Source organism: Cheilinus undulatus, linkage group 9, assembly GCF_018320785.1.
Source record: "Cheilinus undulatus linkage group 9, ASM1832078v1, whole genome shotgun sequence".
Classification (NCBI taxonomy): domain Eukaryota; kingdom Metazoa; phylum Chordata; class Actinopteri; order Labriformes; family Labridae; genus Cheilinus; species Cheilinus undulatus.
The window spans coordinates 10884936-11118866 of NC_054873.1; the positions used below are offsets into that span (position 1 = coordinate 10884936).

A 233931-nucleotide genomic window follows, 5' to 3' on the forward strand; every position below is an offset into this window, starting at 1 on the left:
GCCCGCATACATGGGGAGCACCTTTAGCCACTAGGCCACCTGCTCCCCACCTATTCTGTATTTTTACTTTGATTTCCTCTTTTGACAGTTTTCATCAATAGTACATTGTACTTAAATAGCATCACTCATCTTTTAATTTTTTAACTTGCTGTGTTCTGTCACTGATATCGGCAGGTGAGTTGCATATGTGAAGACTTATTGAAACGTCAAAGCACCGCATCATTTTTAACATGAACCATTACCCCTCAATTGGTGCATTTATGGGAGGAATGTCTTTGCAAAATTTACTACTCAAATTTTACAAAAAGGTAAAAATCCTCAGCATATACATTTGACTAATCTTAATTAAACTTGGTGGCCTACACAGGTAATGTGTGGTAAAGTACTGCAGCTATAGATGCTTCCTTGATGTGCTGGCAAAGCATCAGTAACAGCAGGAAGATAGGGTCACTGATGCTTTACAGCTGAATTAATTATAGACTAATGCTAAATGTCTGAAGTTATTATTAAGTGTTATTAAGCATTTTGTAGATTAATGAAATATTAGAAAAAAAATCTTAATCTAGTTTTAGTAAGCCTCCTGTAAGTAATGATCTGACGACTGAACAGATGTGATTTCTGCAGCTCTGTGCAGGAGTTGAAGTTTAAGCAAGTGCTCCACCTAGTGGTCAAACTTATGTACGGCGGCTTCAGAATAGAGATGTGGGATTAAAATGTTTATTTCTAACATGTAAAAAAGAATAGGGATGAGTATCGAAATCCTGTACCGACACAACCCATACCTACCGGACTGAATTACAACACAGATATCTATTCTTAACTTCAATACGCCAAATGAATGGTACGCTCACCAATTTTCTTTTCCCATATTCTGACATCTTTTAAAGATACTACTGCAAATCATTTCTGGTACTACACTGCTTTCCTCATTATTAAGAAAATGACATTTTTCTCTTATTTTCCTAAATATTAATGCAAATGGCAGAGTATTTTTCAAGTCATCAGCCATTAGAGCATAATTCAAATGTTTTTGAACAAACGTCATAATGATAACCATTTTTTTTTCTTTAAATAAAAACCTCAAAATGCACTGTTTCACATATTTCACATTATTTAGCAGGCCACAGGTTTCAATCAATATAGAAAAGAAAAAGGATCTCTCTGCTTCTGAAAATTTTCAAATAGTGTAATGCCTTGGACAAGGTATGAAAACATTAGATATTTTATAAAAAATTAATCATGATCATCATACTATGAAGAAATTTGTGGCTGATTCAGAGCACAGACGGGTACCTGCAGATAAAGGCATAATGACAAAGGTTTCTGATGGACAAATTCATGAGATTAAGAAAGCAGATGCTAAAATGCCATTACAAAGCAGCAAACAAGTATTTGAAGCTGCTGGTGCCTCTGGAGTCCCATCAACCTCAAGGTGTAGGATCCTTCAGAGGCTTGCAGTCGTGCATAAATCTACTATTCGGCCGCCTGATCCAATGCTCACAAGCAGAAACTGTTGCAGTGGGCCCAGAAACACATGAGGACTCATTTTCAAACAGTCTTGTTGACTGATGAGTGAGATGGCAGCAAGGAGGGGCGGAGTCACGTTTTGGGCCAGATTCATGAGGAGAGAGTTGGTAGGCCCCTTTAGTGTCCCTGAAGGTGTGAAAATGACCTCGGCAAAGTATATAGACATTCTGACTGACCACTTTCTTCCATGGTACAAAAAGAGAATCGTGCCTTCTGTAGCAAAATTTTCTTCATGCATGACAATGCACCATCTCATGCTGCAAAGAATACCTCTGTGTCATTGGCTGCTATGGGCATAAAAAGAGAGAAACTCATGGTGTGGCCCCCATCCTCCCCTGACCTTAACCTTATTAAGAACCTTTGGAGCATCCTTAAGCTAAAGATCTATGAGGGTGGGAGGCAGTTCACATCAAAACTGCAGCTCTGGGAGGATATTCTGACATCCTACAAAGAAATTCAAGCAGAAACTCTCCAAAAACTCACAAGTTCAATGGATGCAAGAATAGTGAAGGTGATATCAAAGAAGGGCTCCTATGTTAACATGTAACTTGTCCTGTTAAGATGTTTTTTGATTGAAATAGCTTTGATTTCAGTAAATATGACCTCCTAATGCTGCAAATTCAACAAATAACCATTTTCAGTTCTTTACAACCAATAAAATGTTTTTAAAAAATAATAATGGTTATCATTATGAAGTTTGTTCAAAAACATTTGAATTATGCTCTAATGGCTAATGACTTGAAAAATACTCTGTCATTTGCATTAATATTTAGGAAAATAAGAGAAAAATGTCATTTGCTTAATAATGTGGAAAGCGGTGTATGACAGCTTTCATTCACCCATCAACCTGCAACACATTTTTTTCTCTCGAGGTATTGATTCAGGCATCGACATCATATAAAAATATAAATTTAGCAACAATATCAGAAAAAAAATGAAAGCAGACCTTTGACATCTTTTATGCACCAATCACCTTAGCAGTCGTTGATTCCACGCTGTGATTTTATGTGATCTTCTGCTTTATGGCTGATCTGCTGTTGTTGCTAAACTTTTCCACTTTCTAATCACATCACTGACAATTGACTGAAATATTCAGCAGGGATGAAATTTCACAAACCATCTTATAGCAAAGGTGGAATCCGTCACAGTACCACACTCACTGAGCCCTTCAGAATGACCCATTTTGTCCTTGTAATAGTTTATTTTTAGGCTTCCTTATTAATATAAAAATGTAATTTTTATACAAATATTTTACAAATTACTTAAGTCTTACAACAATGTTTCGGGCTTTCTAGTAGTAAATGATGTTCGTATCAGAAATTCAACAGTCCACTGCAGTCATTCATATTTCTTTATTACATGTCATCATCGGTCCACAAGTTGTGCAACTTTAAACACATCAAACTTTGCTTTTTACAATCCTCTGATAAACACACACAGCAGGTAGGTGGTTAACGAGGAATAGACCTCATCCATAACAGGCAAAAGTCCATAATATTCACTTTTCCAGGAATTAAGTCTCATAAATTCAGAAACTGGAGGAAATGCTGAGTCCATGATCCTTTTCTTGAACACTGTGCTGTTTGAAAAGCAGTTTACAAAAGAAGGAAAACTCACTGAGATGAGTTCCTGGCAGTACTGGTTTATAAATATGGCTGCATATGAGTTTTTCCAACTGTATTTCATGGCTGTAACAACAGTAGCCTGCACCTTTCACTCATTCAATTACCAGTGAAACCTGAAGGCAACTTTGGAGTATCTGCTGGTGTGAAGCTTCTGCTGCATGAATCTGCCACAATGCGTTTCTGCTGACATAACAGCAGAACAGTGGTGTCGTTAATGTCCATGCCCTTGAATCAGAATATCAAAAGCAGTAGAAACGCATGCAGAAAACAGGATTTCTACAACTTTGCTATGATTTTAGAGGTGAAAATTGCACTACTTATGCTGCAGTGCTTTTCTTGTATGAAGATCCAGGTTTGTTTTTTGCAGTCCACTTACATACAAGATGCTAAAACAAGCAGAAACACCTGCCTGATTGGCCCACTCAACTCATCTTTATGCAGATTTCATCATTACACCTACAGACTGATCACAAACGTAGCTACTTACATAACGGGACTTCCTCAGATTTACAAAACCCCATTGGCTAAATAGAGTATTTCTTTTCCTTTAAGTACAGACATTGAACAAATTTTAAGTATAATTTTGTAATCTAGCTTCATTATCACACATCAAATATACACTTGTGACTTTTTACCAGCTTAACTGCATTGTCTTAATTCAATAAATCATGTTTTTTGTTGATTGAAGCCTACAGTAAGGCAAAAATGATCGGCAGTTATTTGACACCTCTGCATGAAATTAGGTTTTCACTGGAATGCACAGAGATTTCAAGCTTTTCTGCTCTTAATGTGCTCAAAAGGACAAACAAGGCATTTGTGTCTTTAGATTCTGGCACATTGAAATCTCCTAAAAATGATACACAAACTTGGACTTCTTTTATGCAGTTAAAGTATGACCAACTATAAAACAACAACCCTGAAGTTCCCAAATTCAGGTATGAAATTACACTGGAAACATCATTCCATGTTATACAGCACAGGAGGCAGTCATTTAAAAAAGGGCTTCATTTATCAATATTCCTAGAGAAGACGCTGCTTTCTTTGTCATCAGTCAAGCTTAAGATTATGTTTCACATTAACCCATCTGCAATAAAAGGCCGGGGCAAAAGAGGTGAGGTTGTAGCTGCTAAGTGCACCAAAAGACAAACATCAACACTTGAACTCTGCTGCACTACACCTGCATTTAATGGATCTAAAGACGTGCAGAAGCAGCTACGTGGCTGAGCAGTTACCCTGAGACTGGACTCAGATCTGGGCTCAGTTGAGGTGAATTCTGGCTCTCTTCTAGGTCTTTGTTTTACCAGTGTCTGGACTCTATCAGCTCAGCACGCAGGCTCAGTCTCTTCAGGGTCTCGTATCCCACTACGATGAGCACCGACGTGGGTGTGGAGGAAATGATGCGGGCCGAGAGTCCCTTGGTCATCCCCCAGACGCCCTCTTCTGCCAGGAGCTGCTTGAATGTCTCAATAACAGACGATCGTCCCTCCACCTAAAATGGCGAAAGGCAGTTAAATCCTGGGTCTCAGAAAAATTTTAAATTCCATGAATAGCTGACCATAAAGTTATGGCATAAAAACAATCTACCTTGAGAGAAAATGTTGACTATTTTGCACAACCTTTTTGTGTCCAGCGCTTTAAGGTGAATTTTATTTCAGTGAAGCAATGTTCTGCAGTAACTATTAAGAATAAATGACATGACCGCAAGATTTAGGGATCAAACTCCCCAAAACAGCTCAAACCAGCAGAATCTACAGAAATATTATCTCAACAAACAGGTCAATTGCCAAATCAGGCTGATGTTGCACTGCAACCACTAGCAGGTTGAGAAACTATCATGCACTGAAAGAGGAAGTGTAAGTGCGGAGGACAGAAGCTGACTTCAGCTGTATTTGGTGTTTTCAGATTGCTGCATCAAATAGAAAATCTAAAACAAGTGCCAATGCTGTTCTTCAAATCTTGAGTGGCAACATTAATTTAATGAGCTTTTATAAGCACTACTAGAACCAACTGACAATTTGTGCTGCATTACTGTGATATCTTAACATGAGTGTTAAACCCTTATTTGAAAAGTCCTGCATTTATTCTTTCTCATCAAGCCTCTTTATGGTTTACTGAAAGGATAGGTACTAAGAGAAGAAACCCCTAAACGCAATTATACCCTTCATTTAGGACCCCGCAAGACAACCATCCTGACTGAAGGGCAGCAAAAAGTGCGTGACTATACTGTCTATACCAAGTCCACCAATAGTTTCCTTATAAGTTGTGGGTTGCCTCAAAATTCCTACCCACACTAGTCTTCTTTAACCTGGCACACCAGACGGATTTGTTTCACTCATCCATCTGCAATACCTCTCATAGACAGTGTTTGGGAAAGGGCAGAGCCTTTGAAAAAGAACTCGTAGGGTGATTGGATGAACGCTCTGTCTGTCACATCTTTACGGCCAATCAGAGCAACAAAACGTGATGCCGTAGCCTCAAACCGAGGTGCGCCGTTACTGACGAATAAACTCCATAAAGAGCGGCATAAGGCAAACCATGGTGACTGTAGACATCTAAGTAAACGACTTTGTCGTTTTTTAAAGAAAAAACTCACTGCTGTTCTTCGTTCTTCTTTTAAAGAAGAAATGCCGTCAAGTTCTGATAAAACTGGCACTTTGGCAGCATCCACGCTAATGTCTTCTGTCATAATTGCACCGGCCTCTTGTTGCTGCTTGCATACATCACAACTCTACCGTGCCCAAAAGTACTGCCCCTCAACGCTGAGTGGTCCTGTCACTTTCTAACCGGACCCAAATGGTTCAGACGGGAGCTTTGCAAGATAGATTTGCCAGTAAGATACACGGAAACAGGCGAATCCAACTGCTTTGCAAGATTAAGTCTTCGTAGCACCTTTCAGAGTAATTTCTTCTTTTTTGTGTTGCAAAACGGTGACATTCAGTTTTTTTTTACCTGTACTCTTGCTCGAACAACATCCATGGGGTTGGTGATAGTGGAGGCGGTTGCTGCTGCCATTGGTCCTGCCAAAGCCTGCAGAATCAGATGTGGGCACTCACTGGGTGCCAACAAAGACAGCTGCTCTAGGAAGACAAAAAATACACAAACATGTTAAAACAACATCACTACTAGCTTAGAGCGTTTTTTTGCTCAAACTTAAATTGTTCAGATTTCTCTCACATGCAGCTAAAAGCTTCTACAAAGTAAAGGTGAGTTGACTTACCTGCATAAAAGTGATAAAAAGGCCACCACAGTGCACTGTTGGGGATGTATGTGAGCAGTGATGCCACATAGCCTCTGTAAAACCCTTTAAAGCCATCTGCTGCAAATATCTGCACTGTAATATCCCGGGTTTGCCCAAAGGTTGGTCTGCGTTTACTTGCTGCAAGCATCATTTTAGGTTTTGCCTTGAAGCGAGTCAAATGCTCGCCCTGTCCTTGCATCATCAAGTGCTGTGAAACCACGTCTATGGGCACAGTGATGGTCTGTGCCACCAGTGACGCAGCCCCTCCTGCCACCACTGACTTCACCGTGTTGCTGGGTGAGTACTGGGACACGTACTTGCGCACCAGCTCATAAGTGGTGATATAAGCCTGTCCTGAGACCAGTGTGAATGTGTTGACCATGAATCCACGGTACAGTCCTCGCACGCCCTCCGCTCGCAGGATCTTGCAGAAAGCATCAAAGGTGCCGGAGTAGAGGGCCTTACCCTTCTGCACCTGGAGCCTGGTGCGGATGAGGCTGGCCGGGTAGACGGTGGCTCTGGTGGTCAGGGTCATGAACACACCGAGGGAGTAAAACTTCCTCTTGTCCAAGTCCTCCCATTCTATGATCTGGATCGCACCTTTCTGCTGCATGGTGCTGGCAAGGCCAGCGCTGCACCCCTAAAGCCTCGTACCAGCAGTTATTGAGCCTTCCACTGCCATCTCTCCTGTCAATAAGAAAATTCAGCATTAGTCAAGCACTGAAATCAATAAAAAAAAAAACAGCTCATCATACCAAAATTTTTAAAGTCTTGTATGATATTAGTACATGAGATATAATATTGATGTGTTTCAATACCCTGGAAAAAATTAGAAATCATGGATGCTCAAAACTAGGGAATTTCTTGTTTTCAGTGGTCAAAATTGCATGTTAACTTCTGTACGTTGTATAAATTGCACAAAGGTACCAACATGATGCCAATGTATTTGTGCAACTTGGAAAGTGTGTAAAAGTTAACTTGCATGACCTGAATTTATAGGTCTTGAAAATCAGCCTTTCAGCGTGGTGGAATATACCGGCTTGTGATGCATTTAAAGCCCCTCTACGTTATACCTAGCAGGCGCTTATAGCCTTACCTGAACTGAAAAACTTAGTTTCCAGTCACGTAGAGAAGCTCCTCGTTAAAGCTAAACATATCAGCTTCACCACGGATATATAGACATCATCACGTTTAGCCTCCCTGCCTCCGTGGATAAATGAGGATTTTACTCTTAAAAAGTCTGTCCTGCACTCACAGGAGTGCTCACTCAGCAGCCGCAGTCGCAGCCGCTTTTCATAACATGTTTAGATAGAGATAAAAAGAACGTGCATGTCATCCTACGTGACATGCACGAAACATGGCAAAAGCAATGACGGACTTCTGGGTGCCGTCTCCTGTGCACACTCGAAGGTGCACGAAGGTGTGTCCAGCATTGGAGATGTGGGTGTCACTGTGTTGTTACAGCGCTGTTTACAGTGAAATGCCCATTAAACTTGGTTGCTTAGTTAGTTTGTGCTGTTCAAAGCAGAATCAGGAGAGCTACTTTAGTTGAAGTTTTATTTCTGTTCATCTTGAGTCTCAGAAATTTAGAATTATAATTAAGCTCTGAACTATAGCTAGTTTTTTTTGTTTGTTTGTTTGTTTTTTTGCATTTAAGAATCTGTGTTGTTGTTTTTTAAAGCCTTTTGTCAGGAGTATCTCAGGGAGCCATCCTGCAAACTTGCTGAGTAATAAGGAGAATCAGTCTAAATGTATAAGCTATTTCTTTTTTGCACTGTGGAGCTCAGAGTAAGCAGGTTATTTTTCTGCTGCTTATTGCCCTCAAAAATGCAGATGACTTTGGCTGTACTGTTAAAAATACATGTAAGCATGTAATACACATGTAAACCAAAGACATTACTGTAGGTTTGTCATTAGTGTATGGCTGTATTTGAAAAAAAAAACAACAAAAAAAAACAATATATCCTTCAGTTCTGATAAAAATCAAATGTTTTGTCAGTTTGTACAAAAATACACTACCAATATTTAAAAAAAAATGTAGTCCATGATAAAATTGGTGTTTATAACAGTGGAGAAAAATGTGATTAAATATCGGTATTGGCCAAAATTTGTTTCAAAATATCGGCATATTGGATATTGGCAAAAGTCCAATATCGTGCATCCCTAAATAATACCTTATGATATAATATGATATTAGGTCAAATAATTAAACACAAAGGAAAATAAGTTTGATCTCACAAAATACAGCTGACTTTTGACTTGTTCACAGAGCTGTCTGGTATTTTTTGAACTGAAACAAGGCAAAAAATGTTCTGTAATTTCATGGACATTTTGGAGATATGTTTGTATAATATAGAGTTTTATAAGAAGCTTAGGGGGACATTTTATTTGAAGTTTTCAGGCACTTTTATGTAAATCTGGAACGTGTTTGTAATTTTTGAGAATTTGATCTGTATTTTGGGGGAGGAAACCTTCTTTGAAAATTTTTCATATCTTATGAAAATTTGGGAAATGTTTTTGTATTTTTTGGAAGTAAGATGAGAAGGGGGGTGTCCTTTGAAATCTCAATGGACTTTCATGGAAATTTCAGAGTATGTGCTTTTATGTTTAGGGAATTTTCCATCATTTTCATTGAAGTTGAGGAAATGCATTTGTAGAATGAGCTTTTATTGTCACTATTCACAAGTACAATGAATTTCTGTGCGGCTTTCTCTTCGATTTAAAAAGAGGTAGACAAGAATAAATACAATGAAATAAAACGTGCAAAATATAAACATTAAAGCTAAGTAAGTTAAAATAGCTAAAAGCAGCACCTTTTGCATGCATGTTTAGAGCAACATTGTCAAGCAGATAAAGTGACTGAAGTGGAAATAAAGTGACTGAGGCATATGAACATATATTTAACAAAAACATACAATTTGGGGAATTTGATAAGAACTTTTAGGTGGAATTTGCTTTGAAATTTGGGGGGATTTGTTTGAAATTTTCAGTAATTTACATTGAAATTTTAGGTCTTAGCTTATGATGAAGTTTTTGAAATATTTAAGGATAATTTAAAGACATTTAGGGGTACTTTCATAGTTGGATAGTTTAAGAATATGTTTAAGAATTTTCCCAGAAATTTTAAGCAATTTCTTTTACTTTTCAGGGAATTTGTGTGGATTTTGGAAGTAAAACATTTCAAAGAAATCCTGGACTTTTAGTTGAAATTTTGTTCATATTTGGCCTTAACAAGTCTTTGTGGTCTATAATCAACAAGAAAAATGGCTCCACCATACCTCTCTGAATGACTGAAACTGTTTGATACTGACTGAAGACCCTCAACACAGCCAAAACATCCGCTCTTAAACTGATTCAGTGCTGTATTTTCTGCAGAAACAGGACCTTCATGATATTATATTTTTCTTTTTTTCTTAAACTATGTCCTGTTCAAACACAAGGCTGATGTTTTAACTTATCAGATCCTACTTATTCTAAATAAGTGTGATAAATGCTTTCTAAACATGAGCTCAGGTCTCAGGAGGTTAACACAGAGAACTTGTCAGATATTTCCTTCACACACATTGGATTTGGTAAAGTACTAGTATGTTTATTCAGAAATAGCTTTAGTGACACTGAGTCTTTAATCTCTGCAGCATTTAATGTACAAGTCACAACCTGACAGACCTGACAGACATGCCACAACAGAGGACTGGCTCTCTGACCTGCGTTATCAGCAAATCCTATCACACATCCAGAGGAGAATGCAGGGGTTTATGCAACTACCAGTATCAACACGGAAACAGCATGCTACAATACAATCAAACCTGTAATGAAAGGTAGTACAAAGAGAGGAAGCTGGACTAAAAGGACTAGCAGGCCAACTAGAACGAAATGTTCCCTTCTGTGGCCACTTCTGTGCAGCTGGTGTATAAATATCAAACTCTGATTAGTACTTGTCCCAATCTTTAGGTGCACATTAAAAACACGAGGCATGGATCCATGACACAGCCACGTAAATGCCCAATAAAATAATGTGACGTTTTTATTGTTTTGCAGCAGCTGGAGTATCAAAGAGGAAGCACGTGCAATGTCACTGTGTGTACTACGGGGTGTGTGCTAGCAAGCTAGCCTAGCTAACGAGAGGAATTACACAGATACACATCATTTATTTTGTGCATAAGTAAACTCACCTGTTAGGGGGTCATGTAGCACGCTAAGCACCTTCACCTCCACAGTCGCAGTTATGAAACTGACCTGTTTTGTTAAACTCATGCGGCCTGTTCTGTTGGAAGGTGGGTCATAGCTTCCGTCCATTACTGCTGGGAGCAAACATTGTCAAAGGTGAAAGGTCTCCGCTTATATTTTCATTGATCCAGCTGTCACTGCAACCCAGAATTTCACCTGAACAAAGTCATGCGGTCTGTAAACAGTGTTAATCCTCAAATGTTGTCTTTGTAACGGTTATGTTTACTTTAACCAGCGGTTTGTTCAATTTAACTAAGATGGTGCATTCAGGAACCCGAGTCTGATGTAGGAAATTCCAATCAAGCACAGTCACCAATGGTATATGGTGACTTGTATGAATACATGTTTAAAAAACAGAACTTTCATTTATTTTTTTCTAACCCTATACCAAGATGAAGAGCCATCACGAGAATATAAACTTAATCACAGCTCCATTAACAACACTGCAATGATGCTTTAAAACATGACGATAATCCGACTCTTGATCTATTTGTGTTTAAAAATGCTTTTGCTGACATCTTCACATGATTTTTTTGTCTTAGTGCCTGATAACTCAATTTTTCAAGATATCAGCTATAAAGACAGACAAATCTCAAATTTGAAATTATAGCAATAAATAAGCTTGTTAAATTTTACTGTTAAATTGCATTATTCATTTTTTTTATTTTCAAATTATATTTAGATTTATGAGTAACTTTAGTAAGTTGCAATACTGTTAAGATATTTAACCTTAAAAGTCACGGACACTGGGAGCACAGATGGTTGAGTGGTTTAAGGCGCAACCCATGTATGTTGGTTCAAATCCAGCTTGTGGCCCTTTGCCCACTCTCTTCTCCTTTTCCAAATCTATCCACTGTCCTTCCTCTATCAAATAAAGATATGAAAGGCCCAAAAATAAATAAAAAAAAAAAATTCCCAGACACATTTATGGCCGATGCCCATTTTTCTTTAATGTAGTGATATGTAAAGTGCATCTGGGTCATCGTACCAAAATTTAAACATCTCATATGACTCATTTATTAATTTACCATGGTAAGGACATTTCTGTTTGGTGGGTTATATTTGTGTTGTAACAATGCTTTCTGGTTATAAATTAAATTCTTATACTGTTGGAAAGCCTTTGTTTCCTTTTAATTTGTCAGGAACATGCATCTGTGGGATGAGCAGCAGAGCTGAGTATGCCAAATATTTTCTGCCAATGCCAAACATCTTATTCTGCTATTGACTTGTGTTTGGTGTCGTTTTGTGGATCTGATAATTGAGGTAGACATGTCAAAGCACTATGTAACCCTGTTTTTAAGATATATAGAATATAGATGCTAGGGATGGAAAGTATAGCTGTTTTGGGATGTGATGAGGAATCTGGTGGGAAAACAGAAGTGTTGAAATCTCCAAACACATGTCACTTTAATTACTACTAACTGCAAAGAATGTTAAGTGTACATACCTCCTGTCCTTTTGTATCTAAATTTTATTTAGCTTTTATTTATGCTGCTTATTCATATTCAAATACTTTGTATTGTACCACCTTTCTTCTTGGTTGTGTTGCTGCAATGTCAGAATTTCCCCTCTGGGGATCAATAAAGTACTGTCTTATCTTTAACATTTTGAAGTTGATTTTTACTCCTGAAGTGAAATTTAAACTCAATTCTGAATAAAATGGTCTTCAGTGTTGGAATTATTTGACAGAGAGAATTACTTCAGCTCTCTGGCATATTGTTAAATTTTTAATACTTTATAAGGTGTTGGTTAACTATATGTAGTGTGGACCAATAGCAACAATTTTAAGGTGTTTGATTTAGTGTTGTGTGAGTTTAACTAACACCATCAATCTTGCCGTGTATTTTACTATATTATAGAGCTGTGATTTTACCTGAACAACCTGGTTGGGGATCTATTCTCTTGTTGTTCTTGGCCATGAGGGAAGATTATGTTTCACTGAACTCATTAGTAGCTACTCAGTACATAAAGTAAATTTCAGACTAAACAGTGTTTACTTTTACTAGAGGAGATTTACAGATCTGTACTTTTACTTAAGTAAATTTTAACCAGAGTAACTATACTTTTACTTGAGTACCATGGTCGTATACTTTTCCCATCTCTGATAGGTGCTATTAGTTTGTGCTGCATTGAAACAAGCACAAATTGTCCATGTCTATGTGTTATTTTGTTACGCTCATGATTGTTATGCTGAAAAAATCAATTGCTTTTGAAAGTTGTTTAAAGTCAGAGGGGCCCTGAAGGCAGCGCGGGTATTTCGTCACATGGGACGTCGTATGACTGCACCTTAAAGGTCCCAGACCGTCATGTTCACAAATATATTCATAGAAAATTATTAACATTACTTTTTATGTGGAAAAAAAACATTTAAAAACATATTACACTTGCCCAAAAGAAGTCCAGTCATACTTCTTTATAAAAACTGCTAGAACATGTATTTATTCATTTCCTAGAATCTCTATATAACTTTGTTTTTACTTGTCAGTGTACCTTTGCTTTTCTTTCTTTTTCATTTTTAATTTCCTGCTGATAAGCTTTTTGAAGCTCAGCTTTACGTTGCGTGCTTTTCTGCAAATCCCTCTTGTTTGCTGAAGACTAAAAATGCAGGTGAATGGAAATGGGCACAGTGTGAGAAACAAAACTTCTTAAGACAAAACTATGTGAATAAAGATCCATATCATCCAATTTATATGAATACTACACAATAAGGTAAGAAAAGAGTTAGTACGGAATTTTGAGAGATGGGATTTTAATTCAGTTTTAAACGGATTTAGCTACTGAAGCGTATTTTTTGGAGTGTTTTCATTATAATTTGTGATGAATTTATGAATGGGCGTGTCTTCAGATCTCTGTGCTCTGATTGGTTGACTCAGCGCTGCCAGTGCAGTGGTGAGAACGGGTCGTGTTGATTTCAGGAGTCATCATGGCGCTCACTTCTCCAGTCAAAGGTAAAGAGGTGTCTTCAGCTAACCTTACCTAGCAAGCCACCATCCGACCAGCCCTGTTATCCTGCCAGACAGGGATCGATTTAAACAAACACCCTCACACTAGAAATGACTGTCGTTGGCTTTTTGTCAGTGTTACGTAAATGTACCGGCGTTCAACTGTTGGAGACATAAAAGCTAACAGAAGCTAGCTTTGTAGTGTTTGCTTTACAACTAACCAAGAGCTGTTGATTTAGCTAGAACCTAGCTAGCTTGTAGTGTCTTCGCTCTGTCTTTAAATGTCACGTCTTTGTTCTTTATATTTCAACGTAAATTGTATGCAAAAATACGTTGCTATTTGTTATCTCCCCGCGACGTACAGCCAGTAGCACGATAAGTAGTTAGTTAGCCAGAGTGGGCTTTACGATAAGGACCAGTGTTAGCAACAGAGCTAGCTTTGTAGCTGTCAACGGGACACATGCTGAGGGACATTTGGATATTGTCTGCTTGGCATAACAGCGTGAGGGCTTATCAGTTGTATTGATCTGCATTTATGGTACAATAAAAAAAGCATTAGTCATTCGGTCATGTTCTAACTGAGCTGTTGAAAGTGGGATTAGCATGACAATTACATTTTGTAGGTTCAGATACATTTACAGGTTCCAGTGGGAGTTAATCTTTGTATGATCTCACTCACTGTGATCAGCCCATGTTTTGTTGTTTTTTCAGGCAGTGAATATGGTTCACTGTGGTGCATTCTGTCTGATATCATCTTATAAAATGCTTGGGTCATGCATTATGCTTTAAACATAATGCCCGACCCATTAGAGAGCTGATCTAGAATTAGATAGGGGTCTAGAAACAAATCAAATGATACTGATACCTTTTTTGATACCATGTTAATGAAGTTAGAAGTCTTAGAAATCATTTTTTTTTGGTAATTTTTTTCTTTTAATTTTCCCAAAAAGGCTGACAAAGTCCTTCACACTTAAGACAGTGATCTCTTTATTTTACGTTAAAGGAGCTTTAAGCTAAAATCATGAACAAAAGATTTTAATTTTTTTTTTTTTTTTTTTTTTTTTTTTTGGTGTGGTGCTTTTTGATACTATTGATCACTAAAATAAGAGGAGGGAAATGTTGCTTTAAGATATAATTTGGGTCTTTTTATGCTGTTATTTATAGAGGAGGATAGTGGATAGTCAGAAACAGGGATGAGAGAGTGGGAAAGAGACATAGGGGAAAGGAGCCCCAGGCTGGACTTGAATTTTGGCCTCCTGCGTACATGGGGTGCAACCCAATGCTGATATTTCCAAATTAATTTTAGCCCATTCCGAGACCGATACCCCAGACCCATGACTTAAATCCACAGGAAAACATACTTTATAACTTAAGGAATGAGGATTAAAAAGGCTATAGCTGATGTAGGTCTGTTGGCCCTGCTGAAAACTCAACAAACGTATTTATACAAAGCTGATATTTTTACAGCTGATATATTGGCTGTCAGTATTGTCAGAAAGGTTCATATCTGCAGTTATGGATAATAACAGTTTGAAGCTGTCTGGTGACGATAGCAGTATCATGCCGATCATATTGTGCATCCTTATTTTGAGCATGCCGTATAAAAAAGTATTTAAGTATCCAAAGCAGTAATTGATTTTGTTGTGTCTTGATCATGTTGTGTATATTAAATAATGTTTTCCAGTCTGTCCAATTTCTGTTAAGGATTTTGCCCACAGTTATTTAAAAGTACTTGCTGCCAACAGCATCTGAATGATGAAGGAAAATTTATGTAGGAATGATCTGCAGACTGCTTTAATTTCTTTTGGCATGAGGAACCAGATTCCATTTAAGATCTGTGATATATAATTTTACATTTTTGAATGCAAAATGAATATTGCAGTACCTTCATTTGGTTTCTAATTTCTTGAAACATCTCTGCTCCTTAATTTGATACAGTAATGTACACAGCACAAATACTGATCTCACATCAGGACATTATCTGATGTTTAAACTTGATTTCAATCAGTGTATTACAGATCGTGGAAACTGAACTGACACAGTACCAAGTTACTATGGTAACAGGTTTTTAAACTCCTTCATAATAAAAAATCTTCTGGATCTTAAAGCCTCTTTTTGATGCCACTGCATCAAATTTAGAAGTCTTAGGCACACTTTGTAGAGATTTCTTGTTTTACTAATCAAAAAATACAGGCAAACCACTTCGACCGTTGAAACAATTAAGATTGGTTTTTATAAGGGTATTTATCTTTTAATCATTATGAACACATGATTCTTGCTGCAGTGCCTCACACTAGTGAGCATATTCAGAGGAAGTGCAGCAGATGTGAATTATCTAAAACACCCCTGTGATGTCAGTGTTTACATCTTTGCCCAAGTATCAGTGAGAGCCTTGACATTTTTTCTTTATGCTCTTATGATCGAGTTAAGGGTTAAGTGTTTGATCTTGAGGGTAATTCTCCTTTTTCTTCTTAAAAATGTCATACCGGTGTAAGGGAAACTAAATGATATCTTTAAAAAAAGAGTTCACAACGATTTAAATCTAGTGTGGTCTTTGCTGTTTCACTTTGATAATAATCAGAAGTGATGCTTGAAAAAGCAGTAACCTGAGAGCTAAAGTTACCACATGATGTCCTGTTGTGAGGCCAGTGAATTGTGCTGTGCCAAGATTACTCTGTTCATAGGGGCTCCACAACCGTAAGCTGTGTGTTATAGGTCATAGAGGAAATGTCATCAATGTTAAGAAGCTACAGCCTAAATTTACCAACCTACCTCCGTACGATTCAGCACTATTATAAATGTTATCAATAGAGACGACATTGTTATGTTATTTTATTTTGCAGGAGTGAAGCTATTTTGATTTAAAACCTTCTTGATGGACTAACTACATCCTTTCTCATGGGCTCACTACTATACAGTATGAAGAATTTCATGAGACTTTCCTGTAGATAATGTTTCAGTGTTACACCTGAAAAATCCATTTATGCTCAGTAAACAGACTAATCTAAACTTTTGCAATCATAGCTGTAACAGCCTAGCTTCTTATAACCACTAATACAACATGGTATGTAATAAGCCAACTGTAAGAGGGAGGTATGTGCACATACTGTACAGAAAAAAAGGAGGCCTCATGCCTGTTTCCCACACATTGGCTTCTTCCTTTTCAAGCACTTCCTGCTGAGCAAATGTTAAAGTAAGGTCAAGGCTAATAAACCAGATCAACCTGCAAGAACACATGCAAAAGAATGAAAACACTTTTGAGTTTATCACATCTTGAAGATTCCTGTACTTGAAGCAGCTATGTTGTCCTGCTTTACTGTACATTTTAACTAATACATGTTTGTTTTTCTCTGCAGAACATCCATATAGCCATCTAATTGACACATTGCAAGATGGTAGAACTAAATTCTACAATCCACTTAAATTAAATGATCCAAGATATGGTGAGTAAATTATTTTTTTTATATATAATTTTGAACACTTCAGTTTTGCTTAACAGACTGTTTGAGGGAAGTATTTATAAGGCATTCTTGGTATTTGTTTTAGATAAACTGATTAAAAATTAGAACTGATGAGATATATTTAAACAATTTAGCAACTGCCAATAGTTGTGATTTTTTTAATGACTTCTTTTGACGCAAGACTCCCACAGTGCCAAGATTTTCTCTCATCTGTTGGCCAAGAATAAGGACCAGTCTGTCCTAGTGTCGACTTCTGCTGCCTAATAAAATTTCTTCTTTTATAAGCACTAAGGGGAGCTAGATTCCAGTGTTAGATTGATTTGACACAACAGATAAAACTGGTTACGGATATCTGATAATGCCACATTATTTGCTGTCAGCTGCAGTTTGTCAACAGGGCTGAGATCTGCTGATACTAATGTCAAACCCATATATCAACACATCCTTAGTGCTTTTTGTAATACAGGGCTTATAATAAGGCTGTTTACCATCGCAAGGCCATCCTTAGATAGCAGTCTAAATATGTATGCATTTGAACATGTGTTTCCTGATAGCAGCCTTAAAAATTTGTTGATATACCTTTAGATGAAAGTTATTTTGTTCCCTTCTGTGCAGACAAACTGCCTTTGTCCATCCGTGTCTTACTGGAGGCAGCAATTCGTAACTGCGATGGCTTTTACACAAAAGAAGAAGACATCCAGAACATCCTGGACTGGCAGCAGCAGCAGACTAAAGCCGAGGTGCCGTTCTCTCCAGCACGAGTCCTCCTCCAGGACTTCACGTAAGTGTCACAAAGATTTAGGTTGACCACAAACACACGAGGAGGGGTTAGTATGTTAGAACTCATGTCATCATGCTCTAACTTTTTGCTGCTTGGCATTAAGATGTTCCCATATAGCTTTTAAAGAAAGGTAAGGTGTAATAATTCTTCCTTTCCTGGTTTTTCTTCATTTAGTGGTATTCCTGCCATGGTGGACCTCGCAGCCATGAGGGACGCTGTGGCCAAACATGGTGTAGACCCCAGCCTGGTCAACCCCAAATGCCCTACAGACCTCATTGTAGACCACTCTTTACAGATTGATTATAGCAAATGGTACGTTTACATTTATATTTGAGTCACTAACAGTCATATATTTGGTCTGTATGTAGTCTGTCTTTATAATGTTGTCATTTAACTTGATGACATTCTTCAACAGTGCCATACAAAATGCTCCAAACCCAGGGGGAGGAGACAGCCAAAACCAGGGTCCTTCTCGTTCCACGTCCTCTAGGCCTCCGTCCAGAGGAGGAGCACAGTGTGGGGGCCAGCGGGGCTCCTGTAGTAAAGCTGCCTGCAGTGACCCACCAGCCTCCCCGGGTCGACCTCCAGTGTCTGTCCAGCAGATTGAGAACACACCTCTCCTCTGCCCTTTCCACCTGAAGCCTGTTTCTGAGTAAGTGTGGTTACTATCCAGCGATGAATGACATTTACTATAGATAGAGCTGATACATATGCAAATATCAGAGCATTTTCACCTTCTCCCTCCCTGGTCTGCTTTCACATTTGTAACATCATTGGTGCCCTCGATGTTTGGAGGTGGTATGCAAATAGTGGGTTTGCAAATCCACCTCGAAGAAGATACAATGGCAACCACTCATGTTGACATTTGTGGCAATGCTGAAGGCCATACACATGAACAGTGCTCGAGACCACCTCTTCAAGGGCCTGGGTCCCTAGTGTGAAACCACCTTAGTTTACAATGTAGCTAGATCCTTTTTAAAGGCTGACCGAATATTTAGAAGACTGTCATTTTTTACCTACTGGAATAATGAGGATCACCCTGTCTGAGGATAACAGAAGCAAAAAAAAATCTAGTACAACCTACAACAATGGCACATGTCAAAGTGCTGAATCTCCAAACTCTTACTATCAGATAAATCAAAGGAAAGTCCACGCATGACACATCATGACCCTGGGTCGCTTCTTTTAAAAGACATCATGCAGAGGTCAAATGAGCAAACATGTTTTCACTGACTGACACACAGAGTTCCTCTTTGGTAGTATTTGTTGTTATTTCTCTGCAGAACTGACACAGCTCTGAAGAACCAGGAAATGGAACTCATTAGAAACAAAGAAAGGCTTCAGTTCTTCAAGGTAATAAAGGAGGAAATTATATTTTTTTATAAATATGAGACTATTTATACCAAGTGCTGCAGGGATCATGTGTTTTTGCCACATTACCTGGAAGTTATTGTCGTCCTGGTTATGTAAATAAAAAACAAAAACAGAGGATTTTTCCTTTACTTACCCTTAGATTGTTGCAAAAATAAGCTGCTCTGTTGAAGACTGTCTTTACAAATGTGTTTGTAAATGCTATCATAAAGAGCAAAGTGCGGATTTCAGGCTATAGATGGACTACATCCCAGTTCAATCCAAGATTGCTGTCCCTGGTCACCTTCTTTGTTTTTAAGCCCTCTTTTGTTAATAAAGGCATTTAAGACATAATAGGCTTTATTTTAGACTTTTCACTAACACTTGCTAAAAATAACTTACTGACTTTGGCACAAAAAACAAAAGAGCAGAAATTCTTTCTCTTATCAGGGTTTAAGGACTGATCCCTGCAGCGCTCTTAAAGGGAAATGATTTACAGAATAAATAGCACAAACTAGTATCTGTTACTGAACCTTAAGGTAACTGTTCATCTTTCTGTGTACCCTTCTCTCCACCAAACAGTGGTGTTCAAAAGCCTTTAAGAATGTAAATGTTGTTCCTCCGGACGTCGGCGCGGTCCACCAGGTGAATCTAGAGTATCTGTCCAGAGTGGTCCAGGTCAGCAATGGATTCGTCTTCCCAGATAGTGTGGTGGGAACCGACTCGCACACCACCATGATCAATGGGTTGGGCATCCTAGGCTGGGGTGAGACACTAATTTCTCACATTGTTTGACACATTCATCTTTTTTAACAATGCACAAGTTAGACCTGATTTTGCTGGATAATCTGAGTATTTTTTTGCTGAAGAGTGGCAGGGGAAAATGTAAATAGTTGCTGTGCAAATAGAAAGTTTTTATTGTGCTCCACTTTACTATGTGCTCTTTCCTTTTCAAACTTGTCTGTAAGATGTAAATATTTTTTCCACCTTCCAGGTGTTGGAGGAATTGAGTCAGAAGCTGTGATGCTGGGACAGCCAGTTTCTCTGAAGCTTCCTGAGGTGGTGGGCTGTAAACTAGTGGGGTCCATTAATCCCCTAACCACATCCATAGACGTCGTCCTAGGTATTACAAAGGTAAGCTTTCCTGAATGCATTATTCAAGACAGACTTATTACTGCAAGAGCTATGGATGCATGTGTATCATATACAGGTACACCTGAAAAAAAATAGAATATCATGTAAGTTATTTTTATCTGTGTTTAACTTCAAATAAATTGAAAAATTCCAATACCTTTTTGTTTTAGTCTTGATGATTACAGAACCACAAAAATCAGCGATCCCAAAATATTAAAGGATTGTGGAAATGTCCAATTTGCAAAGGTTTCATAAGCCTTTATTCTCTCATTCTACTGACTTGACTGTTGTACAGAGGACAGTCACTGACACCCTCCACAAGGAGGGTAAGCCACAGAAGGTCACTGCTGAAAGAGCATACTCTTCTCAGATGCTGTATCAAAGCATATTCATGCAAAGTTGTCTGGAAGGGAAAAGTGTGCCCAAGCAACAGGGATGAGCTCAGCCTTCAGAGGATTGTCAAACAAAGTAGATTCAAGAATTTGGGGAAGCTTCACAAGGAGTGGACTGAGGCTGGAGTCTGTATGTCACAAGCTACTACACACAGACAGGTCCAGGAAATGGACTACAAGTGTTGTGTTCTTGGTGGCGAGCCACTCCTGAACCACAGAGGTTATAACTGACCTGGACTGTTGCTCAGTGGTTCAAAGTCCTATTTTTAGATGAAACTTAATTCAGAATCTCATTTGGAAATCAAGGTCCCAGAGTCTGGAGGAAGATCAGAGAGGCACAGAATCTAAGGCACTTGAAGTCCAGTGTTTTCACTTTCCACAGTCAGTGATGGTTTGGGTGCCATGCCATCTGCTACTGTTGGTCCTCTGTGTTTTATCAAGTCCAGAGTCAATGCTGTCATCCACCTACCATGAGATTTTAGAGCATTTCATACTTCCATCTGCTGAAAAGCTTTAAAGAGATACTGATTTCCTTTTCCAGCAGGACTTTGCACCTGACCACAGTGAAGCCAAAACTACTAGAAACTGGTTTTCTGACCATGATATTACTGTGTTTGATTGGCCAGCCAACTGGTCTGAAATGAACCTCATGGAGAATCTCTGGGGAAATGTCTTAAGGAAGATGAGAGACTCAACAATACAGATGAGCTGAAGGCTGCTATCAGAGCAACCTGGGCTTTATAACACTGCAGCAGTGCCACACACTGATTGGCTCCATGCCATGTTGCATTGATGCTAAAATTTGTGTAAAAGGAGCCCTGACCAACCTGAAGTTTCATGTCTTGAATTAAATCACAGGAAACAATGAGCTTATTATGAATTTTTTAGATTAACCTGTATAAATTTGAATCCAGTTCTACATTTCCAAATCAGAGTTTGAAGATGTAATTGATCACAAAATGTTTGCTGACCCCCTCTCCCCCAAGTCTCCTGTATTTCTGTGTGCGCTAATGTATCATTTGCACTGGTTTTCTAGCACTTAAGGCAAGCTGGGATCGCTGGAAAGTTTGTAGAGTTTTTTGGACCTGGTGTCTCCCAGCTGTCGGCTCCAGATCGAACCACCATTGCCAACATGTGCCCAGAGTATTCTGCTACTGTGAGCTTCTTTCCCGTTGACCAAGTCACACTAAAGCACTTTAAAAAGACGAGTGAGTCACCCTTGTGATGCTTTTTATTTTAACTATATAGGTGTTGTATCTGTGCCTTGATTGACTATACTTACACTTGAATATTTACTCATTTTAAAATCATTTAACAGGATCATTACTGTTGATCTGGATCAAGAGTAGCTGTATTTTATTAACTCCTTTAAGGTTGTTCACTTACATGTTACTTTTTACCTCCCAGACTTTACCCAGGAAAAACTTGAATTGCTGGAGTCTTACGTGAAGGCTGTAAAACTTTTCAGAAGCTATGAAGACCCCTCAGAGGACCCACAGTATTCTGAGGTAATGTGTCAAAACTAATGGATGAAATACATGCAAGAAACTTATGTTTATTCTGTTTCTCTTTTCCCCTTTTATAAAGGAGAGAAGGATTTTTTTACACGCCTGAGTGTACCGAGGCTTCAGGAATTGAGGAATTTAATTTTCACTTAAGTTAAGAAACAAATTGATGTTCCTGCAGGTGATAGAGATAAATCTGAGCTCCATGGTGCCCTATGTGAGTGGACCGAAGCGGCCTCAGGACAGGGTGGCCGTTAGCAGCATGAAAAAAGACTTCCAGAGCTGTCTTGATGAGAAGGTAAAACAAAAGAATTTCAGTGAAGCTTTCATGAGATGTTTTCACATATGCACTCCTGCAAATTTCTAGAGAATTTCGAGTGAATTGCAACTGATATCCTCCTGATCTAGCTGTTCACTTGTGCAACTCACAGTCGGAGACTATCTCTGTTGGATGGGAGAGGATTGGGAATTCTTTGGAGGCAAGACATGATAGAAAAAGAACAATGCAAAGTGGCAGTCTGCATTGCAAAGCTATATTAATGCTTCGTGTAGTTCAACAAAATCACACTATCAACAAAATAGAGGAGAAGATTGTATTCGTAAACAGAAAACATAATGCAGCAGCATAATTACATGCACAGAGATTGCACTGGCCACGTGCATACAGTCTGTGGTTGCACATCAATTTGCAGGATAGAGACATCATCATTCCCTCTGCTGCTATTTCCTGCTGTGTTCAAACATTCCTCTTACCTCGACTTCACAAGGAAAAAACAAGTAGGCTGGCTGAAAATTCAGGGTGAAAAATGTGTCTGTTTTCAGAAATGTAGCTCACCTCAGGAACTTCAGGAGTTTTATGCAAGTGTGAAAGCACTAATTTTCACTGCTTTGCCCACAGTAATTCATGTAGACGTTGGCGATGCATTGTTGACATTTTTGTGGCCTGATAGCTGCGTGTAATCTCACAAGTTCTGTAAATTGTTTCCCTGCAGGTTGGCTTCAAAGGCTTCCACATCTCTAAGGAGAAGCAGAGCATGCAGGTTCCTTTCTTGCACTGCGGTCAGGAGTATCAGCTAGCTCACGGCTCTGTGGTCATCGCTGCCGTCATTAGCTGCACCAACAACTGCAACCCGTCTGTCATGCTGACTGCAGGTACAGAGCTGACACAGCCTGCTTATTCTAACCATGCTAGACATACTTAATGCTGATTTTCAGATGTTTTCCAATTTTTCACCGTCTCTTTCTGTTGCAAAATTTAAGTTCTTAGGTTGGCCACACACTATAGGATATAAAGCCCAATTAGAGGTCAGATTTGCCTCCCTGCACAACCATGAGGGCATATCCTGAGTAGATGCTCATTGCAGACTATTATTTTTCTTAATAATCTCCAAGTGTGTAGGTCAACATGATTGTTTTCCTGCTCCAAATCACATCCTAGCATGCCAGACCCCAAATCATAAATATCAAACAAATTTGATAAACTTGGAAATAATGGATATTGAAAAAATATTAGACTATGGATTAAGTTTCTTTATTAGTACCGTAAAAGGATTTTTTTGTGCAGACAAGAGTTTCTGCATGACAAGATAAAAACAACACTGATTTACAGTTCAGGACACAATCAGACAAAATGCATTAAAAACTTACATTTAAAGTAATGATTGAAACCAAGTCATGACTAAGTGTTTTTGAAGATTTCCATCCTAAACTATATATTCCATTAACCCTCTGAGACCAACATTATCATATACAACAAGCAGAGATATGTGTTATTCAAAGTTAAATAACTTCTGAACCATAAGGTGTAGCCACTTGAATTTTCCTCTCAAAGCCATTCATTGTGCCGGTCTAATGATGCTACCACACTTTTCATAGCTCTTTGCATAGCAAGCTTGGGACTTTGCTGACTTTCTGTGGTCTTAAAAGATTAAATCCACACCAGTAACTCAGATATAAGTCGTCTTTTTATCCATTTATAATCCATTTTTAACCCGCTTGTTTCTGCAGCTAGCAGGTTAGCCTGTTGCCATATTGTCTGTTTGTATCCTAGAATGCACTGCGACTGGGCTGTGACATCCAATGGCAGGCGGTTTTGTCCCATGCCATGCTTTTCCACACAACAAATAAGTACAGACTTTGAAACTGTGGAAGAGAGCCTGAATGACTTTTGATTTAGAGAAAAAGAGTTAGAGGAGCTGTGATGTGGCCCTCATAGTCACTGCAGACAGGAACTGCTTTAAATAATGACTCAAATTCCCAAAGCGGAAGGATTTTTTTGTCCAAAATTGAATATTTGGAAGTCTTTGTAACAGAATTAATATTTTTTAATTATTCTGTCCCAAAGAGATGGAAGAACAATTTTCTGCAGGAAAGCCCTTTGTCATTGATTTTTACTGTGATTAATACATAGAAATCTTTGAACTTTAATTTCCGATTTCTTTTTTTGCCTTTGTAGCCCCATAGCTTTTAAAAAAATTCAAGTGATAAAACTGCAACACACATATTCTTAAAATTAGGTTGTCCTGAAGAAAAGGATGTTTATATTTTTATATTTACCACAGCGTTGACGTTTTACAAGCTTTTTATGATAAAAAGTCCAGGCAAGACACAATGGTTTAAACAATAGCTTAGGGCCTCAGAGGGTCAAAGTTAAAGTGCATTTTCTTGTGCTAATTTTGTTCAGAAGTACAATACCTGCGGGTGCCGAAGTGGCCTTGTAGCTTTTTGTTCTCCCTTTAGGAGTAGCAAAGCGACGACCAGTGTAAAGAAGTTGAAAACTCTGAATTCAAAGGTTGAGAACAGTCATGGAGAACAGGATTGAGACTTGGTTAGGAACATTTTTGTTTTTAAAGGACAGGTGACCAAACCATGAAACAAGGAGAAAAACAGGAAAGATTCATTTAAAGCTTAATAAAATATAGTTATCACAGTTTTATCGATGTGAAAACAAGCAAGGTTCCTAAGTCAAAATAGACGTTGGTGTAACTTTTTACAGACTACCTCTCAATTCCTCTCAAAGGTCAGAAGTAATTAAAACTTGTAACAACCAGACTTCTAACTGCATGAAGCAACTTCATAACACAGTGCTGTTTTTGTCTGACAGGTCTACTGGCGAAAAAGGCTGTGGAGGCGGGACTTGTTGTAAAGCCTTATATTAGGACCAGCCTGGCTCCTGGAAGTGGCATGGTCACTCACTACCTCAATACCAGTGGAGTCCTGCCTTACTTTAGCCAGCTTGGGTAAGCATCTTGACACAGTGACAACACCCATGTTCACATTCAAAATAAACCACCAGGGATGAAGTCTCATGTGCTATTTCACTGCATCCTCCATCTGAATAAAGTCATCTGTGGGTCTGATGGTTTTTAAAAGGTAACACTCAGTTATTTGGTAAACCATGCTAAGTTACATGTAAATATATGGCCAGATCCAACCAGGTGGTAATATGCGGGTGCACTATAAGTTCGAGGCTAGAGGTACAGACTGACCTCTACCAGCTGTGTAGACTGTAAAGATAATTCTGATTGAACATGTTCTTGTTAATCCCTGAGATAATTGTGAAGAATTCCTAACATGTAATGTTCTTTCATCTCACAGGTTTGAGGTGATCGGTTACGGCTGTGCCACATGTGTAGGGAACACAGCTCCGCTACCTGAATCCGTCGTAGATGCAATCAGACAGGTAAAATTATGACATGACAATATGCCATGTCTTAAAATCTGTCCAAAAATGATATCTCACAGTAATAAACCTTTAATGATCTGCTGTGTTTCAGGGGGACTTGGTAGCCTGTGGTGTTTTATCTGGTAACAGGCACTTTGAAGGACGTCTGTGTGACTGCGTACGTGCCAACTACCTGGCCTCCCCACCGCTGGTGGTGGCATATGCTCTCGCTGGAACTGTGGGAATCGACTTTGAGAAAGAGCCTCTGGGTAAGGAAGAAGCTCTCTTTATCTGCTCCTTGAGAGCTTCAAACTGTGAGGAGAAAAGAAGGAAGTCGGTAGATTTTAGTCAGTTAGAATTTACTGAATGGTCCGGTTATTAGCAAGCACAGTGACATGGTGCCATTTTTTTTTTTTTTTTTTTTTAAGATTTATTTTTGGCCTTTTTGCCTTTATTGGATAGGACAGTGGATAGAGTCGGAAACAGGGAAGAGAGTGGGGAGAGACATGCAGGAAATAGTGCCCAGGCCAGATTTGAACCTGGGTCGCCTGCGTATATGGCACACCACTCGACTACTGGCACGCCCCAAATGTAGTGCCATTTAAACTCACCTAGGATCAGCCCTGTGTAACTTAGCTTCTGCTTGAAGCATCATACAGGTGCAGTGACAGCAGCAGCATCACCTGTTGCCTGATGTAAGGAGGAGACTCAGACTGCCCTACACAGAGCTCACTTCCTTGACTTCTGATGAGGAATTCAGGCAGACTTTAATGCACATTTGCTGCAGAAACGAGAGAACTTGCAATTTTGGCTAAAATCCAAATATACAGAGGGGGCAGTGTGACTTGCACCATGTCTATGAGATGTGACTGTTACGCATGCAAACATCCCCATTACGATAGAAATATATCCTTCAGTCCTGATATGCAGACAAAGAAGGTGTTTTGTAGTCAAAGGTGTAAAGCAGCCTATCTCAAACAGGTTGCTTTCTGGTATCAGAGGTGGCTTCAGAATTCTTTAAATTCAAGAATTACCTTGAAGATCAACCTAAAGGGAGATTGAAGGAACAAATCCCTCAGCAGTCATAGGGATGTATAATGTTTTGGAGTTTTTTTTGCCTGTGCATTTTGAAAGGGTTGAGGTTGGGAAACACTGGTATAAAGTACAGTCATTGGAAAGCCCATTGAAGCTCCCGTTGTTACCCTATCTCCACAAAGCCAGTTCCAGTGCTGGTGCTGGACTATAACTAGAGACGGTCTACAGGTGGTTCAATCTAAGGAAGCATCAGAGAACTGGTTTGCTTAACCATAGCGGTCCAGAGAGTCACATCATTGCATCGATGTAAATGTCAGTGTGACTCTGTTTCACCAGCAACGCTATAGCTTTCATAGCTCCCTCTAGCTTTCTTTGTACCTCATCCAGGACCAGCAGACAGCCCGTCTCCTCCTGGGACAGGTTTTGCTTTACTTTACATGTGTGTTTGTTTTGCACCGTTGTCTTGCTGTCTCATTTAAAGCTTTTTTTCTTTACAAACGGTGCTCTTCCTGGTTATTTGTACATTCCAATCCCGCCCCCAGGCACAGACGTAAGCATGCAGCCCCCTGACGTCAGCACTTAGGCCCTGTTGTAAACCAGTTGTTTCCCCTGAATCATAGCAAAGCTGGGTACCAGGCTGGAACAACTTTTTTTTTCAGCCCACAGCCAGTTCTTGGCTGTAAAAATTAAAGACCTGGTGCTAGATTAAGTACCATCTCTGAACCAGCCCTGAAGCTGGCTTGGTAGAAAATAGGTATTGGTTTATGTGTATTTTGGCGCCTCCCTGTGGACAACAAGCTACTTCTCATTCACTGATTTTATTCCTGTCAGCATGTGAGTGGTAATCTTTCTTTAACTATGAAATCTATCACTCATGAAGAGTCTTTGCTGTGGAAAACAAGAAAATAATTTGTCTGACACCTATCCCATAGCAGCATTTAAACTTAAAAATAACTGTATAGTTCTTACCAGTCTTAATCCTGCTGATCTGGTATTCTTTTGTGGGTCATGTAAGGGCATCACTGTTTTTTTTTTTTTTCTTTTTTCCATGACTAGCCAAAATATTCCTCATGTCTTAAGCAAATTTGCTTTTAAGATAGAAGAGCTGTTCTATTATTTAGTCTCTTTTCATTGTGTAACACTGATGATTGTGTTTTTGTGCAGGTGTGACCACAGAGGGAAAGGAAGTGTATCTTCGTGACATCTGGCCGTCCAGGGAGGAGGTCCAGCAGACCGAAGAGGACACGGTCATCTCCTCAATCTTTAAGGATCTCAGGGGAAGGATGAAGGTTAGGAAACTCTCTTCCTGTCTGTCTTTCTTGTATGTTCAGGTGCATCTAAAGAAATATTCTAATATTTTGAGACAGTGGATTTTTTGTGTCTGTCAGCTTTAAGCCGTAATCATCAAGATTGAAACAAAGAAAGTCTTGAAATGCAAAACTTTGTATGTTGAATCTTGAATAAATGGAAATCTAACTTTCTGAAGTAAATCACAGGGGAAAAAAATGAACTTTTACTTGATGTTCTATTTTTTTAGGGATGCAAGATATCGGCCTCATGTCAACATTTCTGCTAATATTTACATCTGATATTTTGGCTGTGAATATCAGCATATATTGACTGTAAATTTTGGCCATATGTAATAATAAATTAGGGAGTTTTAGGCAGAACCAACAGACCTATGTCCTTTGAGGTCCTTCCATTCCTTCATTTAAAGTGCATTTCAAGGACTGAAGTTTTAGGTTGGAAAAACATATTTAAATATCGTATTGATATCGGTATCAGCTTGAATGAATCAGTAAATATCAGCACAAATCCAGTATCGTGCATCCCTAGTATTTGTTTGATGCACCTGTATGTCAAATGATGAATCAGTGATGGTGTAACTGTTTTTCTGCACTCTATCCAGCAAGGGAACACATTTTGGAACAACATCGACTGTCCAGATTCGGTGGTTTTCCCCTGGGATCACAAGTCCACGTATATCCGTTCACCATCTTTCTTCAGCAAGTTGGTGAGTATTTTGCCATTTCCAGTGTTTCCAAATGCCAGATAATGAAGCAAGTACACAAATAAAACCTGCAGAAGTTCAGAAAATGAGCTCCTCCTCTTTCTCTGCTTTGTTTTCTGTCTCAGAGTAAAGAGGTGCCAACCCCTCAGTCGATAGAGAGCGCTCATGTCTTACTGTTCCTCGGCGACAAAGTCACCACAGATCACATCTCACCGGCGGGCAGCATCGCCCGGGTCAGCGCCGCTGCAAAGTACCTGCTGAGCAAACGGTGAGTTTGAAACAAACACTCACAATATTTTATTACCACAAATTGTGCCTTTTTTCATTTATTATGACAGCAGACCTAAATACCTACAAACAAAACATTGTACAGCTTGCTGTCAAGGCAAAGAATGTCACTTCTGCCACTGTTTTGTTTTTAACTGCTGAATTTAAATGCACTCACTACTCACTAAAATATTCTCCTCAGTTTGACGCCGCGGGAGTTTAACTCGTACGGAGCTCGCAGAGGGAACGACGCTGTGATGACCAGAGGCACGTTCGCCAGCATCAAGCTCCAAAATCGATTCATTGGCAAACCAGGCCCTAAGACTTTGCACATTCCTTCAGGCCAGACAGTAAGTGTTCAGAAGATCAGCGATCCCAAGGTGGATTGACCTGTTTACTTCTTTATGGTTTAACTTTTAAGATGCCAAACCAGCTGCCCAAGATTTTATAACATCTACAGGTGCATCTCAATAAATTAGAATATCATCAAAAAGTTGATTTATTTCAGTAATTCAGTTCAAAAAATGAAACTCCTATATTATTTAGATTTATTACACACAGTGTGATAGATTTAAAGTGTTTATTTCTTTAAATTTTGATGATTATGGCTTACAGCTAATGAAAACACAAAATTCAGTATCTCAGAAAATTAAATTAGAATATTACTTTAAACCAGTAAGAGAAATTATTTTTCCGACTTTCAAGCTTTGTGCCATTGTGTGTGTTTAGTTATTTCAGTCCAGGACTGCTGCTTTGTACTAATAATGCTAAATGAACACCCTCTCCCTGTTTGTTTGATCAGCTGGACGTCTTCGAAGCAGCTGATCGCTACCAGAGAGACGGCATTCCTCTCATCATCCTGGCAGGCAAAGACTACGGCTCTGGAAACTCCAGGGACTGGGTCGCCAAAGGACCATACCTGCTGGTAAACTGCAGATCCTACATAACAGGACGAAGGTGGTAGATTTACTTTTTCATTTCCAAATAAAACTCCTCTTCTCTGTGGTCAACAGGGCGTACGTGCTGTCATCGCTGAGAGTTTTGAGAAGCTGCATAAGAATCAGCTTGTAGGGATGGGCATCATGCCACTCGAGTTTCTGCCCGGTGAGAACGCAGACTCACTGGAGCTCAGTGGGAAGGAGAGGTTCACTATCACTCTGCCAGAGAGTCTGAGTCCAAAGCAGCAGCTCACTGTTAAGGTAGGGGAAAAGATATGAAGAGCAAATACTAGGGTTGGAAAAGTTATTCCTTTTTTTGTCAAATATTTGACACCTTTTCTGATTTCTCTACATTCACTTCTTTGGCATATTTGAGCAGCATGATACCTTTTAGCTGTTAAATGTTTAATCCAGATTAGGTAAGATTTTAATTCCTTTGATCTTTTTCCTTGCAGACAAGTCAAGGAAAGTCTTTCCTTGTCACTGCACTCTTCGACACAGAGTTGGACGTTATATTTTTCCGACATGGAGGGCTCCTAAGATACGTCGCTCGGACTTTGCTCTGAAACAGCCTGAATGTGCCCTAAAAAGAACAACAGCACTCATCATTTCACCCCTTTGTCTTCAGTGTGATCAAAAAATAAAAGAAAAAAACAGCTTGCTGGAGCAACATGAAAGGCTGATGATTTGTCTGAAACGTCTCCGGACTTTTGGAGTCATGAGGCATCAGTTTTTGGACCCGTGCAGCTTCTCCATCACTCAATACACATGGCTGGTTCTGGATTTTTCCGCACAGGATGGACTAAACAAGCCTAGGAGGAAGTGGAGACATTCAATCTAAAAGACTGAACTTTGGCTGATTATTGGACAGTGTTTTAATGTGAATGAGAAACAGATTCTGCACTTGATGGAGACATTTTCTTTACAGCGGATTGGATTCTGTTCCTGCTTCTGTGGTCATTTAACTAAAAATCATTTTTTGCCAAGTAAGGCTAACATGGTGCTAGGTACTACAGCATGGATACGTTGTTTTTGGGGTGCAGTAAAGCCTGTTTTTTTCCCAGCATCAAATTAAAGGTTCATTTTTGTGTATTTCAAACATTTGCAGAGGTGATGTCAACTTATTGTGGCCAAACAATCATATGTAAATTATGTTCTTTTTTGTTAATATATCTTTAATCAAATGGCCTTCTGCAGAGTACAGCTGTCTGTCAATACACTCTTTTTTTAAATGTGCAAATGTGAAATCCATTTTTTCCTGTTTCTTGTATCACTGCATTAAGGTGTCTTCTGCTTTAACAGCCAGTCTTCTGCATCACATTAAAGCAACATTAAAAAAGTTTGAAGAATCACTCTACAAAGCAGCATCTTCCAACAGTTTTGATTAATATAACTCCGTCAAAAACGTGATCAAGTGCAATATGTGCACAAAGTAGTCAGACCCCCTTCACTTTTTTCAGTTTTGCTGTTGCAGCCTGATGCTGGACTCATTATTTTCTCTCATGAATCTACACTCAGAACCCCATAATGACAAGGTGAAAACAGAATTTTAGACATTTATGCAAATGTATTAAAAATAAAAAACTGAAATATCACATTAAAATTTAGCTCAGGTTCCTCCCATTTCTCTTGATGGTTACTGAGATGTTTCAACACCTTGACTGGAGTCCACCTGTGGTAAATTTAATTGATCAGACATGATTTGGAAATGCACACACCTCTCTATAAAAGGCCTCACGGCTGACAATGTATATCAGAGCAAAAACCAAGCCATGAGGTCAAAGGAACTGCCTCCAGAGCTCAGAGACAGGATTGTAAAAAAGCCCAAATTTGGGGATGGCCAAAACACCATTTTGGTCTCAGACCAAACAGGTTTCTTCAACTTGACCATGGAGTCTCCCACATGCCTTCCCACGTGTCGAGATTTAACCTCAGTTTTCTTCAACAGTGGCTTTATCTTTGCCACTCCCCCATGACGATTTGGCTGGTGAAGAACCCAGGAAATAGTTGTCGTATGTAGTCTCTCCCATCTCAGCTGCTGAAGCTTGAAACTCCTTCAGAGTAGTCATAGGTGTCTTGGTGGCCTCTTTCTCTCATCTCCTTGCACGGCCACTCAGTCTGTAAGGACGGCCTGATCTAGGCAGATTAAAATGTGTAATATTCCTTTAATTTTTTTGATGATGGATTTAACAGAACTCTGGAGGATGTTCAGTGCCTTGGATCTTTTCTTTTTTTTGTGCCATCCTCTGACTCTGAGTTGCTTGGAGTTTTCTTTTGTCTTCATTGTGTAATGGTAGCCAGGAATACTGATAACCAGTGACTCAACTGTCCAGACACAGGTGTCTTTGTACACATTCACTACTCAGGTGATCCCCCTTTCACTAATTGACTACTAGCACCATTGGCTGGACCACTGCTGAATTAAGTCAGTCACTTTAAAGAGGGTGAATATTTATGCAGTCACTTATTTTACATTACAGATTGTTTCAATTGACATTACTGTGTAGAAATCAGTTTTCATTTTGATATTTAAGAGGTCTTTAAGAGGCCAAATTATCTTGACCATTTTTGATTTATAATATCAATGAAAGTGTAAAACATAAAAGGGGATGAATACTTTTTACAGCACTGTATAGTAAATAAAACCAAATATGAGTGAAAGAAATCAACAAAAGTGGAGAAATAAGAGACCAAAGTCTGACATTCTTACTGAAATTTCCAAGTGTAAACAGTGCAACTTTTATTGATTTGTTTTTAAGAAGTTTCTGACACAGTGCACATTTCTGACATTGCTCTGCACGTTGACGAGAGATGATGACAAACAGTACGAGCCGCACAAACAACCACATAAGAGTGTTTGACAACAGCTGAGAACAGGCAAGCATCTTATCAAAAAAATTAAACAAATTAAAAAAGGTGCGCAGACATTACTGAGCGTTCTGTAATGACGACAGATGACACGGTGCAGCTCTTCTCTACAATTTACGTGTGTGCAAATGTGAAATTAAAGCTGTAATCAGAAGATGGCAGCCCTGTCTCAAAGAAATAAACTGATAATTTTTTTTCTTTTTTTTACTGTGATGATAAAAATCAAACTGAAACTGAGGCGTCATGGAAGAATACGATTTGTAATGACATCAGTACTGCTAGGTTTTTATTTGAATCTCCTGCTTGCAAAGTGGCATCCACAGCCCAGCCCTGCTACTGATTTCAAGGACTTTTTTTAGTGTTTTTTTTTTTCTTTTTTTGCATGTTGTCGCCCATTTACTACAAATCTAAACTACAGTGTAGTTTATAGCAAATCAGAGCATTAGTAATAACCAATTATCTTCTTTAAGAGTAAATGATTCATGCAAAAAGTGCTTTTGAGTCACTGATTCGACATTCTTCTGTGTGAAAATTTGCTTCTTTTCTTTATGGTTAACGGAAGCCACCAGTTGATTTCTAATGTTATAAACACAGTTATGCATCATTTTATAAGGTGGCCTTGTATTTGTGCACCCCTCGCTCAAGGGCGTTGGCCTGGTGGCTCCTTTCCCATGTCATTCCCCACTTTCTCTCCCTTGTTTACAGCTGTAATGACTCTAATGAAGGCATAAAAGCACCCTTAAAAAAATGACCTAATTTGGTATTTAACAGGCTCCTTTTCTATAAAACATTTGCAAGGGGGCATTTGGGGTTCAGGAATTCATAATCTACAGTTTAATCCCTGTTTTTCCAACAGCAATTTTTTTCTTTATTGACAATTATCTGCACTAAAAGGCATGCGATTGCAATCAGCTGCAAGCGATATATTAAGAGCATCAGCCTTGGAGAAACTGAAAAATGTGGGTCAAAACTTTACATCACAGACCAGAATAACTATGTGGTACCTTTAAAACTTACAGTTTATTAATTGCAGATAAATCTCAAAGCAGGATGCAGAATCCCACCATCCAGGCAGCTTCTGGTTTTGCAACATTTCGCTACGACTCCACAGTTAGCAATGAAATCTACAAGTGGAGACTTGAAAATTACATGACAAAGCTGATTCAAACATTGCATGTGTCAGCATTTCCTGTATCTCACTCAAAATGTGTCATTGTTGCTTGGTAATGCAGAAGAAAGCCTCAGTTGATGCTCTACTGTAATGTTTTACCGAAAAACGAAGATGCAATTTTCAGAAGGTTCGATTCAGAAATGTTTATTTTTAAGGACTGCCTTTCTGGGGGGAGAAGTATGAAGAAAGAGGGAAAATAAGTGCTTTATTTGTAGTAAATGGGCTGCAACATGTAAACACCAGTGTTTTTCTACAGTTTCAGCTTTGACAATCATTTTATCATAATGGCTGCTGCACTGCCCACCACTTTCTCCCAATCTGGATTATACCAAAAACATCATTCTGACTGAAAAGGCACAGACATGTGAAGTTATAAGAGTAAAGTTTGCACAATAATTGAAATCATAACCTAAAACATTGAACTCATAAGCTTGACCTACAATGCAACCCTTGACCACAGCTGTAGACCCTGCTAATCTAATGCCTCTCATTGCCCTGCACCCCCTCCCCTTCAGCATCGACATGATTTAAATCTCAAAGAAAAAAAAAGGCTGGTAATTACGAGCTCGATCAACCAGGTGGAAGTGCTCATTCTAATTCATTATATGGTTAGTCTTATCCCTTTGACTCATTTAAAAAAAATAAACAAAATGAGACTTTAGGCTGCTTCTACATCTGGGTCCCCAGAAAGATTTGATGAGAGAGCAGCCGATCTGTAAACAATTAACCACTGCTGATGTGAAGGAGATCCTGATCACTCGAGGGAGAAAATCCTGAGAACCGACTCGGTTTATTTCCCTTCTCTGGTGGAAATTTACGGAATAATTCGTCTCTAAGCTTTTCTCTTTTTCAGCGTGTCCATATCTTTGTATATGCAAACTCTTTTTATCTAATAAGAAAATAGTTGTGAAAGGTTAAATGAAAATATACAATTATTAATACAATAGAATACAGAGCTATATGTTAAAGGTGATTAAAAACTGGCTGATTGTATCTCCCTTTACAATGCATTATCCTTGGTTTAAAGGCAAGAGGTAAAGTGTATAAGAAAAAAGGCAGCCTGTTCAGCGTCCAGAAGGCTGGTGCTTGATGATTAAGCGATTGCTTTTGCTTCTGGTAAGAAAGCCTCCCAGTATTTTATCAGCTGGAAGAAAAAAGAGAAAACAACGTGAGGAACATTTATAAAAGACAGACAGGAAGCAGCGAGGATCTACAATGAATGTAAGGGCAATTTTTCTTCAGACCAAAGATGCTCAACAAAAATAGATTTTAAAAAACAGCTGTGTGAGCTGAGCTGTTGCAGCTTGAATCAGGTAGTGTTGCCTGTGCTGTTGAGTCACCAGCAGCTGCTTCTACAATAAGTCATGTAAGCACAACTAGATCTCAGAATGTGGTAACTTAAACCCTTGATTTGATTTATTTGATTCATATGCCCAAAAAAACTACAAGAATCCAACAAAACAAGACCAGGACATCCCAGATAAGCTTCCAAAAGCTTGTGCTGTCTTAAGGGTTAAAAGGTGTCCTGTAAGGATGATTAACAACAGTAAAATCCACCAAAATGATCTTTACTTATTTTGAAATTTATGACTTTTCTTAAATTGTCCCTACAAGAGAACAAGTGAAATGTTATCTTGACTAGTCTGGTGATACACTTTAAATTTCAAATAAGTTGCAGCTTCCAAGTGCACAACAGTTTGGAAAGCATTCTGGACTAAGCTCTTCAAAATAAGTTGTAAATTTCAACTCATCTTTTTGCAAATCCTTAATCTGAACTGGGTGTTAGTCCTGAATAATTTTACAGATTAAAAAGAAATCCTGATAACACATTCAGCCAAATGACTTGAAGTCAAAACTTATAAAACTGAATAAGAAAAGCTGCAAAGGAAAGGATTTATAACATTTCTTTAGAAATAAGAACTACTATGTAATGTGAGATAGTCAGAAAGCCATAATGCACAAGGCTTCTCAGTGACCTAATTGTCAACACCAACTGGTTTGACAGGACTCTTTGATGGTGTAGATATGAAACTTTCACGTTCGACTATAGAGAGACACTCACCTGTTGCTGAGACTGAAGCAGACACTCCATGTATTTAATTATCTGTCTTTTGAAATTCTTGGCTTTTTCTTTCTGTAATGATTAAATCAAAATTAACTCTTATATAATAAAACGATCGAAATCAAAGTTGCCCAGTATTTTCATGCATTTAGGATAAACATGAGTACCTCAAAGCGGCCGACTTCTTTGCGCACTGTAGCAGAAACTCTCTCAAAGTCTCTCTCGTACTGTGTCACTTTGGCCTCCCACTGTTCATAAAACCAAATGTAAAACAGAAAGCAATTAGTGTCAGTATTTATACATGTATACAGCAAGTTTAAATGTTGCTTTAAATTCAAAGTACAAAACATTCATGCATCCACTGTAACAGGTAACAAACCAGTAACATTGCCACACCACACAAAACGATTGACTTCAACCAAGAAGATATTAGACTGTTACAAATAAAGTTTATGTCCTGCAGAAAAGGAGCCCGATTATGCCATGACTGAAAACATTCATGTGAGCTTCTCAGTTAAAATAACTGAATTACATTCAGCCTTAAATAGTTAAAACGTCTGAATACCTTTTATTGTAATGTGAAACATAAATCTGGTTGGATTTTAAAAATCTAGCTCAAAATTTGGACTTTTTGATTGACAAAATTTACTTTCAGAAGTTACCAATTCACTCACACAGTACATCCCTAACTTTAAGGTCATTATAGGGCTAGACTTAACATTTTTTTTAAATTTGCCCTGGATGTTCATGACACAGTGTCCTGTCATACAATGAAACTAAAATACAGATTTTTTTTTTTTTATCACTAAACGTGGGACTTTAAGTATATTATCAAACCAGAGTCAAATTACTTTGAATTGATATCATATGTGATAATACATGTTATCAACTCAATTTCCTGATGACGTATTTACAGAAAATGTATTACATTTTTATTACAACCAGTTGTGTTAAAAGTACTTTTCAGGAAAATAGGACCAAACCCAGACATAAGCACACAATAGTTTGTAATTTCTCGAATCTAATTTTAAATGAGGGGAGCTGGAAGGCATGCAGCAGTCCTGCTACTAATAAAACACAGACAAAAGTTTTAACCTTTTTAACATTTCTTTTGCCTGATCTTCAGAACCATTGTCACTGTAAATAATTCTACTGCGCTACTCACTTTCAAATAATAATTTGTCAGTGCCTTCAGGGGAATTAACATTACTAGCAAAGAGTTTGTGGAGTCACACAATTTAAAGAGATTAATATTAGAAAAAAGAAAATATGGGTGACTTTGCAGATATGCCTGATGAAAACAAAATCAGCAGCAGTGGCTTTTGTTTGTGACTCCACAAATGCTTTCTATATAATGTCTCTTAAAACTACTCTAAGTTTTGATTGCTCATTGATGAGTTCATAAACAGAGTCTTGTTTTATGGTTGTATGAGGGTTTTGGTGGGTCACATAAGATTTTCAGGTTTCAATTTCAAGATACTAATTTAGGAAAGGCTGCCTTAAGCTGAAGTACAAGTATGCAAGTAGATAAAATTCCCAAGTAATAATTCATAACAGGACAGTTTACAGCAAATTTTAAGTAGTAATTTAAGGAGCAAGGCTCCAAGTTTAAAGTCAGTTACCATGACGATGTAGCCAGATTAAAAAGAGAGCCAGCTTTGTGATGTAATCTATCTGACTTAAGGCTAAACATATCAGGCTTACCCTATAACCTCATAGCATTGTACATCCCCCAGGTTTCCCAGCCTTGTATTGAGTAATTTTCACTGTTGTTTGTGTCGTACCTCAGCGATCTCCTCCTTAACCAGCTGCAGTTTGTCTGGTTTGTTTGCCCACAGCAGTTTAGCCTCGGTCTCCCTCTTCTTCTGCAGTGCCGCCTGAGCATCCTGCCAGCGCTGCCACGACTTCATCCGGTGATCAAACGACCCCTGCAGGACAGGACAGCATTATGTTTACATCTGGGAGTCTCAAATTTGAACAGCTAGCCAGGGCTACTGTCACTAATGGCTTAACTTTAAAAGTTAATCAAACAGGTTTCATCAGTACCCTAACGGCTCCGAGCAGGCGGATGTAATCCGCAATAACTTCAGCGAAGTTAAAGGTGTCGTTTGCGGCCTGGTCCTGGTGCAGCTGCTCCATCTTGTCCTCCACCTCAGCCAGCTGAGAGAGAGCTCGGGACAGAGCCGTGTTGTCCTCTGCGCTGCCCAGCATGGCCACACTTTTGGCGAAGCTGGCAGTATTTAACGACAGCTCTGGAGGACAAACATCGGTTTAAATTTTTCATCGATGAAGCTTAAGAGAAAGTTGGTTTCATTTTTTCACGCACACAAAGTAAGAGAGTTACATCCAAGGCTTCTGATGGAGAAAGAGATGGAAAATCTCCTATCATAAGGAATATAAAAATGTTCCCATACTGGTGTAGTTTCTGCAACCAGCTAATGCTGATCTCATATCTGTAAAAATTTGCAATTTGTCTGAAATCACCCTTAACTCCCTCAATGAAGTATGTATGATATCATCACAGGATATTGGTAGATATTAGCTTAAGAAGTTAAATATTTGTATCGGCAGATATGAAAATTTTGGCAGATATTTATGAACCATATTTTGGCTGAAATCTGCCTATATCAGCTGTAAATATTGGCCGTATGAACAAATAAGTTAGTGAAGTTTTAGGCTGGAAAAAAAGACCTACATCAGCTGAAAGCTTTTTCTTTAGAATGAACTAGTTTTTTAATTAGTTCATCCACAAAACTTTAAACTGTGTGTTATAAGGACTCAGGTTTTAGGCCTGAACTACATTTAAATATCTGTCTTGAGTAAAATCAATTTGTAAATATGGGCATATTAGGGAAAAATCCAATACCATGCAGTCCTACCCTCAAAACATTTCTCTTGCAGCTACCCAGTACAAGCCCATAACAGAAAGCATTTGTTTGACTGAGACAACTAACCTTTTCTGTGGACAACCAGAGATTCAACTAGTGCATGCAGCTTCCTGAACTGTTGGTCTGCAGACTCCACTTCCTGTAGTTTCTCCTCAAACCACTGGAATTGAAAAAAAAAAACATAATGAGTGAAACTCCAACCTCAAGTCTTCTTAGTGCTCTTTGGGTTTCAACTCTGCATGTTTCTTTGACTTGATTAAAGTAATTTTTCAATGATTATGATATTCATCTGTGGCTTTTAGGAGAAATCACACAACTACATAATGTTCAAAAGCATGCCAAGTCATACAATCATACTTTTTATTTAACTTTAAAAACTTTTTTAAACTTCCTAAACTTAAACAACAACCCAGAGCCTGCATTTAGTAGTAGTTGTATCAGGTTTTAGTGAGTGTGGGTGTGTCAGCAACTAAGCATGAGTGCTTGTGAATCTCGTGCCATCTGTTTGCATCTCTGCTAGTTAAACAATCCACTTCAAAACACACCCTGAGATGCCACTATTATGCAGTTATAGGATTTATTGTTAAAGTGAAATGGATAACAAACGTAAGAATGAGAAAGCAGCAGAATCTCAGTATAAAAATAGCCAATGTGAGTGTTGCCCTTGTTACTGTGCCGTCCTTCAATGTGGGCCAAATGCTAACACAATGCCAAATGAATGTGGGAAAGGGCATCCCAGGCCACCTCTAAATATGGTCTGAGTTAGCAGATTTAAATACGCCATCAAAGCATCTGGGGTGTTTACACGTGCTGTGTGGCTGTCCTCTTGTGACCTTATCATTGAACTCATGGTAATGCCAAGAGTAAACAAGATTTTCAGCTCTATTAGTTCACCAGAAACAGTCTAAAGATCTTTTGCATTCCATCACCTGAAATAGACACTTGTTTGATTATTTAAATAAGCTCACTATTTGCATGTTATTGGCCCTTGGAGCTAAGTGAAGAGGCATTTAGTATCAAAGTTCACTTTTTATGATACCAAATAGGGATGCAAATTACGTTTTTTAAACCAAAAGCTGAGTCTTGTTAACCTAACATTGCATTACAAAACATAGCAACTGTTTGAAATAAAATCAGCCTGTATAAAGCAGTTTATGTATTCCTTTACCATTTAGTTATGCTGTATTCTCCACTCTTTTCGATTTCCACATTCACAAATGACTTTATCGCGTTCATGCTGCTCCTGTAAAGTTACCACTCTCAAACACAATAATCTCCATTTCTCCTCTCATAACATAGAGCACTTGGACCTCTATCTTTCTGTTTCCTCCTCTCTCTGGAGGAGAGTTGCCCAAATACTTTGCCCAGTACTTTCCTACCAAATTTTCACCTGGGGTTCTGGTTTCACAACAGCAGGTGTATGGAGCTTGTTGTTAATACTTAGGTGTTTCAAAACCATCCAAAACCAACATGGTATTGAGTAAAATCATCACCAACCAGATAAACTTAAAATCTTTTTAAATAGTGATGTGAAAGCTCAACAAACATGAGCAGCATTTAATCAATACATTTAGTGTCTTTCCATCTCAAAGTATGTCAGGAAGAGTGTGAGGGCAGATGGAAAGATGGTCGACTAGTCAACTGACTGCGGATTAAGAATTTTTAGATGAATATTTTGGGGCTTTTTATGCCTTTATTCAGAGAGGAGGACGGTGAATAGAATCAGAAATGGGGATGAGAGAGTGGGGAAGAGATGTGCAGTAAAGGAGCCACAGGCAAGACTTGAACTCGGACCGCCCACATACATCCCTATTTATTGGAACTGAGAAAACTGTAATCAGTGGAAGTGAACTCACCACGTCTGACTCGTTCATCTTGATGGTCATTTTACTGACAGCATCTGTTGCTTTGTTGATCATCTTCAGGAAGCCTGCACCGCTCAGGGCCTGGGTGCTCACCGCTCTCGGCAACTGAAGACAAACAATGCAGCTGAATAAAAACAATGCAGCGGAATAAACGCTAGAAAATCAAGATGGACAAAGTTAACGACGGAGGACTTCTGCATGCCTTGGACAGCATTTCCTCAATTTTACCATAAAATGTATAGATGAATTATCGTTTAATCAGCATAAATTATGTGTGAGTGTGTGTGCCAGGCTGTTTTAAGCAGTGCCAAAAGTCTCAGGTGCTTCCAGCTCAATTTCAGCTTACCTCTTCTCTTTCCAGGAACTCTCTGACATCAGGATCTTGGAGAAGAGAAGGGTGATTAACTACTCTCTGGAGATACCTGTTCAATGAGAGCAAAGTAAATGACAGTGTGTAATGATTAGTTTCCCTCGACAATAAAAACTTGATGCAACTGAAACGTCATGATAAATCTTTGCTCTCTTCCCCTCTCTTACCTCTCCAATGCTCCTCTTCTTCTCTCAACAAAGTCTGCTGATGAGGAATCTTCTTTTCCCACCTTCACCTTTGTCATACCTGCACAAGAAAACATGCCTTCTTGTAACTGCTGGAGAAACTTACAGATTCAGAGAAAAAGGATGAAACTCAAAAGCCTACCCAGAATGCTTTTCTCTGGCGGAGGAGGCACGATGAAGCCATTCGGTCCATGTTTCTCAGAAAGTTTCTCATAGAGGCCGAGGAAGTCGCTGAAACGCCGCCGAACTGTGAATGTCTTATTGCGGAACATTGGCAGTGTGGTCTGAAACAGAACACATAATTTAATTGATTTTGAGTATTGGATTTCATGCATGTGAACTTTGGTTGGACAAAAACAAACAATCAAATAAATAAAAATCTAATATATCACTAAAATTTACTCTAATCTTTGTTTTCCTGGACAGTTTCTGAGTATTTCTTCTTTAATGCACCATCATGCTTTCCTTTTCAGTCCACTGTTATATTATATCTACTGAATAACTTAATTTATTTAAACCAAAGCTGAATGACATGGGGTTTGTTAAAGTTAGGAAAATGAAGATTCTACCTGTGTGGTTACTTTGTAGGCCATATAAGCATTCATCCCATCCCCTGCAGAGAAAGGTATTATTGAGTGAGATGAAGCAATTAAAAATGAGACAATAAACCTCCAAAACATTGTCTCTCTTTATTATTTCCTTCTTGGTCCTCTGTTTTATGCATGTTTCTAATGGTTAAATCAATGGCTCAAGCACCTTGGAGGAACGTTGGGAGGCTTTGGATATACAGTGCATGAATATATTTAGTAATACACTGGAAAAATCCTCATTAATTTTTCATTTACAGCATAAAAAATATAAACCTCACCTATTTTCTCAGGGTCTTTCACAGAGACAAAGATTTCAAATTTATCCTCCTGTTCTTCCTCTTCCATTTCTTCCAACTGAAAAAAACATTAAAAAGAAAACCAAACATTAGTAGCGACAATGCTCTGTTATAACCGCACACTTCTGAAAAATAAACTTATTCCAAAACGGGGACAGAAGAAAAATACACACTGCTGCAAATCCTTGAATTTGAACATTTCTAACATTACTCTGTTGCAGTTACATTGGGAATTTAATTCTGGCGTGGAATATGTGCATACCTCCTCCAGGGAAGCAGACTGTGGCTTGGCCATGCTGGCAGCAGCTGCTGACAGTGAGGGGGCGGACACAGACGGTTTGGCTGTCACATCCTTCTTTCTCTCGTCTTGAGGACTGTCAAGGGAAAGCTCAACTGTGGCTTCTGTTTAAGAGAAGATACAAACAAACAAACAAAAAAACAGACTGAGGTCATAATACACTGGATACAAACAAACAGAGAGTGAAATCCTTGTCTTGGGGCTGCTCAATTATGGCAAAAATCTTATACAATCTTACACAAGTATCTTATTCTTATTTGATGATATAATCACAATTTATGAACACTGGTTAAACATTGATTTTACAACTGCATCAGATGCTTTTATTCAACTTAAACACATGTCAAACTTTAACAGCCTGAACATGAAAGAGCAAGAAAAAAAATCAATGTAAATGACTGGAAATATAAGGGCATTAATGCATTAATCGAGATGGGATTAAAGTCCATAAATAGTGCATTTGTTTCCCTAATTGTATGTTGTATTGTCCCACTTAGGCTAAGCCTCTACAATGTCTCCATGCAGCCAGAGTGATGCATAATGATGACCCCACTGCAGCTTAACATCCGAATTCACTTAAAAATTCAATGACAGCTCAAGTCAAAATTCGTTGACACGTCTTGGTATCTAACATTTCACTTTTTACTGTTCCCTTATTTCCTATTTAACATACAAGAAATTCCTTTTTCCATGGTTATGTCATAATCCTCGAACTTAAGTACCTTATTTTCTTTCAAAATAAAAGCAGGACTACAACCATTCAGGAAGTCAATTACCCTTAGATTAAGACAGTTCAAAAGTCCAAAGAAAACAAAACTGGCTTTAAAAGCAAAACAGTGGAGAAAAAAGGAGATAATTACAATTTACTGTAGGAATTCTGAGATTATTTGCCTTTAAATATTTTAATGCTTATTTGAAAGCATTGGAAAAAATATAAACAAAAATAAAAATAATGTACAATGATAATAGATAATAGGGCTGAACGATTTGGGAAAATAATCTAATTGCAATCTTTTTTCGCAATATTGCAAATGCGATTTAATACGAATAATAGATTAAACTAGGGCTAAACAATTTTGAAAAAATATCTGATGGTGATGGATTTGCCTCATTTGGCAAATTAAATATGAACTGTTGTATTAAAGAGAATGATAATTCTATATAATTCTCATATTTCTCAAGAAACACACACAAAAATGAAGAAAATAGGATGTTTTTGTGTACTATTCTAAAAAATATGCCACTAGAATAATTGCATGATATGTAATGCACAATGTCCCTGCTGCGAAAAAAGTTTTAAACTGGTATTTTGACACAATAGCAGGTAAAAGAAATATTGCACCCTCTGCGATTTGAAAATGGTTGCAGTCCATATCGCAATTTAATCTAATTTACGAATAATTGCCAAGCCCTGATAGATGAATATTGAAAAATAACTGTTTTTGAGGTAGTGGTGATGTACTCTTGTGGTCTCAATATCACAACACTAAAATCAACACTAAAAACAACGAGCAAAAAACTATGCAGCACAGGAGTTGTTTTTACTAATTTTACTGATGTGGCAGAAAATGATCAGGTTCTTGATGCAAAAAAATGTTCAGATGTGGACAAAGAAACAAAATACAGACAAAACCAATTATGGATTCTCTATTTACTGTAATCAAATTGTCCTCTATTTTTTAAAGGTAAATATCAAACTTTGTTGTTTTTAAAATACACATTTTCACAGGCAGTACTCTGAGCTTAAGTGTCTCAGTTAGTGACATCTTTATTTGTACAGCAGGAGGCATAGCTCAAACAACATGAGCCTGATGAAAGGCTGCCATGCTGCACCCTCTGAGCTTCAGGTGCTCTGAGCTTTAGCTTTGGACTCCTGTACACTGCAACAACCGTTTTGTACCATCAATAAAAGTTGAAGTGAATGTGTGTATTTAGGATTTAACTTGTTTTACAGTATTGTGTATCAGATTACATATAACCATGTGTCTTTTAGTTCTGTGTGTGGTAATCAGCACAGAAGATAAAATGTTTCTGTCAGGAAGGGACAATTAATCTCATGACATTGACCTTCCACTTAATATACAAGTGCATGCATGTAGAGACTCTGCGTATCTGTTGTTTTTTTCTGCTTCCTACTCATCTAAAACTACATAGAACTAAGTTGTATGAGTGCCAGTGCTTGCAAATTGAAGTCAGCACTCCTTCTTTAATTGGGCCCAGCCCGTCTGTTATTTACAGTAAATAAAATGGGAACAACCACATTTTTAAACATCAAATGCTGTTTAAAAAATAAATAAAAATTGCATAAAGCCTTTTGTAGCTGCAGAATGAGCAGCATCAAAAGAGATAAATGCCTTAAGTAATATCACATGTGTCAAAGTTGGTAAAGTAGGCAGGTTTAAAAATTATGTCCCCTCTCCTCCTCAGAATTAGCAGCCCAAGGCTACAGAGTACTAGGGTTTACATCCAAATGTACTGCAAAATTCAAACATATTTTGAGAAACCTGGTGCAAGAAAATGTTCATTTATACATGTTTCCATCCATTACTGTTATGCAAGTAGAAGGAGTCAACATATTGAGCAGTAGCTGGAAAAGAAAATCCCTTCAGAAGGAGCAGGTTCAGAGCAGCACTGTATTAGGGATGACAGCTGCCTTCACCTGGAAGAGGAGGATTATCACTGCTGAAATGGAGAGGTTTGAAAAACTTTTTCTAAACCTACGTTCACTTGAAAGAGTTGTCTTATTACAGCATTTTACAGACGTTATCATCCATTTACTAAATGTGTTCCCACTTCAAAATGTTGCATTTTCCTTTTACTGATACACTAACTTTTCCAAGAAAGTGTAAAAATGTTTTATTTTGCCATATTTTGAGCTTTTTTCATCGAATTGTTAGGTTTGTTTATGTACAAACTAAAAATGTAAATAAAAACTGGGGAACTGAAACCTTACTATAATCCACCACGATAGTAGACTAGCCCTTCCATATATCTAACAGCACTGCTAGCGATACAGCAACATTTTGGCTACTGTACTGCATTAATTTGACGAATAAAAGTGTAACATAAAAACCTCTCTGCCTCTACCTCAACAACCAATCTTGAAGGGGACACAGATATCAGATTACAAAGCTGTAGTTCATAAGGGGATTCTGCTACAAAGAAGATCAAATAGAGCCATGTGGGTTTAAGATATTGACAATAAAACGACTCCCTGTTCGAGCCTGTCAGTAAACATTTGTTTCCCATCATCCTTGGTATAACTCTCTTCATTTCCTGTTCCCTTCAAACCATCCAGCCTCTTACAAAAGGCAAATGTTCGTACAAAAAAATAAACACAGAAGAAGAGAACAGATATGCCCTGATATAACCATGTGGTTTTTGAAAATGTAGTTGCTCCTAGTTATGCGTTTGCTTTCTTGCTGACTAAACACTAGCCACACTTTCATCTGGAAGTTCAGTTATTTGAATGAAAAGATTCTCACACACTGAAAATAACTAAAATAAGAGGATAAACACCTCAAGGTCTGAATAGACGTATCTACATGTGCTTTAACTGAACGTGCCCTTTGTTTCCACTGGTCTTAGAACACAAAATCCCAAAAAATCCTGATGATTTCTTTAGGGATATGCAAAATCACTCAGCCAAATGATTAGATTCAGATCCCTTTGTGAATGGCACCAGAATTACTGGTCAGATAAACTAATAATTAGTTAATTTAGGCCCACAAGCCCATGCAAATGCTCTGCTTAAACTTAAATGGAGTGGCCTGTCAATAGTGGTTTTGGTTAATGGCAACCCTCATGCTGAAGCATCAGTTATGGTAACATTTATTTTGATTTATATTGAGATCATGATTATTAAAAATGATTAATCCTCGAGTTTATATCTGCAGCACACGCATTAAAACACTTTGAGTTCTGAAAAAAGTAATAAATAAATAAAAAACGGAAAAGTTAGCCACACTTGGCAAACAATGCCACGTTTACTAAGGATGCATGATGTTATCAGCATGATATTGGTATAGGTTTTTTACAGTGTGTGAACACTGAGAACACTAGACTGCACTGGCTTTGTACCGAAAATAAGCTCTGCCAGTGTGAAAAGTGCCAGCTGTGGACGCAGGTTTTCTATTTAAACTGTTTTCAAGATGTTTTCTTAACTCTACATTTCAATTTTTTGTTCAGTAAGATCTGACATGAGCCACCCAGGAACATCCCCAAATTTAACATAAGGAAGTAAAAGTTAGTCCCACCTGCAAAAATATCCGGCTCCTCCTCAGAGTGGACTCCATTCGTCTTGGAGTTGGCAGCGCTGGTGGCTGTGATGCTGGGCACAGTGGTGACGGCTTCCTCAATGAAAATATCAGCAGGTTCTGGAGGACTGCTGTCCAGCAGGGGTACACCTATGTTGCTGCTATCTCCAGCAGCTTTGGTTGTGACAGATTCCTCCTTCTGCTCTTTGATGACAGTTTTCTTTGAGGTGGCACCCAGTGGTTCACTGAACAGATCGTCATCAGTTTCACCAAAGAGGCTTTTCTGTGGCTGTTTGGCAGCTTTAGTCTGTCGTGGGTCTGAGAATAAGTCGCTTCCCTCATCTTCAAACAGATCAATAGTTGCTGGGGCGGGTTTTTTAACTTCAGCAGCAGGTGGAGCATCACTAAGCAGGTCAACCAAAGGATCAACAAATGTGTTGCTGCTTGGTGCCTGCTCTGGGACAGTTTCCTGTTGTGTGTCAGTGGCCAACAAATCTGCACTGAGGTCAATAACTGGGGCAGCGGGAGTTTCTTCTGCTTCCTTCTCTGCATCACTCTCTATGTCTTCCTCTTCAGGTGGTTCTGTAACACCGCTGGTCAGGTCACTTTTTCCCATTGCTGTTTCTACTGCTTCCATATCTGCTGCCACAGCTTCCTCTTGCAGGGCTTCAGTTTCACTTCCAAATATGTCGACAAATTCTTCTGAGGGTTCATCCAAAGGGATTTCAGTTGAGTCTTTTGCTGCGTCTGCAACGACACTCTCAGCAGCGACTGAGTCATCAGGCGAGTCGGTTATGTTGTTCGTAAGGTCGACAAAATCATCAGAGGGTTCGCTAACAACTTCGCTTTTTTTCTCTTCCGTTGGGCTGCTGATGGGCTCAATTATAGGGTCATCCATGATGTCAGTGGGAGAGTCCATTAATGCATCAATGGACTGACTGGTGGGTAGCAGTGTGGGGTCCATTTCGACCAAAGGAGGGTCACTCTGGAGAGGAGAGCAAAAGGGGAAAAATAATTCATTTGAAAAAGGCTGTCATTTAAATTCACATGGCTGTTACTTTTTGTATTAATTTAAAGATGATAAGATCAAATAAAAAAGAGGCATATTTTGTACATTCTTTCAATATCAAACAATTTATGTCCCTAAAGGCTAAAAAGTATGCAACACAAAGCCAGAGGTCCCTTTGAAAGTTCAATTCCTTTTAATGACAGAAAAGCAATGTCATGCTGAATCATTCATCAGACTAAAGCTCAAAAAGAAAACAATGATTACAGTTTATTACGTACACCCAAATAAACCTTAAGCTCTCTAAATATTCCTCAATTAGTCCTTGCTTTGATGAAGGTTGTTAAGTTTTGTGTTTTGTAAAGAATTGTGTAACTTGCAATAATAATTATGTGATCCTCTCACCCAGACCTCCACCGATTTTAATCTATGCTCCACCAGATTGCTAACTCGTCAGATTAAAAGTGTTTAATCTAAGCTATTCAGTTTTTTTTTTCTAAACTTAAGGATACCAGAATAAAGAAACAAAAGACCCAATTGAAATTCTGGTTTATCAAAACTCCAATTAAAATCTCAACAACAAATGAAAAATAACATATTCATAATACCACAATTCCCAAGCAACAGACTGGTCATTAAAAACAGTAACTCTGTGCTATCTCTAAATTAACTGGGGGCAGAGTTGTGTATATTGTGGTGTTGAGTCTCTTGTAGAATGGGAGAGCAGGTCTGTTGGCTGTTTTGATCGTTCGTCTACTAAACCCTATGATTAAAAAACCGACCGGCACCTGACAACCTGGGCTGTGCACGGGGATCTCTGTTTACGGTTAGAAACAATTGAAATGTTTAAATCTTAAACATATCGATGCATTTTTGAAAGCTACAAGTAATGGAATTAGGTTTTGACATGATCAAAGCTCCAACTTTTAGTTTGAACTGATTCTGGCACCCCTGTAGACAAAAAGTGTGTCTTTGCTATTGTTTATCCTTTGTGTGGATCAAGTTTTTATTGCTGTTGATTGAGAAAAGCTGTCAGGTTTTTAGCCTGATAAAAAGAAAGTTAATGGTAGAACCACTAACAGTAATACACTTTTAGGCAAGACAATCTATTTAAAATATACATGGACAATTTTCATTTTACTTTATTTAAGGAATACATTTTTTCATAAAGGGAAGGTTTCATTTTTTTTATGACATTTTAATGTACATATCAATGTTAAGCAAATAAGTGTTAATAAATGTGCCTGAGTGACATTTCGTATTCATCCATGTGAATGTGACCTAGAACTAACCTTGTTTTAGTTCTCTTTATAGAAAAAAAGAAAATGCACTGTCTATCACCATTCAGCTAAAAAAAAACACACACACACAAAACAAGAGCTATGAATTGCTTCCCATATTGCCCCGCCCTTGGTATTATTAGCAATTTCAGTGTGTTTTATAGGCAGACATAAACTTGTGACAGGATCTTTAACTGTAATGATAAATGATGAAAAATTCAGCTTCACTCCATGTGATTGTTGTAGTATTGTAGAACAAATGACACTTTACATTAAAAAAGGCAGTGCTCCTGAAATTAACAAACTGTCAGGAGGATTGGGGCTCCCAAATTTAAGGTATTGCTTCCAGGCTGCACAATTGAGACCTCTGATTTCATTGATAAAGGATTAGGCATATACTCGATGGATCAATATTGAAAATAAGCTTCTGCTAGTGAACTAATACTATACTAATAATAACTTCAGATCCGTCTTTAAAGAAGACCCAAGTGGGTGAAAGTATAAAAACAACTTTAAAAGCCTTGAGAACTATACAGTCATTTTTTAATCTACAGGAAAAAAACATAAGCTATGAACTATGATATTGGTTGTCTTGGAGGTTTTGCACCACTTCACAAAGTTATATAATGTTCAAAAGGTGGTCTCAATATGGACTAAGACATTTGCATCAGTAGCTTCACATTGGTGAACTTCAATCCTTCGAACAAATGAGACATGATTCAAACTCCTGCAAACTGATTTGTTTTAATGTTTGCAATTGAGCCACTTTCTGGTGCTACATCAATATTTTTTAAAAAGTAAAACTCCTTCTCAAATGAACCTCTTTTTTCAAGAGGTACAATCCAGCCATAATATTAAGATAGTGATCTCAAAGTGTATATTACATTCTATTTGGATTCAAATAACAATATATAAAGAATAACTGGAAGACTGAAATTGGCACAAGCATTACGCTTGAAACCTGGGAACAGGCATGGGATGAAGCACATTTGAGGCCGGCTTCAATATTTTGAGGGAGTTTAGGTAGAAAATTCTAACTAGATAGTTTAAAACACCACAAGTCACAGTTATCTGACCCTTTTTGGTTCCATTTAAGTGCCAGAGAAAATGTGGACAGCACTTAGGCAATCATACTCATATTCTGTGGTCATATCCAACACTAAGTGGATACTGGAAGGACATATTTGATGCTCGCAAAGATGTTTGTTTTCACCACGAGATACCCTCAAAAAACAGTTAACAGAAATAAAGCATATTAACTGAAATCACATTATTAGCAGCCAAAAGCTATCACAACTAGGTGGTTAAACCTGGAAACCCCATCATATAATGGCTGGATCCAGAAGGTACTGGAGTCATATTAAAAGGGACCAAAAAAATCAGATATCCCTTACGGCTTCATAGGTCAAAATGTTTAAAGAGATCAGCACCTGTAACACCTTTGCTACTGCAAATATATGGCAAAGAATTTACCTTATGTAATATAAACAAGGCAACTTACACCCTTATAATTGATTGGAAATTGTTGCAGCTGGGTGGTTCAAAAAGGAACGTGTCAAAAGGATGGCATGTCATATTTATGTTGTATTTGTTATGTAAATAAAAAACAAGTAAAAAATATTGCAAAAGAATCTTCTAAATCAGTAGCCTTTTCTTAAAGGTTGAGCAAATATGTAAAGTCATCAAACAGGGCTGTGGCTGCACCTAAGGCAAAACAGGTAAGGAATCACTGAGAGTCAGTTAAAGTAAGTTATATTGTAAAAACTACTGTGCAACTAAAGTCCATACTAAAGCACTTTTTATTGCATAAGGCTACTCTAAATCTTCAAATGACCACCGCCTAGTCAGTCCCCAAATATGACTTCAGCTTAAGGCTCTGTTCTTCGTAACATCTATAAACTGCTGAATAAGGATTTTTGTGCAGCAGTTCAGTCCAGCGCAAGGGGGGAAAAAAAATCAAAAGACAGCAACTTTCCAATCTGTCCTCTGAACTTTGACTGTAAGAAAACATCCGGGTTCTGACCATGTGAACACTGCTCACTCACATGACAGGAGGCTGCTTGAGCCAGCTTTTTACTACCCATTCAAATATGAGACTGTGAAGTTTACACCACCACTCCATAAAGGGTTAGATAATGTCATCTGTTTCAATAAAACCAAAAACAATACACGGCTGTTTGCTAATCTTGCTCTGGTGTTCTTGCTTCGTTTGTTCCGTTTTTAACCATGAACACAGATGGAAAAAGTCTATAGAGAGGATATTTCACGTTTTAGTGCAAGTAAACCTGGGAGACAGATGGCACAGATATTCAGTGGTCAAATAGGAACTATAATGGATGCATTTTGTGTCATCCGGTTTCCAAATCGACCTGTTAAGTCAGAGCGACACAGTTCTCCATTTGCAACTTTTTCAGGAAGAAATCGATACATCCATGGGCGTTTGCAATGGTGTCAAGGATCACAGCAAGCCTTTAAAAAGCCCAAAACTGTCGGAAGATAGCACAGGTTCGCTACGTTTAAACTTCATTGCTCTTTTTGTAATTTAAGTTAACTAACATGCTGTGAGTAACTTCAGTATAATAACGCTATCTGGCGTTCTTGTACCGTTTGTAAACATTGTTTTCTGACTTTTACTTCATGGCTAATAATCGCTTTATGTTACCTTGTCAAACTTTTGCTAAAAGCGCCCCATTAGCTTTCTTCGCTGGCGCTAGCTAAGCTTCCTACCTTCACTGACAGTTAATGTCAGTTAGCCAAATCACAGGCGGCTTACGCTAGCTGGAATTAAACCTCCTCCAGTCACATACCGAGCTCATAAAGAGGTCTTCTCCGTCGTCCTCATCACTGTCTCGGCCTCCGACTTCTTCAGAGTCCAGCACATCTTGGTCCTCGGAGTCGGGGAACGGAGGAGGACTGCGCTCCGAGCTGGTCGCCATCTTCAATCTCTTTTTTTTTAACACAAGGGGAGGCAACGTCAACGGCTCCCCTTTTGCTCACACCCAAACGTACTCAGTCCACTTAGCCTGCTAGCTGCTAACTCCGGGCAAAGCAGTGCAGCTCACAGTGTTGGTAGTTGGGTTCAGGATTGACTACAAACAGACCGACTGGCCGACCGGAGGAGACGCTCGAGACGTGTAAACCAACCGCCGCGCGCTGCCTCTTTACTTCCTGGTCCTCCTTCTTTTCAGGTTAGCTTCAGCCGTTAGTTAGCTAACCCTAAGGATTGGGAGTCATGAGACACATTCAGCGGCGGAGATAGTGACAACAACCGGGACCAGGGGTGAAAGATAGACAGTCTTCTAAAATCTCATTCAGTGCCCATATTCGAAACATCCGGACTTTGGGAATGTCTGTGCACGTGCAATACAGGGATGCTGAAGCGCGAGAGCCTCTTCTCAGTCGTTGCTCAGATGAGCTGCAGGAAGAAGACTCGGATGAAGGTAAAGTTGTGCCACTGTATTAGTCCAATTCTACTTTTTTATACTTAATAGTAACTGAGGGTGAGACCATAAACTTCAAAGATCATTAGCCAACGTTGACCCAAATTATCTACAAGATACCTTCAGTTATTTTCGGTTAAAGCCACCAAAACAGTCGTGTTTATGTTGTAGGTATGTAGCATATTTCATCAAGGCAACCATATTTAAAGGTCTTATTTTCAGCCTTTTAACACGAACATCCTAAGATTCAAAAGTACTGCGTTAAGGTACAATTACAAGGAGCTGTCTTATTTCCTTTTGTGCAACCTTTTCCCTCTGCCATGGTTGCATTTTACTCTACGGCTATGTGGCAGCTGTTAAATGGCAAAATAAACAAAACAGCTTATAATTTTTGTCACACAATGCAGTGTTTTTTAATCACAAATAATACGGTTAAATCAAACTCAACGTGCTAAAACAGTGAAATGCTGCTTACAGACTCACAGCCATACAGTGTAACTACTTACACAGTAATCTACAGAAAATTTGGACCTTTACCCTATTTTTATTCACTATATTTTGCAGAAAATTTCCTGTACCATAACTTCAATAGGTTTACAAATGGTTGGCATTGCATTATTACTACAGTCTACAGGCTCTGAAGTTTCCAGATTGACAGGCCATCCATTAGCCTTTATGATAACAACATTTTTATTTTTTAATCAGAATTGAAAAGTAGTATAAGTATAATAATACTTGAGTATAAATGGGCAGTTATACTTTGTATTTTTATGTTTATAACCTAAATGTATGCAGTTTTACTTCTTAGTTAAAACTGCAGTGCAAAACCTGTAAATAGTTACTTCTAGATTGCTACCTTATGGTATCAGGAATTATTTCTCATAGTCCAGTCTAACAGTTCTCCAAGAAGCCTGATTTGGATAAGAAATACAACCTCAATTTTCCTTTCTTTGTTGACACATTTTTGTCTTACTATCAGCACAAAACCTATGCATAACTTTGTTGTCATTGTAATGGGTTAAAACTAAAGATGTGATGGCCTTAAAATGTATGAAAAGGGTCTTGAAATACTTTTGAAAAGTATTAAATTTAATGTCAAATTTTCTGCATATACCCTGAACAAATTTACACATGTACTGTTAGACTGGCTGGCCTTTGGTTATCTGTATTATGGTAACTTTTTGGTCATTTTGAGAAAAAAATATAGAGATTTACTGATTTTGCACCAATTTTGAGGAACTTCACTTTTCCTCTTTCTATTTTGTGCAACCTTTCACCTGTGTCACAGGTTGTTTTTCATTTTTTTACATTAGCACCACAATTTTATCTGAAAATCAATCATTTCTGGATTATGTCACTAGGCCCTGAAAATTCCACAAGATTGCATAACAGTGCGGGACCAAGTGTTTATTGTTGTTGTGCTAAGTCCCAGAAAATTAGCTTGTGATTAAACAGCCAAAAAAAGATCTAACACACTCTAAATCTATAAAACAGAGATAAACACTAAGTTTGGGTTTTGATGTGTAAAACATCAAAAACCCCTGAAGCTTTAATTGCATCCTGAATTCTCTGTATCTGGATTATCTGTTCAACTTTACCTGTTTTTGAGTTTTCTTCCTGTTTTTCAGGTGTAATAATTTTTGAAAGGAGCGCTACAAGTTCCAAAACTGTGAGCGGACAGAAGAAATTAAAATATGAGGAAGCAGTGGAGCAAGCAGGTAGTATGCAGCTGATGGTGTTGAGGTTCCTTTGGGTCCTATTTCTGTTCAATGTCTTATTACCACACAATACTATGAAACACATTTCTGTAGAATTTAAAATGCAATATGAAAGTCAACACATTTTGCTTGGTATAGATGATAGGAAAATACTTTTTTAAGTATATTAATATCTGAGATTACCAATGCATAAAACATAAAATTACAAAAAATACATAAAATTTCCAACTAAATTTCTCGATTAATTCTGGGCTCGCTTGTAGCATTAACCAGGAAGGCCACTTTTAACAGCTTTTCTCCCTTATGTGAAATTCATCCATGAAATGAAAATAGTGGTTTACTGTGTAGTGCATACAGTTTATAGAGTGCAGTTTTAATTGAATAGTCTTCAATTCAACAAAATATGATTTTGTTATTGTTTTGATTGAACCTGGAAGCCGATTTCATACACACTGTGTTAAAGCTAAAGAAATTGAATGCTTCTTTATAGTACAGCTAAAAACACGATGTCCACAGGCAACAAAACAATGTTCACCAAAACCTCCATCAATTGATTTATGAAAACCTAAAGCTTAATTAGAACACACCAGTGTTTTCCTGTATGGGAAATTGGGAAGATAGGGAGCATGAAACCTTATTCAACTTATAATTAAACATAGTGTATAAAAATGCAGCTTAGTCTCCTCTCACTGTATTATGGATATTAAGATAACAGTTCACCACTGCATACTTCACTGCAAATATGTCCAAAACAAGCCCACAAAGATGTGAGCATATCCTTTAACTGTTTGTTTCTGTCATTGTTTCTTTGTTCTGTTACTCTCAGGTTTTGGTATCTTCCACTATGCATTGTTGGTGGTTTGTGGCTGGGCTAATGCCAGCGACGCTGTGGAGATTCTCTGTGTTTCTTTTCTGCTGCCGACGGCACGCTGCGATCTGAGGCTGAACTCTTCAGACATGGGCCTTCTGACTGCCAGCATTTTTCTAGGTGAATGATAAATAATAAGTTGAAAAAGTGCTACAGTAGAAAATATCTGCAACTATCTTTAGCCAAAGAGACATAAACTGTCATTTTGGCTTCTTATTCTATTTTCAACTTCCTGTTTACCAGGAATGATGTTTGGCGGCTACATCTGGGGTTACTTGGCTGACAAGAAGGGACGCCGCAGGATTTTGGTTCTGTCCCTCACCATCAATGGGATATTTGGAGGTCTGTCCAGTATAGCTCCGTGGTTCTCCATGTTCTTGGTGCTGCGATTCATCAGTGGCATCGGGTGAGCATGCATGTTTTTACACAGAAGGGTTGTCACACTACCAAAGTTTTAGACTTTTATAGGATTTTGAAAATGGGTTAAAACATACCTGTTTTAAACACTGCAAGAGAAAGGAAGTCCTCGACACCCAACAGTTGGTAATATCTTGTTTTTGATTGCTTTAAATTTCAAACAAACTCATGCAAACTACCTCGATCAGTTCTTCTTCACACTTGTGCTCTGAAATAGATTAAGTTTTCTGAACCTGTGTGGTATCAAAATGTCAGAGTATCGGAAATTCTGTATGTATCATTGCTTGGAGGGAACATAACCTTAAAACAAATCTTCAGAAGTTCTTACCTCCACTGCACCTAAAGGTTGTTTCATGAAAAAAAGTTTGTAAAATAAAATCACATGATTATAAAAAATCACATTTTACTCATATTGCTCAAATCAAATGATAAGATATACCTTTTATGGTCAAAATATGCTTTTGGACAGATTTGATTTTTCTCCTGAGTGAATTAGAGTACAGCTCAAGCTCTTTCTTCCCTTCTGCAGGGTCGGTGGTTCGATACCTGTTATTTTCTCATACTTCTCAGAGTTCATGCCCAGAATGAAGCGAGGCACGATGATCAGCGCTCTAGCCACCTTCTGGATGGCAGGAAACATTGTGGCTGCAGGTAAGAATGTATATTACTCCCATTAATCAAACCAAAGTCAGCATTTCATCAGCAGGAACTTTAAATTTAAAAAAAATCCTGGAATTCTGCATTGATAAAACAAGGTCCCTGGGTTCAAGTGTCTGTGTGTTTGCAGGTCTGGCCTGGTTGGTGATTCCAAGAAACTGGGCAGATTTTTTAGGAACCATAGACTTTCAAGGCTGGAGACTGTTTGTGATGCTGTGCTCCGTTCCCAGCCTCACCTCAGCACTCTTCTTCCTGCTGCTTCTGCCTGAGAGCCCCAAGTTCCTCATGGAGGTATTTAAAGTCCAGGCTGGTGTTTCATGTGTGTTCCTGGGTACTTCTTAGATCTAAGCTGACTGAAAATTTGTATGTTGTTTCCTCCAGGCTGGACGAGAGAAAGAGGCGCTCCATGTCTTCAAAAAGATGTTTGAGATGAACATGTGGGGGAAAGAAAAGAATTTTACGGTAAAATCTTAGTAGAAAGCATCTAAGATCAAGAGTGGTTTCGCATTAGGCCTGGATCTGAGTGTACTTGATGCCCAAAACCAGTTCAGCTGTATGTTTTGAGATTTTGAAGTAGTAAGTTGGTCTTCCTGGCAACTCAAATAATCAGACATCAGAATAGCGGGATGAAGTCCATGGTCTGCATGGAGTATAAACATATGTTAATGTCAGTGGTTTCTAGGGGAGCTTCCTCTTTCTTCTTATTGGTGGATTTGCAAACCAACTACATGCATATTACCACCTAATGTGCTTTGACATAGAACGTTTTTACTAAGGGCCAACTTGCTCCGTACCATGCTCAGACACAATTGTCCCCCCTCCCCGGTCCTCCAGTGGCCTGCCTTTCCTTTGCTCCAAGCCCAGACGTGCTTCATCACAGGAGAACAACACAGAAAACATGACTGATACTGCTAAACTGACTTTGTGGCTTATTTTTGAGTTTTGGTCAGATTTGCCCCCCAACTCTTCCATTTCTTTATTATGGAAGTCATGGATTCACTTCAGTTTTATGTCATGCCCATGCTGTGCACCAATGTGTATGCTTGTGCATAAGTACAGTGCCAAAGTCCTTCTACTTCATTCTTGTCAGAGCCAAGGAAGTGTACTTTTCCTGAGTGCAGGCCAGTGTTCTCACACTGAGCAAACAAACAGGACTTTGGGGGTCAAATATGTTGGGGCATGGTAGATTTATCAAGTATAGGTGCCCTAATGTGAAAGCAGTCCAGTAGGGGAGAGGGGAGCAATCAAGCTGCTCAGACACAGAACAAAGAATCAAGCCTAATGTGAAAATGCCCTTATAATCATTGATTAGTGTACATATTTATGTTTTAGTTTTATCAGGTTGTAAAAAAGCACAGGTGTGTGAAAATGACCAGTTTTGACTTTCAACAGGAACGCAAATGACACAGAAAGAGAAAAAGAAGTGATGCGCTCCCATCCAAAATTGTTGAAACCATGAGATCAATTCCTTTATTTTTGCTGTAGACTGAAAACGATAAGTTAACAAAAGATAAGATGAGTTATTCCTTATTAGTCCTTCAAGGGGGATTCCAAAATTTACAGCAGCAAAAGATGAATATGAGACAAAGGATCAACATTTCAACTTTTATTTCCAGGTATTTACATCTAGATCTGATACACAACTTAGAAAATATTATTATTTGTAACAGAAACCAATTTTTTAGTACACCAGCGGTTTCTTAGCCTTGCAAAGCATACAGATACGCCCGTTCCGTGTTTCTCACTGGCGAATCCATCTTGCAAAGCTCCCATCTGAACCGGCTGGGCCAGGTTAGAAAGTGACTGACCAATCAGTGATGAGGGGCAGTACTTTTGGGCACGGCGGAGTTGTGACATAAGCAAGTGGCAACAAGAGGCCGGTGTAAATATGGTTGAAGACATTAGCGTGGATGCTGCTAAAGTGCCAGTTTTACCAGAACTTGATGACGTTTCTTTGTTAAAAGAAGAATGAAGAACAGCAGTGAGTTGTTTTCTTTTCAAAAACAACAAAAGCGTACTGACATTTCTACAGTCGCCATGGTTCGCGTTATGCAGTTCTGTCTCATGGAGTTTACTCTTTCGCTAGAGGCGCAGCTCAGCAGCAGCTCCGTTATGTGTTTTGTTGCTCTGATTGGCCTGTAAAGTTGTGACAGACAGAACTTTCATCCAGTCACCCTCTGAGTTTTTTCCAAAGGCTCTGCCCTTTCCCAAACACTGTCTATGAGTGGTTTACCAGATGGATGTGTGAAACACATCCATCTGGCGTGCCAGGTTAGCATTTTCGTTCTTCTTCAGCACATTCCAAATGGTTATACCAGCTATGGCCAATGTTTGTAAATTGGCTCTGATGGATTTGTCATCTTCTCTCAGCTTCACAGTTGCTTGTTTTTCACCCATTGACATCTCTTTGGTTTTCATGTTGGTTACTCCTCTAACTATGAATACAGTCTGCACAGACAAAACCCAAATCTGAAACTGAGCAGCACTATTTATTGTTTGAATAATCAATGTAATAGGACACACTTGGGCAACAAAACACACCTGCCAGTCACATGTTCCAATACTTTTGCTCACATGAAAAATGGGTGCGTTCAAGTTAAGGGTGCTAACTTCTAAGTTGTGTATCAGATCCAGATGTAAATACCTGGAAATAAACGTTGAAATGTTGATCCTTTGTCTCATATTCATCTTTTGATGTCAAACCCACATTTTTTCAGTCTACAGCAGAAATAAATGAGTTGGCCTCACAGTTCCAATAATTTTGGGATTAATTAATTGTAACAAGTTTATTCAAGTGGTTTTACTATTGTGATGCCATTGCAGTGGAATGAGTCACATTATAAACTCTTTTAAAGGTCCTTGGTTTGTGTACTGGCCCCAAGCAACATCCAGAAGACACCGAATTTTGGAGCAAAGGAGGATGGTCTACGGCTTTCAAAAAGGTAATATCACAACACCTGAGTTAGAAATGTGTTATTGCAAATGACAGTACTTCCTGTGCTAAATCGAACATCATACAATTCAAAGTTCTCCATCGGGCTCATTTCTCCAAAGAAAAACCTGCTAAAATTTATCCCCAATTAAATGCTAGCTGTGACAGATGTAACAATGCCCCTGCCAATCTGACCCACATGTTCTGGTCATGCCCTGCCCTGGTAACTTTTTGGACAGGGATTTTTAAGATGCTATCAGGAACTCATTCGGAACTAACCTCCAACCTAATGCAGCTGCAGCTTTATTTGGTGTCACAGACAAACAACATTCTGCTCTAAGGAAAAGACACAAAAACATTATTGCCTTCACAACATTGCTTGCGCGCAGAAGAATATTATTACACTGGAAATCAACAAATCCACCCAAACTATCCACGTGGCTAAGTGACTTGTTGAATTTCATTCAGTTTGAAAAGATAAAATATTCATTGAGAGGGAATAAGAATAAATTTCACTCAATATGGGACCCAAGTTTAACATATGTGGGGGGACTGGGTGTCTTGCCTGACAGTATTTAGTTGGCTTCTCCTTTTAGGGTTATCTGCCCTCCACAAATTCCAGTCTAGCTCGGCATCCCATCTTTAATTATTTTCTCCCTTCTCTTTAATTTCAGTACTATTTCCTACATATTTAGTGTACTATTTTTTTGCCCTTACCTGTATTTTCCTGTGTTAGTCTGTTTCTAAATTTGGGCTGTGGTCTGGCCTGTTTTCCTTCACACCCCGACCAATTTGCTAAAACTGCCTTTGCATGTATGCCTTCTGTGTTATGACTTGTTCTTTTAATATTTATTTATTTATTTATTTGGCACACTTTACACTTAAAACTTACATGTAATTAACATATGTCAAAACTAGGTACAATGTATCTTCACCTAAAAAAGGTTTTGTTTTTAATTTTTTAATTTTATGGTAAACCTTATACATGGAGCTATGTGTCCTTGTTCCGTTGTTGGGGGTGGGGGGTGGGGTGGTGGTGTTCTCTTTTGTTAAATTTAAAAGAAAAACTGGAAATGTGTATTGTAAGCATATTGAAACTCTGTGCTTGTATATTTCCAAATAAAAATTATTCTACAAAAAAAAAAAAAAAAAAAGAAAGAAAGAAATGTGTTATTGCACATTATGGTAATTTAGCAGTAAACTGAAGTGAGATGCTGATAGACCTATCCGCTTAGACTCAAAAAGGCCGTCACTGTGTGAAATAATATACTTCAATTATCAAGGATGGATTAACCTGTTGTGGAGCCAAATAGCAAGACTTTAATGCTAAGCTCTTATTAAGCTTCTGTCACTCCCCCTCACTAATGACTGTGCACAGTTTCTCAATGCTGTAATATCTACCAGGGTTCAGACTTAAAACCCAGACTGTTATTCACAATTACCAATAAACAAGTCACTAAGGAATAAAATGAAACATGACCATAGGGGTATCAGTTTCATCATGTGCCATCTTAACAGCCCAAAACAAAAATGAAAATATATTTTAGACTACCAGATTATAAAGAAGAGAAAGCAGCAAACAAATCACATTTTTGGAAGGTTGTATTCATTATTTAAGCTTAAAATGTGATAAAAACAAGTAATGGTCAGTCAAAATAACTAGTGATTTTTATCACTGTTTGATTGGATTCATTAACCAAGGTATAATCATGTTCTTTATGCTTCCAGTGAGATTTTTATGTTTTTTTGTGATTGTTTTATAGATTATGCAAAATATGAGCACAAAAAGAAATTGCTGAAGCTCTTAAAAGGTAGACATTAAAATAAAATGAACTTGTTTGTATAAATCAAGAAGCAGCACCCACTAAACCAACCATTTACCATCCACTTCATAAGGTACACCTGTTTAATTGATCAGTTACACAAATCGCTAATCAGCCAATCACATGGCAGTCCCCAATTGTATTTAAGCATGTAGACATCGTCGAGACTTAAGCTTAAATCAAGTGTTGGACTGGTGAAGAAAGGTCATTTATGTGACTTTGAACGTGCCATGGTTGTTGGTGGTCTGGCAGGTTTTCATATTTACACCAAATCCTGACCCTACTATTCAAAAGTCACAGCAGAAATCAAGACTCATCAGACCAGAAAATATTTTTCCAATCTTCTCATGTCTTGGTGAGCTTGTGTGTCTTACAGCCTCAGTTTCCTGTTTTTAGTTGACAGGAGTGGCACATCATCTGGTCTGTTGATGCCGTAGCCCACCTGTTTCAGGGTTTGGATGTGCCGTTGTGCTTTCAGAGATTCTTTCCTGCCAGTATGGTCATTCTTCCCTGACCGCTTTCCTTAAAAAGGCATTTTGACCCAGAAAACTGCTGCTCACTAAATATTTTCTCCTTTTTTGGACCATTCTTTGGAGAGTTTTGTGCCTGAAAATCCCTACAGACTAGTCAGTTTGATACCAATAACCACAGCATGTTGACAATCACTTAAATTTCCTTTTTATTCCCTGTTCTGATGCTTGGTTTGAAGTGCAGCAGATCATCCTGACCATGCCTGCATGCAAAGATGCACTGGTTACTGCCATAGGCATTTGAACAGCTATACCTAATGAAGTGGTCAGTAAGCGTATTGTCAGTTATCATAAATAATCTCTGTATATTGCCAGACATTTTTGCAGTAAAATTTGAACAAACCAATCGACGTTGTTATTGCTGTTGTATGCTTTTTGAGCATCAGTTCTTTTATTTTCAAATGTAATCAGAAACAACGTCTTTGTGTTCTTGTAGGTCTTAAATCCCATTGAGCAGATGTTTCAGGGATCACTCAAAGTCAGAAGTTTTGTTCTGCTCATCATTTTCTACTGCATCTCCTTCGGGTAAGAAATGTAATCATCTTTCTTATACACTTTATTTTCTTTCTGTCTGGGTTTTGTAATAGTTGTCTTATATTGTTATGTGCATTTATGTCTGCTGATCTGACAAGCAAGCAGCTTTGCAGCCCTTACTGGCTGTGAGAGATAACCATTGGAAATATTTTATCTTCAACAACCAGGAATCATGTTACATCCCCCAAAAAAAACCCCTCAGAAAAATATAAAACATTAAAATGTACATCATACCAAACCACTGCAGTCTCAGTGTAGTGCTTATATACAACCCCAATTCCAAAAAGTTGGGGCACTGTTTAAAATGTAAATAAAAACAGAATGCAATGATTTGTACATCTCATAAACCAGTACTTTATTTCATTCACAATAGAACATAATATCAGATGTTGAAACTGAGACATTTTACCATTTTATTTAAAAAAAAAATGCAAATTTTGAATTTGATGGCAGCAACACATCTTAAAGGCCATGTTTACCATTGTGTAGCATCCTATCTTTTTGAACAGCAGCTTGTAAATATCTTGGAAGTAAGGAAGTAAGTTGCTAGAATTTTGGGCTTCTAGCGGCTCAACAGTCCTGGGTTGTCTTTGCTTCCTCTTATGATGTGCCAGATGTTTTCTATTGGTGAATGATCTGGACTACACGCCAGCAGTTCAGCACTCGGACTCTTCTACTGTGAAGCCATGCTGTTGTGATGGATTCGGTATCTGGTGTAGCATTTTCTTGCTGAAATATGCAAGGCCTTCCCTTAGAGAGACGTCTGGATTGGAGCATATGTTGCTCTAAAACCTCTGTACACTGTAAAGCATTGATATTGCCTTTTCGGATGTGTAAGCTGCCGACGCTATAATCGCTAATTCATCCCCAGCCCCTCAGAGTTGCAGACTTTTGCTAACAACTCCATGGCCCCTCTCCTCTTTAGGAGAGGATGTCAAATTTTGATTCATCTGACCACAGAACAGTTTTCTATTTTTGCCTCAGTCAATTGTAAATGAGCTTTGGCATATAGAAGACAGCAGCGTTTCTGGATCGTGTTCATATATGGCTTCTTCTTTGCATGATTCAGCTTTACCTTACACTTGTACATGGCACGAGGAAATTATTTCTGTTCCTCAGCTGATGCAGCGATTTTCAGTATAGAATCATACCTGTTTTTGATGCAGTGCCACCTGAGGGCCTGATGATTACAAGCATCCAACACAGAGATTTCTCCAGATCCTCTGAATCTCTTGATAGTATTATGGACTGTGGATGATAGAATATTTATGTCTATAAAAGTCTTTGCAGTTTTACACTTAGGAAAAATTTCCTGAAATTGATACTTCTGAGAGACTCTGCCTCTCTAAAATGCTCCTTTTATACCTTGTTATGTCACCGTCCTGCTGCCAATTAACCCAGTTAGTTGCAAAGGGCTTCCCCAGCTTTTTTTCATCAGTACCATTTAATTTTCCAGCCTTTTTGCTACCCCCCAGTACTTTTTTTGAGATATGTTGTTGCCATCAAAATTAAAATAAAACAAATATTTTTCATGAAATGTCCCAGTTTCAATATCTGATATGTTGTTTATGCCCTATAAGCTTCCCCACTGTAGCCCTGTAATCCTGAATCTCCTCTAATGCTGTTCTGTGGGTTTGTAGTTACTACGGGCTGTGGATGTGGTTCCCAGAGCTGTTTGCAAGACTTGAGAGTGGTGGCTCACCCTGCAGGAACATGACACTCTTACGTCCACTGCAGAACCAAAGCTGCTACCCAGTGAAGACAGCAGGTTTGTTTCTATGGAGGGGAAATGTTGATGTTTAGAACAATAGTGACTACAAGACAAATCAAAATAAACCATGATGATTAATTGACCATAGTAACATTATTTTTGGATGTGGTCATTGAAATAAAAGGCAAAAGAAGTTTAAAAAGTTATCCTTAAATCATTGTGATCAATTTCATTTTGCCTGCTCTGAGCCTGTGCCGAGGTTGTATTGTCCATACCATAGTAAATACTGCATACTGCTCATTTAAATTAAAAGCATGCAGTGCTCTGTGTAGGTGTGAATTTGCTGAGTCATGTTGTGTGAGCTTGTTGTAAGTTTTAATTTAGTACTCTATTATCTTCTTTTTCCAAAGACTGGGTTGTGTCCTGGAAATAGTTATACAACTTTGATTTTAAAGGAATAGTATGGTACTTTTTAAGTAGTGCTGTATGAGATTCCTTTCCGTTTTGAACATTGTTAACTTAGGTAACAAGTTGAAATATGGATGTTTGTGTCCATAGACATTATATGCATTTAAACATTTATAATATCCATGTTTGCATTCTACTGATTATTTTCAAATTATCTTTAAAGATATCTTATGTCCAACAGATAATGAAAAGTGTTCATTTGCAATTAAATGTTCAGTTGCAATATTAAACGCATACCAAATACAAGTCATGCACAGAGGAAACTTTGCACTCTTCCTCCGTATAAATAAAACACATTTATGTTGTTCTTTCCAGAAGAATTAAGCTTTAACAATTGTGTCCTACTGCAGTGCAGGCTGGAATATGTACAATCTTGTCTGCAACCCAGAAAAAAATTAACTGCTGTAGAAAATGTATGAATGTTTTTTTTTTGTTTGTTCCTGATCTAAAGTAATCTTTATGTGCATGTCTCTATACTAAAAGTTTACATGGAGGGCTTCATCATCGCTGCATCAAACTTACCAGGAAACCTCTTCACCATCCTGATGATGGACAGCACGGGAGGAAAGGTTCTGCTCTGTGAGTCTGACTGTTTTATCAAATAATATCAATATTAAGCTTCCTCATCATCAGTATATGCTGTGAAAGAACTTAATCAGATTTATTTAAATACATCAACATTTTAGCACTTTTCCAAACTGAGTACTTAAAGGTTTTTATGGATTATTGCTGGTCCAACAATCATTTGATGGGTCTACTGTAGATCTTTCAGGTTGATTTTGCTTTTTTTCATTGGTTAATAGAATTTTTATTGACTGTAAAATCTGATGCATAAGCAACACTTTTTAAAACCTATTTTCATCTAAAAGTTGGCTATAGCTCATATACTGGGACAGCTTATATACCAGTATAAAATGCTAAGACCCATGATATTACCACAAGTGCATGCAGCTGCCACTGTCACACGCTGCAGGAGACCTAATGCAATTGCACCCCTTTAATTGGGTATTGCAAATGGCCCCTTATTGCAGAGGAAGTGCTTGAAACATAACCACAGTGACCACACCAGCAGGGTTTGGTGCCACGTTTTAACCACTTGTCATAGATTGCCAATACCATTTCCAATACCAGAGCATTGGGTATGGGCTGGTACTGAGTACTGATCTGACATCGGCTGTGCTGTGGAAAACTGGCAGATTTTTTTAGCCCTACAGTGAACTCAGAACATGCCTCAACAAATAGAATAGTAATGCCTATTCAGGCCGTCTCCATAATGAGCTGCGTGTTTAAGCATGCAAAGTTTGACACAGCATGGGGTGAAAACAGAACAGCCTACCATTGGTTGACAGCTCCTCATAAAGGCAAAACCATATGGTCATTAGCTTTTTAGCTAGCGGCAATAAATGATCAAAAATGGATAAGAAATGTCTGTCCAAGCCATTCTTGTGAATGTAATATCTAAAGTTTTCATGCATTTTCCTTAAACTTTGCACTCATGTCCACCCTGACTTGAAAGATCAACTGTTCAGATCTTGGAGGTCAGGATCATTGGGCCTAATGCTCTTCCCTTGTTACCTACAGATCTTTCCGAGATGTTAGTCCATACCTGCACATTTAATAAACCAACGTGCGACTCTGAATCTCTTCCCTTCTTTGTTGTGTCTCCAGCCAGCAGCCTGCTGGTTTCCAGTCTAAGCGTCTTCCTCATCTATGTGGTCCAGACCAAGTACCAGAGTCTGATTCTGTCCTGTGTCTTCAGTGGTGTGTCGGTGGTCGCCTGGAACGCTTTGGACGTGGTGGGAACAGAGCTCTATCCTACACAGCTCAGGTACCTTTTTCTTAAACTTTGAGTTCAACAGAGCCTGTAAGAACGGCTTCAACATGGAGGTTAAGACTTCGATTCCATTTTAGTTGAAATATTACAAAATTTTTATTGTCTTCCTCCAAATTTTGCTGATTTCTCTGCCTCCAAAGACATCTCTTGCAAACAAAAACCCTTAAACAGGACAGGATCAACTAAGGCTGAGAATGCACTACAAATTAAAGTTATTTTTGACTGGACCAACTCATTTTGGTGTGGGTCCACACTAAGTTGAAAATGTGCATACACAAGCTGAGACCTAGCATGGGATGAGCGAGAAGTATGTCATTTAAATACACTGCTGTGTTGAGAGAAAGAGCTGCGATTGGCTGTGGGAACTGGGGGGGGGGTAATTGGGATCAGCTGATCATGGGCGTGTGACTACCGTGTCCTGCATGAACTAAGCTTCATAGCACAAGTTATAGGGAATATTAGATTTTGTTTATGCTGATAAATAAATCAGTGTTGTATAAATATATCCTGATTAAGGGGAAAAAGTCGTTATTCACATATTCTCATGTTCCTTTTAGGTCTTCTGCTCTCGGCTTCTTCACAGGTGTGGGCCGGGTGGCGGCAATCATGGGTAACGTAGTCTTTGGAAAGCTAGTGGATACAAACTGTTCAGTGCCGATCCTGCTTGTAGCAACGTTCCTGCTGACTGGAGGACTCATGGCTCTTCTGCTTCCAAAAACTAAACAGACTGAGCTCACCTGATCACTCCGACTCTAACTCAGAACAATCAAGCTGGATATATCATAAGCTGTCATCGTCTTAATGTCCTGATGGAACAGACTGGAGGATTGCTGCCTTCATTACTCTTGCTTCTGCTCACAGCTGTGCCTTCTTTACTCGCTCCATGCATTTTGACAGTGCCTTATTATAAAAGCCAACAGTAAGTGAAGTTGTCAAAAGGCAGCTAGCATTCTCTTCAACTTCAACTTATAAGTCAGGAGAGGGTGGAGAAAAGGAAATGCAGTTGCAGTACTGTATTACATGTTGAGCGCAAGGTTTAAAAACATGAGCTGAAGCAGCTTGTCAAAGCTTCAAGATTTAAGGACACCTCTTAAACTCCACAACAATCTGATTTTTAAGAGTACAAGTGCAATTGAAAACTATTTTTATTGTATATTTATTATATATAAAGTGCTTGTAAAAGGGTCCAGTATGGGGGGTGGTGTCTTAAATAAGAGACCAGTGTGGACCCTAGTTTCAAATGCAAAAATCATTCCAGAACTTTCTTGTAATTTTTCTTTCTCTTCATAATTTATTATTTAAACTGGGGCAATATGTGAGGATTACTTCATAATCTGTTTAGCTGCTGTTTATTTTCACAATCAGTTCATTGTTTCATCAAAAATGTCCAACAACTGAGAAAACTTCGCATTACTACTTTAATCTCCATGAAACCTTGAAAGTACTTCTTTCTTGTAATTAAAAGTCAAAAACCCAAAGATTTGTGATCATATGTGTCAAATTTTAAACCAGTATGTTATGGAGCTGTTAACTGCAGTTGTTTACATTTTGCTTAAAAATGACTGAAACAATTCTTCAATAATCAAAAAGGCTGATTATTAATTTTGTTTGGATTCATTTTTCAACATAAATTACTGCTTCAATGTTAGCCACATTTTAAAACTACATTTTCTTTTTTTGATTTAAATAAATCTCTTGTTCATGTCTAAATTTTTGCAACTCACTATCGTTTGGTCTCACATTTGTGTAATTCTTTACTCGAGCTTCTATTTTCCTCCACATACCACCTCACTTCATCATTCCATCACATTACTGATCTGTTTATTGATGTATATGATGAAAAAAAAAACTTGAACACTAGCCTAAAAGGCTCCTATTCTTGTGGATTGTATGAAGGTGCTGTCTACAGGTGCATCTTGAAATACGCTGTGACTAATAAAGATTTTTTTTTTTTGAATAAACACTACTTTTATTCATATTAGCCATGGTTGTGTGTTTTGTAATGTCAGGCTTTAGCTGATATCATTGGTTAGAAAGATATGTCCTTTGCAGATGACATCATGCTGAGAGCTGAGTACTCCAGATCAGGGGCAGGAAGTGAGTTTTGCATAGAGAAGCACTGCAAAAATGCTTTTTTTTTTTTTTTAATTATAGGACCGTTCAAACTGCCACCAAGTATATATGATACATCATATTTGATGATAAAATGATATCCACACTCTCTTTTTCCTCATCTTCTTGTATTGCCTTACATAGCAGACCTGTCTGGCAATACTGCAGTGACATCATTCAGAGTCACATATGTCTATACTGATGCAAATTTCAGTCTGTTGACCAATTCATTTCCCCCCAGTTCATCCCCCTACGCCCATGGGTGAGGCATGCCTTCAGCAGGGTACTCTTGGATATGACAGGTGATATGTTCCCACAGACTTCAAGCCAGTGATTGCTCTGTGACAACAGAAGCTGTAGTCCTCCTACCTGCTAAGAGATCCATCCACTATTTTCTTCATCACAATTTAATAGTTAAGATCTAACTCATGTAATACGGTAAAAGTACACTAAAAGGGTATGTGATGCCTGCTTCTGACATCTCCGGCCACAAGATGGGGTTGTTTGTACAGTTTGATGTAAAGTCTCACCAGACACTTGTGATAGCTATTTGTTTTATAATGCTGGAATGCCAATTCCTGTTAGGAAAAGTAATTATCTTTATAAGTGACTAACCACTGGCAGGACCAGCATCATTTGGGCAAAGTACCACTTATTGAGTGATTGATGATGTACAGAATCATCACTAAGAGAGAGAGAAAGCTTAGATAGACGACACGTGACAGCAGTGTTTCTGTATTTTTTATTTGTATAATAAATAAACTTATAATACTTCAGGAGCACGATTCACAACCACACACAGAGTATGATCAACCATACTTTGGATATTTGAAAGCAGATTTAGATAAAAACAAGTTTCCAGGTGTGAATGTAGAATTACTTACCCATTTTTAACATTAAAGTTCTTACTTTACATTCTTTGACAATGTGCTGCAGGTGTGAATGGTAAACGATATAACAGGTAAAAAAAAAGGCCAAAAATAAAACTGTCCACTGATGCTGCTGCTCAGTTTTCTATGTAGTTTGACTATAGTATAATCCCTTTGGTCAACAAAGCTGTAACATTGTCCAACAGTAAAGAAATAAATACAATAAATACACAGATAGGAATCATGCAGCCACTGGACACGTAACAAAAAAGAAGAAGCCACATGGCAGGAAATTAATATATAAGAAAGGCAAGAACATATTGACTGTTGAAATAACATGAAGGCAAATCTTAATTTAAACATGATTGTAAGCACTCTTTCAATTCTGACCTATTATTGTTATAAATATTCCAATAAACTAAACCCTATTTCAGAGCTGCAGGGAAATCATTTACCATGAAATTTAAGGTCATGAGAATGTTTACAGTGGACGTTTAGCAGGGAGGGCTGCATTTTCATTCTAAATAGATAGAAAAATAGTTTAGAAATGTGCACTGTTGCTTTCTGCTGACAAGTAGAGAAGACTGATGCCGCTTGTGCCTGTGTGGTTAAGCAAGTTAGCTTAAAACAGAACTGAAACTGGCCTGAATCTGTCCAACAACAGAAAACATAATCAAAACAATAACAAAAGATGGTGAGTAGAATAGAGGACCCGTCAGTAAAACTGCTCTCAGTAAGGTGTATTTACTTAACTATAAACCACCGCTTTGGTTTCATGGGTGAAAAGCGGAAAAAAGTGGTCTTTCTGATTCATGCTGTGAGCTACTAGCAAAGCATTCCTGGATCATTCAGCGTTAACTAGGAAAGCCACTGCTAACCAGTTACTTCCCTCAATGTGTGAGATTTATTCATGACACGATAATGATGGTTTACTGTTTGGTAAATACACCTTATGGAGTGCAGTAATCCACTAAGCCAGAGGTGGGTGGAGCCAAGCAGCCTGTCTATACTTGGCATGGAAATGTCTAGTGAAGCCACAGCTTTATAGGCACCAGGGGCTGGAGGGAATGGAGTCGTATGAAATAGAAGGAGGTTGGGCGATAGAACACACAGCCAATCCCGGAAAATAACCGTGGGCAAGGACAAGTAATCAGCAGAAAACATGAAAGAAATACAGCAACAGCAGCTTTCAGCAGCCTTTGAAATAATATTCAAGGTGTCCACTGGAATGATAAATAAGCACCGCAGTTCCTTAGGCTGTGCTTACTTTCCACATTCACCCTAAAGGTAGGCTTTATTTTTTCAACAGATTATTTTCCCATGCCCCTGATAATATGCAAGGACATCCAGAGCTCAAACATGCCTAAAAGTTATGCACAGTACTGTAAGTACTTCTAGAGATATAACATAGGAGTACTCATTTTTAATTATTGTAGATGTTTAAGTGCGAAAACATGTACCTTTGACAGCATTTCAGGCTAATTGTTCTGAGCAAAGCTTATCAACTCTTTTGGTCTACTTTCAGCAAGGAAGCAAATTTATTCCCTAAAATGTCAAATCATAAATATAAAATCAGTCCTGGGAGTTAAAAAGGTAAAATTCCCCATTGTTTGGTGGTTTAAAAAATATGCCAAATAACAGAAAACATTTCTGCAGCTGTTAACGGATAGTGACAGCATCAATGTTTAAGTGGATTTAAGATGGGCTGATTAATGATGAACCTTTTTAGCTTTTAGCAGTCACCACAGACTAATAACTCCTCACATATTGTCTGATATACTGATGGTTATAATGTACTTTATGATGATAGCAAGTCAAAACTGATCGTCAATGTTCGCCATGTTGATTTCAGCGTCATCATGCCCACACACAGACACACACACTCACACACACCACACCGTACTTATAGGAGTACTGTATCACATGGTGCAATACATACAGTAACATTTATACATCTTCACTTTTGTGTTTTTAAAAATGCCCCACTTATTAGAATGAACTAGTGCACTATGAGAGCTAGATCGTCGAAGTTTTAAAATTTGAAACATCACTCCCTGTACTGAGCATGAACATTTACTGTGCTGAGATGGAATGACTGAGATATACGTAGGTAGTTGTTTTCTCCGTTGAGCCTTCATGCTACATTCAGGTACCTTAATGACTCCTAACAGCGGAATGAGAGTTGATTATACTGATCTTTAAGTCTGTATTTGTTGTGTTGATGTTGCTTTTTCAGGGGAAATTTGTGCCTAAAGTCTGCAATCTATGTTTTCTAATTTTACACATTAAAATAGTCTAAGAGCTTAAAATTAAAGAGAGATTCATGCATCCATTTGTCAAGGAAACTAACATCCTATTAGGGCACCTTATATCTAAGGCAAATAAGCAAAATATTTAGTGAAATATGGGTTAGAATAAGAACGTTCTGTTCTTAAAAACTGCATCTCATGGCCTTCATCAGCAGTTTGAGATAGACCCTGTTCATACCTTGCATTAACATCTATACTGGGCATGAGCTCAGACCAGGTACAGAGGTGGTCAGATCGCCTTCATCCACACTCATTCGGTAGTGTTTACACAATTACATTTGTACATGGGCAAGATTTTAAACTAAACTGAATAAATATTTTGGTCTCATTAGCATATTATTTTATTAGTATTTATATTTCCTTCAATTTTCAGACATTAACAATGACACAAGGCCCTACTGCCTATACTTCAGCCAATTAGGCTCCATGTTTTTGAGGTTTTATGTTGTCTGTTACTGGGTTTGACACTGCTATGCTGTGTCCTGATATGTGAGAAACATGTTCAGGAGAGAAGTCTTTTCTTTTAAAGGTCACATATTATGTAAAATACACTTTTTCAGGCCTTTTTAACAAAAATATGTGCCCCTGGCCTGCCCACAATCCTTCCAAGAATCAGAACCTCCCCTACTCTCTTTCTCCACCTTTCAGAAAATGTGTGCTAAAACAAACTGTTCTCAGATTTTCTCCTCATGATGTCATGTGGGGAGTTAGCCCCGCCCCCAGGTTCGGTTAGCCCTCCCTGCTTGGAAGGAAGTTCTGCCCTCCTCTCCTGATCTTCCTCTCAGCTGCCAGACATGAAAAAATCTAATACTGGAGTGTTTTTTCAGCAGCAAACTTCACAGGCATGTTTTGGAGACCTCTGAGACCAATATAAACTTTCCTTAAATGGGTAAAATATGTGACCTTTAAATCTCAGGCAGGAAAAACTACACTCTCCAAGAGCCTGAAGAAAAGTTGACACAAAAAATGCATATTTTATCAAGTCTTGAATGATGAGTATGTGTTTATCTTGTAACACATTTAGTTTAGGCAGGGATTTCTGCAAAAATTGGTTAAACGTATGTCATTCCTAAAAAAAAACGGTTTCACTATTGATTGTTTTTGGGTTTAATGTAATAGCTTCAGGGAGAAAAAGACAAAAGATGCCTTAAAAACATAATTTCTGAATTAATAGTATTTTGAGGGTTGGCTGGGAAGTTTGATAGGGTTGAAATGGCCCCCGGGGCTGCCAGTTGATGCTCCCTGCCCACAGCATCCTGGTCACCAGTAAAGTCCATCCCTGAAATGGCAGAACAATGCTGCCTCCTGCTGGGTGTAAACAGTGATGCATTTTGTCTATGCAAACTGTAAGGCATGTGACTTGTGCATGTGACGTCAGCGCCATTCCTTTGTACTATCTGTTTATTATCACATCAACCAGGATGGATGTCAGTATGAAGTACAAGCAGCTTGCAGATATTTTGTTTCTTTTTACTGCTGTGTTTCTTCTTTACTGTGAGTTGTTTTTTAAATTTTCATATTTCCATATTCAATTCGGGTGTAAAAATTAACAACATACTCTGGGTCTTCATGCCTTTTGGAGCTGGACTACTTTAAGATGTGCCACATACTGTAGATAAACCTTCCCATCTTCAGTTACTCATTAGGCAGTGAAAGGCCATGAAATGCAGTCAAGTGCATAAAAATGCAGACCTTGTGAGGGGAAAAACTATGAATGCACAAATCTCTGTTCTTATCCACCCATAGATCTGGACTTAATTAAGTCAAATTAAAGAAAGTAAAAGTGTTTTTTGGACAACTAAATCTTTGAAAATTTAAAGAAAGGAGGGGGATTTCATGTCAGGTCCAATATCAGTCATCTCTGATTGTCAAGAACATCACATACAGGTGTGGCTTTCTGTGAATATCAGTAATTCCTAAAAGTCAAAGGCTCTTGAACACTTAGTGGACTCAAACATTCTGGAAATTTCCCTAACTGGGTAGAGGAGCTTAGAGGAGGTGCTACAGATGTGACGGACTAATGTGGGCGGCGTGTTTGGGCGAGGGGGCAGGAAGGTGAAAAGGTCACTGCGTCAGAGCCAGCAGGATGTCCTTCACCAGCATGGTGCCGATCACCATCTTCTCACAGTTCACCGTCAGCTGGGCGGCTCCTTCCTCTAGGCTCGCAACGGTGACCAACACCAAGCTGCTGCTGGTCACCGTCCTGCCTGCAAACCTGTGGACAGGATGATCAGGAGGAGGAACAGGAGGACTGAAGTTTAAAGCAGCAAAGATCAGAAATAAAGATGAAGCCACAGAAATAAAGGAGGGGGTTAACTGTCAATACAAAAAAACAGCAAAGAAAATTCTGACAAATGTATTAATTCACCGGTACTATAATTATGAAACAATGATTTTATCATCTACGTACATGTTCTTATCTTCTAACAAGGCTACCAATAAGGTGAAAGAAAGGGGAAACTTTCTGGGGCCCATCCCAACAGAGGGGCAACAGAGATCGGCAAAACATGGTTCATCCTTCTTTTTAGCAATGATATTGAAATTTAATCTTTAACCTTAATACTCAAAATTTACTAAAGCAGAAAAAAATGTTTCAACAAAAATGTTCCACAATGTAAAACCCACTCTCCTCAAAATGGTATGAGCCAGGGGCGGAGCCAGAGTTGTTAAATATCCAGGGCTAAACCAAAACAAACAACAGTCCTGGGGGCTGCTTCCGAAGAATTTTTTGCTCATCAGGCAGTTGTATGCACTGTTTTTTTCACACAATTTTAAGCACATCTTTAGATGTGTAATGACAGCAAGTTAATGCATACTTTGGGCAAAAATAATGCAGGTCAACCTTAAAAAAATACTTTTTTAAAAATGTAATCCTAAAGTGTCATTATCATCCTAAAATCATGATAAACCTTGTTTGAGATCAATATTTTTCACTTTTGCCACCTAAAAATGTCTGTTTATTTGTAAGTCATGTTGCATAAGTTGGGTAGGAATTTGGTGTGAAAGCTTACAACTGAAACCATTTTTTTTCAAACACCATAAAATGGAAAATATTGGGTAACAGATAATGATTACTTTACAAAAAATGTTGAAAATTTTATTTTCAGAACATTTTCAAAAGTATTTTTATACTACAGTGAGTGCACAAGTTCTTAATGGTAAAAAAAGAAGTTTTTTTAATTAAGTTTGGCTTTAAGAATTAAATTTCCATGTTGTGATCAGCAAGGTCCAACTGTTTATTGCTTATTTTCCTGCATTTATCTGTGATAACGCCCATATGTAACATACTTCTAGCCAACCGAAACAATCTGGGGCTTTTAAGAAAAAATTTGGGGCTAAGCCCCCTAAGCCACCCCATCACTCCGCCTACAGAACCTTTTTTTGTAAATTTAACATGGTGGGCTTTACCATCGAAATTCATTGTGCTGCATGCAGCTGCTGCACATGTCCGCTCTGGCACGCACCATCATGGCCTTCATACCAGGTGCATGTGTGCTGCTTGTTATTCTCCCTGCTGTTATACTTCAATAAATCTTCCTACAAGTGTCCTGAATCAGTGCGTAGCTGAACTGTGCTGGGAAAATTCAGAATAAAAGCATCCTGTACAAACAAATGGAGTTCCTCTAAAGAAATGCTTTGCTTGGTTTTACTTTGAAAACAGCAGACCGTGAGTGTACTTTTACTGTGTTTATCTTGCCTGTGATCTTGTCTGGATCATGGAGAAACATATCCTACTTATGTGGACATTCTTACCTTCTAAAACAAGGTAAATTTGGCTCTCTATCATTGTCTATTTTGCCAAAAGAGATGGCTCATGGAAAAAATAGGCAAGCTCTCTATTCTCTAGATTCTCTGCGTGAGAGACACAGGCACTCTGAAAACTCTGACTTGTTAACATGCAAATGAAATGAAAATCAAGCTGTGTCACAGCGATGTTGGCTGCCCAGTCTGAAAAGAGCTTTAGACTGAACACTGTAGTCATGGACCCCATGGAAACTGTGGGTTAAAATCCCTATAAAAACATTACCCAGATGGGTAACAAAAACATTTAAACTCTGTTTTGGTGTCACAATCAACACATGAATATTTTTTCAAATCTTCCCTAAAATATACAAAATATGTGCAATAACTTTAGCATAGGAAAATTCATTTAAATGTTTTTTTTTCTTACTTTTTTTAGAGGAAAGAATTGGTAACTAACAGAATATATCCAAAAAAACAACCCAACACTGTTATGAAAGCTGACTCACTTGAAGAAAAAAATTTGTAAATTTACAGTATGTTGGTTTAGTTTTACTAAATGTTTTAGAGTTTGGACACTATAGTCAATTACTTTACGTAAGGTAAGCTAGCTGATTTGTCCTCAATCTTCTACAGTATCAGCGAGGAAAGGGGATGTTGTTACCTGCACTCTTTGTCTGAACCACAGGGCACTCTGCTGAGGTTGGCGGCAGCGGTCACCCTCTGGACGATGGCGTGTTCGTTCCGACACTTTGTGTCCAGGGTTAGCTTCTCTGTGATCTCATTCATACCCATCAGCTGACCTGCAGGTGAGCGAACAGAGCACTGGTCAAACTGGAGGGCTCTAAAGATCACTACTTTTTCCCTCTACATTTAACATAAAACTCAAAGGCTTTAAAAAAAAAATTAGACATTAGGGTGCTGCTTGAACAGTATCAGTGTGGGGACAGTGTTATTTGTTGTCTGTTAAATTTAGGATATCAACTACAGGCATGTACAGTGTTATTTAAAGCTACTGTATTTATGGCTAACAACACTGATATTCACGCACAAGCCGTTTCTAAAATTGTCCAAAGGCTGGACCAGAATACATGATTTTTGTTGGTCTTTTAAGATGGCACCCAGTGAGACTACGCAACAAAAATATCGCCCTGCCTTGGCCGATAGATTAGTGACACTACAATGTGATCTTGACCAATCATCTTATCTGCTTTCTTATGAATGTGTGCATGTTCATAGATCGTTGGTGAGGCAGGGTAGGGGAATGCCAATAATGGGTAAAACAGAAGTGCTGTTCGTGATGCTAAAATACCTTTAAAAGTATTCACCCCCTTGGATGTTATAGCCTTTTATTGATAAATCAATCATGGCCAGTATAATTTGGCTTTCTTGACAAAAATCCCTCTTTAATGTCAAAGTTAAAACAGATTTCTACAAAGTAATTTCAATTAAATAAAAATATGTAAAGTTAAATAAATGACTGCACAAACATGCAACCCCTTAAAAGTGTGATGGAATTTCTGCATGCTTTGTATTTTAACCTGATATTTGATTTAGTTAGTCTGTAGTCTTAGCTGTGCATCTGTTTGACTGGTCAAAGAATGACCTGGTGAACCCTTCCGTTCTAACCCCACTGTAAATCACTCTCTGAGCACAGAGGAGATGATAGGAAGATATATTGATCACCACAGGACAGTGTACCTAGTTGTAAATTCCTGAGACGGGTCACCATCTGTTTTATTGTACCCCAGTTGATTTACTCTTCTGCTAAGGAAGTTCTGTGAAGTTGATTAAAGGCTCAGAGGCGTTAGATGGTATAAGAAGGGGCTGAAGCATTTGTTAAGTGGGCCAACCTCTGAACTGCTAACTGCCGTGTGGTTCTGTGTGTTGCTCTCTCTGTACAGAGAATGGAACACTTGGTGCATGATACCTTACCAGTCTTGTTTTTAGACTCTCTGTAGGCAGATCGAGAAATTTCCACAACAAAAGAAAGGCACTGTTGCAGAAACCTCTCAACTAGAGTTCACCTAAAGGCATGTGAGAGACTCCATGGTCAAGTGGAAAAAAGGTATTTGGTCTGATGAGACCAAAACTGGGGCTTTTTTTTGGCCATCAGACACGACAAACACTACACATCATTACATACCCACCATCCCCACTGTCAAGCACAGTGGTGGCAGCATCATGCTGTGGGGATGTTCCTCAGCAGCCAGCCCTAGAGGGCTTATAAAGGTAGAGGGTAAAATGAATGCAGCAGAATATAGGAAATTCCTGGAGGATAAACTTATTCAGTCTGCAGCTTGGGAGAAGATTTATTTTCCAGCAAGACAATGACCTGGAGCATACAGCCAAAGCCACAAAGTAATAGTCTAAAGACATCAAGGTGAATGTTCTGGAGTGGCTGAGTCAAAGCTCAGACCTCAACCAAACAGAGAATTTGGGCTTGACTTGCAAAGGATTGTTCCAACTAGTCCCTGTGCAACCTGACAGAGTTGAGCAGTTTTGCGAAGAAAAATTGCTGTGTCCAGATGTGCAAGCCTGATTGAGATCTATGCACACAGACTCAGTGCTGTGATTTCAGCCAAAGGTGCATAAATAATGACTTGAACAGTGCGACTTATATGCAGTCCCTTATTTCATATTACATATCTTTTTAATTGACATTGCTTTATAGAAATCTTTGTTCACTTTGACATTACAGAGGATTTTTGTACTTTTTTTGTCAAAAAGCCAAGTTATAGTGACCATGACTGATTCATAAAATCAATAAAAGGCTAAAACAACCAAGGGGGTGAATCCTTTTTGTAGACACTAACTTTTAACAACGGGTGGGATCTTACTTGGTTCAAATTCTGGCTAAATCTGTGTAGTCTGATCCAGCCTTGAAAGACTGACTTAAATGTCAAGTGCTACTGAAACCTGAATAGGAATGAACTGATGCTTCCCACTGAACACAGCAGAGGAGTGACTCAGCTCTCTGAATCAATTTCATAATAGTTAGGAGGCACATTTGTGCGAGCTGTGTTTTATGAGCAATGATGAATATACATTATTGATTGAATATAAGAAGTGTAACACTAAAGCAATATCCTCTTTAATAACTACTACTTTTATTTTGGGGGGGATTTGCAGGTCAAAACACATCAAGAAGTCTTTTTTGCAAACCAAACAGAAGTCACCATAGGACAGAACTAAAGGGTCAGTTTCAGCAGATACAGTTGACTGGTTTTAGCCCTTAATTATGCAAAACTTCAAGCCCTCATATTACAGTAAATCCTGGATCATAGGTCACAACATTCAATAAAATGCAGTCGATTCCAGATTCTTCCTGGAGGGAAAAGGTTCAAACTATCCTCCTGCAAAATTATTTTTATAGCAAAGTTCATAATGAACAGTTTCTGTGCAGCCCTGTAGCTCTTTTAGAATCATCTGTTTTTTTTCCATCAAGAGTTTTGGCTCCTTCAAGCTGTAAATACGATAGTTGGGCTCACAGCCTGCAGTGGCGAGGTGCTCTGCCTCCAATGATCACTAGTTATCTTCAATAAAGGAGTCTTCTCAATCAGACCAGCGCTCCACAGGCCTTATTTACTCATCAATATACCCCTGTGTTTAACCCTTAAAAGATCATTTTAGCCATTAAGTTTTTGGCAGAGGATACTAATTTCTAAAATTTTCAGAATGGTCCTCTTAGTTCATTAAATTAGCCTAAGATGGCTAAGCTACACAAAAACTGACACAAAATGTCCCACTGGAAACCACTGAAAATGCCATTTTTGATCCCACATCTATCTTAACATAATCTAATGCATTCCTTTTTGTTAAGATTTAATTTTGGACAACTAGCTTTCAATTGTTAATTTCTATATTTGTCCACCAGATGATGCCACTTTTTCTCACTCAAAGCATGCTGCACAATTTCACACATCTTATGGGTTTTTGCAAAGGTGCTTTGCTACTGAAATGATAAGTGTGTGTCGCTACTGATGTTGGATAATGGCGTGTGTCTTTAAAAAGTGTATGTGTGTGCATGTGTGTATTTTATTTGAGTTTTTGTGATTTCGTTATATCAAAAAGAGTGGAGTTGTATAAACACACTGGCCTTTAAAGGGTTAAAAATCCCTAAAATATAATTAACATTTGATATGTATATTTAAGGCTGAGTAGTTTTAAAAGACTGTTTCACTTAAAGAGGAATAAATCAATATACAATATTTTTAGAGCTGATTTTAGGAAGCTGGTAATTTTGTCATTAGGATTATAAGTGTGAGTTTTCTTTTTAAATCTGGCATTACAAAAAAAAAAAAACTATTCATCAAAAATGGCAGCTTCCTAAAAATCAAATGTAAAAATATTGTATATCAATTTTTTCCTCTTTAAATTCATCAGTTTTTTAAAACCACTTCAGCCTGAAATGTATATTTAAAATTTTTATTATATTTTAACCCTACAAAGGCCCTGTATGTTTACAGAACCCTTCTGTTTTTTATTGGGAAAAAACAAACAAAAATCATTTCTAAAAAATACATATCAAGGAGTATTTAATTATTATCATTATTAGGTCCTGAGATGGGTTCTATAAGAATACTGACTTTTAAATGACTTTTTATATATATATATATATATATATATATATATATATATATATATATATATATAAAATTTTATCTATATCAGCTGACTTTTTTGTACTTAGGGACAAATGCATTAGGATTTAAAGGAACTCCTAAGGGTTTTTAAATGCAGGATTATGTCCTAATGTGTCAAAAAGTGGCATCAACCTCTGCTGGTCTGAATATTCCCTTGCATTGGTTGATGTGCCATAAGTGATGGTTGCAGCTGCTGTAAAGGTCATGTAATCCATTGTTGCAATTGTGCGTTTTATGTCACAGGAGTTGCCATGAGCAACTCATGATGCTTTTTGACCTGCAAATAAGGTTTTCATTGTTTTTTTTTTTGTTTTTTTTTACAAGTTGAAATGCAGAACAAAAAACAGACAAATAAAAATGCAATGTGACATCACAGCATATCAGATTCCCAACATGGTCAGTGATTATCAGCAGTTTAAAAGCTCAGAGAACTGAAATATGAGCGATGGTGCACATGAAAGGGTGCTGTTCAATGTCTTATACTGATGCTTTTTGTTCATGTGGTGCTCAATGAGTGAATCATGATCAGTGGATGAGCATTTCCAGTCATTCCTGCCACAGCAGAGTGCGAGCGGCCTTTATAAATTGCACATTAGTACAGGTGAGACTGTTCAGTGATAACCAAGGCAGGACAGGGAGGAAAGCTGGGACGGCAGGAGGCGTTAAAGGAGGGAGGGAGTGAGGGGGTCTGTGTGAGGTTAAGGTTTGCTGAAAGGCAGGTGAAAAGACAAATCTATCAAAGCCAACTTACCTAGATTCTGTAATAGCTTCTCTATGGGGGATAGTACAAAGAGGGAGGAACCGTGGATATGACACGTTTAAAGAGTCACTATGGGTTTGTTAGAGCTCAAAAACTCGCTCAGGGTTAGTCAGGATGGGAAATGAACACCAAACAACAGAAACATGCTTCAAATGTTGTCTGTAGCTGCTCTAACAAACCAGTTTTGATAATTTTTAATGCTTTCAATGTTGGAGATAAAGGATCCATCCCAACACCAGCGCTCTAAAACCACAATTGTAGAACATTTTTCCACATTGTGGTGAATTATCAGAAGAAAGTTTATTAAAAACTCACATCTGAACTCATTATGGAGTGCGTTTGTTTACTTCTGATTTACCTCTTGGTCACTATGTACTATGTTTGTGTTGTTGTCTTGTAATATCTGTGGATATCATTTGCTGTTACACCAGAGATTACCTTTAGCTTTCAGATTACCCTGATACAATATATTTAATGGTAGCACCTATGTTTGATGTTGTACATGATCCCTGTTCTACAACGCCCCAAGCAGACATGCATCCATACATTTATCTACCCTGTTTCCCTTTTTAGTGACTCATTTCTGGTTATTTCCTCCAGGTCTTGACTTGCTTATCTCATTATCGAGATAACTAAACTGGTTTTCTCATAATAATTCGTTTACTGTTTATCCCTGCATAACAAATTTTGTTTTCCATTAGTACTGGATCATTTTGAATTGATTTAGAAAAAACAGGAGGCTGGTCGCTGTGATAGGCCAGACAATGACATGACATGGTACCACTGCCGCATTAGGTCAATTAAGCCTGTTTCTATGACTGTTTTCTGCTTTTGCAGCTCTTGGAATAAGGCAGTAGGTTTAATCTCAAAAATAAAACTAGAAATTACTAAACATTAGAGCTCTTTGTATTTTCAAAGGTGGGCTAAAGGATCTACATCACTCCTCTCAGCTGCAGATTTTTTTACTAGCATCTCAGTGTAACTGCAAGTCAGGAGCTGTGATTTCTTACCACTTCTGTTTTAAAATAAAGCTTTAAATTACTTCTTTTATTCATTAATGTGATGTCTTTGGGCTTAAGAGTAATCAAAACAATTTTGGTGGCTATGTACAATGATAAACAGTGTTTTGGGCTTGTAATGTCACACCATGTGCCAGTTTCTCTTGTTTATCGTCATTTTCTGTGTATGTGTAGGTAAGAGGAAACAGAACAAAATCTGAGATATCATGGCCGCAGATGCGTCCCAAAATTTGACTAAAAACATTTATGACAATGAATTTGACACTAAGAGGGCTCTCATGGCATCTCAGCAAAGATCAAGAGAAATGGGAGGAACCTGAGATAAATTTCAAGATTTGACGACATGTCAGTGTGATCATTCAGGAAGTTTTAAATTAATTTTCAAAAAGAAAGAAAAAAAAAGTTTTCACTTTGTCAACTGAAAGATAGATGACCGAGAAGCACACTCAGAAACGTCATGACTCCGGACCTGTCACAAGACAGGTGCCAATCCATGCCCACAAACCTGAGTTAAAATTTTTATAACATGTCATGGCAGCAGACCTAGTTTCATCAAAAAATCCATAACAGGGGACCTGACTCAAAGTGTAATGTTATAGACGGATAGGGGTAGATTTCCCATCAAAACTCGGGCATAGCCCAAGGGTAGGTGGTTATTTTTGAAAATGGAGGATTTTCTGGCCTTCTGGTCTTTTTAAAAAACACATAAATGTTTTAGATAACTAATAATTCACCTTTTAGTAAACTTCTTACAGGGCAAAGACTTTTAGAAACTCTGTTTACATTCTCATTTTCATTTCCATGGCAGCAGTGTTGATTTTAATGACTAAAACCATGACTAAAAATGTCAGTTGACTACCTTTTCTCCATGAGGAAGCTAGGACTGAAACAGGCTAGCTAGAGTAGATCTTTGGTGATAAAAAATCTTACGTTTAGTTTTCATCAAGGAGACAAAAATATAATGTTAGTGCTGGACTGTTGGACATTCAAAATCTAGGGATGTGTGCGGTTAAACAGTTTAAGTGTTAAAGTCATTTAGCAAACTAGCTCAAGATTCACGAGTCAGTTAAACAAATTACCTACATTTTTTATAGACATGGGCTTAAAATCCTAGTCTATAAAGCTCTTTTATATGGTAATGAACATCCCGCAACTAGAGGCTGCTGTAGCTTCAGTTAATGGCTGCTGCCTTCCTATCTGAGCTCTGTGGACGTAAATATGAGAAGCCAAGCAATTAGCATGTAGTAGGAACAGTGCGGTGTCGAGAGTTGAAGTCACATATAACTACTCAACCAAAGGGAAAAGGGGCCACATATCAAAGTAAGATATTACCTACAAAGAGGAAGGCTGGTGGAGCTAGATGCTAATGTTAGCCACCCTGAACAGAGTTTATCAGGCTCACATCATAACTGCTAACACAATGATTTCTACATATTTTATTCTCTTTAGATTAGTCGGTTGAACGCCCTGGATTGGTGTTGAGATGGACCCTCAAATTTGATGTAACTGCTGTGCCTCAACAGTTTGATAGCAGATCAGGGTTTACCAGAGAAGTAAAGAAAAACCATGCAAGACTGTGAATATTCATGTGACTGTACAGTAAAAGGTAAAGACTGTCTCTTAATGGACGATGAGAAAAGAATGTAAATAATAAAATGTGACAAAATGTTCATTTTAAGGCAAATGGACACTCCATGGAGAGTTTCAGAAATAAATACACTTGTCTAAATACAAGTGAATTTATTAATATTTAAGTGTGTCCAGCTGATACCAACCTTAAAATAAACGTTTATGATGAGAAATAATGCTAATTTGTTCTTTGATACTTAAAAGCATATTTCAAGAAGTTTCAAAACAGTTTTCTTAAAAACTGACTATATTTGAATTATTTTTACCAGTGAACCTGAATATATTCAGTTAGTATATGCACACCTTGTAGCAGCTTTCCTCAACACACGTGCAGACTCATTTTTCTTTTTGTGCAGTGATCTAAAGCTCACAAATATCTAAAACAAAACACAACACTGCAATGCATGTTAAAAGCATTTTCAGAACAGCACAATCCTCTTTCTTCTCGTATTTTCTCTTATTACTCACCTTGCTCCTTTTTGAACTCGTTCTCTGTCAGGAAGACGGGCCTCATCAGCTCCCCGACAGGCGGCTGAATCGACACGAAGAATTTCCTGGTGTGAGTGCTGAAAATGGCAATGAGACATGAAGAAAACAGGGACTCTTCCTTCTTTTTCTCACAGGACAGGTGATATCAGAATTAATCATATTGTTCCTCTCATTGCAGCACACATGCAGAGCACAAAGCCTCCATCAAAGATCACAACACTCACCACAGCTGGAAGTTTGCCGCTTGCGTTGAGTCGCAGAAATCGATGCCCATCACAGCTGTGGCCGTCTCGCCTGCTGGCAGCAGCTCTGTCAACACAGCAACAAAAAGACAACAGTGCTGAAACTGTATCACAAACCTTCAGTCAGCTCAGCAGCTTTGATCTGAGATAAAACAACTGTCCTTCACTGCAGACGGGGGTTGTTATGTGTGGGTCAATGAGAAGTCAAGCTGGTTCTGATTATGTGCTGGAATTGAGAGGTAACAAAACATAATATAAAAGTCTAACTGGATACATGAAAATACCAAATTAAGTCTTGAGATCATGTGTTCAACTAAAAGCCAGAGTTTAATTACATGTTTGAATACAAATACAGCTGATTCATCTCAGTAATGTTTTTCTTTTTTCTGATTCTAGGGGGGAATTTCAGAACGCTCTTCACAATAAAAGTCTCTGCCTCTGCTACTGCTGAGGTGTGTGAGCTTTGAAAAGAATATAACAGGAAATGGACTGTTTAAGCAGCAACAACCGATAAATTCAGACGAACCCGTAAAAAAAAAAAAAAATAAGAGCAGAAGAATTCAGTCTAGTTAACCAGTCTACCCAAAAGCCTCATCACTGAGAAAAAAAAACAACAGAAGAAAGATAGATTTAAAAAAATTAAAGACTAATAATTTGTTTGCAAGTTCTAAGTTTTACTGTTGATGTGAACTTTTATTTGCTTTGATCACATTTTTTTGTTCTCAAATGCTTATTTTGTTTGAAACCTAAGAAGTTTTGTTCCAGTCTTTGGACATTAAATTAATTCCATAGTGATTACTATGATGTCACTCACTACAGAGAAGAGCAATAACTAGGCTGCCATGTAATATAGCCAACAACATTTTTGTGGTGTATTTTAGAGCCACAGGAGTAACATAAAGGAGGAAAATACAATTATCCTACTAAATACAAATGTCAAGGACTCTGTCGAAAGAGGTGATTCACTCAGAGGTCACAGAAAAACTCATGATGACTGTTCTCTGTACACTGACAGTGGTCTTATAGAATAAGGCCTAAATGCTTACGTATCTGGCCACGTGAATACTATGTTAATTTTGACAGCTATTTTTAATTTCAGTCTCAGTCTTAGTCTTTAGATTAAATACCTTTTAGTTATAATCACATTTTAGTAATTTCTACCCTTTATAGTTTAGTCCATGAAAAGTCCTCTCATTTTAGTCTTTACTTGTAGTCCAAGCATTCATTCTCTTGCCCGAATCTTGTACCAAATCGGTAGTGTGTTCTATGCATCCTTCCAAACCTTGGGCCCCTGCTTTCTACAGCTGAGAGGCAGAATATCTACAGATGTGTTGTATTTTGACAGATTTACTCACAGTAGAGAAATATCATGGATCTTGAATGTCCAACAAAAACTAAATTACATTTTGGTCTATTTTTTTGTCATCTTCAGAAAACTAAACTTACTCTTAGTCAGTTTTATTCATCAAAGATCTATTTTTGACTGGTCTTAATCTAGTCTTTGTCATGGAAAAAAGGCTGTCTAGAACATTATTAGTCATAGTTTAAGTCAACGAAACTGCAGGCAGTTCCTTTGACGTCACAGCTTGGTTTTGCTCTGATATGCATTGTCAGCTGAGAGGCCTTCTATAAAAAGGTCTGTTGCTTTCCAGATCATGTCCAATCAATTTAATTTACCACAGGTGGACTCCAATAAAGGTGTAGAAACATCTCGGCAATGCCCCAGAGAAATGGAAAAAACCTGAGCTAAATTTCAAGGATTTATGCAAATAGTCTGAATACTTATGTCAATGTGATATTTCACTTTTTTATTCTTCATAAACTTGAAAAGATTTCTAGAAATTCAGTTATGTTTCACATTATCATAATGGGATACCAAGTGTAGATTAATAAAGGGGGTGAGAATACTTTCTGAAAGCACTGTAGGTCTGTTGGCCCTGCCTTAAACTCTGATGAATGAAGACAAAAGGAGCAGCAGATATGGCAGCCAGTAGCAGCATGACTCACACTCAGTTGCTTCATTATCTGCTCTGTCTCAAGGTCTGATTTATAAAGCATATATATATCTTCAAGCACCAAAACTCCTGTAAAGTTTGCCAACTTCATGCAGTTATGTTTTACTTTGTGTATGAATGTGGAGGAGAATCGTCAGAGCCTCCCCTCTCTGTTGCACAAAGCGTCATTCTCATCCTGATCATGAGTAGATCCAGTGGTAGACTGGGCCCTCCTGAAATCTGATCAACCATCCCAGAATTCTTAACAATGATTGCCCATTTATTTTGCTAGCCATTAATGGAAAGCTGTGAAATATGTGTTTTTAAGTATGTTCAATCACTAAGCATATCTTAACCTACACTGGACTGGTTTTTACAAACTTTAATTCACTAAAAGTGAGCTGTACCAAGTCATCCAAAAACAACATAATTTTTTTTTGTATGTGACCTTCAGTGAAAAAAGTTTTTACACCTCTGCATTAGCATTAGCCCGTTTAGTGGTTCTGTTAGAAATGAAATAATGTCAAACTTCTTGAAATGATTTGCAGGTATCTACAAGTAACATTTTAAGTTTTCCAGGCTTTCCTTGTGCAAAATGTGCACTACACAGATTACCAAAGGGGATTTGTGGACCTTCATCACTGGCATCCAGTAAGGGGCATGACAAGCATTGTTTCATATGGAAAAGGGAACTAGGAGAATATATATCCACCCAAACCCTCCAATCTTTAGCCTTAATATGTGTTGTCTTAAAGACTTTAATTTGCTCTGAATATTTCACTCTGAACAGTTTGATGTTTTGAAATATTTTTGTCAGATGTGATTTCTCTGCCAGTTACTGGTGATTTTCTCTGGATTTTGCATCCACACAGTATTATCAAATTATTCTTAATGGTCTTGAGGATCTACTAGCCTACTGTTTAAACTACTTGGCATATTATTAACTTAAAAACAAGATACATAAAGCAAAAAATCCCTATGTTTCCTGTGATCCTAGGCCTTTAGTGAAATTTTCTCAGAGATCCCCCAACTGTGTCTCTATGAACCGAAGGATGTCGTCAGCATATAATTGTTACATGAAATACTTATGCCATTATGAGCTTAAAGAGCATTATTTAAGGACAACAAAAGAAACACAGCACGTTCTGGTGTTCTTGTTAGGATTACACTGCATTAAAAACATCCTGGCCTTTAATAACATTTTGTCACTCACCAATCTCTGGAAACTCTTTGACCCTCATCCCAGACTGGAGCTTCACGTCCTCTATGTGCAGGTTCTTGGTCTCCGAGGTGGCATTGTTTGTGAACTGCATCTGCACTGCCACCATGTTTGCATCGGGGCTGAACGGCTGTCGGCTGAAACAGTACTCCACTGACAGTCCCTCCCCTGTGATCCGGTGCAGCAGCTCATAGTTTTTCAGTGCACTGGAGGGAGCGATGGTCTGTGGGCGGAGGAGAAGAAAAAGATGGATAATTAACAATCTTGAAACACATTTTAGGATACATTTTTGATCTGACAGTGAGTTTGTTTGGAATTGTAGAAGCTTGACTAGATGTTTTCAGTTTAAAACATTTTATACTGTCTACTGAGAGACAGTGAAATTTCTGAAGACAGTGCAGCAGCAATGGTTGTTTCAGAATGAATGAGCAATGATGTTTCAGGAAAACTCTCATGGAATTACAAGTGTCTTAAACTGTTTATGCAATAATTACAAAAAGAGACAAATCCTTGAATTCCTGCAGGCTTAATTCTTGTTCTCTTACAGTGCTTACAAAAAGTATTACCCCCTTGGATGTTTTATCCATTTATTGATTTTATAAATCACTTATAGTCAATAAAATTTGTTTTTTTGACAAATAAAATGTACATTAAAAACCTCTTTAATGTCAAAGTGAAAACGGATTTCTACAAAGTAATGTCAGTTAAAAATATCTAATGTTTAATAAGTGACAGCATAAATATTCACCCCTTTCATGTCAGTATTTAGTAGCTGCACCTTTGGCTGCAATCACAGCACTGAATCTGTGTGGATAGGTCTCAATCAGGCTTGCACATCTGGACACTGCAATTTTACTCTGTTCTTCATTGCAAAACTGCTCAAGCTCTGTCAGGTTGCATGAACAGCCCTTTGCAAGTCCAGCCACAAATTCTTTATTGGATTGAGGTCTGGGCTTTGACTCTGCCACTCCAGAACATTTATCTTGTTGTCTTTAAGCCATTTCTGTGTAGTTTTTGCTGTGTGCTTTGGGTCATTGTCTCTCTAGAAAATAAATCTTCTCCCAAGCCGTAGTTCTCTTGCAGACTGAATAAGGTTGTCCTCCAGGATTTTCCTATATTTTGCTGCATTCATTTTACCCTCTACCTTTACAGGCCTTCCATGGCTGGCTGATGAGAAGCATCGCCACAGCATGATGCTGCCACCACTGTGCTTGGTGTCCACCAAAAATAACATCTTGTCTGATGACAAAAGGCTCCGTTTTGGTCTTTCTCCCACTTGACCATGGAGGTTCCCACATGCCTTTGGTTAACTCTTATTGAGATTTAATCTGAGTTTTCTTCAACAGCGGCTCTCTCTTTGTCACATTCCCATAAAGCTTTTACTGGTGAAGAACCCCGGCAACAGATGTTGTATGCAGAGTCTCTCTCATCTCAGCTGCTGAAGCTTGTAACTCCTTCAGAGTAGTCATAGGTGTCTTGGTGGTCTCTCTCACTAGTCTCTTTCTTGCACAGACACTCAGTTGTGAGGACTGCCTGATCTAGGCAGATTTACATGTGTGCCATATTCCTTCCATTTCTTGAGGACGGATATAACTGAACTCCGGGGGATGTTTAATGCCTTAGATTTTTTTTTTGTATCCATCCGCTGACTTATCATTAACCTTTTCTCTGAGTTGCCTGGAGTGTTCTTTTGTCTTCATGGTGTAATGGTAGTCATGAACACTGATTAACCAGTGACTGGACCTTCCAGACACAAGGTGTCTTTATACTACAATGACCTGAGACACATTCACTGCACTCAGGTGAGTGCTGGACCTCTATTGAACTAGGTCAGTCACTTTAAGGGGGTGAATATTTATGCAATCTCTAATTCCACATTACATATTTTTATGTAATTGACATTACTTTGTAGAAACCTGTTTTCACTTTGCCATTAAATATTTGTGTTGTACTTTTTGTCAATAAAGCCAAATCACATCGACCATGATTGATTTGTAAAATCAATAAAAAGTAGAGCTTCCAAGGGGTGAATTCTTTTTATAGGCACTGCAGTCTTCATTGCCTCTAGCCAGGTAACAACTTCTCTGCATCTTTTAATAAGTGTGATAGTGTGAAGATACTAACAGGGAGGATGATTCACTTACTGCCGGGGAGAGAACAGTGTCAGACAACGATAATCCCTCCAGGTCGGTCACAAGGCTATTTGAGAGGAAGGTGTTGACGGGTGTGACTTGTGGAGACGGAGCGGGTTCAACTAGGAAAACAGACAAGCAGATTTCACTTCCATCATCTTGTCACACAAAAACAGGTATAGTTTTTCCTCAATCCTTCATTGTGAAAAGAGTTTTTAACCATGATTTAAAAAAATAATCTCTTTGTTTTCAGTGTCCTTGCTCACTGACTTTGCCTAACTGAGGTAACATTAAAACACTTTCAGTAAGAGCACAGACTTTACAGGGATGAAAAACTCACAATCGTCAAGGTCGAGCAGAGACATCTCTTTCTTCTCCTTCTTGCTTTCTTTCTTGACAGCCTTGGAAGGAGGTTTGGACTCGGCTGCCTGGGAGGTCGATGAAAGAAATCCGACATGAAAAAGTTGCAGATTTTTATGTCACTATATGCAGTCTGAACCAAGCAGTCCAGACAAAAATACAGTTACAGATTTCTTTTCAATGTCTTCCTTAACCATAACGTAGCATTTCTCTGTTGTTTTTTTTGAATAAGGAAACATTTTGATACCTTTTTCTTCTTTTTGACTTCTGTCTCAGACTCAGACTCTTCAGACTCAGACTGACTGCTCTCAGACTCGCTGTCCTCCTCTTCATCAGATTCAGACTCTGTGTCACTCTTGCGCTGTTTTAACTTCCTCTGATGCTTCCTCTCTTCTTCACTGCTTTGCTCGCTGGAGAGGAAGGGAAAAACGACCCCAGAGGAATGATTATAAGGAATGAGTAGGGATTTTAATGAGTGGAAGATCTAGGTAACAATCAAACTTTAGCAGAGATCACAATTAATCACAAATTGGGCTTCAACTTCAAATTTATTTGCCCAAGTAGATGAAAATAAAACTTTTATAATCACATCTTTAATGAATTAGCATACACCAAATGTTCACAAAGATCAGAGTCAGTTTTCTAATACAACAGTTAATGTTTGTGATGAAACACTGCTAAAAGAAATATTGCCTACCTTTCACTTTCTTGCACTGGCTTCTTCGATTCCTTCTTTTTCTTTTTCTTGTCCTTTTCATCCTCATCCTCCTCCTCTTCCTCAGACTCAGAGCCCTCTTCGCTTTCTTCGCTCTCTGATCCCGACCCACTCTCCTCACTGCCGCTGCCGCTCTCTGAGCCGCTGGCAGAGTCCGACTCTGACAGGGAAAAAAGGTCAGAATCAGGTGTACAGATCAGTGATTTTCTGCACAAAACAAGGACATAAAGGCCTCTGTGTCTGCAAACACTGTTTCTTGACAACGGAATCCCGATGAAACTCACTTGAATAGAAGAATCTAATTTAAAGTAACTCCATAACTTGTCAAATCCGTCTTTATTCCTTGACATTTATTGACAAAGAATATCACATTTTGATTATCTCTTGTATGAATGATGCCCCAGACAATATACAATAAAATGCATGAGGCAGCACTGCTGACATTCATAGATTTTATGTCTCCTTGGTTGTGCCTTAGGCACTAACAAAAAACCCCACACAAAGCAAGGACAACACAAGACTGACTGGTAAAACAATACTGTGTCACAGCTATCCCCATGATGGATGATTTTTCATAATACTTAAATGTTGCTTTGAATAAGTTGGTGTTAGTGGTGGATGGCTGATTTAACACTGAAAATCAATCTTGTTTATCTCCAAAAAGACAACTTGTCAGATGGAGGAATGGCATCAAATAATTATTTTCCAGTTGAGAAAAACATCTAAATTGTGCAGTCCATCTATGTTATATATTTCCAGGCTTACTAGTCATGTTTACTGATGCAGGCATGTTTTTTTCCCTTAAGAACATGCAACGCGAACACCAAAAACATCCAACTCATGTGTCTATTCTGTTGGAAACTTGCTCTGAGATGGCTGCACTGAAATATTGCTCTGTACACAGGAGTGTATGAAGAAGTTGCATTACTGACGAGCAGTGTTAATGTTGGTGATTAAAACTATGACTAAAAAATGTTTGTCGAAAGCCTTTTCTCCATGACAAAAACTAGACTAAGACTAACAAAAATAGGTTTGTGATGAATAAAACTGACAGAAAATGAAGCTTAGCGTAAGTTCAGTCAGGAAGACCATATTCTCCATGCGGTTTTAGTAGTTCATGCCTGCATTATTTCATGCTCTCCCTCCTTCTGCTCTGTCACATCATAATCATCTGTGCACATCACCTGGTCACACCTATCCAATTGCACTGCTCCACTTCTTCACTGTTGGCCTATCAAATCTCTGCTGCCACTTTTAAATCTGGCTTTCTCCTCCATCAGTTTATTCATGGCATGGTTCCGAGCGACCCTCCACCTCCCCATCACCACTAAGTCTACAAGTCCATCAACGTTCATATGGACTGAGATGACTTCTTCAGCCATCACCACCACCAGTGTCTGGACTCCACAGGAGGATAAGTTTAGTTTTCATCAAGATGACTAAAACTAGGCTAAGATGTAATGTAGTTTTCATCGGACATTCAGAATCCATGATATTTCTCCACTTTGGGTAAATCTGCCAAAAAACAATGCAGCTGTAGCTATTCTGCCTCTCAGCTGTATAAAGCAGGGACCCCAGGTTTGGCAGAGTGCAGAGAACACACTACCATGATCTGGTACCAGATGTAGGCAAGAAAACAAATGCTTGGACTACAAGTAAAGACTAAAATGTGAGGACTTTTCATGGACTAAACTAGACTAAAATGAGTTCGAGTTTTTGTCAAATAAAACTAGACTAAACCTTAAAAGGACAGAAATGACTAAATGTGACTAAAACTAAAATGCATTTCATTTAAAGACTAAAACTAAGACTAAGATTAAAAATAGCTGCCAAAATTAACACTGCCGACAAGCCAATTAGCACTCCTGTTACTGTGGATGAATGTTCTGTAAAAATAGTGCAATGCTAATGACAGCAGTTTTAATTTGCTTTGGCTAATATTGTTTTTTTTTCTTGAATGTGAATTTGGATTTAACAACCATAGAGAGATCTTTTCAAATTAAGAAAGGAAATTAATCACTGCAATACAGAAAAAGCTACTCTAAAGTTCTGTATTTTTAAAAACATCTGTTTCTCAGTCTTCCAAGCAATGATCATTTCATTTGTAAAGGGAAAAAGCCGTCCAAACCTACCTGGCCCTATGTGAAAAAGTAATTGACCCCTTAACCTAATAACTGGTTGTTCTACTCTGCAAGCAAGTGTTTGTGATAACCTGCAAGGAGTCCTTCACATCACTGTGGAGGAGTTTCTGCCCACTTTTCTTTGGAGAATTGTTTTAATTTAGCCACGTTAGATGATTTTTGAGTATAAACAGTCTGTTTAAGGTAATGCCACAACACCTCAATCAGATTTAAGTCCAAAATTTGACTCAGCACCTTCAAAACCTTTTTTATAACCATTCAGAGGTGGTGTGTGTGCTTTGGTTAGTTGTCCTGCTGCATAAGCAAAGAGCGCTGGACTGCCATGAACTGATGGCTGGACATTGTCTTTCAGGATTTCTGGTAGAGTAGAATTCATGATTCCATCAATTATGGAACGTGGTCCAGGTCCTGAAGCAGCAAAGCTGCAGACCATCACACTGCCACCACCATGTTTGACTGTTGGTTTGATGTTCTTTTGGTGAAATTCTGGGTTAGTTTAATGCCAGATGTAACAGTTCAAATTTGTCTCGTCAGTCCACAGAACATTTCCCCCGATGTCTTTGGGATAATCAAGATGTTTTCTGGCAAATGTGTGACAAGTCTTTCTTTTTGGTCAGCAGTGGTTTTCGCCTTGCAACTGTCCCATGATGCCATTTTTGTCCAGTCACTTTCTTATTGTTGAATCCTGAACACTGACCTTAACTGAGTCAGGTGAGCCTTGCAGCTCTTTAGATGTTCTGGGTTCTTTTGTGACCTCCTGGATGAGTCATTGATGCGCTCTTGGAGTTGTTTTGGTCGGCTGAGCACTCCAAGGGAGGTTCACCACTGTTTCAAGTTTTCTCCATTTGTGGATAATGGCTCTCACTCTTGTTCTCTGGGGTCCCAAAGCCTTAGAAATTGTGTTGTAACTCTCTCCTCTCTGAAAGATGTCGGTGACTTTGTTTCTCATCTGTTCGTGGCTTACTTTAGATGGCGCCATGATGTTCTGCTTTTTAAGATCTTTGGATCTACTTGCCTTTTTCAAAAAGGTTCTGTTTAAGAGACTGCAGAAATCAGACCTGGGTGTGACCAGTAAAATTGAACTCAGCTTTCCAAAAAAAGAGGTTAATCACAGTTAATTTATGATTTAGCAAGGGGCAATTACTTTTTCACATAGGGCCAAGTAGGTTTGAATGGCTTTTTCCTTTCAAAAATTGCATAATCATTTCTAAAACTGAATTTTGTACTTACTCATGTTATCTTTGTCTAATACTTAAATGTGTTTGATGATCTGAAATATTTAAGAGTGACAAGTATGCAAAAAAAGGAGAAATCAGGAAGGGGGCCAACAGGGGTGATTCAAGGAAATAACCCTGGAGATCACTGATTAAAGGCAATTATGTCTCAAAACACAACCAAAAAAAAAAAATCTTTGGAGAAAGAAAAAGATGTGAATGCACAAACACAACAGGCAGCCCTCCAAAAGTTACCACTGTCAGCGGACTCTGTAGGTCCAGACTCTCCCTCCGAGTCTGAATAGAACGGCTTCTCCACCTTCTTCTCCTTCCTCTTCTCTCGGCTGCTGCATTTGGTCCATTCAGGCACCTGGCAGGTGAAGCAGAGTTCAAATAGTAAGCCGCCAGCTCTGCCTCTGTCGAAAAAACCCTCAGACAGCAGCAGAGACGTGGGCAGATTACAGTAGCATGGCCATGAATGCCTCTGCCTGGGCGTGATGCAGCCAAATAAAGCCAGCGGTCAGATCTGCTTTTAGATCTGACAGACAACAGATTCAGTGCAGACAGTAACACTTGCATTTCTTTCTTTTTTTTTAACAGATAAATGTCAGCACCAGGGGATGCCTTCATGACCAGTTGCAGAAATGGCTTTTCTTTTAATACAGGGAGCAGTTCCATTAAGAGAAGTGATGTCTTCCAGGAGCGTGACCATCCTCCCACACTGTAAAAACAGGCCATCTGTCTCACTCTTTCTGTGACCAAACTCATTAGCTAAAGCCATCGGCTAATGAGTGTGGACATCTCCAAACCCAGTTAAAAACCCACAAGGCCGCTAATGCATCTGGACGTGTCGGGGGAGCTCACATCCTGCTAAAAGAATCACTTCTTTAATGGTAGAGACCGAGGAAGAGGGTGCTGTGTTTCAGGTAGCTTTGGCTGAGCTTAGCACAGAACAGCGACTACGTTAGGCGGGGTGTCAAAAAGCACTCGGGTTTTTGCCGTTACATGGGTGTTGAGGCTAAAGGAGTTGGGCTCTTTGCCGCTAACTGACTCACACTCGTTAATGTTGTGACTCTTTCAAGCAGCGTAAAAACCTGGCAGATGTAGAAAAGAAAAGATTGGGATGGAGGTGAGAAAAGGAAAAAAGAAGGGAAGATTTTAGAAAAAACTTCAGGAAAGCAAGAGAAACAGGCACAGGAAGGTTTCTGGGTCTAAAAAGAAGACGTGTGAGAACAGTTACGGATAACACAGAGACAAAATAAACCCCAAATGTAATCACAGTATACTCTTTAACATAACAACTAACAGCTAAATAGCTACAGAAATAATCAGAATATTTTCGATCAATACACTCCAATATAACTTAAATATATACTTAAATATATACTTAAATAAATCATAAATAAAAAAGTAAAAACTGACATTCACTGCTTACTAAAACGTCAACATAATACACAACAATGCATTAAGTATAAATGTCTTCATCAGTGGAAAGCAGGATGTCGTATCAGCATGGACTGAAATGAGTTAGATGGGGTGAAACAGGAGAGGGGAGAAAGCGGCAATGGAGTAAGAAATCACATCACTCTGCATCACACAACAGCATTTGTGACACTTTCACACACTGTGTCACAAATTTCATGTGAGACCATTGAGGTGCAAAGGAAATGTTTTTCATAATTGACCATAAAATCTCTACTTTAGGTCAGATAACTTGTTTGTTCTGGAGCTTTCTGCACAGCGTAAATGGCTGCATGGAGAAGATGATTTTAATCAAAGTCCAAACTGTTTGGATTCAAATTTTAAGTTACTTGCAACTTACACTGGACATTTCCTTCATTAGCTTCATATGAGTGAGATTGTTTGTATAAATTTCAGTTTTTCCAGTTGAAGAAGGAATCTTTCCTCTTGTCTGTTTTCATTGTAGTGTCAGGACAGGGGACTCAGGATGAGATGAAACAGAGCTTAAATGTCTAAGACCAATTACAGCTAGGAAAGCATCAGCTGTTTATGAAAATCATAACCACGGCTGGAACTAAGGTTGTCCAAATTTTGGATACAGTACAACAACTTATATTGTAAAAGAATACAATGGCCAGTATTTTATGATAATTTGAATCTAAACGTATCAAAAAGTTCGAAAAACCACATTATTTTTTTAGCCAGAACTGCAGCAAACAAAACCGAGAGAGATGCTGTGGTCGATTCAAACTCACAAAATACCAACAACGAATGTTTCTCAAGTCTGTTTGCAGAAGTGGAAAGTAACTGATGACGATTACTCAGATTACTATAATCAAGTAGCTTTTTTGTGTACTTGTACTTTTTAAATACATTTTGAAATTAGAAATTTTACTTTTACTTAAGTTGGTTTTAACCAGAGTAATGTTTACTTGAGCACATGATAACAGTATTAGCAGATATAAGCTTGAAAGTTAATTATTGGTACTGGCAGATTTCAAAATTTCTGTAATTTGCAACTGATATTTTGTCTTTATAAATCTGGCTATATCAGCTGTGTTAGCTGCACAGCATAATTGTGCATAAACGAATAAAACTGAATGCAAGAAGGTAAAATCCAAGAGCCATCATGACTTAGAGCATCAGGTTTGGAACTCCCATGTTTAAGGCTTCAGGTTTAGTTCTTTGGACATTTCTATCTTGTTTTACTAGAGCCCAAATTCACCATATCTAGACAAGATGGTGCTTAGCTATTTCTCTATCTTGAAACAACAGTAAGGGTTGGAACAATTTGACAAGAACTCAAAGGTTCTGTGCAAAATCACATGCTCATTCCCCACAATCTCTTTCCTTGCAAATAGAGGACTACTCTATATATAAACTCAGATTCAGAATCAGAACATGCACAGTAGCAAAGGTAGCAGTAACTGTCATGTGATTTTGATGATGCATGAATGTCCGTTGGTGGTCAGAAAATAAGGGAAAGCCATAAATAATGAAATCTACAAACACTGAGAATGACTCCTACACTTAACAAAACACTCTTTTGTCGTAAAGTTTAACAGATTTACCTAGCGTGAAAGCAATCAATATCACAATTTACTCAGTCCTGCAGACCTCCTGGCATCATCTAGCCAGACGAAGGGAGACAAGAGCTTAGAGGAGTCTTGCACTGAGCTAATTGTAAAGGTGATGCACTGTTAACCGAATAAAGCTTGTGGGGTAAGACAGAGTAATGAAGTGCCATTCATAAACAAGCCTGTGCTACGAAAAGGCTCTTTAATGTGAGCCACAGTAGCTAGCTCCTGTTTGAGTGCCAGTTTCCTTTCCTCCATTTTTTGGTGTTTTTTAATCCACATTCAAAAAGCCAAACTGGTACCAAATCAAAAGCCGGGAGCTCAGTGGAGCAAAACAACTAGCTCCACTAAGCTGAGCCAAAGATCTGTATCTTTTTAAAAAGATGAACTTTCCTGTCATAATGAGCAAGACTGGATGGACATCAACTAAAGAAACACAGGCAAGACCAGGGCTAAATTTGCTAAACCATGGTAAAACAGTACTGAACCCAAACAGGCTGTGACACTGGTCATCCAGACTTAAGATGGAGGTGGTTTTTTTTTCATTGTTTTTTTTTCTGCCTGAATATTTCACTACTCTTGGGACACAAGCTGCTTAAGAATAAAGGTGTTATTTTACCTTTTCACATTAAACGCTTGACTTTGTCTTGAACAGCTCAAAACACAGCATTTTAGGTAAAATTTCTCTGTGTAGAAATCACCTTTTGCCTCCCAAGGGGAATTCTCCACTACTGCATGACAAGATCAGCAAAGATTCATTATAGACTTATGGCAAAGCAAAGTAACAATGTCAGACATTTCTACAAAATCTGCTTTGTATATTAGTCCATGATTCGAAAGCTCCAAGACAGGCAAGTCTGTGAACCCTAATCTCTGATAACAGACTTCTGTTTTGAAAGGAAGAATTAACTGTCAAGCTATGTTTTATAATGCTTGATATAATAATTCTGATCAGATTTCCTTTAAGTTGTAGAATAGGTCTTGTTTATGACTTCTATTCTACATTTTTATCTCTTTAAGGAGAATTAAGATATACAAAGTGGATAAAGAATAATCTCCTCTACTTGGGAGAAAAAAACAGCAGCTGTATTAATCCTCTGCTTATCTGCAAAGAGTCAGATCTCATTAATCTTATCTTGTCAGCTTGATCACCATCACTTACTGCATGATGACAACCAGAAAAAGACTCTAAGAGGAAAGAGACAGCAGTCACAACAAACACCACTGCACTCTCAAACTGAGGAGGGTTTAATAGGGCACCTCTCGCCAGTCTCCTAGCAAGCCAATTCGCCCCTCGCTGGTGTCTATGGCTTCCTCTATCTGTGTAATGAACAGAGGACAGCCTGTTAGAGAGGTGTGGGCTTCAGAGGAGCCACTGATCCTCCCAGAATCTGTAGCCACATCATCAGTGGATGTGAGGGAACTCTCATTTCAGTTATCGAGGCTTCGGAGCATCTAAACAAAGGACCATAGCAGATGTTTCTGCTTAGTTTTGTTTCTAAACTATAAATCAGATATACTATACATCATCTTTGACTATTCTCGAAGCATTTTATGTTTTTTCCCTTGCTTACAAGCCAGGGTTTCCGCACACTTTTATCTAATCAAACCAAAAAAAGTTTAAAGACCTTTTTAAGAATCATTTAAAGTAAATGTAACTGAATTTGCCATTCTCTTTTATGGGATTTCTGAACAAAAATATGCTGCCTCAAATGTTTCGTAAAGATCACAAGCAAATTCACAAAATAAATTCTTCTGATGTTAACAAGTCAGTGCAGATTTGATAAACTATTCATGTCTCAATCAGAATGACATCTAATAACAACAAAAAGACATTTAAAGACGTCTTAAGTCTTTGTCATTATTAAATTGACTTGTGTAAGAGCTTTAGTATGATTTTGATGTCAGTTAACACTATCATGTCTGCCTGAGTTATTCTAAATGAGTCTTAACTTTTAAAACTTCCTTTATTTCCTGATCTTTGCCTCTGCTTATGAATTATGATCTGTCCTTTTAGCTGCCTTCTAGCACTTGTGCTTTGAAAATGTTCTGCAAAATAAGGTTATAATGGTTTTCAACTTTAAAGACTCTGTAAAGTGAAAGTATATCTGTATTTAGATTTGTTGGTAGGTCACTGTGTTATGAACCCCCAGGTCAAATTTCAGTCAACTAAAACATCTCTAAGTTTATAAAATTAAGCCTCAAAATCACGAAAAATGAGGCAATAAAGTCTGCTCCAGGATGGTGTGGGCATGTCTGCTGAATGAGATGAAGTCATGCCGACTCAGGCGTTATATGATCTACTCATATTAAAAAAATTCTACAATCTGTATTGAGGAAGCACTCACGCCATTAGCAAGTCTCTTGACCTTTTGTTGACCTTAGAAGAAGAGAGAAGAGTCTGTTTCTAGCTCAAAACTCTATCATGATACTTTAATGATCCATAGACCACTGTGGCTGAAAGATTTGACAAATTTACCACGCAATGACCAAAAAACAGCATTTAACTGACCGTAACTTTCAAGAAAGGCAGTGACATCAGCTAAAAACAGACTGTACTGAGATGAACTGCTCTGTGATTTTATAGTGTAGTGTTAGAGGGGCAGGGTCATTCAAACTGTGGGCTCATGACATCATGAGCTCACATGTTTGCCCCGTCCAAATTAAACCCAAACCAGGATAGAGGTGAAAGACTTTCTAACAGCCTGAATCCAGAATTCAGTCACATGTAGATCTCAGTGTTTTCACATGTTTACAGCAACCATATTTTAAAACATCTAGTGTGTTAAGGCACAGACTTTGGATTTCACTTTACAGGGTCTTTAAGAACTAATCTCTTTTGATTTGCTTTAAGTAAATTTGTTTGTGCAATAACACCTGATTTAGCAAAAGCTTAACATAAAATTAATCCAAAATTGATCCTTATTCATATCTATATTTTAAGGTTTTTATCTTGAATGCTGTAGTTTCTACTTTGGGTTGCAGCAATTGACTCAGGCGTGTCAGCTGAAACACCTGAGTCAATTGCTCGTACGAAGCTTGTTGAATAAAACTGTATTTTAGAGGGGCTGGCTTTGAACCAATTAAAGTGATATTATTACAATTTTCTTTTACCCATTGAAAACTAAAAGCAAAGGGTAAACTACAGTAAACTTCTTTATAAGGTCAGGAAATGAGTCATCCTCCAAGCATCATATGTTATACCTAAAAGGCTAATGTTATTAGATTCTGGCCTATGAAAAGTCAAACCGGAGCATGTCATTGCAAACCTTATTGCAGTAAGAGGCAGGCTGTTGGGAAATCAATGAAATGTCAGAGGGTCTTTGAAAGCAACAACAGAGCTCAACAAAGTGTCTTCAGACAGCAGCATTATCTCAAGTTATTTCTGATAAAAAAATACAACAATAAAATAGTCTATTGTGGTGGGCTATCTCTGATAGACATCACTTCTGTGCAAAATGAACCAAATGTCTTCCAGGAAGGTAGGAGATTAAATCAGATGCAAATTAAATGCTCTGAAAAACAGAAGACTCTAATTAAAGTTAACTTATTTAGCCAGCAGAAGCCCCCGGTATGGTCCTCTATGAGCTTCTCTACCTCTAGAAAAATCAATATAACAGTCAGAGTTTATGCAGAAATGCACCTGTGGCCTCATCCTGAAATCTGCTTCACAATAAAACAATAAGTTAACATTTATCATGAAACATCAAGCTGTGGGTTTAAAAAATCTAAACTAGAATTACAATAATAAACAAATAAGACAACAAAATCAAGTCTTAAGGTCACTCTTAGAATCTAAAATCAAGTTGATTTGTAAGGTAAGTCTTGATTTTTACATAGAAGGGAGTGACTCAAGTTTTGATTTCATGTCTTCATTCAGATCACATTGTTAGTTATGAACCGATGGCACATGGAGGAAATGGCATGGAGAAGATGAAAGGGGATGATGCTTGAAAAAAGTAAGCACTATGAACACACTTGGCTCAAATTTAAATGTCTTGTTCTGGAGATAACGTGTTTCCACTTAGATGTGTGGAAAAACACAAAAATAATATCATCTAATGGCATCCTATGAAAATGTTGTTTTAGATGTAAATCCCAAGCAGGAATGACAGGAGATCTATGTGTTGCTGCTAACAGAATTGAAGAGAAAACTTGGGCTCTAGCTCCTGAGTGTGTTCCCTTCTGTTTCACATGTGCTATGGGCTCAAACGCTGGTGAGAAATCACCTGGATGGGGCGAGTAAGTTGCTGCCAAACAGAAGCAGGTGCAGCAGAGAGGTTCAGGAGTTCACTACAAGTTTTCACATTGAATCAGATGCTTTTAAATCAAGGCTCTATTCCTCTCTTTTATTTCTTTTGTAACTCATCTCCTCTTTAGAGGGGGGAGTTATTGACAAGCAGCATCCATTTAGAGACTGATGGAGGCCAAAGGATGCATGTTAGCGATGAGCTGTTAATGCCAATGAGATAAAAATGAATGAAAGATGGCCAATGGAAGAGGAATAAATGTTATATTGGAGTTAATGTTATATTGGATGTGAAGCTTTGGTGACTCTGGCCGGCCCCTCTGAGGCACTGCTCTGGGGCAGGAGCAAACGTCGCTCCCCTCCACCTTTCGGGGCCCCTGGAGACCCCAGAGGGCCCCTGTGTCTCTGTATGTTACTGTTCCCACTGCACGCACAGACTCCTTCACCTCCACGTTGCGCACGGAGGGGTCTGGGGCGGCTTCAGGCCAGTCGGGCAACTCCTGGTAGCCGCCAGCCTTGGCATTCAGCAAGTGGGACAATGAACCCAGCTGGAAGTGGTCTCGATCTGCAACAACACAAGAAAAAAGGATCAAGAAAGCAAATCTAGACAAATAGAGGTAAAATAAATCCATTTAGTTGTTTAAATATTGAAAATTAATGTCCTATAATTTTAAGGGCTTTAAGTAATGCAAACAAAAAGTGCAAGCTGACAGCTTTTAATTTATTGATTTAAGCAAATTAGCCATGTTAAAAGTATGCAGAATTAGCTTTCAGTGGTTTCTTTTCTGCAGAGTGCTTGTGAATATGAGCAAAGAGAGTTAATTTATGCAGCACCATTCTCGCAAAAAGCAATTAAAAGTGTTTATCATAATTAAAAACAGAACATGATTTAGTAAAAATAAGACACTAAAATACAGAATATTTACAAATGGATAAACGGACTGATAAATTAGCATCATAGGTTCCAAATGAGAAGATTATGCATGACCTGAGGGGCCAACCAGGAGAGTTTTAAGATTAAAAGAAACAAAAAAAAAAGGAAGTTCTAAAGTGTTTGTCTTTTCTTCTAAAATGATTTTTGTACCTTTAAATGGAGACTCAAGCACTGGTGCAGGTTTGAGGGCAAGGAAGAGTTTCTTAGCGTACTTGCTGAGCGCCCCGCTCTTCTCTGTGGGAACAATGAGCTGGCGAATGAAGCGAGCTCGATCTCTGATGTCGTAGTTCTGGTCATACTTGGCCAAGTTGAGAACATACTGTGTCAGCAGTTTTGTCTGTGAAAAGATGGAATTTGATCAACATCTCGGAGGAGAAAAATATAAACCAGAATACCTGCCATCTGTGGTTTGTGGAAGGACGATGAGCTGAAATCAAACCACATTTTAACAACTAATATGATGGGCCTAACATCAGAGAAAGTCAGTGAACACTACTTGGTTCATCAGCTGACTAATTACATATCATTAGGCAGTTTTAAGTGCTACCCAGCTTCTCCAGCAGTTGGTAAGGTGTGGCTAAGTAGCTTCAAAGACAGATTAGAGAATTGCCATGGTGTCCTGCATAGTTACTGGGGAATTTCTACGTATTTAGTTTAAATTCATGGGTTGCTAGGTAGATTTAATCATGCACTAAGTAGCTGATAGAATGCTGCTTTTCTGAATATTTGATGCTTATTCTCAGATTTTCTTCCCTCTATGACTACAACACTAAACCTAAAACTTCTTCATGCTAACCAGTAGTTGTAAATTCTGGTTGTTTTACCAAAGTGATAGATTTGAGTACTTCTCAGTGAGTGGTAAAGCTGTAGTATCAGTATGAGCTGCAATAAGCACAGAAGTGGGAGTTCTGAGGTATATGTTTTTACAAATGTGCCTTTAAGCTAGTTCAGGCAGACAACCTGAGCTCTGCTGATTTCACACTTGACATGTATCATTATCCAAACCTCTGACAAACATCCTCCCAATTGGCTGTCTGTTTAAGCTGCAAAATTTCCAGTCTCTCCCTCTGCCATCTCATTGACAGCTCTGTCTGCATCAATACAGCGCTTGTACTTTCAACCACCCCTGCATCCACCTAAAGGCTCCAGTGAGGAGTTTAAGATACTTTCTCTTAACTCCTCAAATTCTCTAAAGGTCAGGGACAAGACACCAGACAAACTATGTTCTGGTGCTGCATTTAAATCATTACAATTACATCTTTAGGTATTTCCCAAGTGCTATTAAACAGAGACAATATTTTTAACACAGCTTTTCCAAACATCCTACTTTTATTTTGGATGCTTACAATTTTACTTTCGACACAGGAACAAAATTATTTCACAACAACCAATAACTACCAGGGTCTAAATTTTGCAGAAGTGGACTTTTACTTAGTCCATTCCTGTGCAGGGGACTAGTGATGGTCTTCTTTGAGACTACAATTCCTGACTTGGCTAAATCATTCACTAGTGTCTTCTCTGTTTTTCTGAGGTCTTTGGACTTTGTTTCTCTTCCTACCTCTGCCAGGCTTGTTTTGGACTGTGTGGCTCTCTTTGAATTTCTTGATTATACTTCTCACTCCAGTTCTTGACTCTGGGAAACACTGACAACTGTGTATCTCCTTCTCCTGCTTTGTAAGCATGAACAACTATTATTCTCAAGTCTAAACTGATTTGTTTGTTTTCTTGTCAGGATGTTTTCTCCAGTGACAGCTCAAACGCTGACCGAGGTTTATCTACTGTGTGTAAAGGCTAAGATAATCCTCAGTTTACCTTGATTTTTCAAGCTTTAAACAATACAAAGTTAAAGAAGGTCATTGCACAACAGTGTTTTGTGCTATGGAGAAACAAAAAAGTCAGTTCCAAAAAGAGCTACTTATTTTGGCCCTTGCAGTTCTTGTGAAATATTTTTTCTGTGTGCAAAGAAAAATAATGTAAGCATCCAAATTAAAACTATGTTTGGAAAAGCTGTGTTAAGAATTCCTTGCTCTGTTTAACAGCACTTGGAAATACTTTAAAAATTATGTTCTGATAGGGGGACTAAGAATTTCATCCTCATACGTATTTTTAATGTCAAAATAGTTCTGAATAAGGCAGTAATTTGGGATTTCTAAAAAAAAATCAGACCAAATGAAAAATCTGAGCAAACTTCTCTTAAAACCTAAGATAATTACTTTATGTTTTTCTCATAAATCTGACAGTACTGGATCCTTGTAACGTGGCACACACTAACTGACCCGTTACTTTGTTTAAGTCATTTTGTAAAAGACGAAAAAAGAAAAAGTATGCCGTCAGACCTGTTTTGAGTTGGTTAGATAGAGCTTGGCTGCCAAGTTGATGATCTGCAGCTTGACTATGTCCTCTTCATTAGTGAACGATTTGGCCATCTTCCTCAGGACATCAGGAGCAATCTTTGGTACGTGTTCACAATATTCTCCAATTAGCCAAAGGATACTAGCCCGAGCCATCGGCACCTGAAAAAGATTCAATCAAATCAAGTCAAATCAATTCAAAAGAGTGTGTTCATCTTCATCTATTCCACTTGTACTGGGCAGAGATGAGACTCCTGATATAAACGGACAGGTTAAAACTTTAAAGCACAGCTCTTCCCATTGACTTTGTAAATGATCTTCTCACCTGGATGTTGTCTGTTAGTTTTGCCATGTGTTTTATGATGTCGCTGTGCTTCTCTGGCTGCATCTGCAGCAGCTTCTTAATGACCACCACAGACTCAGCTACAACCAACTCTGCATGAAAAAAAGATGAAAAAGCACTTCATAAATGAACACTTAATGCTTTATCTTCATCCTCAAATAAACCGTGAAAATGAAACTCCCTTTTCTTACATTATCCTCTGAAAGTTCTGATCTTTTGTTTCTATTTTTGTACCATGTTAAATTCTTCTGTAATGGTGCATTTCTACCAAGCAGTCAGCAGTCTGGTTCAGTACATTAGATTCTGATCTTGCTTATGTTTCCACAGCCAACCGGACCCTGACTTGTTTGGCAGGGTTGAAAGTCAGCAGCGAGTCTAGCTCCAGACTTTAGGGTCTGATACGTATGCTTTGTACAACAACATAAGGGTGCCAAAAAGTAGGGCAGAATGGATCAGTTATTTTCTTAACGTTTGACAGTGTAAACACAAATACATGCCATACTAAACCAAAATTAACCAGACTGAATGGAAGAAATGCACTATACTATATTATACAAATAAAAAGAAGTTAGCTTTAATATATGGTCTTTTCCATGCAAAACAGAAGTTATTCCTTCTTTTTATTGTGAATACTGAATATTTATCTCTTTAAGAATATAACAATTTACCATCTCGGTTGGACAGCAGCTGCACCAGACCATTCAGACATGTGTCCCTGACCTCTCCAATATTGGTTGCACAGCGGCCAATTGCTTGGATTGTTGCAGCCACAAAGTCTTTATCCATGCTCTTTATGTACGTCTGCAGGAAAGAAATGTTCAGTGAATACGATGAAACATTTAGGAAAGTGAATCCCTCAGTACTGAGGCAGAGATTTGCACAGTTTTCATCTTGCTACTGTGGTAATAGACAGAATTCACTCTTCAGAAAATTGTCCAATGTTCTGCACATACCTGGAATTCTCTGAGAATTGTTGAAATGTTTGTCTCATTGGCTAGATTGGTGAGGACTTCCAGCTGCAAGACAATAAAATGTGTTAAAAGCAGTGTAATCATTTTTGTATCATAATTTTTCTTTGGCATTTTTTACTTGCGAGAACTGTGGTTTCAGTTTTTAATCTAACTTTTACAGACTAATGTCTACCTTCTTAAGTCTTAATCATTGACAGTGGTTTAGCATGGCAGGTTAAATAAATCCTTTAAGCATTTAAATTTTTGTTTGTGCTTTAACAAAAAGTTTGACATGACATTAGAGTTGTTTTTGGTAGAAACATCTTCAGTGTGCTTCACTGCTGCACAGTTTCAGGCAGAAAGCTCAGTGTACAGTGATTGAGGCTGAAAAATAAGCTGGAACAACACCGTGCCTTAGAAAAAAAATTCCTTGTTCACTGAGTCAGAGCTTAGATAACAGAGAAAATGATTTTAGCACAATAAAGAGAATAAAAATAACCTTGAGGACTTTAATCTGTGTCGGGTCTGTTGAGCGAATGTAGAAACTCTTCAGGTATGGCTCAAACATCCCCTATGAAACATAAAAGAAAACCTCGGTTAACGTCCACCAGTCAATTTCATGTTTCATAAAACATCCATAAAATGATGCTTGTAGCTCACCCGTCTCTTAATCGTCATTGTGGCCACATTCTGGAGAACAACATACTGGACTTCACTGTAGAAAAGACAGAAACAGTGGAGATTAATGTAGAAAAGAGTATGATGGAATTAATATTAATAAACAACAGTGGTAATCAAGTGACAATCAATGAATCTTTTTATTTCTTATCTGCTTTGCTTAAAACAATTATCAGCTCTAAACAACACTGTGGGATGAACCAGTGAGGTATTTTACTAGATTTTAATATGTTTAGAGTTATTCAGTTAAATGAACCAAACATAAACGTCAGTAGGACCACAAGAATAATAATGTAAGATAAGTATAAGTATTCAGACCCCCTTCACTTTTTCAATTTTGTTATGTTGCAGCCTGATGCTGCATAAAAAAAAAAAAAAAACATTTTTATCCGCATTAATCTAACGTCAGGACCCTATCAAGACAAGGTGAAAATAGAAATATATTTTAAAAATGCCTGGCCGAACTGAGCAATCAGAGGGAAATGGCCTTAGTAAGAGAGTTGACCAAGAACCCAATGGTCACTGACACCAGAGATCCTGTGTGGGTATAGGACAAAGTTCTGGGAGGACAATCTGAACTGCAGCCAGCCAGCTGGTTGTGACAAACCTCTCCCATTTCAGAATTGTGCATTGTCAGCGGTGAGGCCTTCTACCAAGAGGTGTGTGCCTTTCCAAATCATGTCCAATCAATTTAATACTGAGTGCATATCAACAAGAATAATATGCAATTAAAATATTTTTTTGACTGAAGCATCAGGCTGCAATATGATAAAATTGAAAAAAGTGAAGAGGGTCTGAATACTTTGTGAATGCACTGAATATAAAATAGCTTTGGATTTTTGAATGTTGGTAAGGGCTAATCATTTATCTCAGTGCATCAATACACGATACACTGCATCACATGGCGACATTTAAGTTTGTTATTGTACATACTCCCATTACAAATAAATCAAATTAATAAACGTGTCCTTTTAAGGCTTCAGATAAAGGTCCAGTGTTTACAGCTGTCTGATGCTTTGCTTCAGTATGAAAGCCACGGTGGCCTATAAAGGCAATGACTGGACGAAGTGATCTCACCTCTCTGCCAGTATCAGCAGTGATAACAGGGGCATTAAAGGGATGACAGGGGATTGATGAAGCCAGTGGGTGGCAGCAGCGCCGTGTGTTCATGTGTAACTCTGAGTGCGTATATCGAGCTCTCTGTGTGTTTACATGCCATGCTACCTTGTGATTCTACAACGCTTTAATGCACTGCAGAATCACAGACTGGAACACTGATATTACACCACCGCAAAATCAATATGAAAGTGCAAAGGCTTACTGATGGCAGAGCTTTGTTACAGCACTGTTGGAGAATCGCAGTGTTCAGGCAGGATGCATTCATAAGATAATTGTGCTGGTTTTGGAGTAGATTTCCACCCTCTAACCAAAATTAACAAAGGCCTGACTATCAGATGGTTCTTAAGACTTTCCAGATTTTCCTGTGGTGTGAGGGGTTTAAGAGTGAACCTTCCCTCAGGGTCAGGGTGAAACGTGTAAACATGTTCAATATTTATGATCTGAAATCCTGTTGTATGAAGGGAACACTAGGGAACGCCAACCACATGCAGTTGATTATTATGTAGAACAGACTGATAGCCATCAGGAAGCACAAAAAACACAGCCGTTAAAGTAAACCTGAAGCATGACGTTTATGTGCATCACAAATTGAGGACCAACTTGTTGAAATGTGGCAACAATATGCTTGTACCATGTGTCCAGTAAAATGCACCACAATCCAGCTGACAGGGAGAGGAGCAGGACCAAAACTGCTACTTTAGTGAATGTAGAAGATAGCAAACAACCAGCCACACTTAACTTGTTTACTTAACGTTAAACTGCATGAAATTTCTAGTTTTGAGAGTGGAGACTGGTCATTAGTGAATGATCTGTTAGTGTGTGGTGTCCAAACTATAAGAACTAACTGCTAGGTCTGTCTTTTTTATTAGAAAGACTTCAAAATCAGTTATGGTTTCAAAAATCTTTTAGTGTGTGCCAGGCTTTAGCTGCAAATTTGTGGAACTTTATATCTGCATCCCTATTCAGGAATTTGTTTGTAAATGGTCGATAACTGCACAACACCAGTAAGTGGTTTCAAACACTGAGGATTTTGTTTTTCATACATTTTGTTGCAAAGCCACAGCTGAGCCACCGCTGACTCCATACCAATAATTAGGCCTGATGAAACATATCACACAGTACAATAGGTTTGTGACAAACCCCCACAGAGGGATGCTGCTGTTTGGTTGCTGCTGAATGATGATCCCATTACAAACACACCCAGAGCCACTGGAGCACTTGTTCAATAAGAGGCTGACAGTTTTCAGGACTAATAGCCACGAGGCCACTGATGTGTCACCATCACTCCTCATGGTTTATGCCTTCATGTTTACCTCAGTCTCACTCAGCTCCCCGTTTAATTTCACTCTCTGCTTCAGGGCAGGGGAGATTTATTTTACTACCCTCACTTGCCCCCCCATACTGTTTTCCACTTTGCTGAGTTTCATGGTTTTAATAGCTTTCTCTTATCACACACAGCTTCTCCTTTTTGCACTTTGAGTTGTTTTGAGCATTTTTTTTACATGACACACATAATTTTCACCCTTAGCACTGTTCTCAGCTACATTTACAATTTAAAATGGCTCATACTCTAAGCTTGAGTATACAGGGATTAATTCCAGAATAACCTACTTTGGTACTTATACATGCTTCAACATAGAGAAACTTCTGCTCACCTGTGGCTCCTCAGAAGACGGACCAAGGCCTTTGCAATCACCCCAACTTCTGCTTTCGGGGCAAGATGAAAATACAGCTGAGCCACAGCCATCACCACCTGGAATGAGACATCGAAAGCAGCGAGGGAGATGGATTATCACCATTGCATCATTCTAAATTCAGTTCAAAATAAAGCTAAAAGCCTCATCGAAAATATAATAATTAACCAAGAAAATCCATTAAAAATGCATCCCTGCGTTCTGTTTGGTTGCAGATTTGGATTGTGTCCATTTATTTTTCTTGTGAGCTGAATATGCATGAAAGCACCAAACAAATAATCTGTCTGTGATTTATTCAAAAGAAGGTTCTGTTTCTTTTCAGGTTTTTTAAGTAGTCGATCAGCATTTTGCAGCATTTAAACCATTTTTTGCTTGCACATCAAGTCTGGAACACAGTATGTATTACCATATAAATATCTTATTGTGGACAAAAACAGCAGCACTCGCTTCAACTTGGAGTCTTTTTTCTTTCCGGCCAATATTTAATCATCTTATCTCTCTTTTGGCCACTACTTACTTCAGGGAAATAGCTTGCCTTTCAGCTGATAACTGCTCCACAATGTTCAGCAGCTAGTTGCTAATCTAAAAGCTAATTTTGTCTGTTTGTTGTTTGATGTTTGCTTGTTGGCAACAAGTCGAACGAGCACAAAAAATTCCCCCATCCTCTGCCCCGACTGATTCAGCTGCAGAAGATTTCATCTCCGCTGATGCCTCCTCTCTTTTCTTCTTTGTGATGATTGCAGTATAATCAACTGCTTCTCAATATTTATCAGCTTCAACTCCAGAATATTATGTTTAGGTTTAGTCTCCATGGTTTCCTGTGGCAGAACCAGAAAACAGTGGTACACACTTACCACCACTTTATTAGGTTTACCTGCTTTATAATGCAAATACAGTGCCTACACAAGCATTCACCCCCTTGGATGTTAACCCTTTTTCTGTTATAAATCAATCATGGTCATTACCAAATTTGGCTTTTTGACAAAAATATATTAATAATATAAAATATATTAATAATATAAAATATAAAATAAGCGATATTTTCACCCCATCCAAGTCAGTATTTGATAGATGCAGGTTTGACTTAGCCACTCCAGAACATTCACCTTGTTGTCTTTAAACCATTTCTGTGTAGCTTTCACCATAGACCTCGGGTCATTGTCATGCTGAAAAATAAATCTTCTCCTAAGCAGTAGTTCTCTTGCAGACTGAACAGGATTGTCCCCCAGGAGATTTTAATATTTTGCTGCATTCATTTTACCCTCTACCTTTAAAAGCCTTCAAGGACCGGCTGCCAAGAGGCATCCCAACAGCATGATGCTGCTGCCACTTTGCTTCACAGTAAAAATGATGTGTTTGTGGTGATGTGCAAGATTTACACACGTGGCATTTTCCTTCCATGACTTATACTTTTCAATGACCTTTCCTCTGAGTTGCTTAGAGTGTTGTTTTGTCTTCATGGTGTAGTGGCAGCCAGGAATACTGATTAACCAGTGATTGGACCTTCCAGACACAGATATCTTTATACTGCAATCACTTGAGTCACATTCACTGCAATCAGGTGATCTCCATTTCACCAATTGTAAGGCTACTAGCACCAATTAGTTAGACCTTTGTTGAATTAGGTCAGCCACTTTATCACTTTAATTTTGCAAGTTCTCTCTTGCACACAGCTGATGGAAATATACAGACAAAAAAGGAAAAGGTTGACATTTAAAACCTACAGTATATGTGTGGGAAACAAACTGATTGATGTGACTTGCAAAGGATCATTTTTAAAGCTTTTTTCAAGTTTTCAGAGGGATCTTTTTTCGAAGTCTGACTTAAAGAGCTTTATGTGACTGAAAAGCCATGCGTTGACTACTGTTATAGTCACATACAGGATATAAGTTTAAGATGGATTTACAGTCAGGAAAGCCATTAATGTATCTGATTTATTGTTGTGGCTTTGCTATTTTTCTCACTTTCATATCCCTCTTCTTTGTTTCTCCATTTCTCCTTGGCTGTTCAGCGTCAGTCTGGTTATGCTCCAGTCTTCTCTGAAAAAGGGATCTTTCCTGCCCCTGTGTCTTTACTAAAGACCTGCCCTTTTGTAAAGCGTTTTGAGATAACTTCGGATATGAACTGGTGCTACACAAATAAAGACTGATTGGTTGATGGAAACTATGTAGCTACAGCATAGATTCAACACATAAAAATAAGATGCTCTAGTTATTTAGTTCTGTTTTTCCATCTTTTGTCTGTTTTTTTCTTTATTCTTTAAATTATCTCTGATGTGGTGCCATAATCTCATTATCTTTTAAAGGCCTCGAATTGTTTTAGCTGTATTTATTCTTGTTGACCTTTTACATTTGTTTTCAATTCTTTTCTCTCATCTTGGCCTGACAGTTGATGTTTATTTTATTACCCTACATTTTTCTTCCTTTGCTCTGTCTGTCAAAACACTCTGTGAACATCTGTTTATAGAAGTTCTGAATAAATAAACTCAATATTGTCTCTCAAGCCTGCTGCTGCTGCAAATAAACAATTACTACAGTGGGTTCATCATGAGCTGATCACCATCACCACAAGTTCACCAAAGAGAATCACTCAAAGATCTTAGGGATTGTTGCTTTTCTTAAATGGATTTAGGAGCTGATCTTTTGCTTCTGTTTGAGAGCGAGCAGATTAAGAATCTTGTTGACGATCAAATTAGCTCCACAAAAACTCAGAAAACAAAACTAATTTTTACTTTAGGACAGTAGGAATACCAGCCTGATGGTTAATGTGGAATAATACTTGAATAAGACTTGCATAATCTCTGCCATGGCAACTGTCTCAAGACTGCGCTGTGTTGTACTGATGCAATGCAAGGTGTGTCTATTATTTAATGGTGCAGTGCACTCACAGCAGCGTTGCGGCTCTGCAGAAGCGGCTTGGTGTTCCTAAGCAGCAGCCGGTGGTCTGGATCCATCACGTACGGCTTTCTCTTGGCCATGGCATTGGCCTCTGCCTTCTTTTCTTTCTCCTCCTCATCCTCGTCCTCATCTTCTTCTGAGCCATAGAAGGTCTTATCTCCTGCACCGCCACTGCCCTCCTCCAGCAGAGACTCCTGAAGAGAGAGCGAGAGACTGAGACAGTGTTTTTGGGGAAAAACTTCCCATTGCAAGAAAATTTGTTTTGTTGCATCTTACTATAAAACTCGCCAGATGGTGATTTATTCCTGAAACAACAACAATACGCATGTTGGGCATTATCATAACACCTCCTGCTGAGCAAAATTGTTGTGCCAATTTATCACAACAAGAACTGGGTAGCTTTACAAAATAATATTCAACACAGCATGAAAAATTGCTCAGTTTACTTTCTTGTAGCTTGTAAGAAGTCAACAGGTGACTCTCACAGGGTTAAAAAAAAAAAAAGAGAGAAAAGAAATCACTGAGTTGGACACTGTAAAGAGAAAAATAATGACAGGACAACTTCAATTTGTGCCTCCCTGTGGTCACAATAGCAGGACGGGAGAAAAATAATTAATCCAAATAAATCCAAAACCTCATCCTGCAACAAATTCACCTGTAAACTATTGTTGTTTGTAATCTCACAAATCCCATTCTTATGCAAATGAGCTGTTGTAACATAAAAACAAGTCATTTAGAATTAAAGAGTATTTTCTTTTGTGGGATGCAGCCTGTATAAAAACAGCACATTTAGTCTAACGTGGAGGATAAAAGTTGCTGATAATGGGTGCAATCGACCTTTTGTTGGCTCTATGATTGGTCCAACAACCCACCAATCAGAGAGCTCCTTCTCACAGCAAATGATAGCTACTTCCAAGAAGACAAACTTTTGTCAAAGCCAAACCTTTCCAGTGCATCTAGGTAAAATTGTGACCTCAGTTTGGATACTTCATCATGGTTAAAACCTTAGTTAGATTATCTCAAAATATCCTTATCATATCCTTACATAAACCAGTGGATAATACATAAAATCACAAAGAATACTTACACAGTCAAACACATAAGTTTTAGGCATCTAGAGTGCTAAGGAAACATCACAGGGCCCGATGTGCCAAAATACTGGGCTTGAAGCAGGGAGGCAGCTAGAGTTAAGCTCGATACATGTCAATTGACAGCCAAGGTCAAGCTCAAAGGCATCTCTTTTATCCAGGCCTTTTTATGCCTGGAGACTACCAGCAGTTTTCAGGTCCTTGTCACATCCACAGCACAACCAGGGGCTCATGGCAACCTTACCACGCACCAGGACGGTACCCTAGGCCATGAATATTTTCTTGTGAATTCTCTATACTGTACCAGTTATACTTTTAAGCCTAAAAATCGATTTACAAACCATGCTCTTTAAAAAAGTGAATTAGGAACTTTTAAATTTAGATTGGCTTCATTCTAGACATTAACCCAAAAATATAAACAGATCTCCTTTTTAAAACTTTTTGAGTTTTATGTACAGTAAATTTAAAACAGCAAACAAATCTCTGGTTCTCCTGATTTGAAAAGAATTTATGTACAGAGTCCAGGAGTGTCTTTTATTTTACTCCAAACATTTTTGCATTATTTGTAATAAAACCAGTAATCAAACCTTATAATATGTGAATTTAGACATACCTATTCTGTATGTGTTAACTTTGAATGCAAACTTACAACTTTAGGTTAATCTAGTAAAACAGATCAGAATGTATAATCTGTTTTTGCAAAACAAGCACTTAGTTATTGTGCGGCACAAGGACAGCTAGTGTTTGTTAACATTATTAGCATAAGGCATTTATATTATTTTGTAAGTTTTTAAATAACTGTCATATCTAAAAAATATCTTTGCCTTAATTCTTTCACTGAGGCCAAGTTTGGAGAAGCATTAAATAAGTTAAATATAAATACAAGTCACTCAATTTGCAGGGTTATTTTAATTTTTTAAATGGGAAGTAGCAGATGAGCACTACATAGTTTGGGCTCAATAAAGGGACAGTTAAAGGACTCCACATTTACACACTGTTGACAAAGGCTGCTATACAGAGTGTCATTCTGTATGAACTAATTGCATTCATACACATTCACACGCTACTACCGCAGCAGTGGGAGCAACTTGGGGTTAAGTGTCTTGTCCAAGGACACATCAACATTTAACTGCAGAAGATGGGGACTGAACTTCTGCCCTTAGTATCAAACAAGAGGAAGTCATGTTTTACTGAATATCAGAACAGCTGTGATTTGGCCATAGACACAAGATAGCAAAAGAAAAACAAGCTAATATGATTGATCCAGGGAGCTGAAGTTTGCTCCTTAGACAAAGACTGTTTATCATACTCACATTAATGTTCGGGTTTAAGAACTGAGTCCTGGCGTAACGCGTCAGCATGTTGATAATGACAACCTGACCCCACTCCTCCACGTCGATCAGCAAGTTACATAGCTTCCTGTAGTTCTTGTGGATCAGGTCAATGCGCTCTGGACAAACCTCCTCAAAAGCCATGACAACGCTTCCCGCCACCAACTGCAGCACAAACACACAACAGGTGGAGGTGTTGGGATAAATTTCTGAAATTTCAGGAGAGTATGTGATGCTGCTAAGGATTACTGGAGCACAAACACTGCTCATGCAATTATATCCTGAGCTGAATAAGAAACTTGAATGAACACAAAAACCTGAAATGTGAACCAGGGGAAGAAGGCTGGTTAAACAACTGATAAGGCTTAAAACAACTGAGGCACAGAATTCAATTAGGTGCTGTGAATAGAGACTGGCATTTTGCATTCTCTGAAGGTTTTTCAAACTTTTATTTGAATTACTTGGAAGGAAAAAGCCCTGTGGAGAAATATTTGATCAGTATTGTGAATACCCACCGTGGTTTTGTCAGCGAGGAGCTTCTCTATGACTTCAATCAGCTGGTCTTTCTGTTCTGGATCCAAACTGAAAGCAGAGAGAAGAAATCTTGTATATGCATGAAACAATATTGGAGAAAGTTAGACTATGCAATCAGTTACTCTTAGAAGGATTAGGGTTTCAAGTTTGAGGGTTTTTCCCAGCCAGGGCAGAGGAGGATTTCTGACAGATGGATCCTCTAATGTCAAAAAAGTGCTGAAATTTCATGACAGCATAAAGTCATAATATCTGATGTTGGCCAAGGGGTTCTTAAGCTTGAGATGAGAACTTGCTATTTTAAATGTTTACATTATTGTTGCTACTTTTATCATTGTTATAAAAGGTTCAGTACGAGTGGATATATCACTAAGGGGAAGGCTATTTTCACTGACACCCAAAATTATATTTCTAACCCTTATTCCACTGGCTAAATTTACTCTTGTCATTACTCTACACACAAAATATATCATCACTTGATGTCCAAGTGAACAGGTCTTTCTTTACACCAATACTCTGTGCAGTTCTCTCTAAACAGGGTAGTATAGTCATGATTTTATAACTAAGAAAGTCTTGGTGGGTTACCTGTAGAGTTTAGGGATGGCATGAGCCGCTGTCTTCCTGACGTATGGAGACATGTCAGACGCCGCCTCTTTGATGGCCAACATCATTATGGGGACGATGATTGTGACTCTGATGCTGGAAAGAACTCGCAAAGCGCTGGCTCTGATCAGCTGGTTTGGATCCTGCAAAGAACAAGAACTTCATGAGCGTATGTCAGCCAGGATTATCCAAAAAAGTGAATGAAACAACAGCTATGGTAATACACTCTTAAAGGGGAGAAATCAGGTGTTACAAGCATGAGAAATCCAAATGATCAGGAAGGAAATATTTGAAAGGTCTTTATCATGCTTCCATATTTTTACATTTACATGTTTTAAACTTTTCCAGTTTTTAAAGAGCACCTGGCATTCCTTTAAGTTGTTACATGTACTTTGATCTCATTTGGCTACCAGTCATCAGTCTTTTTTCTTCATTTAAATTTCTTTTATTGTTATTATTATTTACATTTCATTGTTTTTGCTCTGCTTGTTTGTGTCTATCCACCTCTTTCTTTCTGTCTCTCCCCAAACACTTCCTCAGCAGATGGCCATTCAACATGAGTCTGGCTCACTTTGAGGTTACTGGTACTCAAATTTGATTATGATGCTTTATCTCATTAGTAAACATTTTCCTGATGAGTTTATTTCCTCAATTGCCAATTTCAAAAAAACAAGATAACTGTCAAAGCACCAAACTCCAGGCCCCAAAACAGTATGTCACAAACCCACTGGAAGACATCAAGCTGTATATATCCCCATTTATACAGTCTAAAAGTGTGACTCAGTTCTGATTTTTACCAATAATCCTCGATTTTCAGTGCCCCTTACCTCTTGAAACAGGGTTGCAAGGGGTAGTGGTGGAATATTCCATGACAAGATGGGTCGACCCTTCAAATTTCTGATACATCATCAGTAGTTGTCAACAGATTTTAAGGAAACAGATGTGACAATGCGACAACACTAGGCATTTTTACTAAAAGTACCTTTTTTAAATGCTTGTTATAAAATCAATAGGGCCATAGTGCATTGAAAAAACACTCAACTATTATGTAAGATTGTTCCAAAAAACTTAAAATATTGCCAGTGATTCACAAAGCAAACAGGGAGATTTCCCTTAACACTCAACTCGGAGTGTGCAAAATCTCTGCTTGAAGGGACATGTAGCATTTCACCCTAACCCTCCACTCCAACAAGAATCAGGACATCCTACCCCGAGATGCTAACATGCAAAGTGTAGGGAGTAGAGCTAAGTGGTTGACATAAGGGGTGTATTAATTTGGGAATGAACCTCTAAGTGTGTCTCAGTTTGAAGGCTACAGCCTTCAAAGAAGAAATATGATCTCATGTAGTGTTAATCATATTTGCACAGTGACTCCAAAACCTTAAGTCTGTCATTACTTTTTTTGTATAGACTCAATTTTTTGCATTTCTTCTTATTCATCAAAGTTATTTAAATGGACTGTAAAGCAGCTGCAGCTCACTGTCTCTCTCTCTCCTTCACACTGAAACTGGATTAAGTAGATATCAACCATATTGCCTAATAAATAAAGCCAAAAACTTGTACTCATGGCCATATAATATAGAGACTAAATTGAAAAGTTGAACTCTCTCTTCAGCTTAGCATAGCACTCTGATGCACAAGCTCATGCAAACCTAAAGATGTCAAGGGCTCTGTTAGAAGTCGAGAAACCCAGTGTTTTTTCCTTATTCAAGGGCTGAAATAGCCCCAAAAGAACTGACACTGCTTTTTTCTATGCAACGCAAAGACCATTTTGCCCCCTTCTGTAAACCCTTAATTTGAAGGGGTATGCATAAGACAGACATGACATTGTTATAATCATGACATGATACCTATTGTTCACATGTCCGAGGCTTTAGGAATGATTATGAAAGTTGTCATTCAGTGTTATTCAGCCAATTATGTTACTTTTAATGCAAAAATTAAGAGCATCCCCACTTCTAATCACACCCCCACACCATTAGACATCCCAAATCAAGAATGGAAGTTTTCAGTGTACCTTGCACTCTGTCTGGTTGCCCTGCAGTTCTTTTTTTCCTTTCCTGGAGAGCAAAATAAGTAAAAAACTGCATCCTACCTCATTCTCTCCTACTATTTCCAGTCTTTAAGCAAGGCTAAGACAGCTGGCTACGGCCTTACCTTTCTGTACAAAGAGGCAGAAAGAGATCAAACTATTTCAACTTTGCAGTAGAGGTAACAGAACTGACCGAATGACACTTAATGACAACATCCATATATGTTCACAAAGCCTCCGTCATGTGAATAACAGGTGTCATTTCAGTCTTTTGAGTAACCTTTAAAGTGTTAGTGAAAAAGATTTGGATTACAAATCCAAAAAAATGCATCCAAAAATAACTAAAGTTATATATCCTTAGTTCCCTAAGCACTGCGCCTGTTGCTTTACAACCTTAGCAGCTGCAGCATAACGATCTGATTTGAAATACCCAAGCAATCAACCCTAATGTAGATTTATAAAGAGCAGACTACAGTTTGTAATCTTCATAACAGATCTAACAAACTGAGAGAACACAAAGTCTGCTCAAAGTAGACAAGTTCTTGTGATTTACAAAGCTATAGACAAATATCTTAATCCCTGATGTGACTTTTGATCTTTTGGTCTCTATTTATTAACTTTTACCTCTGTCTTGATGTGTTTTGTTTATTAACACATGTTTAGTCTGTGCTTATGCTTGCTGTATGTCAATCTGTAATTATAATGTCAGACTGTGCTTGGAAATACAATTTTGCAAACATAAAAGTGGCATTGAACCTTGGGATATGTTGGGCCATGGTGGATTCCCTGAGTAAGAAGGCTGCATTTCTCTGCCACATTTGAAGGAGCCTTTGAAACGGGGCAGCCTTTGACGCTTTGCTGTGACGTAATTGGACTCCAAATGCACACTCCACTAGCTGCAGCCTCTAAAATTTGTCATAATCTTTTGTTTGGGAACCATGAATGTGTGAACAACATTTGACAGCAGCCTACTTAACAGCTGTAGAAATATTTCAATCCAAATCTAATTAGTGAGTTCTACATTTGTATTCATAGAGACAGATTGCTAGTATCACAAAAAAATACTGTTGATTTTTATCTACTTTTGACCTTGTATTAGTAAACAGAGTTGATATCTGGCATAATTATTGTGTATGAAGACTGCTGTACCTTTAACCCTCGCTGAAATGTAGAAATGGAGAGCAGAGCCAGATCCTGCTGCTCCTCAGCATAGCGCACCAGGTAGACATAAACCAGCTTCTTCACCTGTCGGGGGAAGCAGCAGGACGAAAAATAACGCATCTTCTTAAAACAGATTTTATTCAAATTAGGTAGAGTAGCACAATTATTTTCACTGAAATCTGAACAGAAGAGATGAAGGGATGTGATTAAAAACTCAAAATGAAGAGAGGAAAATTGCAATTTTTCTCAGGTGAGATAAAGCCAAACCCCTCTGGGCTTTTTAAAGCATGATAAGATTATGCATAAATTACAAGCAAGCAAAATAAAAAATAAAACATTCAAAAGCTCCAACCCAGAAGGAAACTATTTTCTGCATAAAAGTATGCTAGCTGAGGGAAGGGAGCAAATTATACATGAAGCAACATGAAGCTGGAGTTCATCACAAACCTCAATGTTTTTACACGCCACATTTTTCACCACAGCGGGGAAGAGATCTGATGCATTTTTACCCCGGGCGATCATCTGCATTGAACACACATGCACAAAAAAAGAAAAAGAAAAAAACACAGACAAGGATTCAACAAGGTGACATTTTTATAAGAGTTTGCATCATTTGTAACAGACGGGGAAAGTTTTTTTAATCTTCTATTCTCTCTTTTCATGCCTTTCCATCCCTTTTATCTCTTCTGTCCTGCAGGGAAGATGAATGAGGAGTTGGGTGTGGAGCTTCAGAAGGAAAAATCCCACACAGATTATGAATATTTAGCAGATGACTGAGCAGCTTCCGTTTTTCACTTCCAGGATCTTAACTCCACTACAGTCATACTTCACATAAGCTCTCCCATGAAAGACTGTTACAAACACTCAGTGTAAAGAATAAGCGTGGGAGCTTTACAGTTTCCTCAACTAATTAAAAATGCTTCATGTCATCTTGCACTCATGGCACTGCTTCCTCAAAGCTTTGCGTGCCTTTGTCTTCTGTTCAACGTGCAGCTGCACCTGCTGATCAGTGAAATCCCAAAGTAAACATAATTCATACTCACAGCTACGATCCGCTTCATTGCCTCCAGCTTCAGGGAGTCTTTGTTGCTGTCCAGCATCTCCTTCAAGTCGTCGTGTCTGAGGGAGGAAAATGCTCTGAATTAGCTCATGGCATGCCAAGTTTTCTCAGCCTTTTTCTTAGCAGTGCTGTAAACAACTAAACAATCCTGATTACAGAGACTTCAAACAAGAAATTCAGACCTGTTATACAACTCTATTCAACCCTCTATATGTATCAAAGTCTGCAAGTGTGACCCAGAAATTATTCTCTTTGAAGTGGGAACTCCTAGGAAGCCTAGAAAATATGGAAACCTTCAAAGTGCAGTACATTAAGTGTGATAATAAGAAAATGACATAATCCCTAGAACAGGGGTTTCTAAATTTCCCCATTCCATGGACCGTCTAGAGCACTGATCATCAACTGGAGGCCCAAGGGCCATATCAGGCCCCCCAAAGCTTCCTATCCGGCCCCAGAAGATCATTAAATTCAGAAAAGGAGGAAAAGATGATGTTGGCTTTAAATGTCTGTAGCTGTTAAACCCAGTCCAAAATCAATACAATAACATTTAATCTTGAAAAAGTTTTAAAATGACTAAACATTTGATTTGTTTTTACAGAAATTCACTTGTCAGCCATTATAAGTAAATTTAAAAAATATATATTTCCAAAAATAGGTTAAGACTGGTGGAAATGTTGCAAAAATGGCCAGAGGTGAAAGGGTTAGACAGTGGGGTGGCACAAAGGGATAAAAATTGGCTGGAAAAGTGGTGAAAAGAGGTTAAATGTGGCATAAATTGGTAAAGAGGAAAAAAGGGGCAAAAAGTATCAAAAACGGGTTAAAAGTGGCAAAAATGGTACAAACACAATAATGAAAAGGGCTTTTAAAAATGGCAAAATAGTTGAAAAGTGGCAAAAATGGATAAACAAGTGGCAAAAAGGGGATAAAACATGAAGGAAAAGTGGTAAAAAGGGATTAAAGAATTGCAAAACTTGGGTTGCACAGGCATAAAGGGGCAGTGAGTTCAAAAAACTAACTAAAAAATAGCTTGGCAAAGTAGTGAAAAGGGGTTAAAAAGTGGCACACAGGGCAATAATTAGCAGGCAAGTGGCCAAAAGGTATTAAAGAGTGGCAAAATGGGCAAGAAGTGGGAAAACTTGGTTTAAAAGTGGCAAAAATGATCAAAATGGGTAATCCATTCCCCCTCTTCCCTTCAAGTTTCCACAACCCCTCTATCATCCCCGAGTAAACACCTAAGACCCCAACTTTGAGACACTGCCCTTGAAGATACTGAAACAAGGCAAACTGAAATGCTTTTTGTCCCTTAACAGGGAATGCGCAGTCGCAAACTACGTAAGCACTGTGACTGATCCATGGCTGAGGAAATGTTTGACTATTTAACAGACTCAGTGAGCACAACCTCAATAAGAAAAAAATAGGATGTCAAAGACACAGCTGGATCCCTGAAGAAGACAGACTGTGCACCCACTGCAGCCAACAGGAAGTGGAAACAGAGCTGCACTTTCCGATCCAAATTGCAGAAAAACATTGGCAACAATAGTGCACCAGATCCAATGTTACTACACTGGTGTGTGCAACTTTCCTTGCAATTCTTGATGGATCAGCGTCTCTCCTGAACCTATGTTAGATACAGTAAAATAGATGCTGCTTTTTGAATTTTTGGTGCTATTTGATATCATTAATTAGGAGATTGCAATGTCTTTAAAACATTTAATGTTGAAAAAGTATTGGGAATTTCCACAAAAACTCACTTTTGTTGGCAAGCAAAGTGTTGTCGTCATATCTGTAAAAAAGGCATCACCCACTAACTACTGTCTTTTGTTCTATTTCTGTGTTTATAAACAAACAAGCTAGAGCAGCCCATCTAACATGTAAGTCTGCAGCCACATTAGCTCGCTCTCTTTCAGAGAGATTAAGAACACACCAGGCACTTCATGCATGAGAAGCAGGATCTATGTGCGACTGTGGATTTAAGCTTAAATCCCCACCCAGCTGCAGTATAAACACACACATAAACAACGCAGACAGCTTCAACCAAAACCTGCAGACAGCAACGGTTAGTCAGAGGCAGTAGATCAGAGCAGACAGGATCACTGCTTCAGCTGCCAAGATAAAGACACCAGCCCTACTGAAGGTTGAAACGCTGATCAATGTCAATTTCTTACAAACATTAGGAGTGTGTTGTTTTCTCTTTAACTAAGTAAACAATGATTACATCAAAGTGCCTCCACATTTACTACATTTCATGAAAAGCTTTAATTGTTTTAAATCACTCATGTTCAATGGTGCTGTTTGGACTAAAAGAGGGATTGAACAAAGAGAAAGGACAACATGTTCATAAATGATGTCAGTACAGAACGCTGTCTGCCATCCACTTTTCTGATTTCCTTTTCAAGCAGGACTTAGAACCTGCCCACAGTGAAGCCAAAACTACCAGAAACTGGTTTGCTGAGCATGATATTACTGTGTTTGATCAGCCTGCCAAATGGTCTGGCCTGATCCCCACAGAGAATCTCCACGGAAATGTCAAGAAGATGCAGTGGCAGTGCCACGGACTGATTGGACTCATACCACGTCGCATATACGAAGTAATTTATGCAAAAAGAGCTACAACAATAACTGAGAGCATAAATGGGCATACATTTCCAGACTGTCAAAATTTCTGTATTATGAACACTGTTTTATGGACTGATGTTTTGAACATAGTTTAATATTTTGAGCTACTGAATTTTTAACTTTTGTGAGCTGTAAGCCATAACCAGCAACATAAAAACAGAAAAAAATCTTTAAAAAAACTTTGTATGAGATAAATCTAGAATTTACAGAAGTTTCACTTTGTGAATGAAATAACAGGAAAAAATTAACCTTTTCACCATATTTTAATTTTTTGGGTCCCAAACCCTGTTGACAAACACTGCCATAGACCTTACCAGATCTGAGTTGAAATAAAAGGTGTTATTTTTCATTTTTGATAAGAGCGTTTCGTATTGTATATGGTTTGATCATAACAATAAATTATCAACAAACCGATTCTATCTTCAGGGACTGAAATTAGGCCTGTTGTTGTGAGAAAAATGACATACACCTAGCCACTATAGGCTTATTTAAACATTAAATTTATCTTATTGTTTTGTCTATTTTTTCCAATGAGAATGTATTGTTCAAAAACAGACATGGGGAAATACAAACATTCAAAGAAACAACATTTGTAAATATGTTTAAGTATCCTCTTCTCAAAAAATGTATTTTATAATGATACAACATCACTACCTAACCTGTTAAAACAACTGTCACCTCTACGTGAGGGGTCCCTGGTGGTGTTGGTGTGCTCAAACTCAAAACTAACAGACAGGAAGTATCCACACATGAAAAGAGATTAAAGGTGTTGTCATTAAAGGTGTGGGAATCGAGGGGTGGGGTTTGATTAAAGGTGGGTGGAGTGATTAAATAACTGCAGAGCAGCTAATTCTCCTCTGACCAGTTTCCAAGGCAACAAAGGATGCAATCAAATGAAAGTGATTTCCTGCCTTCCTGGAGAATGACTGGTTTTTTTTCTCCACGAGGGACTGAAGGTCTGTGGAGCTGAGCTGCAGACACACAGAGATCTCCTGAAACTACAGGATCCTGATTCATGACCCCTTCAAGTGCAGCCCAGGCACTAGCTGCTCTCCTACACCAATATTTGTGTTTGTCACATTGGTTTATTTATCGAGCTCAAGTGCTGCAAAAGCCCACAACCAACTTACCAGTTTTTAGGACCATGGGTTAAACTCATAGACTGGAGAAAATATTTGACAAAGTCTAAAATAGTGTTAAGCTCTAGTCACCAAAGAAGGCTTGGAAGCTAATCCAGAGTGGCTGCCATATTGAAAACGTCTCAAATTAACTCTCAGTCAGCCTTGAAACAGATGGAGGTAGAGTTGAGGCTGGCCTTGAGTCTCCTGATGAGCAGCTACACCTGCTGCTTTCCAGTCATATCAGCCTTGCACCTAGTTATACATAACTCATGACTTATTTCATCCCCCTGCACACTGTGTGCCTATAAAGACCATTGTGATCAAACTTGACTTAGCGTGCTAGATGCAAGACGGTAAACAAAGGCTGACGATGAAGGAGATTAAGTATTTTGCCTTTTTGTCTTCTGATGTGGATGTTTATCAGATGAAAATGCAAACATTGTTTAACCCTTTAAAACCTACCATTGTGCAAGTCCGCCAGGATATATATTTATAAATTTTTACATACTTAAGTGCAATTTTTGGGAGCATTTTATTTGTTTTACATCAATATAATCCTTAAATCTCAACTTTTAATAATATGTATTGACTTATGTCTGAATAACTACAATAAATTGACTAAAAGTGCAATAAACCAAAAAAAAAGGAAAAAGAAAAAAAGAAAATTGTTGTTGTTTTTTTCACATATTTTTCAAAATACAGAAATTGCACAGCTGTATCCCTCTAATTTGTAAATGTGAAAAAGTTGCACAATATCCTTTGGAACCACAGGAAATTTATTTGGAGTCTGATATAACTTGCTTTTAGAGATGTAGTCAATTTTGTAACCTGTAAAAAAAACCGAACCAGATGAGTAGTTGGACTCTTCATCTGACGCTGTTATTTGTTCGAAAGCTTCACGCCAGCTGTACCGTGTTTTTGTGGCTCCATAACTACATATGTGTGTAAGTATGTCCAAGGTGTGTGTGATAGATGTCTGGTGTGTGTGGGTTGTGTGTCCGAGTGTTTTTGTAAAAAAGTAGGGGTGAAACGAGAGCGAGGGCGAGTATGTGTGCAGGCTAAGTTCTTTGGTGTAAAACTACAACTCCCAGGAAAATACGCCACTTCCTGTTGTTGGGGGGGGGGGGCTATCGTGTAGGGACACATAAGAATCATGTGACAGGTCATGCCCATAATGTGATGACGTTCATTTCAACATAGGGAGTGTTGCAAATACCTGTGGTCTCGTTTATAAAGATTTTTGTTAGGTGCGCTTTATTGTGTATTTTTACAAATCCATCGCTGTAACGAAAAAGCGCTCTGAAACATGGTGAATGTGTGAAATGTTGGTGTAACTCCCCAGATTTATATGCAAAAAGAATGATCGATCTATCTTATCTGGTTTCAAATCTACCACCAATCAAAAATGGATATGGTGATCGTAGCGATGGCGCTACGCTGGGGTCTATAGGGTTAAGAGAAGGTGAAAAACAGGAATATTTTTCTTGCAACTAACTTCATGTAGACACGTCAGAAAAAAACAAAGAGGAGGGTAGGCTAACTTTTTAATGTTGTGTGTAAAGGGTTTTTTCATTTCATCTACTTGTAATCATTTGCTACCTAGCATGTCTTCGATTAAACCAGCAAGCAAACTGGGCATTGTGAAGATTTCACTGAGACAATTCCAACAATAATGTACTGAAGTTTCATCTGTGATTCTCACTGATTCCTTTTTCTCTTGCTCTTGGCAATTAACAAAAACAAAACTCAAAATCAAATCGATCACTTTGGCTCAGGGGTAGTAGATCTTATCCAGGGCAGAACACTGTCAATGTCCATGCAAAACATAAAGTTTCTTTAGTGTCTATTTACCATACGATATGATATAATACACTTTATACAAAAAAATCCTACAAAAAACGGTGTTCTCCAGACTCATGCCTTCCTGCTAAAAAGAAACCATTCCCCTGAACCAGTGCCTGCTCATCCTGCCCATCATATACACATCACCTGATGCTGAAAACTACAGAATCTATGAAAATAAAAGCATCAATGCATGCAAAAGCATCCTGCCTATAATATACAAATCACCTGGTGCCAAAACTACAGAATCTATCAAAGTAAAGGCATCAATCAACACTCAAATACTCTAAACAATAAGCCATATCACACTCAATAATTATGGATCTCCCCCAAACAGAACATAAATCTTAATAAATAAACATGAAATAATCAAACTTCACAAAATTTTGGTTATAGTTCCAGCAATATGTTCTATAATAGTACAATCTCTGTCGCCCAATAGTTTCAAAAAGAACAAAAATTAAAAATTAAAAACTCCATCAAGTTCATAAAATATTCATTTCAGAGGGACAAATCCATGGAAAATTGAAAGCAAATACCTGCAATCTCTCTAAATTACACAAATTGTACTATTTAGAAAGTTTTTAAGCTTGTTTGTGCAGTGTTTGGTGAATGAAAATAATAATTCACCCAAAATTGGGTGCCTAGGACTTCTAGTTTGTTACACTTGTATCCAAACAGGTATTATAGCACAGTTAAACCTTCACGGTATTTATAATCATAATTCTGTTGCAAGTGATTTGATGATTAATTCATGTGTAAATGCTTAAATTCCTCCATTCCCTTCTCTGCTTTTATTTTTTCACAATGCTGTTCTCTTTATATAACATGCAGTGATTGCTAAAAATACTTCAAAATTGCTTTCCAAACTAGCTGATCCAACTTTAGTGAGACATTTGACTTTATTCCTGTGCCTGAGTTGGATACTGATGGGGGACACTATATATTTCATCTGCTTTGGATCTGTGACAGCAGCGAATGGAGGCACTCGGTCTGTAAGGAGGCCGCTGCAGCAACACGACTGATTTATCACGACTCGAGTAAAGACTGTGTGTGCCAGTTTTCCTGTGTGCTAACAGAGATGTCCTCTTTCGTCTCCATCAAGCATCAAAGTGTTAATAATTTCATAGCATGAGTAATACAGTTCACTCTGTCACACACTTCAACACTTTAATTCATCAAAGAGTGTCAAATTAAAACCTGACAGTTTCTATAAAATGCTGCTTCTGATGGATTATTTTTGGAGGCTTGTGTTGAACTGACTCTGGTTTCTTTAATGCACACAGTAGCCGTGTCCCAAAACAAATCAAAAAACTAATTTTGTGAAAAAAGTAAAGATAACTCGCCTGAAGCGATGAAATCCCAGACATGAGGATGAGTTACACTAATGCTGATTTCCAGCAGAAAATGAAGGCCCCACTGATTCATTTCTCCCTGTGAAATTGTGATGATGGGTTGTGGCCTGTGGCTCCAAGAAGACTCCAGAAATGTGAACATTTCTATCAACTAGTCCCTTTATTACAGTCTAAAAACTACTCCTTGCTCTGCCTTTGATGTCAAACCTGAAGTGTTTCTCTTGTTTGAAAATTTAAAGAGAGAATATTAAAGCACAAGTCAAATTTAAAACACCTAAAACAGTTATATTTTTTCTCCTGATCATCCCTGGACAAATGTAGAGAATGTAAGCAGTGGTGAAGTCATGACTGCAGGATTGTGGGTATACTATTAATCTGTTAGAGACACATCCAGCCAGGAAAAAATGCCCTGTGTTAAAGACAACTCTTGCATATTTGGTACATCTAAAAATAGGCCTTTTGTATTTGCATATTGGCAGTCAACTTCTGCTGCTTGACTTCCAGTAGTTAGGATCATTGTGAAATAATAAGGGATCAAGCTGATAGAAAGCAGTGGCACCAGATCCCTGACTGGATTGCTTGAGAATGTTAAGTATGACCAACCTATCTAGACAGCAAAATAAACAAGTGCTGGCCAATTAGAAGCAGAGGAAGATGGGTCATGCCTTCACCATCCTAGGAAAAAAAAGGCACTAAGTGCTGCACATAAGATGTGCATGCCCTGCAATACAACTATGAAGGGCATACAAATGTGTGTCCAAAATATCCAGAATATCCCTTGTGATTGAAAAGGTATCTATCTATCTGTCTCTATCTACTTTCCTAGAAGTTACTAGAAAAGTTCATGAGATAATGGAAAGATATCAAAAAGCTAAGAAAAAGAAAACCTATAACGTTATAAACATCCAGCTCTATTAGCAGCATACACCACGGCAATGCAAATATGCAAATGTGATTGCTATTTGACATGGGTCATGTTTATCTTTGTTTTCATCAACAGCTCTTGTGTCTCGCTGCATGCAGCTGTGTAGCAGAAATTAAGTGTTGAAGTACCTTCCCCTAGCATTTGCAGAACAAAATCAGCTCTTTCACTGATTCAACTTTAATATCCCTTGCTCTTTTTATATCTTTACATAAACACGTTTTTGTCCACTGCCATGGTCTGCTCACAGAACAAAACTGTGTTTTTGAGTTGTATATCTGTATGTTACAATGTCATTTAGCGGACGCTTTTATCCAAAGCGACTTACATCTGGGACAGGTGTTCCTGACGTTAAGGATCTTGCTCAAGGACCCATACTGGACACTCATGCTCTGACTGGGACTTAACCCCCAATCTCCCATACCCCAGTCAATGATATAAACCACTGAGCTATCACATGTTAATAATAGATTTTCTGATATCTTCCGATTCCATCATCTCCTTTAGAGTCCTGAAATAATTACATTTGCTAATCAGCCCTAAACACAAAACATGAACTTAGATTTTAAAAAAAAATGTTAGTATAGCCAACAATTTACTCACAAAACCAAGGGACCCAGGTGAAAAAACTGCAGTCTGTCAAGTGTCCACTTGGGACTGGCTGCAAAAGCCAAAGAATCCCCATTAGGTCCCATATAAAAAAGGCTATTTTTACAGCATAAACATGATTACAGTACAATTCAAACAACCAATTTTATAGTAATAACCCATATTTATTGGGGCCTACTGTATGGGGTTGAATTCTTTTATAACTCATCTTTTTAGATACTATAAAGGCTAAGAGGTCATGAATTTGCATAATTAAAGTGTAAGTGAACCCCCAACTCAGAGCTAACTCGGCCCACTTTAGTAATTTAAAGAATCCACAGAAAGTGAGCAGTTTGGTACTGAGAGGCGGGAGTGACAGTAACATCCCCTTGCTAGTAAGTGAGTCCCGCAGCACTGCTGCCTCAGAGCGATCTTTTGAGATGGAGGATTTTCCCCCTCCAGAGTCCCCTGAAGCACACCGTAGTCTGGTGGACCGTGGTGATTCTGGGCCATTGGCTCCAGCACCAGTGTTACTAAAGCTGGAGCTCTCAGAGCCGAGGCAGAGCCGATGCTGGAGAGGATGGGAGTGGTCTCTGAACGGTAAAGTTGGTTAGAGGCGGTAAAGTTCTACCTTTCATACAGAGTTTGTGACATAGAAACCTATCAGTAGGTTTCTATGCCACATAAGCCCCGCCTTTCCAGAAAAGACTTTTCAAAGCAGATGTCCATTTGGGCTACTTAAAAGCCATAAAATTCACATTTGTTATCAGGTTACAATGTTACAATGTTACAATGTCATTTAGCAGACGCTTTTCTCCAAAGCGACGTACATTTGAGAGCAAGAACAACACAAGCAATGATCTAGACAAGAAGAAACAACATCAGTAAGTGCCATCAAGTGCTTCAGGTTCAATTGGACGCAAGTGCTGCCGTGTAGAGTTTAAGGCAGAGTACCAAAATATACCTTGTTTATGTAGTTTTTTTTTTTGTTTTGTTTTGTTTTTTTTTTTTGTTTGTTTTTTTTTGTTTTTTTTTTTTTTTTTTTGTTTTGGTTTTTTTTTTTTTTTTGTTTTTTTTTTTTGTTTGTTTGTTTTTAGACAGCAACAATGAATCAAGGAAAATGTGGGATCACTAATTGCCATTCATTAGGCTTCACAACAACTATTTACCAAGTACCAAGTGCTGGATCATTCCCAAAGAGCTGGGCAAAGAAATCCCAGAAGTAGAGCAGGACAGTGCGAGCTAACTATAGTTGGGAAACTCATTCAACCACTGGGGACAGCAGTGGAGAATAGTCTGGCTGAGACTCAATCTACTACTGGGGACAACAGTAGAGAATTGCCTAGCTAAGTGCAAAGTGTTCTCTGAAGAGCTGGGTCTTTAGCCTTCTCTTGAAAGTAGACAGGGAGTCTGTAGATCGAATGTAGTTGGGTAATTCATTCCACCATTTAGGGACAACAGAGGAGAAGAGTCGAGCTAGTGACTTAGGAGCATGATGTGCTGGAAGTACCAGGCGCCTTTCGCTGGCTGAGCGTAGTGGGCGAGAAGGGGTGTAGACCTGGATGAGGGACTCCAGGTAAACAGGAGCAGTTTTAGTTACTGCTTTGTAAGCAATGATTAGAGTTTTGAATTTAATGCGAGCTGCAACTGGAAGCCAGTGTAGAGAGATTAAAAGAGGCGTGACATGAGCTCTCTTGGGTTGGTTGAAGACCAGGCGTGCTGCGTTCTGGATCAACTGCAGAGGTATAACTGTGCATGCAGGTAGGCCTGCCAGTAATGAGTTACAGTAGTCAATACGTGATATTATAAGAGCCTGTACTAGGAGTTGTGTAGCATGCTCTGTCAAGTAGGGTCTGATCCTCTTGATGTTGTAGAGGCGAAGCAGGACCGAGCAATCGAGGCCACATGGAGCTTGAAGGTTAGCTGGTCATCAATCATGACACCCAGATTCCGGGCTGACTTAGTGGGCAAGAGATTATTTGATCCAAGCTGGATACTGATCTGCGGTTCAATAGTGGGACTGGCTGGGATGATAATGAGCTCAGTTTTGGGCAGGTTGAGCTGAAGGTGACGTTCCCTCATCCATTTAGAAATATCAGCAAGGCAGGATGAGATCCGAGCTGAGACAGTTGTGTCATCTGGTGGAAAGGACAGGAATAGCTGTGTGTCGTCTGCATAGCAGTGATAAGAAAAGCCATGGGAGCGGATGATTGCACCAAGTGAGGTGGTGTATATTGAGAAAAGTAGGGGACCAAGCACAGACCCTTGAGGCACCCCTGTTGATAAGCCATGCAGTTTAGACACTCCTCCCTTCCATGATACTCTAAAAGATCTCCTGTGAGGTAGGACTTAAACCACTGTAGGGCAGATCCTGAGATACCAAGTGAAGAGAGTGTGGAGAGGAGGATTTGGTGGTTTACTGTGTCAAAGGCAGCAGACAGATCCAGCAGTAAGAGAACTGAGGACTGACCAGCTGCTCTGGCCAAGCGAAGTGATTCCGTTACCGACAAAAGTGCAGTTTCAGTAGAGTGGCCCCGCCTAAAGCCAGACTGATTCTGATCAAGTAGATCATTGTTCTGCAAGTGTTCTGAGAGCTGGTTGAAGACTGTGCGCTCCAGTATTTTTGATAGGAATGGGAGAAGTGAGACCGGCCTGTAATTTTCAACCAGGGCTGGGTTGAGAGTGGGTTTTTTGAGCATTGGTCTAAACCACGCTTGCTTGAAAGCAGCTGGGAAAACACCTGCGGACAGAGAGGAGTTAATGATACAACTCACAGCAGGGCTGATTGTGGGCTCAATCGCCTGCAAGAGATGTGATGGTATCGGATCGAGGGGACAGGTTGTGGGCTTAGAGTCAAGCAGAAGCCTGGTGACCTCGCTCTCACTTAGTGGAGAGAATGAGCTAAGTGATGCATCACTAGCTGGTGGCAGAAAACTGAGTTGGACAGGCTCAGAGAATTGGTTGCTGATGGCAGAAACCTTGTCAGTGAAGTAGGAGGCGAACATGTCTGGAGTCAACATACTGGAGGGTTGTGGGTTTGAAGGAGAGAGGAGCGAGTTAAAAGCAGAGAAGAGTTTGCGTGCATCAGTGGCAGCACAGATCTTTGATTGATAGAACGCCTTCTTAGCAGATTTTAGAGCAGAGGTAAAACAGGACAGTTTTTGCTGATAAGCACTCAAGTCAGTGGTTTGTTTGGATTTACGCCATTTTCTCTCTGCCGCTCTGAGCCCTGCCCTTTGGGTTCTGATGACCTCAGTGAGCCAGGGACAAGGTGGAGTATTACGAATAGGCTTAGACACCAGAGGGCAGAGTTTGTCCAGAGAGGAGGTCAGTGAGGAGCAGAATGTGTCTGTGGCCTCGTTAACAGTGAGTGTGAAGGACTCGTTACATGAGGCTAGTGCAGCTGAGACCTCGTCAGACAGCTGTGTTGGGTCAAGTGACTGAAGGTTTCTGCGGTATGATCTTAACTGAGTAGTAGATTGTTGAAGTTCAGGTAAGCCAAGTGAGAACTGAATGAAGTAGTGGTCAGAGAGGTGAAGTGGTGTTACACTCAAATTAGCCGTGGAGCAATTGCGAGTTAGAATCAAATCCAGTGTATTACCAGCCTTGTGTGTAGGAGGCGTTTGAACCAGTTTCAAGTCAAAGGAGGACAGTAGTGAAATAAAATCAGTAGCCTGGGCTCTATCCAAGTGGATGTTCATGTCACCCATGACAACCAATGGTGTGCCATCATCAGGGATGTCTGAGAGTAACATGTCCAGTTCCACAATAAAGTTGTCCAGGTGACCCCCAGGTGGCGGTATACCACAACCATGTAAGCCTTTATTGGGGCAGTGACCTGTACTGCATGATATTCAAATGAGGTGTTATTGTCCAAGGGTTTGAACTGGCTGAAGTTCCAGCTATGAGAAAGAATAATGCCTGTGCCACCTCCTCGGCCAGAAGAGCGAGGTGTATGAGAGAACACTGCATCAACTGATGGAGCAGTTGGTGTTACAGTGTTCTCAGGACGGACAAGTTTCTGTCAGGGCTAGGACCTGAATGTTAGACAGTTTAGTGAGGGAATTGATGAATTCTGCTTTGTTAACTGCAGACTGGCAGTTCCAGAGGCCAACTGTGATAAAAGGTTGTGGAAAAGAGGCATTCTGCAAAGTGGATAGATTATGCAGGTTTCGTTTTCTGTAACTATTGTGCTTCTTTCTGTTCCCATATATGACTTGTATTTTTTGGTTGCACATGTTGCGTTAGACTGCTGGGGTGCGTTAGACTGTTATGAGGCAGTGCTGCCTGTCGGTGGCCTTGCTCGGTGGACTCGCACAGGTAGACTCGCTGGTCTTTACCCAATGTGGTCTTCACACAATTGGGCTTCCACAAGGGCTGGCGCTTACGCTGACGCTTCAGCGCAGTCTGTGTACTTATATAGAGATATGCCACAGATGTGCACAATTGAGTTGATTGTGCACAGCCGCTAACCGCCCCAGCTGGCAAATTTAGATTCAAACTCTCTTAAAGCTTGGACTACAGTGAAACTCCGCCCCGGCAGTTTACACTTTTAGCAATCAATAGAGGGAGCCACACGCGCGTCAACTGCCTCACCTATTGTTGCAGAGAGAGTGAAACTAACACGTTCAGCCTAAGCAAAACTGCCAACAACCTACTTCCAACTGAAACAACCAAAAGCAGATTCCTCTTACCAAGTAGCTTCTCCCTTCCTATCTCAAAGATCAGAGCTTGTTCTGCTGGCAAATTTAGATTCAAACTCTCTTAAAGCTTGGACTACAGTGAAACTCCGCCCCGGCAGTTTACACTTTTAGCAATCAATAGAGGAGCCACACGCGTCAACTGCCTCACCTATTGTTGCAGAGAGTGAAACTAACACGTTCAGCCTAAGCAAAACTGCCAACAACCTACTTCCAACTGAAACAACCAAAAGCAGATTCCTCTTACCAAGTAGCTTCTCCCTTCCTATCTCAAAGATCAGAGCTTCTTCTGCTGGCAAATTTAGATTCAAACTCTCTTAAAGCTTGGACTACAGTGAAACTCCGCCCGGCAGTTTACACTTTTAGCAATCAATAGAGGAGCCACACGCGTCAACTGCCTCACCTATTGTTGCAGAGAGAGTGAAACTAACACGTTCAGCCTAAGCAAAACTGCCAACAACCTACTTCCAACTGAAACAACCAAAAGCAGATTCCTCTTACCAAGTAGCTTCTCCTTCCTATCTCAAAGATCAGAGCTTGTTCTGCTGGCAAATTTAGATTCAAACTCTCTTAAAGCTTGGACTACAGTGAAACTCCGCCCGGCAGTTTACACTTTTAGCAATCAATAGAGGGAGCCACGCGTCAACTGCCTCACCTGTTGTTGCAGAGAGAGTGAAACTAACACGTTCAGCCTAAGCAAAACTGCCAACAACCTACTTCCAACTGAAACAACCAAAAGCAGATTCCTCTTACCAAGTAGCTTCTCCTTCCTATCTCAAAGATCAGAGCTTGTTCTGCTGGCAAATTTAGATTCAAACTCTCTTAAAGCTTGGACTACAGTGAAACTCCGCCCGGCAGTTTACACTTTTAGCAATCAATAGAGGGAGCCACACGCGTCAACTGCCTCACCTATTGTTGCAGAGAGAGTGAAACTAACACGTTCAGCCTAAGCAAAACTGCCAACAACCTACTTCAACTGAAACAACCAAAAGCAGATTCCTCTTACCAAGTAGCTTCTCCTTCCTATCTCAAAGATCAGAGCTTGTTCTGCTGGCAAATTTAGATTCAAACTCTCTTAAAGCTTGGACTACAGTGAAACTCCGCCCGGCAGTTTACACTTTTAGCAATCAATAGAGGGAGCCACACGCGTCAACTGCCTCACCTATTGTTGCAGAGAGAGTGAAACTAACACGTTCAGCCTAAGCAAAACTGCCAACAACCTACTTCCAACTGAAACAACCAAAAGCAGATTCCTCTTACCAAGTAGCTTCTCCTTCCTATCTCAAAGATCAGAGCTTGTTCTGCTGGCAAATTTAGATTCAAACTCTCTTAAAGCTTGGACTACAGTGAAACTCCGCCCCGGCAGTTTACACTTTTAGCAATCAATAGAGGGAGCCACACGCGTCAACTGCCTCACCTATTGTTGCAGAGAGAGTGAAACTAACACGTTCAGCCTAAGCAAAACTGCCAACAACCTACTTCCAACTGAAACAACCAAAAGCAGATTCCTCTTACCAAGTAGCTTCTCCCTTCCTATCTCAAAGATCAGAGCTTCTTCTGCTGGCAAATTTAGATTCAAACTCTCTTAAAGCTTGGACTACAGTGAAACTCCGCCCCGGCAGTTTACACTTTTAGCAATCAATAGAGGGAGCCACACGCGTCAACTGCCTCACCTATTGTTGCAGAGAGAGTGAAACTAACACGTTCAGCCTAAGCAAAACTGCCAACAACCTACTTCCAACTGAAACAACCAAAAGCAGATTCCTCTTACCAAGTAGCTTCTCCCTTCCTATCTCAAAGATCAGAGCTTGTTCTGCTGGCAAATTTAGATTCAAACTCTCTTAAAGCTTGGACTACAGTGAAACTCCGCCCCGGCAGTTTACACTTTTAGCAATCAATAGAGGGAGCCACACGCGTCAACTGCCTCACCTATTGTTGCAGAGAGAGTGAAACTAACACGTTCAGCCTAAGCAAAACTGCCAACAACCTACTTCCAACTGAAACAACCAAAAGCAGATTCCTCTTACCAAGTAGCTTCTCCCTTCCTATCTCAAAGATCAGAGCTTGTTCTGGTTGGTGCCAGAAAAAACATGTTTTATCATAGTTCAGTCCGATACTTCAGTGTACAGCTAACAAAATTGTTAAAGTGTTCACTTCTTCTTTAAAGCTGTAGTAAGCGTTTTATTTTTAGTGTCACAATGCGACAAAAACAACACAACCTCTTGTTATTGAAGCCATCTAACAGAATAACACACTTCTGCACCACCTCCTCGTGCTGCACTCTCACAACCAGCAAGAGACGATGCTCCAGCCGTTGAGGAGGCTAGTACTCGCAGCCAATCAAGGCTCAGGTCAGAGGGAGTGTTCCTATTGGCCGCTGTAGTAGGTGCGTTTCTGCCTCTCAGCTCAGTGAGAAGTTGACACAATGGCGGAGTTACCGGCAGTGTTCGGTCCTATGTAGACTTTGCTCATGCTGAGATGAAGTGTTTTCTTGCCTGTGATTTGGCCACTGATTTCAGTGGAAAAGTAGAGCAACATCACTCCATGAGAGCTTTGCCACCATCAGTATTCGATTCAACGGACATGCACATTCGAGAGGAGGTATGTGAGAAGAGGGGCGGAGCTACGGAGCTCAAACAGGGAGAAGAACAGGCAGGGAGGGGAAGTAGAGTTGATTCTGCATGATTCTCATTGAATGTTACATACTCAAACTTTAAGGTTATGGCTGAGTTTACTGACAAGTGGGAACGTCATAGTTGTCTGCAAGGAGGCTTAAGGCCTGCACCTCTTTACCTTTTATTGACTGATCAAAATTTAAATGAAGATGGACTTGTATAGCTCCTTTCTAGTCATCTGACTACTTAAAGCTCTTTTACACTGCAGGTCACACCTACCTATTCATTCACCAATAGCAGAGGCTACTATGGAGAATTGGTCAGCAGTATTAGCTAATCCCATTCAAATGCATCCATACCCATTAACACCCCACTGACGAAGTGGTGGTAGCAAATTGGAGTGGACCTTGCCCAAGGACACATTGGCATGCAACTCCAGAAGCTGGGGCTCGAACCCCTGACCTCCTGATTATGAGACTTCCGACTCTACCTACTGAACCACAGTCACCTGAAAAAGATGACAAATCCAATACGGTGAGCACTTATTGTTACAGCATGTCCAAACTGCAATTGAGAAATTTGGCACAAAGCAATGCGACTGTTTTATCCGTCTCTATTTTCCCCTCTTGTCACTGGCTGGCATGCTCAAGGTAAGAGAAATGAGGGAGACTGACAAAGCACCAATTATTTCCTGCAGGAGTAATTCTACTTTTCACACTCAGAGTTTGTTAGCTTGTTTTACAAAGTGAAGAAAGACAAAACTATTTTGCTCATTGCCATCAAAAACTCGACAGTAGAAAGCATTAAACCTTCATTTCTCAGATAAAAAGTGTAAGATGCAATATTGTGTAAGGGGAAAACCTAAATTAATAGAGCAGGGAGTAAAACACTTGACTGATGCATTCAGTGTGAACAGTGAGCATTGCATGCAGCATGATGCAAAGTGACATCTGGGTGACACAGTCTATGATAAAACAAAGGTTTTTAACTAATAATAATGCTACTGAATAAAAACATGGATGTCCTAAATCTTTCTGCAGTTCATCCTGAGTAAAACACAAAATCCTTGTTGAGATTTCCCACTTGATACCAAATGGTTAGTGTCACATCATTCCGAGAGGATAACCAATTTCCTGGGGTTTCAATCTTTTGGTCCATCAATGTCTCCATCAATTTCAAGACAATACAACCTAAAATTGTTGACAAATGACAGTCTTTAGACTAAAGAGTTGTCCCTTTAGAGTCGTTGGGTAGTGGTGACAATAAAACCTGGAGTACATTTCCATAAATCTTAGGCATCACTGTTGCTGTCCAAGCTTCTTTAAAAACTTACAATTTTGTGCCGATATCCACAAACCACTCAGGGAAGAATCTAATGAAAAACAGAGTGGAACAACCTCAATGAACCACTCTGCTGTTACATGATGTTACTCTGACCTTGTTCTTAGTGTGTCTCACTTTCACTGCTTGCGGCTGAAAACAACTGAAATCATTTTACTGGATGTAATTAACAGATATTAGAAGGAAACCAAGAAATGATTTCTAAACCATGATTGACAGGCCAATTTCAGGAAGGCACTGTCAAAGTGTCAAAGTAATGGCAGACAGAGGACACATATCAACCAGAGACTTAATTAGTTTTGCGGCTTGTGTCTATTTGCCACCTTCTTCAGCTTCACTAATTAATAAAGTGACAGGGATTGTGTAGCCTGTTTGATGACAAACAGGTTTTTGATGATCTAATTAAAACTGGACCTAAAAACACTGATTATGTTTGCCGAAGCGGTAGCCAAACATTAGACCTGTCAACATGAAACGACTGATCTCCAATTTGCAACTAAAGATGAGTTACTCATGTGGTACGACTTACACGTCAAGGAGATAATGTTTTCCAGGCCTCTTGTTTGCCTGTTTAGCTGCAGAATAACAGAAAAAAAACAGTCTTAGTTTTCTGCATACAATACAGTAGGGGGGGGGATCACTAGTGGCCCATTTTGTCAACTGTTTAGCTGATTTAGCATTAGTCTTGTCCTCATGTTTGTCGTATTTCCGCAGTATTTTATTTTCATGTAGGGCTTCTTCTGCTCTATGACCGTCACCTCTGCCAATCTCACTGGACAAAGAATTGTCCAAACAATTGATTTTATTTTTCCATTATCATAAACTTTAGTTCATATTAGCAAATAATTGAAAAAATTGATACTTGGTGGATGAGACGATACGATGTATCACCAGACAAAATGTCGCGATACTATGCAGATTTTTTCTCCCAGCCCTACAATACAGTGGAAGCTTTAGACAGTACTGTACTGTACTTTTCTCCGGCACTTCGTCAGATGTAAATATGAATAGCTTAGCCGTTAGCATGTAGTAGAAACAGCAGTGAATGAAATTAAGTGGTATGTAGGATGTTGAGGGTTGAACTCATGTATAACTACTCAGCCGAAGTGAAAAGAGGCCACATATCGAAGCATGATTTTAATCTGCAAGGAGGAACGAAGGCTGGCAGAGCTAGCTGCTAATGTTAGCCATGCTCAACAGAGTATATCAAGCTCACAGCATACCCACTGACACAACAACACTGTGGTGAATTTGACTGTTTTCTCCTCTTTAGACTAGTCAGTTAAACACAATTTAAATGGGCGTTTAGCCGAAGAAGGTAATAGACGCCTGGAAACAACCTAAGCCCACACTGATATTTCCCTGCTTTTTTATTGTAACCACCAAGTGTCTCTTGTGTAAAGAGAGGCTGAGTCAAGCGGGCAACCACCTAAACATGATGGCAATGTTGAACAATTTGCCGATATCTAAGGTGGATATATGGTTTATACTGTCGACATATATACTGCAGAGATCATGTCAATAATATAGTGCATCCCTAACTGATGGCACATTACAATCCTGCTTTTGCTTTATATGCAAACCTTAATTTGACTCAAGTACAGTTCCTTTTAATCAACTGTTACTGGTTTTGTTCTCAAACTGGCCCTTTTATAAAGCAATGAAATGATGGTATCTGATTATATTTGCTTCTGCTTCTAAAAAGATCAAGACCAACAGACCTTTATCTGCTGAAATATTTTCTTTATTTGTGTTTTTAAAGGACTGAAGTTTAAGATCTGAATTGAAACATCGGAATCAATATCAGTATTAGCTAAAATTAATTAGTAAATATCGGCATCATGGATACTGGCTAAAATCCAGTACCATGCATCCTTAGTAGCAATGTCTCGCACTGGCAGGTGCTGGTGTTGTGGTTTAAAATGTGACCCTGCTCCCTGGTGACATTCACCTAAATAAGATGCTGAAAACAGAAAGACTACTAACCAGTGCCTTTGTGCAGTTTTCCATTAGGTGCATGTCTGATGAGCATTTTTTAAGTTTTAAGGACAAATTAAACAGAGGTAGGAGAAGATATGCACACAGACAACTAGGTATAGGCATCAAGGTTTTTGTATGCTTTAAGATTATTGCCTGTTTTTAGAAAAATGTCTCCTTCAGTCCAGTTTTTTACAATTTCCCCTGTTCTTGAGCGCCCTCAAGGTGACTCCGGTCATTTGACAGTCACTGACATTTGTGTCAAGTCAGTTTTTATTTTTCTATGTTGTTTTTTTTCTCCTAACTACACACCGGATATAATTATCAACCAAAATGTAAAGTAGCCTTATATCAACACTAGTGTTTCTGCTGTCTGCTTTACTGAGTGACGTCATGGTAGTCATGTGTCTGGAAAGGTCGAAAGACTGGAATTTACAATTTAGAAAAGACAAAACTAAATCTTATTTTCTAGACTACAAACTACTCAAATAAAAATTCTAACACTTACTTTAGACTTTTTTCCCTTTATTTACACAGGACAGAAGACAGAGTCAAAAATCAGGACAGAGACTGGGGAATGACACGTACAAAAGCAGCCATATAGCCACCATACATGGACACAACTTAATCACTAAGCCATCAGCACCGCTTCTCACAGCAGTTTCAGGAACAAAAGCCAGCTGCTTTAGGTATTTCACAGTCCGTCTGTTAAACTCTTATGTATTTTAAAACTACAAATGCCACCTCAGTGAGTTCTCTTTGAAATAAAACCTTTACCTGTGCGCCTACAAGAAAAACGACCCTCTGAATGTGTTCATACTTCTCTGCTCCTGCCCAAAGGGCTTGCAGTAATTCTACACTGGCACTGCTTCTCTTATTTCCCTGGATTTTGCCTCGTCTCCCTGATGAACAATAGATGAATTTACAAACAGCTCTGAATTATTTAACCCACTCTGGTTCAACGGAGCACACCTGTAGTCAGATTACCTGGCACCAAACCTAGCCAAGAGATCAGCCAGAGTCTCTGGCTGGAAAGTCTCTGAGGAAGCAGGCCAGCATTCAAAGATTCAAGATGTAATGTATTTTTTGTCTTTCAAGAAGAGCGACGGCAACAACATTAAAAGAGGAAGATATGGAAATGTACTCACATGAATCAGAGAAAAGCTTGCATTCATAAGTAGCTGCTGAGGCTGTTTTACATAAGCTGACTCTTTTAGAAGAGACTTAAAAAGTTTCTTGTTTTTCTTGGTGACAGATTAAAAATACGCTTGCATAAACCGAGCACAAGTGTACTTCACTGAAGTCCTTATCCACTAAACATAGAAAAATATTCTACTTTATATGTATGAGTAAAAGCAATCCCAAAGTGTAATTATATCTCTCAGAGCTAATCTGATTCTGAAGAGCACCACTTTTGATGTTTGTCTTTGGTTTGGTTGCAGTCCAATTAACTAGAGAGCACAGAGGCTCCTATGGAGTTTTTAATGAAATAAGAGGTCTGATCTATTAACGGCATGCAAAAATGTGTGATATGTGAACAACTACGCTGCACTGAGCTATATGGAATTAATTTTTTCAGTTACAAAAACAGATGAAGATCCTGAAATGTTAAGATGCATTTTTGGTTTCATCAAGGATCGGTTATTCAGAAGATACTCAGTTTGTGTTTCATTATTTTTAAACCTTATGTCTTTAGGTTTTTTACACTTGAAGAACTACTTTTGATAAAACTGACTTGATTAATTTGGTAAAATAAAAATGACCTTATAAAGCTTATAATGGACATTTGTGGGGAGCAGGTGGCCTGGTGGTTGGGGGCGCTCCCCGTGTGCGTGGGCGGCTGGGGTTCGGGTCCGGCCTGGGGCCCTTTGCCGCGTCTCTCCCCCGCTCTTGACCCTGTTTCCGACTCTGTCCGCTGTCCTCCTCTATCTAATAAAGGCACAGAAAAATGCCTAAAAATAAATCTTAGAAAAAAAAAAAGAAAAAAATGGACATTTGTCTTTTTTGACATATTATAGATCAAAAATCAGTGATTGATCATTTGAACAATCTGCATATCAATAATTTTAGAAAATGATTATTAATTGCAGCACTGACGTCCAAACATTGCTGATACTTAAGTCTATACCCTGAAGTTGCTGTCCTTTTGTTTTTTTTTCATACTGGGGTTTTATAAAGGTGATCGTCCATCTCCTCATGGCTTTGATCCCTTTAAAGTGAAGTATTTTTCCATACACCAAACCTTATCATATGTTATTTAATCCAACAAGCTGGTTCTAGTTAAACTAAAGCAAGGTGAGAAATCAAATTTGAGATATGAGTGTGGTATAATCTAATAATTTTTGATTAAAGATATCTATATTTTGAATATTCTACACAATGTAAAAGCCACTGCCAGGATTTTATAGATTTATAAAACTGGCTGAAATTAGGGCTGGGCGATTATGGCAAAAATCAGAATCCTTCTTAATTGAACTTGTTACCTCAATTATGATTAATGAATGATTATTCCACCCCCAACTCCCTTCTCTGTTTGTTCTGAAATTCTTGTTTTGTAAAAAGTCAAATTTCCAAGTAAGGTAGAAAAAAACAACTTGTATTTTGTCTTAACAAAATAAACTGTTTTTATACTGTTGTATAAAAACTAGAGCACAACTTTGCTGCTTGACAAGGTGTAAGCTTAGCAAACAAGCTACTAACTAACTGAATGAAGAGTCATATTTATCGGATGAATCAGTTTGATATTAAATACAGCATGATTTATCAGTAGATATGAGTTGCAGTCAAATGGTCTTGTCAGTTTGACACATATTCATGAATTTCATTAAAAAGTGAAAAGGCCAAATTGTATAAAAACAGGTTAGTTAACAAATGCATTATATTGCCAAAAGCACTCTCATATGAACTTAAGTGGCATCCCATTCTTAATCCATAGGGTTTTGACATAGGTCCACCCTTTGCAGCTATAACAGCTTCAACTCTTCTGGGAAGGTTTTCCACAAGGTTTAGGAGTGTGTTTATGGAAATTTTTTACCATTCTTCCAGAAGCGCATTTGTGAGGTCACACACTGATGTTGGACGAGAAGGCCTGGCTCTCGGTCTCCACTCTAATTTATCCCAAAGGTGTTCTATCGAGTTGGGGTCAGGACTCTGTGCAGGCCAGTCAAGTTCATCCACACCAAACTTTCTCATCCATGTCTTTATGGATTTGCTTTGTGCACTGGTGCACAGTCATGTTGGAACAGGAAGGGGGCCATCCCCAAACAGTTCCCACAAAGTTGGGAGCATGGAATTGTCCACAACCTCTTGGTATGCTAAAGCATTCAGAGTTCCTTTCACTGGACAAGCCCAGCTCCTGTCAAACAACCCCACACCATAATCCCCCCTCCACCAAACTTTACACTTTGCACAATGCCGTCAGACAAGTACCGTTCTCCTGGCAACTGCCAAACCCAGACTCGTCCATCAGATTGCCAGATGGAGAAATGCGATTCATCACTCCAGAGAAAACGTCTCCATTGCTCCAGAGTCCAGTGGCGACGTGCTTTACACCACGCTTTGCATTGCACTTGGTGATATATGGCTTGGATGCAGCTGCTCGGCCATGGAAACCCATTTCATGAAGCTCTCTACGCACTGTTCCTGAGCTGTGTGGGCACTATGTGCCCTCAGCATCTGCTGACCCCACCGTCATTTTACTTGGCCTACCACTTTGTGGCTGAGTTGCTGTCGTTCCCAATCGCTTCCACTTTGTTATAATACCACTGACAGTTGACTGTGGAATATTTAAGAGTAAGGAAATTTTCTTTCACAAATGTTTATAGAGACAGTCTGCATGCCTAGGTGCTTGATTTTATACACCTGTGGCCATGGAAGTGATTGGAACACCTGATTTCAATTATTTGAATGGGTGAGTGAATACTTTTGGTAATATAGTGTATAAAAACATTTAAATGGTAAAACAAGTTATCTTAGAGCCTTTTTAGCTATATGTCTTTTCAATGAAACATTTCACCAAACATGGTAGGTTCTAGTCCTGGGCAAGTAATCAAGTTTCACTATTAATCACAATTTTGGTTTCCAACAATCCTGGAAACAAGAAAGTCGTGATTAAAGGCTTACAGACTAAATGCTTAATCAGTCGTGTTCATCAATCATGATCCTTATACCAAATGAAAACTATTGTGATTAGTTTTTTTTTTTTTTTTTAAATTGAGCAGCTTTGGGTTCCTGCAAGGACAACATCTTCCCTTATTTCCTTACATTAAATCCTAGTCCTATTTTTGTCTCTAAAAAAATACTTTGTACTCTAAATGTCCTCAGTCTGAAAAGAAGCGGTATCAGTGCATTCCTACATTCAAGCAAGTAGAATAAAAAAAAAATTATTTTTTTTCACTGGGATTAGTGAAATCTTTGACTGCTAAAAGAATGCAGGATGAGATTATTCATAAGCAAACACTACATACAGGTACCACTTTGTCCACAAGGGGCGCCATCATCAACATAAACAGAAAGTTACTCACAGGAGCTTTAATTATTTTGTGGTGTTTCAAATCTATCTTTTGCAAGACGTTGCTGACCCCAATATTGGGAACCCTCCTCATAACTTAGCATATCCTGCTTTACCGATTGTGATCTGCTCTGTAAAACAAGCAGCTAAATACCCATCATAGAATGTGAACAGATCTGCATCCTCTTTGATTATCCTACCGCAAAGGTTGACTTTGGAAACTGCCGCCACCACCGCCACCTCCACTACCTTCCTCCAGGGGGGCTCGTTCCTCATGGTCTCCACCACTGCCACTTCCACTTCCTCCTCCTCCACCACCTGTACCTCCAGATCTGAGGTGTCTCAGCTCGTCGGGCTGCAGGGCACTGTACCAGGCCTGCTGTCCACTGTCAGGGGTCAGCACGGGACTCTTGTCCTCCTCCTGGCCCTGGACCTGACTCTGCACCGTCTTTACAATGTTCACTGCATTCACTGGCAGCTGCAGCAGCTTCTGCATGGTGGTCATGTTTGCAACTTGGCTAGAGAGGAAAACCTGTAGAAGCCCTGGTGGATTTAGTGCAAAAGCAGCAGTTTTCTTAAGCTAATCCTTTATATAAATTAGTTGGATCAATTCTCTAGATCCTCCTTGGATAGATTTCACACCGCACAGAGATGCCTCAGTTATAAATACAAATTTCCTTTGAGGTTAATTATAATCCAATGTGGACACTTTTTTGCTGAAGCGATGCCACAAACCTCTTTGGAAATGCTCCAGTGGCTGCTAAAAGTCCTCTCCACGGTGATAAGAATGATATACTCTGCGCTGTAATCCAAATACCCCAGTGCACTGTAGCTTTCCTTCTGCTGAGTCTGTACGCATCCAGTGAAGCAGCAGACATCAGCTGCTCAGTAAATGGATGCTCAGCAGAGAGGGGCGTGGAGTTTTATTCGCCACGAAGCCTCCTCTCCTCTCGCGACTCCTCCCGCTGCTCATGTGGTCCCTTCTGCTGCACCAGCCTCTCTCTGCCTCCCTGTACAACACGTCCATGTATCCCAGCTCTCCAACAATGACACAGCCTCTCCCATCTCTGGCCACGTAATCACTCCCCCCTGCTCCACGCTTGTCATCTTTGCTCCGCCTCTTCACATGAGCAGCTCGAAGTCTCGCTTACCTCATTCACCTTTACGCTCACTCTTTCACAGCTTTCTTTATCTGTCTCCTCACCGCCAACAAACCTTACACCACACCTGACGGATGCTTCTAAATATCACTGACACCTCCTGCTCATTAGGTGAAAAATGTCCCTGTTCTATTCATTTTTAATACTCTGTGAGGTCCTATTTTTCTTCTCTAGTCTTTCGTGACTCAGCTTTCTTGGCAGAGTCGTGATCAGGACAACTCTCTCTCTCTTTCCCTCTCTCTCTCTCTTTCCCTCTCTCTCCCACTCGTTTCTTTTTGGCTGGAACAAAAATAACTGCCTTGAAGCACAATTCACAATATGCTCTTCCTGTGATCTGTAACAGTTCAGTCAGGTGTTGAAATTTGCCAAAGACTAATTAGATTTTTAACCTGTGGTGTCAACAAGATACACAGCCCAGGGCTGCAGCGTTTACTTTGAATCACACTAACAATGACTAAAACTAAAGCAATGTTGGATATAAAACAGAGGCGTGAACATTGGACACACTGGAGTCCTTGATCTCAGAGGTTCTCAATATGCTTTAAAGAAAATCTGCTTTTAAAAAAATCTGCATTTATAGGCAAAACACAGAAGATCTGTTTCTGTACATCTCTCATCATTGTCAATTCAAAAACCAGTTCCTGCTGTGTTACTCAAAAGCATCTTTGTACATTTTCCCTTTTCTTGTCAGACTTCTCTGTCTGATTTTAGATTCTGCGCTGTGGTATCAAATCCTCTAAATGAAGCGAGCTTCACAGGATGTATCTCAAGAGGAATATACTGAGACTTTCATGAATTAATAAGCTGCTAAAAGTATGTATCTAAGTCCTGAAGCTGGATGATTCTAATTCATTCCTTCCCCTACTGAGACTAAAATGTAAATTAGCTCTTTAGCTTTATCATCGCATCTTAAATGGTTTCAAAAGTGCTAGTGCACAGCTTTAAGAGAGGAGTAGGGGAAAGTGGGGTAAGATAAACCAATTGGTAAGTTGACCCGCCCCTTGTATCTAGGCAACTGTGGATTTTTCTATGTGACCATGAATTAAGGAAGTGTCCATCATGTCTGTCTTTCAGTGTTGGAGAGAAGCAAAGGTGTCCTTTTTGTAAAAAAAAAAGTCCTTTCTTACAATAATTACAATTACAACAGGGGTGTCCAAACTATGGCCCGGGGGCCAAATGCGGCCCACGGCCCATTTATGATTGGCCCACAGCAAATTCCAGAGATAAAGTGGAATATGGCCCACATCAAACATGAAGCTCGTGCTTAACTGCATTGCACTTCTTGTTTTCAGCACAAGGCAGTGTTACCATGTTAAATCTGTAAACAAACATTTTGACAAAATGATATCTTAAATAAATAACGCCCTGATGGATTATCACAACAAATAGCCGCATCAACCAGGGCAGAGCTAAAAGTAGCCAGGGCTAAACAAGGCCCCCTGAAATCTGATTGGCTCCCCAAAATCTTGAAAATGACTGTCTATTTGCCCTGTCAGTCATTTACTAGCCATTTGGACATACTCAGTAGCTAAGCATGTATTAACTTTCATTGGATTAGTCTTACTTAATTTAAAATCCTCATGGCAAGGAATATGAAAGTGGCCCAACCCTCCTAATATATTTCTGTATGTGGCCCTCCGTGGAAAAAGTTTGGACACCCCTGAATTACAATAACAAAGGAAATGGTAATTTGTGCTTAAATTGATTAAAAAAATTTAAATAAATGAAATATGTGGGCCCGCAACCCCTAATGGGATAAGTGGTATAGAAAATGGACGGATTGATGAAATATGTGGGCTTAAGCAAAAATATATTTTAAGAAACATGCCAGTGGGAAAAAAACTATCATGCATCTAAAGCCTTCACTGTTTACTATTGCTGTGGGAGAGCAGGTGCTATATTTTAGCAAGTGATCGTGTTAACTGACGACTTATCAGTTGGAAGTGTCAGCTGTTGTCGTTACAAAATTGTTAAAACACTGATCATTTTCTTAGATATGCTCAGGAGATATGAATTCATTGAAGAACTAAATAAAGGAGGAAATCCATTACCAACCCAACAAGGTCACCATTTAACATGGTCACTTGTTAAATTATAACACCAGGCATTGACGTGAAACCACACGATAGAATGTGTTGCTTTATTGTTTAAAGTAGGCTACATTCATTTAGTTTAGCACAGCAGGCTTCCTCCTATCTGGGATTGTAGAACCCAGAGTTTTAGAATGATTCTTTTGGGAAATCCGGATGGGTTGAGTAACTTAGAGCTCCACAGGCGGGGCAGGCAGTAAGGCTGAATGGTTTGGGAAAATAATCTAATTGCAATTATTTTCCCCCAATATTGCAATTGTGATTTAAAATGCAATTATTTTTCAAATTCCTCATCCAATGTATTTCTCAACAAACAACCAATAAATCATTCAGTATTAGAAAGATTAAACTAAGGCTGAACAATTCTCCAAAAAATGTAATTGCGATTATTTTGACTCATTGTAAATTCGATATGAACTACTGTATTAAAGGTAGTGATGATTTTGTCTTTCTCATTTTTAATAAGAAAAACATGCACCAAAAAGAAGGATTTTTTGCAAACTATTCTAGAAAAAATCTGACAAAAATGTTTGTTAAGTGAAGAGTATAAAATCTTTGCCTTAAAAAATGGGTGGCACATTTTTGTGAGGTCATAATTTTAAACAGCTTTGTTGTGTATTCACTCTGATAATTTTTTTGATAGCAAAGACCTTGAAATTAATGCTTGTGTTCTACTTCTAAGCAAAAATTGGCTCATCTTACCCCGCTCTCCCCTATGCCATTTTAGTGGTAAAATTGTCGGCTTCTTGCTGCCAACAGATGACCAGATTGGCTCCTTATGTTTGTTGGTATGCTAAATGAAACACCACATGCAGCAGATGGTAAAGTTAGCTTGGCATTAAGACTGTAAACAAAGGAAAGCAGGCGTTTTTTTTTTATCTCCATAGAAACACAGTCACTTAAACGACAGTACAATTCAGTAATGCAAATGTTAGACCTAGCATGGTCAATACATAAAAATAAACAAATAAATAAAAAAATTTAAGGAATCTTGTAGTTTCGTAAAGGGTATTTTTTGAGAACTAATTCTTGGCCTGGTGCAGCAACTTCAAAAGTCTACTGGTCGCTGGTGGCCTGACAGTGTCAAGGTTATAACAGCCATAGATTTGGGGGAAATTTAGCAAATGTTGAGTTGCAAAAAAAAAAAAAAAAAAAAATTCACTCCACCTCAGAATATCTGCAAATTCACAGAATGCCTGTTAGTTTACATATATAACTGGTTATTTTTACAGCAGAAATAGCCATGTTTACAACCATGGTACAAAAATGATTTTGGTATGAGTTTGGTAGCTTTTATCTTTACCTGTAAAAACTGTAAGGGGTTTGTTTTTGTTAAATAACTTATTACTTATGATATTAAAGATAAAAGTAAGGCATACAGGTAGCACGTAGCTGTTTACCTGGAGGCCTAAGGCCTACTCTACCTTTTTGCCTTTGCCTAAATTGCTTGAAGGTTGGTGTGAGACAGCATTTTTAATATGGCAACTTCCACTACTTCATGACACCACATCAGGAACCTGTGGGGGATGTCACTGAGACTACGTACATGTTTTATATAGTCACTGCGTAAAGCACAAATATTTGACTGATGATGATAATAACATAATATCATATTCAATAAATATTCAATATTCAATAAAGCGATATTTCACACATCATTGCCAATGGCTGACGATTGTCAACAGGGCTGGTTTCAGCCAATACCAACACTGAACCAATGCATTGTGCTGCATTCCTACAAGTAAATGCAGTTTGTCAGTGTTGGTGTGAAAGGTGTCAATCAGACCCCGGCGTGGACCCAGCAACCAGACCGTGACTGCTTGAAAAAGTCAGTCTGGGTCCCCTTTTAATTTAACCTTGCAAAGCAGATGGATACGCCCGTTTCCTTGTTTCTCACTGGTGAATCCATCTTGCAAAGCTCCTATCTGAACTGTTTGGGCCCGGTTAGAAGGTGACAGGACCAATCAGTGACGCGGGGCAGTACTTTCGGGCGCATTGGAGTCGTGACGTAAGCAAGCAGCAACAAGAGGCATGTGCAATTATGGCAGAAGAGCTTAGCGTGGATGCTGCTAAAGCACCAGTTTTATCAGAACTTGACGACATTTCTTCGTTAAAAAAAGAACAAAGAACAGCAGCTATTCCTCGGTAGCTGCACACGTGCACTTTGGTCACGGTTTTGTTGCTCTGATTGGTCCGTAAAGATGTGACAGACAGAACGTTCATCCAATCACCCTCTGAGTTTTTCCTTTCCCAGCTTCACATTGAAGGTTTCCCAGATGGATGTGTGAAACAAATCCATCTGGCGTGTCAGGTTACTTTTAATTAGGGATGCACAATATTATCAGCATGATAGTAATATTAGCTGGTATGAGCTTAAAAATTCAAATTCTGGTATTGGCAGATATGAAAATTTCTGCTGACTCAAATTTTTGCTATAAAAGCTGCCTTAATCAGCTGTAAATAATGGCCATACACACATCTGAGTTAGTGGAGTTTCAGGCTGAACCAACAGACCCATATCAGCTGAAGCTTTTTTCTTTATTCAGCATCATTTCTTACACTTTAAAGTGCTTTTAGGACTGAAATGTCTTAATCTATCATCAAACTTTAAGTTGTGGGTATTAAGGACTGTGGTTTTAGATCTTAACTACATTTAAAATTCAGTATCTGTTAAAATTAAGTTGTAAATATTAGCATATTAGATATGTGCAAAAATCCAAAATCGTCCTACTTTTGATTGAGCTCTTGTGTGATTTACTTGTGGTGAGAACATGAACCAACTTGTTACAACCTAGCTGCAGGAAAAATTTAGCTTTTTTTTGTTTTATTAAACCAGTCGTGTTAAAAAAACACAGTCATACCTGATGGATCTTCACAAACAGAAAGTGTTTAAGTACATTTCTGCCTTAGTTATTGTTAGACAGGGACCAGCCCAAGATAAAACACGGCACAAGTGTAGAAAAGTATTTGTCTAAAAAGGTGAGCAGTGTGTAGATCAGTTTACATTTTAAAACACAAAGAAAAGAGATGCTGCATTAAGAGAGAAAAACTGACACAGTTTAGGCACTGAAGCAACAATTCACATCTGCTGTGTTTCCAAGGAAACGACAGTGAAGGTCGAGTCAGCACTTTCAATGTCATGTTTACAGACAAACCGGTTGATCTACAGTCATTGAGGAGACTTAAACTCCTGCAAACACTGATCTAAAATAGACAAGCACACAACCAAGCAGCACTTCAATCAAATAATGAAGGCTTAAATGTACTTAAATATAATTTACAACTTATGAGTAAATATTTGCAAAGCAACTCAACACAAAGAACCTCCTTTACCAGAGTAAAAGGTCACACAACACTGCTGCAAATCCAATCTGACATCAATGAACAAAGAGCTCCCTCTGCTGGTGAATAGCAGTACAGGAGCGGAGGTTTTTAACCGAGAGGCTTAAAAGTACAGCAAAGTCTAAACGATTTCATCACCAGTCTCAGTATGGAGACAGTAGCAACAACAAACACAAGTGTTACTTGTTTTTCCAACAGGTGGCAAACAAAGACATATGAGAAAATCAGGAAAAACTCTAAAAGTATGTTTATATTTTATAGAAACCAGGTATGACTATATTTATGTTTCCCTGTGAGTAAAATAAAAGTCTGCCTTGGCTGATAACCTGTGTGTTAAACATTTTAAATGAGGTTATTATGAATGCACTGTAAACTGAACAGAAATGGCACATACCTCCTTAAAGAACAAGTAACAATGAAACAATATCAAAACCCATTTCAATAGCATGGGAATAATAATAGAGGTCCTGGACTTCAAGCAAACTTCTGCACACTGTTTAAACCCCACAAAATGTTGCCAATGCATTTGTGAAATTTAAACATTATCAATTCCTCTGCTGATGACTCAAAAACATAATTTGCATCTTTATAAGACAGCAAAAATTTGAAGAATGCCAAGAGTCGCCAACCTGAATGGATGATTAAAAGCTGCTCCCTTTTGTTTATGACTGCTGGGGACCTGTAGCCTTTTCCAAAGCTTAATTACTTTTCAGCACATTTTGGTTAAATAAAAATAATTTGATTTTTTTTTTTACTGTTAAAACAAAATATTAAAAAGTATCTAAACATCAAAATGCAACAAGATTATGAAGTATCAAACACAAATGAAAATGCTGTTTTTTATGTACACTTAAGATTGTAGTTTTCATAAACCCTTGCTGCTGCTCTATTCTGTTTTGCTTTGAAAACCTCTTCTTGGGAGGATTTTGTGGATAAATACAAACCCCAGCACCCTCCCATTCATTCCCATTAAAGCCAGCCCAACTGACATTTTGCTTCCAATTTAAAAACATTCTCAAGGCTCTTCAGCTCTTCAGAGTTCACCTGTGTTCACCTTTCATCAAGTTTGGTTCACCAGAGCAGCGGTTCTCAACCTTTTCAGCACGCGACCCCTAAAATAAAGGTGCCAGAGACCGGGACCCCCCCGCTGTCCCTGAAGGTGGTTGAACACAGACATGCACATTCAAGAACAGTCATGTGCAGACAAGGCATTCCCTTATGGGGTGCAAAGGGGAAGGTTTCTGGGACTCAGCCAAACTGGGGGCCCATGGAGGTCAGCAAAACCATGGTCCACTGTAAGGTTAAAGGAGACATATTATATTTAAGACAAGCTTAAATTGGTCTCAGGGGTCCCCAAAACATGCCTGTGAAGTTTGTTGCTGAAAAAAACACTCCAGTATAGGATGTTTGTACGTTTAAAACCCCCTCTATTTCAGCCCTTCTCAGAGCGAGCCGTTTCTGTGTCTGTGGCTTTAAATGGTAATTAGCTGTCTGACTCTGCCCCTGACCACACCCCTCTCAGGAAATGGATGCAGTACTCCTGGTACTACAGACACTTTTATCCAAAGTTTAGAACTTGACTGGGATTTGAACCATCAACCTCCCATACCATAGCCCGCAGGATAACCCAATGAGCTAACCAGTATCTCAACTGGTTGTTGAGAGGATCAGTAGAGGAGGGCAGAACTTTCCTCCAAGTGGGGGAGGGCCAACCAAACCGGGGGGGGGGTGCTTACACTCCTGGTGAGGTCACCAGGAGCTAAATCTGAGAACAGCTTGTTTCAGCACACATTTTCTGAAAGGTGGCGATTTATCTTTGAACTTTAAAGTGTGTTTATGGGTCTGAATTACATTTATATAACATATCAGCTGAAAATATTGTGTAAACGGCTGTTTGACAATTTGGGGTATCCTTTGTCATATTTTTAAGTTAATGTGTGTCTTTTTTAGTGGGTGCAATGAGGTTTGCAGGGAGGGCAGTGTAGCATCTGTAGTCTCTTACTATGAAGCTAGGCTGTTAAAATACCTGCAGAATGGGAGTTAGCATCTTATGTCTGAAATAAACAAGAGAAATAAGAGTTCCCAGGAGAATACAGAGCTCATAAAAAGTATTCACCCACTTGGATGTTTAATACTTCAGCCTATTGATTTTCTAAATCAATAATAGTCTAATTTGACTTTTTTTGACAAAAAGAAAAAACAAATTCACAAAATAATTGATATTAAAGTGAAAAGAAATTTCTACAAAGTAATGTCAATTAAACAAATATGCAGTGCTTAACAAATTTATTAGACCACCTGTCATATTTGTCTCAGAGACCATCCAGCATCATGAAGGGCTTTAATGCGGACTCTTTCATTTTCAGTGAGCTCTCCACGTTTCACCATTTTGAACGGGAATGAGGAATTTCAAACTGAATTCACCTTTTTATACACAAAATTTCAGCGATTTCAATGATCAGCCTGTGGCACTGCTCAGGTGTAATGGAAGCCCAGGTTGCTTTGATAGCAGCCTTCAGGTCATCTGCATTGTTGGGTCTGATATCTCTCATCTTCCTCTTGACAATACCCCATAGATCCTCTATGGGGTTCAGGTCAGGCCAGTTTGCTGGACAATCAAGCACAGTAACACCATGGTCACTGAACTAGCTTTTGGTACCTTTGGCAGTGTGGGCAGGTGCCAAGTCCTGCTGGAAAATGAAATCAGCATCTCCATAAAGCTTGTCATCAGAAGGAAACATGAAGTGCTCTAAAATGTCCTGGTAGATGGCTGCGCTGACTGTGGAATTCAGAAAACACAGTGGACCAACACCAGCAGATGCCATGGCAGCCCAACTCATCACTGACTGTGGAAACTGAAAACACAGGACTTCAAGCAACGTGGATTCTGTGCCTCTCCACTCTTCCTCCAGACTCTGGGACCTTGATTTCCAAATGACAATCAAAATTGATTTTTATCTGAGAAGAGGACTTTGGACCACTGAGCAACAGTCCAGTTCTTTTGGCTTGACACGAGGAAAGCCACATTTGTAGCCCATGTCTAGGATTCGTCTGTACGTACTGGCTCTTGATGCGCTGACTCCAGCCTCAGTCCACTCCTTGTGAAGCTCCCCAAAATCTCTGAATGGATTTTGCTTGACAATCCTCTCAAGGCTGTGGATATCCCTTATGCTGGTGCACCTTTTCCTACCACACTTTTTCCTTCCACTCAACTTTCTATGAATATGCTTTGATACAGCACTCTGTGAACAAGCAGCTTCTTTAGCAATGACCTTTTGTGGCTTACCCTCCTTGTGGAGGGTGTCAATGACTGTCTTCTGGACATCTGTCAAGTCTGCAGTTTTCCCCATGATTGTGTAGCCTACTGACCCAGACTGAGAGACCATTTAAAGGCTCAGGAAACCGTTGCAGGTGTTTGGAGTTCATTATCTGATTAGGGTGTGACACCAAGACTTTCCAATATTAAACTTTTTCACAATATTCTAATTTTCTGAGACACTAAATTTTGGGTTTTCATTGTCTCTAAGCCATCATCATCAACATTTCAAGCAATAAAGGCTTGAAATATTTCACTCTATGTGTAATGGGTCTATATAATATATGGGTTACACTTTCTGAAATGAGTTACAAAAAATACTCAACTTTTTCATGATATTCTAATTTTTTGAAATGTACATGTATACCTCCTTAGTTATCCTCTACAATAAACAACACCTGCTGTAGTGAATTCAGTTTAGGACACATTTATCACATCATATTTATTACCCCAAATCACTGTGTATCATCATACGTATGGTATTGTGGCCTCTGTATCGGGATACGTATCGTGAGGCTGGGGAAATACCAAACCCTAATGCAAAGACACCTGAGTCTTGAAGGTCCATTCACTGGTAAATCAGTATTCCTGTCTGCTATTCCACCATGAAGACAATCAAGCTTACGCATGTGTAAAAATTACTTGTGCCTTTTGAAAAAGCATCACCTGTGCAATCAAGGTTCTGGCTTTCGAATTGAGTGCTGATAATAAGCTAGATGGTCCCTATCCTCTTTCACTGTAAGGATGTGACATCCATTATTTTAAAACCGATGGTCACAAATTTTTACTCATGAAACACCTCAGTCCATCTTAAAATGACCTTGGGCCGTGTAAAGGCAGGGACATTTCTGGATCTGCTTAGCATACATTTCCCTCTTTGTTTAAGAGTGTCAGATTGCATTTGTGAATGCAGCATTTTCTTTTTGCGCTCAGAGCTTTTCCAGTCTTTTGTTGCCACTGTCCCAACTTTTCTGAAAGGTAGTGACATAAATTTTCAATCTGGCTTATTGCCCCCCGCAAAAACAGTTACATTTCTCAACATTTCATATGCAGTCTTTGTGCTACTTTTCATTACAAATGGGGGTTCAATGTTTTGAACATCATCACATCCTGTGTTATTTGCATTTCATAACATGTCCTAACTTTTTAGGAAATTTGGTTGTTTGTAAATGAACAAACTCTGACGAAAGCTTCCATACGCTGATATTTTTTCAGTCTCTTAAAGTAAAAACATTAAAGCCGTATGTTTTCTCTTGTTAGTGCTTCACTGTATTTCAGCTCATCATAAACCCATGTACTAGTATAATATGTAAATGCTCTCAGTAAGCTGCTGTGCGAGCTGTCCAACAGGGGTGGTGCTGAAAAGCAGGAGCTAGGCCTAGCATCCTCATGTATGACAACAGGCCTTTAAAACATATCCACACGCAAACATGTCATAAACACTACTAATATATACCCGGAGTATCTCCCTGCTTTAGACAAAGACGAGGAACTGCGTGTACATTTCACGCACAAAGCGAGCACACGGCTGTTATTTGACACTACGACCAAATCACGGTGAGGGATTCAGGACCACAGTAAGAAAAGCAGCTACAAATCACGGGCCTGTTAGCAAACAAAGTTCAGTTTGACAGGGCTTTTGTGTTTCATTTAGAAGTTAAAAGACAGGAAAGCACAACTATACAGCTGTACTCCCCCCGCCATTAGCTAGCTTGGTATATCTCCCGTCTGCATGACAAATAACATCGGCGTCAAGCGGCAGGTAGCTCCGTACCTTTTGTAGTCGGAGGAGAAAATCCCTCCGCTTGCCGGGTCGTGACCATATTCAGGCTCCCCGACGCTGGACGAGCCCCCCTTCTCGTCGTTGAAAGCAGAGCTAGAGGACATTGCGGCGGCTTTCTTTCTGTTGTGTGTCTTTTTTCCCTCTCCCCCAAGCAGAGCAGAGATGAAGATTTAGTGCGGAGGGCAGCAGGATATACGGCTCTTAAAGGCACACGAGCACACGACCGTTATCTCTGAGAGATGCTCGCGCGGAGGGGGCCACTGGGTGGAGGGTTGATTCTCCTCTTACGTCATTTTGTAGTCCTATCACCCGGAAGTGTTTGTCAAATCCAGCTTCAATCTGCATAAGTAAAAAGAGTAAAGGAATATTACACTCGAGAAAAGTATAGTTACTTTAGTTTAAACTTACCCAAGTAGAAGACATTACTAGTCTCTAAATCTAAGTGAAGTGAATGTGCCTCAATTGATTGTAATATAAAGTAGGCATGTGCTTAAACAATCAGTGTCATCGTGCACACCTTGCTGATGCATATATAGATACAAATTTTACAGAACTGATATGACCCTTTTGACTGCAGTATTAATATATACAGTACCCCCTGAAAGAAACAGGAGAGCCGTTTTATGCAGAAGTGAAGCAAAGCCATCCTTACAAATTCAAGTGGCCTTAGAGTAATGTGAAACCATAACACTACTTAAAAAAGAATGAAAAACAACAGCAAGCAAGGCTACAGAGATCTGCATGTACGTCTCAAAAAATTAGAGTATCATAAAAAGGTTCAATATGTATTTTGGGATTACCAATGCTGTTAATTTAGGGCAGCTGTGGCATAAACCTTACTTTGGGAGGTGGTCTAATATGTTAAGCACTGTATATACACACGCGCACACAGAGTATGGCTTTATACCTTTCTCTCCCAGTTTTGCTTGGAGCTAAAGAAACTGATCTTAAGATAATAAATGATATTTACCCCTGTAATGAATTTCTTAGACAAAGATTTAATGTTGAAAAATCTGTTGTACATTTTGTGAATCTGAAATTGAAACCTTAAAACATCTAATTTTTCAGTGTGAATATGGGAGAACCTTCTGGGGAGGAAGTTAATGAAATCCTAGAGCAGCTGATGTTAAACTTTTACAACTGTGCCATCAGCAGTGCTTTGACCTATGGATTTTTAGTGTGGTTTTCCAGCTGCACTGAGGCTGATCAGCAGGCACTCCAGTGGATGGTAAAAACAGCAGGGAAGGTCATTGGGACGACTCTTCCAGAGATCAGCCATCTACACCACCCGCTGTCTGAGGAGAGTGTACAACATCATGCGTGATCAACACCATCCGGCACATCACCTGTTCCACCTGCTGCCCTCAGGTAGAAGGCACAGGTCTACACGGGCCTGAACCACCAGACTGGCTCACAGCCTGTATCCTCAGGCAGTGAGGCTGCTAAACAGTTGTCCCCCTCTCTGCCCCATCCAGAAACACTCACCATTCCCCACTGTTAAAGCTGACTAACTGTTACATCACTCAAATAACTGTCTGTATGTTCTCTCTGTGTGTTGAAATGCCCTCTATATGCTGCAGTACCACTGTTACTGTTGTTTACATTTGTGCCTGCACTAAATAAATTATTGTATGGTACTGTGTATAGTGTGCTAATTTTACACAGTGCACAGGAAAATCTGGGGAGTAATTTGTCCAGAGTAAAAAATGTTTTACTCAAACGTAATAAAATTTACTCTTTTTTGAGTGTATTTATTACCAGCCACTGCCAGAGTTGGAGTAAAAGCACAGAGTAAATTCTGCTGGAATAAAACTTTCACCACACTCACTTAAGTTCCAGCTCAGTTGGCGTCATTCATGGACAGTCACAGCTGCAGCTTGTTAGGTGACTCAGCTGCAGCTAATCCTTTGCAATCAAGACCTCCTCACCTGGTGATGAACTTTCAGACACCTGTGTACTACAGCTTCTAATCAGGTAACCTGGCTTCTCTTCAACCTTTGATAATCTAGTGATTTAAGGTGAGTTTTTGCATTGTCTAACTCCATTTTGTCCTCTTTTTTTTGCAGTGTCTCTATCTCACTGCCAGTGATTCTGCCAACCACCAGCCACCTCACCATCATTTTCACTGTTTTTGTCAAATAAACTTCTTTAACCTTACTGCCTCATCTCATGCTCTGCTCCTGGATCCTTGTCATATGTTCATATGTACAATTGTAATATAAGAACACTAAGTCTAATACATATAAGCAAAAAAACCCTCTTGTTGTCATGCCCTTTATAGGTGGAAAGGCAGAATTATCTATTAAGAGGAAATGTAGCTCTTTATAAAGAGAAAGATTGATCTATTTAGAGTAAGATACAGTTCTACATTAGTGTTACTCAATTGTAAATGGAGGAGAAATTGTACCATAAGGAGTGGAGAACATTTCCAAGAGGAATGAAAAACAGCTATGAAAGAACTAAATATCAATTTATATTGAGAAAAACAGCTCTATAATGAGTAAACTATGGTCTGAATTTCTCTGTAGTGAGTACAATTGCTGTAGAGTTGTTTTTATTTTGTTCATTGTGGAGTACATAATCATCATTTAGAGTTAAATCAAAACACTTTTTAGAGTTAAAACAACTCTGAAAATATTACTCTGCAAGCAGAGTAAATTTTACTCCAAATCGACTTGGACCAAATGTTATATTTTTCAGAGTAAAATTTTATTCAATTTGAGTAAAATTTACTCAGGTAAATTTACTGTGTGGGTGTTTAAGGGACTTAGGGATTGCACCTTTTTTGCACTTTATTACATCTCCTGCTGTTATATTGTTATATTTATTATGACAATGACAATAAACGATTGATTGATTGATTGATTGATTGGGATCTTTTCAAAACTGGATATCTGAAAGAGACTCGGGTTCGCCCAGTCTAATTTATGATCTCATTAAATTTGATGTTTTAATGGAGGATAGAAAAGGTGAAAACATGTATAATACCATCAATATTCTGGCCAAACAATATATATACAAATGAGATAAAAAAAATGAGACCTTTATTTTGTGTCTTCATGAATTCATGAGTTCACAAACTTAAAACAAAACAAAACAAAAAAACCCCACTAAAATACATTAAAACTAAACGAGCATTGGATGTAAACAATTCTATAGATGCTTTAACCCAGGACTAGACCTCTGATTTTTTATCTATTTTTATTTTTTAACTTTCTCTTCTCCCATGTGGTTTCTGTTCTCTGTATGAAATGTTCCTTGGTCTGAAATGTTGGCAGTATTTTTTGTCACAAATGTAACTTCCAGATTTTGATTATGAATAAATAAATAAATAAAACCCTTTTGGATCAAACCAACTGCATCGGGTGTCTGATGTTTAAGGTATAATTATTCGGGGTATCCCCCACCTATAATTAGGTGGGGGATTCCCCGAATTAAAATATTTTCTATCATGACAACAAAGTACACAGAATAAAAAAGCATCTGATAATATTAACATGTTGAGGGGGAACTAATGTTTTAAAATTTGGGGGGGCTGAAGCCATTTTGAATGGGCATGACGCTCCTGGTTTGGGGAATTCAGAGCTGCACTAAGCAGCGCTGAGCGTCACGTTACCATGGCAACAAGATACAAACTTTAGGCGCTACTACGTCGTTAAAATTAATGATTTTACTCCTGTATATTTCTGGATACAAATCGTTTTCTTTTGCTGTAAGGGGAAACAGAAAGAAAAAATGAACTCCCAAGCGAAGAAGAAAAAGAAAGGCAGCATGGAGCTTGACTCGTGAGTTTCACCAGGTTACAACTTTACATTTCTATGTCGAGGAACAACTTTCTCTAGTTAGCAGGCTCACGCTTAGTTAGCAAGCTAACCGTTAGTTAGCCTTTGTGTTCACTGGAGTTAGCATATCTTGACTGTTTTGTATTGTTTTGACTCCCAGGTCTTCACGACTTTTGACAAATTCAGTATCAGGGATGCACAAGGTTGTTATGAGTTCAAGACACAAATGGAGTCTCACAAGTTCATACACCCGAAAAGGATCCATCCTGGCCGGTCCAAGAGGCAGCAAGCTGAGTGTCCTGGATGATGGGGAGGAAGCTCCTGAACCTGTCAAGGTAACAGAAGTCAGAAATACTGACAGTAAAAGTAGTCAAACCTATCGGTTTCACAGCAGTACTGTATATAAGGGTATTATAGTAATTGGTACAATAATGTCTAACTTGCAGGGCATTCAGAAAGTATTTGGACCCCCTAACTTTTTTCAGTTTTTGCTATGTTGCAGCCTGATAATACAGTCTAGAAGAATATGTTTTATTCTTATAGTAGTAGTAACATCTCAGTAAAGATTGAGATAAATGGGCAACGGCCAAGCTAAATTGTAAGTGTTGTTACAAAGTGATATTTCATTTTTTAATTTTTCTAATATATTTGCAAATATTTAATAAATTCTGTTTTCACTTTGTCATGATGGGTAGAGTAATGGGAATAAAAATGACATTTTCGACTGTAGCATCAGGCTGCAGAATCCTTTCTGAATATACACTGTACCTGTGATTGATATATGAGCTGATTAAGGTGGTGCCAATGTAGGCTATTATATATACCGCTGTGGAGACAAATCTCCAATTACTGTTATAAATTCTAAAAATAGAACTACTACCTAAAGAACATAATTCTGGTTAAGGATACATTTTCCCTGCAGTGCAGTGACATGGAAATATGTTAATAGGAACTGGGTGTGTATGGGCAATGAGAAATTGCCCCAGTACTTGAACTATAAGTTTAGTACCAGAGCACATGTTTTTGGTTATTTGGCTATCACTTAAACTTAACATTTGACTGTCTAACTAGTAAAAGTCAAAATAAAACCTAGATTAACAAAGGAGGAAAATTACAATCATTAAAGGGGTTCTATAATTTACACTGATGAATGTATTTTGTGTATATAAAGTTGGCCTTTAAAAGACTGAGATAAGACAGAACACAAGGTTTCTTTTACTCTCACATATATCCAGTAGTCTTCTCTCTCAAAACTAACTGAATATCCAGTTTTATTGTAAATCCATGTTGGTCCAAAACTGACTTGAAGAGGGCTCGGTCATATAGTCCTTTCCTGGCTGAGGATGTGGTTCCTGTCTTTCCAGGTCTTGGATGATGATGGAAATGATGTTACTCCTCAGCCCCTGTATCAAGACAACCAAGGGGAGAGGATTAAACAAGTGAAAACCTTCTTGGATGAACTCTGCTTTTCCTCCTTTAATCTGCCCACTGCCAGGTACTAAGGGCTAACTTTATACACATTCTGATAAGATGTTTGAACAGAAGCTGCCATTTGTTTCATTTACACACATTTAGTCATAGGTTAGAAAATACAGCTTTTTGAGGTATAATTGTTTCCACACTAAAAGTATTACTTACTAATACATTTACAGGTGCATCTAAAATAAACTGAATATCAGGTAAAAGTTCATATTTTCCTGCGATTTACTTTTGAAAATTAAACTTCTATGAATTCTGGATTATCCCATACAAAATAAAATATTTCAAGTCTTTTTTTGTTTTAATATTGATGCTTACGGCTTAAAGATCACAAAACCCTAAAATTCACTTAGTACACACAACCATAATCACTCGGGGAGACTGCTGCCCTGACTATTGTCTAAAAGACAATCACTGACACCCTTCACAAAGAGAGTAAGCCACAGAAGGTCGCTGCTAAAAGGGCAGGCATGTAGTCAAAGTGCTGCATCAAAGCATATTCATGGAAAGTTGATAGGAAGTGTGGTAAGTAAAAGGTGTACAAGCAACAGGGATGAGCGCAACCTTCAGACAATTGTCAAACAAAGCAGATTGAAGAACTTCTGGGAGCTTCACAAAGAGCGGACTGACTCTGGAGTCAGTGTTTCAAAAGCCACCACACACAGACATGTGGGAATGGGCTACAAGTGTCACGTTCCTGTTGTCAGGCAACTCCTGGATTACAGAAAATGTTTTCACAACTCACCTAGGCTAAGGGGAAAAGAACTGAACTGTTGCTTAGTGGTCCAAAGGATGAAAGCACATTTTGAATTCCCTGTTAAAATTAACAAGCTTAAGGCTGCCATCAGAGCAATCTGGGCTTCATAATAACCCAGCAGTGTCACAGACTGATTGGCTCCATATGTAGGATAGATGCATTAGTTCATGCAAAAGGAGCACCAACTAATTACAGACTGCATAAGTGAGCATAATTTTCTAGAAAGAAAACATCTCCCTATTATAAATCCTTTTTTGGACTAATATTTTTTGATATTCTAATATTTTGAGATGGTGGATTTCTTATTTTTGTGAACTTTAACACGTAATCATCAAGATTAAAACAAAAAGTTTTCAAATATTTCAATTTGTATGAGATGAATCTAGAAGTTTCACCTTTTGAAGTAATTTACAGCAAAAGATGAACTTCTCACAATATTCCAATTATTTTTAGCTGCAGCTGGTTAAGTTTAGCTTGTTCTGTCTTTTATTCCATATGGTGGCCATGCATGACAAAATTTTTCTTCTCAGGCCACAAGAATTTGTTTTTTTAAACATTTTTGCAGCCCATCCTCAAGCATGAGAGCATCAATGACTAAGGAGAGTGAAGATAGTGTACCAGAGGTACCACCACTGCCTCCAGCTCGATTGGGTGACTATTCTTCCTTATTAGTATTTCGTGTTTATTCTCACTATCATCCTTCTTTAACAATGTTTCCTCCTGGTAATAATCGCGGCCCTAAATTGTCATCATTTTTTCCATAAAGTGTCATATTGTTAAAGAAATATTGGCATATGCATCTGAATTTAAATTTTTTAGCATGACAAAAATCATTTTTGGTTTGCATACTATTTTTCATTTGCAAATCTTAGTGGCATATCATGTAAGGATTGGTCAGTACTTATACTAAAATTATTATTATTTTTTATTTTTCTGCTGGAGAAAGAAAAAAGAGGCAGTGATGAGGAAGAGGTGACAGAGGAGATGCTGGATGAGATGGTGGATATATATATTACAGAGACAGATACCATTGTCCTTCTGGATATACCTCCCACCTATGTATCAGAGGATGCTGAGGAAGCAGAAGCTATTAAGTGAGTCAAATCCCCTGCTTGTTAGATTTTGTAAATATTTAAAGTAAGACCTAGGACTGAAGGATTTTGGTGAAAAAATGGTTTGAGACATATTTTCTTTCTGCGATATGACTGCATTATGAAAGAAAGAACAAGAAGTTATCCAAATAGATGATGCAAGCTAATATACAGTAGACTTAAACTGCCAACATTATCCAACACTTATATTAACACTTGAAGTGTAAAAATCCACAGTAGTTAAAGCTATTTGCAGCATGTATCTCTTAAATTAAAAATAAATCTTAACTGGGTCAAATTGATCTGAGTCTGGCTGACAGCCAGCTTGATTTTAATCTAGTTACATTGAGCATTATGTTCAGGCCTCCACTCAACAGCTAAAAAGAGCATGTACACAATAAAAATGAATACTTGCTGGCTGAAAAAAGCATTGCATGCTTATGTAAAGAGCTACCCCATTTATTTATGATACATTCAGGCTCTTGTATTGCAGTGCTGTTAAAATGTTGATGCATTGGCCAGCCTTAGTAAGACCTCAAATTCACAATAGCCAGGAAATATTCCATAACTTGGGAACATATATTGTGCAGTAAGCAAGAAGTGCTGCGAATTAGTTTATGCTCTGTGTAAACATGCAAATGTTCTTCTTTGAAAAGCTTTTTTTAATCACAGAGAACAAAACATCAGATATGCCGAGCTTTGCAAGAACAGATTGGGCAATGATAGGTATGTGGACCGATCAACACAGACATTCAGCGGAGCTGCAAAAAATAAACAGACCCAGACTGATGAGATTGCCAAAGTGGATGTAGGTAAGGCAAAGTAATACTCTCTATGAAAAGTCTCTGATGATGACTGTAATCATTGGGAAAGATGGGCAAGCCAATTTCTTTGTTTTAGTTTACCCTAATCCCTTAACTTTTGATGTATTTTTCTGATAGTAAAGCCTCATTAACAGATGAACATATTTAAGCCTGGCAGTTATTCACTCGCTAGGAGAAATTACTCCAAATTTAAAGACTAATCCTATTTCTCAGCCAAGTTTGTGAACAGTGTTATATAGCCAACTGAACAACTTTACAATGTGATGTTTAGTGAAAAGAAACACATGAATCTTTAGGTGACTTTCTCACGTCCTCTCAAAATATTTTAGTACAAGTTTAGATGAGTTTAGTATTCCAAAGTTGAGTTATTTGTAATTCTTATCTGTCCACAGGTACGATCGCAACTGCCTGGGACATCTATGACTCTTCCTGTGAAAAAGAAAAAACACCTGAGAAAACACCTGAAGCTGATGAGGCTGAGAGGAAAGATGAAAAGAGCAGCTGCTGCAGCACAGTCATGACAGGTAACAGCACCTGGGTAAACATCTCTTTTTGGGCCCACTTTTTTATTTTTAAAATGCAGGTTTACATCATGTTGTGGTCATGTTATGTCAGTAAATGTGGAATTAGCCAACCCAGTCCTTTTGTTCATGGTCCTCCTATGTCTGAAAACATGATGGTCTGGTCAGATTCTTTGCTATTGTGACATCACTTTGAGTTATTAAAATAATACCTGCTCTTAGTCCAGTATCTCCACTCATTAATCTCTGGTTGATATTCTGCCCAAATTAGAATTTAAAATCTTAATTCAAGTATCGGAATTATTTAACACATTTACAACATGTTGTTTAAACAAGTTATGCTCTAAATGGCACATAATCATATTTTTTCTTCAGGCAGTACCACTAGCTCACAATTCGAGAAGGAATCATGCAGGAGCAGTTTAGACCCAGACCTTGAGCTACAAAAGCTTGCACAATCAGAGCTGTTCCAAAACAACTTAATGGTGATGGAGAGGACTGTTATGATGAAAAAGTTCCTACCCAAACTGGCTGCTTATAGACAGATAACCTTACTAGAAGGTAAACTCTTATTTCTGTTTCCTAATATTCTACATTAAAAAATGTTGATTTTTTAAAAATGTATTTTTGAATACTTAAACAATAAAGCAATGTTGGTTTTGTAAGATCCTGACAGCCAGGTGGAGCCTGAGCCTGAAAAAGAGATGGATGAAAGAGAGAGCTCTTCATCTCCAACTCTGGAGCTTCTCTGGTCTTTCAGCTGTGAGCTCACTAGAGGGCGCAACATTACATGCATGGTCCTGAACAAGGAGAACCCGGTAAACCACACCAGAAACATACAGAGAAGGACAACAAAAGCAGCTGCTGCAGCTTCACACTAGTATCTTTGTTACTTTCTGCATTTGCATCCTTTCTTTTAGTAAAAAGAAAAAATAACATGTGTAGAGATGAGACAACACTCTGTAGTTGTACTATGATTTTGTACAGCACTTTCTCTAAAAAGCAAACGATTTCACCTTTTTATGGTTTCAGCACTGAGCTTTATTTAAAAAGATTATTCTTGGACTGTACTAGTAATATGTGTCATAAGCTCTATATTTTTTTCAGTTGTGCTCTGAACTCTTTCAGGATCTCCTGGCTGTGGGCTATGGAGACTGTCTGTCCTTTGAGCAGAAACCAGGTTTGATCTGCTGTTGGTCCATTAAAAACCCAATAGTAGGTTTATCTCTTGTTTAACCTCTATTTCCCTTTAGCTAACATCTAACAGTTTTCTATCTCAACCTACTAGTGCATCCAAAATTTAGTCATAACCATATTTTTAAAAAATGCCTTTTCTAACATATCTCACTCACTGCTGTTGCCACGTATGCTTGGATGATTTTGTTTCTTTTGGGGCTGTTATTGCAAGTATATTTACTCCTTTGCAGTGGCCGGAGCGAATCTATCACTGTCAGAGTAGTGTGTTGTCCATGGATTTCTCAGCAAAGTTCTCCGCTCAGCTGGCTGTGGGGATGCGTGACGGCACTATGGCCATTTACAATGTCAGGAGTGGTGACCCCAATACGTATATCGCCAGCAGTAGGTGAGAACTGTGCACATGTGTGTGCTACACAAGAGCATTGAAATGTACTCTTTTCATACATAAAAATATATTCCTTTAACTTTGTGTATTGCAGTGGGTCTTCCGAGAGGCAGTACCACCCAGTGTGGCAGGTCAGATTTGTCAAACAAGAGCTGAGTCAGTTCGAGGAGGATGATGACGAAAATGTAATCTCTGTGTCTGAGGATGGCAGGGTTTCCGAGTGGTTTCTACGCAAAAATACTCTTGACTGCAGAGGTGTGTAGTCTATACTTAATGGCACAGGATCTTGAAGAAATTAAAAGAGAAAATGGGGAGTGTAATAGTGGCATTGTTACCATAAGAGTTAGGAAGGTTTTGGCCACAACACTGAATATTGATTGAATTAATTTGAGTAGGGGCACTCTGCTCTGCTCCACCAACATCTTTTGCTTTCTGGCATTTTACATTGAGGACTCCGCTCAACAAAAATGTCACTCTTAAAGGTGTATTTACTAAACAGTAAACCCCGGTTTAGGTTTCATGGATAAATGCTAGATGATGAGAGGGAATAGCTGTTAAAAGTGGTCTTTGTGGTTAGTACTGTGTCCAATACTAGGATGCTTTGTAAGTAGCTTACAGCACTAACCAGGAAGGCCTTGGCTCTTCTCTTTTTATGCAACACTGATCCACGGAATGAAAACTGTGGTTTACTGTTTAGTGAAAATACATCTTATAAAGTGCAGTTTTTATTGAGTTTTTAATTCAAAACAAGAAGTAAGCAACAAACATGAATAAAGCTGTGTAGTACATCTGTTCTCAACTCACTCGAAATTGTCCAGGGGGGGTCACAATTTTTTCGGTGTCAGGTGACAATGGCTGGAATTCTGCTGGATTGGGGTAGAAATTTTTTTTTTATTAATTTAGACATTTCAGTTTCAGTTCCAGTTCATGTCAGTTCAATTCTACATTTTTTTACCTTTAATATATAAATAATGGTAAACTTTTTACACACATTTATAACTGTAAGGGAACTGGCAAACAAGGTTAAGTCTTTGGAACTGTAGCAATGCTAATCTAATCATCTGTGCCTTTCTCAAATCTGAATTTTAGACCTGAAGAAATCCATGAGCACTGACGGTTTGCCAACTCGTAGCCTGAGCATTGACTTCCATCCAACAGTGAGTTAACAAGACAAATCAGGTTTAATAAAATGAGCCTTTTTTAAATGGTTGTGAAGCTGTGCCCTAACCCAAGCATTCAGTATTGATGAGAGTTCAACTATTAGAGGATTTTTGGTTTGTGAGTATCTCTCACTTTGACTTCATATTAAATTAAGCTTTTGTGTGGTTGTATTTGTCTTACAGAATTCAAGAATTTATCTTATCAGCACGCATGGGGGCAACATCCACAAGTGCTCTGTCTATGACAGTCAGCAAACTCTTGCCACTTACAAAAAACATGACGTAAGTTTTTAAGGCAGATTTTAGAATTTGTAATCTGATACTTTTCTTTTTTATAAAGGTCATACCATTATGTGTATAATGTAGAAGGGTACAGATGTTTAGGCAAATTATACTGGACATTCAGAAAGCATTCAGCCCCCTTCACTTTGATCAATTTTATGTTGAATGTAGACAGAAGCCTCTCCTCAGTGCAAAAAACCCATAAAACCAGCTTGGAATTTGCAAAACTGTAGTGTCAGGCAGCATTAAACGTGTCACCATTATTCAAATATAAATCTACAAAAAAACTATTTAAAAAGGTGGTAATATTAGCAGTACACTAAGTCCATATCCTGTCATGCTCCCTCTCAGTTCTCTGTGAATCACATTGAATGGTCTCCATTTTGCCCTGATGTGTTCCTGAGCTGCTCCTCTGACTGGAGCATCCAGCTGTGGAGACAGGACCTCTCCACCCCTGTGCTGAGCTTCACATCCACTTTACATCCTGTGGATCTTGTAAGATGGTCTCCACTTTGGTCCACAGTATTTGCAGCCATTAAGAGAGAGAAGTTGGAGATCTGGGACCTGAATTCAGACCTGTGAGTTTGATTGACAGAGACCCTGCATGTCTCCAAATTGAAATAAACTGATATTTTCATCTGTGCTGATATGAGCAAGAAACAATTCCATGTTCACTAAACACCAAACTCTTCTTTTAGACTTAATCCAACTCTTGTGCATGAAGCTGCGCCTGGTGTGATGTTTACATCCTTGCTGTTTGCCAGAAAAACAAACTGTATTTTCATTGGGGACAGTGATGGGCAGGTGTCTGTGTACCAGATGAAGAACCTCCATGTGGGAGAAGGCAAGCAGGTACTTCTGAGCCTTGTGCGATATTCTACCAGTGCATCTAAAAAGATTATAAGAAAAAGTACTTTTTTTTCCTGTAATTTAATTCAAAAAGTGAAGTTTCTATTTATTCTAGATTCATCTCAAACAACTTGAAATATTTCAGGTCTTTTTTTTGTTTTAATCTTGATGACTAAAGCAATGGTTCTCAACTCCAGCCTCAGGACCTACCAGTCTATCTTAAAACAAATCATGTCCCTAGTTTCCAAAAAATGTTCAACAATTCATATTTAGTTTACTGAATATGTTGCCGTCTGTAGCATGATTGGACTAAAATATGAATTTGAATATGAAAAAGAAAAGGGACAAAACTGACAAGTTTTATACCCTCTTTCCCCCTCATTGTGTGTAAATTTTTGCCATTTTGCCTGAGATCTTGAGAAATTACTCCATTATCATGGTTAAAGTAGCCTTTTCATTGCAAGAAAAGGATATAAATTAGTTGAAATTTACCCAATTTCACAGTAAAACCAGGTACAATAAAAGGTATCACTGCATGTCCACTTAGGACCTCAGAACTTTTTGTCAACACCAACAATTTTTTTACTCACATCTTGTTGCGACCCACTAAAAACTGCTCCGTGACCCACTGTTGGGTCCCGATCCACCAGTTGAGAACCACTGGACTAAAGCTTACAGCTCACACATATCAAAAATCTACAGTCTCAGATTATTAGAATATTACAAAACACCAATCAAAAAATAAATATAGAAGTGTCAACCTGTCTATCCTCTTAATACTTGGTCTGGCTTCTTTGCACAAATGAATGAATCGATGCAATGTGGCATGAAGCTGATCAGTCCATAGTATTGCTGAGGTTCAGGTGTCTCTGATAGCAGCTATTAGCTCGTCTGTTTTGTCTAGAGCCTCTTGACATTTCCCCAGAGATTCTCTATGGGGTTCCAGTCAGGTGAGTTAACAGACCAATCGAGCATAGTAACACCATGTTCAGCACACCAGTTTCTGGTAGTTTTGGCTTCACAGTGGACTGCTGCCAAGTCCTGCTGGAAAAGGAAATCAGTATCTCCATAAAGCTTCACAGCAGATGGAAGCATGAAGGTCTCTAAAATCGGTGGCTGACAGCAATTACTCTGGACTTAATAAAGCACAGTGGACCAACAGCAGCAGGTGACATGGCACCCCAAACCATCACTGACTGTGGAAGCTGAAAACACTGGACGTCAAGAATCTTGGATTCTGTGCCTCTCAGATCTTGCTCTAGACCCTAGGACGCTGATTTCCAAATGAAATTCAGAATTTACTTTCATCTGAAACAGGACATTGGACCACTGAGCAACGATCCAGATATGTTTCTCCTTAGTCCAGGTGAGAGGCTTATGACGTCTGTGGTTCAGGAGTGGCTCAACACTAAGAACAGGACACTTGCAGGCCCTTTCCTGGACCTGGTTTTGTGGGATGGCTCTTGATCCACTGACTCCAGCTTCAGTTCACTCCTTGTGAAGCTCCCCTACGTTCTTGAATCTGCTTTGTTTGACAATCCTCTAAAAGCTGAGCTCATCCCTGTTACTTATGCTCCTTTTCTGACTACACTTTTCCTTACAGTCAATTTTTTTATATTTTATAATATTTTGAGATAGTGGATTTTGTGACCTGTGAGCTGTAATCATCAAAATTAAAACAAAAACAGTCTTAAGTGTTTCACTTTGATTAAGATGAATCTAGAATAAATTGAAGTTACACTTTTAGAATGAAAAACAAAACATGAACTATTTCATTACATTCTGTGTTTTTTAAAGACGCACCTGAACATGCAGCCTGCTACTACACACTTATAATACTTCAGCATAAAACATTTATTTAGTTACCTATCCATTTCTGTCACATGTAAGACAAGTAGATGCTGAGATGGAGAGAATCAAAGATGAGGAATCTTGTACCTAATTTTAGAACATCATGAAATGCTAACTCTGATTTTTCTCTTTTCAGGTTGACAGCTTGGAGAATATAATCCACTCTGTTAGCGGACTCCATTGAGCAGAAAGCTTCCATCTAAGGTTTGGACAAGCTTCATGGTTTTAATCGTTCATGGTCTTTTGATTGTAGTTGACCTTAATAAACACTTGCTGTTTTACTTGCAATTTATTTTTTCTGTCTTTCGATGCATTGATGTGTTTTACATTTTAATTGTATGCCTGAGAAAGATTTTTAATCCCAACATGTTTATTCACCTGGTTAAATAAAAATAGATAAACTAAAAAAACAGTATATCTAAAGTAAGCTCTGATGACTCTTTAGAAAGATGTGGATATTTTCACTGTGTTATTAAAGAAATAAAAGAGACTCAAGCTATATTCAAATATTCTCCAAAAAGTTTTAAATATGAGAGCATCTACGCTTCTTAATTAAAATATTTTACAGAACAGATATAACTGGAAGTTTGTGGCAGTAAAAGTCACAGTGTAACTGTGCAGGACTCAAGAATGCGTCAGCTAACTCAGTTATTCTGGATGACAGTGCTTCCTTTTATTCTCACACTGGCTCTGACAAATCGAATCACACTGGCATGTCTAGGATAAACTCCAGACTGTGAGGCTGCAGAGACTGACTCTCAAATTCGACTGAAATAGTTTTCACTGAAGTGATTCCACTGTCATCAATGCTGCTAACATGAGGTGTGCTAGCAGAGCCGAATATTCTTGGGATTTTTTTTTTTTTTTTTTTTTAACTCGAGAATTTTTATCGGAGAAAGAAAAAAAGTTTTCTCTTGACATTTAGAAGATTTTCCTACAAATGTTTGGAGATTTTCAACAGGAATAACTAGACACTAAAGGGATTTGAGGCATTTTTCCACAGGGAATTAAATTTCCTGCTAAAATTCATCAGGATTTTTTGTGGAAAGTTTTAGAAATTGCATCATTAATATTAAGAACTATGGAGGTTTTACTTCTGGAATTTTCCTGCATTTCTTTTGTCTGGAGTTATTTACTATCAGTTTGGTGTTTCCTTTAAAAGTTTTATAAAAAGCTTCAGGAGAAAACTTTTGGAGAATTTTTTCTGCAAACATATTTTTTTCCATAAGACATTAATATATTAATAAATAATTTCAGAAACTTTTCTAGCAATTTTTCAGTAACTTTCATGGATTTCTTCAGAAAATTTCATGCTTTTATTTCTTTTTATATACATTTTTAAAATACATTTTAGAAGTATTTGTTGGATAATTTTAGGAGTTTTGTCAAGATTTTCACCAAATGTGTTTTAGAAGTTAACAGGAATAATTGCTGGAAAATTATAGGAGTTTTTGTCAACATTTTTACCATATACTTTTTGAAATTTTCAGGACTAGTCTTTGGAAGATTTTAGGGGTTTTTGTCAACATTTTACCAAACATGTTCAGAATTTTTTGGAATATTTAATGGAAAATTTAGGATTTTTTTTGCAACATTTTTACCTTTTTTTGTCAGGATATCTGTTGGGAAAACATGGATTTTTTTGTCAGAATTTTGGGAATTTGTCCTGTTGAATTTAAACTATTTCTAACTTACAGAATCAACTTACATATACTAATGGTAATCCATCTTAAATCAGAGAGATTAATAAAACAAAATACTTTTGAGGACCTGTAACTTAAAAACATATCCAAATATTAATTGTAGAATGCCATATAGTTAGTAATTTTCATGGTTAACAGCAATAGAAGTTGTGAAACAAGGTTTATGTTATGGTGATTTCATGCTGACTCCTTGTTGTAAATGTGTGTCTCTCATATCTGCTGACAGCCTGACTTTGGACACAATGAAGGTTCACTAGCAGGACAATGATTCACATCATTTGTAGTAAAATCTGATGATGACACAGCCTGAAGATGTGTAAACACTGTTATATTTTTACCCTGCTGTGATCTCTGACTCTTTAAGGTCACATTTCCTCACACAGAGCTGCTTAAGTAAGCTTTTCTGTCTGCTTGAATTAAAACTCAATGACCAACAACAGGGATGGGAAGATATCAGTCCCATGACGGCAGGTCACAGGAAACATGTGATTCAGCACATGGAAAGTTTTCTGCATTGAGCCGAAGAGGGAGAAATAAGTTTACTGCTTTGTGTCGACATAAATATGCAATCTTAGTTGTTTTTCTCTTAGTTTTATCTCACTGAATAAAGTTTGGTTCCAGTTTAAAGGAGCGTGAAGGGATGTGGCTACAGTTGGTGTTATGTGGGTTGGATTACATCCCTTTTTACATCCAATGAACTGATTTTGCTTATTTCTTTTTTTTAATGTACTGAAAGTGAACCTGGATTTGAAAGTGATGTGATGTTACTTTCTGATGCCTGTTAAATAGGCATCTAAATGGCCTACTAAATGAACAACAACATTGATGCATTACTTAAGAAAAGGATACTTTCTTATCTTGAAATCCATTTTTTGTCTCTTTGTTATGTATTTTCATCTAGCTGCATTTGCAAACTGGCCATCCTTGGATTAAAAAACGCATCTTTAACAGTCATCCGTCAATCCTGTGCTCTCCCAACAGACTAGGAACTTTTTTTTTAAATATATTTTTGGGGCTTTATACCTGTATTATAGAGAGGACAGTCATCCCTACTATTCTGTGAGAATTTTGTTGACATTTTTTAAAAGTTATTCTCACCATTATAAATGTCCTCTCTATAATATAATAAAGGCATAAAAAGTCCCTATATATATATATATATATATATATATATATATATATATATATATATATATATATAAGTTACTCTATGGCAAGAGCCCTTGCAGTGAAAACTTGTTTTATATTAGAGACAAAAATCATGCTTTAAAACCCAGACATGGGCACAGGTTGTGAGCCATGCTTCCAGTTTTTTCATAATGAAACAAAAGTGGGAGGAAGTTTGTAAAGCATTAAAAACAACATATATCCGGTGCGTTTAGATGCCAACCTGCTACTCTGATACGAAACTTTCAAAAACTATTTGCAAACATAAACCTGCAAGCCTTTCTTGCCCTTGAATTGTGTTCTTTCGCCTTAAATTTTGAACTGCACCTTTAATATTTGGATTGTCTCGCGCTCGGGTTTGTCCAATTAGTGTGTAGGTGGAGCACAGGAGGAAACCGACCGGGGAGCGACAACAGACACGTTAGCTCTTTTTCAGTTCCTGGAGGAGAGAAAACCGAGTACTTTCACCTCCATACGCTGCAGAAAGTTGTTTCAGACAGTCGACAGAGTCTGGTGGTGTTGGAAGAAGATTTCCTGATGATTGAAGTGTCGATACCCTCCATGGAGAGGGAAGTGGATGAGTCAGGAAAGTCCAAGAAGGTGAGGGCGCGTTTCAATCTTTGTGAACTTTTCGACCTACTTCGTGAGCATATAAACACTGTATCTTACTTCTTGTTTTTTGTTTTTTTTTTACAATATCACTGGGAGGTTTCGATAAATTAACATTGCCTTTATAGTCAGGTAGCAAAGGTGAGCTAGCCTGCGACGCCAGGTGAGCCAGGTAACCTGCAGGAGGAGTGAAAGTGCTTCAGCTCATGCTTATATCCGGAGAAGGAAATATGAATGTAGCAATGGCGACCGTATTTTCTTTCCGCCATAAAAACTCCAATACTACGAGTATTTACTAATTAAATGAGTCATAATAAGAAATTTAACCAAAACTATCAAAGATGGAAAATGTTACAAAAAATATATGTGTCATTAAATGTAAGCAGGCTTTAGTAAAGTGTGTACTCGCCAACAGACCAAAAGTTAGTATGTTTAAAATTTGTTAGAATAGATGGTAGTTTTACACTAATGGTTGGTTGTAAAGTAGTTCTATCGCTCATTTTTACGTTTGTTCATGCTACCTGGGCACGCCTCCAATGTTCTTCTGCTTGTGTAGTTTCTTATGTAATGTAAATGTAGGCCTATATTAACTTAAGATAAAACTTTAACTCAAAATATACTTGAAGTGAAATTAAAATGTAATTTATGAGCATAGCAGCTACGGCTTTATAAAGTGGGAAGTATTTTTTTTTTTTTTTTACAAAAAATGACAAAATAACCCTCTTTAATATCAAAGTGAAGTCAGTTAAACAAAAATATGTATGTAAAATAAGTGATTGCATAAAGATTCTCCCCCTTTAGAGTGACTGACCTAATAAAACAGAGGTCCAGCCAGTTGGTGCTAGTGGTCAGATTCTAAAATGGGGATCACCTGAGTGCCGGGAATGTGTCTCAGCTGATTGTAGTAGACACCTGTGTCTGGTTAATCAATATTCCTGGCTACCGTTACACCATGAAGACAAAAGAACCCTCAAAGCAACTTAGAGGAAACGTTATTGAGAAAAGTATATGTCAGATTGTGGATACAAAATGATGTCCAATACACTGAACATCCCCTGGAGTTCTGTAAAATTCATCAACAAGAACTGGAGGGAATATGGTACATGTGTAAATCTGCCTAGATCAGACTGTCCTCACAGACTGAGTGACCATAGAGACTACAAGGAGACTAATGAGAGAGGCCACCAAGAGGCCTATGACTACTCTGAAGGAGTTAGAAGCTTCAACAGCTGAGATGGGAGAGTGGAAAAGAGAAAGCCACTGTTGAAGAAACGTCAGATTAAATCTGGATTTGAGTTCACCAAAAGGCTAGGAGAGTCCATGGTCAAGTGGATGACGTTTCTTTGGTCTGATGAGACCAAAATGGGGCTTTTAGGCCATCAGACAAGATGTCATGTTTGGCAGACATCAACACACCACCACAAACACACCATCCCCACTGTGAAGCACGATGGTGGCAGCATCATGCTCTGGGGACGCTTCTTGACTGCTGGCCCTGGAAGGCTTGAAAAGGTAGAGTGTAAAATGAATGTGGCAAAATAAAGGGAAATCCTAGAGAACAATCTTATTCAGTCTGCAAGAGAACTAAGGCTTGGGAGAGGACCTTTACCTTCAAGGCAATGACCTGAAACGTACAGCCAAAGCTAGGCAGAAATTGTTTAAAGTCGACAAGTTGAATGTTCTGGAGTGGCAAGGTCAACGCCCAGACCTCAGTCCAGTAGAGAATTTGTGACTGGACCTGAAAAAGGCTATTCGCACCTGATCCTTGTGCAACCTGACAGAGCTTGAGCAGTTTTACAAAGAAGAATGGAGTAAAATTAAGTTTCCAGATGTTCAAGCCTGATTGAGACCTATCCACACAGACTCAGTGCTGTGATTGCAGCCAATGGTGACTCTGCTTGAATGGTGAATATTTATGCCATCACTTATTGTACCCTACATATTTTTGTTCAGTTGGCATTACTTTGTAGAAATCTGTTGTCACTTTGACATTAAAGAGTTTTTGTCAGAAAGGAAAGTTATACTATCCATGATTGATTTATGAAATTAATAAAAGGGCAGAACATCCAGGGGGTGAATACTTTGTACAGGCATGGGACCTATTTTCAGCCTTATGTCCATTCAGCTGCTTTAGTGTGATTTTTATAGATATGTTTAAACTTTGGCCTGACAATAATTCGTTTTCTCTTTGAAGCTAGAGTAACTTATACAAGTTAGTCTGCAGTAAAAATAGAACAGGATTAAAGGATTGGAATGAAGGGATAAAAATTGTATTTAAATGGTAATAATTTCTCAGGAGTTTATTTTCCTCTGACCTCTGTATAAAAGGCTGGACATGAAATGTAATTTTGTTCCCTGACACATGTAGGCCTGCCTACAGACATGACTGGAAAAGCCCAGTGCATGGGTCCTCCCCAGGGCTGATAGCACTGATGCTAGCTTTTTACATGCTACAGAGGCAGCTTTAAATGAGATGTGTTGTTGTTGCATTGATAAGAATGATGAACATTTTGATTTAAAGAATAGAACATGGTTATTATGGCTTATACTTACAATGCACACTTAATCTGACATAGTCATACCTTATATTAGGATTAATAAACGTGGAGAAACACTCATTGAATTATAAAGAAGGTTAAAATAAATATCTTCTGCATTTAATTTTACTCTTTTAGTTTAATATGAAATTGTTCTATGATGAGCATTTAGTGGTGTGTTTGTGTACTTGAATGGAGATATTAAGAGAACAGTCACCTGGTTGTGAATTTGAAATAAATTGTTTCACACCTTCATTTAAATTTGTGGGAAAAAAAAAACACACTTGCCTGAGGAATTTACTCCAGCTGGTAGATCAGAGGAGGGTGGAGCCTCCGTAAGGTGTTAAACGTAAGTTTTAGGGACCAATTTACTAAAAACTCTGTATTTTACTTTGATAGACTAGGGCTGAACGATTTGTGAAAATTGTGATTTTTTTCTCCCTACTGTTGCGATTTAATATCAGATTATTTTGAGGTTCTTTGTTTTATGTGTTGTTCAACAAACACGAGCAATACATCATTCTGTATTATAACCAGCACAATATCAAATAAATCAAACTAGAGATGAAAAATTTGAAATATTATCTAATTGTGATTTTGGCACATATAACAAATTTGATATAAATCGCCATACTGAAGGGCATGCTAATATATTTAGATTATTCTTGTTTTGATTAAGAAAAGCATACACATGAACAGGTAAAGTAGTAGACACTTGAATGTTTGCATAATGTGTTGAGCAAAAAATCTCTGTTGCAAAAAAGAATCGTACCAGACTGATATTTTGACACATTTCCAGTCAAGGACATATTGCATTGTCTGCTATTTGAAAAATGATAAACTAAGACAGTTAACCTTATTCTTACTATAGACATTAGACATTATGAATAATATTAAACTAAACCAATATTAAACTACAGTTTCAATTTCTTAGATCAGTGTTGGACAACCACATCAGTAAATTTACATCTTAAAAACCCACAAGCCTCACCAAACACTGAAGTATTAAAAGGCTACAAGCTGTGTATTGAGTTAAACATATTGTGCAGTCTACAGGATAAATATTCAGTCCTGTCACACAACATTAGAGGAAAGTAAGTGATTAAAATGTGTCTATATTTTGAGCTTTGTCTCCCCCTGGTGGACAAAAATATTATTTTATGACGCAAACTTGAGTTGCAAGTTCAGTGAGATCACAAGTCCCAAGTGCCTGTTTTAGTTGTCTTTATGTCTCCCTTTATTACTAAATGAAATGCATCTATTAACAGTATTACGACCCTTTATGAACTCAGAGACAACAAGGTGAATGTTCTGGAGTGGCTGACCACGATTGATTCATTAAATCAATAAAAGGGTAAAACATTTAATGGGTTAAATGCCTTTTGTAGGCACTGTGTGTAACCTATACATCAATAATACAGTGGGTGTCTTTACTCGTTTTGAAAAGAACAACATGCCACTGGTCACAGTAAAACTTAACATGACAAACATTAAATTCTCTGAATGACAGTAATTCCTCTGGTGTGTTTCTCCTTTTTATGTGTCTGCAGCTTTTCCGAGTTGAAGTCTTGTTTAATGAGAGGAAACATTACGTGCTCAGGAGGAGCAGCGAGTTCCAGGCTCTGCACAGAAAAGTACGTTTGTGGTAGATTAATCATCATTGTTAAAAAGTGTGACACCAACCGCAAGATGAAAACAGGGAGTCATAAATCTGTCCTACACAGGTGGTTAAAAACTTCACACAAATCCTTTGTTATATTAGCCACTATATGTGTTTCATTCAAGCTTCATATTGTTTTCAGCTCAGGAAGATCATCCAGACCCCTGACTTCCCAAGCAAAAGGAACCCACACCTGAGGACCAAACCACCAGAGCAGAGGATGCAGGAGTTGGAGGACTACGTCCAGGTATTAGTCCAGAAGTTACCACAATGAAGAGGAAGCCTCACCTGAAACACAGCAGAGTTATGTTTATGATGTCCTTTTACAAATGGATAAATCTTTCAAAGCAGGGATTTCCCCCTAAATTAGCTTCCACTCAAAACTAATTTTTACTCAGTTTTTAAACATAGAAGTATTTAACAAGAAAGGCAAGCAAAATAAATTCTGAACAGCAGTAAATAGTGGAATATTTTCCCTTCAAACATTTCCCCTGATGAACCACAAACTTTAAAAATAAAAATAAACATTGGCATCATGATAAAAGGATCCTGTCTCTGTCTGCCAGGAGATCATCTATCAGAATGAAGATGTGCCTCAGGTGCTGCTAGACTTCCTTCACGTTAAACACTTTCACACGGGGAACAAGATCAGCAGCATGGAGTAAGTCCTTCAGCCCGAGATGTTGGCCATGTTTCTATATTTAGAGACTCTATTTTTAGATTGGGGGCAATGCAGCAACATAATAAAAAAACTTTTTTCTCACTGTGCTGCTGCAATGCGTCTGACCCACAGCATGCCCAATGGTAAATGAAAGAGAAATGTGCACAGATATAACTCTGCATCACTGAGTGTTTTAGGGTTTTAATCTTAACAGTAAATCAACATTATAGCACAAACTAAACAAGATTTAGTATGAAAACAAATTTTAAAGATTGCATATATTTTTAGGATCAGGCAGATTAGCTGAAATTTTTGTTATAAAACGAAATTTAAAGCATTTAAGTAACTTTTTGTACCATGCAGCAGTTTATTAGTATTTATAGTGTTAAACATGTATTTTCATCTTTACTTCTTAGCCCCTTTTCAGGAAAACTCACTCGTGCTTTAATTTTCAGATCACTTGATGAACTGGACAGTCAGGATGACAGGTGAGATTCCAACTACTACTTCACCTTTTACATGTATGACACTCTTTTTATTCTCTCTGTTAACAGATGCAAGTTCTTTTAAAGGGGATTTCCTTTTTCCTGGCAGCCCAGTTATTTCAGTGATTGCAGGCACAATACAGAGTCTGTGTGTGATATTAACCTTACTTCAAAATACTTAGGAGTATCTAAGGAAACTATAAAATCAGTATGAAGAACGATACGTGCTCAGTGCATTTTTCATGTTTTTAAATCTTCAGTCAAGCCAAAAGTAATACCATTGTATCAAAATCATTGTTTCAAATTTCTTGCATTTAAAATTTTACCATGGATACAGACTCCTTTTCAACAGCCTGAAAATATCCTTGAAGTAAGAAGTAGGAAGGCAGTCTGGCTGTAGACCACTATTTTCAGGCTCTCTGTAAAACTAAGAGCGGCACCCACTGGTTGATTTCTGCAGCAGGCCAAAACTTTGTTGTTTGCCTGATTACTCCTTATGTGGGTTTAAAAAATACTTCATATTGGGTTAGGTTAGGGTAAAAGGAGCCAGGGCACTGGCTAGCCTACACTACAAAGCCTACAAAACTGCTCAAGCTCTGTCAGGTTGCACAAGGATCAGGCATGAACAACCCATTTAAGTCCAGCCACAAATTCTATGTTGGATTGAGGTCTGGGCTTTGACTCAGCCAGAACATTAACCTTGTTGTATGGAAAACCATTTCTGTGTAGCTTTGGCTGTATGCTTCGGGTCATTATCTTCCTGGAAAATAAATCTTGTCCCAAGCCATAGTTCTCTTGCAAATTGAAAATGATTGTCCTCAAAGTTTTTCCCTTTACTTTTCGCATTCATTTTACTCTCTACCGTTACAAGCCTTCCAGGGCCAGCTGCCAAGAAGCTTCCCCACAGCATGATGCTGCCACTACTGTGCTTCATAGTAGGAATGGTGTGTTTGTGGTGATGTGCAATGTTTGGCATCAGCCAAATATAGTGTCTTAACTTATGGCCAAAAAGCACCATTCTGGTCTCATCAGACCAAAGATCTTTCATCCACTTCACCATGGAGTCTCCCACATCTTTTGGTGAACTCTGGTCCAGATTTAATCTGAGTTTGCTTCAAAAGTGGCTTTCTTTTTGCCCCTCTCCCATAACGCTTTGACTGGTGACAAGTCTCTCCCAGCTCAGCTGCTGAAGCTTGTAACTCCTTCAGAGTAGTCATAGGTGTCTTGGTCTTGGTGGCCTCTCTCATTTCATTTCTTGGTGATGGAGTTAACTGAACACTGGGGGATTTTTAGCCCCATTGAATATTCTTTGTAACCATCCCCTTATGTATACTTTTCAGTAACCTCATGATGTAATGGTAGCCAGGAATACTGATTAACCAGTGACTAGACCTTTCAGACATAGGTGTCTTTATGCTACATTACTTGAGACACAGTCACTGCACTCAGGTGATCCCCATTTCACTAATTGTGAGACTACTAGCACCAGCTGACTGGACCTCTGTTGAATTTGGACAGCTACTCTAAAGGGGGTTAATATTTATGCAATCACTTATTTTACCTTACATTTTTTTTGTTTAATTGAGATTTCTTTGGAGAAATCTGTCCAAAAAGGTTTTTTAAAATTTTTTTCTGCCAAAAATATAGTCACTGTAGTGAAGCAAATTTTAAAAAGTAGTAATATGGAGATTTAAAACCTTGCAAATGGAACCAGACACACAAGAAATGTATTGACCTGTCCCAGGCAGAGATGTAATCAGTGATATTGTCCTTTTTCTTTTTCTTTTTTTTTTTTTCAGTTATCAGCTACCACATCAGCGAGTGTTTGGATTTTTTCAAGATCCGTATATCTCTGACTGCACATCAGGTAAGACAAGCACACTTCTTTTATACAGCAAAAATTGTTTTTAGAGGTGCATTTTGAACAACAGCACTGTAACTCAGCTCAGCCTCCATTGCACCTTAATATATTCATATTTATCCTGCATAGCATGAATTTGGTTTACCTGTCTATTAAATTGAAAAGAGAGCACAGCTCAGCCAGCAAGAGGGGATCACTTCATCTCCCCACTGTGCTTCTGTGACATTCACTGTGAAGGTGAAAGGTCACAGGGATGTAAATATCATGCCTTGAAACAGGACACTAAAGAAGTCTGAAGTCCATGCTGTCTGTGGTGCATTTCCTGTTTGGTTCTGTTATTTCGTTTATAAGGGGATAAAAAAGGTCTACAGTAGAACTGGCACTTTGGGTCCTCACTGAGCTTTTTCAGGAATTCTATTGACGGTTGCTTGACTTCCGGATGGCGTTTGACCCTCTGGGGGATTCTGGAGCTCTGAGGGATCCCAAGTTTGCTTTTCCAGCTGATTTCTGCCCTGTTTTCTGCTACAGAGAGTGCTGTGAAGAGTGGTGGCTCCACCTCTGACTTCTTCCCAGTAGATTCTGGGGTTGAGGCAGGGGTCCTTGTGCAGACTCTTAACTTGCTGAGTGAAGCTGAAACATTGGGAATGCATGTCTCCTGGGCAAAAAGAAAGATCCAGGCATTCAAGGAGTCCTTGGGCGCTGCCATTGAATCTTTGTGGATGGTGAGAGTATGGAGCAGTTCATTTATCTTGGCAGTGTAATCCCTCAATCTGCTAACTGTGAGGCTGAGATCAACCACAGACCTGGACTTGCACATGGGGCAATGGATTCATTGGGCACGACTGTGTGGCACTCCTGGTATCTGAGCATGCCCACCAAAGTCCGAATCTTTTGGTGTACACTGACTGATGGGCAGAGGCGCTGGCAGGACTCCTTTGTGACGACTCCTCTCCAGTGTATTTGTGGGCATTTTTTTGTAAGACCGTGTGTCTAATGCTGATGTGCTCAGGAGAACAGGGATGGGAAGAGTCAGATAATGGATACAGGAGTGGTGGCTGTGCTTCTACGGGCACCTGGAACGCTTTCTGGGCCTGATCCAGCTCACGCAAGAGGATCTGGCTGCAGACCTTTACCATTAGGTGACCTTGACTGTGGGATGGAAAGTGACATACATTACCCAAGCCGGAACCTGAGTGATGTACTGAATCACATATATTTTCTGCTCACCATCAGAGGTTATAGTTAGTGGCTATTTTTCACAATAGCAGAATTGTATGAATGAAAAACTTACCAAAAGGGATAAATTTGAATTTAACTCACCACAAACTAAGGAAAACCCAAAGAGGGTTAGGGTTAGGCACCTGAACCCTCAAGATTATGGTTATTGTAAGGGGGAGGGTGATAAAATTGAAAAAAAAAACACCACAAATTAAGGAAATAACCCAACAAGGGTTGGTATGTCACTTCCTGCCCCATGGTCAAGGTTGCACCGTTGTGGCAGTCTGCACCAGATGAGCCCAAAAACGCCCCACCAAAGAGGTGGGTGCCACAGATGCCTCTCAACTCACCTCATACTGGGTGCCCAGGACCAGCAGGGCCAGGACAGACGTTTTAGGCAGCCGTGTGCATGAGCCTGGCCCAGACCTGGAAGGCCAGGCTAGGGCAAAAGGGCAAAAGTTGACATGGCAAAGTGCTGAACTGGCATATGCTTCCATACATAACCTGAGTATTAAAGTGTTAAAAAAAAAGAAGTACAAGACTTTATGAGTGTCTAAAACCTCAGCTTTGTCTTTCAGATCTCCCTGATGTTGTTGTGGATGGAGTTCTTCAAGGTTTTTATCCACGAGACATCCGTGTCACCTTCACTGCACCGACCATCAACGAGCCAGACCCTTCTGCTTCTATAGACGAGGTGTGATATTATAGCATGTAGGATGCTGTGTTCTTATAAAAGAACATTGTATAACCAGAGCCATAAAGATGAGAGAAAAAGTTTACAGTTGCATACTTCCAGGGAATAATAGCCTAAACCAGGTCACTTTATGGATAAAGTCAGCAGCCGCAGCAGGATTTAAACCTTAAACCTTAGTTTTGCTGGTGTCATACCTCTTCTACTGCAACTTTGACGATCTCATATTGAAGAAAAACACCAAAGTTCATCTCAAACTTACTTAAATTAGTTAGAAGTTTAAGTCGGCTCCTTATTTTTTTTTAATGAGGACTAATAAATGTGTTTTTTAAAATCTTTTACTGCCTAGTTTTAGATTGTATGGATATGTAGAAAAAGACTTGACTTTAATGAATGCAGAAAAGTTGTGGGTTCTTTTTATATTGACATTTTTAATGATAATGTGATCCAAAAATACGTGCAAGTTAAGAAGGTCTCAGAAAACCTTTGTGGTAACTACACTGGAGTTGGGTTGATGTAAAATTTCCAGTTTTAGGTCAAACAATCTTTGATGCCCTGGGCCAAATACGGGTTTTAGGGGTGGGATTTTGTAGCAGTTTTTGTCCAAGTTGATGTTTCTGTAATGCTTTTGTATTATTTTTTTTAATAATGTGATTATAATAAAGATTTTAACATAACAGCTGTTTTTTATCCTCTGAGAAAATGAGTTGTTAAACAAGATAGTTAGCAATCGTCTACTAATCCTTGACAAGTTGGAGAACAAAGTTTTCTTTGACAGCTTTGCTTCCGTTTGGCTAAATACATTTTTAACAGTTGGAGCTTCTTTCTTCTTCATTCTGCTGAAAAATTTTGTTTTTTTTAAATACGTCAGATACGTTGCTAAATCTTAATAATGAAAACTTAACCGTAAATCTGTGTACAAGTTGAAAAATTCCTGACTAAATAAACAGAAATCAACATTTATCCTTTCAAATCTAAAGCTTCACTGACTAATTTACATTAAAAAAATACAGTGTTATTTTGCTTTTTTGATTATGTGGATGTGGACAGTCAAATAAAATTGATGGCGACAAAAACTAATAATCTTGTCATAACAACCAGATAAAAAAACATCCCTCAAAGAGCCAAGCCTCTTAAAACCAGTGAAAGACAGAGCAGCACAGGAATGACTTTAGCATGCCAGATTATCTGAAATATCTGTTATCCGGTGGAAAAAGGTGTCCTTTTTCTGCAGCCACACCTCCTGCAGCCTCGAGTGAAATAGTTTCACAAGCAGCAACAAGCAGACAATCACATGTATGCCTGAAGGAGAAAAGTGACAAAAGAGGTCAGGGTCTCTAATTCTGTTTTTTGTTTGTGGTTTACAGCTCTAATTAGGAACCTGTTTGGCTTCTTTCAGGATGTTTTCAGACGTGCCATGAACGTAAATTTAAAACTCCCGAGAGGAACTTGAGTTTGGTCAAATTTTGAACAAAGTGGAACCTTTTATCTCTTAACTGATTTTGTCCTATATATAAGGATTTTTCTTCTTTTAAAGACTCATCCTGCTTTACTGTAACAGTCCAGTGTATGGTCAAGAATTGTATCCTTGTAAATTGTCAAAAAAAGAAAAAAAAAAATCTTTGTGCAACCTGCTGTTGATGAAATAAGCTCTTTCCAGGGTCCATTCCTATGACTATGCTGTAATGAAGCTCTGCTGTGACTGCATCCTTGGACATTCCTATTAATTCTGCAACGTCATAATATTAGTGTCATTTCATAGTGCGTTACAGAAGTTGGAGAGAGCAGGAGCTCCACATACAAAGACATAGTTAGAACCCCCATGACATTCATATTAATAAATAAATTCATAAATAAAAATTCATATTACCTTTATGTTATGTTTAAGTCTTATTTTATATCAATTTATGAAATATTAACTGAATATAATTATTCTGAATAATATATATAACATAAACCATGCGTTATATGCAAAAAACTATATAATCATATATAATACTATAAAAAGATGAATATCTAATATACATTTTGAGATCAATTTAAATATATTCTCTTGATTTGTGTGTTTTTCCTCTTTTGTTTAAATTTTTACATATTAGTAAAAAGGTAATATCCACGTATGCATAATATCCATCTATGTTTTAATCTTTCCATGCCAGATTAATATTATGGACAGATATAATACACCATAGATCCACCAACATCATCTACTTAAAGTATATCTATGAAGAAAACAGTAACAGAATAATTAACTTTTCTGGCAAGTCTTAGAGCCAAGCCTATTGATGCTGCAATTAACCTCGTCTATAAGGTAAGTTGTAACATTTCACTTCAGTCACTTTCAGTGCAATTTTCCGGAAAGCGGTTAAACATAAAAACACAGTTCTTAATAGTTCACAGTTCTTAAAGTGTTAAGTTGTGGCAGAGATGTCTAAGTTTGTGTTATTACAGTATGATCAATGTAACTCAAATATTTTTAAAGCTATTGAGCCAAATCCAACAAGTGTTAAGTTGTGCCCCGCTCTCCCCTACAAACACAGAAAACCCACTCAATTACAGTAACTTGAGTAAATATAGTTACACTTCGTAACTATGAACTTCACTTCAAGAAGGATAATTACTGTAATATTTTTGTCCCAATGCGTTCTATGTCGAGTAAAAAATGAAAATGAGAAATAATTTACATTATTTGAGGATTTTAAACCTTGTGACCTCTCCGTTCTGTTCCTTACACTCTGTTCCATTAATGTTCCCTATAGCTGCGCATGCGCGGAGCGGTAACCGGAAGCCGCTACTCTCCTGTGCTGTGTGCTGGCGGTCTCTAGCTGCTGCTGCCGTCTCTCCCAATCATTGCTCCTTCAATGACTCGCACAGACTCGAACTACTTCAGTAACCTCTTCCTAGAACGGCGGCACACACAGATCTTCATGCAGTTAATGTGATTAACCAGGAAACAGGATCTCCTTCCTGACTCACAAAAGTTGAAGTCTGCACATTAACGGTAGGTGCTGCTAACAACTGTGAAGCTACTTTGATTTAAACCTGTGAAACTGAGACCAGCTCTCATTATGTCTTTGACTGACTCTCTCCAAATGGGATTGCCTGCTAAGCCGAACTGGAAGCTTCTCGCTACTGCCAGATTAGCTTTAGTAAAATGTACCCAAAGATACACCCTGTGTGCTGGTGTTAGCATGTTAGCTCTGAAACTGTGAGTCCGAGTTAGCAGTTACTTAAACCCTCATACTGTACCATGAAGTGACTGGCAGAACTGCAGCTTAAAGGGCAGGGTCAGTTATCAAATATATCTTAATTATTAGGGAGTAAAAGGCAAACTAATGACTTATCTGGAAGAGGTGTGGACATACAGTTTAATGTACCAACTGGGGTGGGACAATATTGTTTTTAAAACGTGTTCAAATAAGAGGGTTGGACGTTGTGGTTTGTTTTGATAGTCTGAGTTGAGTTTATTTCGAGAAATAGAAACCAGACCAGATGCTTGGTAAACATGCTTATTGACAGCAAAATTGCATTTTTAATATGTTTCTGATAATTTTATAAAATTGTTTGATAAATGTGTCAATGATATTAATAGTGCAGCAACAGAAGTATACGTCCTAGTCACCCACAATTGGAAAATTTTTGATTTGAAGTATTAAAAGATCACAGGAAAAATCTTGCACACAACCCAAATTTCACAAATGCATTGGAAACATTTGGAATATTGGATTGAACAAATGTGGAACCAGTTTCACCAACTTTTCCAACTGTTATCAACATACAGGTGCATCTAAAAAAATAGAATATCATGAAGAAGTTCATTTTTTCCTGTGACTTAATTCAAAAAGTGAAACTTGCATCTAGATTGATTAATCTCATATAAAGTGAAATATGTCAAGACTTTTTGGGGTTTTAATCTTAATGATTACAGCTTACAGCTCAAAATAACCAAAATCCACTATCTCATAGTATTACAGTATCACAAAACATTAGTAAAAAAGGCTTTTTAATACAGAAATGTTGACCTTATAGATAATTATGCTCATTTATGCATTCAGTAATTGATTGGTTGGAGCTCCTTTTGCACAAACTCATTTTGCATCTATGTGACATGGCATGGAGCCAATCAGTCCATGGCACTGCTGGGGTGTTATGAAGCCTGGGTTGCTGATAGCAGCCTTCAGTTCATCTGCATAGTTGAGTCTGGTGTCTTTCATCTTCCTTTTGACATTTCCCCAGAGATTCTCTATGGGGTTTGGGTCAGGCCAGTTGAATGGCCAATCAAACACAGCAATACCATGGTCAGTAAACCAGTTTCTGGTAGTTTTGGCTTCACTGTGGTCATGTGCCAAGTCCTGCTGGAAAAGGAAATCAGTAAAAACTTCTCAGCAGTTGGAAGAATGAAGTGGTCTTAAATCTCCTGGTAGATGGCTGACAGCGTTGACTCTGGATGTGATAAAGAACAGTGGACCAACAGCAGCAGATGACATGGCACCCCAAACCATCTCTGATCGCGGAAACTGAAAACACTGGACGTCAAGCACCTTGGATTCTGTGCCTCTCTGATCTTCCTAGTTCCTACAGTCTCTGAGACCTGATTTCCAATCACAGTCCAAATCTACTTTCATCTGAAAACAGGACTTTGGACCACCAGGCAAGGGTCCTGTTCTTTTCTCCTTAGCCCGGGTGAGACACTTATAACATTTTCTGTGGTCCAGGATTGGCTCGACACTAGCAATACGGTATTTGTTCTGGATTCATCTGTGTGGTGGCTCTTGATGCACTGACTCCAGCCTCAGTCTGCTCCTCGTGAAGCTCCCAGAAGTGCTTGAATCTGCTGTTTGACAATCCTCTGAAGGCTGAGCTCATCACTGTTGCTTGTGCACATTTTCTTACCACGCTTTTCCCCTCCAGTCAACTTTCTATGAATATGCTTTGATATAGCCTCTGAGAACAGCCTCCCCTTTCAGCAGTGACATTCTGTGGCTTACCCTCCTTGTGGAGGATGAAAATGATTGCCCTATGGACATTTGTCAGCAGTCTTCCCCATGATTGTGGTTGTGTGTACTGAACAGGAGAGATTGTCATGAGCTGTGAGCCGTATTAATCGAGATTAAAACAAAAAAAGTCCTGAAATAGTTACCGTTTTATGAGATGAATCTAGAATATATGGAAGATTAACTTTCTGAAGTATATCACAGGGGATAATTAAGTCTATATGCTAGTGTAATTTTTTGGATGCACCTGCATTGGTGTCAGCTAAACTGAGTTTTGAAATATTCATCTGCTGGATACTGTCACAAATCCAATATCCTGGAGTAATGGAGTTTTTCTCCATTTCGAAACATGATGTGGAAAATGATGTGAAAACAACCTCAGTGTATGAAAATGTTGCCTTAAACAATCATGTTTAAGAGTTTGCATCAATATTTTATGATTGATAATAGAAAATTCTAAGGTTCTTTTTTTGTTGCAATGATATTAAACAGGTTTTATTAGACTTTATTTTTTCTAGAAAAAGACTATCAAGATACCATGGATCACCATTCAGCCAAAAAAAAATCAGGCTTCAATATTTTGGGTATATTGCCCAGCCCTACTCTAAACATTTGGTATTACTTTCTATTTACTGTAACAACTTGTCACTATACCAGGTTTTATACTTGGTTATGATTCTAGTAAATAAAAAGTGATATTGATAACTTGGTTAGTGCCAAAGTGAATCATAAAGACTCAGTATCAGGTTATTTTTTATGCTTGATTACCAAAGATCGCAAGCAAACTCCTTCACACTGTATGAATTACACAAAACAATTACAACAATCCATCTGTGCAATTGAGATCATGGTGTCTCTTTCTCTGTTAGTTTTTGGTTAAAACTATGACTGAAGACCTGTGGTAAGTAATTGAGATGTTTTATTTTAAAATATGGCGTATTGGAAAGTATCCAGGTGTTGCAAATTATGACAGTCTTAACCTTAACTACAACCCCCAGCCTAAGAGCTTTTCACAAAGCCACCTGTCGGGGTGAAACTCAAACTGGGACTGCTACCATCAGAGGGACAAATTAGAAACTCTGTGTGCTTGGGTCTCAGTGTGCTCTATATTTATTTCTGTCTTTTAAATGCACTTTTTAACCCTACTGCATTTATCCCTGTTGATGATTTATTTTTAAGTATCTATTTCTGTCTCTTTAATGCACTGAAAGCAAGCTGATGAAAACCAGTATTTAGTTTCTTTCTGTGTATGCATAGAAAATACCCAGTGAAATGACAATAAAGTGAATCTTGAATCAACAACAGGAGAGTCCAGTTACACCATAATAAGAGTCTCTATCATGATACTGGCGTCATGATTCAATCTTATCACTTTTATAGACACTATATGCCGTGTAAAGTTGCAACATTTAGTAGATTAATCACCTCGGCTATGTTTAAAACAACATGTTTAAGAGATGTTTCATTTATTTAAAATGTCAGGAAGACTCCAATAAAAATGTATTTGTCTATCTAAGACAGTACTTGTCTTTTATTTTCAACTGCTTTTGTTGAAAATTCAGCTTAAGGTCTTGTTGTATTACAGCTTTGGAACTTTATGATGCTATTGATCAGTAAATTCTGTAGATTATCTTGAACTGAAACATGTTGTTGACTGTTTTTTTTTTTTTGATGTTGTATATTGTCATCATCTGCACATGTCAAAGAGACATCCACAAATAATTTCCTACTGCTACTTTCCTTTTATTTTATTTGTCCTTCTATTTGTTTAATTTTTTTCTTTTTTTTTTCTTTTTACATTTTATGGAATTCCATTTTTTACCTCTACACTAATTTTACCATTAAAGAGAATGTCCTGTTTGTGTTGGCAAATAAAAAGTTCATTAATTAAATAGGGGTGGGAGAAAAAAATAGATACAGCACATAGTATTGCGATATTTTGTCTGGTAATATATCGTATCGTCCCACCAAGTATTGCTTTTTTTCAGTGAATTGCTAATATGAACTGAAGCCTATGATAATGGAACAATAACATAAATTGTTTGGACAATTGTTTGTCCAGTGAGGTCAACAGAGGTGATGGTCATAAAGCAGTTAGTACAACAAACATGGCAGCACCAGGGGAAGGACATTAGGAATGCAATCAGGGCACGAATGAGATAGACATGACACATGAGGTTTGCAAGAAGTGCTACATGAAAATAAAATACTGCAGAAATATGACAAACATGAGGGCGACACTAATGCTAAATCATCTAATATCTATTGCAGTATATGCTAATCGTGAGCCAAGTATCGTGATATTATCGTATAATGGGGCCACTAGTGATTCCCACCCCTAAAATAGAAATAACCTTAAATTTAGTTGATTTATTGAATTTATTGAAGGGCTGCAGTTGGCCCATGAGTCACAGTTTAGATAACCCTAATATAAAAGAAATGCCGTTGAGCTTGGCTGCGTGCCGAGTGACACGTTTGAGCTCGACTCTAGCCGCCCAGCCCCTCTCCAGCACTAGGCTGTGGCACATCAGGCCCCATGATGAATCCTTAGCGCCTGAGAAGCCTAAAACTTTCGCACATGGCTGTACTTTAAGAGCGCTTCAAGGCTCCACAGCCAAAGGACGCCAGTCCCCTCCCAGCTGCGTCAGCTGGGAAAATACCTGGAGAGATGAGGCGTGGGCTTAGCACAGATCATTACAATGGCTTTCAGGAGGCCAGAGGAGTACAGGTCCAAGTTTGGTGAAGTGCTGAACCAACATGTACTCCCATACTTGACCTTACCTGAGTTCTTAAAATGTTATAAAGTTTAAGGAATGAGGATGAACAAAAGTATTATTTTATGTTTATTTTTTCACTTTACAGTCAACTCAGAATGCAACACATATAAAAGTTGCAAATTTGATAACCTATAACCCTGTCTTATTTCACTTTAGTGTCTCACAACTGGTTGCTACGTTTTTTTTAAGTAAATGTTTCCGTGCAGGTCTTTGATATACCTCTGTGCACACGCAGTAACTACTGTATGCTTCTAGTTTGTCATAAGGAGTAATAGAGAGGGATTTTTCTTTTAGGAAACTCTACTTACTCTTCCTTGGAGCGGTTTTCAAATTTTTTTTCCAATAAGGAGGTAACAAATTTTAAATCTGCTTTTGTAATTAAGTATTTCTTTGTTTAAAAAAAGAAGAAAAAAAAAAGAAAACAGCGAATCCTATGATGTTGTGTTTTTGTTTTACATCTTTCCAACAAAGTAAAGTATTTGAAACAGGCTGTAATACAAGACTAGTAAAATAAATGAAAAGGTTTCTTTCTAATCATGCTCTCAAATAGGAATAACAAGCATAAATAAGCCTTCCACTTTCAATGCTAACAGTTGATTTCCTTTGTTGCAGGAGTGCGTGGGAGCATCATGTGGAGGAAGGCTTCCGTAGCGGCCCTGCTGGCGTTGGCCGTCGGCTATTTGTACCATGGCAGTCCCGAGCTGCCGGAGCAGATTCTGCAGTACATCAGCCTGCCAAACTTTCCGCAGTCTTCACAGGGCGGCCAGAGCAGACAGAGGAGCCTAGAGGAGGTGATCTCGGCCGCCTGGGAGACTCTGATCACTCTACCCAGCCGGCAGTGGAGCAAAGTGGCAGTAGGGTGAGTCAGACGGTCAAACCATGGCGCTGGAAGAAGTAGGTGCTGGGGTTTATATTTATTTCTGCTGTAGTTGCTCTCCTGTATGCTGTGGCATGTCCAGAGGCTGTTTTCAGATCTGTATGTGAGGAGGAATGTGTGATCATGAGCTCAGATGTCTGGGTCCAGGATGTTAGTGCTTCAGTGAGTTATATTACTGTCTATACTGATCATATGGCTGCAGGCTGCTTCAGTACAGCTAACATACCGGATCGTTTAGAGGTGGAGGGTGATGACTGGTGGGCCTGAAGCAAGGCTGTTTGAACAGAGGGAGACATGAAGGAGAGAAACTTGTTTGCTTCTAACATTACAGTGAAAAAAAAACATTTCTACCTCAAATATTTAAAGGTATTTAAGGTGTAAACATCAAAGTAAACCATAATACAGCACCTTTGACTCTCTGGGGGTTAAAAACGTGAGTCATCCTCCATTTAAAGCAGCAGTGGTAAGCATGCTGATAGAGTACCTATCTTAAACATCGAACAGCTAGAGCTCAGTATTTCTTCTCTGTGTTCAGGGTGAATGCCTGTGTGGACGTGGTGGTCTCAGGAGTGGGTCTCCTACAGGCCTTGGCGGTGGACCCTGGTGCTGGACAGGATCATGAAGTGTTGCACTCCAAAGAGGACTTAAAGGAAGCGTTCATCCATTACATGGAGCGAGGAGCAGCAGCTGAGCGCTTCTTTAGCGACAAGGAGGCGTTTCAGAGGATCGCACGTGCAGCAGCAGAGTATCCCGGTGCAAAGGTAGACCTCTCAGTTACATTCTTTCTCTAACGAAAACTTGTTTTGTAAAGTTAATTATTTAAATGGAGTTCTCTCTTTTGCCACCTTTCAGCTGTATGTCGGAGGAAACGCTGCTCTGATCGGTCAAAAGCTCGCCACCTATCCTGATCTGATGGTACAGTTGCCTTGCTATTCCTCCTTTGTTATCTCTCACACTCAACCTGAATCAATTTTATAAATCAATTATGGTCAATATAATTTGACTTTTTTGACAAAAATAACATAAAAAATGTTTTAATTTCAAGTGAAAATAGATTCGTACAAAGTAATGTCCATTAAACAAAAATATGTCATGTGAAATAAGTGACTGCATGAATATTCACCCGTTTAAAGTGGCTGACCTTATTCAACAGAGGTCCAGCCAACTGATGCTAGTAGTCTCACAGCTAATGAAATGGGGATCACCTGAGTGCAGTGAATGTGTCTCAAGTGTTTGTAGTTTAAAGACACCTGTGTCTGGAAGGTCCAGTCACTGGTAAATCAGTATTCATGGCTACGATTACACCGGGAAGACAACACTTTAAGCAACTTAGAGAAAAGGTTATTGAAAAGTGTAAGTCGGGGATGGGCACAAAACATTTTGAAGGCCTTGAACATCGACTATAGTTTGCCAAAAGGCATGTGGGAGACTCCATGTTGAAATGAAAATAAGTTCTTTTAACCGATAAGACCCACATGGTGCTTTTAGGCCTTCAGACAAGACTGAACATCATCACAAACACACAACCCCAAATGTGAAGTGTTATGGTGGCAGCATCATGGTGTTGGGATGCAGCTGACCCTGGTTGTAAAAGTAGAGGATTAAATGAATGTGGTAAATGTATGAGAATCCTGGAGGACTATTTTATTCAGTCTGCAAGAGGACTACAGCTTAGAAGAAGATTTATTTACTATTTATCACTGAAAATTGTTCCTGCAGGGCATTTTATTAGTGCATATCTGGCCCCTGCTCTAGGTGGTTTTGTTAAATCTAAATTTAGTTAGGTAATAATTACTTATGCTGTGTACACTAATAATTCCACAAATCCACATTTACATGATCGAACATATGATAAAGATGAACTGAGCGAACATTTTCTTTGATACACATTTTAGCAGGATGTATTTGTGTAAAAAGAAAACATATTTTCAAGATTGTTTAAAATTGAGTCCCTGGTTTATCTAAGAATCCTGAGGCCGAGTGCAACAACTGGACATAAATAAAGCAGGTTTTATCTCCCATATATGACTTGTCTACAGCTGGCCTCTTGACTCAGATTTACACTGAGTGCACCAAATGTAACATAAAACAGTCATAGCTGCTTCTGTCTTATCGTGTGCATTCACATGAACAATCATGGAGAGGTGAATGTTATCAAGTAACACACCTCCCTCCCTTCTACCAGGCTATTGACTGCAGGTTTTGATAATGCAGACCAAAAGATTGTTGTTAGAATTGTTGGCATAGTTGTTACAACACTAGGATTTCAATTTCAGTATGGTTCTAGTAAAATCTGAGCAGTATAGATACCTGTTTATATACCACAGCAACAAAAAATGATTCAAACAGGGCTTGTCTAGTAAAACAAAACCTTTATATCAGGTCACTTCAAAAGTAAAGATTTGTAATCCAGTCATATATAATTCCCTGTCATACATTTTATAAGTCTGTAGACTAGATGAGCTGCCATCATGTGTTAACTAGCCTTTATGACTACTGTTGTTAGTTTTCCATTCTTGTAATACACTGGATAAGTCAGACTTTTTAAACTTGTCCCTGCTCCATCCTAGGTGTGAAAATTACACCCAGGTGTAAGTTAAACAGAGCTGAAGTCCATCTGGTGCAGTATAACTTTAAACTGGTCTTAACTTCCAGCTTTAAGGTGTATGCAACGTGACACTCAGCTGTAAGACCAGCTGGTGCACTCGTCTCAAGAACTTTTAACTTTAACCTTTAAAAAACTTGAAAAGCACAATGCAGGTCCCAAATTCAGTATTGTAACTTTGATTTTTTGCAAAACCAGTAAAGTTACTGCCTGCTCTGAGAACCAAACTGCAAAGCTGTATTTGAGGACAAAAATATTCCACACCAGTTGATAAGGTTCTTTTTTTTCTATTTTTATGCCACAGGTTTTGTTATGCGGACCAGTTGGTCCTAAACTTCACGAGATGCTGGATGATCAGATCGTCGTTCCCCCAGAATCTCTCCAAGAGACAGATGAATATCACCTCATCCTGGAGTATAAAGCAGGTAAAGAGAAGAACAAGCTTCTCTTTTTTTATCCCTCTGTCCTGCTTCAGAATTATTCCTTCAGTTTTATCAGGATATCTGATAAATATCTGCTCTGCTTTTATATCTCTAGGGGAAAACTGGGGTTCAGTTAAGGCTCCTCAAGCCAACCGCTTCATCTTCTCTCACGATGTGTCTAATGGGGGGATGAGCTCGCTGGAGACATTTGTGGCGAGTTTGGAGGAGTTTGAACCTGACCTGGTTGTCCTGTCTGGGCTCCACATGATGGAGGGTCAGGGCAGAGAGCTGTGGGAGGAGCGGCTGAAGGAGGTCAGTGACCAACCGCTGCTTCTGTACAGTTACTACACCTGCTGTTTAAAAATTAAGTTAGGTATTTTTGAGGTGAGGTTGTATGAGGTTCTTTTCAGTAGTAGGTATATTTGCTGGTCAGAAGATCCTGGTCAGCATGGACCCTTTAAGGAGAGATCACAGTAAAAGGGAAGTCTGATTTGCTGGAAACATATTACACAATTTTCAGTTTTATAGTATTTGTCTCTTTCGAAGCCTTGCAGACCCAAAGCCTGATCAGTGTGCTATAATGGGAAGAACACATCTGCTTTGTGCTGAAGCGGTGCCAATGAAAGTGGGTTGTCCATACTTATATCCCACATTTCATGTCTCTCTCTTGCTGTTTTATCAAATTAAAGCTTAAAAGACCCCCAAAAATCTTTAAAAGTTCTTAAATGCTGAGAATCCATAGTAATGTAGCATGGCATTTTGAAAAGTCATCTTATAAAGGTTAAGTTAATGTTATTCTTGTTAGTAGGGTTCGAATCATAGGAGTGAGGCATAGTACAATAATGGAATATCCTAATTTATGCTTCAGTACATTCTTTCTCTGTAGGCTGTGTCGGCCATATCTGACATCCGTAGAGATATTCCCATCCACCTGGAGCTGGCGAGCATGACTGACAAAGACTACATGAACAGCATCATGCAGGAGGTACATAGCATGACAAACACGGTTCAGTTAACTCCATGAAGACTCTCTGAATAAAGAGTGTGCTCAAAAACCCCAAATCCTTGAGGAATTCTGTGTATTTAATTAAAGATTCTTCCTCTGTTTCCTGTTAGCAGGTTATGCCCATTGTCAGCTCCATCGGGCTGAATGAGCAGGAGCTGCTCTTTCTCTCTCAGGCCGGTGAGGGGCCTCATGCTGGCTTGACCACCTGGAAGGGTGTCCCAGACGTGGGTCGGGTCAGCGACATCCTCCTCTGGATCCTGGAGCAGCACGGCCGCAGCGACCCACTTTCTGAAGCCGACCTGACTCGTATTCACTTCCACACGCTGGCCTACCATATCCTGGCTACAGTGGACGGGCACTGGGGGAACCAGGCAGCTGCGGTGATGGCCGGAGCGCGAGTGGCGAGCAGTCAGGCGTGTGGGCTCCAGTCTGTGGACGTTAGCAAAGTGGAGCTGAAAGCACCGCTGGAGTTTTACAGTTCACACACTGAGCCGCGAGAGAAGCTGATGATAAACCCAGCGCAGCCGGTGACTGTGTGGCGCAGAGGAAACGTCACCTTCCACATGACACCGGTGCTGGTCTGCAAACAGCCTCTAAGGACAGTTGGGCTCGGGGACGCCATCTCGGCAGAGGGACTAGTTTACTCTGAGCAAAGGAGCCAGCAGCCGTTGTAAGGTTTTTTTGAATCTGACACTCCGTTTGTCTGGAAAAAAAGATGATGAGGTGCGCTGAAAAGACCCAGTTAAGTCTCATCTGCTGCTGTGGTTGTCAGATTTTGTTCAGACCTGCGTGTCTGAAACAGGTTTTGTGTCTTTCCTTCCTGAAGCTCCACTGAGTTTAAGAATGTGACTAATGGTAATAGTTTTAAAATCCTGCCTGATGAGTCCTCACGCCGGCTCAGCTCTCCTCTGGTCCCCCAGCAGGCAGAATCCGAGGCAGAGCGTCTCACACGTGGATCTGACCGAACTGTGAGGCGGATTGACTCTATGCACTGAGCGCAGCTCAAAGTCGCCTTCACAAACTCCAAAGAGTTTTGTTGGCTCCCCTTCTTTATTTCACTCGCATACCTTTAGTATGCTGTGCCTTGAGATGAAATATAGTCATAGTTAAACATTATATTCATACTTTAGAGCCAAACAAACTTAAAGTCAAACATCACATCAGTTACACCTCTGCCTCTATAGATTCACACTCATAACAACATCTGTGTTGTCTGGAAACTGATGACGTCTTACTATAGTATAGGAGCTAAGTGATTTACTTGATGTTCTTTGTTTCTGGTGCATTCATGTCAAATAGTCGCTAGATCACTTGAAACGTGTCTTAACGTGTAATAATGGTTCTATCTAGGTATACTTGACCTTTCTCTTTATTGTCCTGTAAGGACAAAACAATAGAGAGTAACAAAGTTTGTGTCTTCTCAGTTTATAACACTGACTGTATATTAATATGGACAACATGGCTCTGTCTCCCTGTGTTGAGTAAAGTGAGGCCAAAAAACTTACGATGGGCACTGATGTATTGAGCTGATCTGACATAATTTGGAGCCAAAACATGAGCTAATAGGAGCTGGTGGAATTGATGCCACAGACTTTCCTAATGGAGGAAATCCTTTTACTCACCATTAAATGTCAAAGATCCCTTTGTTCTTTCACGTTTATGGAAAGTTAAATAACTGTACTGTTCAATTTTATGACTTTTTTTCTCGCTTTTCTTCCTCTACTCTGCTAATCAAAGTAAGAGTGCTGCAAGCATCAACTTTATCTACAGAGCTATTGATCATTTACATAGAGCTCACCAGTGTCAGCCCTCTTTTTCAGCAGCTCTTGTTCCAGAAATACTTTTCTCTATTCAAACCCTCCATAAACATTTAACAGAATCCTTACATCAACATTTTTAATCATGCCAACCTGAGTACCTGAGTTCTCATGACTATGAAACATTCTATTCAGTGTTAAAACAGATAAAAAGGCAAAGGTATCTCGAGTTTATGTTGTTAATGGTAATGTTGATGGTCAATCTACCTTCCTTGGTTTTGACATTATGGCCAGTGATCGAATCTGCTATGGAGAAAATGAATGCAAATTTTGTCTCTTAACTACACTGTTGAGCTCTATAACTAATTAAAACTATTTAAATGAAAAATATTTAGAAAGTGAACTCTAGGACTTAAATCAACATGATATTAAATAACCATCCTGATTTGAGAATGAGATGGCTTTGTAAAATAATTTGACCTTCTAGTTTGACCTATGGCCCATCTGTTAACATGAAGGAGCTTATGTTCATGACATGTCGGTCAGCAGTGGGATCTTCACATCTTTTGGCTTGACCCACAGGCAGCTGTTGCTACGTCCACCTTAATATACAGTCTTTTTGTGTGTCTGAACACTCCCATGTTGAAGAAGATAAAGTCTGCAAGCTCTTCTCCTACTCAAACGTTCGTCTATATGAAATTTAACTTCTTGTTTGCTCCACCTTCTGAATTCCTGATAAAAACAGGATATTATGTTTATAAATGCAATGTTTATTTTTGAAGGGGATCCTCTTAATGCAGTAAAGCTAAGATTACAATCAGATGCTGTTTAACCTGAAAGGCTCTGCTGGTGTTTTAATCAAAAATGACATTTCTAAACAAGTTTAGGTCATTATCAGGGTTACTGTACTGTTCCTTTTGCTTTTTTTTATCATTTTGTTGCTGAATCAATTTTTTGTATCCCCTTGCTTGTTGCAGTTGCTAATATCATGATTGGCTTGAAAACTAGCCAAGTCAAACTCCTTGATTTATATTCTTACATTTTTTGGTAAATTATCCTTTTTTATGGGTTTTTGTCATATTTGTTGTTTCTCTTACCTTCTTTGGGAGCACCTGCATCATGTCAGATGTACAGTATGTAACTGTAAGAACAGTGTATTTGTATACCTCACATGGCCCCTGAAGGCATGCAATAATAATGAGTCTTAATGCAAACATACAACCGAAAGATGTATGGCATTTAGTCTAGCAGAATTATTTCTTTGCACTAGTAGGAAGTGGCAGGTGAGCCTGCAAAGGTGAATGTAACCTTAACTCCAAACCCCTTTTATGTTTTAGCAAGTACAATCTTCTCACCTTTCTCCATTTCATAGTTTTTGTCTGTGTCTTTAACATCTCTGTCGACAAGTTTCATTTACTTTTAGTTTGTCATTAAAATATCTATAAGAGATAGACTTGGCTTGACGTTGTATTCCTCACCTTAGGCTCCAAATTTGGTTGTGAGTCATTTCTTTGTACTTTCTCAGAGAATTTAATGACTGGACAAAAAAATACATGAAGCAGAAATTGTAGCTTTCCTCAATTAGGATTGTTAACATCAAGAATAAAGAGATTTATTCCACCTTTGATACCAAGGCAACAACAAAAGTTCAAACAAGGCAATTTCTTGTTTTCAACTAAAAAAAGCAATTGAACCCCTGGACACTGTCTAAACTGCACAAAAACAATGGCAATTTTGCAGTTTTATTGAAAGTGTTTTACGCAATTTAGATTTAGATACATTTTTTTTTTTATCTTTAGTACTTTTCTGTACAGTCTTTAAAATAACATATATCACTTTGAAACACATGGTATTGAAAAGTATTGTAAGTTTTGTAGACCTTAGCTTGAAATTTTTAGTTATAATAGGCTTGAATTTGAAAAAAGTATCCCTGCCTTTTTTTTTTTTTTTGGTATAATTTAAGTCAAAGGGCTATATGGCAGCACAGGAGTTAGCACCGTTGCCTCACAGCAAGAAGGTACCTGGTTTGCTTCCCGGTCAGGGCCTTTCTGTGCGGAGTTTGCATGTTCTCCCCTTGCATACTTGGGTTCTCTCCAGGTACCCACGTCCCTCCCTCACCAAAGACATGCTCATTAGGTTAATTGGATCACTCTAAAATTGGTCGTAGGTGTGAATGTGAGTGTGCCTGGTTGTCTGTCTATATGTCAGCCCTGCAATTGACTGGCGACCAGTCCAGGGTGTACCCCACCTCTCGCCCAATGACAGCCGGGATAGGCTCCAGCCCCCTGAAACCCTGAACAGGATAAGCGGTATAGAAAATGGATGGATGGAATTTATAATAGATAAATTCCAAAAGAATCAAAGTGTGCTGAAAAAACAAACGATGCACAGGTATCACTTTTTCAGACCAAGTCCAAGTACAAATTCTTTTATTTGGGTACACACCAATATGGAGTACAAAGATGAATAATTGATCATACCTTAACAGTCCCCAAAAGTTTTTGAAAGATCATATTAATTTTTATCAGACATTCCATATCTCTCCTCATAAGGAAGATTAAAAAAATCAGCATTATTTTCCTGAAATGATGAGATATATAAGTCCAGATCCTCAGGAAATAACTGAAATTTACTTCTTATACAACAGAAGCCAATTACTGCCACTTAAAAAAGAAAAAATAAATAATAATAGTATCTTTATTTGTCTAGCACTTTTAAAAACATGGGTTTACAAAGTGCTTAAAGACAGGTAAGTATTCAAAGACAAAATTATTAAATAGTATAGTAAATAGAATATTTTTAAAGGTATTTTTTTTAAGTGCTGTTTATCAGAGCAAGCATGTTCAACATAGTTTTTCGCCCTCCAGATTTGATGGTCTACTGGCATGGATCTCCGTTTTCAAATCACCCCACTGATTTTTAATAGGATTTAAGACAGGGCCTTGTTCAGGGCAGTCAATTATGTTTACTTTGGTCTTCTATAGGTTTTTTTTTTCCTCCACCAGTACACAATCTTGACCATCTAAACCTACAAAAACTTTAGGTTTTGAGAAAAAAAAAGTATCTCAGAGGGAGAGATGCCTCTTTAATTTCGGGTGATACTTTGATGCATATCTATTTCCTATAAAAAAAGAAGATCACCTTTTTATTATGTTTGGATTAAATTTGTCCGGCTCTGCCTTTAGTTGGATAAGAGGTTCAATGAAATGCAGAAATGGGAAATAACTGTATGTCCTTCGATCTGGCTGGCTCTCAGACAAACCGCTGTTACGCGTCTGCATCTGATTGGTTTACACTCACCACTACGTGAGCCAATCAGAGCGCCGTGCGTCCCTGCGCTGCTCTTCTGAAGGCCCGCCCCTCGTGCCGTGGAGGCAGCACAGCCTGGAGCTCGGAGCGGCCGCTGCTGCAGTCTCCACCCCGGATACCGCACTCATTCTCCACGTATATAAAGGTAACTAGACTGTCAGGCCGGCCCAGGGCTGCTCACTTTTCTCGTTGATGGTAAGGCTGTGTGAGAGAAGAATGAAGGTACTCGTCGCCGTCACAGTCATTGTGGGGTCGTTGATTTTCCTCGCTTTCCCCAATGGATCCGCCGCTGACGAGAAGAAGAAAGGCCCCAAAGTGACTGCGAAGGTGGGTGGTAGCTCAATGGTTAGCCCGCTAAAGGACTGCACTGAAAAATCAGACCTCTTCCTTATTGCTAGCTGTAGCTGCAGCAAAGCCACGTCACAACCAAGTTAGCTCCTAAAGGTCCCCCCTCTGCTAAAATCCTGCATTTATAGGCTTTTTAGCTGGCTTAAGCTAGCAGACAGCTAGTGCTAAAACAGCAACGCTAGTTGGTTTCCGTGCAGAAATGAGGGCATTCGTAATCGTATTAACTGGGGCATTGGACTGAGTCAACCACCGATGTCAGACCAGGACAGTAGACTGAATAAAGTGGACATGTCCGAACTCAAGGCTAATCTCAGGGAAGCTAGGGAAGCTAACAAAGCTAGTCCCTCGGCCTAAACTAAAGCTGATATTTCTAAATGAAACTAATCTTGAATTAGGCCACAGTCTATCCAAGTCAGGGTACCGTTATGAATTTTCCATCCTTTAGCTAACATTTTGTCTGACCTTTAATTTGTGGTGTAGCTGTGACTGGATGCTTCATGATGTCCACGTCTACAGATACAAGAAAGCCTAAAACAGGACAGCAGCTGGCCAAAGAGGCCCTATGACTGAATAAACCTCATTATTATCATTTATATTCAATCAATTAGAGAGAGACGAACACTTCAAAACCATCTAAAACACGTGATTAAGAATTACCCAATCAATGAATGCTGTTCAAGTCAGTGACTGTGTAAGCTAAAAGTTCTCATAACGGTAAAAGAAGCCAAAAGTTTTCAATAACTTTTATTTATTTTATCATATTTGATTATTTCATGTTATTTTGGAGGGAGAAAGGACGAGAATAGAGTTTAACAGCATAACGTCTGGGCCTCTATGCTTCATTAAGTATGTTGTCAGCATGATAGTAGTATCAGCATATTTTAGCCTGAAAAGATCATTATTGCTATCAGCCATTATGAAAATTTCTTAATATTATAGCTGATACATTGACTGTAAATTCTGGCTTTTTTTTTTACAAATACGGTTGTGGATTTTAAGGCAGGACCCACAGACATGTGTCAGCTGATGTTGGTTTCTTTCTGTCTTTAAACTTTGGAGCGTCTTAAAAACTGAAGTTTTTGGTCTGAACTACATTAATGAATCTATTGATATCTGAATCAGTTAAAAGGTATGTGTAAATATCCACATGTCAGATATCTGCAATATCCAATATCGTGCATCCCTGTCCTTCAGAAACTAAATGAGGAATGAACATCACTATAAAACTTATTGAAAATGATATCAAGCTTGCCAACCTCCAAACAAAGGAAGACTGCAATTTAATTGTCATGTAGTAATAACTGTATTTAGAGTAATTAGTGCTGTACAAGTAATCTATTTGCAATGTCAGCCTGTGCAATTACCTTACCACATAAATGGCTGCAGTTATTTTTTGAGTAGTACTAATAAGTTTCACTAAAATGCAGGCAGAAAGGCCTTTAAGTTTACAAAAGTGCCACTACTGCGTTTTGTAGAAGTACCTTTATTTTCAAAAAAAGGAAGAACTTTTTTGGGTGGAAGATATTAGTGGACTAATTTTATAAAATTAGGATTACTTGCATGCCTTTTTTTTGCCCCTTTCAACACACTTTTGTTAAGCCCCTGCAACCTTTCAGCCACAGTGATGTAAAATAAGCTCCTTGGTGTCTCAATTTACTTAGGAAACAAACTCACTGACAGCTCAGTGAACATAAATAGCAATCTGAACCTTGTGTTATTATACATTCAACTTTTTACTGCCCCCTTATTTCATTTTCAATCCATAACAAGTCTTTTTTCAGTATTTAAGTTCATGCCATAATCTTCTATCTACCGATAAAAGCAGGCCTGTATCCAAACAGGCAGTCATTTACCCTTAGTTTAAGACAGCAGAAAAATCTCAAATGACCCAAAACAATTTTAAATGCAGAATTGTGGCATTTAAAAAAATGTGATAAAAATAGTGATAATAATGATTAACCACAGAAATCCTGAGATTGATCACAATTAAAAATGTTAATCTTTTGACAACCCTACATTTATGTATTGTATTGTAATCACAAATTGCAGTATTGTCCAGTATTATTGTAATTGCCAGTTATTACAAAATCTGGCTGCAGCAGTAATAATGGTAATAATAATAATGATAATAACACTGCTGGCATTGGGCCAAAACCTCGTATCTCAGTTTTTCATGAATTTATTCAATTTTTTCTTCATATATCAGTTCTGTTAGTCACCCTTTACACCCCCTTTGGTTATTACAATTCATTTTTACATTCTTAAACCAATAAAAAAAGTCAAAGATGCTGACTATCGCAGCTAAGTATTGAAATTCATTGACAAGTACAGCGTGTGTCATTCCCTGAAAAGTGGTTATTATGGAGACAGGATGTTTTGGGCCAACAGCAGTGATATTAATAATGATGATGATAATAATAATAATAATTTAAAAAGATTTATGATAATTATGATTAAAATCGATATGAAGGACAGTTGATCAAAACTTTGACCTTCTTTAATTGTTAATCTGATTACAAAAACATTAGCTTTGATTGCAGTTACTCCATGAATTCTGCTCAAAATGAGTGGAAGTTGATGTGCAATCATGTTTAAAGTCCGACAGTTTGCCTGTCGATGTGTTTACCAGCTATCACAAATATTTACACAACAGCTGTGTATCAGTATTAGTCATGGCAGAGGAGATACCTGCACACTAAGTCAACTGAGCTGAAAATCCATAAGAAGTTCCCAGGCTGAGATAAACACGAAACTAGTCTTTATCAACGCAGTGGTTGCTCATAGGTTCTAAGCAAAGAGTAAAAACGGCACCAAATGTTCCAGTCCATGAGAAAATCATCTGTGCATTATTCCTCTTTTTGCACTGGTGAGTGACCATTGTTTGGCCACCCATGCCCTTATAAAACAGACCAAGCTTTTTATTGGGGCTTTACGACAGACACCTTTATATTTTCACCTAATCACAGAAAGAAAGTTTATTTTAGAGATGGGAATATTGTGATGACAGAACTCTGATTGTGTTGTAGGTATTCTTTGACATACGAATTGGAGGTGAAGATGTCGGGAGAGTCGTCATTGGCGTGTTTGGAAAGACTGTTCCCAAAACAGTCGACAACTTTGTGGCTCTGGCAACAGGAGAGGTGAGCACATCCTGGTTTATAAAGTTTACTTAAAGTGGTACAATTCAGTCTGCAGTCATTGAAATGTGAAAGCAAACAAAGGAACAAGAATGAGCAAAGATTAGAATGATCCCTTTGTCTTTTTGGTTATACCTGAATGGATCCATAAAACATCATTTCAAGGAAGCTGATGTCCTATTTCAGCTTTCATAATGCATTGTTTTTGTTCTGTTTGAAATAAACAGAAAGGATTCGGCTACAAAGGCAGCAAGTTCCACAGAGTCATCAAGGACTTCATGATCCAGGGTGGAGACTTCACCAGGGGAGATGGCACTGGAGGTAAGATCCCTCTGACTGGAATTTCTATCTGATTTGTTCCTGCAAGACCAAACCTGCCCCTTTACTGTCTGAATCAGTGCAGTTCTGAACATTAAATGACCTGAGGGTTTTTTCAAAGACAAAAATTCCAACTTTCTAGCACCCACACATTGACCTCCATCTCCTGAGAGATTTTATAATGACACAATAAACTGACTGTTCTCACTCAGAGTGGCTCTCAGTGCTGTTTAATATTCATGAATTAGAAAATGTTATCAGGATGACCTCCAGCATGAATCAACTCCTCTAACCAATATCAAAGGCTAGGGGAATAAAATAGCACCAAACATCAGTTAATAGCCTTTTGTACAAATAAAATATTTTCTCTTTACAAATAAAGGCAAGAGCATCTATGGAGACCGCTTCCCCGACGAGAACTTCAAGCTGAAGCACTATGGCCCTGGCTGGCTCAGCATGGCAAACGCCGGCAAAGACACAAACGGCTCTCAGTTCTTCATCACCACCGCTGTTACCTCATGGCTGGACGGCAGGCACGTCGTCTTTGGGAAAGTTTTGGAGGGCATGGTGAGTGTCGGATCACAGAGGGTCCTCACTGATTAGGTGTTACAGTCTTATCAACATCTCAGAAGGACAAAATGGCTGTAGTGAGCATAACTAGACCAACAAGTTTTATATCTAAGAAGTGCCTTTGCCTGATGCACAGACTATGTTTTTGTAGCTCTAGGTTGTCATGAGATACCCTCGATATCTTTGAAAATCAAAAATAGCCTGCAGTCTGAAATAGACTCTTGTCTCCTGCTCAGTGTTCTCAAGTGAACCATGAGCAGAGATGAAAGTAAATGACACGATAAAGTGAAACAGTCAGCTTTAATCAACATTACTCAGCCGCAACTCTTCTTAATGTACTTCAGTAGGATGAAAAAGATCGATTAGAAAGTATTGAAACGAATCAGTTATGTGGTCTAGAATGCAAGCAGAAAATCTGCACCATTGCTGTCCTCAACATTTTGAGATCTATGCCCTTTTTCAAAACTGCTTCCTCATCACTCCCTCTCCAGAACCCCATCTGACTTCAAGATTTTAGCTCCCCCAATTAAGGTGGAGGGTTTAAATTAGGGGTAGACCAGTTATCAGCCTGGCCAATTTTTGGTGCTGATAATTTGGCATTTAGCCGACTATCCGTATCCTTGCTCCTTTGACTCTACTTACACCGCATTCCAAATTATTAAGCAGATTGGATTTTAATGTCATAAACATTCATTTTTTTGCTTTTTAATTAAACTCATGGGTGGTATTGTGTCTCAGGGCTCTTTTGATCACTGAAATCAATCTCAGACACCTGTGATAATTAGTTTGCCAGGTGAACCCAATTAAAGGAAAACTACTTAAGAAGGATGTTTCACATTATTACACAGGCCACAGGTTTCAGCAATATGGGAAAGAAAAAAGATCTCTGCTGCTGAAAAGCATCAAATAGTGCAAAAGAAGAACCGTGCTTTCCCTAGCAAAATTATCTTCATGCATGACAATGCACTATCTCATACTGCAAAGAATACCTCTGTGTCATTGGCTGCTATGGGCATAAAAGGAGAGAAACCCATGGTGTGGCCCCCATCCACCCCTGACCTCAACCCTATTGAGAACCTTTGGAGCATCCTCAAGCTAAAGATCTATGAGGATGGGAGGCAGTTCACATCAAAACAGCAGCTCTGGGAGGATATTCTGACATCTTGCCAAGAAATTCAAGCAGAAACTTCAAAAACTCACAAGTTCAATGGATGCAATAATTTTGAAGGTGATTATAAAAGAAGGGGTCTTATGTTAACATGTAACTTGGCCTGTTAAGATTTTTTGATTGAAATAGCTTTTGATTCCAGTAAATATGACCTCCTAATGCTGCAAATTCAACAAATGACCAATCCACCAGAAACATGCGCAATGAATTCTGCAGGGATCACTGTACAACAGGAAACATCCAGACACACAAAAACACATCTAAATAATCTGCCCAAGGGCATGATGGAGAACTCAGCCTACATATTTCCCCAGATTTGAAATCACAACGGGTAGAGCTTAGATCAGTTGACTTTCTGCAGAGTTGAACTAACTGTGTAACAACACCAAAGACCATTTCATTCAGAACAGACGTAAAATTACACTTTGGGAGTTAAAAATAAACTCATATGTTATTAACGCATCAGTTTTTGCTGTTCTGGGATGTGATGTGGAATCATTCTCTCTTCATGTGCTACTGTGAAGTCAGCAGAGGTGGAAAAAGTACAAGAGGATTTTACTCATATAAAAGTACAGTTACTCTGGTTAAAACTTATTTAAGTAAAAGTACAGGTATGCAAAAACTACTCAGTTACAATCATTCATTACTTTCCACCCCTGCATATACTTTTCCTCCCCTCTGCACTCTGACGTTTTAGATGGCATTCAATGTGGTTGACCCTCCACAAGAGGGCGCAAACGGAATATTAGAGTGGCAGTTTGGGAAAGGCCATGAGGGTTGATTCAGTTGTGGATTTGTTTGGAAAAAAGCTGTAAGGAAAATGCAGAATCTTAAGCCCATTAGCATTTTTACAACTTACTTTTTCTTTTAAGGTTGGAGAAAATGTTGCAGAAAAACTAAGAAATAGATCCTGAATAATAAATTATAAAAAAGAAGTAAAACAAGTTGTAAAAATGTTAATTTAAAGAGTTGAATTTAACAGATGGGCAGCTTCTGTATGTATACAAAACCTACAGGGCAACAGATTTGCTGGTGTCTAAAAATTTAGAGAGAAATTTACATTAAACATCTTTATACTTAACAAAACAAACAAAAATCATACCTACAGTACTTTGTTTTCCTCTCTGTTGAGGACTTGTCCTGCTTCTGTAGTCAGAAGGAAGTATACATTTCTGTGTTTTTTACCATTTGTTTTGGTAATTTTTCTTTTCTTGTCAGCTTTATTGATCACTCAAAGGGTAAATTCAGTCATAGCAGCAGCCAACTGAAGGAAAATTAAGTATAGTAAGAAATATGGGAAAAACACTAAAGTAAAAGGGCAAAACTAGAGCTACCGCCTGGTGTTTACATACGTCATACAATTGGTGGACAGTCAGTACAGTGGTGGGTCAGGATGCAGGGCTGAGATGTTTTTTGTGCTAGTGCAATTGGTAAAATTAATATTTCTTTACAGGTTTAGATACATATTTTGTAATAAATTTTGCATTAATGAGTGGGTCAAGTGTATGAGGGTCAAAAGGATGTAGAAGAAAATGCTTGTATTTTGCTTACATGCTTAGAAAACTAAAAAAAAACCCAAAAATTTGGTTAATGACAAATGTAAAGCCACTTCAGAAAAGAAGATATAGCTCCTAGGTAAGCTACAGTTTATTAGAAAGTCATTGAATCTCAAAATATATATCAACAGTGGACTTGAATGGCTGTGTAAGATGTGTGTTCTTCTCAAATGTATTTACTGAAGCGTTGCCATACATTCCTTGTTCATGTGTTCCAGGATGTGGTGAGGAAGATTGAGAGCTCAGTGACAGATGCACGAGACAAACCCGTCAAAGACGTTGTCATCTACGACTGTGGCAAACAAGAGGTGGAAAAGCCGTTCGCAGTGGCCAAGGAGTAAGAGTGCTGCTGAAACAAAACAAGACTGGGGAGTGGGGTTGGGGGAGGGGATCGTGCAGGCCACCTTGATTTACCGCGAGCAGCCCCGTGTGGCCCTGGAGGAACGAGCTGTGGGTCATGTGGCGTCGATGACTGCCGTCTTAAAGCACCAGATGAGCATTAATGCCAAGCAATCATGACGACACTCTGGGTCCATTTACCAACAAGCATTCCAAGGTGCACTTACTGTCCGTTGTTTTTGTAAAAAAGGAAATCTTAAATAAAGGTTTCACATTTTCTTAAACTGTTGAGTGAATTTCTTTAAAAATAACATTGAGGATTTAACTCTGGGGCTTTATGTGCTACTTGTTTTTATTTGACCTGATACTTGGATAGACTGCATTTTACCACCGAACATCTGTTTCTCTATCTAGTCTATATTAACATGGACGTAGTCACCCAGTAGTTTCTAAAGGGGAGTTTTGAAGCTTAACCGGGTGGTTAAACCACAGAGCAAGATTAGGGGGTAAACTCAGTCTATTTAGCCTCAAGTCCAAGTTTCTGTGCCAATAGGAAGAGCTGCACAATTAATCTAATTATCATAGCATATTGTGCAATTACATCATCGCATAAGTCTGCAATTATTTTTTTATTAAGTACTTGGAAGGTTTATAGAAAGAACTTAAGTACCTTTTTATTTAAAAAACAAAAAGAAAAAACTTTTTTAAAATTATTTTTAAAGCAGTACTTCAGGTTTTGTATTCTTTTAATGCTTCATAATATTTTTGTGTTTTCAAAACTATCATTCTCTGCGTTTTCCTTAACAAGCAAGTAGACTCATTATACCATTTACATAATATATCTTGGGTTGCCAGGTCTGTGGTTTTTCCACGGAATTGGGCAACTTTTTACATACTGCTGCAGGTAGATGTTTTTTTTGTCCACCGGTGGAGCAGACCCATTTTTGATGTCTTGCGTTTGTGTATTTAGTATCCAAAGCAGAATAAATGATGTTGTTTACCCTGAAATACAACTACAGCCAGCAGAGAAGCAGAAAAACAGAGAACATAGCACACAACCAAAGTTCCACTGTGCCACACTGGCACAGGAACATACAGAAGCAGCACACCTGCATGCACACAAGCAATATACAGTATGTGGTGTTGCAGAGGCTTTAATGGCTTATGTTGAGTTTCACCATTGGGCTTGGTTTTGGGTTAGTTTTAATCGGCCATTGGGCTAGATTTATCACCCAGACCTGGCAACCCTGAATATATTGTAATCACACTATTGTCCAGTATAATCACCATTGTTTTGTTATGATTGGTTGGTCAGTGAAGGATTTTTTCAAAGATGTAAAATCAAAAAGAATAGAAATGGTCATATACCTTCAGAAGACACCTACAGAATAAATAAGCAGTAATTGTACATTATTACCAAATCATGCAGCACTACCGTGAAGCTGACTGAGCTCTAACACCATGGATACTGAGTGTTAACTTGTGATCTGTACTGGACTTGTTTCCAGTGTTTCCCATCAATTACCTAGACTATGGCAGCATGGTGCTATCCAGTATGCCCCAGGAAGTGTGTAAAGCTACAGTGGAAAAAGCTTTGAACAGAGTTCCTGCAGATTCTTGAAAAGTTTTACTTTGGACTTTAGAAATTCAAGGTCATAAAAAGTCTCAAGTCTCTATTCATCCACTTTGTAGTGTCTATTTAATATCCACTACTTGTGCTTAATAAATTATTGAATCGTCCTTTTTGGGTTTTGTTTGGAGCAGCACTACATCCACTTTACAACAATCAAAACATTTCTTTATTCTGAGTTTAGTGTGTTTGTTTTGTAGTTTCTCTTCTCACACCTGTGTGCCTTCTGTGTTTGCACACAGCCCTGCAGCCTCATGCCCTTATATGGGCATGAAAGAGGCCATCCTTTATGCTTTTTGGATAAAGTTGCTCAAGCTTCTAGCTTACAAGGACATGACATTCATCAGTTTAAGAACACAGAAGAGAACAGTTCAGCAGTTAGAGAACGCAGCATGAGTCTGATGGAGGTTTCTCTTCAAAACGCGAAGAGCAGAACAAAGAAAAATCTTAAGAGGATATTGGTGAATGAGGCCCAATGATGGGGGAAATTAGATTTTTTTTGAAAGAGAAGACCTGAATATGAGAAGGAAAACTCAAATCCTGATCATATGCAGATTATTTTATTGTATGTTTATTGTAATAAAATGTAAATTAAAAATGAGCAGCTCAATCTTTTCTTTTGTTATATGACATTTTATTTTGCAGTTGAGATAAGATACACAAGTGAAACCACTGCATATATTTAATTTTCCTTACTGTTATCAACACGTTTTTGGTTTTTTTTTCTAATAACATAAAGAGGAATAGAGGAGACACTATTGGCAGATTGTCAAACTACACCAAACTACACCCTTTGTTTTATTTAAATAGAAAATCCAGTAAAACACAGGATTTGAGTTGATTTGTCCATTTTCATGCATTTTTATGGTGTAAATTAAAGTTTTTAGGACTGATTCATACAACGGTTTTAAACCAAAACACATTTGACACCTTTGGACTTAGCAGCACTGACTCTCTTTGACCTGCAGAGGGTGCTCTAACATCACAGCTGCACAGAAGAACACAGACCAATCATGTTTGTGGTTTCACATGAGATTTTACTGCAATGAAACTGAGTATTTATTGCATTTCTGTGGTCCTCTGTCTGCTCAGAAACGATGAGGACAAAAATGACTTGAAATGACACCTCTGGCTTTCTGCTTGTTTATTTCACACATTAAAAGAGCTGAAACAGGAATCATCAGGATTTGATGCTTGAGGTAAAGTTCAGTTTTACTCTTGTATTTTATTTGACTCCATCTCTGAAGAAAATATTATTCCCCTGCAATAATATGATGCCTGTGGGTGCTTTTTATTTTCCATTGACCAGGTATGTTTCATTCACTAATTTATCACTCTAAATAAAGTATTTCAAGATCATGATTTATTGTGGTTGCTAAAGTGTCTAAAATGAAATGATTTTGTAAGCTGCAAGAGAGAAGAAAGCTCAACACAAATGGCAGCATTTTTTATACTTACAGCGTACCATTAGAAAATTATTGGACTTAATTAGGAAGAAAATTATCCAATACATGTTAATATATGTACATATACACTCCTGACACATGGTCATAAACATGCCAGATGCAACCAGTGCATTTAAGCATGTAGATGTGGTTAAGACAGTTGAAGCTCATTTAAAATGGACTGAGACAAAATGGAAAACTGTTCTGTGGTCAGATGAATCAAAATTTGAATATTTCTTGGAAACCGCAGATGCCATGACCTGTAGACTAAAGTGGTGAGTGACCATCCAGCTTGTTATCAGCGCACAGTTCAAAAACCTGAATCTCTGACGGTATGAGGTCGCATTAGTGCCAATGGTGTGGTCAGCTCACGTATTTAGAAAGGCACTATCAATGCTGAAAAGTATACAGAGGTTTTAGAGCAACATATGCTCACATCCAGACTACCTCTCTTTTAGAGAAGGTCTTGCTTATTTCAGTAAGACAATGCCAAAGCACATACCGCATTCATCACAACAGCATGGCTTCACAGCGGAAGAGAGTCCAGGTACCAAGAGAAAAAAATGGCCTGTTTTGAAAATAAAAATATATTGTACTCAGGACTGTTGAGCAGCTAGAATCCTTCATCAGTCAAGAATGGGACAGCATTCCTCTCCAGCAACTGTTCTCCTTACTTCCCAGACTGTTATTAAAAGAAGAGTGGATGCTACACAATAGTAAACATGGCCCTGTCCCTACTTTTTTGAGATGTGTTGATACCATCAAATTCAAAATGGGCCGATATTTTCATGACATGGTGAAACGTCTCAGTTTCAACATCTGATATCTTGTTTATGTTCTATGACAGGGGTGTCCAGCTTTATCCATTGAGGGCCGCATGTGAATATATATAAGCATGGTGGGGCCACTTTCATATGCCTCACCTTGAGGATAGTAAAACCAGTCTTATGATGGTTAAGAAATGCTTAGTGATTGGGTATGCTGAAATGGTTGGTTAATGGATGACAAGGCAAACAGCCAATCATTTTAAGGATTTTAAGGAGGCTGATCAGATTTCAGTTGGCCCTTGTCCACCCTGGCTACTACTGGCTCTGCCTCTAAATCACCATAAGTCCTACTATTAGCCTTCCCAATCCATCAGGGCATTATAAATCAAAATATTGTCATAATGGTTGGTAATATGTTTTCCATTTACCTTGTTATCTTCATTAAGTGACAAAAAACTCAAATCAATGAACTATTCTTGTCAAAAGAAACCAAAAAGTACAAAACAGTCGTGTGGGCCGTATTTTGTTTAATGTTTAGAACTTGCTGCAGCCCAATCAAAAACTCTTTGGGGGATTGGGCTTGTAAATAGTGGCCTTTTCTTTGTAATACATAACAAAAAAAATGCACAAATCATCTTTTTTCAGTATCAAAATATAACACATTAAAATGAGATCTTAAGGCCACATCATGTTGTATTTACATGTTGAATATCTATTCTGCATTGCAGACCTTGATATGTTTCAAAGCATGCTAGTAAAACAATCACAGAGTGGACAATATTATATTTCCTGATATACTTTAAGGTAATCAATAATTCTATAAAATTCAATGATCAGTCCGGTGATAGTACAAACTTATTCTTTCTCTTGTTGTCTTGATGGACTCTTCTGCTCTGTTGTCAAATACAGCAAACAAACATCAGAAACCTTCCTGTGATTGTCTGATCTTCCTGATGCTCATGATGAAGCCACTCCCACCTGGAGCTTCAAGTGTGTTCAAACAAACATGGTGAAGACAACCATAGATTGGGCGTGTTGCTGAGTCTGTACATTGTGTTCTGTTGTTAAACAGTCACAGTCAGACAGCTGATCTCACAGATACTTCCCTTTTTCTCTTTCATACAACAGATCTGACTAGTCTGACTGAGAGTACCTTGCACCTGTTCATTACTGTGCTGGAGAGTCTCTTAAATGCCCTGATGTATGATGAATACACCAAACTTTGAGCAGTTTCTCTTTAATTATCAGTGACCTTTTTATATTTTAAAAGCTCTTACATCATGTCAGCTATTTTATTTCCAATGTACTGCAGCTGTCTTCTTCAGCTCTTCTAAATGTTTGCACAACAAACTAGAATTCCCGCCTATAGGGGGATTATTCCTCCACGAAGTTATGCTGTACACCTCCAGCCTCTTGCTATTAGCAGCTATAAAAACTGAAATATTTCTAAAATTGTGTGATTTGTATCCATTTTGTCAGTTTCAGAAGCATGTAGCCGCCCTGGGAACAGACGAGGAATTCCTAAACAGACCTGACCTCGTCTGCTCTCGTCGACTCATCTGCTGAGTATCTGAAAAATTGCATCTCAGAGTTAATCTCTCATCTGTTTGTTTCTTGCATTCTTTGCCTGAGATAAAAATAACCTGAAACAAGACTGAAATCAGCCAAATCAAACCTCTTATTCCAAAAATGTTGGGACATGGTGTAAAAACAGAAAACAGTGATTTACACATCATTTTCAACCTGTAGCATATTTACCTGAAAACAGCACAAAAACATTTTAATAATAAACTTCTAAGCTATGTAATTTCTCCAGAAACATATACAATCCTAATTTGATGCCTGTTATGTGTTCCAAAAAAGTTGGGACAGGTGCATGTTTACCACTGTGTTACATCACCTTTACCTCAGCAACACTGCCTATAGAAAGTATTAACCCCTGGGATGTTTCACCCTTTTTTTAATTGTAGAAATCAGTCATGGTCAATATAATGTGGCTTTTTCAACAAAAAACACCTCTTTAATGCCAAAGTGAAAACAGATTTCTTCAAAGTAATGTCAAATAAAAATACGTAAGGTAAGTGTGTCTGCATAAATATTCACCTTCTTTAAAGTGACTGACCTAAATCAACAGAGGTCCAGCCATTTGGTGCTCGTGGTCTCACAGCTAATGAAACAGCTGTGAGTGCAGTGAATGTGTCTCAGGTGACTGTAGTATAAAGACACCTGTGTCTGGAAGGTCCAGTCACTGGTTAGTAAGGATTCCTCGCTACCATTTCACCATGAAGACAAAAGAACACTCCAAGCAACTCAGAGAAAAGGTTATTGAAAAGTTTAAGTCAGGGGATGGATACAAAAAACTCCAGAACACTGAATATCCCCCAGAGTTCAGTCCAATCCATCATCAAGAAATGGAAAGAATATGGCACATGTGTAAATTTACCTAGATCAAGCCATCCTCACTAACTGAGTGAGAGAGAAGCCACCAAGACACCTATGACTACTCTGAAGGAGTCACAAGCTTCAGCAGCTGAGATGGGAGACTCTGCATACAACAGCTGTTACCAGGGTTCTTCACCAGTCAAAGCTTTATGGGAGAGTGGCAAAGATAAAGCCACTGTTGAAGAAAACTCAGATTAAATCTGGACAAGAATTCACCAAAAGGCATGTGGGAGACTCCACGGTCATGTGGAAGAAAGTTCTTTGATCTAATGAGACCAAAATTGTTCTTTTTGGCCATCAGACAAGACACGATGTTTGGCAGACACTGAACTTTGCACATCACCTCAAACACGCCAACACCACTGTGACGCACGGTGGTGGCAGCATCATGCTGTGGGGATGCCTCTCAGCCAAAGGTGCATCTACCAAATACTGGCTTGAAGGGGGTGAATATTTATGCAGTCACTACCAATACAAAAGTAAAAACATCCAAGGGAGTAAATGCTTTTTTATGGGACTGTATTTATTACATTGCTCTATAGGGTTTCCCTTGTATTTGCACTTCATAGTACGCCATACTTCTTCAGTGGGAGACATGTCTGGACTGCATGCAGGCCTGTCTAGTACCAGCACTCTTTGATTGTGAAGCCATGCTGTTGTAACTCCTGCAGAATGTGGCTTGGGATTGTCTTACTGAAAAAAGAAGGGATGTCCTAGAAAAAGGATGTGAAGATGGAAGCATATGTCGATGCATGAAAAAGTTTTGCGTGTGTGCAGGGAAAGTTTTGTACGCACACAGAGAGAAATCAGAGTGGCAGTTTCACAAGCAAGCAGAGGCAACCTGAACAAGTGGGGAATGGTTACTCGGAGTGCACAAAATTTAAGTGAGCGATTTAAGATTTGAGAGCAAGAAACAGAGCTGAGAAAGTTATTGCATTTTGCATATTCCTCTCATTTATTGCATGTCTGTTAAGCAGTGGGAAGGCTGTGTTAATCTTCCTATTTGACTCTGACCAAGTCAGTGTCCCTGCAAAAGTACCACTCTGATTGATGAGTCATTATGCTCCACATTAAACCCCCTATAAACAGAAACATAAGGTGCTTCTTAAATGTACAGTATAAACAAATACATCATCATGATTGTCTTTAGCTGGCCTTCAAAGTTTTCATGCTATAATGCCACAAAACTCCAGGTACACGCCCCTACAAATAATAAGAAAAATCTCTCCACATGTGTGAATCCATCTTTATTTGTGGATGTGGTAAAGTATAAAAAAGCTGTGTAATTACAGAGGAGTGTGTCAATGCTATAATCAGTGCATCATTTGGCAAGATTATGCCACTTTGAAATGAAAACATATGGCCTACGTTTGCATCAATGAGCTCTGATTTAAGTTTGAAAGGAGTTTAAGTTTAATCTGTTGCACTACAAAGGTTGTAATGATTGCCAGGAAATCTGCTTTAGAGCTGCAAAGGAATAATCCAGCCAAGAAAAACTTTTGATGAGCAACAGAGAGCGGGATGTGTGGCCTGCGGTCCTTGTTTTGCCCAGATTCACTCAGGCATCCAGTGACTCACCAGAAGCCAAATATGGAAAGAATTCCCTGGAGTCGGCACAACGGCGGTCTTGGTTAAACCCTCTGTTGTTCGGTTTGGCCTTGTTTGTGGCGATTGGGGATTGTCCGGTGAAACACTGTTATTCTTCACTTACTTGCTCTGCTGTAAAAGCCGTGGCGGGCCGGACATATCTGGCATAGCTTCCTGCAGGAGGCTTTGTCAGCGAGATTAGAAGAACACTGGGGAGAATCACAACACGGAGCGTGGAGGTTTTTCTGTCACACCGGAGGATCAAACGCCCACATCCTGCCATCCTGTCAGGGACCAGTGGGGTACATTTTTGTTTGTGTCCTCATTCTGGAAGTCTGATGTAGCTGCAGAGGGAGAGTTTCATCTGCTGCAGCCAAACATCTGCAGTAGATGAAACTTGCAGTAGTTTTATGCTGGCAATGTATATAATGTAGCCACACAGTCTCCATTTACAAACATTTGATACAAATGGGTCGCTCTGAAGAGCTCGGTGACTTCAAGGGTGGTACTGAGATGGATGTCACCTTTGCAATAAGGCGATTCATGAATTTCACCCCTGCTGGATATTCCACAATCAACTGTAAGTGCTATCATCAGAAAGTGGAAGAGTTTAGGAACAACAGCAACTCAACCACAAAGCAGAAGACCATGTAAAAATCACAGAGCAGTGTCAGTGCCTGCTAAGGTGCATGGTGTGTAAAAGTCGCCAACGCTCTGATGATTCCATAGCTGAAGAGGTCTGAACTTACGCCAGCATTAATGCAAGCATACGCAGCATGGGCTTCATAGAATGGGTTTCCATGGCCAAGCAGCTGCATGCAAGCCTCACATCACCAAGTCCAATGCCAAGCATTGTATGGAGTAGTGTAAAACATACCAACAATGGACTATGGAGTCACGAATTATGCTTCTCTATTTGGCAGTCAAATGGGTGAGACTGGATTTGGCAAAAATCAGGAGAATGTTACCCGTCTGACTGCACTGTGCCAACTGTAAAGTTTGGTGGAGGAGGGAAAAAGGTCTGGGACTGTTTTTCAGGATTTGGACTAGGCCTTTTATCTTCAGTGAAGACTAATCTTAAGGCAGACATGCAGAAGGTGTAAAGGAATTTTGTCTTGATGTGGGCAGCAGCTGCAGAGCTGAAAACTACCCTTGATAAAAGATGAAGAAAGACAAGTCGGATCAGTCTCTCTTCTGCTATTGTCAGAAGTCCCACCCCTTTTTAATTTTGATTGGCAAATGAGGGGGAAGTGACATTGATAAGTGCAAAGCTGTCCCCAAAATTAAATAGTTTTCAGCATACTTTAAGCACTGCAACAAAAACAGCTGACGCTGAGGACCATTTTTCTGCCCAGGGCGCTTAGCACTCAGAATGCTGGACTGCATTGGTTTAGAATTAAAATATGGACAAAGGCTTTAATGCTTTAGCATACCAAGACATTTCAGACAATGCTATGCTTCCAACTTTGTGGCAACAGTTTGGGGAAGGCCCTTTTCTATTCCAACATTACTGACCCCCAGTGCACAAAGCAAAGGACGTGGTATGACGAAAACGCTCTGTGGTCAGATTAATCAAAATTTGAAATTCTTTTTGAAAACCAAGGACACCATGTCCTGTGGTCTAAGAGGTGAGGAACCATCCAGCTTGTTATCAGTGCACAGTTCAAAAGTCTGTATCTCTGATGGTATGAGGTTGCATTAGTGCCTAAGGCGTGGGCAGCTAACACATCTGGAGGCAATGTCAGTACTGAAAGTAGATAAAAGTTTTAGAGCCACATGTGCTCTCATCCAGACAGCTTCTCTTTTAGAGAAGGTCTTGCATATTTCAGCAAGACAGTGCAAACCACATGCCGCATCTAACACAACAGCATGGCTTCACAGTAGAAAAGTCCAGATGCTGATCTGGCCTGCCTGTAGTCCAGACCTTTCACCAACAGAAAACATTTGGCACATCATACAATTGTTTTTATTTACAATTTACATAGTGCTCCAACTTTTTTGGAATTGTGGTTGTACCTTACAACCCCTTTATACATCACTAATGAAAGGCAACAGGTATCATCAGCAGTAATTCACAAATATAAAGCACACAAAAGTGGGTATACAGATTGAACCATTTCTACTTCAAGCAGCCTGTATTGAAAACATTTATCACATAAACCACATGTTCAGGTTTCCTCTGATTTTAGGTCTCTGTGTTCAAGTCCAAACATTACTCTGGCTTCTGAGGGACACTGAGACTCGTCATAAAGCTCCAGTGTTGTTTTTCTTTGTGTTCTGCATCGTTGTTGTGCTGTTATTTGAGTCTTCTCCCCGGGCCTCAGTCGTGTTTGGCCTGGTTCTTTTTAGCTACTCGCTCTCTTTACAGCGGAGACATGAATAGTGAATTGTTGAGAAGATGGTTGTATTCCTGCAGCTTCTCTAATGACTTTTGTATGAAATCATCATCAAAAGCTCATCTTTCTCAGTTACTCTGTTTGGCAGAATCTCAAGCCTTTGAATTTGAGTGGTTTCATATTCCTGATGGCGCCAACTGGACTCCTGAGAGACTTTTCCATGAATCTGACAATCATTACAGGTATTTATCTTAACCAAATTCTATGTGTGGAGGTTTTGTTGGCCTGTATCCGTGGTACACTGAATTTGACTGTTGTCCTCCAGTTCTTGCAGAATAATGAGCTTTCTAAATAAATAAAGAGTTAAAATGGGGAAAGCTAGATAAACATTGCTTATATATATTTCTCTAAATGCTTGATTTACCCTATGATCCACACTATTACAACAATATTGGGTGTCAATTTGATTCTCCAAAGCAAACTCTCACAGAGGAAAAATTCACATAAAAAAGGTAGAATATTTCCTTTTCATTTCCTTCCAGTGATCAAGAAACAAACCACAGCCAAAAGCAGTTTGTTGGTCTGAAAAACCTGCCTGGAAAAACATGAAAGTACCTCTGACTGTGACATATTTTTGACTTTAGTATGCAATGATAGCTGGAGGTAGGTGGTCGTATCTGACTGAATCGGTACACAGAAGTATCGTGACTAGGTATGCTCCCAGGGGACTACTTTCAAAGTTGACTGAACACAATTCAGACTAGCCCGTAACTCTGAAAGTACGATTGGAACTATGACCACAAGGGGTAAACTTGCCAGAAAGTGAAAGTACTGAGTAGGGTAAAAAAAGTTTAGGGTGGTTTCTGACCTCAACATTCAAAATACATAATATGGACAAAAGTATTCAACCGCCAAACCTTTCCACCAACAAGAACTGTAATGACTGTATTCAAATACATGTACTCTAATATTTGGGCCTCTTTTGCAGCTATAGCAGCCTCCACTCTTCTTGGACAGCTTTCCACTAGATTTTTGGAGTGTTTCTGTGGACATTTGTGCCCATTCATTCTGTAGAGCATTATTACGGACAGGCAATGATGTTGGAGAAAAAGGCCTGGCTCATAATCTCCGCACCAGCTATTCCCAAAGGTGCTCAATGGGGTTGAGGTCAGGGCTCTGTGCAGGCCAGTCAAGTTCTTCTATGCCAAATTCGTCAAACCATGTCTTCATAACTTTGTGCACTGGGGCACAGGCATGTTAGAATAGCAAAGGGCCTTCCCCAAACTACTGCAACAAATTTGACAGCATAGCATTGTCCAAAAATGTCTTGGTATGCCAAAGCGTTAAGATTGGCCTTCACTGGAGATAAGGGGCCACACCATGTGAAACAGCCCCAGGCCATTATCCCTCTTCACCACACTTTTGGCACAATGCCGTCACGCAGGTAACTTTCCCCTGGCATCTGCCAAACCATGACTTGCTCATCTGACTGCCAAACAGAGAAGTGTGATTCTTAACTCCACAGATCATGTTTTCACTGCCCCACAGTCCAGAGTCAGTGTGCTTTACACCACTCCATCTGATGCTTGGCATTGGAATTGGTCATGTGAGGTTACTCAGCCATGGAAACTCTTTCTATGAAGCTCATGCTGCACAGTTTTCGTGCTTACATGAATATATGGCAATGAATAGCTTTGCTCATAGTATCACAACATATTGTACTTGCACACATATATGGTGATATATACACCATATCACCAGATTCTTGCCAATAAACAACCCTCATAGAGAGAGTGGGAAAGAAGCCACAGGTCAGAAAGTAAATACAAAGTTTACAATCTACTTGCTACGCCACCTGTGCTCTTTAGTGAAGAAAACTTTTTTATTTTTGGCCTTTATTTGTTAGGACAGTGGATAGAGTCTGAAACGGGGAAGAGAGCGGGGAGAGACCTGCAGGATATAGTGCCATGGGCCGGATTTGAACCCGGGTCACCTGTGTACATGGCGCATGCCTTAACCACTCGACTACTGGCACGCCAGTGAAGAAAACTTTTGTCAGCAAAAATACCAGCCTTTGTTTGGACTGGGACAAAATCTCAACTTTTTTAGCCTAAAATCCTGTCAAAATGTAAACAGAAAATCTGGGAGGTCTTTCAATCCAAATCTACATGTGGGTATAAATAAAGTCACCTTAGCTGGGAGACAAGGCCTAAACTAAAGAAACAGCCCCATCTAGTGGTGGACAGCTGTGCTTCAGCATTGACACAACATCTAACTGACTTTGTGGGCCTACATTAATGGAAATGTTAATAATTGTTTAGTTGACTTCTTGCTCACTTTCCTTATTTAAACTACTTGGAATTGGTTTTAAATCCAAAACGTGAACTTTCAATCCCTCTGTCAACTTTTTTCCTGTGGGTCAAAAATCAAAGCTACCACTGCCTATAAAGACACCCCAGTCTCTACAGAAATGTCTGTAGTTGATCAGCCTGAGCCAAGCTCAAGTTCAAAATAACAACACGTCCACAAAGATAAGGCAACACAAACATGCAGTGTACAAGCTCGAGGGGGAAGCAGTTTGACAAGCGTAGTATAAATATACAACATGTGTAGCGGCGTGGGAAAAGGCCTTTTGTGGGAACTGGGCCTTGTTTTTTGTCAATGAGTTTTCGTCAAAGCCCGGCTCTGACTCCAGTACAACCGACTTTTTGGTTCCCACCCAAACGTGTAGCTGAGCTGTGTCACATCCACATCTTCATTGTTCTCACGTTTCCTCCCTGGTTTCTTTTCCCTTCCTATGATGTTTGCCGAGTTTGTCATGTTCTCTGGAAGGAGCTTTGGTCTGAACGTGGCCCGGGCTGCGGTGACACTCTGGTTCCCACGATCCCTTGCCCTTCCTCCAGAGTTACTGCTTGCTCACAGCTCTGAACAGGAAGACGGTGCAACAAGGCCACAGAGAGTGTGGGCTAATTTAGGCTGGCTGTGCAGGGTTTCTATTGTCTTCAATGGGAATTACGTGAAAGACCATGTGCATTTAAATTTGTGAGACAGAGAGGAACTTGCAAGGATGGAAAATTGGGAAATATCTCCAACACCAGTGAGAACATTTTCCAGATGAAGTTAAAGAAAAAACAAGTTTACAGTTTCTAATTTCAGCTTAATCTTTGCTCTTTGTGGCCACTGATTTGGCCCTTGTGATGGGAATGTTGCTCATTCCATTGTTCGCCTCTTTGATGTGGACTAAATTCACTGATTAGCTACTGTCACTATTTATTTTTTTAGACATTAATAGTCCCAAGACGGTAAACACAGCTGACCTTTTTTCCTAGTATCGTTATGAGACGGACATTTGAGAATGCATGTGAACTATTTTGACTAATAAATGGATTTCCTTAGAATTTGATACAGATGTTCATTTTCCCTTTGGCATGAACCGTTGCTATTTTAGTTTGTCTTTGCTATTTTCATCTTGGTCTGTCATTAAGTCAAGGCTTTTATTCCTTATAAGTTTCATATGTAACATAAGTGACATTAGCATGCTAAATTAGGATTATCAAATGTTTTATATTAACCCCAATAAACATCATATTAAAAAGAAACCCACATAATAAGACAAGTTTATCTTACTGGATAGATATTTGTATCTCTTATATGTATATTGAACAAAAACACAAACTAGATATCCTGATATTGACGCAAAATTGAATTTATAATCCACTAGGAAGCCGTCATGTTTTAGCCCCCATTGCGTCAGCTCTCCTTTTCAGTAGTTTTTCCTCTTCAGGCCTTTAAACATCATTAAGTTAAATCAAGGAGAGAAAATTCTCTTCAAACTTTTAATCCAAGCACTGTAACACCTGAGACAAACCGTCACAATAACACAGCTGTAAAGAATCTTTTGACAGATGTTCTCAGAAACAGGGCCTGTTGTTTAATCATTTGTTCGTGTTTTTGTGCTACAAATAGTTTATTTTAATCATGACAACTCCCCTTTCATTAAATGAGTGGATTTCTCTACCCCAACGGGCCCTCCCCAGTTGTGATTAATTTTGATCCATCACACATGCATTGATATCATCAATGCATCACATGCATTGATGATATCAATGCATGTGTGTTGGATCATTAGCATTGGTGCTAGCGTCCAGGCTAATAGTTTCTTCAATTAGGAGTTGCAAGCTAATCTTGGATTCAGATGTTCAAACTATTCTTGCCACTTTACACATCTTTTCATCGCTGTTTTCACCAAATTTGTAAAATTTGTTTTCATATTAACCCAGTTTTTACAACTTTTAGCCAATTTTTGCATTCGTTAGCCAGTGTTTGCCACTTCAGCCTAATTTTGCTTCTTTTAAATTGTTACCACTTGTAACCCTTTTGTTGCCAGTTATCACTATTTTTACCACCTGTTTTTGCATACTTTTCATTTTGTTCCCATATTTGCTGCTTTATCTCTTTTGTGGGCCTATTTATGCCACTTTTAACCAATTTTAACCACTTTTAGACTGCTGCTCACATTTTTTACCACTAATTTCTTGTCACTGTGAACCCAGTTTTTCCACTCATTCACATTTTTTTCCCACTGATTCCTGCCAATTTTGCCACCTTTTGCCATTTTCCCCCTTTCCACCATTTTTCCCACTTATTCCTGTCAATTTGCCACCTTCAGCCCATTTTTTCCATTTATAACTCTTTTTTATTGCCATTTTTAACTGCTTTTCATCATTTTTACAGCCAGTTTCTTAAAACTTCATATGAATTTTTGCCACTTTTAATCCATTTATCCACTTTTTTCATCATATTTTACCACGTATTCTTGCCAATTTTGCCATCTTTAACCCATTTTTGCCACTTACAACTTGTTTTTTGCCATTTTTAACAGCTTTTCACCATTTTTACCACCCATTTTTGACACTGCAAACCATTTTTTTCACCACTGTTAACTCACTCTTTCATCATTTTACACCACCTTTTTTTCTGCCAATTTCTGTACTTTTAACCAATCTTTACCACTTCTAACCCATTTTTACTACTTTTTAACAGCTTTTCTCATTCTCATTCTCTGGTATCCTGATGTATGTGCACATCATTTCTTAGCTATGAAGTCTGACATTACTTTCCAAATGGTTTAGTTCAGTGTGCCCATCCACATTGTTAACATTATAAATAAAAAGGTCATTCTTTTTCAAGACTCTGGATTTACATTTTGAAAAGGCTTTGTTGCACCTCAGTGTAAATTAAAAAGTCTTGTTTGTTGCTTTAATAGGAGCAGTGATTATTTAGGTTAAATGTAAAAAATATGGTTATCACTGCTTCACTTTACAAAGGACCATCATTTTCCTAACCTTCATGCCTCCCCCTTTTGACCGGGCCTTGGAAAGCTCTCCCCTTAAGTCAGACTTTCACCAAACTTCATCTTTTTCCTTTTTCACTTTAAATGATTAGTACTGAGGCTTTTAAATCCATCTTTACCTCATCTTCTCCTCATCGTCTCGTCATCTCTGCCTCAGGATTAGACTGACAGCATGGTTAATAAGTAAAATCACAGGGGATATTAGCTTTCTGCCTGCCCTGAGCAGACCAGGTGGCCTTCATGCTCTGTACTTTGGCTGCAGAGTACTCGGCTAATTAAAGTCGCTCCCCTCCTCCCGGCCTGGACGCATATTTCGGGGGACATGATAAAATGATAAAGCCACGTCATGGCGACACTGTTAAGTGCTCTGCTGCAGACTGTCAAAGTGCTGCTGCATTCCTGCTCGTGTCATGTAGCTGGGTAATGGCAGGGGTGCTGAGTTATGCTGACTAGCTAATTGAGGAGGTTGTGTAAGAGCAATGAAATATTTATCGTACTGTACTTCTTCATGCTGTGGACCTGGAACTGCAGTTTTAGTTTAGTGTGGAGAGAAAGAGAACATTACGTATGCATGACAGACTGAAGTAAGTGAGCATATTTTCATCTAATATTTATAGACTTACAGAATAAATGGAGCCATAACTTGTGATATTTACACTAAAAGTCTCCCTCCCTGAGGTGAATGTACAGGATGGTGGGGGAATCTTGGACAGCGGGACTTATATAATGAAAGCGCACAGCTGAGGGCCAAGATGGGCTTCTTTAGAAACAGTAGCTCTGTTATAACTGGAGGCATACAGTCTGATATAAAGCCCAGTGAGAGATTACCTAATTACACAGATCCTGCAGACTGCCTCTATAATGAGGGGAGAATCAGCCCAACTATTGCCACATATTTATGGGAGAAAAGTGACTAGAAAGAAAGATTAGTGGGCTGTTTCTGTAAGTAATACCACACCCTGTTCATGCTTCCTTTACTTGGTACTTGGAGCACCTTTGGTAGCGATCACAGCCTCGAGTCTTTTTGAGTATGATGCAACAAGCTTTGCACACCTGGAATGGGGAATTTTCTGCCATTCTTCTTTGCAAATCCTCTCAAGCTCAGCCAGGTTGAATGGGGACCGTCTTGGTCAGCCATTTTCAGATCTCTCCATGTCCGATAGAGTTTAAGTCAGGGCTCTGGCTGGGCCTCTCTAGAACATTCTCAGAGTCGTCCATAGGTCACTCCTGTGTTGACATGGCTGTGTGCTTAGGCTCATGGTCATGTTGGAGGGTGAACCCCTCGGTCAGTGCTGTGCAGGTTTTCATTGAGGATATCTCTGGCTCATTAAGCTTCCCCTCAACCCTGACCAACCTCCCAGGCCCTACTACTGAAAAACACCCCCACAGCATGATGCTGCCACCACCATGCTTCACTGTGGGGACGGCATTGGGCAGGTGATGAGTGGTGACTGGTTTCTTCCAGACATCACGTTTCGAACTGAGATGAAACCCATTCAATCTTGGTTCATCAGGCCAGAGACTCTTGTTTCACACAAGCTACCTTTCCATTACCCTTAGAAATGCACAAAATATAAAAAAAAAAAACTAGTTATGGAGACACCTTAATTCCGAAAAACCTGTCAAATATCGCTAAAAAGTTTTTATGTTCTCATGAGGAGGTTTTTCAGTCATTTGGATTTAGAAATATATCGCAAAAGTGCAATGGAAACCATTATTTCGTATTTACAAGTCACAGGATGTTATGTTTGGTGTCACATGACCACTTCACTCTAGGACAACATGGCGTGGTACATGTAAATAGAAGGAGACGAGACTTTCCTTAACATCATACTTATACCCTTATACGTGGCTTTTGCCATACAAACAGACTTTGCCTCTGAACTATCATCTGTTGCCTCCGTTTTCTGTTCAGGATTAAGTCAGCTGTTGTAGATGCAATCATAACTGTATCAACGAGAGTCCTGCTTCCTTGCAGCATAGTCTCGCAAGAGGAGATTTTTAAAAAATTGCAAGGCTCATGCCCAAAACTCCCTTCAATGGAAACACATTCAAAGCAAAATTGCAGTTAGTCAGAATTTTTTAAAATATTGCTTTTATTTTGCAAAACCAGCTACAGTCTGAGGGTCCTTCAGGGGCTTTTTTTTTTTGCAGAATCCAAGCAGGCTTTCATGTGTTCTACACTGAGGCTTCCATCTAGCCGTAAATCCCCGGTTGTCCTTCTGGATCTTTGTCCCATCACCGCACAGGATCTCTGGAGCTCAGTCAGAGAGACCATCAGGTTCTTGGTCACCTCTCTGACTCAGGCCCTTCTCCCAGGATAGCTCAGTTTGGCCATATGACCAGCTCTTGGAAGAGTCCTGGTTGTGCCAAACTTCTTCATTTGAGAATTATGGAGGCCGCTGTGCTCTCGGGAACCTTAAGTGCAGCAGAACTTTTTGAGCCTTCCTCAGATCTGTGCCTTTCAACAATCCTGTCTCTGAGCTCTGCAGTTCCTCAGACCTCATGGCTTGGTTTTTGCTCTGATATGCATTATCACCTGTGAGGCTTCTATAGAGAGATGTGTGTCTCTCTAAATCATGTCGTATCATTTTGATTTACCTGTAAAGGGTCTGAATACTTATGTCAATGTGATATTTCTGTGTTTTCTTTTGAATAAATTTGATAACTTTGTTTTCACTCTATTATGATGGGGCACTCAGTGTAGGCAATGAGAAAAAATAAATTTAAACAACTCTGAAGGGGGTCTGAATACCTTCTGTGTGCAGTTTTGTTGCTTTAGTTTCTTGACAGATTCAGTCATTTGACAAATACAATAGTCTGCCCTGTCATTTAGATGGAGAGGACTTTATTGATTCTTTGGTGAGCTTTCAAAGCAATCCTACTGTATATAGCTTTCAGTAACACAACCTTCCCTTATCAGATAAAGTATTTAAATAAAGCAATGAATCTGGTGCATAAATACCCGACTGATAACTGCTGCAGCCTTCTTTCATCGATGTGTTGAGATTATTTATGTCTGCTGATAAAGAAGTCAGCCTCGGGGCACGCTGACATCTGCTCCTGGAAACAGTGAGGCTCTGCAGAGCTGCAGAGACAATCAGCTTATAAAGGTGCTGAGTACAGAGAACAGCACGCCTCTCAGACCTGAACTCAGCGTGGAGAAAGATTCATCACGTGAGCGCAGCTTCCTGAGACAAATAAGCTAACACATGTGGGATTAAAAGGATGTGACAGTCAGCTCCAGTTTTACACTTTCCTCTGAATAGACACCAAGACTTTCTACAGGATTTCGTTCAAGTGATTATTCGACAGCTTTTCTTAGTTGGATTAAAATTTTAAAGGAGGGTTGTCCATTTTTAGCAAAAGCTTTTTGCTGAGGGCATTATGTTTGCTGGTTGTACAGCCAAACTGAGCAATCAGAGGAGAAAGGCCTTAGTAGGAGAGGAGACCGAGAGCTCCAGAGATCCTGTGTGGACATGGGCCAAAGCTGATCAAGACAAAGTAGTTAATTTTTTGAAAGGTTTCTCCTGATGTAGCATGGTGTCCTCTTCTGTGAAGAGGCCTGAGTTGGAAAGTCCAAGGGTTCATTTGCAACATGAAAATCGTCCCTGAAGACCACTCTGATCTATAAAACAACACCGGCCATGTGACTTTCTAAGGAACATTCAAATCATCTGAAGAACAAAAGAGAACAGCTTCTCCTTCCTGTGGATTCCTCACACATGCAGCTCCATTGTTAACATAGACCTCACCCACAATAACCACCATCATCATCATCATCATCATCACAACTTCCACTGAGATGATAGGCCGTGTGGATCTATACTTTTAAGCAGTACATGACTTAAATCAGAATTAGTTTGACATCTACCAGCAGACATGAAAGCAGAGTAGTCCGTGTTAGATGTGACGATTAAAAAAGAAAAGGATTATTTGTTGAGGAGGAACAATGCAAACTTTAATTAGATCAAGAGTTTGTCAATGGTTAATCTTGTGTGTGTCCTAATACACACTCACACATGCAGGTACACAAAACAAGCAAATCTTTTTTTTTTTCTCTCTGTGCTTTGTAATAGAGATTCGACTGTGTCGCTAAAAGCTGGAAACCTGAAGATAGGTGTGTTCAGAAGTTAGTGACCCAGTTCTGATGTTCCCCTATGTAACACATATGTTGTTTTTTTAACACATAAAGTATAAAAGGAAACGTGATCTTTTTATTTTTCAGCTTTTAGAAGGCGTTTTCATGTGCACCTGCAGGCTGCATGTGAGCTCATGTAATACATGTAACATGTAAGCTATGCTACATAAGCTGTAGGTCATAAAGTAACTGACCCAGGACAAATGTAAATGGAAAAAAATGCTGTGATCACAATATTCATTGGAATGTGTCTGATAGGCCCATTTGTTTGGTTAACACAACAGCTGGATGTTTTACAGATGAATGTTAATGACTGATTTAAAATTTGGTTTTTATGGCATTTTCTCTCGCCGTCCCTCCTCCACTAAACTCATCCAGTCAAGAATGCTGCAAGGAGCCCAGCTGTCCTTGGAGCTGTTAAACCTTATGTTAGAGCAACTCAGAGAACTAATTTTACTGCCTATAAAAAGTATTTACACCCCTCAGATGTTTTATCTGTTCAATGATTTCATAAATCAGTTGTGCTCAATTTAATTTTTTATTTTATTTTTTACAAGAATTGCATAAAATCTCTTTCACATCAATGTGAAAACAGATTATGCAAAGTTATGTTTAGTTGAAAAAATATATAATGTAATGTAAAATAACAGACTGCATAAATATTCACCCCCTTCAAGTCAGCATTTAGTAGATGCACTTGTGGCTGCAATCACAGCACTGAGTCTGTGTGGATAGGTCTCAATCAGGCTTGTATCTGGACACTGCAATTTTACTCAAGTCTTCTTTGCAAAACTGCTCAAGCTCGGTCAGATTGCACAGGGATCAGGTGTGAACAGCCGGTTTCAAGTTCAGCCACAACTTCTCTACAACTTCTCTACTTCTCTATAAAAGATTGTCCTCCAGAATTTTCCTATATTTCACCCTATTATTTTACACTCTGCCTTTTCAAGCCCTGCAGAGCCAGCTGCTGAGAAGCATCCCCACAGCATGATGCTGCCACCCTTGTGCTTCACAGTGGGGATGGCGTGTTTGTGGTGATGTGCAGTGTTTGGTGTTTGCCAAACATCGTGTCTTGTCTGATGGCCAGAAAGCACCATTTTGACCTCATCAGACCACAGAGCTTTCTTCTGTTTGACCATGGAGTCTCCCACATGCCTTTTGATGAATTCTAGTCCAATTTTAATCGGTGTTTTCTTTAACAGTGGCTTTCTCTTTGCCACTCTCCCATAAAGCTTTGACTGGTAAAGAACAGTTGTTGTATGCAGAGTCTCTTCCATCTCAGTTGCTGAAGCCTGTAACTCCTTCAGAGTAGTCATAGGTGCCTTGGTGGCCTCTCTCACTAGTCTCTTTCTTGCACGGTCACTCAGTTTGTGAGGACGGCCTGATGTAGGAAGACTTACTCATGTGCCATATTCTCTTTCATTTATTTATAGTGGATTCAACTAAACTCCAGGGGATATTCAATGCCTTGGAAATGCTTTGTATCCATCCACTGACATACTTTTAAATAACATCTTCTATGAGTTACTTGGAGTGTTCTTTTGTCTTTGTGGTGTAATAGTAGCCATGAATACTGAATGACCAGTGACAGAACTTCCAGACACAGGTGTCTTTATACTACAACCTCATGGAGGAGGCGGGGTTTAATCCTGCAGCCTTACAGCAGGGACCTCTAAATCTTTTGTCTTCACTCTGAGGCGGTTGTTGCTCCATCCATCTTAACATACAGTCTCTGATAAAGCATGGCCTATGAGAGAAAGACTCAGATGATGGTTAACTCATTGAAAAGTATTTGACTGATAGTAACAATCTTCATTAACTGTCCTCTGACATCAGCCCGATAAATCACCCATCTTCATTCAATCCTTACATCTGGCTACAACAGAAGGACGCTCTTTAAGTAACACTATTTCAGCCCTATCCTCTGCTGGGCTCCTGTTCAATATTTCAGCATCAAAGCAGAGATAGGGTGTCTCGTGCCGTTCACACGATCTACCTTTTGTCTGCGGTGTGAGGCGCTCCGTGGGTGAAAACAAAATACCAGGTCAGTGGGTGTCGCTCTCAAACGGCATCGAGGCAACAGTTTGAAACACGAGAGATGTTTTGCTTGTCAGCCGTAATCTCATGTGTGACTCTGTGACGCTGCTCTGAGGTTCCCTAAGGTCATCAGAGGGACAGTATGTCCCAGAAAACCAAGAAGCTTGGTGCTCACCTGAGCTTCACATGAGCTCAGATTGCTGCTGCTCTATACCTGCAGCAAACAGTAAAAATAGGACTAGTTCTGTGCAAATCCAAAAAAGCTGGGACACTGTGTCCGATGTGAATAAGAGCAGAATACATGATTTGCAAATCATTTTCAACCCATAATTAACTTAGCACAGAGACAAGATATTACCCTAACCCTACCCTAGCTGCAACACTTTCCAAAAAAATTGAGACAGGTACAAGAAAAGACTGGAACACTTGTGGGAAACACCTGGAACATTCCAGACGTAAGTTATAACAGTTGACTGTACCATGAAAGGAGTCTTCCTGAAAGGCTCAGTCTTCAAAAATCAATAGCATGAGGTTCTCTACTTTGTTAAAGACAGCATAGCATTGTATAGAATAATTTTTTGTTTCCTCTGCTTGTTGGGGCTAAGTAGAATCTATTCTGAAAGCCCGGCCTTGTCTTTCAACAGGAATTAAATCTGACCAAAAATGATGTCCAATATCAACACAAATTCCCTTAAATTTCAGCAAACTCCCCCCAAAAATCCAAATAAACCCCCCAAGAATTAGAAATACATTTACAAATTTACACAAAGATGCATCAATATATCCAAACTCCTCAAAACATTAAAAAAAAATCCAAAATTCCCATGAAAATATTCAAAATTTCACTTTGCAAAACGAACCTAAACATCTATGAAAACACTTGAAAATTTTCAAATTACATTCCCAAAAATCTTCAGGAAAATTCTTTAAAGAAACATTGCAAATACTGCCATTTTTGCCAAATCAGTTCCTTAATTTCAGAGGACATTCTCAACAATCTAAAATCTATAGAATCTATAACATCTATAAAGGCACCGTCAATATTGGGAGGTGTACACAGGTCATTGAGCAACCGTGCTACCATCCTGGCATGTTTTTCAGAGATGTCCCTGCTTATTTCAGTAAGGTTTACTACTAAACACACCTTATGAATTGTGTTTTTTTTCCTCAGTGCAAAACAATTGACTGTTTTAATGAAGAGCCCCCTTTTTGACTAAAGCACAATGTTAACTTTATTCATACAGCCCCTCCCTTTAACTATCATGCAACAATTGTTTTAAATGTGTGTCAAATAGCTGCATTTATTTAAACGTTGCTATTTCTATGCTCCCATCAAAGCCATGTTGTTTTGTTCCTCATCATGTGTAAACAGCAGCTCTCTCTGGCACCGTTTCCCTCAGAAAGCAGCACAAATAGGGCAGTAGGGAAACAGCATCAGCACATTTCTTTGCATTATAAAAAAAAATGAGGCCAAGAATTTGACCCAGGCCTCAGTATTTGTTTGCAGGCTCAGTCAGAGTGAATTGAAAAACTCGGTGATAGTCTCTCTCCTGAAGCAGAAGTAGGCCAGTCAGTCTGCTTCTTTCATTCATGTGTGAAATGTTAATGAGCTTGTTGAATGGTGACAAATTAGCACTGAATCGTGTTTTTGTAAGACCATGTTCCTCCCACAACAGAGTAGTCAGTCTGCATTTAACGACCTAAAGTAAGCAAAGGATTAACAACATGTATGTATTTAGAGTGTAAATAGACATATTATGCCTGGAAATGTGCTTTTCTTGTGTTTAAACTCTATTTTATTATGGATGTGTTTAATAATCTGACAATAGAACACAGTATGAAACGTCCATTTTATGCAGGAAGTTTAAAATTGAATTGAGATTTGTTAAAGTTTAGGTTAGAGGCATTAAAACTTTACAAACTTGCTGAATAAAGATTTAGTTTTGGGTCTGTTTGGAAGCATATTGGTACGTCCTCAGCTCTGTGATCTTCAGTTACAAAAGCCTGTATTTGGCACGATTAAGAAAGCACATTTAATGAACTGTGGGGATTTTCAGGCAGTTGTTTTAATTACACCATTGGCAGCATCATATGTAAGCATTATTGAATTTCCATGACATCTGCAAAAACAGATGTAACTTTATAGACAAAAAAACAACAACCCTGAACAGTTACATACTGTTTGTTATCTAACATAGAAAATAGACTAACATTTTGCTGCCTTTTAGCTGGAAGGAAAACAAAGGTTAGCCAGACCCCTGTAGCTTGCCTATAGATCATCCATACATAGGGAAAGGCAATTTTACCATTCAACCTGGGGGTTGGGACCCCCTTAGATGTCATGAGACACTGAGAGGGGGTCACCAGATGCCTTCCCCAAAAAAATAATATTTTAAAATGATTTTAAATTGTATATTTTACCCATTTTTAGAAAAATGAATGCATGAAATTGGTTAAATGTAAAATAAAAACATTGTCATATGGGGATATTCACGTTCTAATTAACCAATGTTTTAAAAAATCCTAAAGATTTAAGTTTGCACACGACAATTCTTGAATGTGCACGGCTGTGTTCAACTATGCTTCAACCACCCTCAGGTGCAGTGGGGGTCCCTGAACTCTGGCATCTTTATTTTGGGGGTTTTAAAGGTTGAGAACCCTGATCTGAGGGACCTAACATATAGCCTTTATACAATACCAGTCAAAAGTTCAGACACACTTTGTTATTCAAGATTTTTCTTTATTTTTCTTACGATGTAGATTAATTTCATGGACACCCAAACTATGAATGAATACGTACGGAATTATGTAGAAAACAAAAAAGTGTTAAACAAACCAGAATATGAATATTTCAGTTTCTTCAAAGTAGCCACCCCTTGCTCTGATGACAGCTTTGCATACTTCTGCCATTCTCTCAGTCAGACTCATGAGGTAGCCACCTAGATGGCTTTGTAAAAGTCCTGAAGGAGTTCCCAGAGATGCTGAGCACTTGTTGGCTGCTTTGCCTTCTCTCTGCGGTCCAACTGATCCCAAACCGTCTCAGTAGGGTTTAGGTCGGGTGATTGTAAAGGCCAGGTCATCTGATGCAGCACCGCATCATTCTCCTTCTTGATGATCCCCACTCAGGTGATCCCCATTTCACTAACTGTGAGACTATCAGCACTAATTGGCAGGACCTCAGCCAAATTAGGCCAGCCACTTTAAAAAGGGTGTGTTCATGCAATCACTTGTTCTACCTCACATATTTTTATTAAGTTGACATTACTTTGAAGAAATCTGTTTTCACTTTTACATTGAAGAGGTGTTCTTGTACTTTTTTGTCAAATAGCCAAATTATATTGACCATAATTGATTGATAAATCAATAAATGGGTTAAACATCCAAGGAGGTCATTACTTTTTTGGATGTGTGAAACACATCCATCTGGCATGTCAGGTTACCACTTTTATGCAATATAAAGCAAATGATCAATGTTGTTGCACATGAAGTGGCATAGAAAAGAAAGTATACAAGACTGCATGTGAATGTGGGAGAAGCTACTATGGAATATCTGGAAAGTTTTTGCAACAATGTGATCTGATGTGACATTTGCTTCTCAGAATTAGAATTGTTTATTTTACAGTCTCAAAAGCACAGACCCAACAGCTCTGAGTCACACAATAATCAAACAATTACAGCTAAGCTGACCTTTTCAACCACAGATTTCCACTAGCTGCAGTCAGGTGTGTAGCTAGAGGCTGTATGCCTTATATGGGCAGAAAACCCTGTTAGACATCAGAACTTGGTCTGAGATTTTGAATAAATATGACCTCACTTCATGACCTCTACTCTCACACTAATCCAACCTTTATCTGCTTTTGACTAATTTGTTTGTTTTGTTACCTTGTCATCCCTCCTAATCCAGAAACAAACACAATCTTTACCTAACATGAGGAGATCACCAGCTGGAGACAAGCTACAAAAGATCGATTAAATTTTACATTCTTTAGACATGGTTCCTGAAATAAAGAAGTCAAGATCACCCATTCGATAGTGCTGTAAAGTGAGTTAATCTTCTAGAGAGTAATAATTTCCCTCTCTCACTCTGGACACTGCTGCAGACATTTGGACTGCCCCGACTGTCCGGGTTTAACTCACCGTTACATCACCACGCTGCTGTTCCACAGAAGCTGGCAGGTGGCATGACCCCCATGTCCCCTGTTCACCCAGCAGGCTGGACCGCCAACATTTGTGCTGTGATGTGCCAGGATCAAGTAGCTGGGCCGCTATCTTGTTACTAATCGGATAATCTGTTTGGCATTGGGCTCTTTTCCATTCCTCCTTACATAAGTGTGACTATGTTCAGACTCAAGCTGACAGTCAGGGCTCAGAGCTGACCACTGCCAGGGGCGGAAGACACTTTAGAGGAGGAACAGAACTCAGAACACTTCCAGGGAGGCGTATTAAGTCAATGTTTAGAAATCTGTTTTCATAACTCATGTTGATCCTAGCAGTGGTTTATCCTCAGAGGAGTCTGAGGTCAGTGTCAAGGTCAACTGTATAACACGACCCAGGGGACTCACATTCCTAGAAACAGGAGCTCGTGTCAGGGTGAAACTCTTACCTTTATTATCGCACATTTCTTCAGATGTAACAAATCTTAGCATAGATTCTTATTTATACAAGATAAACAAAGAATGTTTAGTCTAATTACTACTCATAGAGCATAGAAAACATTTTAAGGCAGGGGTGTCAAACTTAAGGCCCGGGGGCCAAATCCGGTCTGTGGTACAGCTACACCTGGCCCACATGATCCTATCATATTTTTATTATAACTGGCCCACCAGTCTGAGGGCTGCGGATTTCCTCCAGTTTAAAAATGTGAACTGGCAAAATGTTAAAAAAATTAGATAAAAAGTCAGGAATGTGGTAAAATACATTTATGTTTTCATTTTATATTCTTAATTTTGCATCTCACAGTTATAACACAAAGTTATGGTTTTGACTTTTTATTTCATTTGTTGACATTTTCAATTCACAATTTTGACTTATTTTTTTACCTTTTAGATCCCCAATTTTAAAATTTAAAGTAGCATATTGACCTTTAAAACTCGTGATTATGATTTTTTTCTCACACTTTGACCTATTTAGCTCCTTACTTTGACTGAT

At 38.7% G+C, this 233931-nt stretch overlaps 9 protein-coding genes across 17 annotated transcripts; 6 read left to right on the plus strand and 3 right to left on the minus strand.

The window, feature by feature from the left end:
• Positions 1-2880: 2880 nt before the first annotated feature.
• On the minus strand, positions 2881-10868 carry slc25a44a (solute carrier family 25 member 44a). 2 transcript variants are annotated; one of them, XM_041794643.1, is made up of 4 exons: positions 10563-10868; positions 6370-7074; positions 6102-6229; positions 2881-4641 (listed from the first exon to the last, which is right to left on the minus strand). In XM_041794643.1, the coding sequence occupies exons 2-4, from the start codon at positions 7001-7003 to the stop codon at positions 4450-4452; spliced, it is 954 nt and encodes a 317-aa protein (XP_041650577.1). In that variant the 5' UTR covers positions 7004-7074; positions 10563-10868; the 3' UTR covers positions 2881-4449. The 2 variants fall into 2 exon arrangements, with proteins under 2 accessions (XP_041650577.1, XP_041650576.1); XM_041794642.1 differs by having other exon boundaries at positions 6370-7077.
• Positions 10869-13485: 2617 nt separating this feature from the next.
• On the plus strand, positions 13486-31621 carry ireb2 (iron-responsive element binding protein 2). Its single transcript, XM_041796143.1, has 22 exons — positions 13486-13565; positions 16916-17002; positions 17636-17801; positions 17976-18113; positions 18217-18453; positions 19085-19154; positions 19734-19917; positions 20146-20285; positions 21714-21885; positions 22085-22185; positions 22364-22480; positions 23175-23334; positions 25286-25421; positions 25780-25864; positions 25959-26115; positions 28046-28170; positions 28791-28895; positions 29018-29160; positions 29362-29509; positions 29962-30084; positions 30173-30358; positions 30553-31621. The coding sequence occupies exons 1-22, from the start codon at positions 13541-13543 to the stop codon at positions 30661-30663; spliced, it is 2916 nt and encodes a 971-aa protein (XP_041652077.1). The 5' UTR covers positions 13486-13540; the 3' UTR covers positions 30664-31621.
• A 1191-nt stretch (positions 31622-32812) lies between these two features.
• On the minus strand, positions 32813-52172 carry snx1a (sorting nexin 1a). Its single transcript, XM_041794975.1, has 15 exons — positions 52040-52172; positions 46947-47931; positions 42655-42794; positions 42375-42450; positions 42076-42119; positions 41649-41790; positions 41489-41567; positions 41298-41373; positions 40943-41056; positions 39153-39246; positions 38245-38450; positions 37983-38126; positions 36366-36446; positions 36199-36270; positions 32813-35280 (listed from the first exon to the last, which is right to left on the minus strand). Exons 1-15 carry the CDS (start codon positions 52166-52168, stop codon positions 35230-35232), a joined length of 2433 nt encoding a protein of 810 aa, XP_041650909.1. The 5' UTR covers positions 52169-52172; the 3' UTR covers positions 32813-35229.
• Positions 52173-52542: 370 nt separating this feature from the next.
• On the plus strand, positions 52543-68140 carry sv2 (synaptic vesicle glycoprotein 2). Its single transcript, XM_041794976.1, has 13 exons — positions 52543-52672; positions 54301-54390; positions 55217-55378; positions 55502-55664; positions 56205-56326; positions 56463-56623; positions 56714-56794; positions 59188-59274; positions 62054-62142; positions 63792-63919; positions 64814-64909; positions 65999-66158; positions 66722-68140. The coding sequence occupies exons 1-13, from the start codon at positions 52579-52581 to the stop codon at positions 66903-66905; spliced, it is 1617 nt and encodes a 538-aa protein (XP_041650910.1). The 5' UTR covers positions 52543-52578; the 3' UTR covers positions 66906-68140.
• A 4113-nt stretch (positions 68141-72253) lies between these two features.
• Positions 72254-157008, minus strand: LOC121515620 (AP-3 complex subunit beta-2). 7 transcript variants are annotated; one of them, XM_041796484.1, is made up of 28 exons: positions 156921-157008; positions 155084-155431; positions 119798-119873; positions 119202-119276; positions 118743-118838; positions 115544-115704; positions 114943-115009; positions 114410-114592; positions 111999-112202; positions 109073-109170; positions 106281-106335; positions 106120-106191; positions 105624-105686; positions 105339-105471; positions 104653-104762; positions 104313-104489; positions 102127-102313; positions 101489-101607; positions 94011-94125; positions 90383-90560; positions 89933-90095; positions 89666-89753; positions 89338-89447; positions 87188-87416; positions 83963-84047; positions 83718-83815; positions 75860-75998; positions 72254-73669 (listed from the first exon to the last, which is right to left on the minus strand). In XM_041796484.1, the coding sequence occupies exons 2-28, from the start codon at positions 155194-155196 to the stop codon at positions 73519-73521; spliced, it is 3345 nt and encodes a 1114-aa protein (XP_041652418.1). In that variant the 5' UTR covers positions 155197-155431; positions 156921-157008; the 3' UTR covers positions 72254-73518. The 7 variants fall into 7 exon arrangements, with proteins under 7 accessions (XP_041652418.1, XP_041652417.1, XP_041652419.1 ...); XM_041796483.1 differs by having other exon boundaries at positions 72254-73705; XM_041796485.1 differs by having other exon boundaries at positions 101477-101607.
• A 63-nt stretch (positions 157009-157071) lies between these two features.
• Positions 157072-169528, plus strand: dnai4 (dynein axonemal intermediate chain 4). Its single transcript, XM_041794916.1, has 18 exons — positions 157072-157110; positions 158810-158877; positions 159035-159209; positions 160239-160369; positions 161676-161761; positions 162057-162204; positions 162874-163013; positions 163418-163549; positions 163922-164107; positions 164213-164364; positions 164675-164761; positions 164974-165128; positions 165223-165383; positions 166218-166285; positions 166472-166570; positions 166922-167148; positions 167269-167422; positions 169407-169528. The coding sequence occupies exons 2-18, from the start codon at positions 158828-158830 to the stop codon at positions 169452-169454; spliced, it is 2199 nt and encodes a 732-aa protein (XP_041650850.1). The 5' UTR covers positions 157072-157110; positions 158810-158827; the 3' UTR covers positions 169455-169528.
• A 2973-nt stretch (positions 169529-172501) lies between these two features.
• snx22 (sorting nexin 22) lies at positions 172502-182199 on the plus strand. Its single transcript, XM_041795803.1, has 7 exons — positions 172502-172740; positions 176837-176920; positions 177089-177193; positions 177513-177607; positions 178063-178095; positions 179892-179959; positions 181750-182199. The coding sequence occupies exons 1-7, from the start codon at positions 172678-172680 to the stop codon at positions 181869-181871; spliced, it is 570 nt and encodes a 189-aa protein (XP_041651737.1). The 5' UTR covers positions 172502-172677; the 3' UTR covers positions 181872-182199.
• Positions 182200-184657: 2458 nt separating this feature from the next.
• Positions 184658-197698, plus strand: adpgk (ADP-dependent glucokinase). Of its 2 annotated transcripts, none has more exons than XM_041796441.1 (8): positions 184658-184863; positions 190246-190492; positions 191046-191271; positions 191363-191425; positions 193420-193540; positions 193653-193849; positions 194424-194522; positions 194654-197698. In XM_041796441.1, the coding sequence occupies exons 2-8, from the start codon at positions 190263-190265 to the stop codon at positions 195215-195217; spliced, it is 1500 nt and encodes a 499-aa protein (XP_041652375.1). In that variant the 5' UTR covers positions 184658-184863; positions 190246-190262; the 3' UTR covers positions 195218-197698. The 2 variants fall into 2 exon arrangements, with proteins under 2 accessions (XP_041652375.1, XP_041652376.1); XM_041796442.1 differs by having other exon boundaries at positions 194657-197698.
• Positions 197699-199664: 1966 nt separating this feature from the next.
• ppib (peptidylprolyl isomerase B (cyclophilin B)) lies at positions 199665-207329 on the plus strand. Its single transcript, XM_041796257.1, has 5 exons — positions 199665-199936; positions 202984-203097; positions 203322-203415; positions 203795-203979; positions 206925-207329. The coding sequence occupies exons 1-5, from the start codon at positions 199802-199804 to the stop codon at positions 207045-207047; spliced, it is 651 nt and encodes a 216-aa protein (XP_041652191.1). The 5' UTR covers positions 199665-199801; the 3' UTR covers positions 207048-207329.
• The last annotated feature ends 26602 nt before the right edge of the window (positions 207330-233931 follow it).

What these genes read in the sequence shown, in the direction of transcription:
- slc25a44a (XM_041794643.1), bottom strand. Translation starts at nt 7,003, where the DNA reads ATGCAGCAGAAAGGTGCGATCCAGATCATAGAATGGGAGGACTTGGAC. An exon ending in TTTTTATCACTTTTATGCAG is followed by an intron (nt 6,230 to 6,369) that starts GTAAGTCAACTC and finishes TTGTCTTCCTAG; the next exon opens with AGCAGCTGTCTTTGTTGGCA. An exon ending in TTGTTCGAGCAAGAGTACAG is followed by an intron (nt 4,642 to 6,101) that starts GTAAAAAAAAAC and finishes TCGCCATTTTAG; the next exon opens with GTGGAGGGACGATCGTCTGT.
- ireb2 (XM_041796143.1), top strand. Translation starts at nt 13,541, where the DNA reads ATGGCGCTCACTTCTCCAGTCAAAG. An exon ending in AAAGGCTTCAGTTCTTCAAG is followed by an intron (nt 19,155 to 19,733) that starts GTAATAAAGGAG and finishes TCCACCAAACAG; the next exon opens with TGGTGTTCAAAAGCCTTTAA. An exon ending in CATCTTTCTTCAGCAAGTTG is followed by an intron (nt 28,896 to 29,017) that starts GTGAGTATTTTG and finishes TTTCTGTCTCAG; the next exon opens with AGTAAAGAGGTGCCAACCCC.
- snx1a (XM_041794975.1), bottom strand. Translation starts at nt 52,168, where the DNA reads ATGGCGACCAGCTCGGAGCGCAGTCCTCCTCCGTTCCCCGACTCCGAG. An exon ending in AAGACCTCTTTATGAGCTCG is followed by an intron (nt 47,932 to 52,039) that starts GTATGTGACTGG and finishes TCTCCTCTCCAG; the next exon opens with AGTGACCCTCCTTTGGTCGA. An exon ending in TGCTTCAGTCTCAGCAACAG is followed by an intron (nt 35,281 to 36,198) that starts GTGAGTGTCTCT and finishes TTTTTCTTCCAG; the next exon opens with CTGATAAAATACTGGGAGGC.
- sv2 (XM_041794976.1), top strand. Translation starts at nt 52,579, where the DNA reads ATGTCTGTGCACGTGCAATACAGGGATGCTGAAGCGCGAGAGCCTCTT. An exon ending in GGAAGCAGTGGAGCAAGCAG is followed by an intron (nt 54,391 to 55,216) that starts GTAGTATGCAGC and finishes TGTTACTCTCAG; the next exon opens with GTTTTGGTATCTTCCACTAT. An exon ending in GGAAAGAAAAGAATTTTACG is followed by an intron (nt 56,795 to 59,187) that starts GTAAAATCTTAG and finishes ACTCTTTTAAAG; the next exon opens with GTCCTTGGTTTGTGTACTGG.
- LOC121515620 (XM_041796479.1), bottom strand. Translation starts at nt 143,906, where the DNA reads ATGACCACCATGCAGAAGCTGCTGCAGCTGCCAGTGAATGCAGTGAAC. An exon ending in TTCCAAAGTCAACCTTTGCG is followed by an intron (nt 119,874 to 143,601) that starts GTAGGATAATCA and finishes TTCCTCCCTCAG; the next exon opens with ACACGACGACTTGAAGGAGA. An exon ending in CAATGAAGCGGATCGTAGCT is followed by an intron (nt 119,277 to 119,797) that starts GTGAGTATGAAT and finishes TGTTCAATGCAG; the next exon opens with ATGATCGCCCGGGGTAAAAA.
- dnai4 (XM_041794916.1), top strand. Translation starts at nt 158,828, where the DNA reads ATGAACTCCCAAGCGAAGAAGAAAAAGAAAGGCAGCATGGAGCTTGAC. An exon ending in GGCAGCATGGAGCTTGACTC is followed by an intron (nt 158,878 to 159,034) that starts GTGAGTTTCACC and finishes TTTGACTCCCAG; the next exon opens with GTCTTCACGACTTTTGACAA. An exon ending in TGGGACCTGAATTCAGACCT is followed by an intron (nt 167,149 to 167,268) that starts GTGAGTTTGATT and finishes CTCTTCTTTTAG; the next exon opens with ACTTAATCCAACTCTTGTGC.
- snx22 (XM_041795803.1), top strand. Translation starts at nt 172,678, where the DNA reads ATGATTGAAGTGTCGATACCCTCCATGGAGAGGGAAGTGGATGAGTCA. An exon ending in TCCAGGCTCTGCACAGAAAA is followed by an intron (nt 176,921 to 177,088) that starts GTACGTTTGTGG and finishes TATTGTTTTCAG; the next exon opens with CTCAGGAAGATCATCCAGAC. An exon ending in TATCTCTGACTGCACATCAG is followed by an intron (nt 179,960 to 181,749) that starts GTAAGACAAGCA and finishes TTTGTCTTTCAG; the next exon opens with ATCTCCCTGATGTTGTTGTG.
- adpgk (XM_041796441.1), top strand. Translation starts at nt 190,263, where the DNA reads ATGTGGAGGAAGGCTTCCGTAGCGGCCCTGCTGGCGTTGGCCGTCGGC. An exon ending in CATCCTGGAGTATAAAGCAG is followed by an intron (nt 193,541 to 193,652) that starts GTAAAGAGAAGA and finishes TTATATCTCTAG; the next exon opens with GGGAAAACTGGGGTTCAGTT. An exon ending in TGAACAGCATCATGCAGGAG is followed by an intron (nt 194,523 to 194,653) that starts GTACATAGCATG and finishes GTTTCCTGTTAG; the next exon opens with CAGGTTATGCCCATTGTCAG.
- ppib (XM_041796257.1), top strand. Translation starts at nt 199,802, where the DNA reads ATGGTAAGGCTGTGTGAGAGAAGAATGAAGGTACTCGTCGCCGTCACA. An exon ending in TGGCTCTGGCAACAGGAGAG is followed by an intron (nt 203,098 to 203,321) that starts GTGAGCACATCC and finishes TGAAATAAACAG; the next exon opens with AAAGGATTCGGCTACAAAGG. An exon ending in GGAAAGTTTTGGAGGGCATG is followed by an intron (nt 203,980 to 206,924) that starts GTGAGTGTCGGA and finishes CATGTGTTCCAG; the next exon opens with GATGTGGTGAGGAAGATTGA.